Source organism: Chelon labrosus (genome assembly GCF_963514085.1).
Source record: "Chelon labrosus genome assembly, chromosome: 11".
In the NCBI taxonomy this organism is placed as follows: domain Eukaryota; kingdom Metazoa; phylum Chordata; class Actinopteri; order Mugiliformes; family Mugilidae; genus Chelon; species Chelon labrosus.
The window spans coordinates 21,365,625-21,648,753 of NC_140344.1; the positions used below are offsets into that span (position 1 = coordinate 21,365,625).

Consider the following 283,129-nt stretch of genomic DNA (forward strand, 5'->3'; position numbering starts at 1 on the left):
ACATATCGACCCCTGGATGGCTCCGTATCGACGAGCGGATGGATTTCAGGAAGTGACCTTGGCTCACTCAGACGAGCACCTGACCAGAGCCTGGCTCGTTTTCCCACAGAGAGAACATCTCTGGCACCAGCGGCCCCTCTGAAGTCACGCTTGCAGGGTTTTTATCTCTGCGTGGGGTAAACACGTCTCACTGGACTGAGCTGAGGTCGCTGCCGTCATAAATGTGGTAATGGGAGGGCGTCATAAAAGCGCGGGTGTCGTAAAGAGTTCATGGAGAGGATGGAGAGCATGTTGTGGTGGAGAGCAACTACATACATTAACTCATTTATGGGCTGCATTGTGCTTTTATTGTACTTTCTTGCATTTATTTAACAGATTTTACATAAAAGATGATATAACAAGCTTTTAAATGGTTAAATATTAAACGCTTTTCCCCCCATACACTGACTGCATTACAAACAAACCTACATTTGCTTTCGTTGTTTAGGGCTGGAAACCTCAGAGAAAGAGACTGCAAACAAAAAAAACACCTGCACAGAGACACAAAAATAGACATAAAACATAGACAAGAAGTGATGTGGACTATAAAAGTGAAAATAAATTAAATACGTATAATTGTTTGGGGTTAAATTTGATCATTTCAACCAGAGATTATGCATTGTTTGTAATTTGGATCAACCGATCAACCATTTGCAGTTGATGTACGGTGAGGGGAAGGTGCACATGTGATCAATATTTATGTGGACCTGACATGAATGAGAAATATCTTCTGTTTGCTTATACAGCTTCTTTTTTTTTTTTCTACAGGAAGCCTTGAATTCTGAGCTGCCTGACTCAATAAAAGTCATATATTACATCTTCAAAAGAGTTTTGGATGATTTTATGCTGCAGTGTTGTGTATAGTCAGATTAGGCCTTTTGAACGGGTAAATTTAAATAATTGACAAAACTCAGACACACCCATTCGGTTTGAAATGCAGAGTGATTGATGCTGCCTGGGTCCTAGTGGCGCTAATTCCAGAGAACCTCCCTTGATTGGCCACAGACAAAAAGGTGAAAGGGTATAAAGGTTACTGGAAGAGAGCGACCACATTGGTTTGTTTTTTTATTCTCCAGGAAAATGGAGGAGGTTTTGAAGTTTTGATCCTTTACAAATGGCTCCAATTAAAGCTCTGCTGCATTTTTACATATACAGTGCCTGAATGCTAGTCCACCCTTTCTTCCATCATTTTCATATCTAAGAATATTGTCTTATTTTCCTATATTATCTTATATATTTACAGTAATTTGCTGTATTTTGAGCCACAGCATAAGCTTTGGTAACTTACAGTAGTGCAAAATCTACAGCAACATTTAAGAGCGTTATGATCCCAGTCCTTCACAGGGTGGATGGAACTAAAACTGGTTTCAGATCAGAGCTGTAAAAGGAAACGTTTGTGCATCTATTAAAGTGAAACTCGCTCTTTTTTGTCCTTGAGTGGAAGAAAACATTCAGATCCTGCATCAGTTGATTCCCCCTGCATCTACTTTACATCACAACCGTGTTGGATTAGAGGTGAAAGGAGCCAACAAACATCCCACACCGCCCCCGTGCGGTGGCAAATTACATTACACCATCATCTGCGCATCCTGCCCAACCCCCTGTCAATCATCCCAGTAACCCCGCCCTCCTGTGCGTTGATTGGTGGACCAGCAGGGTGCAGAGAGCCTCGACGAGCCAATGGCGCGTCTCTGCCTCCTGTTAACAGGGCTCCTGTTCTGAATGCCCTCTCTGCCGCCTGTGTGATGGTGTTATTTATAGATGCTGGAAGGATGCGGAGCGGAGCTTTCAGAGGAGGAGGAGGAGGAGGAGGAGGAGGAGGAAGTAAAGACGGAGGGCGATGCAGACAGGAGAAGGAGGAGAAGAGAGTCAGGAGTTGATGACTGCTATACGTCTTGCTCTAATGATCTTTCAGAGACAGATAGGCAGGAGAGGAGGAGACCAGTCATTTTTTGCAGGGCAAATACATATTGATCCCATCTTTTTCTTTATGAGAGATGCTTTTCTTACATAGGAAAATAGGAGAAGAAGGAATGGAAGGAGGGACAGTGCTATTAAATGCTATATATAGTCAAGAAGGGTTATGGAGTGTGATTAATTACGTGATTAAAATATAGTTATGCCCAAAATAGAGCCTCAAAATTAAAAAAGGAAAGATACTCCACCAAATAAAGTCTTGCCTTTTGTAAGCTGCGCCATCTGCACCAACAACAAAATCTAATGATCGCTTATGTTGTGGTAGATTAACTGTAAATGATCCCTTTCTATCCCAAAACGCAAACAAAACCCCCGTTTCTCAGAGCTAGAGAGGTCTATTATGTTTTTGTCCAACAGTAATTCAGTTTTAAACGCTATAAAACGGTTAAAACCAGAGCTGACGCCTGATTAATGTCTTAATAAAAGAAGGCATTCTCTCATTAGCAGTTAAATAGACTTGTTTCAGCACCACCTCTCTGCATGCAGAGTTAACAAAGAAGCAATTTTAGGGTTTTAAGTGCACAAACCAGAAGTGTAACATAAAGCACAAAGTCTCTCCCGCGAGTGGACAGTCTGTTTCCGAGCCAGCAGAGCAGTATAGCCGACAGTGTGTAATAGTTTAACCAGAGATACAGCATCCATTACTGTAACTGCTCGGCCTGCACAGGTTCACAGCGAAGGGTCAGTGTGCATGAGTGCATTTCTGTGGAGACTTACGGCCCCCGGCGACATTTATAGTGGTTTAGTTTGAAGAATTCCCTCCTTTGTTATAATCGTGAAAACAGCAGGTTGACCGAGGGCAAAGGCCGATCAGGGGCCGGGGTAGACAGCTTGTGGGACTTGAATTTATAAAGGAGCACTTCAACAAAAAAAAAAAAAACAGCCATAACATTATTGTAGGTGATGATAGGGCCTTGTGATTGTGTGTTTTAGTGGCGCAAATGCACCAACAACACTGTAGTTAATCAAAAGCCATTTACATAAAATTAAACTGGGATCAACCCTGCATCTGTTGACTTGTTTGAGGACACATCAATATTAAAATCTTAATTTCTGCAACATGTAAGGTCGAAATGATGCACGTAACTGGTGGCACAGTTAGAGAAAAGATGGAAAGGGGGAAAAAGACACATTTTTAGGAGAGGGCTCCTGGTGCAGCAGTCTCTGACTCTTGATATTTGGCACAATGTGTACTTGTTGTCCCTTTTTATAGATTATAAAAATAGATTTGAATATTTCTTGAAGGTATAAGCAATTTCACAAGATAAGGGAAAAATATAACTCAAGAAAATTTGAGCAAAATAAGCCGTCACAATAGGGGGACCCGGGACCCATGTTGAGAACCTTTAACCTAGAATAAAATGGCAAGTGATAATTTTCTCATTAAAATGTGAACGTGCTTGTTTGTCACTGAAATGGGCTGATTTTACCTCTTTTTCTCCCCACTTGTCAACTACATATCCCATTGCATCTGTGGTCATGCGCAATTTACGCACAGGAGAGACAGAGTGGGTCGGGTTTGTGTTTACTTCCGGACTCCGATTTAGACTTCGCTCAGAAAGCAGCCGCAGCTCCAGTGGAGGTTCAGACTGGCAGCTAGCGCGGCAGCCATACAAGGCTTCGTGACAGAGGTTACCGGGTTGTGCCAGCGGCATCCCACCAGTCAAGCCTCACTCGGCGCCACCGCGACACCAGGCGGACCCCGCACCGCTGCCCCGCTCTCCTCCGCTCGCCTTCGTGCTCAAAGTCACCCAATGCTGCGCTCCCGCTACCAGCCCTCAGACTGATCTGCCTGCCACTTCATGATCCGAGCTAGCCGGGGATCAAAACAAGGACAATCGCTCAAAGTTTAAGCGGCGTCTGCTTTTGGATCCGCGGCGGCTGGAAGAGACGCGGGCCCCTGGGAGAGCGACAGGACTCGGGGGGGCCAGGCAGCGAGGGTAGCGAGGGTGGTGGCTGGATAAACTCGGGGGTTGCCTCCAGCTCCTGGTGGATTTATCCGCTGCCAGCTAACGTTAGCTAAGCTAGCTACAAACAAGCACCATGGATTGGTTAATGGGGTGAGTACAGACGGCTAACTCTCCTAGCTAGCTTGCTCTCCTGTCACAGGTCAACTGCGCAGTCTTTCCGATGCCGCCTGCAAATATCACCTCTCGGTCGCTGACACCACGAGTGCCGGCATTTGACAGGTGCACTGTCGCGTTAAAACGTGTTTAATTTCCACTTTAATTCATAACCCTGCGCGTAAAGCGGGGTAGCATGTCGGCTAGCTTAGCTTCGGGGCTAGCTGGCAAAGCGTCTCATCCTACAACGGTTCAGCAGCCTCATGATAACCAGGGCCAGGCGGTCATTTTCGGGCATCTCCGTGGCCTGCAAATTTACTAGCCGACGGTGTCAGCGCAGCAGATTTTAGATTCGTGGTAAGAGGACTAGTTCACAGGACGGGGAGCTGATTTGTAGGAATGATTAACGCGGTAATGAGCTAACGCTAGCAGCCTGTCAGTGCTGCTAACGCGGCTGTGACCGGGTTTGGTTTATTTCCCGTGCAAGGTGCGCTGGAACTGGTGCTAGCCACTCGTGCTAACTCACCTAACGTGTGCCACTGATGAAGAGAATAGAGCTCATACACCTGGTTCAGGTTGCTCAATGGCACTGGAGCACGACAGATCATTAAGGCGAGGTGGTTTAAACTGTGTTTTTTTAAGGTTTAGTTTTATGAAGCTGCGTGTATTTAAGTGACACCTGGCAGAAAGTCGGTGAGGCTTTTTTTTATTTTATTTTTAGCTCTGGGCTGTCCCAAGTCATGAGTCTGGGTGAAAGAAAGCTCGTGATCAGTGTCTCAGTGTGTGACACCTGCTGCAAAACACAACCAAAGTTCAAATCCACTATCCTCATATACAGGATCCACTATATGGTATCAGAGTACACGGTGGAGCTCACATGTGTTGTCTTGCATTTTCTATTTGTTATGCAAACTTGAAGCCGCCCCATTGTCTGATCATATTTGCCTATATGTAAAAGCGGGAGCCACATGTGTGTTTGTAACTTCCAGGTAAGATTTAATTTCACCCTCCACGGCTTTGACCCTGAAGCACATTGGGGTCAGAAGTCATTGCAGGGAAGAATAAAAACAAATAAAAGTGATGTGGACTTAAACCGTAAAGCCATTCGCTGCCAGGTTACTCTCTTTATTTTACTGTTTTTTTTTTTTTTGCTGACTCGTTATCAGGTTGGCTGGCTGCAGCACTTTCAGAGCAGATCAGGGTTGAGGAAGGGTGGAGACCTGTCGTCAGGGGTGTTTCTTTGCGTTGTGACAGTTCGGCTGAGAGATAATGCCGTGCGTCAGTGCCTCCCCCCCCCCCCCCCCCCCCAACTGGAATACAGTCAGCGCTGTCAGGCTGCTATTTCTGTCTATTTTGTCTGCGTTGGACCGACGAAGGTGTGTTCGGCGTGCGCCGCCTTCTCGTCACTTCATTAAACAGTTCTCGTATCTGGTTGACTGGAAAATGTTCCACCGTCTGCGCTCAACACATATCTCGGTCTTGCACGTTTGTGCCCACGCATATTTTCCATTATTTCTTTTCAAAACATCCTTTTTCCTCATTTGGATCACCCCCGTGTAAAGTTCACACAGTTTGACATAAGCCGAGAGGACTGTGCAGCTTTGCGCTAGAGGTGTTCGCACTCTGAGCGGTTATTTTCTTAGTATTTATGATAGTGGTTTTCCTGGTTCCGCTACTGATTCTTGCAGTGACTTGTCTCCAGTTACATCAGTTCTTCTTCTCAGCTGAACGTGTGATTTATAGGTCTGAGCCTCCTCTTTCGCTTTTTCTGCAGTTGAGAAATCATCATTTTTGTAGCCAAACAGTTGGTGCTTTCAGACATGAACTGGTCAGCGCAGTGATGTTAGGAATTCAGGAGGAACACCCAGTCCCGTCTCGGCCTTAGAGGCTAGAGGTCGATGTGTCTAAATGTAGTTGGCATTAATTCGCGTTCTCCGTCTAAGCTGTCAGACTCTTTTTTTGTGCACACGCCCTTTAAATAAGTCACAGAAAAATGAGTCATACCTATTTATACGGCAGAGTCCTTACAGCGTGCCCCCCTCTGCTACGTCTCATCCCCACCGATGGCATGGATTGTCCGCGCTTCCTGTTTACCTGCGCGGCGAAAGGAGCGGTTTGCATGTGACGACGCATGTGAGTCGGAGGAACGCATCCAGTTTGCGTCACTTGACGGCGTGGACTCCCGTGAATGAGTTAACCGAGCGTGTAATCGCTCTGAATAAAGACCTGGGGTGAAGGACGAGGCTGCCGGGAGTGATGGAGGATGGAAGAAAGAGAGGTGTAGCCGTGAGAGTAGCTGATCTGGAGGGAAGTGTGCAGATGAAGAGAGAGAGCGGGACAGATTTTCTTTAGATGGATGGATGGATGGATGGGATATGAAAGCTTTTGATGGAATGGTTGATTAGAGAGAAAAATAGAGGAAATTAGCAGGTGGTGGAGGAAGGAAGGAAAGATGAGGCTCCACAGGGAATCAAATGGAGGTCTGTACCAGATGACAATCCAATGACGGCCTACTACTAATAGTGCTGGATATATAGAGTGAGGGAAGGAGCAAGCAATAGCTTAAGGTGGATGACAAATTCACAAATATGCAATATTTTCTGTGGTTTCAGCAGGAGGCTACAAATAGCACCTCCCGGTATCGGCGTGTGCAGACACCAGCTAGTGCATCACCTGCGTGTTTCCCCCCCCAATGTGGTTGTGCAGTGTTATTTTGAACAGAGCGCATTATTTTTCAGAGCCGAGTGACCTCATGCGTCCGGATTCAGAGTCAGACGGGATGTTAAATCGCCAAGGGGAGGGGAGGGTGGGGGCGGAGATGCGCGACGCTTAAATGTGTCTTTTCCTGCCGGGTGAAACGGGCAGGCTTTGACAGATGTTTAATCCCCTCGCTTTTGAGTGATGGGCCGGTAATGCTGAACGAAGAGCGAGAGAACTGAGACTACAGCGGCTAAGTGGAGCGCCGCTCCGGGGCGGCCTGATCGCAACAAGAGTCGGATTTAATGCACACTTGGCTCGCGCTTGCCTCACCTGTGATTTAATGGTATATTATTACTGGAGTGGTGCAAGTAATAAACATTCCAGTAACAGCAGGCCTCCTTGTTGTGTCCTCATGTGAGATTTTAGGCATTTTTGTGAAGTATTTTGCAAGAAAATCCTAATTTCGAATGTATTGCTTCTGTATTTCATTATTACATTGACATAAGTTTGGTGAATAAAGTGATAGAAACATCCAACGAAACAACGTCACTGCAATCTTGCAGCTGTTTGGTTGCTACATCTCTCGTCAATCTACAAACATGTCTCCTTAAACTGTGAAAGAGAGAGTGAGTGTGGTCAGTTGAACAGATAATGGCAGATTAAGAAAGGGGGAATTCATACGAACTGTTTATAGACTGAGCTTCCTCTACAGCGGGGATGGTTTGTTGTCTATTTGTAATCTTCTGTTTCACCACTGCACCCAAAAAAAGAAGTGTCTCTTGGTGTCTCACAGTAGCTGTTTACCATTTAGTCCCCTGCAAGCCTATAGTCAGATACACCATCGAGCCACAACGTTAAATCCACCATTGCGTAGGTCTCCCTTGTGCCTACAAAACCCCATCAGAGAATGGACATGGGCCTTCAGAGGGTGTCCTGTGGCGTCTGGAAACACAGTGTTGTTAGTCGGGGCCTTTGGGTCCTATGGGTTGAGGGGAGGGAGGGGCGTCTGTGGATCATCCAGAGATACTTGATCATTTTGGGATCTAGTGAATTTGGAGGTCAGGTCAGCAGCTTGTGATGTTCTTCATGTTTTTGTGTGTGTGTGCCTGTGTCAGGCTGCATCCTGCTGGGGATGGCTGCTGCCATCAAGGAGTGTCATTGCTATGGGGCGGGCATGCCTGGTCTGGTCTAGGTGGGTGGTACATGTCTAAGTAACATCCATATGAATGCCAAGGCCAAACGTTTCCCAGCAGAACATTGAGTTGTCACAAGATGGTCAATGCTATTTACTTCACCTGGAAGTGGTCATAATGTTATGCGTGATCGGTGTAAGTCAGCTGCAGGATTAGATGTTGAACAGAACAGGAGTTACTGAATGGCTTCACCATCACATCAAGTCACATCTGATTTTTTTTTGGTGTCTTCTCCACATCCATGGCTGATGAGGCTCAGGGGGAAAAACTAAATTGACAATACTCAAATAAAAGATTTAAAACGACTAATGGCCATACCATAACCCTGTTGTCCCATAAATTAACTCTCAGATATACATGTTCAGTCTGTCGTGTCCGGCAGTAAAGTTGCTTTTTACAACCGCTCACCCAAGGCAGCCTGTGGCCAGGATTTTTTAAGAGCACATAAACGTAGCCAACAGTGTTGTGTAGTGGTGTAGCTACAAATTCAGCTCATGCTCCTGTGTAGCCCCGTATCTTGACAGTCATTGGCTACCCAATGCACCCTGCCCAGTTTTAATTCCACGCCATCGTAATCCAATGAAATCTACATGTATAAGTTCTATAAATAACTGCTGAAGTGTCTCACCTTATTTGCGTATCAGCTGATCTCTACATGCGGTCCTGAGCCTTGGCATTAGAAACTCTGCGGTTGCACGGTGTAGGTATTAATGGTTTCATTCTGCATTTTTCCGCTTGAGTTGTTTTCTTGCTCTCTCTCTCTCTCTGTATATATGTAGATGTTCCCAATGGGGATTTTTGCACACTGCAGCCATGTCCTCATGCAACCCCAGTGCCTTATTTCCATCCCCACCATGCAGACACACACGTGAAAACACATCCAGGCACTCAGCCTCAGCCCAGGTGGCTCCTTCCGCTGCAGATGCAGTGCTGATAATAGGCCCTGACAGATGAGCAGACTTCGACTTAAAGCGCACACCTGCTTTGGAACAGAAACTTAACCAAAGCTGCCACAGTGCTACTCGGCCTGGTCAGGAATCACCCGCAGCAATGCCTGTTTGGTCATTAGGTTTGACCTCAGCGCTGCGTAACTGTGAGCTTACCAGAAGGTCTCCGTGTCTGCCTGGAAAAAGATCTCTTCAACCCGAGAGCTTCCTTCGGGTTGGCCTTCTGAGAATCGGAGCACTTAAGCATCCTACTCTATTAAGAATCAATTTATTGTGTCTGGCTCTAATGTTGCCTTTTACAAGTAGTCACCCGAGGCAACCCCGGGGCCAAGATTTTAAAGACCTTATAAACATAGCGAGCAGTAATGCAGTGGTGTTCAGCCCCGTGTGTGTCGACGCGCATTGGCACCCGCCGCTGAGCAAAAACGACACCACGGTTCACATCAGCTGCTTTGCAAAAGTGACATCCTTTGACGGACGGTGTTAGGTGCATGATTTATTCATAAACTGTTTTAAGTTTCCAGTCCACTGTCTCTAAACAGTAGCTGCGCAGGCTTGACGTCTTCTGTCCTTCTGAAAGCTGGTAGTGCCTTAATGAAAGAGCTAGTGGGAAATGGAGAACTTGAGCTTCTCTGCAGTGAAGGTTTCTTCTTTCTGTTGTTGGGTTTTAGGCTCTTGGTTGGACATAATGAGCAAATTGACCATGTCACCATGGGTTTAAGGAAACTGAAGGGCGTCCTCTGTTATTTATTCTTTGGGCCGGGCCTAATAGATTAAGATTTTTTCTTCCTCTTGAATCTACAAGGATGTAGTAAGTCATTTAGACCAAGTTACGTGAGTGCAACACAGTCAGAATCTTGTGCATCGAACATCCCACACCTTTGGTTCAGCTCCTACACTTCCATTTAACTACAATAGACATTGAATTTTTTTAAATCACTGTGACTGTGTTACCCGTTGAGCGTAGATCTGCGCTCATGTTTACTCCCCAGAAAGGACATTCTAGTCTCTTTCAACCCTCAACACACTTTGTCTTTCGCTCCCTGGCTCAGTCTGTCTCTCCCTCCTTCCCTATCAGTCTTTCCCCCCCCTCCTCCCCTCCCTCCCCGCTCTTTCTCTTTTCCTCTCGGGACGCTGATGTGCAGAGACGTTTGCGTGCTTGGCTGCTGCTGCTGCTGCTGCTGCCTGAGCTGGACTGTTCAGCCGCAGAGAGCTGGGCAGCGTCGGAACAGGCCCAGGGCAGCCCCGGCCTTCTCCCAGAAATGTTTAGCCAGCTTCAATCAGAGGCTAATTATTTTTTATTTTATTTTAGCAGACTCACCTTCTTCCTCGGTTGCACTGCAAGAGCGAAAAGCGAGCCGCGCCATAAAAGCTCAGCTGTCTGAGGTGCCGTCGACTTCAGGTTTCACAGGAAGACGACACCTAGAGCGAGTAGTCAGTCTAGTAACAACCACGACGAGCGACCGCAGCAAGAGTACGCAGGGGAAAGAAGTGTCTTCTGTCTTGTTGAAACAGTCTGTGGTTATTTGGTTAAAATGCTATGCTGCCATGTCGCAACGCTGCAGCTGGTGTCTTAAGAAAAGCTTTTCCTAGGCTGGAGGACACCATACTGTATCATAGAGGGTGTTTAGGACATCACTGTGCATCATTGAGGGAGACATAAAGGCTCCATTGAACGCCTTTTGAGGAGGCAAATAGCCCGGGTACAAGAACACACACATATGCAGACACACTCCTGAGTAAACACTGCTATGCTCTCTGGTTAGTCTCTTAAGCCTTCGCTCCACTTCCCGGTCCTCCCTTCCCTTCCCTCTCTCTGAAGGCAGAGACTGGGAGAGCCCCAGAAGTGAAGGCGATACCAGAATGACTCTGCAGTTTGCCTTTCACTGAATATGCATAAGCCGATAACTGAAGAATCCAGATGCATGCAGGCAGGGCGGTGTTGTGTTAAGCACTTTCACTTGCACTTGAGATGGTAACTCTCGCTGCTGGGTGTGGTGTTTTTTGCCAGTTTTTTTTTTTTTTTAGCTAATGTGTGCCTCGGGACAATTTGACTCGATTCCGTGCCTGCACCTGCTTGCGAATCTTCTCCGCCCACTCAAATGGGTCCTGACCTGTTCAAAAGCGAGAACAGGCCGCGTTTCACAATGTCAACTGCACTGATTGCTGACACGTTGGGTTGCCAGCCACTTGGGCGCACATTAGACATCGCTTTTATATCAAATTATCATATTTTTTTTGTGATAGATTCATAAAACTCTTTTCCCGGTTGGGCAACGCTGTTGTGTTCAGCTCCTGGCATGGCCTCCTCGGTTGTGTGTGCGTTGCCTCTATTTCTCTTGGCGGAAGAGTGGCACCATGCTGCGACTGTGTTTACTCTTTCGTAACGCTCTGAGCGGCCCTGCCCAGCGCACACAACTGGCACTGGCGTCAAACGGAGGCACAAGAGAACTAATCATCTGCCCTCTCTCTCTCTCCTTCGCCTCATTATTGGTCAAAACCGGATGTTTTCTCTCACGACGCGGGCCAACTTCACCCCCGCAGATCCAAAGGCTCCAGTGGCTCTTCCAGTAGCAGGATTGGCCGCCACAGGCCTCCGAGGCGGCTACTGCTCTGTCAGAGAGTATCACAGTCACGGGCCGCTGGCGGCTTGAGCCGTCTTAAGATCGGCTAAAATAAGTTGAACCCCCTGCAGCAGGATTTAGGGTTGCGGTTGCCTTCCACCCACACAGGACGCCCTACCACACAGTTATCTGCGTCTTCTTTCTCAGAATAATTTGTGTCTATGCATCTAATCTTTCTATGTACATGTTAACTTTCTGTTCTGACATGTTGTTTCATCATGTGAGGACATCTTCGGATTATAAAGCTGGTGAGAATGTTAAATAAAGTTGCTTAAATAGGCGCGCACACATTTTCTGTGTCAGTATACAAACCTCATTATCCTGCAAAGGGATGTCTAACATATCGATCAAGACCTTGAGCCACTAATTTGTGTCCAGACGTTCAAAATCTAGCCATAAACCGCTATAATCACGGTAACTGGATAATGCATCTTTTGGCTGACAATCCACTTTTCCCTCTTTCCCTCTTGCAAGATACTGTATGATGATATTTGTTCATATCTCCTTTCCGCCGCTTTTCATTCAAGACTGTTTAGAAGTTTTCTGACTAGCTGGGGAAACAAAAAAAAAGAGGCCGAGCAACACAACTTCCTCGACTCGGTTAAGGAGATGAAGAGTTGGGCTGGGAAATGTAGAGAAGAAAATGGGAGTACAGGACTACTGGAGCAGTGCAAATTGAAAACACCAGGAAAAAAAAGAGAAAGAAAAAAGGGTGCAGCGACAGGAGAGAGGGCAGCTGATATGGAAGAGAGCGGCACGAGAATATAGAGAGTGCGAGGGAAGGAGGGAGAAGATAGTGGTGCAGAGGCAATAGGTGAGATATTGAGATAAATGGGAAGCGGCGACGTGGGTCAGAGAGCTAGATTAGAAACAGCAGAGGTCTGCAATAGAGGACGGAGAGGGAGATTTAACAGCAGGGGCCCTCGCGGCCAGTGACAGAGATAGAAATGCATTTTGGAGCTACGGGCGGGTCAAGAATGGGGGTAGGATCCCTTCTCTGGCTGATGAACTCACTGGTTTGATTCCCAAAACTGTAAAAAACAAGATTTTACTGTTTCTCCCGCAGAGCAGTCGGTCCTCATTCGACCAGCGAGGTTTCGTTTGCATTGGAGGAGGAAGCCGTTAATTCTGGGTGATTTTATTTATCATTCACTAAGCTGCGGTCGGCACACTCGGAGCGAATGTTTCAGCTGAGCAGCGAGGTGCCGAGTCTGTCCTGAGCCAGTGGGCTACTCGTGTTGGTGTAAGCTAGCTACATTTGTCCTTGGTGGCTGAGGCTGGGCCGCTAGGCTGGTCTGAACCATAATTGGATTAGAGATCTCTATGGTTGCAGCAGGCAAGGCAAGCCGAGTACACACACACAGAGACGTACACACACAGAGTTTAAACACATGCCTCAAGGAGCCGGGTTCATCTCGGTACTCGAGGCTTAAACTCCACCCCTGCCTCATTTCTTCTCTCAAACCTCCTTCTTTCCACAGAATCGTGCTATTTTCTTCATCCCCCCCCCCCCTTTTAATCAACATCCGCCGGCTGTTATGCACCCGTGTAGGTGTGTGTGCAAATGTGCATTTTTGTGCGAGCACATCTTAGTGTTTGTGTGCATGGATATGGATCATCCCTGCGCCACGGATACCCACTCTAAATGCGATTACAAGAGTTGCAGCGGAGCTCGTGCTGGGAACATGTGGGAGAATAAAGGACGTAGGGCGGGAGTGGGGAGGGGGGGGTAAAAAAAAATAGTCGATAATCATGTGCGCCCTCATAGTGAACGTGATGGATGTGAACAAGAAGCTGGCCTACTTGAAGAAAGGAGTGAGTGAGCTGCTCTTGACCTTTGCTCAATAGTCGGCTTCCTGTTCGGCTGCTCTGGACGGGAAGTAGAAGGTGATGTCATGGGTGGTGCGCATCCTGATTGCCTCCGTTACTCCTCTTAGCCTAATGGTGTTCAAAGATCAAATATGTCGGGAGTTTCCTTCACTTTACTAAGAAGTGGGAAGGAGCTCATGATACGTTGGACTAATGTCTTTAAACTCAGTTAGATGTTAACTTAGGACAGTGTGTCTCTCATTTAATTTGTCTGTCTCGCTACGTGGCTCACTCGTGATTCTTCTGCTTTTGCGTGCGTCTTGGAAGTGTTGCATTTAAATAAACGAGTTAGGGTAAATTTGCCAGAAATATTGCAGCCTTTTTTTTATTTATTTCTTTTTATAGAATGATCTTTCCCAACTATTACAAATTAACACAAGCGTCCAGCTGGAGAATGGACCCTTTTGTTGGCGTTCTGATTGGTCTGCTGACCACCAACCAGAGGGCTCCTACCCTGTGTCTAGTCCAGACTTCCGCCTAGTTACTGTTGCTAGGGTAGACAAACAGTAGCCGTGCGGGGCTGCGTTCTCATGTAGCAAGAAAGCTAAGGTTAGCAACCATGCAAATGTTGACAGGCTGTGGGAATCAACCTGACGGCAACCATTGCTGCAGTTTATCTAACCTAGCAACAGTAACACAGGATGTTGCAGGAGCCCTCTGGTTTACTGATCAGCAGACCAATCAGTAGGCCGGCAAAGGATCAGTCATCTTGATCGCAATTTAAAAAAAGTTGGAGTACAAACTTAGCCAACAATCAGGCATAACATTATGACCACCTTCCTAATATTGTGTAGGTCTCCCTTGTGCCTTCAAAGCAGTTGTGACTCATGGAGAATGGACATGGGGCTTCTGAGGGTGTCCTGTGGTGTCTAGCAACAGAATGTAGTTAGTGGGGGTCCTTTGAGGGGAGGGGCCTCTGTAGATCATCCCACAGATACTTGATCAGTTTGGGATCTAGTGAATTTGGAGGCCAGGTCAACACCTTGTGCTGTCTTTCATGTTTTGTTTTTTTTTAGACCGTTTTTGTGTGTGTGCCTGTGTCATTCTGCATCCTCCCATCAAGGAGTGTCATTGCTATGGGGTGTGGATGTCTGGTCTGGTCTAGGTGGGTGGTACATGTCTAAGTAACATCCACAGGAATGCCAGGTCCAGAAGTTTCCCAGCAGAACATTGAATTGTCACAAGATGGTTAATGTTAGTTACTTCTACTGTCAGTGGTCATAATGTTATGCTTGATCAGTGTATAAACACATATAAGGGGAAACGGATTTAATTTTTTTGCTCAGCAGTCCTGCCTTTTATCTACATGTGTTTTTTGTGTGTTGTGTGTGCTGCGTGCGTTAACACTCATGCAGCACATGTGGATGCGGTTGGGGTTGAGGAAATTAAACAGTGTGCAGACATCCAGCAAGATTAGAGGGAGACGGTGATAGAACTGGCTTAATGGCTGACAGAACAGCACCAGCAGCCATATGTTTCATATGTGTCTGCTGACAACGCCGCCGTATGGCTCCCAGCCGCCCATATGGCCTATGCATGGCTTCTGAGGGAGGCCTCGTCCAGCATGTGGACAGAGATAGAGGGGAGGGCGTTGCCGTGATGATCTTAAAACAGCGACGCGCCGTGTAATTGATGCAAAGCACACAAATCCACACCCATACTATATCATATGGATGAGCCCGTGCTGCCTGTCAGCGAGGAAAACACAGCAGGAACGGTTCAAACGTGCAGATATAGCGGGGTACGTCAATTTCATTTCAAGGATGCAGCAACAGCATGCCTGCAAATCTAGCGAGGCTACGTTGCGGACAGTCCGCCGAACATGAGCGTGTAAGCTTGTGTTGCAAGCCAGGTCCACGAGGCGCTTCTAAAAAAGGGCATGGAGGGAGGAGGGAGATGTTTGTCAGAGTTGGACTTGGAATGAAGGCAGAGATCAGAGAGGGAGCTGGCGTTTCAGGGTCGTCCGATTTCCGCCGCTGGGTTGGGGTCACTGCATGGGAGCTGGTGACGGGTGCCTCCCATGAGCGAGGCAGAAAAGCTCAAGGCTGGAAACGACACATAAATGCAACGCACGACGAAGTGTTTGACCCTCGTAAGGCCTCTCATATCCCCTCGAGGAAGTGTGCGTGTGTGTAAACACAGATAAGTCTGATAGACGGAGGGCTTACAGGAGGGCCACGCTGGGTAACACGCTCAGCCCTCCTCGTACGTACGCCCACACACATACACACCGACTTCATCATAACACAGCCATGCACAGCTGTCTGACACGGTGTCACAACACCGGCCCTTTCTTCTCTGCTGCGTTTCCCCGGTCGTAGACCTCTTAAACGCGACCTTTTCTGAAAGCCCTTTTAATCACCGGTGGTCTCTGAGCTGGGCGGCTCGTGATACACGCTAACACCGAGCCAACAGCTTGTTATGCAGGGAGCTGGGTTACAAGCCTGTTGCGCTTAAGACTGGCTGTGCACACAGGGTGTTACAAGGAGAGTGGGTGGAGAAGGGGGGGGCTTGACAAGCTGCTCACTTTGCTGCAGTTTAATGCAGGAATGCAGAAATGAAGGTCTCTTAACTCACAACCCTATACCTTTAACATTTCCACTGATCATAAAAGGTAATTTGCTAATTGCCCAATTTGGTGATATGTGTTAAAACAATAATTAGCACGCCAACTGAACCCTCTGGGTAGCTCACCACTAAGTAGGTAAGCCAGGCAGGAAGCACTGAAGGATTCAGCACCGCCGTGTAAATGTAGCACGAGCTGCTTGGTCATAAACTTATTATTTGACCTGAATGCATTTGGTATATTGCTAATCTGCGATTAGTGGTTTTATATGACCTGATAATGAGGCATGTTTTTGTTTTTATAAAAATAAAATCGAAAGTAGGTGAGAAAGGTTATTAAAAGTCGTAATTCAAGCAGTAAAACAGGGCGGGTCCGGTCTCATCCTTTATCTCCAGCTTTATCTCCACTCTCTCGTCCTTTGCTCACCGTCCACCCCGCACTCTCAACCGTGGGCTCCTGCCTCGCACTGCAAGTCAAGAGAGCCATATATCAGGGGGAGTGTGCAGAGCCGAACAGGCTACTGGAGATTAGAGGTGAGAGGCGTGTGCCGCTGATTTATTACCGGCCGTTAGCTGGTTAAATGAGGCTAAGTGAGGCAGCCAGCTCTGGGAAGTGAGATGGAAGAGATTAGCCTACATAAAGAGCGATGGAGGGGGAAGATCTGCGAAGCGAGCCGCTGACTCCTGACCCCCCCTGTCTTTAACGTGCTATTTCTCTTCATCCCTCCTCTGCTCCGCTCTGCTCCGCTCTTCATCTTCTCGTGTTGTTCTCCGTGAAGGCATCAGTGCCGACGCTTGGCTGCCTGACGAGCAGACAACAATGTCCCGTGTGTTGTCTAATAATTGTTACGCAATGCGCCGGTGCTCGTGCTTGTCCTCGGCTTCGTTCGCGTGCAGAATATTCGATTGAAATAAATCTGATTAGAAACTCCGGGAGAACTGTTGACGCTGACGTACGGAGATGCGTGCCCTCAAAACATGAGCGAAGCGGATCGGCCGCGCTGTGGAGCATCAGATCTGCAAGAAATATAAGAAGAATAAAAGAATGTGACAAAGGTGACCCACGTTTTTAACGGATCCGCAGCCATCTGTTTAGGCTTTGTTCATCTTTTCAAACACTTGCTGCCTCCGTGTGTCTCCGTGTTCGTACCAGAAACCTGCCGCGTCACCCCATATTTACCCCACGTAGGGCAAACGTGCACAGAGAAACATATTAATTTCACTCAGAGACAAATGATAGGATTAAGTTTTGCAGGGGGGCCCAGACAGACCAGCTCTTTGGGTGGAGTACCAAGTTCCCATAATGCATCTCACCTGCATCTTTTGCAGAGGAAGATGTGTCTTTCTAGGCCAACACCTCAACTGTTGCGCCCTCTCAGCCTCAAACCCCAAACCAGGACAGGTGAAACACCCCTCCGATCATCATTTACGCTAAATACCGCACCGCTGTGGCCTCCCTGACTCTGCTTAAAACGGACAGAAATAGAAAATCTCTCTATCTGCGGCCCCGGATGAGGCTGCATGCGCAGGAACTCTAGTCTGTTGGATATCCGCTCTACGAGCCGTTTCTGTTCTCAACCTTTTGGACGATGTGTCGGTTTGCACGTTTTTTTTTTTGTTTTTTTTGTTTTCCTGGTATGTGCGCGAGCGAGAGAGAGAGAGAGTGAAAGACATGCCCCACATCCGTTTCCTCTCGCAGAAGAACAGTAGGTCAGGGGTTCGGTCCGCTCTGGCGAGTTCATGTGTCGCTCAGGGCCGAGAATGAATGAATGAATGAAGGAGGGAGGGCAGAAATTTGGTGCACGCAGATTTCTCCTAATCACCGGTAATTTTGAAGTAACTTTGATGAAGTGGTAGCCGCTCAAACTGAAATTATAAGGTGTTAGAAAATATTCCGCTCTTTGCTGGAGGCTGAGCGAAGGAAACGAACATTTTGCATGTCTTAGTTTTGATAAGCTGATTGCCCCAGACCTCTCCGGACAGATTTACTTCTCTATAACGCGTTGCCTCTTTCTTTTTTTGCTCTCTTTGCTTCCCCTTTGTCATGTTGTGCTTGGCGTTATTGCTGTTATCTGTGCTCTGCATGCATGTGCGCTTGTTTGACCAGGGTGTGTGTGTGTCCTCATCTACACCTGTATCCGTGCCTGTGTTTGCATACGGCCTCTTTTCACGCAAGTGCTGTAATGCGCTGCCCTTTCCTCCTCATTGTTCTGCCTCTCCGCCAGGACGGGGAGCCTGGAGCAGGAGCTCGCAGGAAGTCTTGTTGTGCCGAAGAGAAAGCAAACGGTGAGATGCACAAACAGAGGAAGTGTTGCTTCCTCGCGCGGGCGGCTCCGGCTGGGCGCCTGTCACTCCGCTCCGTTTATCAGTAAACAGCAACGTGAGCGCCGTCTTTAACCGCACGTGGCCTTTTCCGACTTTCGGTCCCCTTCCGCCGCGCTTAGTCAACGTGTCCCTGCCCCTGTCTGTGAAAATCGCTCGGGCTGTGCAGCTGCACTGTTTGAATATGAACCAATAAGACGAGGCTGTTAATAAATAAAGCATCTCATAAAAGCTGTTTAAGTCTTGGGACCATTCCCTTAAGCTATCTATCCTGGAAACTTTAATAACGGACATAAATTCTTCATTTTGCCTTTTCTCTGTGTTGCCCAGAGCAGCTGACCTTTCTATATTACTTCCACTTGCTTTATATTTATTCTGAGGCATTCACTGATGCTCGTTTATTAGAGTTATCTGTCTGGATAGCATCTCTAACAGCTAAAAGAGGAGCAGCTACACTCAAAGGTAATTCAAGGTCACTGATTTACATCCAAGCCCTTGACTTGCACTGAGTCAACCTGGATAATGTGCATCTTCACACACGCTGCTGCACATGCCAGCTGTTGCATAACCACTGTGCTGAAGTGTGGACTGCACGCTTCAGTAGCGCCTCTGTACCTGTATGAGAGTAAGGAACTGTTTCCAGCATGGGGATTATTTAGCTACTACCTGGGCCAGAGCCTTTACTGGCATTAGCTTAGCAAACTACAGATGCTCCGTTTGCTCAGCAAACACCTTCTGTGGCATTCACACGGAGTCCAGAGTCTGGAGATTTGACAGCATTCATTTTGGAAAATTTGGATTGAAGTTAAACGCTGCTTCCTTCTGGTCTGACTTTAGCTCAGTGGAGAAAATTAGCCCTGATTATTTTTTCTGTCTTTTAAGGGTATGATGGGAGAAAAACTCTTTTAAGGATCTTTTAGTTGTTTTCATAATATGCTAATTTGTAATGTTATCATCTGATTGAGTTATGCATTGTTTAGGTCACAAATAAGTATGAAAGCTGTCATATAAACCGATCAGCCACAACATTAAAACCAGTGACAGGTGAAGTAAATAACAGTGATAATTCAGTGTTCTTCTGGGAAACTTTTGGACCTGCCATTCATTTGTGTGGCTGTTACTTAGACATATAGCACCCATCTAGACCAGACCAGGCGCCCCCACCCCATAGCAATGATACCCCTTGATGGCAGCAGCCATCCCCAGCAGGATGCAGCCTGACACAAAAACGCTTTAGGAACAACTAAAAAAAACCCAGACTGATCAAGTACCTGTGGGATGATCCACAGAGACCCCTCCCTTCAACCCAGGACCCAAAAGCCCCCACTAACAATATTCTGATGCCCGACACCACAGGACACCCTCCGAAGGCCCATGTCCATTCTCTGATATTTTGTTTTGGAGGCACAAGGGAGACCTACACAATATTAGGAAGGTAGTTTTAATCTTGTGGCTGATCAGTGTATGACTGGACTATATGTAGCTAGTGGTTTTGCTAATATATAAAATAAAATGACCTGGAAAGTTATTAAAACGAGATCCGAGATGGGAGGAATACAGTAATTACCCTTTTCGGTCTTTTGTGAGTTAACACGTTGCAGCCTGACTAAGTTCACCACTTGGAGCTCTCTAGGCTTTTCAAAGTAACTAAACTGCAGCCACAGCTCACACCTCTTCTGCGCATTGCAAAGCGCCACCTGCAGTGCCACCTTTACTTCAGGAGGAATTTATAAGTTGTTGCAGAGAGAATGAGGGAGGATGGAATTTCTCTTTGTGCCACAAGAGGGCAGCACATCTCCAGTCCACAGAAGACAGAAACCTGCTCCTGTATGCAGAAAAAAAAAAATTACCTGTCAGCAGTTAGGGTCACTTTGTTTCATCTTAATTTTTGCAAGTCACGTGACTATCTCGAAGAGATGGTGGTGAATAGAGGAAGCAATACAAGAGGAAAAGGGAAGAAGAAGAAGACACTGCTGTGGTAACAGAAATGTAGATAAAAGTAGAAGCGGCGGAGATGTAAAGAGGAAGAACAACAGAGGGAGAGATCCAGTGGGCATGAAATCAGATCTTGCGGTTGCATAATCGTGGCTCGCAGGCCTTCCCAGCGTGCACCGGGCTCGGTTGTCTCTTTCCAGTCCGGCGTCACGTGACCGTATCAAGCTGCTGCTGCAGAATCAGACCAGCAGTACCAGTCCTCCACCAGCCAGAGGCAGACACAAATCAATAGTGCTGTTCTTCTTCTTCCTCGTAACTAGTTTTCAAGGTTGTCCTTTGACGTGAAGCCACTTTTTAGAATTGGGATGGAAAAGGGCCAGCAGCTTTTAAATATTATGATCTTATAGTTTCTCCACAAACTAATCTACGGGAGGCAGTAGTAGTTTTATCAACACTAGACATCTTGCTTCTCCTTTCCTGCCTTCACTCATGACCTCAGTTTATTCCACATACACTATATTACCAAAAGTATTCGCTCACCCATTCAAATGATCAGAATCAGGTGTTCTAATCACTTGGCCTGGCCCCAGGTGTATAAATTCAAGCACTCAGGCATGCAGACTGTGAAACAAGACATTTGTGAAAGAATGGGCCGCTCTCAGGAGCTCAGTGAATTCCAGCGTGGAACTGTCATAGGATGCCACTTGTGCAACAAATCCAGTCGTGAAATTTCCTCGCTCCTAAATATTCCACAGTCAACTGTCAGCTCTATTATAACAAAATGGAAGCGTTTGGGAAAAACAGCAACTCAGCCACGAAGTGGTAGGCCACGTAAAGTGACGGAGAGGGGTCAGCGGATGCTGAAGCGCATAGTGCAAAGAGGTCGCCGACTTTCTGCACAGTCAATTGCTACAGAGCTACAAACTTCATGTGACCTTCAGATTAGCCCAAGTACAGTACGCAGAGAGCTTCATGGAATGGGTTTCCATGGCCGAGCAGCTGCAGCCAAGCCACACATCACCAAGTGCAATGCAAGGCGTCGGATGCAATGGTGTAAAGCACGCCGCCACTGGCCTCTAGAGCAGTGGAGACGCGTTCTCTGGAGTGATGAATCACGCTTTACCATCTGGCAATCTGATGGACGAGTCTGGGTTTGGAGGTTGCCAGGAGAACGGTACATTTCAGATTGCATTGTGCCAACTGTGAAATTTGGTGGAGGAGGAATTATGGTATGGGGTTGTTTTTCAGGAGCTGGGCTTGGCCCCTTAGTTCCAGTGAAAGGAACATTGAATGCTTCAGGATACCAAAACATTTTGGACAATTCCATGCTCCCAACCTTGTGGGAACAGTTTGGAGCGGGCCCCTTCCTCTTCCAACATGACTGTGCACCAGTGCACAAAGCAAGGTCCATAAAGACGTGGATGACAGAGTCTGGTGTGGATGAACTTGACTGGCCTGCACAGAGTCCTGACCTGAACCCGATAGAACACCTTTGGGATGAATTAGAGCGGAGACTGAGAGCCAGGCCTTCTCGACCAACATCAGTGTGTGACCTCACCAATGCGCTTTTGGAAGAATGGTCAAAAATTCCTATAAACACTCTCCTCAACCTTGTGGACAGTCTTCCCAGAAGAGTTGAAGCTGTAATAGCTGCAAAAGGTGGACCGACATCATATTGAATTCTATGAGTTAGGAATGGGATGGCACTTCAGTTCATAGAATGAGTAAAGGCAGGTGAGCGAATACTTTTGGTAATATAGTGTACCAGCAATACCAGACGTCACAGAGGCATCGGTGCTGCTTTACGTCTCCTTCATCTTTTTTAATAATCTCCCATCCCTTCGCCTCCTTCCCTTCGTTCGCCGCTGCAAAGCCTTTATTCGCATGCCGGCGATACCAGACTGCATACCAGTCAGCAGGACATCAGCGGCGGCCTGCACCTCTGCCTGCAGGTCTCCGTGCCCTGCCTGCTTCCTTTCTCTCATCGCCGCCACTCGGCCCCAGCACACCCCTGCAGGAGGAAAGCGGAGAGATGCATGTCTTTTTCCTTTTTTTCCCTTTTCCTCTGAGCAGTGCAGTATTTCTAGATGACAGTAGGTGGCATCATAGCCCCACAGTCCTCAACAACGCCTCTACTTTGTTATGCGTTCCTTTAAACAAAGGATTTGACACTTAAACTGAAAAACTAGCTCAATTTAGAGACGTTTTCACACATACATCTCTAAATTATGCTTCAAAGTCTTATTGACACTGCCAAGAATTAAGTTATGGTGGAGAAACACCGAACCCTTAATTGCTGATCTCACTTATTGAAACTTAAAAACCTTATGATAGACTTTAAGACCCTTAAATGCGACTTATAAAAATATTTTTCATATTGACCGTAAAAGGGTTTATGTCAACTCATTTTTGCTCCAAAGCCCTGTGCAGACCTGCTATCAACATGCGTCCTGAGGGATCTGATCACAAGTGGCCCTCTAAAGTACAGGTGTGAACACGCCCAAGATGCATTTGAGATCGGATCCGCCTCGACCGCATTTGTTCGGTGTGTCCTGGGTCGCATTAAGGACCAAGTACTCCACTTACATCCATCCTCTCGCATAAGCAGTTTTGTCCCTTTCATTCAGAAAGAGACGCTGTTTTAAAAGGTCACGAGAAAAGACAAAAGCTCCACATTCGTGAGTAGAGAGACCTTTTTAAAAACGTTTGGTCCTTGTAATTGTTACCCAATTAAATAACAAATAAAAACAATTAACAAATGAATGCATTAGGGATGAGTAAGCTGTGTGTTATAAAATGTGATCATGCTGACTTAAGCAGAGTAGCAGTGTGGAGCGGAGTCACGTGTTTTCTCAAAGATAACAGATGAACAAGAGTCTCCAGTAATAAAGATAAATAATTTATCTTTAAATTATTCATTTATTTTCCTTTCACAGATGCGAACAGCACAGTGGTGAGATCACTCTGTGTATGAACTCCTCCTGAGTTTGAGTCACAATCTGAGCTTTTTGCCGGCCTCTAAAATAAATCACGTCAGGGCAGAGATGTATAAATCATAACGTGTGTTTTTTTTTTGGGCGAGAGAAGCTTTATAGCTCATTACATCCCACAGTTTGTATTTTATCCGCATACTGAGGCGCACACAACAAACAGCGCTGTGCTCATTGTTCTGAAACAGTTGGTAGCAATGCAGTAGAGACTGCAGCTCTTACAATATTCCATCGTGCTTTGATTGATGTTGGTGGTTGTTTGCACACAAGAGTGCGAAACTAAGATATATACTTTAAAATGGCCGGTTGCAACCAGATCACTTATGATGCATGTTAATACCAGGTCTGAACGGGGCATAAGGGACCTTATAGGCGGTTTAGACTATGGCGACAACGCAGAGCCTTCACAGAGCTTCAGTTCCGAAAGCTTCAGTATTTCCGGCTGCTTCTCCATCTCCGCAATTTTCGAAGTGATTGTTTTGGATCAATAAAGAATCGGCAAGATTAACTGAGGAGGTTTGGAGATGCAGACATTTGTATGACTCGTGTTCGTACGTTTCAGTCGCCATTGTTGAAAGTGAAGCAGGAAGGAGAAACAAAAATGAATCCGACTGTGCTGACTAGTGTTTGGGTGGCATTGTTACAGAGCGAGCCAGACTGACGAGCGCAAGAGTATAAATGACTCGCACCGACGTTGGCTACGTGCGTAGGTACTAGGTACGTGCGGAGTACTCTAAAAGCGCCTTATGTGTCTGCACTGACAGCTTCTAGTGTTGCATATATTTAATTATATAGCACCAAAGCCACCATAGAACTTTAAACAGGCCGACTTTTGCAGCTTAGATGTCTTTTCACATTCTCAAAATGCTTGCGAGGTGATAAATGTACACATAAGGTTGCTTTTCCCCCATCAGGTGGAATTTGAATTGAAACCAAACCTGTCCAGATACGGAAAGATAATCCCGATTGGCCGCAGAGCCCAGAAGTGTCCAGACATAACATTTCCCGTTGAGAGGAGCATCCAGGAGACATTTGAGAGAATGTCAACATCACTGGCATTTTTGCATATTATTTCACGCTCTCGTGAATCACTGACAGACAGGTGCCTCAGAGCTGGATCGCCAGAAGCTGCTTTACAGCGCCGTCCTCGTCCTCTCTCTCTCTGTCTCTCTGTCTCTCCCCCTACTGAATGTGTTGGCTGTGTGTGAAAGGTGGTGGACACAGGCAGACTGACTGGCTCCTGGCGTCACCCGGCCCGGGCCGTATATATAGGCCCTTTCATACTGCACCTCTTGGCTCGGCCCCAGCTCTCACATACACACACATATGTATGTATTTATACATATATATACCTCTGACTTTGTTTGTTTGTGTGTGCTGAAACATATTTAGAGTGCGCCCGCTTGTGTGAGAGAGGAAAAACAGTAGGCGCTTGGTAGTTGGCAGCAAATAAACCCTGTGTACATTAAATTGCATAATGCACACATGTTGGCGGTTTCGTAACATTCATCTCTTTTGGCATCGCTGTAGAGAGTCGTGTGTGTGTGTGTGTGTGTGTGTGTGTGTGTGTGTGTGTGTGTGTGTGTGTGTGTGTGTGTGTGTGTGTGTGTGTGTGTGCTTTCTGTCAGTATCGGCCCCTGTCCGTGCTGGGGAACTTGGCCCATGCAGCATGGCGGCCTCTCTAAAGCTGGCGTCTCCTCTCACACATGCACTCGAGTTGTGTGTGTGTGTGTGTGCGCGCCCAGCCATCCGTCTGTGTGTGTTCGTGCACTGCGGTCCGGCAGCATTTGACTTGCAATGTATTCCTGGAAAGCCTGAGTAGGAGTGGAGGGGCCAGGGCTATTCCACAGCCGCGCCACAGCCAGCGATGACTGATTTCTGGAAGCGTCCCCGTCACTGAAAACGAGGCAGAGGGAGGTTTATCGAGTGTTTTATTTCACTCTGTGTCGGCGTCCACTGGGGAAAAATCTGCAGCTTCATCTTCAGGAAAAAAAAAAAGAATTTTAAAAAAAGCGTTGGCATCTTTATTAGTATGCACGGGCACGCACTTAAAAGTTAACTTACACAATACGCACTGGGAATAGGAATGAAGGGGAGGATGGACAGAAGGGATGTGAGGGCGGTGTGCATGGGGGAAATAAAAAGGCCTGAATGGAAATAAGAATCAGGCGAAAAAGAAAGAAAGAAAGAAAGAAAGGCCGAATTAGCTTAATGAAGGGGCTGCAAAGGGAGCAATAAAATCAAGGGCAGTTAAGGTGCAGGCAATGAATAAGTGCAGGAAGGAGGAAAGGATTGAGACTGAAAAGGAGAAGGAAAGAAAGAAGGAAGGAAAAGGGGGGCTGACAATAAAGGCTAATGTGGAAGGAAAACACCACAGAGTCACAGTCGTCCCTTTCTTCAAGTCTCGCTAACCCTCTTCCCTCTCATAGCCTCACTCCTGCCTCCTCTTCCTCCTCGTCTCCTACCTCCAGCGGCTGTTGTGTAACTCTGCAGTGACTGACGGAGCAGCAGCAGCAGCAGCAGCAGCAGGAGCAGGATTGATCAGCACTTTCGGTGCCAGCCTGCTCTTATTGTAATAAACGAGCTCAGAACCATGAAACCAACACTTAGCATTTTGCGGGAATGGAGGAGTCACTCGCGCGCACAGATGCTGCGCCGCACTCCCATGATGTAATGCCGAATAACTTAAAATAGTCTCGAACCCAACCGCTTGCCTGGATTCATCATTTTGTGCCTCGTATTCCTTTAATCCCTCGAGACCGATACGCACACCAGAGTTAATGAGCCATTTGTTTTTTTACTTACTCTTTTTATTAGATCGTTTATTTATTGGACAAATAACTCTTAGAAGTGGACGCCTGGCTCTGAGATTATCACCGCAGATTAAATTTAGTCGCTGGAACATCTCCAGGTATCTTTCTAGAATGTCTTCTTCACCTTCTCAAAGCTTCCCCTCGTCACAGAAGCACATCTGAACTCTCCATTATTCAGTTTTTGTGGTTTGGGCCCTCTGCTGAACATATTCCCCTTCTCACTTTCTCTCCATCCATCCTTCCTTTTTTTTTTCTCCCCCTCCCAACCTTCTGAACCAACTTTTTTTTTTTTTTTTAAGTCTTCATCCGTCGCCGTGCAAATCCAAACTTGACAAAACACCAGCTTTGACTCCCTCGCAGCTCTGGTCGGTCAGGTAGCTTAAAAGATGATCCATCAGAGGCGGTGAGCTATCCTCCCTGTGGACGTGTTCGCTTGCTCGAGGCGCAGCTAAAGATCGCATCGTTGCTGTAAAGTCGCTCCGGTGTCACCTCTTAAGCCCCTTTGAGCTGTCTTGCTTGTCAGTCGTCCACGTTTTAACATTCCTGCCACTCAGCCTGTTGTCACTTCTCATTGTATTTGTCAGAGAGGTTGCTGAAAATATGTCACTTAGGATAAAAATGCCTCGTGCGGCCACCTCAGTCAGAACTCAACAGTAGGGGTTTTTCAGTCAGACTCGGACGATTAGCGTGAACCTTTTGATAATTTGTTTAACAGGAACATACTGGCACCAGATAAACCTGTAAACGCCTCATCTGATTGCTCTCTCTCTCTGGTTCATGTCGGGTAAACATCAGGTGACAAAATCAGGGCGGTGGTAAAACGAGTTCTCCCAACAAGTGTTTAAATAGATGAAGTCGCTGTGGAAAGCATCAGTCCATCTAGTATTGTGTAGGTCTCCCTTGTGCCTCCAAAACAGTTGTGACTCATCAGAGAATGGACATGGGCCTTCAACAAACAGGATGTTGTTAGTGGGGGCCTTTGGGTCCTATGGGTTGAGGGGAGGGGCCTCTGTGGATCGTCCCACAGATACTTGATCAGTTTGGGATCTAGTGAATTTGGAGGCCAGGTCAACACCTTGTGCTGTCTTTCATGTTTTTTTCTTTTGAGTTGTTCCTAATCATTGCTATGGGGTGGAGGTGCCTGGTCTGGTCTAGATGAGTGGTACAGTACATGTCTAAGTAACATCCACATGAATGCCAGGTCCAGAAGTTTCCCAGAAGAACATTGGATTGTCACAAGATGGTCGATGTTATTAACTTCCTGTCAGTAGTTTTAATATTGTGGCTGATCAGTGCATATTCATTGATGTGTTGGTGTATGGAAACAAATTGGATCAGATTTAGCTTCCATGTAAACATTTAAATTTGAGTCGCAAATCTGATTTATTTCTATCTGGTTTAATAAACAGTGTCCAGTGACTATGGATTAAACAGGAATGCTTCCAGTTTCATCATCATTACCACTGACTGCACAGCTGGTTGGAGGTCTTGTAATTACTTTAAATTTGCGTGGAGGCATAATTATTATTTATTTGAATCCAGCGGTGCATGGCGGTAATTTATCCAAATAAAAATCTCAATGCATCTGGAGTCCATCACGTTTAAGAGCTTCCTGTGTCGTAAAATGCAAAGTGAAAAGTATTGCGCGCACTGGAAAGACACTCATGCTCCTGGAAGTGCCACTCTGGATTTAAATGGCATTAATGGATCCTCGGCCCTATTCTTAGCCTCAAATCTGTCTCACCCGTCAGGCGTTGACGAGGAGTCTGGTTTGTGTTCGGGCGCATGGAGCAGGGAACACAAATGCGCATATATAGCTCCTCGGGATAGGAAGCGCGGTTGAAACATGAGAGTCTCCACAGGAACCGTGGATGGGGAGAAGGAAGCCGGCTCGCATCGATAACCATCGGCTTGTAACGATTCCTCGTGTTTAGACTCTTAGACTTTTATTCGGGGTTTATATGTCGCCGAGTGGAACCGGTGGGGTGGGGTGTAGATGTGGACGCGGTGAAAGAATAGATTCAAGTTTCATGTGTTTTTTTCTTTTTTCTTTTTTCAAAAAACACGCGGTGGTTTGCGTCATGAGGTTGTGGACACAAAGCCCGAGCAGCCTCAACCAGACTCCGTGTTGATTCCACCAGACTTTTACGCATCTCTCCAAGGCGCACGATCCGTCTTCTTTTTTAATTTTTTTTGTTTTAATCGAAACGCCCGCGGCAAGAATACTCGTTAACCCTGCCCCACGGAAACTACTCATCGTGGGGCTAAACCAGAATAGGAGGAGGAGGAGGAAGACGGGGAGGAGGAGGAGGAGGAGGAGGAGGGTGGAAGTCTAAGGGAAGATAGAGGCAACGGTGTTGCAGGAGTGAGAGAGGTCTGCAAAGAGCAACTCCGTGTTGTTCCGCGTTTTGTTTGCTCCGCACGGACTCCGTGGGGTCGGTTTCTTTCGAGGCGAGACGAGCAGCTGAATCGGTCAATTCTGGATTTCTTTATCCGCTTCCTGTCGTCCAGGATGAGGTTTAAAAGGAACGGGTCCTATACGTTAAATAGGTAAGACCGGGGCTGCAACTTATTAATGTGAATCCGTACGGAGAGGAGGAAGAGGGAGGGAGGGAGGGAGGGAGAGGAAGAAGAATAAGAATAAGGAGGTGGGAGTCAGCGCGTTTTGTCATATGCTTGGCTCATGAGGCAGTTCACTTTCTCTGTGATATTTCCACAAAGCTTTAAAGCTCATAACTGCTCTTTACTGCACTTTGTGATGTTTTTTTTTGTTTTTTGTTTTTTAATAATGCTTCAGACATTTTATTAACCTTCTCATATGAGCTGCACAGTCGAGTCTTTATTGTCCTGGATATTAAAGTCTCTGGAGTCTGATTTAAAACTTTTCACTTATTCACATTAAATGCAACTGAAATGCTCTCTGAAAACAGGATCTTGGCGATGTGTCATTTCCTTTCGTGGATCCTCTCACCAGCCACGTGTAAAATAGGAGAAACCTGTCGGTCTTGCTTTAAGGGGTTGGGCTCCCTCTTTTGTTTTCACCCCTTTCATTTAGGAGAAATACTCCCCTCTCGAGGTTCCATCACCTAGCAACTTTGTGCGTGTTTGTGCATGCCTGTAGCAGTGTGAACGATGCTGTACGCGCAACACTGTGTCTGCCTCTCAACCTCTCAACCCCCCCCCTCCTAACCCACTTTCTGTTGACATGATTGCGAACGGCCTCTATTCATATCCCGGTGTTTCTAAACCCGGTCACGAGTCGGGTCTTTCCCTGCCTCAGTGGTCCAGTTTCTCTCTCTCTTTCTCTCTACTCATTGTGTTATCTGTCCAAGTCACAAGTTTATAAGAAAAATACTCCCCTTTGTCTTTCTGCCCTCCGCCGGTTGAGTCACACTAAATTCATCCCGTGTAGCTGTTACTCCGGATGTGCTGCTTTTATTGTCCGTCTGGATTTTATGATAAGGCCCGAAAAGGTTTGAGGAAGTACGGACAATAAAAACGCACACACGGTCATATTGTTGAAAGTGACAGTTGATATAATGGCGGGTTTCGTTTCTTACACTTCTCCTTTGGCACTCCTTCCCCCCCTGCTTTTACCCTGCTGCAGGGCACTTGGCTTTTCCGCTGTACTCGACACACACAAAGAGCCCACATCCTGATTCTCAGGTACTGAAACACAAAGGGAGCTAACGAGCTCGAGCGCTCGGAGAAAACGGAAAAACTGAGAAAGATGTTATCGCTGTGTTTCCCCCCCTCTCTCCGCTACCTCCTCCCTCCTCTTTCTGTTTTCACTTAGGAAGTGTGTTTGTCCCTCCGTTGGGATCATTGCGTATGAGAGATGGAGTCACGTGTACTCCGTTGCAGGTGTGTGTGCAGGTGAGATGGATGAGGTAATTAAACGGTAAAAGGTGGAGGCCTGTTTGCTGGTGACGGCACTCCAGGGAGCAGGAAGAGGAGGAGGTGGAGGTGGAGGTGGAGGTGACGGCAGTGTTGGAGGAGGGATGACGTCATTGGATGTGGAAGAGCTTCACTTCACCGGGGCTGCAGCGGTTCTTCTTTTATCTCGAAAAACTGCACAAAGAAGCAGCGGGGAGCGCTCGGTGCCGTCTCAGGTGTTGTGGAGCGGGGTGAGGTGAGAAGATCTGCCGGCTCTGGTTAATTTTAAACCCGTCTCGCAGTTCAGAGCTCCTTTGATAAGCCGGCGACAGAATAAGAGTAAAAGCGTCCACCTCCCCTCTGCGCTTGTTACATAACTGACATCTTCTAAAGGTGATTGTCGCATCTGCCTCTGTGATCTCTCAGGTCTTGTTCTTGGCAGGCTGCGGTGATTTGTTTTCACTGAGTGCCACCGGCCTGTTTGACATTGAGCGTCGGCGCTCGGCAGCCTTCGTCATGGTCGGTTAATCCTGTGCGTGTGCTGAGTCCGGCAGTGTCTGCGGCCTTTGTTTACAGCATTGATCTGTTTCGCTGCAGTCCCCTTTTCAAACAGTGTGTGCATTCTTTCTGATCCGTGAGGAGGAAGCAAGAAAGTGATTGCTTTTATTTAATGATGCAGGGAGGAGGAGAGGAAGCGAAAAAGAACGAGTCCCATAATTCACCCGGTGTCCTTCACCTCGTTTGCCCGCACCGTAGCTGGAGTTCTCTGCAGTGATTGGCTCGCTTCCTGGGGGCCTGTCTCCGCGCTAGCCCCTCCCATACCGTGCCACTGCATCATTTGTGTGAATGAAGAGTCATGGCTTTACGTATGGTGCGAAGATCCTGGCCGGGCTCCTTGTTTATTCACGTGTGTTCCCTCGGTGTTGACAGAACCAGCCGTCTCCCGGTCGAGGTTGCAGATTCACGACGCTGTCAACTTGCTGCACTGATTAACTTTCCAGAGATGTTTGACCGGATTTGGCTCAGGCGGGCGTGCAGAGCGTGTTTGGCCTGTGTGCGGGATGGGTGGAGATAAGATGGTTAGCTCTTGTTTTGCATGTATACAGACGGATGAGATCTCTGCCTCCCAGGGATCGTTACGTCTCTGTCCCCCTCTTCCTCTCCCCCCCCCCTGCAGTCCACCCTGTACTGCCCAGCAGTCAGCAGTTTGTTTATAGGACTCAGTTTGCCAAGCTAATCTTCCCGCCTTTCAAGTGGGAGCCAGCAAAAGAGAGCAAGAGGGAGAGGGAGAGGGAGAGGGAGGGAGAAAGAGAGAGGGAGGGAGGGAGAGAGAGAGCGAGAGAGAGAGCAATAGTGTGAAAGTGAGGCAGCAGTTGCAGTAGTTGGAAGGAAGAGAGAAAGAGAAACATGCTCAGAGAAGTGGGCCCGGTTTTGTGAATGATTTCTTGTTTTGAAAGAGTTTTTCTCGGCTTCACCGTGCGTCACTCCGTCGGCCACGGCGTTAAACTCGAAGGCCGTTTCGAGCAGCTGCGTGATCGCGCCGAGTGCTATGCCGGAGCTGGCGGCCGTCCTCCCGGTGCACCTGTAACCAAGTTTGCAAGAAAGCAGAGCAGAGACGGCGAGGTCAAAGGGAGGAGAAAAGAAAAGGGCACTCCGGGTCGGCGCATCGTCACCTCGGCTCTGGTTTATCACCTACTGGATGGGGGTTCTGGTGTGCTGCGATTGCTTCTTCTATAGGTACTATCATCATCCTCTCTTGACCTTTCCTTCCTTCCTTTGCACATCGCACTCGGCTTTGCAGCATCATTCCTCTAAGGTTTTCATTGACTCCTTCCTATCTGACCCCTCCTCCTTTCTTAGCTTGCCCATTCATTCCCTCTGTTATTGTGCTGCGGTTTTGGAGGAGACATTTGAGGACAGTGCTGCCGTAGCAGGCAGGGATTCTGCTGTAGTCAGACACACACACACACACGGGCTATCTTGAGGTGAGGGAGGAGGGGGAAGGAGGAAGGAGGGTGGGAGTTGCGGACACAGGGACAGCGATGGCACACCGCCAGCCTCCTATAGCCGACCGAAGAAAAGGAGGAGGAGGAGGGTTCCACGTTGCTGGTTACGGGGTTTGTTTTGATGGTAGGTGAAGGCTAATTGGAATGAGGTGGAATTCAGCCAAAAGGCAGCTAGTCAGAGAAGCTTGCCCAACTTTTCCTCTCATCCTGCTGCGTGCCTCTTTGGCGTCGCGGCACTGTTTGTTTGGACACAGTGTTCCCTTTATTAGGAGAAGGGGATGTGTGTTTTCCCCCCTCTTTCTCTGTTTTTTGTTATTTGCAGAGCATTGCATTAAGCAGACTTTGCTCTTTTCATTTCCCCTATAGATGCCTCCTGGTAACGGCCGTCGTGCTGCAGAGCTTTAAAATCTGACGGCACCCGTACAGCTGTTTATTGTGCTCGAGAGAAAGGCCGAGATGATTTAGGTTAGGCTCTCTTGCAGTTTGGAGCGGAGAGGCTCTGGTTCCCCTCTCTTGTGGTGGCGAGGTTAGCCGGGCTGAGCGTGCCTCAACTGCTGTATAAAGTCTAAATATATCTCTCCAGTTCCAGAGGAGCGTTTTTGATGGCGAGGGTAAAATTGTAGCTTTTAGCGCAGACGCACACAGCAACAGCTGGATCAGATTAGGCCTCGCTGTGATTCAGAACTTTGTTTACACTTCACTGCTTCTCTTAGTATGAATAACAGCCTGCCGCTTCACGTGTGCGTCATGTACATTTCAAGCTGCACATGTGTGTTAAAGGCTGTTAAAGGAAATACGCACAGAAGCCTTGTGGAGGCATTGCTTGTGCCAGGAGTGCTTGTGTTCGTTTCGCGATCAAGGCGGGCGGGGGGGGGGGGACCTTGGACAAAACACTTACAGCCTCACGGTCTCATTAAGCCAAAAATTGGCTGTCGTGTCTATTTTTAGCGTCTCCCCTCCCTCGCTTTTGTCCCTCGGGCCAATCAGGTGGCTTGGCGGTGATGTTATATTCTGTGATTGATGCGTGTTTTCGGGAGGCACACCCGTCTGAATGGGGTCCTCGGTGACCTCAGCTTGAGGCCGGCCCGCCGTCCCCTGGGCTCCGGCGTTTCAGCTTTCAACGGTAGCATTGTGTGGAATAAAATAAAAATGAAAAAGTGTCTGCCAGCACCTCGTCGAACGCTGTCAACTCCGATGTTGATCATCCTGTAATTCACAGAGCAATTGAACAGACTGTTATTCTATGATGTAAAGTAGAATCGACTGTTTTTTCCCCCTTGGCTTGTACAGTCCTTTGCAGTTTAACCTAGTGAGCAGCAGGATTAGATGAGGTTAGCCCTCTGGCACATTCAGCCAAAATTACATGAAGTGTCTACAGCTGGATTAGATTAGGCCTCGCCGGAGAGCTATTTATTTACACATATTTGTGTATTTCCTGTGAAAGCAGAACTAGGGGGGAGCATCCTGATTGGTCAGCTCCGACGGCATCAGTGATATGTGTGGTCGAGTTGAGATCCGAAGCTAGCAGTGCTGCCGATGAAGGTACAAGGGGAGGGACAGACATGGTGATTCAAGAAGGTGTTTCATTGGAAACACCTTCTTGAATAAGCACGCACCCCTCAGTGCAGGATGAGTCGTCAGTATTTTGTTAATGTCTGCTTTCTAGGAAATGACAAACTCTTAAATACCATTATAAATATTAAAAGGCATTGAATTGGACCTAATCTGAAGTCTGATTTAATTAAATGACTAACTTTTAGTGATGAAACAACTAACAAGATTATTAGAACCACTTTTTTCAAATACTTTTGGTTTTGAGCAGCTTTAATTGAAGATGTTCATACATGTAGCTTTCTGATAATATTAGCTGTGGAAATTTGCATACCGAGGTTGTATCTTGTATTCAGGGTTGTTCCTCTGTGTTTTAATCTCGTGTACTCCCGTGTGTCCCTTGGTAGATTAACCGGTCTGGTTGGGGTTTAAGTAGCAACGCTCCAAAACGGAGACCTAAAACAATCATGTGTTATTTTCTGCCGTAACTATTTCCTGATTATTATTGAAATTTTGGACATGTGGCCTTTAAACTGTCGGCTCTAATCTTCTACCAGCAGAGTAGAAAATAGTTGCTTTTCTTGGTTTGGGTGATTGTTTTGATTAGTGTAGCATTAAAGCGCAGCTGTAACACAACATCAAGCGTTGTAGGTTGTCGGTCTTTCGGCCTCTTGAGGGCAATCAAAGTCACCTTAGCTTCCCCTCACTGTAATCTGCACAACGTCGCATGTAAACACAATCTCATATACAGAGGATAGATTTTCCCGTTTTCTGCCTCCAACACAGCAGCCCTCGGGCACCGGCCATAGCTGGAGTTGAATCGTGGGTCAGGTTTTCATTCGGCTTTAATCAATAGTAATGTCGACGCTTTAAGATGTGGTCATCGCTTCCCCTCGCGTAATTGCAGCATCAAAGAGTGGTTCAGTCTTTGTACCCATAAGACGTATTGTTGTTGACGTGTTGCCGGAAAGCGGGCTCCGTCACATGACAAAAGCCTTTGTGTGTGTTTTGCCTGCAGCTTACGGTAAATTTCATACTGTGTGGCGTCGAACAATAGCTCCGAGTGTGTCGTCGTCGGGCTGCGCGTTGCATTAGCCGAGCGCACCATGCCGGTTGCCATGTGTCTCTCATTAGGCTGTCTTTGGCAGGGCCTGGCCGCTTCCACAGAGCCAAGACGTGCAGCTCAACAAGAACGCCATTCTCCGCCAACAAACCCTGAAAAACTCCTTCTCCCCCCCTCAGCAGCCCCAGCACGCTCCCTCCTCCTGTGGCCGCCGGTCACTCGGATGAACCTGAATTGAATCAAGCTGAAACGTCGGGAGTCTTTCAGGAAAGCTTAATAAAAGAAAATTTGCTCCGATCAGTGCACGGTAATCTCTTGAAATCATTATCTATTTAAAGATTTGCCGGAAGGAGCTGGATGACATTATTTCCTGTGGCGTCTGCACCGTACAGCAGAGCCGATTTGTCATTCTGGTTTTTGGTTTTTGAAAGAGCTTAGGCATCAAAACCAAACAACAAAATCAGCACTTAAGTTTCAAATGAAGCTTTGAGGGTTTGTTTCGGATCTATTTTGGGGGAAAGAAAACGTAAATATAATATACAAATGAATATAAAAAAAGAAAATGATTCTGCATAATCTCTTTTCTGTGTTTATCCTATACCACTCCACCCAAGCAAATGGGGCGTGCAGTTTAAAGTTGAGCAGCATGATTCAACAAAGTTCGTTTCTTAGGTGTAGTGAGACACTCCCTGTTGGTCATCAAGCTAATGGCTGCACTCAGACCGTGACCGACGCTCAATCACATGGTTATCTCTCTGTTTTGACCATCTGTCTAGATTGAAATCAGGGTTTTCTCCCCTCCCTCCCTGAAAACGGCACCCCAGAGTGTGTACTGGGGGGAAAAACTAAGGTTTGTAGAATCGCTGCTATATCTTTTCTTGTCCGAAACTGGGATGAAGAAAGAACTCGACAACCGCAACACAGCTACGCCAAATTTATGCTCGCTGTAACCTCGTAAAAGACTCTCAGCTCCTGGTTCCTCCTGTAATGAAACCATAACTCAAAACTTTCTGAAATTGTTATCCGGCTGTAATAAATAATATATTCAAAAATGGGGGGAAAAAAAGCCACAGCACAAAATAGAAATAGCACACAGTTTCTTCTTTGGTTCTTTTCTGTGGCAGACTTGGTTGTGTGTCCTACAAAGAGATTTAACCTTTTGTTTTTTGCAGAAGTTTGCAAAGTAATTCGCTAAATGGCCAGGTGTAGGCACATGTTTTTGAACTTTTAAAGTTTAGCTATAGCTTAAGGTCACATTTCCCAGGAATCATCCCCCGATTTACAGCTTTAATTCAAGATTTAAGTCGTGTTTTAAGGGAAAATAATACTTTTTTTTTTTCTGGAGTTTTTGTATAATCGCAGCCGATAACAAATAGCCGCTTCCCCAAGATGCCTGAGTTCACTCGGTCCAGACGGGACAACTGCAGTGACACCGGTTGTTCAGTGGACACGTAAGAGGCCGGTCAGTCGTGACTTAACTGACCGTCCCTCTCTACTTTCACCTGCCCTCCTGTCACCGCAGAGGGCAGACCCCACACACACACACACACACACACACACACACACACACACACACACACACACACACACACACACACACACGAGGCTGGTTACGCAACACAGACAGTGTGGGTGTGTGTGTGTGTGTGTGTGTTTTCGGGAGCAGCCTAGTTCTGCTGGCTCAGGAGGAGGAGGAGAAAGAGATGGCCTTGCACTAACCTCACCTCCGCATTTAGATCCTCACAGTCAGCACACGCACCGTCACGCGCACGCTTCAATAGAAAAGCACTGGACCTCTTTTTTTTTTTTTTTTTTTTTTTTGTCGTTTAAAACTTGAATTTTAATTAGTTTTGCATGACTTTAAGTAGAGTGTGTGTGTGTGGCAACAGGTGCCCTATAGGCATGGAAAAACTTATTCCAGCTGTGTAGTGGCCCATTTGGCAAGTGGATAATGGCTTCATTGTGTTTGTACGTTGGTCAGGTGGCAGGAAAGGGTTTAGACAGAATAACACTACCAAAACTACTCGCCTGCCTGGAGGCTTTGTATAGGCTGTAAATGTGGCGGGGTAATGGGTCGTAGCAGTTGTTGCTTGCAGCAGCAGCAGCAGCAGCCCATGGCTTGTCTGCTCAGCCTCTGGGAACAAGAGGCCCATTTGAAGGGAGACAGGAAGTGCTTGGGCGCCTCACTTCCTGTTTATCAAGTTTGTCCCAGGCAAGTGTGAGAGAGGGAGGGGTGGTCTGGTGCGGCTTAATTGAATGAAGAAGATTGTTGGCGGGTAGGTAAGACTTGGTTATTCGCTTTCTGGCTCAAGCTAACACGCGCACACACACATGCGCACACACACACTTTCCTGCATAGCTGTGTAATTGCCTCTGTGCTGCAGTGCCTCTGGAAGCTGTGCCCCCTCATTTGTTTCAATTATCTACCATCTGACGTGATGTTGTTACCAAGGATAGACTGAAGGGGAAGACCAAAAAAAAAAAAAAAAAAAAGGCAAAGTTATAAGCAGCCTCCAGAAATGCGTGTTTATTACATACAGACTGTTGTATTTCGCACCTTTTTAAAAGCACAGCTGGAGCTCGGCTACGTCACGTTCACACGAACAAAGAACTCCTTCCTTGCGAGGCTATATTTAATCACCGAGTGGCAAAACAGTGGCTCCGGAGCAGGCAGGGGATGCTGCAGAGTGCTGACTCCAGCATGTTCCAGGGCAGCATTCATAACATTGATCACGTTGTTTCGGAGATCACGGAAGCTGCGAGCCAAACAGACACTGACCTTAACTACCCTTCTTTCCCTTCGGATTCTTTATTTATTTATTTTTTTTTTATTACTATTGTTGAAGTCTTTTGTGTTGCAGACAGATGTGCTCACTGCACCAACAAGCCCTCCCATCCCCCACTAAGAGACATGATGTCACCACATAAGCCCAGTCGTCCCAGGTGGGAGCCAGACACTCCTGTGGTAACGGCCAATCAGAGGCTTGTTTACACCTGAATCTGCTCGCTCGCCGATACTTCCACGCGCACACGCATGCAGAGAGCTTCGCGGCGCTAAGAGCCGCTGATCTCATCCGCTCATAAAGTGATCGGATTATGTCGGCCCTCACCGCGGTTCATCTGGATCTGTGGGAGGAGGGGGGCGGAGGGAAATGTGGACGTCAGCGGAGCGAGGGACGCGCACGTCTCTTCCCTCGCTGCTCCAAGGACGTCTATTGATTTGACCTCTCCTGTGCCTCCTTTCAATCCATCTCTTTTATTTTCCCATTCTTACACCGGCAGCAGATGCCTCCGCCCACTTCCTCCCCTCGCTCATTGACGTACCATCTGTGGGCGACAGGCATGCTTTTTGTTTGGTGCCATATGTGTTGCTGAGGAGTAAATAGTTGTTTCTCTGGCGGAGGGGCACTGCTTCGCTGTGGTTTCACTGTCATCTCAGCAGCGCCCTCAAGGAGCAAAACATGCACGGCTTTGTCCAGGAATTTCCATAACATTTCTCTTTGTCTCCAAGCTTCCTTCCGCCCCTGTCTGTTGTAGTCGCACAGACATCAACACATGATTCCTTCGCCACGTGCACACACATTGTTTTTCCTCCTGATCAGCCTCCAGAGACGGACATCCCTACCTGATCTTCTGTCACGGCTAATTACCGGATAAAAAAAGACGTCTTTTATTATCTCGATCATGTGGCCACTGCTTTGTTATTGAGCTTCCTGGGCTTAACATCGCCACCTCTTGCTTTCAAGCTCCTGTTGTTTGGTATCTGTCGTGGGTGGATGTCCATGAAAAGGCGTCGCCGGTGGTTGTAGCATGCCTGCTTTTCTTCCAAAGCATCCTCCTTGGAGAAATCAGACTTCCTCTCCGGGCAGGAGATCTGTTGCACAAACACGCTCTCACATTAACGCCGCACACCTCTAAGCCGACGGGAGGTTAAAATGCACAGAAGGGCGCGCTCAGCAAGACGTTACTACAGGGAGGACTGACTGACTCACTCATATTTTCCACCCGCTTTTGTTGTTTTTTATTTCTTTTAATCAGCTGACCTCATGCGGTCTCAAGCTTCTCTTCCACCTCTTTGCAAGCGCCTGGGTGTGACCGCTTCCCTCGCCTTCATCGCTAACAGTTTTAATCAAACTCTAACAATGGACCAGAGCTTCCTCTGCTACCAAGATGGTGGCGAGATCTCGTCTAGTCATCTGGGATTTAGTTTTTGTTTCTCAGAATTTTGGGCCCTCTGAGGAAGTTCTTGTTGTTGCCGTTTTCTGGTTTTGATTGAGAAGATTGTTTGGTCGTAGTTTTAATCAAGCTTCTTGTGAACTGTGGTCGCAGCGCTAATGAATTTCTAAAAGGCACCACTCAGAGGTTGCGTGGACGGAGAAGCACTGACTGTACTGTTCTCTGAAAGCGTCCTTGTTCTCCCCGTAATGACCGCACGGCTGTTGTGATAAGCAGAGCAGCAGATGTGACTTGGCTGTTTTTTTTTTTTTTAAATGCCGTTCACCGGCCTCCGAGGCGGCTGTCGCAGCTCGAGTGATGCTCTCTCTCTCTCTCTCTCTCTCTCCTCGGGAATAAGAGCTGCTGTACAAAACGCACTCGAGCCGATGGATACGTGACGTTCTCACACTCTCCGCATTTGTGGAGGAGACATCTGCGGATAGGAAAAAAAGAAAACGACATCACGGTGGCAGGTTTACACAGATTCCCTCGTCATTCCGTAAAGATTGAATAGAAATCTGACGCTGGACGAAGGTCAGCTTGGGACACGGACAAATAAACTTTATAGTTTTTCATTTTAACTTCCTGTTTTGCCTCACAAAACAATGCTCACTGGAAAAAATAAATAAATACGATATGACGACAAGAACCAGCCCAATAATGAAAACTACTTGAATACCAACCAGAATCGTACTTGTGTCATTTACTTTAATAAATTAGCACATTTTTGTTGAGCGTAATTTGCCATGAGAGCAGGCAGTGGAAAAGCAAAGGTCTGTTTGACTTTCCTCCCATGTTCTCCGGGTCGAAGAGCAGCAGGTCACTGGCCGCGGACAGAAATGACAAATCAAACACCAACGTGCCAGACGGTTCTCTGACGGAGCTCTGACGAACTCTGCCGAAATGTAGACCCTTCCGCTGGGAAAGGAGGCTCTGCAGGGTCTCACCTCTCACGCTGTTATTTTAATCGACTGAGTTATGTAACGTACCTAGAAACCGACTAGCGAGCGTCGAGAAGCGGACTAATTCAGTCTGGCATGTCCTCTTTAGGCGAGGGTGTTAATCTCATCAGCTGCTTTTTTAAAACCGTTATATGTGCACATTGAGACTCAGGGCGGGCGCTGAGCCGGCTCTCGTCTCAAGCGTAGCTCGGATTTGAACCATTTTTCACATAGTTTCGTTTTTGCGCGCTCCATTAGAGTCGGAGGTGTGTGGAATATGTGAAGGGAGTCACTCGGGTGGAGATAAACACGCTGCTCGACACAAATCGGTCACTCATTGCCGTGTAGTTTGGCTCTTAAGTTTCAGAGCTAAAGGGGCGTTCTGTGCGTTTTTAGTTTGTCCCGGTGAATCTCTGCAGGTTACATGCGTCCACATTCTCCCCGCCCCCGATAGGACATCTGTGACTAAATGGCCACACTTAGGAGTTAATGAGCTGGATCGGGGTGGACATGCACAGCCTCAGAGCAGAGAACAGAAAGCCGCCCAGTCGGTGAAAGAACCCCACACCCTCCTCCTTTTTTTGTTATTTATCTCTCTATCATTTGCTCTTAAGACTCCCCTACACGTCCTGCAGAGCTCCGCGTGCTTCATTTATGTTTCATCTCCACAAGCCCATTAGTAATCACCTGAACTGTGCTCTCCCTTGTTTGGCAGAGCTGTTGTCTGAGTCTGATTTTTAAAGACTTTTCCCGTCCAGACAGAGCTGAAGGTACATTATACCTTCTTATTTTTATTTATTTTTTTTTTTTTTCTGAGCGCTCTGAAAAGAGCGCTCTGTTGGCCCTGAAGCGCCGCGGTCCACCTCGTCACACTCCACCCCGCACACATACATCCTGTGCAAACATGGGCGCTAACCCAATCCCTTTTCCCGCCACCTCCTTTTTCCATGATGCTCTTTCTTCTCCATTCAGCCCCCTCCATCTTATTCTCTACTGCACACACGCACACACACACACAGACGACCACTTGTGCTCCTGAGCAAACAGTAGCTAATACCTGACCACAGCCCTGCCCCCCTATCCCCCTGCGCTTCCTCTTTACGTCACAAACCTCCCTCCCGTCCTACCTCCTAACCTCACCTATCCTGTGTCGCTTTCACACTTGGCATTATTTTATATGCCACCAGAAGTGGAAACTAACTCATTATGTTCTAAAGTCTTCAAAGCACGCTGGCGTCTGTAACGTCAGCGGCGCAGTCTTGGTTCGGTTTCAAGTGTCGCAAAAAGCGCACACACGCATATATCTGAGCATCCACACCCTTGTTATTAAACCTTGAATGGAAAGTGGAATGGAAAACTCCAGTCTTGCTGTGAGGGTACGCAAGTTTCAGACAATGTCTGCACTCAGAGGCCTTTTTTTTTTTTTTTTTTTTTTAGGGTGGGTAACCGTAAAAACCCTTTGAGTTTATTGAGAAATAAACTCAAATGTCTCTCCAGTGTCGGGTTGCTGGTCTGCAGGTTCCCCTGAGATTACCTCTGTTATGATTTGGCTTTGTATAAATCAAAAAGCATTTGTGTTTGCCTCGCCTGATGTGGCTTTCCCTCCATAGTTGTGTGTTGCACCAGTAGATGGCAGTGTTGATCACACACCTAACTCGTACCTGGGTGCATAAAACAAGGAATTTCTCTGGGCACTGATGCCAAGCCGCCCTACGCACTGTTGTGTTTCACGAGAGCTGTTAATCTGCAGTTAATGTTTTGGTTTGGTCCAGAAATGTTCTGAATTTTATCTGCAGTTGGGAAATCGGCAGGTTTAGTTTGTGTGTGTGTCCAAGCGTCGGTGCCAAGGTTATCGTGTGCTCTTCCCAGAAAAAGAGACATTCCTTTCTGTTGTTTTTTGAGGTGCATTAGAGTTCTGGGAAGACTTGTCCAGCCGACTCTCTGATTCCTCTTGCAAGGGCTGCGTGATGGGTTAACGCACTCCTCTGCCACTGATGGGAATGACCTTAGACTTGTGTGCATTAGCAGACAAAAACTCATTACTCAGCTCAGTTTTTACCTGCAGGCTTGAGGACAAAGTCACATTCAGACCTCGCTGTGGATACCTGTGACGCCACGGCTCGTCAAAGGTCATCCTCCAGGTCGGCTGCTTCACCTTTCTCTCGGCACCTTGACCGGTGATCCCCGAGCTTGTCTCACAGTCATGGTGTTGTGCGTTTTATCATGGCTGACCTTTGACTTTATCCTCTGGGCTTTTTTTTTTTTACCTTCTCTGCGTTCTTACATGTGACAGACAGGTGTTGGGCTTTTGCAAACGGGGAATTATGGGATGGATGCAGACTCTCCCTCGCTGAGGAATGTAGGGAGGAGGAGTGCATGGAGCGGCCAGGGCATGCTGTGACAACCTCCCACGCCGATCCAAACTCTTTCACTCCTCTCCTCTCGTCCAAAGTTCAGTTTTAACTTTTAATTCACAACTTTCTGTTCTGTTTTTCACCCCCCCCTCCCCATTTTCACCTCTCGCTAATCTTAACTGCTCCCTCGTTCCCACTTCCCGCCTCCTCATCCCTCATTCCATCTCCCGTTTCATAATTTTCTCCCCTTCATGTTCCTCCTGGTCTCATTCCTGTTGACATGACCCGTGTAGTATCCATGGTGATTTATCAAATGTCACTCTGGACACGAGTCTGGTATTTCTCATCTCCGGTTTTCTCCTTGCTAAATCCCTCTCTTCCTTCAGCTGTAAACTATTGAGAACGTGGCCTCCTGTCTCTCAAACACACTAGCCCGCTCCCTCTTCTTTGCAGACTTCCCATCGAAATCGCGTCTTTCCGATAACAGTTGATCACTTCAATACCTGACCTGATTTTTAATTGGCTTAAGAATGCAGAGAGGCAATCAGGCAGAGAGGTATTTCTTCTTCGTGCCATTGCTGCTGTTAAATTGAGCATGCATTCGAACACCAGCGAGTTTGCTCACGAGGTGCGCACGTCTGCCACCCCAGCACAAAACCCCAAAGTGAGAGCTGTTCTTCTTAGCTCCCTCGCTCTCCACCTCCTTCAGCTCGCTCCTCGCGAGGCTGTGCTCCTCGGCTCTCCTCTTTGTTCAGCCAGGCTGGCTATGTGTGTGTGCAGAGAGCAATGGCGTGTCATTGCATGCAGCCCTTCCCCTGCAGGAATGCAGAGCAAAGAAAAGATGAAGCCAAGGAGAAAGAGAAAGAGAGAGTGCACGGGCAATGAGAGGAATACCGTGGATGCGGAGAAGACGAATTAGGTCAAAGAAAAACTAAAAACGAGTTAGATCTTGTCCATCATTAAAGGTCTCTATGCGCTCATGCACCTAGAGTGTCATGCATTGTGTATGAACAGCAATGTGAGAGCACTGATAATAGCAGCGGTTCTTAATGTTCTGTGTGTACGTCTTGAGTGGTCTGTAGGAAGCTGGCGTAAGCACCTTTATATGGAGAAGTGAAAAGGTTCACAGAGTCTCCTGCCACTTTGGCAAGTTTCAAACTGCCTATTGTGTCCCAGGTTTTGTTTGCACAGACACACACTCTGCAGATGCTCGCTCACTTTAATACACTTTCATATAGTGCACCACCATGAATCTGCAGAAGTGAAAGGTAAAAGGGTGAACTGGGATCTAGATTGCCTTTTCTCAAGGATCGGTTCTCCCTCTTTTTTTTCTTTTAGGACGAGTGGGTGGTAGCAGATGATGTATTTTTGTCATATTTTTCTAGCTGTGGCAGCGACACAGCGCTCTTTTGTCCGACTGAGGGGTTTGGTGTTGCAGGGCAGGTCGCTGGGTTCAGCGTGCCGAGTGTCTCCTGGCCCGGCTGACCTTTATCTGAGCCTCAGGCGCTAAAAGGCCTTCAGTCTGCAAAGTTTTCACTGGCTAAGACCTTACCTAAACACGCCACACACTCCCCCACGCCCAGAACGCAACGCCAACAGGTCTCATGGAGCGACTTGGGCCTGCTGTGATTTTTATTCGTTCGTTTCGGTTTTGACGCGGTTGGGCGCCTGACCCGTCCGTCATTTCGATCCCTGCTGCAATTGGCTGGAGATTTGATTTTGCCAGGGCCTGTTGCCAGGCCCCAAAGCGCATCTGCTCTGGTTGTGACTCATCTGCTGCTGCTGCTGCTGGCCTGGAGTCAGTGTTTTCTTTGTCTCAAAGACGAGGAATGTCCACTGGCTTTCAGAGTCAACCTGTTGGGCCAGTCATCCATCGCTCAGCAGAGCAGTCTGATGCTCGCCAACGCAGTTTGTCCAAAATGTGCCCCTCAACTTAAACTTTTGCAAAACTTGACATGACAATAATAAATTATTAACTGACAAACATCAGTTTCCAGTATTAGTTCATTACATGCTGCTTTTCTTGTCAGTATGACACAACGCCCAACTGAGTCATGCCTCCTTAACTTACCGCTGCTTCGTGACGTCAATGCCGTAATGGTTGGAATTTCTCACATTTTTCCTTTCCCAGCAGTCATTATTTTCTTATTTTTATCTGTCAGTCTCCTCTGGTTATCGTTTAATCATTTCTTCCTTCATCAGATTAAGGCGCAACACGTCCATCAACCACATAACCAGTGATGTCACAGTTTTCATAAACTTTATCGTTTCTTCTGCTTCGTGTTGTCTGATTAAATCTGCTCCTTTGGTATCTGTGTCACCAGGCTGGTTGTTCTTGAAGAGGTTTAACCTACTGGTGGCAGTTAAACTTATCTGCTAATAGATAGTTTTAAAAGTTCCCTAATTTTCCCCAGACGTTCTTATGTAACCCTTAAAGTTTATCGTAATCCCAGGTATGCCTCACCCACAAAGGAGTGTGTAATAACAGTTTAAAGGATCTGCATATATTATATATGCAGCACCAGTAATTTTCTTCTTTAACGCAACATCTGGTTCGGCGAGAGCAGGTGGCAGATGAGTGATGCCATGTCTTCGTCTGGATAGTCGCAGGGAAGGTCGTCGTGACGGTAGCGGGGAAGAAAGACTAAACCTCTGTCTGGCAGACGCTGGAATGTGGCCGTTGGTTTCCATCCACGTCAGACGTTGTATAAGAAAAAGAAACCTGTGCAGCACCGTTACGTCACCTCAGCCTCCACCTGCTCGCACAACGAGACAAACAGCCGTACAGGTGTGACTACATGCTGCCTGCTTAATAAAAGAAAACGGTTGATAGCCGCCGGGACTCTAATTTTTTTGCAGCACGGGGCTCTAGAGGACCATGCAGGCCAAGCCCCGGTGATCTTGAATGGATGTGTTCTATTTCCAGTGGCCCGCACGGGTCCAATAGTTAGGAGCAAATTAATGGAAAGTTCCTTGAGCGGGAGATTTCCATTACGACAACGCGCGGTTTTGTCTTGATCACATGTGCCAAATATAACAGTATCGCATTGTATTGCATCACACCATTGACCTTTTATATACGGCATATTTAATATGCTATGCTGCTTTATGTAGTGGCTTTTTAATTGAAATTGATTGATTAAAAATTCTTATTAAATAAATATATATATAAAAAAAACAGTTTTAAATCTTATTTCGGGGGCTTTACACCTTTATTTTATAGGTAGTAGTGATGAGAGATGAGAGGTAATGGTCTCAGGAAGGGTTTGCTTCCAGGTGAGCTATCGGGACGCCCCCAAATTTGATGAAACTTTGCTCAATAGTCTTCAATATTCTTTTGCTAAGAAAGTAGTAGCTGTGTGGTACTTTATGTAACATAAGAATAAACCATAAACCTCACCAACATCTGGTTATCGCTCCTTGTGACCAGCTCTACCTCAGTATCTCGCCTGCTCTCACAGTCATGATTAAGCTGCTCACTTATTCATACATACCCACACACTCTCCTACATATATGGTATGTTCCCCCCTCCCTTCCCTCCCCTCCCTCCCTCTCTCTCTCTGCACAGTTTTCTGTGTTCTTTATGGGCCAGGCCAGGCCAGGCCAGGCTGATGCTATAATTAGCACCAAGGGAAAGAGTCTGTGCCCTGTTCTGATCTCTCTCCCCCTACACTCACCCCCCCCCCCCTTATCTTAACTCATGGTACCACAGCAGAAGCTTCTCGCTGAGCCTCTGGATGATTCGTCTCCACCCACCGAACTTAGACAGTCGCACATGTGCAGGATGAGGGCACAGAGAGGCGCCCGTCGGACACTCTGTCCCCTGAATTCCTTCTGATCGTTTCTTTGGATCATATGGGGGCTTTCAAACATAAACAAGCGAGGCCTCAGAAGGTCTAACAGTGCGCGGCAAACCCAAACACATCGACCACGCAGTCGCTTTTATCTTTGTCTCACGACTGCTCCCCCTCATCCACGTACAAGCCGTGCACATAACTCCACAGATTCCCTAGATTAGAGTGTTTTTAATTGCGGCTTTGCTGCAGCAGACAGTTGGTCCAGTGCTTGTCACATCTGCAACTCCAACGTTTGTCCCACGTTTTTTATTTATTTATTTTTTTTGTCCGCCGAGACAGAAAGGAAAAACATTCTTGTTGCAGAGATAGGTCAACAATTAAGGGGAGAGGCGACAAAAGCAAACCAGGAAAGGGAGGAGAAATGTGTGAAGAGAGCAGTAGAAGAGAGAATGAGAGGGGCTGTCTGTTGAGAGCCACTAATTAGAGGGAAGAGCAGCAGGGGAATGATAGTTTAGCGACACTAGTTGTAATCTTCTCATGAGTGGAGCGTCCTCAACAGTCGGTGTTCATTTCCTCTTGTTCATTTTGCGCTCGAGTGTTGTTGGCTCAGCTATTTGTTGACAATTTAATTAGAATTTACATCCTTCCTCTTCCTATGCTTCAAATCGTGCCCCTCAAAATGAAACGTCTCAAACTATTGTTCCCAGACGAAGATATGCAAAGAAACTGCTGGATCCTCTTACAGTTTGTTCTCTTAAACAGGCTTTGTTTGATTCCCCTCACCGGTTCCTCCGCTTTTGTAAAGGAAAAAAAAAAAGGAAGAAGTCATGTTTGAGCATGTCTGACGGCTGCCAGCCTGTCATAGCTGGAGTCCAGGTGAAGTTCAGAATCAACAGGAGGAATGTGGCCCTGCAGTCCTAGCATGCATTGTAGCATTGTAGTAGTTCTCACAACCAAATAAGCGACGCACTGTGAGTGGAGACACACTGCTGGCTGTTTACTGATAGAAAAGCTGCAGTAAACTTGCTAAACATTAAAAATGTTTGGATTTGTAAATGTTTTTCACCTTTGTGCTTACCTTACTATCATTTACGGGACCTTCCGACCACAACAAACACATAAAATCACATTTTATTTCTGTTTGTTTGTTTTGCATCTGCTTCCTCCACCGCGCAGCTGCACTGATTCAAGGGTTTAAACTCTCTCTTGCCAGTTCATTAGGTACACTAGTTAAAAACAAATTAAAAGTTAATTCAACTGTTGTTTCATTTTAAAGGCTGTGATTTGTAGTTTTGATGAACTGTATTGCACCATCACAGACTGCATCCTCCAAATTGATCATTACAAGTGCAGGACTTACATTTGAATGCATCCTTTTTCACAAGTGTACTTAATGAACTGGCATATTATTCTAGTTTTTTTGTTGTTTTCCATTTGATATCACTGTAAATAGGTCATGCAGAATGCAGCAGGCCTGTAAAATGTAGCGACACCTTTTTTATTCCATTGTTAAAAGCTGACCACCTGTTGCTACATTGCAACTGCACCATAAGACGAACCACGTCCACATGGGCAGACGTTTGACGTCAGCGCGCCCCGCCCACACGTTCCCTCTTTCCTCCTCTCTGATTGGTCGGGCGGCCACAGAGGAGGAGTTCTCTCCGTAACGTGTGCTCTGTAAAGTTTTTCTTTTCCCCCCCATGCACAGTTGAGTGAGTCAGTGTTTAACACAGAACCAAAAGCTCCTGGTGCGGTTCAGACACGGGGGACGTCCTGGTTAACTTTTTGAAAAGAAAATATAAAAACTTACTGTTTTAAGATATGGTCGGAGATTTTTACTCCTTTTCTGGAGATAAGACGGACATGCACTCTCAGAGAAACTCCAAAAGCGGACTAAGTTGCAAAATGGTGCTTCAGGCAGTCGGAAAAGTTCTAAGGTAAAGACTTGGGGCTTATTATAACTCGACACAGGGGTATTTGTTAATAACTTCTGAATGGGGTTTTATTATTTCTACGAAGCTGCAACTTAATGAGAAAGAGTTCAAAGTTAATAAGCTAAATAATGTCATGTATTGCTGCTTTTTCGACAGACGTAAAAAAAAAAAAAAAAAACCCTCGTCGACTGTACGTTTGTATTAATTAACATGATTCATATTTTCTCTTTCATCTTCTGTAGCTTTATTACAGTGTTACAAACGACTATAAGCTGAAAAACGAGGCTAAGTCCTTTTTATTATCTGCTATCTACTCGTAGAAGTAATTTTTTTACTACAGCTCGACATGAAAGATTAGTTAATTACTTAAGTATTGGGACCCTCTGATTCCGGGGTCAGGGGTAAATTACCAGCCCGTGGTGGTGGTGGTGGTGTTGATGGGGGACGTGTAGCCTGAAAACCCTCTTCACTCTTTCTGCAGCTCTCACTAACAAGACTCAACAGGAGCAAGAGAAATGTGACACTACCTCCTCTTCCTCCTCTTCCTCCTCTTCTCCTCATCATCTAGTCTTAATAAATTATTCAAGACACCTGTTACTTTTTATTGCTGGCAACTTGAGGAGGAAATTAGTTTAAATCACAGAACAAAACATTTAGACTTTTTAAGTAGATAAAAGGATAAAAGTGTGGCCGGCCTTTTAATGCTAATTAAATACTTTATCACAGCTTCCAGTGTAAACTACGATTTAAACTTAACACTGGAGGATATCTATTTTCAAACTCAATGAACTAAGTGGTTAATAAAGCTTTTTGACTTGTGTTTTATGTATGAGCAATGCCGTGTAATTGAATTATTTCCACAGCCATGTAAAGCTCCCAACATGACACAGCAGACGTAATACCTGAAGAATGCTTGACCCAAATAGGAGAGTAAACTATGTGTTTGTGTGTTGCACGACGTGACAAACAACCATCCGAGTTGCAATTACCGCCGCGGGAAGATCGATACAGTTAAAGCAAATATGCGTCACAGTGTTTGTGAATAAACAAATGTTAACCCAGTTTGCATTTGTGTATTTGCCCCCAATCATGTGTCATGTGTAGCAGACCCGCACCTACCCGTGAGCGTGTCCCTTTAGGCGACAGGCCGTCCTGTTAATGCTGTGATGGGGGTTTCCTCTTACCTTTCAAGCGTGGGGGACAGGTGTGTTTTTCAAGTATGCAGCCCAAAGGGCGCATGCCTCTAAAGCCATTGTGCCGCGTGAAGATTTGGAGGGTGATAGCGAGGAAAAATATCCACGAGCGGGTCGTAAAGCAGGATGTTTGGAGGCAGAGCGGAAAGTGTTTTTTTGTGAAGTATACCATCATGTGTGTTGCAAGAGGTGCAACAGGTAGAGACAAGTTTTGCTGCTCCTAATTTACAAGCAACTCAACCCTTCTACCTAAGCACTTAAGAAATCAGCTGGTTACCAAGGAAATGTAACGCTCCTTGTATTTGCCTGGAAGTGACAAGAAAGGGGTTTTACAATCTTGAGGAAAAACTGAGCAAAAAACACTTCATCAAAGTTAACAAGGATGCATACTTTGGGAGTTTATGAGTAGGAGGGAGGGAGGGAGGGAGGGCGCATGGGTCTGTTTATAGCTCTAGTTTTAACCTGTTTCCTCCTCCTATGAACAGTTGAATGCCCTTGGCTTGGATGAATACCATGGTATGAATACTACACAGGCAAAGATGGCCTTTGGCAGTCACGTCCCCTGAGAGCGAACGTGTAACCTCGTATAATCTTAGCTACACTTTGAGAAAAGGCCTCTTGAATCAGTGCTCACATTCAGTAACCAATTCAGTTGGGACCGGTTGGATCGACCAGTGAGTAGAGTGATCTAATCCAGCTCTTCATTCATACTATCTTTGCCACTTGCCTCCCTATCGTGGCAAATCAATGTCGGGGCTAACCTTCATCCTGCAAGGTTATAAGTGCTTAACCAGCGGCTCGGTCTTATCTTATCCCACACCCCCTTCCTGTCACAGATGTGTGTTGTGATGTTGATGAGGCTCCATTATGGTTCTGACAGGGGGGTCCTTACATAGTCTGCAGGCCTGAGAGCCTCTGAATGGGGTTTAGCACAGGATGACAAGGGAAAGAGGAGGTAGTCAGAACTGTGCTGGGCAGGGTGAATACCCTAATTCGCACACGTGTTTAGACCTGGCTTCTATTCTTATTTACTCATTTACAGTGCTGCCTTTGCCCACAGTGATGCTACTGATTAAGTGGTGGCAGCTGCGCCTTCTTTGTTTTTGTTTCATTCTTATCTCTTCTCCGCACGGCTAAAAAACTGACGAGCGTTCGCTGCTCAGCGCCCGTTTCAAAACTGCACAGAAACTTTGGCCACGAGCCCGACACAGCAGTTAGCAGACTTGAGCAATACGAGGCCGAACCCCAGGTTTAGTCCGTCCTTAACTCTGTCTCCTTTTTAGCCTCGTAATGGCTGCTGCGGTTTTGCTTTGGTGCGCTCAGACGGCCTCCTCTTTTCCTCTGTTTGTGGTTTTTCGGGGAAAAGAGCCTCCGAGTCTGTTCAATTTGAATCCTGAAATAGATCGGCACAGGCTTGGAGAAAACTGAGCCTCCTGAAGCTGCTCTTTTTACAAAATGGCAGAGTTCCTTCACTCGGTTCTGGTTTATTATCAAAGTTTCGAGCTTTATCTTGTTACTGTTTTTTTTTTTTTTAATCCTGACTTCTGTGAATCCCACAATCAGTTGACAAAAGAAGCAACTTCCTGACATTTGATTATTTCTTCTAAACTATCAAGTGATTGTTAGAAGGTCAGGTCTGTTGAAGGCGTTTGATTCCTTCAAGATAGAAGACTGCTGATTGTTGTCTGTTGTGCTTCTTATCTGTCGTACCTATGTCATAGACCCTGGGACTTCCTTCCAGTAAAATAGTACTGTATCAGGGCTAGGTGGTGGCGGGAAGACTATATACCTTTGCACCTTGGAGTGCTTCCTCTTATCCCAGAGGGATAAAAGGAACAAAACAATCTTTTAAACATTTCCTGCATTTGTTTTGGAGTTCCAGTGAATTGGATTTCAGATGAGGAATCGCTAAACTGGAAGAGTACTGAAAGCAAACTTCTCAGCTTACTACAAGAAGCAGCCAACTGAGAGGAGATGGTAGACGTCTTTGTTGTCAGTGTTGCTCGTGCTGCTCACCCTAGAAAACCGCATTAACTGCAACCATATGCCAATAGTTAGATTCCCCTGCGATCCAGAAGGCCAATTCAAGCAGCAGTTGTGCAATATCTGGCTTGGCAGGAGGCGCAGGCTTCAGGGGAAAGCCATTATGTTTTTTGTTTTTTTTTTGTTAAACAGGTTTCAGAGTTTAGTTGCGAGAAAGAACCAGTAAACACACGAGCCTCGTGGGTTTTAAAGCTTGAATGTAGTGTTGAAGGAAATCTAATCATAATTTGGAGTTGCGGCGATACCCACATATGGAAGAATCGCTCGGCACAGTCTGCGCTGGTGTGTGCATGTGCTCAAGGGAAGAGAAGGGAGTGCTATTTAGTAGCAAATTGTGGTATTTTAGAGAAAGCACTTAAGCTAATTCTCCAGCATAACTCTGTAATGTGGTCCCATGTGGTTCCAAGATTAATTGGACCCAGGTTCTGGTAATGAGACAAGCTTGTGGTGTACCTGCCAGAGGGCTGCGCCTCCTTATACAGAGCGTATTTTATATCCAAGTGTGTTCATTTGGCACCCAGTCGGCTAATATACAGGAGCTAGCGTTAGCACCAGTTTGAAGCTACAGGAGACGTATGTCTTAGTGGAGGGCAGACATGTGCTTGCGCAAATCGTCTCTGAGAGCAGACAGAACTTGCCTCTTCTTGATTTTTCTCGTGGACTCTGGTGGGATCAGGCTCGTGACGCAGCTGTTGTGACCAGCTGGGTCGGCCTTGAAAAGGGAAAGGGGGCTGCAGTGAGAGTCAAGCGTTTGTGTGTGTGTGTGTGTGTGTGTGTGTGTGTGTGTGCGCGCATGTGCTTGAAGGCACAGGTGTGTATGTATGTGTGTTTCCTGAGTACTTGTGGTGTTGTACAAGAGGAAAAGGTAGTGAGTAAAGACGGCTTCATGATGGGGGGAGGTGGCATTGCTGGGAAAAGTGAAAGGGTTAGATTGGCTGACGGATGCAGTTGAACAGCTGTTGGGTTAGTCACTCCACGGCTCTGCAGCACTGACCTCCCCGTCACCCGACTATACAGCCCTATATCCTTATTGTTTTTATAGTAGATAAACACCAGCAGGTTTCTCTTCCCGCTTCCCACCCTCCTCCACTTCTGCTTAAAACGTGACTTGAGTGTATTAATCATGAGCCCATATCATAGCCCTGCCCCTGTCGGTGCCAGGCAGGCTGTGGCTCTTCCCCCGGCCCTGGAGACATGTGCCTTGGCCCTGGCCTCAGTTCCCCTCCAATCCTGCCTTCTGGCCTGCCCTGATCTGTCCCTGATCTGGTGAGGAGAAAGAGGCATCTACTGCCTTTTATGGCAAAGACTTGCCTTGGAGAAGTTCACCAAGAACAGACAAAGCTGTGTGTGTGTGTGTGTGTGTGTGTGTGTTGTAGAGAAAACAGACTATGTACGTAACAGGGGAGGAGTGCTGGCATGGAGGAAGTTTTCTTTATCCTAAAATAAACTAATGGCTCCAGAATTTCACCTCCCCTTTACCACACAAATGCCTCGTCTACTTCTTGTGAGCATTTGTGTGGAAAATCATGAAATTACAGAGAGAAAGGCAGGAAATAGCTAACTTTTTTTTTTTCTTTTCTAAGGGGCTCTTTCTCATAGGAGCTGACCAAGAGACTTGGCAAAGCCTTTGAAAAGTTGTGAGGGCTGACGGTATCTGTAGATGAAGCCCTCTCCTCGGCTAAAGCTCTTTCACATGACAGAACATGTAGCTCGCAGACCAAAGCTGCACGGACCACATGAATCTGTGCCCTCACGAGCGGGAAGAAGTTTTGGGAAGAGAGAGGAAGCAGTAAGAGATAAGATATAAAAAGCAAAAAAAGTACTGGAAAAGTGAAAAAGAAACAGAAATTAAAATGTGAGTCAGAGGAGAGGTCATGGGGTGATGTAAATGGTGAAGCTGGTGGAGCAGGTTAATAGTTGGAGACAGAAAGATGAAGGGAAAGGACATAATTAAAAGAGAGAGGGCAGAAATGGGACTGTGAGGCCTGAGGCTTTTGACCCCGCATAATAAGATGTTTGGAGAGGTAAACCTACAACACAAAGGAAGAGGAAATGGCAGAAAGAAAGGTGGTTAAAAAAAAAAAAAAAAACTGGTTGAGCAGAGCAACTGGAGAAAAGACGTGAAACAGAAAGTGGCCGGTCATTAATAATTAGCCAGCAGTGTAATCTGCAGTGTCCTTGGGTTCTAAATGAGGTCAAAACAAGCTCAGGTGCCGCGTGATAGGAAGACCAGGATAGCTTGGTGAATCATTACCCAGCGAATGAGATGTGTTTATGAACGTGCGAGTGTGACACCATTTTCACAGGAATCCCAAACGCCGGGTTTTACAGCCAATGTTTGTCTTGAAGGATAAATTAGAGGGCCGCGAACACGTCAATGGGGCCATCTTAAACATTTGCAAAGTAAAACGCTGCAGCCAGTGTGTACACCCACATGTTGACATGCCTTCTCTTGTTTGTTGAGGGAGGGGGGCGACACTTACTGGAGAGGGGAATTAAAACTTGCACGGGACTGCTCTAGCCAAGAGGCCTCGTGCCTCACAGTCCTGTCATGTTTTGAATGTGTTTATTAGTTCCCATGGATATCAGCTGAGCCTGCGTCCATGTACCTCCTCTCTCCATTCCTTTCTCCCCCCTCTGCTCTCGCTCCCCTCTCAAACTCGCTCTAATATCTCCGGCTACATGCGAACTGCGATACTTTTCTTCCTGCAGAAATCCAGCCAGTCATTACCTCTCTCCTGCAAAATCCATGAGCCCCGTTGAAAGTGAGAAGGGATTTGGCGGCTGCTGGATAAATAGTGTTTATGATTGCTTGTCACTCGTGCAGTTCGCGCAGCTCTGCTCGTTCCAAGAGCCCGAGCTGCCATCTTTCGGCAGCGGCTGGAGATATCGGAGCGGGAATAGGAAGGAAAGGAGGGGGAAAAGCGAGAGCCAAGAACACATGGCTGGATCATTGTGTTTGGACTGAGGGTGTGGAGAGAGGAGGATGAGAACTAGTGATAGAGTGCATGAACGCCGGAAATGGGGGTCAGCGAAAGCACAATAAATTCAGGGAGTAAGCTGCAACTCCCTTGTCCTTAAGCAAACCCAAACAACAGTAGCAAGAGTCAAGAAGGAGGAGGAAATAAAGATACAGGGAGAACTGGGAACTAACGGTTGCCGCTTAGCTTCAGAGTCATAATTGCGTTAGTCGGTATTTTCTATCAATCCTTTCAACCTTTGACCCCCGGCCTGCACTGCCTGCGCCTATACAGACGGAGAATGGGAGCTGGGGGAGGATAGGTTACAGCCCTGGAAGTGCAGGAAGAGTGTGATGTGACATCCCTGTGCTAAAACTAGCAGTGGAAGTACAAGGCGCTGGGGACGTCTGTCTGTGTGGACGCTTATAGACCTAACATGAGGTCAGGGGTCGGGGACAGCAATAGAAGACTCTTTGTTTAGGCTGTTTAGGGTTGCAGAGATCTGAGTTCAGGTTGGTGTACTACATAGTAATATGTCTGCAGGTAGCTCCCCCCACTTACATATTTAATACATAGCAAATCCCTGTTTATCAGTGGAATTTTACTGCAGGACCAGCTTGTACTGATTTGTATAAACAAATTGTTTGCTCAGCATTTGACCAGCACTACTTGAAAATCTGGTTATGTTTTTACGACGTGATGTAAACATATTCCAGCGATAGAGCTTGCATCATTCTGTGAAAATTTCCCTCTTTCTTAACCCTTTTGTGTCCCTTATCAGCTCCTTAACCTGTACCCCCTTTTTCTCCTGTGTTTGCAGGAAGTCGAAGACGAAGCCAAATGGAAAGAAGCCTCCGACAGAAGAGAAGAAGCAGTACTTGGAGCCAGAGTTCACAAAAATTCGTGTGGTGGACTTCGACCTCAAGGAACTGGTGGTGCTGCCCAGAGAGATAGACCTCAATGAATGGCTAGCCAGCAACAGTGAGTGACTGTGACTGTGACTGTGGTGGTAGTTAATGATAGATATGAGCAATATATATATATATATATATATATATGGAGAAGGAGGTCAAAGAGTTGGACACATAACAGAGGATGATGTCTTGTGCAGTCGGTAGAAACCAGTACTGTAATTACTTATCAAGAAGTGGGGATATTATCTTATTTGATATATTCAAATTCCTTTGTTAAGCTCAGGGTTTGCCCCGGCTTGTAAAATTTTCCTCAGGAGCTCTGAATTGTTTTTCCGAGTCGGCATGCGCCTTGCGATCTGGAGATAACCAGACGTTCCAGAGGCGCACGCGAGCCAAGCCCTTAACACGATCCAGGCCTGGCACGGCGTTGAGACTGTTCCCAAACCTCACCTCACACACCACTTCTTCTTCTTCTTCTTTAAACACCATCCCTCACCGCCGCCGCTCTGAAATTTATAGTTGTCATTATGAGCATCATTTATGGAGTTGAGTAAACTCGTCACGGCTTGGCTGCTTGATCGATCTCAGGAGGCTCTTTATTTTGTCTGTCTCCTTGACTTTGTTTTGGTTACATATCCAAACCAGCCAGGTGCTCGTGGGAGGAGGATGAAGAAGCAAAGCACACATTCTTCTTTCTCCTTTTTTATTTTAGGCTGTTATATAAAAGTAGATGGGACATGATTTCACATGTTAATGTGTTTTTCAAAGTGAAATTGGAAGTTGATAGATGCCAGCGTGTGTCAGCTTGAATCCACCACTAATTGGGGTTTCGCTTGAAGGCGAACAATAAGCCTGAAAGATGTTTCGGTGTATTTATTTTTAAACCAATAATTGGAGTTACATAATTCTGCCAGCGCTTATAAATCAACAGTACTTTCACAAAACTATTTAAACTCTGTAGCTACATTGGTGAAAAATGGGACGGAGTCCAGCGGGATGGTAACGTGTCTTGGTTCTTTCCACATACGCCAAGACTAAAGTGATTTCTTAAGCTGCAGCCAGACGTTCAGAGCAGAACCTAAACACGATCAAATTAAGAAACTGCTACCCTGTTAAGACTTTTAATGATCTCATCTAATTTGCTACACAACATGTGAGAAAATTCTCAGCAAATGTAATGTTCAGTGTCAGTGAACCATTTAAAGGAACCTAGCCATACAAGAAAGATTACATTTGGCAAACATCTAACATAAAGGACAATTGAGACGCGGCTCCTCACTCTGAATAGAGTTTGTTTTGCGGTCTGTGAAGCTGTGCGGGGAGTCTCCCTCGCAGCACAAATACCTGCTTCGGTTTTCAATAAAAAACAATTGAGTTGCTTTACAAAGCTGGCGGCCACCTCGCATTCTTCCATTTCTCAGATGCTCACGCGCCGTTGAAGGATGCGGTGACTTGACGGATTAGTGTTTGCATGTGACTGTGACTGTGTACACTACAGTGGGTGTGTCCTCGCCAGACTAAATTACAAGCAGATAATGCTATTTTTATCTTTTTGCAGTGTTTTAGTTGTTCATGAGACTGCATCATCTGATTTATTATAATGTGTAACATGTTTTAATGAGCCTGTCTTGTCTTTTCCACAGCGACAACATTCTTCAACCTTATCAACCTGCAGTACAGCACCATCTCAGAGTTCTGCACTGGGGACACCTGTCAAGCCATGACGGCCTGCAACACGTAAGTTATCTCCCGCACCGTTGTTTTATTCATCGCTCACCTGCAGAGGCCCGTTGGTTTATTCATCATTAACCTACTGTCCCATGGGTTCATTCGTTAAGGGATTCCTACGTGGTCAGCAAAAGCCGTCCTTTATCTTCTCCACATAATCCATTTTAAAACTTTTACTGTGCTGTAGTTCAAAAAGTCTTCTTAACTTTATTGAGCCCAATAAAGTCAAGCATCAACTGTTTTTTAAGTGACATGCTTTGAATATGTAGCCTGGAGTCCACGTGCTTCACCTTTAATCTCTAAACAGATTAGCCTGTTTTTTTGAACTGTGCTTAATTATACTCACATCACAAACACTTCCTGGACGCTTTGATCAAACTGTCAACAAGGGATCCACCTTTACACTCTTGCCATTTGTGCCAGTAATCATTGCCAGCTCTGGGGCTGAGAGCTGAACCTCTCTTAAGTCTCATAACTCATTCTTTTGAGCTTGCATTTCTCGTTTTTTTTAAGTATTTGTCTTGTTGTAGTATTTATGCAAAAGTAGTTAATTGCTGCTGTGTGCAAGTAAATACATTGTGGGGTTATTAAGTGAATTCATCTAACAAGTTTGCCCTGTTAGGGTGGGGTGCTGTCTTTAAGTATGAGCCCTTGTGTGTACAGAGAAGCCGTCATTCCCCCTTGTGTATACAGAAGGCTGGAAAAACCTGATTACCCACACTTGGAAAAAACCACAACACTCACTGAACAGCTCTCCTAACACATTACATGGAGTTTACAAGTGCACAAGCTCACCCACGCACTCGCTTGACAAATGACAATAACATGACAGATTCGCTGTGAGAATGAAACATGTCACGAGTTAACCTCTCCACTAACAGTGGATTTTTCCACTGCTGTCACTTTAAGCTACCGCTGCTAATTCATACCCTGGGAAATGGAGGAGGCGAGCATGCGTTGCCTGCAGTATGTGAACAGAGAGGCTGGCGAGCAGATTAACGTGTTTTTGTTTGCGTTGTGTGTTGATCTGTGGGAAACAGAGCTACTGTTTAAATCAAGAGGAAACGCACAGTTCGGCTAATATTAAATAGATTTAACCAGAGCCGAGCCATTTATGATTATACCTTCATCCGCCGCCTGCTGCCCAGCACTCCGCCCTTTTCCTAGCCCCGCGCAAGACCTGGCACCCGCGCCCCGACTCTGTGGTGAAAAACTGACTGAGCCACAGTCGCAGCAGCGTCAGTGCCCCTGCCTAAGGGCAGAACTCGGCACTATTTTTGGAAGGAAATGTTTCCATGAGCTATGAGCTAACGGAACCATTTGGTAGCTATTTAGACCCATTTTGTGCGGGTGGGCGGATAGACGTGCTTACAGCGTTCTCGTAGCTGGTTCCATTTTGGGTTTGGCGGGTGAAATGCACATTATTCACATTTGTCCTGCAAAATATTTGACAGAAGAGCTGAGGTAAACTGCCAGTCTTGGAGTTGGAACTGCTTTCGCATTGCATCCTTTAAGACAAATTTTAAGAAGTCAGAAAAAGTTTTAGTTTGTTGACCAAATAAGTCACATTTAAACTATTTCCTGTTTGTATTTTATACTATATATGGCCAAAGTTGTTTCGTGTCTGCATGTCTCACAGGCATGTTTGTGTGTGGGGGAGGTACTGACCAACTACAAACACACACACACACACACACACACTCGTCTAATCCTGTGTGAGTAAGTGCATTGTAAGAGTCAGGTCCTGGTGCTGTGGTCAGTAGGTCTCCTCCTGCAGCCTCAGTTATTTGAAGACTTGACATTCCTCTGGATTTGTAATGTCTGCTCCACCATCTCCCAGACCCGCACTGCAAACACTTCACACCTGCGCTCGCGTTTTCGTCACCATTTTATCCGTTTATAACTTCCATTGTCTTTTGTCTCCGTTGCCGCTTTATGTTTGCTACCAGCTCCCTGTTGCTGCTCGTTCATGTATTTGTAAAGGTGTCTGCAGACCCGCCTCCTGTTTGACCTTTAGTTAACTGTGTTTCCAAGTCGTCTACTTACAATTGTGGGTCAGCCCCTAAGGAAATGTTTGGCCAACTGAGTAGGGGTCATTGCCGTGAATTCAGAAAACCGGAAATTAAAACCTGGGAAAATAAATGCCAACATGGTGCCTAGTTTGTATGTAAAAAGTAGATTTTTGTATCAGTGCACCTTTCATTCAGAAAGTTGGGTTTTCCCTGAATGAGGAAACCGAGCAGGTGATGTCTCATAGGTCACTTGTGTGTTTACGTTCCTTTTATTCCAGGAAATATTTCTGTTTATGTCTGACTTCACCTGCTCTCATTCCTTTGAAAACATTCATGGTGATTAATTAAAGCCCCTTTCACAGTTGGGTAATCATTTCCTGTTCTGCAGTAACATTTCTTAATGTTGTGCCGTGTGGTGTGGTGTGGCGTGACGTGACGTGACGGCAGAGACTGACATGTTTACTTTGCCTCTCTCTCTTTCTCTCTTTCTAGAATATACTACTGGTATGACGAGAGGGGGAAGAAGACAAAGTGCACTGCTCCACAATATGTCGACTTCGTAATGAGTCTTTGTCAGAAACTGGTCACAGATGAGGAAATCTTTCCTACAAAATATGGTGAGTGTCCCCCCTGAAGTGTTTACTGACCCTCAGAAGTAACTGATGAGGTGCTGCCCCCTGCTGCCTCGGGTGTGGAAATGTAGTGATGCAGCAGAATAAGTTCTATAATACTGTCTTGCAAGGCCGGAAGCTAATTACTACCCTCAGACATTTGAGAGCATGTGATAAATGTTTAAATATATCTGAGTGACATACTGTGCATCCACAATAGTCACATGTTATATTATGTCATGATAGATTGGTTGTGTGTTGTAATATGTGTAGAAGCAATAAGTCCTAGCTTCTCTAGATCTCTGGCAGACAAACATTTCTCTCCCTTATCGTGATTTCTGCTCATAAACCGTCTCCCTTCTGCTTTGTGTTTCCCCTTTTTCTCCCTTCAGGCAAAGAGTTCCCCAACTCCTTTGAGTCCTTGGTAAAGAAGATCTGCCGGTACCTGTTCCACGTGCTGGCTCACCTCTACTGGGCGCACTTTAAAGAGACGGTGGCTCTGGACCTGCAGGGCCACTTGAACACTCTGTATGCACATTTCATCGTTTTCGTAAGGGAATTCAACCTGGTCGACCCCAAGGAGACCTGTATCATGGACGACCTGTCCGAAGTCCTCTGCACCCCCGCCCCGCCGCCCGCGCCCACCCCGGCCTCCTCAGCCCCAGCCTCGGCGCCCTCCCCCTCTTCACAAAACCACGTGACGGAGAGATGAGCGGGGGCGGAGCTGAGACAGCAGCCCTGGGGGTGATAGAAGATAAGATAGAGGAGAGAAGGAAAGACAGCCTGGCCCCCTTCCTCGGTGCAAGCAGGACTTAAGAGACCTACCCTTATATTTCGCTACGACACCAACCGACCAGCTGGAAGGAAAGGGGGGAGGGTTTTCAGGGGGTTTGGGGTGGCGGGGAGGGGTTTGTCACGCCAGCAGGAATTGGCGTGAGCGTTCCTCCCAGGGGCAAATCCCTCCCATCTTCTCTGCAATTTAAACTAGGAACAAAAAAGTATGTGTATGTTTTATTTTTGGTTTTTATTTTCTTCTTTTTTTTTTTTTGTTGGAGTTTTATTCTGTTTTATTTTTTTGTTGTTTTGAACGGGGGGGTGCAGCGTGTCCGTCGGGCCTCACCTCCCTCTATCCTCTACCTAACATACAGTACAGGAAGGGGGCTCTGCTTTGCTTCGACCTACTATTGTACAGTGTTGTTCGTGTGTGGAGAAGAGGCGTCTCTGCTCACCCGCGGTCTCGTCTTTCATTCCTCCAGACAGCGGCAGGCGGCCTGCGGGCGCTAGGCCACTACGCTGGCCAGTAGGGAGCCACGTTACTGGGGGGCGATACTAGCCAATCACTGTTTGGGTTGTTAATGTGGGGGATGATTAAAGCGCTTCCTACTCAGGACCTGAGAGAATACGTCACTGCTGCCAGAGAGGAGTTCCTCTCGTTTTCATTCTCTGTCCCTTGTTCACCAGACTCCTCGAGCCTCTGTGTTTAACTACAGTATAGTCACATAATCACCTGGTGAACCCCTAACATGTCCCAGAGCTTACCTGTAGAGGGCAGCAAACATGTAGAGAGCGCCACAGAGACAGGGTGATGGAGGAGGAGGAGAAGAAGAATGAAAAGATTGTATGCTAGATGTTTTAATCTGATCAGAGAATGGACAGACAGACAGACTGGTAACCGTATGAGGTGAATCAGAGCTGTTTGCTGGTTTTTAGCACAGCAGCAGCCCCTTAAAACCACCACCACCACCACCACCATCAAACCACCACCCACTCCAGCAGCACAGAAGGACAAAGACATGAGGTAATGTCTGCAGGCCCAGAGAGAGAGAGAGAGATGGAGAGATGGGTGAGAACAATGGTGTGAAGCTGCTCTGCTGTTTAACAGTCACCAGTGCTCCCAGTGCAAAAATCCTTTCTTTCTTTTTTTTACCAGTCCCTTTAAATTTGCCTTTTTTCTTTTTTTTTTTCTTTTTTTTTTCAAAAGATTATCAGAGGAAAATTAGTTGAGAAATGATAACAACAATGATATCATTACACATGTATAGAAAAATGCACAGTCTGCTTGGACTTTACTGTACAAAGAATCACAAGCGGGTTCTGTCAGACATAGCCTCTGTATGGAGGAGGATTGGATTTATAATTCTCCTTTTTTATTTATTTTAATTTTTTTGCAGGGTTCTTCAGTTCTGGCTCTTGTTTTTATGTATTTTAATTATTAACTAAGTTAAAAGCAATTTAATATTTTAAGCTCTGCGGATTATAATCTAATAAAAGAGAGAAATGCCGTCCTGCCTCCGTGTCTTTCGTAAGATTGTGTGAATTGTGCCGGTGAAAGATGAGTGTTGTTGTGTGTAGCATCGTACAAGGACATGCCAGTTTAAAGGGGAACTTGATAAAAGAAGCTCAGAGGGAAACTTTTATAGGGATTTCTCTGAAGAAACGCTGAAAGTTTGTGTTGCAAAAAAAAAAAAAACACGTAAGTGCAATATTTTTGGAGTTTGATGTAGAATTAATGATTCAGCATGGATTTTTGACCTTTATTTCTTAGTTCTGTCTCTTCAGGATTTATCTTGCTGCGTAATAAGTAATGAACAACTGCTGCAAGTCGACCATACTGCATGTTTGAGCAGCTGAACAACTAGTAAAATGTCAGACGATATCAGCCTTGTAAATTTGGACGGAGTCATGCTTATAATAAATATAACTCCTCTGAATTTATTTATAATATGTAACTCATTATACCCCCAAATTTGTGGAAATACAATACCTAATCATTGGTTCATTTTAAAGAGAGATTCAGACTTTACATCCACAACACATTTTCCATCAATCATTCTCATTTATTAGTTTTAGATACATGCAGTCACTCATAATTTAAAAAACAAAAAAAAGAAGATGATTCATTCTGGATACCAGGACTCTTATCAGCCACATCTCATAACCATCAGTTCATTCTGTCTGTGTACATTTTTAACACTGACCCTGAGTTAGAAAACAAAGAACACGTGTCTTGCATAGAGAGAGAAGTGATGTGGATTCCTAATTATCATTATTATTCATGTGGTTGTTGTTGTTATTTATTTTCATTTAATAACCCTCAAGTTTTATCAGTTAATTCTCATACAAAATGCTGGCAGGCGTAGTTCAGATACATCCTTAGTTTACTGTTTATCTAGTCTGGATCTGCGCGCCACCAGCGTGCCCCGCCGCCTTCTCACAGACGCCCGCAAGGTGACGCCCTCGTTCAGTTTAAACCGAGCTATACCGCCTATCTCATCCAGTTTCTTCGCGCTGCAGCACGGCGTCGGGACCTTCACGGTGTTGCCGAACTTTGAGTAGTCCACGGCGTACAAGCCGTCCTCCTCTGAGATTGTTGGCACGAAGCGTTGCCCCCACAGGATCTCCTCCGACACGTACGAGGTCCTGGCCTGCGTGGTGATGCCGGTGGTCTCCACCACCCCCTCCAACACCACGACCACTTCAACGTCGTCGTGCTGCAGATCAGAAGCTGACAGCTCGTACAGAGGGCTGGCCTTGTCGATCACGTGGCAGATGATGAGGGGAGACACCAGGAAGACGCCGTTGGTGCCCACCGGGTTGTCCATCTGGATGTCAATTTGGTCCAGAGGAACCACTTCGCCCTCCTCGGTGGTGGTTTTCCTCACCACCTGCATCCGCACGGTGGCGCTGATGATCATGCTTTTCCTCAGGTCTCCGATGCGGACCATGAAGCACAGCTTGTTGTTTCTCACCGAGATGACGGCGTGCTTGCTGAAAATCAGCGTCTCTGCGCGCCGGTTGGCCTGCGCAGTTTTCATGAAGATGCAGCCGAGCATGATGGCGTTGATGACCAGACCGACGATGTTCTGTACGATCAGTATAATGATGGCTGAGATGCACTCCTCTGTGATCATCCGGCCTCCGAAACCAATGGTCACCTGGACCTCTATGGAGAAGAGGAAAGCGGAGGAGAACGAGTGAATGTCCGTTACGCACGGGACGAAGTCGTCGTCCCTCTGGTCCAGGTCGCCGTGCGCAAAGGCAACTAGCCACCAGATCATCCCGAAAAGGAGCCAGCTGCACAAGAAGGACATGGTGAAAATGATGAGCGTGTGGAGCCATTTCAAATCCACGAGAGTCGTGAACACGTCCTGCAAGAATCGGCCCTGTTCTCGGATGTTGGTGTGCGCCACATTGCAGGCGCCGTTCTTGGCAACGAACCGAGCCTTCCGTGGTTTCGCTTTGAACACTGGATGCTGAACATCCTCAGCCAAACGTGTCAGCAAGAAATCCTCAGGAATGATTCCCTTCCTGGACAACATAGCGCTCCCATGCTATGTACCCACAGCCTTATGGCTTTGAAGGTACTGCCAGTGGCCGACTGAAAGATCTGAAAATCTTCCCCTGTGTTCCGTCCCGGTGCTTTTTTTCTTTTCTTCTTACCAATCGGCACTCGTCGGTGTCAGCTCCTCGGCAGCTGTCGGGCGCAGAAGGGAGAGTCTTGCTGTCCCCGGTTTTCTGGAGGTATGTGCGCTCCTCACGTTGCCTCCAGATCAGGCGCTTCACAACCACGAGTTCCCATGAGAAGATTCTTCTTCCAGCTCTGCAGCTGCCGCCGTCACTCACACCGCCAACGAACCCGGCACAGTTCAAGCATCAAGCCGCCCGGTTCCATTGTGAATTGAGCCAATATCCACCGTGCGTCGGTACGCATTCGCCGCGGTCTCACGCGTAAAGGAAATTCAGTAAAAAAAAAAATATTAATGCAGGAGCGCGACGGGCCTCTGAGCGGAGTTTTATCAGTTTTGGGTGAGGAGGCAGGCTCATATGGCGCAGTTGGCTCCGTGCTGACTTCGCTACTTCACTATAGCTCGGTAACGTGAGATGGAGACGTTGTGAAGTGGAGAGGGAGTCCCTCCCTCCACCATCTCTGTGGTGCCCTTCCTGTGATTTTCACTGAGAATGCGGGAGAGGACCCAGTGCGCACACACACACACACACACAAACGGTTCAGTTGTGCAGCCTTAATGCCACTGGTGGCTCACACTCTAAATATGTAAGGGGTTAAATATAGGGCACTCAACAGTAACTCATCCTCAGGCCATTTGCTGTAAACTCAACACATGAACAGAAAGGAACCTGAATTATGTTTTAAGAAAATGGCTTTAAACTCTGCTCGACCCTTTCTTCTTTATAAAGCTGCTCCTCTGGCAGCCGTTTAACTTTCTAAAGTCAGATGCCAGTCCTGGCTCCAGCTGGCACGTTCTCCCATCCCACCCTGACACCCTTTAGCACGTGAAGATTATCTGGACAGTATCATGTCCTCGTCCGCTCAGCTCCAGGTCATTTAAAACCTGCCATCTAGAGATGACTCATCTGTTTTGTACAGAGCTGTCTCTCACACACAAGCAATAAAACACACTTTTATCCCTCCACCCTTTCCCCTCAAACGTCCCTCAACACACATTATGATAATTTCTGTTTTTATTAACAAAGAATTAACATTTTTTTTATGTACAAATATAATACAACATGATTAAAAAATAAAAGGAATATACTCCATGGGACAATTGCACTTCGAATGTCTTCCTTTAATGCTTCCCCCTCCCTCGCTCCTCTTCTTGTGCTACTTGTCTGCTCGCACAAAGGAGGCGAAGACGCTGTCCTCCTTGTCCAGCAGGGCCTGGGGTCTGTCGTACTCCAGGATGATCCCCCGCTTCATCACAATCACTACGTCGGCATTCAGGATGGTGTGGACGCGATGCTGCGCGGGGGGAGAAGGAGAAGGAGGAGGAAAAGGAGGTCGTTACTGCGCGGAACAGCCCAGGAAGACACCAGAGAGAGCTTCCACTAAATGAGTATTTACTCGTCATTAAAGTGGCTGTTTTATTCAAGTCGGAGATCAAATGTGAGGTCATGTACAGGAAATACCAGAGGTCACTGCGTCATTTTCATGTCACTGGGTTTCTGGTTGCCTTCAACATACGCGTGTGACCTCTTTGACTACTTTATAGTGAAATAAACTTAAGAATAAGTAGGACATTTAATCCAACTTCCCCTTCATCTAGATTTTGCTCTTACGTTTTTTTATTTTTAGTCATGTAAGTAATGTAACCCGCAGCTTCGCATCAGTTTACCGGCAGTGCAGGACAAAGGGAAGGTCAACAGTCTCGGGGGGGGGGAACAGTAGAGCTGCATGCATGTTCTGTAAATGCTTAGAGCAGCAGTATAGTGAAGTAAAGGGAGATACTCACTGCTATAGTAACTACTGTTCGGTCAGCAAAAGAAGTCATCACCACTTTCTGCAGGATGCTCTCCTGTGAGGGGTGGAAGCAGAGAGAGAGAGAGGAGGTTGGTTCAAAACACCTTGACTGGGAATCAAAGAACACTTTATACTGTTAACATCCATTAGATCCGTGATGCACGTTTTGGAGCTTGGCTTTCAAACTGTCACCTTTCCTGTTCCGTATCCAGCCCCTGATGTAAAGCTCAAATGCATTTCCTCCAGGGCAGTAAGTCAGTCAGTCAGTCTCCACTGCCCGGTGCTGCTGAGTTATTGTAACCAGTGCTCTTTGTGACTTGGTCATTCAAGTGAGGCTCTTAAGTAAGAAGCATTGCTGACACTCCCCTCAGGCTCTGACTACCCTCTGTGTTTCCTTTCTGATTCAGGTTTTCTCTATTAAATTCATGCATCCATCCTCCTCCTCCCGCTCTCGCTTTCTTTTTATGCTCGTCTTCAGGTGCAGTTCAGGATCCAAACCTGATCTCTGCTCTACGTTTTCTGTCTTTTAAACAGACCCATAAAGCAAATGCCTCTGTTTATAAATCACTCCATCACTCTTCTTTTCCTCCATTATTCTTTGTTGCCATGTCTACAGAGGAAAATTACCCAGTGAACCTCGCTTCACCTCCTCCTATCTCAGTTTTCCTCCTTTCCCTCACACCTCTCTCCTCATCTCCGCTCGCTGCCCTGAAGACGCTCGTTTTTTAAACCACTGACCGTTGCCATGTCGATAGAGGCCGTGGCTTCGTCCATGATGAGGATGCTGCTCTTCCTGACGAAGGCTCTGGCCAGGCAGAACAGCTGCCTCTGACCCTGACTGAAGTTCTCTCCTCCCTCCGTCACCATGGCATCTGAGAGCACAAAAGTAAATACAAACACACAAACGGTTATACACACGCAGCACGCGACTCTACAGATTGTGTACTCGGTTATTTAGCTAAATCAGAGGAGGCCGCTAATTTGTGTTCCCGATTCCCATGACATGAGGTCAGGCCGTACAAAAATGTTGTTCCTAAAGCGTTTTTGTGTGTGTGTCTGTGTCAGGCTGCATCCTGCTGGGGATGGCTGCTGATGTGTCATTGCTATGGGGTGGGGGTGCCTGGTCTGGTCTAGGTGGGTGGTACATGTCTAAGTAACATCCACACGAATGCCAGGTCCATTGCAGTAGCAAAAGTATTCCTGGCTCCCCTCACTATACAGTACAGTGCAGGCTGCTTTAAATGCAGCATCGACGCTACGCTGCTTCTTAACTAAATTAAAAACGAAGCCTAATTATCCATTAACTCCTGAGTTTGCAGATCAATATCCTATTGAACCTTTGGCTCCAGTGAAGATAAACCAAAGCCGCGAGTAGCTGCAGCACCCCGACACACGCATTTGCCAAAGTCACAAACGGCAGGTGAAGGCTGATTTTAGCGATTGAAGCAGAAACAGCGCATCAGGTGAGACGGCTATCTGGGCGATAAGCCGGGAGCCAGCAGGAGCTAAAGTCGTCCCCGGTGCAGAGAGGCGTACTAAGGATTCATAATGTGCGTACAGCGGGTTAGGTCTGCAGAAGAGAGACAGAGCTCTCAGCTAATATCTGATCTGACTGAGAGTCTCCTCATCTGTCACGTCTCCTGTGTCTGAGCCATGACCTGAACTGAGCTGAGAATAAAAAAAAAAGCCACTAACATAAAACAAGCACCACTGGGAGTTAAAAATTAAAGCTCGTGTAATCTGATGCAGCAGCTCGATCTTTGCGCGGAGACACTGGAGCAGCTGTCACACGCGGCGATCACATAGAGCGCATTAACCCCCCCCCCGCTCCCCCCGAGAAGGAATCATTGTATTTCACGTACAGATCGGTGCAAATACACTGTACTTGCTGTATGTTGTAAATAAACATTTGCACACGTTTGAACACTCGATAACATCAGCACACACACACACACACTCACCCAGGCCTCCTGGAAGAGATTTAACGACGGGCTTCAGCTGAGCAATCTCCAACGCTTCCCACAGCATCTCGTCTGTCGCCTTCATCTCTGGGTCCAGGTTGAACCTAAACAAACACAGATTCACGGTTGAAAGATAATCATCTCCACGGCTGATTTGCTCTTCAGGTTATAGTCTCAGTGAAGCGATTAATCATTCTGGTCCAACCAACACTGAAAAAAACAAAACAAGACATTTCTCTAGTTCTAACATTTGATAATCTTAAACTTTGGAAAACTTTTCATCCAGTTTCTTTAAGGTTTATTTGCAGTTGCATCTGTGATGATGAAGTCATGAATATTTCAATGAATGACAAATGGAAGCAGCCGGCCATTACATAACACCAGGACGTCAGAGCGGAGACATCAAACAATGACGTTTTCACTAAAATGTACTTTTATACGGTTTGTCTGACCGACTCTAAAGTCTGACAGCCTCCTCAAAATCCTCCTGATCTGTTGACAAAGCTTTTATCCAAGCTCTTTTATCATAATCAACTTTTAGATAAGTGCCTTTGATGTGTGTCACAGTTGTGTGCCTTACTGGAAATGTCCTGCGTTTCCCACCCCCCCACCCCCCTTTTTCACTTAATTGACCATCGTTAATCTAAACTGCTGAGCTTCCTGTTGATAGAGGAGTTTATTTTACCGGATTGTGCCACTGAACAGGATGGGGTCTTGCAGGATGATGGACAGCCGAGACCTCAGGGTCTGCAGGGGCAGCTTAGCGATGTCAATGTTGTCAATCACAATCCTCCCTGCGGAAAAAAGAAAACTCCCTTTATCTTAAAAACCTTCTTCTGGCATTTGACTGCATCCTGTTTGTTTCTGTTATGTCTGCGCGCCGAGGCGAAGTTTGTGTTTTACCCTCAAACATGTCAACCATGCGGAAGAAAGCCAAGGAGAAGGAGGATTTGCCGCTGCCTGTCCTGCCACAGATCCCCACCTGAAAACGAGCAACATTTTAATAACTATAATCGACATCTGTTTCAGACACACACACGCAGGCTTCCTTCATTTGGTTACCTTCTGTCCGGGGTTGACGTGCGCGTTGACGTTTTTGAGCACGGGCTTCAGCGTGGTGTCGTAGCGGACGCTCAGATTCTGGATCTTGATCTCTCCGTGGTGGGGCCAGCCGTCGGGGACCTGAGACGCAGCTGAGGCACAGACACAAAGAGACATTACACGACTTTAATCTTCATAATTTTCACCACTCAAAAAACTTTTTCTCCTAAACTCTCAGTTAAGAGAAAGACACAAGACATTTCTGGCTTATCATATGAAGGTAAATTGTATTAATAAGGAATATAAATGTATTAATTGAGAAAAAAAAGTTGTAGAGGGATAACTATACATCTCTCATCAGCATTGTGACACCCTACTTGAGTGACAGTGATGAATGTGGAGATGAAATGATCTAAACATTAAAAAAAAAACAAAAAAAAACAAAACACATATGAAGAAGCCAGAAAAAAGTGATTTCTTTGTGGGAATCGTTTAAATAGAGGCTTCATGGGAGGTGGAAGTGTTGACACACTCACTGAGCAGTCCCTCGTAGTTCTCTGGTTCAGTTTTGAGCAGGCTGTTAATCCTCTTCACGGAGCCAAGCTGTACCTCCATGTCTGCCAGGTTACGCACCATCCAGTTCATGTAGTTGGACACCTGATACAGGAGGAGGAGGAGGAGGAGGAGGGGGTTAAATGTCACCATGCAGGCCTGAAAGTCCTGTTTCAGCCTGGACGTTGTTGTGCTGCTGCACAGCAGGGTGTCTGAGATTTATTTTTTTTGTTTTAGGCCATTACAACTCGGAGTGCTCCACGAAGTCCGTGTTTTTCACCTGGTCTGTGTCAGGAATGATTTACGTAACATGTAATTTTCTCACCCATTAAGAAACAGCAGTTGCGCTTTTCAGATCAGACCCAAACTAAACATTGTATAATCAGTAAAAAAGACATAACTATTCTCCAAATTAGATGCTGAATTAGACCTGAAATAGGCTGTAATCAGAAACAACAGATGATAGCATATTAGACCCAAATTATACAATAACTCAGACGCTGTTATTAAATGTGTAATGTTGACTTGACCCCGAAAGAAAATGAAACTATGTTAAATGAATGCACAGCCCTCTGAGCTCTCAGTGTTTTTTCAATTATAAAGACTCAGTATAAAATAGTTTTAAATTAGTTTAATTAGGGCCTTTCATACACCAATGTTGGCTCAAATGTGGTTTCTGATACCTTGGTAGTATCTTCTAATTGTAACATATACCCATTAGCCACAACATTATGACCACTGACAGGAGAAGTAAATAACATCGACCATCTTGTGACAACTCAATGTTCTGCTGGGAAACTTTTGGACCTGGCATTCATGTGGATGTTACTTAGATGTGTACCACCCACCTAGACCAGACCAGACACCCACACCCCATGGCAGGATTATTTTTCATGGACTTTGGATTTCTACTTAAAGCATGATGTCTATTACGATCTCCCAATTTAATTGTAGCTGATAGAATAGTGTGCAAGTATATTTTATATCAAATAATATATGCACTTTATTCAGCATGTGTTTGTTTACCATCCACTTACCTAGATTTGGTCTAATTTGATTTTTTTTTCTTATTAATGTACCATAAAATAAACTGTGTCTGAAAAGTTGAATTCTCCATTTAATGGAAATCTCTTTAGAGCAAAAATTCAGTGAACCAATACAGTGACGTATTGCAAACTGAAACTGTAAGAGCTTCAAGATCCATTAGTTTTATACAGACGACAATCTGTGTTTAATAAAGTGGCAAAATATCTAATAAACAGTTGTGTCTCTTCACTTCTGCAGGAAAAGAAAGAAGATCCAGATGTTTCACTGCCACACCAAAAGAATTTTAACTAAACAAGAAACAATTAAATTGCAAAGGGTTTGTGTTGCAAATTCTCTCCAGATTAATATCTAATATGGCTTGGAAGTATCGTCTTTATTTTGCAAAATTAAACTCCAAAACATATAGCAACTTTTTTGATTTTTTTCCCCGACATTAATCTATAAACTCTACACAACTGGACAAATTTAAGCAACAAAAACTAAAATCAATAAACACTCTCACCATGAGTGCGTACGTCAGACCGAGCCCCACCAGACCGGTGGACAGCTCGTTGTAGAGAGCCTTTGTGATGGAGGCCACAGCTGCCACCAACACCACGCACGCTCCGATGTACTCCTGCACAGAGACACAAAGTCAACAACACCGCAAGTAGATGATGCTTCACTGAATAATTGAAGGAGGTAAATAACATATAAAGAGATCCATTAGATCGTAGACAACAAACACACGCGACAATAACAAACATATGCTTTCTGTCGCATCTTTACATTGTCAAGGTCATGACCTCTGCTGCACTGAAACATGAAGAGCTCACACGTACAGTCGATACATAAAACATGACACGAAGCTGCATCTCATCTTGATAAGAGAATGAAAAATTCAGTGTTTCAGTTTCCCAACAGAGGGAGCAGTTACCCAGCAGCATACTCAGAAAAGTGAGCCAAACTTTCTGACAAACAGTGGAGCAGAACTGATGTGAACTGTACAGACTCCAGCGGCAGACGGAGCATTACCATGCGGACCTCCAGCCAGCGGTTGGCTGCCGTGAGGAACAGAGAGGCGATGTTGTTGGCATCCGTGAACTGCAGTAACCTCTGTCTGAACCGGGGCTCGTACCTGCCAACAAGAAGGATTTCACAGTCATATATTATTATATCAGAGTTACATTACCTGTCCAGCTGCCTCAGTGTCAGGATGAACTGAAAACAGCTCTTATAAGGGACTGGAAGCAGGATGAATGATCTGAATGACACCATTTAAATGTGTCTTTTTGACTCTAAATGCGTGAATCCGAAAGCGAAACAACATGTGCTTGTGCAGAACGTGGCTGTCAGACAAGGGACACTTTGCAAGAGGAGACGTTTTACTGCTTAAAAACTATTTACAGACTGAGATTTCCATTCAATTTACATTTTTAGATTCACTGAAATAAAAACTTTCGAAAAATGAATCTGGTAGATTTTCATCAAGATTGTGGAGCATCAGCTGCAAACAGTCGGATACAATGGAATTTTTTGGCCTAGGTAATTTCTCCATTCATTTCTTAACTCACTGGTTTAAACTGAATTCAAAGTTAAACATAATTAAGAGCGCAGACGCTTTGAGTCACAAGTGGGTGCCCTCAAAAGACCCTAGCCTACATATCCCCTCCCCCGCTCAGCTCATCTCAGGGTCCACCTCTTCAGTGTTGCCAGATAGATGATAATTATCGTATTTCTACAATAGTTTCAGGGCCTATACGATATAAAAGGGCAAATATACGATAGTTTGCCTTTTGACTGACAATGGATGAAGCAGTTGGCCAAGCCTTCATGTTTATTTCTTAAAGGGGAACTACTGTTTTTTACAACCTGGACATTATTTCTGGCATAAAATACAATCGTTTACTCACCCATATAACTTTTATGTCATTTGCACTTGTTTAGGAAATAATTAGATCAGCTTATATCCATACAGCGGGAGTGACAGGGCACCGAGACAGCCTCTAAATAACACATTATCTGCCGCGAAACTCGTTCATTTCACCAATATTTTGTTAAGATACGTTAGTGCTATTCCCTGTTGAGTCCGGAGTTACCTGTTATCATCATCTGTAAATTGACCTACAGACCCCAGATAAGTTATATGGGTGAGTAAACGATCGTATTTTATGCTAGAAATAAGGTCCAGGTTGTAAAAAACAGTAGTTCCCCTTTAAGTTATTGCAGTTCTGTGCACATAGAATAGCTTTGGTTTCACATGCACTGTCCTAGAGTGTGATTTTGTTTCAAGTAGTTTTAGTACATAGGACAGTTTGGGTCAATACACAATAATTTTAAAGCGACAGTATGATATTTCTCCACCTGGCAACACTGAACCTCTTTGACCATTTTTGAACTAGCTCAGAGTAAGGCCCAGTCAAGATGGTAACGGACGGAGCCACCATACTGAGCACGTTATAATGCCGATTTTCTGTCAGACATGTGGCATCTCCAAGCCTAATCCAATAAAACTGCATTCCCACTTCAGATCTATGTACTCCTGTCTAATAAACTGTAATATGTATAATATATAAGACATCTAGAATATTACGTTTAACCTCTACTATAACTATGTAATCCCTCTTATGAAACAGTTATGAAACACATTATGTTTTTAATTAATTACCTGAGGGCTCTTATGGTGGTGAGACCTTCGACCGTCTCAGAGAAGTGGGAGAGTAAAGGGAGTTGAGTGCTGTCCTCCAGCTGCTGTAGGTCCCTGACCAGAGGACAGAGGAGACAGTAAAGGGAGGGGGGGGGAGAAGGGGGATATCAGTTTAAAAGATATCAGCTGTAAGGTTGAGAGGGACAAGGACAAACACATACGATGTCTGAGTCTCACTAGAGGAGCTCTAATAAGCTTGTTTCAGATATAAAATATATATACTGTATTTATGTTCTCTGTCTGGATACAGTTTCTCTGCCCCCTATGTCAGATTCAGGATTATATCTTTGGTGTCCTCAGAGGCAGCTGTGGACCCGGTCAGACTCACCTGGAAGCCACCCGAAAGTATTTTTGGATGAAGTAGCAGGCGACAGCCAGCGGCAGGAGGGCGACGAGGAAGATGGGCGTCACGGAAGAGATGACGCCCAGGGCGGAAAAACACAGCAGGGTGGAGCGGGAGAGGCACTCCAGGGTGGTGGGGATGTGCTGGTCGATTGTGTTGGTGTCTGTGGAAAACCTGTTGAGGATGCTGCCGAGTGGAGTCGTCTCAAAGAGCCTGGAGAGAGGAACACAAGCAAAGTGAAAAACTATGTATATTCTGAAAATATTTAGAATCCATTTAGTACATTTAAGATGTTTTTATTCACAGCCGACAGACATTTACTGAGACTGTGCAATCTGCTGGTCCAGGTCTGTTTGTTCAGCTGCATATGTGAGGTTATATACAGTGAATGCAAATGTGTTATGTGCACAGAGCGTACTCAGTTAAGTGATGTCTCGTGGGTTTTGTGTGAGGAAAGCAGATGGTGCTCTGAGTAATGAAGCAAAAAAAAAGGTGCTTTTAACCATGTAGTTTATTATAAATGATGTGTTTTAGCACAAACACAGGCAGAGCGTCGTACCTCATGGGGGCCAGTATGATCTTGTTGAGCAGGTTGTGGTGGAGCTCCTTGGCCACTTTGAGGCCGGTCCACTCCACAGCCACGGAGGTGGCCAGGCAGAGGACGATGCCCAGGCAGCAGAGCACGCTGAACACCGACAGATACCACGAGTGACTGAAGCCACAGTTCTGCAACACGGGGGAGACAAGTTATTAGAAAGCATGAGCGTGACTTTGTGTTTGTTTGAGAAGATGAGATAGAGTGAGGGTGTTCCTTGCACTCAGTTTGCTTGTACTGTAATTATAAGCTTAATTTAACCCTGGTTGGTTAAAAATTACCTGCCTAATGTGACAGTAAAGCCAGTGAAGCTTTTAAAGCTGATCCACCAACATTTAAACAAACATAAGAAGAAGCTCTGATACTGTTTTTTAATGTTTTTCTTCTTGTAAATCAGTAATCCACGTTTTACCACATACAAATTAAAGTTGGAATCATGGATAACAAATGAATCCAGAACCCGATGAAGTAAATAGCATTGACCATCTTGTGACAATTCAGTGTTCTGCTGGGAAACTGTTTTTGGACCTGGCAATTATGTGGATGTTACTTAGATATGTACCACCCACCCCCACCCCATAGAAATGACTCTCCTTGATGGCAGCAGCCATCCCAAGCAGGATGCAGCCTGACACAGGCACACACACAGAAACAGTTCAGGAACAACTAAAAAAAACATGAAGAACAGCACAAGGTGTTGACCTGACCTCCAAATTCACTAGATCCTAAACTGATCAAGTATCTGTGGGATGATCCACAGAGCTCCTTCCCCTCAACCCATAGGAACCAAAGGTCCCCCACTAATAACACTCTGTTGCCACACACCACAGGACACCTTCAGAAGGCCCATGTCCATTCTCTGATGAAGTTTTGGAGGCACAAGGGAGACCTACACAATATTAGGAAGGAGGTCATAATGTTATGTCTGATCTGTGTATGTCTCTGCAGCGAAGTGCAGTTTTGAAACCTCTGCCTGAACTGAACAGAGTGTGTCTGAGTGTGGGTTTGATAGAACAGGACTTCTTGAGTGGATTATTCCACAGGACAGAGTAGATTAGATAAATCTGGCAAAGAGACACTGAAGCTCAGCCAAATGTCATGGGCAGCAGTTTATCTCCATTATGTGTGTGTGAGAGAGAAAAGTGGAGATGACCGCTGTGTTTGTATTCCAAAAGGACGAGTGCTTTTTACGTCGCTCTCATCTCCAGCCGAGTTTGACTTGAAATGTGACCTGGTATTTCAGTTGACGGGACGGAAACACACACACACACACGCAGACACACACACACACACACACACACACACACACACACGCACACACACGCAGACACACATATCCACAGATAACAGCTTTACTTAACTGGTCCTGGAACACGATAACCTGCCAACAGCTGGTGTGACCTCTGAGTGTGAATGACGCAGCTCTTTACCTTATTTACAGTACGTATTTATATGCACGAGTGACTCTGCTTTCTTTGAATGTGCTTGCGTTATCTCCGTGCTTGTGTGTGTGTGTAAATGTTAGAGGCTATATTAGGAAAGAAGAAAAAGTCAAACATGAAGCAGAATAAAGGTTAAGGAAATATAATAATACAATAATTCACTGTAGGTGGCAATTTCTTTTTAGTTATAGGAGTGCACGGGGTGGAGGGGCGGTCATATCAGCTTCTTTTACTGTACGTGTACGTGAATCCACAGCATCTTCACACATGGCATTCACTCCTTTTGGAAATCGCTTTTCCATTTTGACTGCCTTTCTGCTGCTTGAATATGCAGATAAGACAGAGCTGCTGCCGTCGCTTCGGGGAGTGTTAGCGAACGCTCCATCTGGAGTTGGCAGCGTCTGTGTTTGAGGTCGGCTCCGCTCGACTGAGACTCACTGGAGAATCAGAGAGGCAACGGTTATGTAACTTCACTCTGTTTCACTCTCTCTTTTCTCTGCGTGAGATTGTTTGCAGCTAATGACTGCTGTCGTTACTGATTGATGGAAATGTGGAACTAACGATATAGTCTACATATAAGATGTCAGAAAATGTTAAAAAAAAAGGTCCCAACTCTTTTGGTTTGTGGACCCTTCAAAATAAAGGCGTCACAAGTCCTCTAGGGCGGCACAGTGACGTGGTGGTAAGCACTGATGCCTCACAGCAAGAAGGTTCCGGGTTCAAATCCATCTGGGCCTTTCTGTGTGGAGTTTGCATGTTCTCCCTGTGTCTGCGTGGGTTCTCTTCCAGGTTCTCCGGCTTCCTCCCACCGTCCAAAGACATGCTCATTAGGTTATTTGGTGATTCTAAATTTGCCGTAGGTGTGCATGTGAGTGTGAATGGTTGTCTGTCTCTCTGTCTTAGCCCTGCGATAGACTGGCGACATGTCCCGATGACAGCTGGGATAGGCTCCAGCACCCCCCGCGACCCTTCACAGGACAAGCGGTTACAGAAGATGAATGAATGAATGAACAAGTCCTCTAACCTCTCAGATTGTCTTATTTGAACACATCTTTGAGGCCAAGAGACACTGTTATTAAATGTTTTCCAAAAAAGCAAAGGGTTGGGGATAAGAATATAGGATCAGATCACTGGATGAGTGGTGAAGCTACTTCAAGAAAACCCAAGAAGTCCCGTTGCCTTTGAAAGAAGGTTGAGAAGGTTTTTCCAATTTGTTCTGGGAAAGGACAATCCAGCCTCTCACCTGGACGACGGTACAGTTGCGAGCCGTGGCCTCCATCTTGGCCGCGATGACGTGCGACGTCCAGTGCGCCAGCCAGTAGTCGATGGCGACCATGAAGGAGTGTTTGAGGAGCTGCGACAGGAGGAGCAGGGAGAGCAGGACGAGCCCGGCGGAGGACAGGTAGATGCCGCAGGAGCGCCACGGGATGGTGGCCCGCTGCCGCATCACCATCGACATGTCGTCATCGTCGTCGCTCTCCACAGATTCCTCTGGGATGGAGACAGACATGAGTTAAAATATTAAAGTGTCTCGGGTCAGTTTCAAGTGTGAGGTTTGATTAGACCCAGTTAAATATTTATTTTGGAAGAAGATTACTGTGTTTTACCTTTCGTAAACTACATTACGTCTGTGTTTAACTGTGCTCCACTCTGCTGTGACTCACTGCCCAAATGTTCTCTAATATTTCTAATGGTTCTCCTCCTACCCCTTCCATTATATTTCCCTTTCTGGCACATTTCTGATGCTTTCAATCCCTATGTATGACAAACCAGCTACTAGCACAGAAAAGGAGAGAATAAAAGAGAAAAAAAAACAATTATAAAACCAAAAGAAGAGGAAAACGCACAGAGAAAGTGTGCTACAAGCTACAGTCTCTACCCTCTACAACACCAAGCAGATGCTCATTCCCATGAATGGCTTTTTTTTTTTTTTTTTTTAAGCCACATAGCAACTGCGACGAGGGGTGAGGAGCTAATGTGATCGACCTCCGGCCCTTTTCCCCACCCCTGATGTAGATTTATCACAGCACACCAAACAGCAAGCGTTGGAGCATGAGGCCGCGTGTGGGCGTCTGGGAGGTTCAGACATGCTGGAGAAGAAACAGGAAACCAGAGCCGGCAAAAGAAAAGGAAAGGAAAGAATGACTGGCAGGACTAAACAGACTACTGCCACCTACATGCTCTTGCTTTAAGAAGCTTTCAGGAGGAGGAGGAGGAAGAGGAGGAGGAGGGAAATGTTTGGCGGAAAACAAAGCGAGAGAAAGAGTAAATGATGATGAAGTTCTAAGATGCTGGAAGAAGCTGACACATTTGTGATTTGCTAGCAGCGACACGATGCCACAAACGTGTTTTTCTGCTTTTGCTTTTTTTTTTTTCTTCATCAAACCATGCTTTCTGGCCACACCTGCTCGATCGAACATGAGGGGTGCTGGAGCCATCCCACAAGTCCACCCCGGGGTGCCACCAGCACGCGGGAGACAACACAGAAGACAGATAAAGAGTACAGCCACTGCGCCTTAGCACATTCCTTTTTTTTTTTTTTTTTTTTAACAGTCGCACATTCGACAGCACAGACACACACAGGTAGATAGAGGATCAGATTCAGTGGTTAAACACAGGAGGAGGCTGCAGGAGAGAAGGCAGTGACATATCTGGTTGCTGAGAAAGAGAAACCAAGGGACAAGAAGGTCGAGGGTATTTAACATCCGTGCAATGTTTGTACTGCACAGACAGCAAGGACTTAAAAAAAACGATTTTTAGAGTCATTCAGAATCAAAAGGAAGGTGTGAACGTTAAAAATAAGCTCGAGAAGCTTAAGTTTTAACGTGAGATGTATCGCTCCTCAGCAAACAGAGAAAACATTTAAATCAGGCTGAAATGAGGACTGCAAAAATCCACGCTTTTAATCCATCTGATGCAAGCGGTTGTTTCCCTTTGTCCTCTCACCTTCCTCGTCCTCCTCGGTCCTGACGGCCTCTCTGGAGTACATGGCCCTGCGCAGGTTTTTCCTCTCCAGGTCAGTCATATTCTCTGCCACCGTCTCCTGAACAAGAGACGAAGATGAACATTTCACCCAGAATATTAGAGGCTGCAATCTGTTAAGCAAACAACAATTAATCTAAGTTTTATCACAAGCTGCACCGGGTTGCGTGCACCTCGTCGGAATCTAAAAACCCCAACTTAATTAGAGATTATTAGACGTCGATTTAAAGTAATTTGAGAGCCATTAACAGTTTGCTTTGCACTCATTCATCACCTTCTCAAACTCCTGGTCCTCTCTGTGCATCAGCGTTTTCCATTGCTCGAAGAGTTCAGGCTCAGAGTTCTGGATGTCCTTCAGAGTCCCTTCAGTCTGGATAGTGCCGTCTTTCATTGCAATAATCTGATAACACAAAAACACACACACACACAAAAAAACAAAAAGTTAAAGAGAAGAAGTGGAGTCTTTAAGCTACAGCCAAAAATGAAAATCAATCTTTATGTGGTTTGGGACCTTTTTGCGATTAACCGACGGCACCCTAAACGAGGCAATAAAATGTCTTCATCATGAATAATGTATCAGCAACATCACTTACCGTGACTGGTAAAGAGTTAAAAGGTGCAGGGGAGGATAATAGGATAAAAGACTCTCTCTGGTCTTACCCAGTCAGCATGTAGAAGATACTGAAGCTTGTGTGTGACCAGCACCACCGTCCTCTTCTCCTCTCTCAGGATCTTCAGGATGCCGTCCTGCATCAGATGGTCGCTCAGGTGGATATCTAAGGCGGAGAATGGGTCGTCCTGAAAATACATAAACAAATATTCAAGCAAATGAGTTTAAAAGTTCAAGTCAGCCATTTTCAAGTCTCAACTATTCCTGGTTTATTCAGAAACTGAGGGTGAGTTTTGAGCACCATTGAGCTATATTTGAAGAAGCTTTATATTACTTTTGTGCTGTCCTGCTAAGAAAGATAGTTTAGATTAGATTAATTTAGATTAGATAGACAGACAGATAGGCGTTGTAGAGTCTTATGGCATGAGGGACAAACGACCTCCTCTGCCCCTACCAGAGAGCCCGCCTTCTGTATCAACTTGTCCAGCCACGAGATGAATGATAGCTCTATAGATCCTAACCTTTAAAAGGGACTTGTTAATTCTTGTTTTCCTTTAAGCTGCAATGATGAATCACTTAATCTATTAGTCAATGGACAGGAAACAGATCTGCAACAAGCAGAAACGCCAAATATTTTGTTTTTCCAGCTTCACAAATGGCATGATTTCTCTTTTTCGTCGTCAAATCGCAGTGGATTTAAAGTCTTAAGGCTTTCTACCACCTGCGAAACCTAATAGGATGTTGTGATTTTAAATAATAGTTGTGCCCTGGGCTTGATACGGCACGTTGCTATTTTTGTCACGCACCGATGCATCAGAAATAGAACCACATCTCCACCAACTTGAATCATTCTTTCGACTGAATCTTTGGACTGACTGAGTGCAGACTCACCAGGAAGACCATGTTGGTCTGCTGGTACAAGGCTCTGGCCACGCTGATTCTCTGTTTCTGTCCACCTGAAAGGATGATGCCCTGCAGCCGAGAACAGGGAAGAGCATGAAGAAAATATTACTACAAGGTTTCATCACTTAAAAAGAATGAACAGCATAGCGTCATCCTTAACTACGTGCAACACTCAGCTCTGCAGAAACAGAGGAGACCATGGTTTATTTCCTGCATTACTAGAGTATGAAGTAATCCAACATGACAGTGCTCTGGCTGAACAAGGTCAATCCTCCTGCACATACAACTGCACAGTAATGATGATAAATGACTCTGGAATATAGACAGACACCAAGGGAGCTGCAGCCAGATATGGAAACCAAAGAGGAAGCGGATCATAAATATTACTGTGATACTGACCCGCTCCCCGATCTCTGTCTGGTCCCCCTGTGGAAGGATGTCAATATCAGGCTGAAGAGAGCAGGCCTCAATGACAGCTTTGTACCTGCGAGGCAGAAACAGAAGCAGAATACAGATGAGGACAGAAAGCAGCTGCTAATACTAGCCAGAAGGAAACAATGGTCCTTGACATCGTTGGACAATAATCTAGATAGTCAGTCTATCGTAGTTTAACACGTTAGCATGCTAACACTTGTAGAAGCTAACGGGAATGTCATTTGTTTTGCAGAAATTTGCTTAGAGAGACCATTCTTATCAACACAACTTTCAAACAAAACAGTGCATAATTTGAACAAACTGCAGCATAAATAAACCCAAACGCTAATGCATGACGTAGGAGGCTACAACGACCTTGACCAGACAAACCGTAGAGCACGTGACCGTACGGTAGAGACGAGAACAGAACATCTCCACAGCAACGAAGCACCATCATCCATTAGCTGTGTGTTATTTTAAAAACAACAGAGACCAACTACTGAGTCAATACAGTTCCCATAAACGCAAGCAGCTGACCTTTCAGAAAGAAAATTTGTTGTGGGGATAAATACTGTGAGTATGTGTTAGCAGAAGCGTGTACTTTGAGCGCGCTGTTACGAAATAAATACAGCATGTGTTCCTATACCAGGAATCAGCAAAACTGTGGCAACAAGAGGAAAACAGAACCACCCACCTCCTGCGAAGAACCAAACCTGTCTGGAGGTGTTTCAGCATCAAGAGTTTATTTACCGACTGGCTTTCTTTTTGTCCGGACTCAAACTGTTGACTTAATCAGGAATCAGCTCATTTAATTTACTACAGTGGCCCGAGGGAGCCGAGAGGTTGTTGGCTGGATTTTGGCTCAACAGCTTGACAGCAAATCGATTTCAATGTTATAATTAACAACTCTGCATGTCACTTTAACGGGAGAAATTAAATTCTGGGAGTAACAATGACAGCACAAAGACGAAAAAGCTTATAGACACTGGTTATTAATGGACGTGAACGGTCTGCAAGGCACACAAACATGCAAATGAAGGGAAAGGTCAAAGGATTAATGATAGTTTCATGAAAATTAGTCTAAAAATGCATCACAAAGCAATGATCAACTATCTACACTCAGTTTATTAGACACTCTGTGTCAGTGCTGACTCCTGTATGAAGGGTTCAGTGTTTCAGGGCGGCTTCGGTGTCACAAAACTAAAAAGATATTTAGTTAAATTGACTTCTGTTTACTGTATTTGAACCAGTCTGACCTGCAGTGTGTTAAGGATCAGCTCTTATGTCAGTACAGAGGAAACAACACAATTAAAATGTCTGGGCTTTGCTCGGACTGTGTGCACACAACGAACTAACGGGCTCTTTAACGGCACCGACAGTCCCTGGTTTGAATCAGTTAAATCAGTGTAATTAGCATGCAGCTCAATCGTTCAGCTTTTCTCCTCCATCTGTTAACCTCCCCAGTCTTCACATCCAGGGCCCAGGTTGAGCTTATTAGGAGTCAACTTCTTGTCACATCCAAATTTCCTGCATCTTCTTCTTCTTATCACCACCACCAGTGTCCAGATCAGGGTTTCTTATACGAAGCACTGACTCCCTCAAATCTGAATCTAATTTTTTTTCTTTCCTTATTGAACTATAGTTTCTACTAGTCTATGCAGCACTCTCATCCACTTCACCAGTTTGGCCTTGTGTTTTTTTTTTTATATTTTTTTTTTAACTTGCTTACCTTGATTTTATCATGGGCATCTCAAAGGTGATGTTCTCCACAACGGTGGCGTTCAACAGCCAGGGCTTCTGGGAAGCGTAGGCCACAGCGCCTCTCTTCCTGCCAGACATTTATAACACACGCAGAGGTGTCAAACAAACACGATAACCTCTCTGTGTTAAATTTTTGCTCCCGAATTAGTCTGTTGTTTCACACGCGTGTAAAGGTTAAGAAGCGGTTTAACCTCTACACCACAGGGGGAGTCATCAGCCTCTGAAGCTGGCGTTGCATAAAAGGAACTCTAGTCCGTAAGGAACGAGTCCAAAAATCATTAAAGACTGTGTGTTTGTGGAGTCAATACGCAGCAGAGGGTCAGGGGCAAGTATGCAAGCAGAAGGGTTGGAGAGGGATTTCTAGAGGACTAAAAAACACTGCTCTGCTCTGCTGTTAATATTGATGCGTATCCATGGAGACCACCTGAGGCACCCGAACTCACCTGATGTCTCCGTCACTCGCTGCATCTCTGTCCGTGGGGCTGCAGAGAACACACCACATTAGATGCACATTATTCTCCATAAAATAAACACAAGGACGCCACCGCATTCCTGTAATGATTAACAGAAAACAAACACACACACACACACACTAACCCAGATCCTCTTCCCTCACTATGGCAATATCATGTCACCGCTCAGCAGCCAAAACACAAACAGGCCAACCACCGCCCTAAATGAACACATCTATCATTAGCTCTGATCTTATCCTTCCTAAAAATAAAGCCCACATCCCCTCCCAGTTTTCTTCTCCTCGTGCAATGTGCTGATGTGGGAACCGGCGTCGGCCTGTTTGTGTTCTGGGGATCCGATTCCCTCAGACTCATACGTCAACATGAGCTCGGCAGCCGTCGGATTATTTGTTGCCGTTCGTTGGTATCTTGTTCATCTCGCATATGTCTCTCAAAGTTGGCAGAAGTGCGGCTCTAAAGGGAGGCAGACTGTCTGAGGTGATCACCTGGATTGCGTGTGTCTGCGCATATACAAAATAAATACCAGTACAAAAGCACATTTCTGAAAATGTACAAACTTCGCCAACGCGCAGTGAGTCGATTTTCTGATGATCTGTTTATTATTAAGCTGCTGCTTGTGGTGAATATTTAAAGGGGACTGCTCAGGACATCTAATACCATGTTGTTCACTTGATCTGTCCCAGAGTGTTTAGAGAAGACGAGCTTTATTAGCTGGTAAAATCAGATCAAACACATTTCAGACTGAAGACAGACCCAAGTCTAAGGTTGGAGACATTTAACATGGAAGCAATTTAATTATTTTTGTTAAACTAATAAATTGTGATGGCTTTGGGTTTATGATTCGATCTCCGGCATATGGACCACATGCACAGTATACAATGCAGTACTTTGACTACCAGTAGGTGAAAAAGTGCTATATAAATACAAATAAAAGGACATGTATTAGTATAGATTAGGTTAAGCTAATGTAAGCTACATATTGTGAGGGAAACATTTAAGTATTTGATTATTTTGCAATGAGCTACACTTTAACATTCATTATACAGCTGACAGTAATTGAATTGGCCACGAGAGACTAATCACTATCTCACTGTGCCCAGTCTTAAACATTTTGACTCAATAAATACATGAGCAGAGCTATTTTATATCAAAACTGTGAACTAAAATGCCTTGGATGCACAGACCAACTAATAATAATAATTACAGACACACTGCTTCCTGTTCTCTCACTGTCCGGTTGGAGGCATCGGCCCGATGACAAGACACCGGCCTGTAAACATGGAGAGACGGATGCTGTGTGCGTGTTTGTGTGAACGTAATTCCAGTGAATGGAAAATTGACTTCCGAAAAGAAACAATGACACACAGCGAGCTAAAATAAACCCTAAACTATGCGTGCTAGCTAAACCGGAGACAATAACAAACTGTCGTCACGGCTTTATTTTTGTAAGGATTTACACGATTCACGATTGTTTCTGTGCCGAGTCAGATTTCTTTCCTTTAACTGAAAATAGTGCGGCACACGACGCAAGGGTTTAAAATGTTTCAGTGATCTAGGCCGCAGATATTTTTGGCGTATCTGAGTCCTGTTTTATTTTTAAGGCCTGACTAAATATACTGTGTGTGACGGCGTTGGTTTATATGTTTGTGCGTTTCAGTCTATTTTTGCAGCACCTACCTTTCATCTCCCTCAGACTCTAGGCTTGGCAGGCTGTAATAAAACAGAAATAAACACACACATTACTGGAAGTGTTAATATTTCTGCAACAGAATCTCCAAAGAGGTTAATTATGTAATTTGAAACTCAAAGAAACTGCTGTTTCTTCACTAATTGTTGATTCATAATGTATAAACATAACCATCCCCATTTAGGGTCATAACCCCAAAATTTATTAGTATCTGATTGGCTGACTTTGCACGTGCTCAATGAAACTTGCACTGTATTTTTAGCAAGTCGACGCCTCTCCCGGTCGTTGTGAGAAGGTGACTCTGATCACATCTGAGTGCAACCAGAGAGTAGGGGCTGATTTACAAGAGGTTACTGCTGAAAGTGGCAGCAATTTCAGCTCTGGAGACCACAGCTGTCAGGAAAGGTGGAAGCAACTGTCATTTAAGAAGCTCTGATATGTTGAGCTTGTAAACACGGCTGTTACAGATGGCGAATAAGAAAAGAGCAGATCTATTCCGGACATGTTGAGCATGACTGGCAATTTAATTTATATGAAGAAAACAAGAGAGAAAAGAGAGGACGTACAGTTTGTTTGTTTGCATTATTGTTATTAAGAAAAAGAGACGTTAAAAAGAAGAAAACTAAAAGAAGAGGAAGACGTAATAGATGATTTCAAGCACCAATCAGGCATAAGATTATGACCACTGACAGGATAAGTGAATAACATTGACCATCTTGTGACAACTCAATGTTCTACTGGAAAACTTTTGGACCTGGCATTCATGTGGATGTTACTTAGACATGTACCACCCACCTAGACCAGACCAGGCACCCCCACCCCGTAGCAATGACACTCCTTGATGACAGCAGCAGGATGCAGCCTGACACAGGCACACACACAAAAACGGTTTAGGAACAACTAAAAAAAAAAAACATGAAGAGCAGCACAAGGTGTTGACCTGGCCTCCAAATTCCCCAGATCCCAAACTGATCAAGTATCACCACAGAGGGCCCTCCCCTCAACTCATTGGACCCAAAGGCCCCCACTAACAACATTATGTTGCCAGACACCACAGGACACCCTCAGAAGGCCCATGTGATCTGTGTATAAATCGAAATATTAAATAAAATCTCCCATAACTATGTTGAAGCATTTAAAAATGAAGAAGACGTTTGTTTTTTTTCTTTGTTGGAAATGTCGTTCATTATCAGACCTAAGAGATCACACAGTAAATACCCCTTCAACAAATAACCTCATCACTGGACATTGTCACCCGATGGCACTTAGAGAAGCTTGAGACCTGAATGGATGTCTGATGGTTTCTATCCTGCAGCCATTGTAACAAAAAGCAATTATGTTGGAGCTGATGACTTCCAGCTTTCATCTCTGATTGAGCCCCCCTTCCCCCAGGTCAAACACCTTGAAGGACTCAAGGTCATGTCAGAAAGCATCTGACTGTCCTCTTTAAACAGTAAGATAAACTAAAACACCAATAGCTAAAACTACAATTCTCCCAAATCTTCTTTCTTGTTTGCTCCTCTGCAAATCAATAACTAAAACCCAGCTGCACGCGAACGTATCACATTGATCGGCCGCAGTAAAACTGCTCTCTTCATGCTGTGATTCAGTGCAAGAGGTCACTCGGTTAATGAACTGCAGTTAATTACTTCAACAGGCCTGTTTTGGGGTCACGACCCTGCCGTCCAGCTGGCTCTGCTGCCAATCGTTCTGAGACTCTGCACACAAGATATTTGACTGGATACTGAGGGTAAGAGCAGCACCTAAATTTGGAGTAGGAGAGCAGAGGGTGGGGGAAAGGGAGCGCTCCCACCGGTGGAAATGACACGTTGCGTTATTATGTTTTTTTATATATATATAATCAACTGGGGGAGCTGTGGACTAGCAGTTAGAGAAGCAGCTCTGGGACCACGAGGTGAATGGCTCAGTCCCCTCTTTGCCCATGGATTAGGTGCCTTGAGCCCTGAACTGCTCCCTGGGCACCTTACTGCTGTGTTAACAAATGCATGAGTTAAATGCAGAAAGAATTGTATTCCTGGCGCGACTTCACCTGCTACCAAGGTGTGTGGAGGAGGAAAAAAGACTGTAGAAAGACTCCAGCAGCACTTGTAGTATAAGCCTATAATTTAAATAATGTATGCGTTAAATGCAGAGAAAGAATTTCCTCATGAGGGATCAACAGAGAAAATAAACACAACAAGCAGAGACTAAAAGCACAACTGATTTCTGATGCTGCAGTCACACTGCCTCACTAGTAACATTGTTATTTCCACCTCTTCCACCAATTTCACACACCGTCTCAGATAAAGCAAACCCCTCTTATTTAAAAATGTAGCCAGAGGCAGAAGAGGCAGTACGCCTTGTCAGCAAACGTGGATGAGAGGTCCTTAAAATGCAAAGAAAAAATAGGAAACAGTGCCAATGACTGTGCAGAGGGAGATCACGTGACGTGGCTAAAAGCTCCAAAACAGCTGCTGTGAGCGGCCCTTGTGATGAGACGCTTTTGTCACGCGACCGAAATAACACTTAATGTTTGATGAAGCCGACACGTGGCGCACAGCGAAGCTCAGACAAGGCCAGGGGACTCAAGAACGCCATCAGCTGATCAGTAACAGCTGACGCGGAATCACCAATTATCATCAGTCAGCGGCACTATCCATCTGACAAGCTCGCACACTCACTCTTCTGATTATGCATGCTTTCTGCTCCTGACAGGCACAAACGGCTCTAATTCATCCTCTTCAGTTTTTTGTGCGTTGGTGTTCTCAGCAACAATATCTGCAGCAAACACTGTAAAAACAGAGGAGCAGACTCATATAAGTGTCTGAATACTCTACGAGACTAAATGACAGCTTATTAGCACTGTGCATTTACTCTGAGCAGACATCAGAGGAAGACCCAGCATGACCCTGGCATCGGCACAGAAAGAGGGTGTCATGTGCGAGTGGCAATCAGGTACGGCAGCCTAAACTTTAATGCCAAACGGGGACTGATAGCAGCCTTGTCCTCGGTGTGTGACGAGACACTCAGGCGCCAGAAATCCGCTGCATCTGGCAGGAATGAAGGATTCACTCGCTCAGCTTCTCCACCTCCACTGAGTTGTAATTTGCCAAAATTCATAACTGGCCACCCAAATCTGCAGCAAGATTGAAGCTTTTTTTCCAGAAAGACTCCAGCGACCTAGGTCCAAGAAACTCATTAACGGACTGGACAACTGGATGAACTGCGTCAAATTAAAATCCAACAGAGCAGAGAAAATCGGTGCACCAGTCCAAGAAAAGCGGTGTGAAATGACTCGACCGGTAAAATGAGAACTGTCAGACTAAGTTAGCAGCCGTCCAACCTGCTGAAAGGAGGCAAGCTGATTGGCTGGCTAGCCCGAATTCTGATCAGCATCTATGTTTGATAGCATGCATTTGTTCCGATAGTATCTCACACCTCATACTGTTTGCATTTTGAGACATTGTGCCAGCTTTTACATTCACTTTTTACCATTAGATGTCACTGAAGCAGTTTTGTAACGGCAGACGTGATATTTTAATGCATATTACTTAGAAAGTGGAGTTCAAACTATTGAGTTAAAATCAAGATTAATAGAAAGAAAGGATTACAATATGTTTTGAATGAGCTGAATGATCTTTGTCCACTTCTTATCATTTGGCTTAAGTTAAAGCGTCTTTAATAAATCCCCCCCCCCCCCCCCCCCCCCCACAGAAGTCTCTCTTTCACTGAACTGCTGAGCTGACAACCTAATACAAAGGGTAAAACGCTGCAGGAGCCAAAAAGGTCTGGAATCACTGATTTAACAAATGCTTTTGTCCAACTAACAATGTGAAGAAACAGTAAAAAAAATAGAGAAATAGAGTCAAATGACATAAACTGGAGGAGAATTGTTTTGTGAAATAATGGGCTAGTGCTAGAAAGGCATCTGAACATGTGGCCTGCAGCCATTTTTTCCAAATACATCTGACTACATTTGGCTCAGTGGCACATACATCCCCGCATTCCTCCACACTGTTTCTCCCAGTGACAAGAATTAAGCTCTATTTCACTGACCTACAAATCCTTTTTTTTTTTTGTTATATTGCTGTGTCATGGCTGGAGGTCTGATTTCACTGGTAATTACATCACCCCGTCAGGGGAGGCAGAGTTTATCGCTGCGCTGAAACACATAAATAAAATCCCCCAACCGGATCTGACAGATCAATTACTTGAGGGAGTTTGGAAGAGCGCAACCCAGTTAGAGTGAAAGGCTCTGAGGCTGAGGGTTGAGGAAGGGCTTTCCAAGAAATCAACAAGAGTGGTCCAGATGTCTGTGGAGACCAATTCACTATAAATTAACCTTTCATTTCTACTATGAACAGTCAGTATGTGCGCTCCTCTGAGGGTATGTGTATCATTTTGCTCTTTTATAATTGAACGAATGGGAGAAGATATTGACGTGCTGACCATCGTTTTGTACTGTTAATGAGCCTTTTCGTATTGAAGTTTCCTTTCATTCAGACACAGGTGATCCATCATCATATGAATCAGATAATTATGGTAATGAAGGATCAGCATCTTTCAGCAAATTTATGTCTAAATATTTTTTTTCCCAGTTTCTTTGCGAGGAGGTAGAGGGGGTTGTCCCCGAACCCGAGGGTTAGCGGTTCAATCCCTGAACATGCCACATGCTCAAAGTGTCTTTGAGCAAGTATGTGCTTGTGTGAGTGAATGGGTAGTTGTATCTGTGACTGTAAAGCGCTTTGTGTACCAAACGCTAGAAAGGCCATCTTCAATACAAAAACACGAGATTCAGAGATTCAGACTGTGCGTGTTTAATTCCCCAGACTAGAAACAACGATGCTGCCACATCAACAACTTACAACCTCAAAAACCAAAGATCATATGCATGCACATGAAATCATAACGACACTCTATTGTATGCGCTCCATCCCAAGTCATTCTGCAGTCAGACCATCAGTTTTTTTATGAATGAAACAACATGTCTGAGAAATGTGGCTCATCAATATCAAAAAAGAAAGCAGAAAGTGCAGAGATGCTCTCAATGCTTTTGAGTGAAAATTGGAGTAAATATGTGTCTGTGCGTGTGTGAGTTGGGGGTCTTGGATTTTCTCTTACACAAGGGGTACTGCATGGATAAAAGGTCAGGGACCACTGACCTGGAGAATGCTACACAGTAAATAACACAACTGACCTGTTCCAGGTGACTGTTCCTGACACTCTCTGCATCTCTCCCAGCGCTGCCAGCAGCAGAGATGATTTTCCACAACCCACCTGGCCCACGATCATAGTCAGCTTACCTGACAGAATTCATGATGGAGAGACAATAATAATAATAAAAAGTAAATAACCAGATGTAACAATACAAATTAATAATCAGGAGGCACAGAGGAGGAGGAGGAGGAATGCCTGATACTCACCAAAAGGAATCCTGATGTCCACGTTAGAAAGCGTCGGTGGTCCGTCGGACCAGGTGAAATAACCGCTAGTTATCTGAAAACACGGCACAGTTTGAGCCGTCAGATGTGTTGGTCAAACAGCAATAAGAAGGAAAACAGCCGCCTTATTCTTATTCATGTCATGCGGGGAAACTGTCGCTCTTTATTTGATTTCAGGATGTTTTGAGCCGCGTAGAGCTGTGGAAAATTTACGTTATTGTCTAGTTTACACTTATATTTACTTTTCATCTTACGTTCATATAAAACTATATGAGTACTATATTGTACCCTTTTGTTTTGTATTATTGTGATCCGAGTCTGTTCGTCCCTGAGCAGAAATCAGATATCAGGTTGGTTTGACTTTGACACGCGGAGACAAAACCTTCCGAGATAAAAGCACAAATACAACCTTGGAAAAAGAACATTGGTTTCATTACATAGACAAAACTGAACAACATTCCTACGCCACCCGAATTTCTCTGCAGGCAGGGTCATGAGAGCTAATTTTATTTTTTATATATTTTTATATTACTTTTATTCTACTTGTATTTGACATTCACCTTGCAACTGTCACTTTATAGGAGCAACAGCAACAAAACAATTTCCTTAATGCATTAATAAAGCGTTCTGTTTCTGATTCTAATTAAATGCAGCTCTGTTTTTGGGGAGGTCTTTAGTCTTAGGGAGGCACGAGACCTGCATGCATACAGGACGATTATTGCCGTAAACATCTGTGAAAGACATCTGATCTTGTGCATTCGCAGAAATTTCCTCAACACACACACAGAAAATTGATTACACAGGTAGATGATTGCATGGCGCGAGATTCTCTACTAGATTTCATAAAAATCCAATACACGCAGATAGAATAATAACAAAAGTTATGGTGCAGCTCGAGTCAGAGCAACTTGTGCACTGCAGAGCATATACAGTAGATATTCCAGGTTTAGTCTGATCAGTTGGGTCCTAAATTATTGCAGATATGTGCAGACTCCACTGTTATCTTGACACCTCAGCAGATACATCATCAATACAGATTGTTGATTTAGAAATAAATATAGATGTACTGTATAAAGCAGTAATATAGCAGTATTTAGTCCAACAGCATCTAACAAAAGACTGCAAGACATCCTTTTTTTTTGTTTGTTTTGGATCATTGTGCAAAAAGATTTTGAAAGGTAATAAGTGCTATCTGACTGGTGAGAGTCCAGTGGACGTCCAGAGGACAAGCGGTTACAGAAAATGAATGAATGACTGGTGAGACCGAGACAAAACTGGGAGAGCAGCTGTATTTTCCTCAGTTTAGTTTATTTATTTCCACCGTCTAACCTTTAACAAAAAATGTTCTAAATGTTGAAAGCCGTACCAAAGCTGCCATACCACTGCTTTAATAAAAGCCGGATATATACTATATTATATATTATAGGTTTGACACATCGGTCTCACCTTGATGCAGATGTCTTGGTGCACATCCTGCGACGGTCCGTTACCCTCATGGTCCCCCTGCGAGCTGAAGTTGTTCCAGTCATCGTCCCTCGGGGGGCGCTTCCTGTTCACCACCTTCAGGGGCTTGAGGTGTCGGGACAAAGAGGAGGAGGACGACGGAGGGAAAGGTTTAGAGGATGACTAGAGGAGGGTGGTGCAACATTCAGCACAAAGGACAAAAGGGGTAACGGTGATATTAATAGGAAGACGGTGAGGTGGAGGAAGGAAACATTCAAAGCAAAGTGAGACGGACTGGATGAAACAGCGGCGGTCTGCAAAACAGATGCTTGCAGAGAGATAATCGAGGCAACCAAGTGTGCGTGTACTCACCACGGCCTGGTACCTATTTTGGTTATGGTTGCTGGAGCCAGAGGTTAACATTGGTCTGGGTTCCTGCTCGTCTCCAATCTCATCGCTTGAGAAAAACTCGCTGAGCTTCTGAACGCTGCAGATTACAAACAAAACAAAACAAAAAAAAACTGAGAAATGATGTCCACAACAATGAAAACTAAATCTGTCTAATAAACTAACTGGCTGATACCAGCATTAAACAAACTGGATTCATGATTTATACTGTCTGTGCCACCTTCATTCAAGTGGAGATAATGACATGGTACTGTTTACTCTCACATCATTCATTCGCTGATGTGGATTGTGAAATCAATGGAACATGTTATGCTTACAAAGAGCTTTATCAGCTTCTTTTCTGCATCTGTCAAAGCCTCACATATCCCCGAAATTAATCACTCAGCTTTTATTTCCTTTCCCAAACGAGAACAAACGAGTCGCTCTGCTCAAACATGTCATCTAAACCTAATTACTAGATAACAGATCCGACGCAGATCTCAGCCGGGACTAATTCATGTGTCCACGTGTTTTTGTATTCTTGAGAGAAGTACAGTAACGTGCTGAAGCTGCTCTGTATGTGTCCAACTCATCCATCATCAACTGGATCGTGAATCATGAAACGGTGTTTGGTTCAAAAGTCTAAAAATCTGACGGCTTATATCAAAAAGTTGCACCTTTACTTTGCATGTACCACACTGCCGTCGAATAATTTTTTCCCCTCTTCAAAAGAAACAGATAAGCTGAGGCGGTGAATCTACACCGTCAGTTTTCCTTTTTGCCCAATGATAAAGTGTGTCAGATCATACGACCTAAAAATAGGCCTCTCAAAGGATCACGGGCAGCTTCCACATCCATCCTAGTTAAAACAGGATGGATGTGCATGTTCGAGTGCTGCTTTCTTGCATGCAGTAAGAGGAGATGCCGTCTAAAGGCTGAAGGAAACAGGCAATGTGCAATCTGGGAGTGATTTAAGGCAGCAGTTTCAACCACACATACCCATTACAGTATCCTGCAGACCTGTGACAGTTTCTATTAGGGCTCAGGCAGAGGTAACGGGATTTAAAGTGACATGACCTTATTACCTCAACAGTATTAAGAAGAAGGGCTTAATTGATTTTATGAGAGATCCTTAGAGACTCTTTAAGCATTAAATTCATTCATAATACGACAAGAGCCTACGTCTCATGAACCTGCAAGTTGAGCCCTTAGACTTGATGTCACCCATTAGTTTATACAGGCGTCGTTTTTAAGCCCTGGGTCGCAATCTTGGGTGATTTGGAGCTCAGAGTTATCACATTTGGACGAGGGATCGTTCTGCCGGACAAACCTTGACGATCCCTTCAGGGCCAGACATGCCCCCAAACATACCTCTATTTGAGGAAAGAAGCAAATTTAGCTCACAAGATCATAATATTAATGTTTTGTAAGAGACATTTTTGAATCAGAGTCCATTGGAGAGATTTTACGGCGCCTGCACCAAGTGACAATTAGTGGTGAATCACTTTAAGCCTCTTCATCACTGGGTACAGAGGCTACGTCTATCTTCGCAGTCTATGGGTGCAACTACCAATTCAGGTAACACATTAAAACAACAAAACCTCCTCTACACAGCAGCAGAAAGTTGACTAGAAAATGAATACTCCCTCTTTCGTGCAATTTATTTAGTTTATTGCACTTTCTTGTCTAGCTGAAGTGTAACGGAGCTTCTGTTGTTTTAGGTCACATCTCCCTTGCTAATTAAAGCACGTAAGCTAAAAAAAGGGTTGATAATTTGTATCATAACTGCTTAACCACTTGACATGCCTTCAGTTTCATATTACAGTATAATGAACAATGTCAGGAGGAGGCAGGATTAGAGAATGGACCCGTGCAGGATCGGCCTTCAGCTCTACAAAGCTAAGATAGCAGAAATAAATGAAAAGAGACTGGCTTATAAAATTGAGAAGAGAAGACCTTTGCTCTCTGAAAAAAAAGGTGATCCAATAACGTAGCTGATCCATCCACCGCAGGAAAAGGTCAAGTGCTTCGTCTAATTATGTTGCCATTTCCCTAGTCTGCTCATTTTCGATTGTTGGTTGCTTCTGCTATTTTCAGACACTTCCAAAACAATAAACACTCGCTACAAGACGAACAAATCTAATTTTCATAGCTTATCTACAGATTATGAAGCTGTGTACACTAATCTGTAATAAAAATGTGCGTGAAGATGGTGAATCGTGATTGTGTAATTTAGTTTCTCACCTAACAAGAGCCTTGACGGTGGAGCGCACCACGCTGGAGAGGAGGAAGAGGGGGGTGACCAGGATGTGAAAGAGGGACAGAGAGGCAAAGGCCACAGCTGGGGACAGATCAGCGTCCTCGGAAATGTGGACGTGAACCACAAACGTCTGCAAGATCAGAGGGAGGACAGTCTCAGAAGCACGAATGCACTTCCTAGAAGCTCGGATCAGAAAACCTTTAATTGGACAAGCTGTAAATGTCACAGGCAAACAGAACGGCAGTCAAACCTCGTGTCGGCCTGATAAGAGTTAGAGCTATTAAATCGAATCAAAGCTGAATCATTAGTCTACATTTGTCCCTCACGGTCATCCATATCCTTGGTATCTGTCTGACTTTTCTTGTTTGTCACCACTCAAGTCTACAGCCATGGAGGACTTCTATAAATACAGACAGGATTTAGTGTGGTGTTGTCAGAAAGTCCTCCACTGTGTCCCTGCAAAATGTCACTGGACGTCTAACAGTCAGACAGTCTGGCACTGTCTCTGCTCTGTCCTTCACAGAGAGGACAAGAAAACAAGATGCACCCGGGTTATTTTTCATTATTTACTTTCAGCTATTACACATCAGTCTTTATAATCAGACACCGCTCCTTTTATTTTGAAAATTAACCAAATGGAAAACTCACCGTCAACACAGCTGCGATGGGAATAGCTGCATTCATGAAAACTGAAAGCAGAAAAGAAAACCACAAGATGACGTAAAGGCACGAGTACAGAAAAAAAATCAATTTTCTATTGTTGCTTAACGACTACGGTATGAGAAACGTGAAAACATCTTTTTTTATTTCAGACTCATGACGACTTGTGCTTCTGGCCCGGCCGTCTTCAAGTGCACACAAGGTAATCACAACATCCTGTGTTTGGGTCTGTCTCTGCACGTCATCTTCTAATTATTTTCTGGCACTCCGAGTCCACAATCATGCAGCTAATACAAAATATAAACACAAAGCTGTATGGCAGTCATGATAAAAAATAAATAAATAATAATATGCAGGGAAGTAGCACCATTGCTGTGTCTATTTGGAATAAATCCTGCTCGGGAAATTGTTTGTTTCCATTCAGTTGTGATTGCTCATTCTTCTCAAATCAGCAATCATTGATTTTATTTTAGACACAGTTTGTTACAGGACTGGAGGCACATTCATCTAAGAGTGTAAAAGAAAACAAGACTGAGGGGAATAAATCAGCACTGAATGATGACGTTGAGCACAGGTGTCTTTATTTAGCCACTGATTTAGCCATTATAAATGTTGGAAATTGAAAAGTTAGATAAACTGGAAGAGTAGAAACACAAATGATGTACACCAATCCAGCATAATATTATGACCACCTTCCTAATATTGTATAGGTCTCCCTTGTGCCTCCAAAACAGTTGTGACTCATCAGAGAATGGACAGGGATCTTCTGAGGGTGTCCTGTGGTGTCTGGCAACAGGATGTTATTAGTGGGGGGCCTCTGGGTCCTGTGGGTTGAGGGGAGGGGCCTCTGTGGATCTTCCCACAGATACTTGATCAGTTTGGGATCTAGTGAATTTGGAGGCCAGGTCAACATCTTGTGCTGCTCTTCATGTTTTTTTTAGTTGTTCCTAAAGCGTTTTTGTGTGTGTGCCTGTGACAGGCTGCATCCTGCTGGGGATGGCTGCTGCCAACAAGGAGTGTCATTGTTATGGGGTGGGGGTGCCTGGTCCTGGTCTAGATGGGTGGTACATGTCTAAGTAACATCCACACAAATGAATACCAGGTCCAAAAGTTTCCCAGCAGAACATTGTATTGTCACAAGATGGTCAATATTATTTACTTCCCCTGAAAGTGGTCATAATGTTGTGGTTTATCAGTGTAACGTGAGGCCTTACTGTGAATTGTAGTCATCACATTATCTCAAGAACGTCAAATATCACTGTCTTACTGGATATGGACGTGTAAAGAGCGAAGGCCTTCAGGCTGGTGAGCTCTTTGCGCCTGGTCTCCTCCACACTGTCACAGAATATGTGCTCCCAGGCGTACAGCTTCAGCAGCTTGATGCCCCGCAGCAGCTCGTTGGTCTTCTTCAGACGCTCGCTGGAGTATTCCTGAAAGCATTACATAAATTGCAATCAGACACACTGAGGACACATAAGATGAAGCAGACACAAGAGTAATCAACTCTCATGGCGGCCACTAAGCGTTTTTTTAGGATAAAATAAAGCACCACGGTACGCACAAGGACTGAGGCAAACATCCTAACACATTTGACTTGTCTTAGTGAGTGCAGCTTTGTAGTAGTTGGAATAAGCTAGAGGCTCGAATCAATGAAAGCTCACATTCCCCAGAAAGATAAAGAGCGTCATTTTGAAGTATGCAACTATAAAGTTAATTGAAATTCAGAACTGATGGCAGAGCTGGATGGTAAGTCACGAATAGTACAGAGCCTCGTTAATAAAAAAGCAGACAACAAATACTTACCAGAGTGCTCTTTTGTGTTTGGGACAGCTTTGTGGCCACAAAGTATTGTACAGGAGCTAACACGGCGATGACGGTCGCTCCGATCAAGGCACTGATTCCCAAGAGGTAGTAGAGCAGGATGACTCCCACAATAATCTGAATGTGTGAAGGGTACAAATAAAAGAAAAAGAGAAAACACACACACACACAACAGACATTAACTCTGTGCTGAGGAGATAAGGGAATGCAATATTGTCCACAATGCAGCACACCCATACACTGCACTGATATGTGAGAAGCAGTGACCTTGATTGAGCACAATAAGGGCAGCAGGATACAGGCAAGGAGATGTCATAGAAACAACTTACATACAGCTCAAATAACTCATATTTAACATCCTCTGAGAACAAAACACATATTTAGACATTTTTATTTACCTGAAATCTTTTTACAAGATTGCAGGTTAAAACCGATAGAAACGTATAACAAAACAGTTCAGCATCCTCCACAGTAGCTCCTTCTCTACCAGGCTACAACAGAGATGAGTCATGTTTCCACCTGTCCTTGGCTCCTTCCCAGCCTCTGCCCTTGGCATCTCGCTGAACACATGCCGGATACAGAAAACTCCAGGACACACAAAACCAGAAGGAGGTGGATGTGACATTTCACACTCTCAACCACCTCCCCTCCTCCCTCCACCCCCCTGTTCCCTGTCATCTGGATAAGCTGAGGATACAGGGATAATGCAAGCCACTGGGGACGAGGTGTGTGACAGAATAGCGGGAGAAGATTTTCTGTTCCTTTCTACAATAGCTGGGAGGTCTCAGTGATGTGTAAAAATCAAGTGTAAACATAGCACAGTTGCTGTCAGCTCCTCACATCTATATCTTCTAATTTAAGAATGTGTTGTTGCTAAAAGGAAGCTTTCAAACTGCATCCCTCTGGATTCTCACCAACACACATACAGATGATCATGAAAGGAAAACAATATGTCTTCACCAAATTTCCCTGGCAATTTATCCGACATTTATTCATCACAAGCACATTAATTTGCACAACTCTGCACCTTTTGCATGGAATACGTTGCAGAATGAGTGCACGCTAATTAAGTTAACTGCATTGAGCGCTTTGAAATCCAAACTGAGAAGACGTGAGGCCGACTGCGTTTTTTGTATTTGCTGCTGCCTGTCTTTGCCAGGACTCCCTCAAAAAAGAGGTCCTTAATCTCAATGGGATCTTCCCGGTAAAATAAAGATTAAATAAATAGAAAAATAAATAAACCAAAGAGACCAATATTACCAGTACACACAGCTTAAATCAGGATAGGTACATGCAGTAAAACCTCCTTATGAATATAAATAGATACTAATATGCATTTAGAAGTAATTCTTCACTGGAATTATCTCACATAAAAACCGTTAAATGAGGAAGCCAAAGACAAAAATGCATGCAGACGATACTTTGGCCCGTCATTGCGGGGAAAGATGTGAATAAAAGCGTTAAAACCTGATGAATTCCATTTGGGTGAGCTGGTTGCAGGTTCCTGTTACTGTGCATGCTGGGACACCTGATGGAAAAGAGCTGTCCTTGACAAAATTGGCTGTCAAAACCTAGCTATCAAATTGTCTGCCTAGATTTAAAAGAAGGAAGACTGATGTCATTTTTAGCCGCCTATAAAAACACATTTTGACTGGTCGTGGGCGGACGTAAGAGTAATAAGATGTCTGAATCCTATTTGTCAGCTTCACAGTTGTGGTTCTGGTAATACTGGTGAGATTTTGCAAGCGATTCCTGTTATCGCGTGACGGGAGAGGCAACAAATAGGCACGTTTCCTGACAACAATGGGAAATTAAAGGGAATCGGAAGCTGCAAAAAAAAAAAAGAAAAAAAAAAAAAAAAAAGAAAAAGATAAAGGGACACCGAAAAGTGCTGACGCATCTGAGATCACTGTCAGACTTCAAAAGCCCGCGGACAGGACCCATCAGAGCAGGAGGCAGTAGAGATCGAGCACTTTCATTCACAGTTTAGATCAGACAGGTGGGTTCAGACGGGGAATACTAATGCTGCTTAAACCTATCAGGAAACAGCAGTGACACTGACACTGGCGGAAAGGCTGCGGTTTTCTTATTTATTTGCAAATTCATATATTTGCCGACTGTTTAAATCGACAAGTCTGATGTTCTAGTTATCCATAATGTGTTCGAGCAACATCAAACTTTTAAACTGCATGCAGGAATACTGCAGAAAATGCAAAATGATTGCTTGTCATGTCTTTCAGTTGAAAAACTCTGTATGCACGTGCCGTTCAAGTTGGTGTTTTGTCTTTTCAGCTTTTCAAAATGTTAATCTGCCTTTGAGCTTCTTGATGCATGAGGACTTGAGGCAGTGTTTCCTGCCAGAAAGAGATAAGAGCATGTTCTCTGTCCAAAAAAACAACAAAAGATGCCAACAAAGGCCCAAACAAGCGAAAGATGAATATATAAATATTAGGCAAAACACTCACCAGGCCTGCCAATTTTGTCAAAATGGACGAAAACAGGCTCAAATAAGGCTAAAATATCAGTCCTTATAATACTGGTAACTCCTCACCACCAAACTATTGTATAATTATCTAAAGTCTGGCACATCTAAGAGTGTTTCTGTCTCTAAATCAATGTCTTGTTTATATATCCTCAGCTGCTGTCACTCACTGCTTTTCATTTAGTTTGTGATGGGTATTTCCACTGCCTCTACCTCCGTACACCTCAACCGGCAGAGCCTGTTAACAAATGGACAATGTGAAACCCAAGCAGGTACACAAATGAGAATAATAATTGTGTTTCTGTTTGAGGCGAAACCATGCCTCAAGATTCGATATGGAGGGTATTATGAAAGGCCAGAGGGAACAAAGAGTCGGCAGATGAGAAATGGTCTAGTGTCGAGCTTTGAGAGAGAACAAGAGAAAGAATGAAACATAAATCAGTTTCACCAGGTTTCCTGTAATACTGAATTTCCAGTAGAGACTAATGGACCTCCAGGGCACGCTGAAATTGGATATTCAATATATACTACAATGGTTGTTTTTAAATTTCTCCTGAGGACTTAATGGTATATGACCACATTGAATACTCAGTGCTGTGTGTTGTGAACTACGCGATCCAAGGTTTCAAAGCACCATCTATGTACACAGCCCTTTATTTCCCTCTTGATCGTTTAGAAAGCTTCGCCTCATATTATGAGCCTGATGGGAACGAGCATAGAATACCGGAGACAGGATGCTGCACAACAGTTCAGTATAAATTCAGTGGTGTGACAAACCCCTTTGAACCACAGCTTAATGAAGTTTACCGCGTCAGGATGCAAAGAAAAAACCCCAACGTGCAATGAGAGGTACAGAAAGCCAACAAAAAGCCACAAAGCCATAGCACAAGTGACAAAAAAAGCACACATGCAGCCAGGGCAGCTTTGTTGTCTCTGACAAGGTTATGATGCCAATGGAAATGGAAAGCGTCAACGCGGGAGAGGGTGGGAGGAAGCGCCATCTCAGACAAAGCTTGCATATGATATAACAATGCCACGGAGATAAAGAAAACATGCAAGCAGTCATCAGCTGGATGCTCGGCTGTGTGTGGTATTGGCTCCATCGGTGCATTTCCCATGATCTAGTGTACTCATTGCTGAGCTATAATCTTTCCCCAACTCTAAGGCAATATATATTTTCAGGGTTCAGCAGACGACATGAGGATCACAAAAGGGTCACAAATTGCTTGGAGGAATATGGCGCCATCTCTTTCAGTGGACTTGTGCAAGCAGGAGTACCTCTGAATATGAAGCAGATAAAGAATAAGGTGGATGAAAAGCCATCGCTGCACAGAAAAGCAACGTGCCTTTCCACACAGGTGTTTGGGTACCGGGGGCGTCATCATAACAAATGTGACGTGAGTCATCATCTGTCAGAACATGAGGCGAGGGCTGCAGTGCCTCTCTAGATTGCTCTGTTGAGTTTGTGTCAATCGTGTGATCGATGTAGGGACACGCACGTGGATGCATGGGTTTGGCGGGCAACACTGAATTCAAGCCAAACTTGTGTTTGTTTGCAAGAAAAGTCCAGAGGGCACCTTTAGGAATGGCACAGCTGTCTTTTCAATAAAACATATTTAGCAACAGCATGTCTACTGCAAAACCTCCTGCCTACACTGACCTCTCTCTCTTCTTTAAGGGAAAGAGTGTAGCAGCATACGAATATAAAATAATGGTAGTAGCCTTGTACCGCTCTACAGCATAGCATAAACAACGCAATGTTGGAGCTGGAAAAACCTGATGACGTACGACACCTCAGCATCTCGTGATCTCGGTGAACAAACTAAAAAGACGTCGCTATTTGGAGCTGATCCCACATGTTTCTTACCTGGACTGGCATAGCCCACAGGTTGGGACAGAGAAAGAAGAACCACATGAGCTGGTTGGTATCTATGGCAACCAGGTTGCAGATCTGAGCAACGGTCAGCTCGCCCATGGACATGTTGGAGGTGCACAGACGCATGATCTTGTTGTAGATTTTTGTCTGGGGAGAGGACACGGGGACAAAAAAAAAAGGTCTACACATCAGAATCAACAGATGAAATCATTTGTAATTTGTAACAGTCTGACAAATACAAGCACGGGAGAAAAACGGACAAATGTTTTCTTGCATAGTCTCATGCACAGGTCAGAAACTGCAAATGAGAGGCTCCGTCCAATTTGCTTCACCAAAAACCTCACAAAGTCCCTTTCCAACATCTGACTATAAACAAAACACATACATTTGCAGAACTATAAATAAATCACACAAGCAGTAAACCATTAATATGTGTTACAAGGAGGAATAAAAATTCATTTACAACTTGAGCAACAGCCAAAAGACTCTAGAAACACAGTAAACATACATTTCTGTGTTTATTTTTGACAGTTTTCCAAAAAAAAAAACGTCAGCTATATTTCAGAGAACGTCCCCAACGTACCTGTATGGCTCCACGCAGGTTGATGCCTGTTTCAATGGCCACATAGTAGGAGGCCTGGAGGAAGGTCCTCTGCAGGAGCAGGGCGAAAAAGAGCAGCACAGCCAGCACATATGCATTCTCCAGAAACTCCTTGGAGGAAATGAAACTGATACCGAGCAGCTTAATCTGGAAGCAAAAGGCAGGCAGGCAGAGAGAGAGAGAGGGGGTAAGATAGAGATATCGACTGATTTATCATTGAATAGTCAGGCAGAAACCAAGGTCGGTAACACAGGATGAACCCTCCAGGACTGGATTTGACCTGAAGAGTTTCCATCAGCAATGAATTTGAACTCAAATGTTTCCCTTCCTTCCAAAGTCAAAGGTAACAGCGTCCATTTAAAACGTGTCATTTCAATTTTCCAATTTGACAGCAGGTTTCAGTGCTGTGCGTGAATTAAATTGAAGCGGAGCCTTTAACACACAGCTGATATGTGGGTGTGAGCTGGAAACCCAAGAAGAATGCGATTCATTTGTGGCGCACAGGCACGGTATCTCCCTCAAAGATTAATTAATTCTGCATCAGGCAGAGATCATTCCTCAAGTAGAGATTACAAATTATTGATCAGCGATGAGCCTCAACTCCACAATAATGACTATTGCTTCCCACTCCACAATACATCTTTCTGACTGAGATACAGAGCTCCTTCAACAGACTCTCAACATCATATAAACAGACTTATTTCCAGTCTCCAAACTGGCCAACCGTTAATAATATTTACTGTGAGGTCTTTTCTACACTTCTCAGATTAACTTTTGATATTCCACTGCGTTCCTTCCTTTGTGACTTTCAAACAAATAATTAAAGAGTTATTATTACAGAAGGATGTCTTGAGTGACAATCTGCCCTGTGTGGAATCTAAGAAACCGAGACAGCCTCAGCAGCAATAAGACTCATAAATATTTCACAAGGCTTAAATTAGTGCGCCCTGTGGCGATCTGGTGTACCGGGGAGAGATGGGCGTCATAAATGTCTCTCAAAACTGTAACTGTGACCTCTGAGAGTCAGGAGGCTTGAATTCTCCACAATCTACAAGTCCTAAACTCAAGGGTGCTTGGTTTTCCTTGAGCTTCAATGTATTTTAAACACATTGGGGGCTGATTTTTATTCATGGTTGACACCTCACCGGCGGCTGAATGGTTAGATTGTCTTTGCTGATGTGGTGGACGATGCCGGAGATGCAGAGAGGGCCAGCGAAGCCCAGCAGGTCGGCCAGGAAGCGGAACGTGATGCTGAGGATGAGAGGTCTACCAAATGCCTTCCTCAGGGCCTGCCAGATCCAGGTTGGGCCTTGGGGCACCAGGCCCTGAGGCCTCTGAGGGGACATAAATAAAAGAAAGAGAGAGAGAGAGATAGAGAGAGAGGTGTGAAAATATCAGCATGTAGAGTGAATTCGCTAAGGAGAAATGAGCCACGGTCAGACACCGAATAAACAATTTGAGCTTTGCAAAAGGATTTGGATAATTAAATTGCATTAATAACTATCTATTAGTGGTGCATTTGCATTGCTCAGTTAGTGTAAGGAAGGTAGATGATGGTGAAGAGCCTGTAGAGAGACTGGAGCGGCACTTTTCTGAGCAGGTGAACTCACGACAAAAGTAGGTTAGAGAATAAATGCCTGCCAAGAGGAAATAACTGCTGGAACATAAAAGCTGAATCAACGCCATTTACTTCAGAGTCAGTACAGCACCGCAACAGAAACCTTCAAAATGAGGTCAAGTTCGGGCTCACATCCTCCACGCTACTGCTGCTGCTGCTGCTGCTGCTGCTGTTGCTGCATTATCATGGGATGTGGTGATTAATTACTAGTTCAACCCACCGTATATATAACTGCTCTGGAGGCAATGCTGGAAAATCACAGCAGAGGACACATTATGTCAAATGACAGAACACGTTTGGGAGATAAACAGATTTCCAAGGAAGAGCGACTGATGTTAATTTATATTTAGGAATTATGTCCAAATATATTAATTTCACAAACAACACAACAGCTTGGTTCAGTTAGTCATTTAGCAATGATCAGAGGGAAACATCTGGACTGTCACGGTGCAGTAAACAGTCCCAGAACATTTTCACTGTGTGTGTGTGTGTGTGCTCGTGTCTGTGAATCATTCTCAGAACTGTGAGAACAGACGTGACCGTTATCATGCGTCTCTATCTTTCCATTTGAGCACGTATCGGGCCTCGTACGAAGCCCGTGTCACTGTGTGCATCACGCACACGCATGTTCACATCCTTTTCTTTCTACCTTGGGTTCAAATAACTAGGAAGGAGGATGTTTCATTCTCACACACTCAGAGTGAAACTTGCTTCCCATGAAGCGCAGTGCTTTCACCCCCGCAGGGGTCGGGATGTCACATCGTTCACAGTACAATGGGATTGACCCGTTGCCTCCGGGCCCTCCTCTAAGTGCCCCACCACCGCCGCCACCACCCTTTCCCCACCACTCCGCTGGGATCTCCGAGTCTGTCTCATCCCTCGCTCCTGCCGGAAGGAAGTGGGGTTTCGTTCACACCGGACGCACACGCAGCAGTGACGAATCTCGGTGACCTTCCAAACACTGGAAAACAATGACCCTGCCGAGGAGGCCCTTCATCTCTGACCCCTGACACGTGTTCCAAGTGAGATGGAGAGAGGAGCAAAGAGGAAACAAGGAAGCAGCTTGGACTCAACAAGACTCAAAGACCACTGCCTCAGGGCAAGAGCATTGTGATCCCCAAAAAGTCTCAGCGACAAAATAATATCATACCATACTTTTAATCTTTCAAGGGTTTTTTACGAGTGTGTTTAAATTTTTACAAATGTCAAGAAGGAACTGAAAATGTTTTCTTTGACTGCAGACAGCTCTATATTTCCTTCACCGACAGATGCATTTGTGCAAACTGAATAACACCTGAAGGAAGCCCACAAAGACACAGAGATAACATGCAACACAGACAGCCAGCCTGCAAACTCAGTCTGCATGTACTGCATGAGGCTACAGTGCAAACCAATCAGTCACTGATTCATTATGCACCTTTGCAATAAGAGCAAAGAGACAGAAAGTGCTAGAGGTGTACATCGATAGGAAACACTGTGAGAATATAAAAAAGGACAGCGGGCCCGAGCACATGTACGTGTGCGCACGCCTGAGGCTGTGTGACATTTCAGTGTTTACACTGTCAAATAAGCAAATCTGTGACGTCTAAATCAAGTTTAATGGTCCCAGTTCAGCCACGGCTGAGTCATCACAGGAAAGAGATGAGCATTTTTCTGAGAAAGGCAGTATTAAAAAAAAAAAAAAGAAGAAAGAAACTAAGCACGATTCCCAGATCGCTTCATGTCAGTCTGACCTCAATAAAAAATAAATTCAACAGATACGCTGAAAAAAAAAACAAGTTTATTAAGATGCTTAAACAAATGGGCTAAAATAAAGTGAACTGGCTGCCATAAGGAGCTGGAAAAGCTGCACTCTGAGCTCTTACATAAATACTTAAAACCTGATTTGAATCTCTAAGTGGAGGAACCAGGCTGATCCCTTGATGATAATCATCCAATTCAAAAAAGAAACAGCAGTTTTCTGCTATTTAATAACCTGCTTTGCCCAATGATGCTTGATTGAAATAAGCATTAAGAACTGTGTATGTGCCGACATTTGCTTTACGCATTTATACAAAGGCTCAATAATTAACTTGGAAAGAAAGAGTGAATTATTTTCACTCAATTTGGCAAACTCCCTGTGGCCATCTGCACCAGCGCCTGAGACAGCTTCATTCATTCATTCAGCCACAATCACACGGGGAAGGCAGAGATGGCTTTGAGTTTCACCATGTCAAGATGTAGTGGAGAAAAATCATATATACACTGGCTGTCCTAACAGAAAGGACGTGTACTATTTATTCATAATAGTCAATACTCTGAACAGGCTTTCCCCTTTAATGTCTGTGTGTTTGAAGCTTCCGCACAATGTTTTATAAATTAAGATGATCAATCCTAAGAACAGTCCACTAGGAATTACTAACCTTTTGATCTTCAAAGGCCTTGCGGAGCTTGATATAGTTCGTGAGCGCTCTCATCGCAATAGGCAGTTTGCCGATGACCTTCAGGTCGATGGGTCGTCTGTGAGCGGAGGTAATGAAGGTGTTCATCCACCAGTAGGTGGCTTTGGACAGCAGGTTGACGAAGGGCTGCAGGAAACGAACACCGAGGTCCTGGAGGTCTTCGGGAGGTTTCACTTCTGGTGGATTTGCGAAGCACATGTAGCGCTGGGGCGGAAAGAGGAGGTTTGATTTAATGTCATGCAACGAGCTGAAAACAAAGGCTGGATATAAAAAAAAAACATCTGTTCGTCTTTGATAACTATAATTTACACATGCAAGAGAGAAACAAAATAAAGGAAATGTCAGTGAAACACTATTATTAGTATGCTTAACTACAGCTGCTGAACACACAAATGTTTCTTAATTAGAGGCTATCTGACACTGCTATGGCAATCGCTGACTTTTGGCGAAGCTCATTTGTTCATTTCTCTGTGTTACTATTAACATAACTCTTAAAATGGGAAAAATCAGAATGGTCTGAATACAAGGAGTAGATGTGATGCTGTGGAGTTTAGTTTTTCCAAGTGCTACCTGAAGACTGTCAGAAGAGATGAGCAGTGCATTTTCAAGCGTCGTAGAAACTAGGTTAAGGACTGTTAGACTAATAAGCCACAAACAAAACCAGCAGCATACTGTGCTATTAATAATTCACATAAGTAACATCGAGTCCCATATTCTGTTTTTGCGATTTTGTCTAAAAAAATGTGTCAAGAGAAGAATAATACTCAGCAATTATGTTTTGCAACATCATGTTTCATTGTGAATTAATAAATTAACGCGATTAAACATGCAGAAGGACTAGCAGTTTCCGTGAGTCGGTGAGGCAGCCAATCAATACCAAGTCATAAAAGGATTACTGATAATGTGATTAAAATATTTAATCGCCTGAACAATACTTAATCTAAACAAGAACATTTAAACCCGTACAAAAGAGCCCATAAATGCTCTGTGACAAATGGAGCGTCAGCAGCCTGAGTGCAAGGCATGATGGGAAAATCACTTCCTTTGCTGTTCACCCAGGGGAGTCTGATTCTCTCACAGATGTGTGCTCAAACAAGAGGTTAACAGAGATAAACACACTGGACTGGACCGGACAAAATTGTCCAGAGGATAGAGACATAAAAAGTGTACACTGGCCTGACATTTCAAGGCTGAAAATGTCAAAAGCTGAATACTTAAAAGATACGACCGTGACCGGCGTGGGGGATCACAAAATATAGAGAGACATTAGATATAGTTCTTTTCTTTTTTCTCTGAGAAATTAGCTAGCTAGAAACTAGCTAATTGGAAATAGACACCGCTGATCCAATTTTAGACACATTTTAGTCTGGACGACATATGAGCCAGATGTCAGGCAGGCTGGAGACGCTTTACGAGTATTTCATGAAGCTGGGAACTTTTATTCTTGGCCAATGATTTTATGTTTACTAGCCTAAAATGAGAAATATTACAGTTGTCTAAGGGAGAAATGGATGCCGGAATCAAAAATGGCACCTGGTAGCTTAAGAAATCTCTGTGCATTAAAAGTGTGAGTACGGTAGTATATAGACAGGATATAGTTGCATCTAGCTTCCTTAAAACATCTATCACTGACATTATCGTGTTAGCATTGAAACTGCGAGCCTGTTAGCATCTTGATGTTAGCATGCAGCTAAAAGCGCTCCCGCCCCCTTGTAAAGACAATACATATTATTATTATTGTGTCTCTTATCTACTATATGCATCTGATAAAAGGACAAGAACTGACTGCAAGGTGTTGTTTAAGCTAATTTCAAAGATGTCTGGCAAAAAACGATATCCCTAGTGCTGCGTAATACTGCACACGCCCTACAGAAAGCACGTAAACAGCCCCATAACAGCTTAAAACTAATGCCATTAGGAGAACATTAGGACTACAGAGGGAAGTTTGGTTTAATACCGGGAGCTATTAAACTGGTAGTTAGTCATATCACTGTACAAGACATAGTCGGTTTGCTCTTGTGCAGAATGGTGACTCATAAATAATAAAATTGAAGCACTTATTTTTTTGTGCCTTCTGGATGTTGTTGGTCATTTGTGGACTGGCCCCTGCCACTGGTCTGTGCACTCAGGCTTTTAGACACGGTCATGTTGTTTCGATTTTTCTTTCTTTTTCATGCGTGAACAAATTGTGAATGTTGTGCGTTGATGTACCTCCCCTCGAGGGACAAATAACACGTTTTGCCATTTAAATTAAAATTGGAATCGTGGTTCATTCTGGCTGCAAACTCTCGCTTCTGGATTTACCTTTGGCTTTTCTGAGTTTTCAGAAATTTGTCACTCAGAAGGAAGGTAACTGTATGCTATCATTCAAATGACAGCAACGTCTGATGTCTGTGTGCTGTCACTCAAAAAAGCATCCAAAAGCATCCAAACTATATTTAACTTATTTTTGGCAGCTTCAGACGACTGGAGCCATGTGGATTTCAGACGAAAACCGGCAGAGGTGACTACATCTAAAACCAGGCTACAATTACATGATTACACATGCCTGCACATAGTGTTGTTTTTGGCGGCCTGTTTTAATTTTAGTTTTAGTCTAGTCTTTGTGTCAAGCTGTCATTTTAGTTTTTATTAGTTTTAGTCATGTTCATACTCTTTTTAGTCTAGTCAAGTTTCAGTCAACTAAAAGTCTGAGCATTTTAGTCTTATTTTAGTCAGAATTATCCATGACTATTTTCGTCTAGTTTTAGTCGACGAAAACTGATGACATTTAGTCTAGTTTTAGTCAATGAAAATTGTATTTTAGTCTCTTTTTAGTAATGCAATTCTATTTAACCCAGTCAATATAGTATAAGTACCTTGTATAGACAAAAACCAAAATTTTCTTTTAGCCAAACCTATTTCAAACAAGGTTCTTATTATCTTATCTCCCTATCTTTCACCACAAGACATTTGGTTTTATTTTCCACTTCGATGTATTTAAAGTTTTTCCAAATGTCTTCTCTTCTTCTTCTACCAAAGACCCCCGGCTGGCCGGCCATCGTTCCCTTTCTCTGTCACGCTACTTCTAACTAATGCCGCGAGTGGAGCTTGATGAAGTGACGTCGCCTGCGAGAGAAACGGGCTCTGGACACAGGAAACAGAAAAACTACAAAATAATAATAATAACGCGACAAAACAAGACAAAATTACGTTGTAACATTTCGTCTCTCGTCTCGTTTTGGTCAACGAAAATGGAGAGACATTTTAGCATAGTTTTTATTTTGTAAACCACATTTAGTCTCGTTTTTATTCGTCAACGATATTGCATTATACATTTAATTATAGTCATCGTCGCATGACCAGCATTTACGTTACGTCTCGTCTCGTTTTAGTCACGTGATAAAGGTTCGTTGACGACAATATTTAGTCATAGTTTTCGTTGACGAAAGCAACACTACCTGCACACATACATACACACACACAGAGACACACACTCACCCTCCCCAGGATGACGTTGATCTCTACTGCCAGCAGGAGTCCATACAGCAGCACTAGCAGTCCCGTGATGCAGTAGCGTAGCTGCCTGGGGCCGATGCCATGTTCCGTGTACTTGGCAAACTTGACGGTCTTCATGATGAAGGCCAGCACCCAGTAGATCAGCAGGGCTGCGGAGATTTAGCAGGGATCACAGACACGTATTAAATCACCAGAAAAGCCCAATAGAGAAATAACACCAGTACAGACTTACATTAGAGCTATGGTCTAAACTGAATGTCTGTCGTAGTAAATCCCTTTGTAGGGAAATAGATTTGTGCGAACTTCAGGTGTATTTCATTACATTTGTTTGTATATATTTCTACAATACAGGCATTATTTGATATGACATTTCCTGCAGCTGCAACACCTCCAAGATATTAACTCTGATGTGTGCTCTGTACTATCTCCTTTTTTCCCTTTCTCTTCTTACGGCTGTCTTCTCCCTTTCCTCCTCTCTTACAATGTCAAACACTCATCAGCAATGTGTGTGTGTAGCAGCTCTCAAGGTTAAAACATATAAACCAGCCAATAGCAGGTAAGTCTTTGCTCAGTGAAGATTTTTTATTTTTTTTTGAAAGCATCACCCCATGTCAGTCTTGCAGGTTTATGGTAAATATTTAGAGACTGGTTGTGAAGACCCTGAGGGAAATTGACCGGTTACACTGCCAGGTAACAAGGAAACCTATCATGCGGTCGGACTCTGCAGCAGACTCATATTCACTATCCTCTACGGCGTGATGATAGTTATCAGCATGAGTCTCGCTTTAGAAGATTCACTTCTGTCTAGCTGCAAAGTGGAGACCTAAAGGAGCCAAAGGAGGCTGCCCACAGGTGAGTTAATGACGCATGAGATGAACGGGAACAGCTGAGGAGTAGCAACAGGGCGACCGAGCAAACATGGGCGTTGCACGATGCGAATGGACAATTATATTATCACGATTGTATCATTATCAGATATAATTAACGGACGGAGGATACGGTCAAAGCTTGCTGCGCTAAATATGCAAACTGCAGATGGCTCAAATGCATAATTAAAATCCACCCACACCTGAACAATTCCACCAGATGACAATGACCTCAATCATTTGGCAGTCTTATCTGAAGCTCATGCACCGTTCAGCTGTAAATGGCTGCACTGGCATCATTATCCAAAATCTTTTTAATGTATCATGCCAAGGAGTTCAGGGAATTTTAATCAGCTGTTGTTCTGAATTAAATCATTAAAAGTTCAAGGAATCCTGCATTACAAGCCCTCAACACGATTCAGTAATGATTACACAAGACATAATTAAATTGCGATGTTACAAAAGGCAACGGGCTCTTGTTTGAAACCCTGACTTGGTAGGAGGTTTCAGTGGAGCCACCTAAAGCCAAACATAAAGGTAATAAAATGACTGATTTGGTTTATTAAAGGTAGATGAATTTAAGAATACTGTACCTAGTAGTAGTTTGGGGAAGTTGGAGGTCTCAATGTTATGATAGTAGACTATAGAGGTGATGCCGGCCATGAAAGCCAGCGCCGCAGGCATGTACAGGTGAAGATGGAGGGACTGGCTGAACCTGCAGATGAACGTCAAACAGGAACTGGTTAGAGACAGCTGACTGTATATACCAGGAACAGCATGATTTAAAATGTTTAACCACACAGTCTCGTCTAATACTACAAAGGGTTATGTAAGCCTTTAAAAAAAAATGCCCACGCATCTGGCAGGTGCCTCATTAAGCACACAAGTTCATACACTTACAACACGTACAGACATGAGCAATCATTTCTGCCTCTGCCTCGGTGCAGCACTGAGGTCTGCACAAAACGCCCAGTGAAGAGGGAAGCAGATGGAGAGCCCTTGTGTTCACATCAGCCGCAACCACTCTGCCCTCCAGCCTGCAGAAACAGCTTATAAACAGTAATCCTCAGTGTTTACTGGACTGGAGTTACGCACGGGCTCACTACATTAGACAACAGGATGAAGAGGCTCCGCAGAGAGGAAAATTGATTCTGCATCCAGCTGCGGTTCCCTTGATTTTTTTTTTTTTTGATGTGATTAACGCCTGACATTTACCTCAGTGGCAAACACACGAGAAGGCAGGTTTTAAATATGAGCACACACTTATTGGCTCTATCCTGTCCTGTTTCTGTTTTCGGGAACAGGAACAGCAAACACACACTTCATGGTCATGTGCAAACACTGCATTGGATTTCATTGACACTCGCTCCTCCTGCTCCATTTAGCCGAACAAAACACCGATCTGTGCTGCAGTTCAGGGAGAAGTAATTGCAGCTCGTTTCAGTTTATAATGGAGAGAAATGGGAGCACAGATACTGAGATTTGGCTCAGACCGTAATGTCCTGGGTGGTGGTGAAGCTGTTGGCCGACTGGCGCGCGCAGGTTTGTCCCATTGAGATCAAATATCTCTTTTACAAGGGAGACCTGGCCAAGAGTGGCAGCAGCACAATTTTAACAGGAAATAACATAAAAACATGACATTTGCACAAAGGCAACAGATTTTACCATCTTTTTAAACTTGTTTGGGGATGCGAAGTTCAAGACACTTGACTATAAAATGGTAAAAAGTACATAAAGCCTTCTGCCTTTCTTACACGTAATGTTATTGCATCTGAACAGAAACTATATAAGATATCTCTTATATACAGTAAACTACATGTCAGAGTAGTTTATACAAACCATTTGGGCAGGACTGCTCTACATCGGGCTGTTTAGGTTGTAACTGTAGCTTAAACGTAAATATATCCCTGTATTTACATGTAAAGATAAAGTTGAATGTTCTTACTTCTTTTAGGTTAACACGTGATTTCTTACCTGTTTAATTCTGTGATAAATAAAACTATAAATCTTAAACTGTTTTAACTACAGCCTGCAACACAGTGAGTGGATAGAGCATCACTGTTGCTAGCTGCGTTTAACCCTTAGCTGCTTTTGTATAAAGCTGAAAACACAGGGAGAAGTAATTGCAGCTCGTTTCAGTTTATAATGGCAAGAAATGAAGTTTAGAAGTTTTTTAAAAGAAGTTTTCTTTTAAATATTTTAAACTAAAAGGCTACCTTGTTGTTTTAATCAAGAAAAACTGTGAATTTGTCAACAACTTCCTGGACAGAAGTTAGCTGCTGAAGGCTAATTAAGCACTTGTATGTACTGAATTGCAAAAAAAAAAAAAAAAATAGAGGATATTCAGTTTCACATCGTGTAAAAGTGGAAGATTTAGTCCGTGAAATGCTCAGATACGCTCCGCAACACATAAAACTAAACTTTTTTCCAACTAAATCAGTATGGTAACATTTTTGCTAGCTTGCGCTACATGCTAATATTTACAAATGACAAATTGACAAATTAAAGATAATTGAGCACTGAATATAGATTCGTCTTCGGCAGGCTCACAAAAAAAAATAAAAAATGAAAGACAACATTATAATACAGACAAAAAAAAATACATTTAAACAAACCAGAGGTTACGCTAGACTTTGTCGTTGTCTGTCATTTTGACTGACAGGGTCATAAAAACCCCGTCATAATCTATTTTTACCCGTCACTTTAATTTTTATTTTTTTTTAAATGATAATAATGACATATTCAATAGCATTTATTTGGTCCAAACAAGTTGAACAGACAATCCAATTATTTTTTAAATAACAGTTGCCTTCCCTCAGTCCTAGCAACACGCTTTCATCCGAGCCCTCCATTTCGGTAGCCGTTAGCATTGACTGTATATGGCCGACCGTTAGCCGTATGGTTAGCCGTCTATGGTTAGCATGATGGTTAGCCGCATAGAGGGACGTGTGCATCAGTGTATTCGGTGTACCAGGAAATCGTGCACTGACAAAAGTTCCGCAATGTTTGTAACGCAAACTGCGATTAGAGACTAGAGCCAACTAATAAGGTCACTCGCCACCAAGTGGTCAGAGGTGTGAATTGCAATCTGTCAAAATGACAGATGGCCTTAAGATTTTTCCGTCACAGTTTTTTTTTTTTTAAAAAACGGTCAATGACGGAAAATATTCGGTTAACGCGACCCCTGTATCAACCAGTCTTCAACAATAAGGAGGGGCTGTTAACAGCAGCGTCTATTTGTCTATTTCTGTTTGTTCAGGGTGGTTCTTTCAGGGAGGATGAAATATTTTTTTAAAGATGCTTTTCCAGGCCAGTGGAACCTTATAACGTTTGCCTGATGGCAGCATCATCTGAAGGCAGTGGCGGAGGGGCTGAGAGGGCTCTTTTGTGATCGGGATGGCTTTCCTGGTCACAGACCGACCGTACAGGTCTGAGAGGGGGATTTGTGGCGCTCCGATGATTTTGCTAGACCTGGTTAACTGCACAGGCGAGTTTTGTTTTGTGTCTAGACGAGAGGAAGCCGCACCAGGAAGAGATGTTGAAGGTGAGTATGGATTCAATAAGAGACTTGTAGCTATTCTATCTAGGCTTAAAATTATGCATAGAGGGCATGGTTTACATGTCACTTAGAGTGACAGGTGGGCGCCCTGACCAGGTGTACATAGTTTCCTCCTTTCTACTAGCGCTAATTATTTCAAAGTGGAATACACCAAAATATTTAAAGGTGAGCACGCAAGTCTTTAACAAACATCCTGAAGAGGCTGCGTGGTTAGATTATCAGCACACCACCGTACATACCCATCTGAGACGATGCCCTCTGCAATCTCACATACGAGGATGAAGAGCAGGACGAAGGTGAGGAGCCAGCGCAGGTTGTGACCGGGAAAGTGAAGCCAGGTGCTGTGGTGGATGTGGACCTTTGAACTCTGGCTGCCCCAACCTGTAAAAAAGAAAAAAAAGAAAGAAAAAGTGTGTTTCATTTTAAATACACACAGACAAAAGATTACACGAGCGAGATGACAGTAGTCGTTTTTCTTTTCTTTTTCAGCCATAAATCCACGCTTGAAAAATAACCTTGTGAGCAGCCTTGAATTATAGCTCCTTGTACATCCTGAGCTACATGACAAAGTGGCCTTATGCTCACAGCGGGCTGAATAACTTGCAGAAGGTAAACTAGAAGATGGCAGACGGCCAGAGTTAACTTTCAGGAGTTCAAGAAATCACTGTAATTACATTGCTGGTTCTTGGCAGGCAAGGCATCGAGAGTGGCTCAACAGCAGCTGGCCTGAAACCCCTCAGTCAATTATTTGAGCTCTCACTGTGACTGTAATGTCTTCGTCCTTTATCCTTTGTTCATTCACTCAGACGGATGTTTCTCTCCGCCCAGACGTTAATGTAAAATGACTCAGTCCTCAAAGTGTCATTTACATTATTAATTCTTGCCACCGTCGTCATTTTCATGAAATTACATAGATGACTCCTCAGCTCTTGGCACCTTTGCAGTTTATCTCACTGTGAAGTGCTGGCACAAGGCTGGGATGCTTTTCATCGCTTCATCTCTTCACACGTGCAAATTCATTCCCTGCTAAAGAACTGTACTGTATACAGTAAATACAATCACAGTGTTAACTCATAATCTGGCAAATGCTCAAAAATAACTCAAATATTATGTTATACGCCAGACAAAACTATATTAATGCAATGTTTTTATTAGAATTTATGTGGATTTCTTGTGGACTCGTTTGCAGTAAAGAAGATAGTGTTTCTCTCTGATTTCTGCTGTATAGCAAACTGTCTTGTAAAGGTGTTGCTGTGCATGTATCCATAGTAGACATTTATGCTAGCAGCCCTGGTGTGACAAGGTAACCTCACAAGCCAGCACTCTAAAGAGGAAAACATTGCTTGGCTGCAGGGCAAAATGGAGTGCAGACTATACTATATAAACAGGACCCTGCCTTAAGAGGTTTTGTCAAGTGACTCAAGCAAAACAGAAAAGCTTTCACACCCCTGAGGTTTGTCTTTGGTGCCAAAGTTGTTAGTGAAATGACTCCAGCTCAGTGTGACAGGAGGAGGGAGAGGAATCCCTGCAGCTCTCAGCTGGGTCATCCTCTAACAACACAGTCACACTGCCCTTTTAGTGAGTGTTTTCGCCGTTCCACCTTAAGCCCCTGTTGGCTTGAAATAGCCATATTTTGTGACAAACAGAAACATTTACGGAGGCAGGGTTTAAAGGACGATTCCGCATGCCGAGGAATCTTTAGCTCGGGTCAAAGCAGCCATATTACAACGTCAAGATAAAAGGTAAATGGAAATGCCACTGAAGCAGAAGTCCACATTGTTTTATTATTCTGCTAAATGTCGCCCCGATTAATGACATGTCAGGAAATAGTGAAAAGGACCATGCACTGTCAGAAAAGCAAATGCTAGTAAAGAAAACAGTCCAGTAGGTTGTGCGTGCTCTTCCACTTTCCCAAACGCAGTGGACGACAGGGACGCGGAGACGGGTGTCAAAACAAACCGGTGGGCTGACAAAGTGTTGCCCCGCTTCAAAATGATGGACGCTGACGTGAGAGGGCAGATAAAGACGCAGGAGCGTGTAGCAGCAAAGCGCGTGCAGCGGTGCAGAGCTGGTCAGTTACACACCGGCGATGATACTAATAGAATGGCCAGGAGCCAGAGAGGGGAGCAGACGAGGTGTAACTCAATGCCAGCGTCCGATTACCTTTCGTCAGAACACTTGTATGCTTGAAACGCACTCGCATCTCAATAACTGTAGTTTTGTCCTGCCAATGAAGAGGCTAACCCTTACAGCTGCAGATATTTGTGGGTGTTTTAATTCAATGAATGAAATGCACAGTCAATATACTCTCTGCTTAATAAATGTGTGCATGGGATATTAAGATAGTATCATAAAATAGCTCACGGAACACAAGCAGAAGTAAACAAGCCGACAGAAAGCAGAGAAGGGCAAATAGAGAACGTGCTGAAACCAATCAATCTACGTGGATTTGCGCTGACACACCACCCGTGTGAGTGCTGAGTGTGTGTGGTCGGTGCATTAAGATGTGGGATAAAGAGGCTCCCGGCGACACTCACCGATGAAGAGGATGGGAAAGGTGATGAAGAGCAGGAAGACATGTGGGACCACGTTGAGCGCGTCCAGGAAACAGCCGTTGTTCAGGACACCGCCGTCCACGTTGTAGGCCACCGAGTGGTTCTCGCTCCCGCAGAACGCCAAGGACATGGTGGAGCCGGGACTCTGCGAGGAACCGGCCGGAGGAAGAGGAGGAGGAGGAGGGGAGGAGGACGAGAGACAGAGGAGAGACGGAGAGATTTAAAAGGAAGAGGTTCTCAGAGCATGTCGCAATTTCAAAGGGAACACTGACTGCGTCTTCAGTGTTTCCCGGTAATTCCCAAAGTGACCTCCTTCCTGTTCCCTCTCTAATCCAGCTCCCAAATATCAGCTCCAGTAAAAGAGAGGAGGCAGAGGAAAAGGAGGGGAGGAAGAAAGGGTCAGAGGCAGTCACAGTCCAGTGCAGCAGCTCCCTCTCCTCTCTGATAGTCTAAGCAGCTTTCCCGGCCATGCTGGTGAGAAACATCTGCATCCCGTCTGCCTGCAGTCTGCAGACATCCTCTAAGGCTGAATCTTCACGTGTGCACAGCGCTGCACGGCTCCTCTGGAATGCATTCAGACAGCCTCACATCGCTCTCACACACACAAGCACACACACACACAGAGCTAGAGCTAGAGCAGCGACGGCATTCTGCAGTGCACCTGCTATTCCTGTCTCTTTGCTAAACAAGAGCGCAAAGTCGACTGTGGAAGACAAGAGCAAAGGGGGCAGAGTGAGCAGGCAGGCTGGAGGACTAAGCAACAGAGACACTAAAGGTAGGAGCATGCGGACTGGAGGGAACAGCGAATGATGAGTGTGAGCGAGAGAGAGGGAGCGAGCGAGAGAGAGAGACATGGCGGTACAGCTGCTGGATGAACGGTGCAAACGTCACACCGAGGTACGTGTGAGGCATGAGCAAGCGCTTGTGATCTAAACCCTAGCACCAGGCTTTTCGCGACCTACATAATTCTATCCCTCGTTTATTTATCAACATTTTAAGCCGGGGAGGGCACAGTGGCCGGCTGCACACGTGAAAAATAGCAGCATCAAATATTTACGCGTCCATGGGATGGATGCATTGTGCGTCTGGTCCTGTGGGGAGAGAACCCCCCGCAGCTGGATCAGCACAGACCACATGGGAGCAGATTTTAATAATCCATCCATCAGTGACACACTCATGGCCTTTACTTGATGACTGATTGGTTGTTTAATGAAATCCATTTTGTGTTGACCTTCACGTGTCCAAGGCAAGGAGATAAGTTTGAATGTAACGAGCAGTTTACATGAGTGTTTTTTCTATTTCAATATCTATGGATGGTGGCAGTTGTCTGACAACAACAAACGGTGCTCTTGATGGCGACCCACCAGGAATATAAAACAATTTTTTTTCCATTTAATTGTTAAAACTCAAAACGCAGTTTCGCCGCAGGTTTGCTTTTTCCATCAGACGTCGGATGTTTCATCCAAACATCCATTAAAAAGCTGCTTTTAGACATGCTGCACGACACAAGTTTTGAGCAGTGTGTGTACTGAGTTTTCCCCGGGGATTCCTACTACTATTTTTTTTTCTTTGCATTACGGTGAACTGTAATTCAGGGACCGGTGAATGTTCAATCCAGGCAGAATGGAAACATTTTGATTTGATAGCAGCATTTGAGGGAGTAGTTAAGGATTAGACAATCAGGTTTTAGGGACAATTAAAATAACTGATCATTAAATTGTTTGATGGTCTGAGTGAATGCTGCCACATGTCTTTGCAATCTGTTCTTAGTGGAGTGTGAAACAAAGGGACTGATACAGAGGGGCAAATGGAGAAAATGCACAGTTTGGGTGTCCAGCGGAGGTCATCAGGTATTTTGGCAGCACAGATATTTATAGTAAGAAGAAAAAGGGACACCAGACATACAGTATCAAAATCCAATTGGTCATTCATTTCAACAACCAAGATGAGGAGTTCAGAGCAACTGCATCCCCGTCCAAGCACTTCCTGTACTTCCTGTGTAGACCACTGGACAACAAATGAGATTTTTTTCCCACAAACAACTTAAACCAGTTAACAGATAACACATAATAGCATGTCTGTTGATAGTTCACTGGTTTATCTCTGAATGCATCTCAATTGAAGACACCTTTCTTTGCACGCTTCTACAGTCTTATTATTACTTACGACAGATGGGATAACTGGTGAGGTTATAGACCCACGGTGCCTTAAATCAGGGCCTGTTTGTCACCGAATGAGAGAGTTAAAGCATCAGTCTTTGGAAATAGAAAGAATAAGCACCAGAGCAGCAGAGACCCAAAGAAATAAAAAGGTAGCCTTATCTTTAGAGCACAAGTGAGGAATTACGCAATCTTAAAACCATTAAATATCACAGCAGCTGCAAAATTTAGGCCAGGCCTCTGCAGTGTGCTCATAAAACCCCAGATACAGACAGATGCCGACCAAATATATCTTGCTAAGCATCTGAGTGTGTGTCGGCTGCAGCAGCGCGATGAGTTTGTCTGTGGGGGTAAGAGGTGAGTAATGAATCATGCAATATTTTGACGCATCCGTGTGAATCCCATTTGCGGGTTGCTTTCTCGCTTAGAGAAAGAGGGGTTTTTGTTTTGTATTTTAGTTTTTCTTTTTTTCTTTGTAAAAAAGTTCTCTGTCTGGCTGCCACAGTTTGTTACCACACTCAAACAGCCATGCTGCAAATCCAGCAGTGTTTCACACTTTTCGCCTGCAAAAATGAGCCCAGAACGAATCCCATTACAGCACACACAAGGATTCATTGACTAAATGTGACCTAAAATGACTTTTAGGATCATTAAATGGGACTTAATTTGTCAGCCAGCTCAAGTCTGTAAAATATCTGGCAATTAAAGCAACACATTTATGACTCCACTCAGATATTTGGATATTTTATGTGTGTAATTGAGCAATAATTCACCATGTCAGGAATGAGCAGTGTATAATACTACACTGTGCTGTATAATGAATGGTAACAGAGCAGCGGTGCCTATTGGTCAAATTGAAAGTATCGATCAAAGTGAGCAGGTGACACCACTTACCGGCTTATATCGTGAGATCATTGCTCCAGCCTCGTTTCTCTGACTTTCAGAAACACTCCTCGGTACCGTCACATCCGTCGCTTGGGTTTAAAGAAAACAAAGAGGCCAGATCTCCCACGCTGCAGTCTCGCATGTGCTCAGAGCGCGGCCGACTTCTCGCTGTCCTACTTGTGTTTGACCACGAGAACGCGGGCGGCGGTTTTTTACGCGTAAAGGCGTGGAGCTGTCCACGGTGCTGAACCCGGCGAAGGAGGAGGAGGAGGAAGAGGATGAAGAAGAGGACGCGGGTTGGTGGCGGTGGAGGAGGACGAAGAAGAAGAAGGAGCCAGATCTCCCAAGGCAACCTTTGGACTCTTGTCATGGAGCGTCGAGTTGCTCAGGCTACGGGGTTTCACACACGCACAACATAGACACGCCACGCTCCACGGCGGTCGATGAGACGCTGAAACTCGCAGCGGGCAGAAGTCACGTATGCCACAAAGAACCGGGAGCGGATGACTGCACAGAGCTGTTATATAAGAGGGATGTGGGATGCTGTCCAGCAAAGCAACACACATGATACTCTACATGTTCAAATGCACGCAATGTTTTTATTATTTATTTATTTATTAATTTCTTTTTTTTTTTTTAAGTCTAAATCTAAACTCCTGCACACAGCTTACATATCTTGACCTATATATAATATTGAACCTAATAAAGCAGGGTCATAAACACACTCAGGACTCTTATTTACCCCGAGCAGCCTGCTGCTTCAAGAAGGTACTCTATTGCCCCTTGTGGAGATTTAATTACAAACTCGTATGGTTGGAAAACTAATCCATAATGTAGTGTTGAGAGAAAGAAAGCAAGAATTTATAATAAGCAAAATACTGTTAATGTCCTTTTAATGCAAACAAACAAAAAAATCTATAGTTTTAACATTTCAAACCAGTTAGAATTTGATAGAAAAGTATTGTGAACTAGTTTTATACATGTTTAAGGATGAAAACAAATGTCTAAATTAAATGGGGGTGGGCAAATGAGGATTCTACACTGAACACTGACCATAAATTATGCAAAATGCATTCACCTGACATACACCTCAACTCTTATTTTTCCCTGAAAATGCTGCTTTGTATTTACAGCTCGTCTCATTTTATGTCAATATCCTTTAAGGTGTGTCCGCACAGGGAGCAGAAAATCAGTAAATCAGTAAACACAAGAGAACCTCATTTCTTTTCTCTCAGAAGTGCTTTATTAGGCTTCAGAAAGTCCGATTACAAAGGTGCTGCTGATCACTTCTTTCTTAACCTGAGAGATCAGATCGTGACCACGCGTGCCTAAATGAGGTCAAACGTTCCCGGGCTTGCCGGAGGTGAAGATGATTCACTGGAGACGAGTTAACATTGACTGGACCCTCCTTAAACCCGACATGACGGTGAGAATGCATATTGACTGCGGGGGCGTCGATAACGGATTACGTGACAGGAGGATAAATCTCAAAGAACAAAAAACCTAGAAGATCATATTGAGCTCATTTACAAGTGAATGTGTGTGTGAGTGTTCAAAAGAATTTAAGAATAAAAAGCTTCTTCTTGATCAGTGTTGTTGGCAGGCTGTTGATGAGACTAGAAGAACGTCCTGCAGGAGAGGAGAGAAGGAATCAATCAATAAGCTGTAATTCTGTCAGATCTGCTTTGTACAACTATACCAAACAAAAGCAGTGAACAATGTGTGTGTACTTGCTTTGATCACTGCACACTGAACACACACACATGCAGGCTTGTTACAGAAGGCAATTAGGGACAGAAAATGTCTTTGTTTTTTTTGTTTATAAAGTTTTTGTTGTTGTTCAGGAACTGGAAAACCTACTTCTCTGACACACTTTAAGTTTCAGCAGAACATGTAACAGTCCCACGGAGCAACATCAATCAGAACAACTGCTGAAGGCTGGCAGGAGTCCTACGCTGCTTTTACAAGTGTCCATGACCTGACACCATGCGACAATACCGCGGACGCCACACATGGACGCATGTTTATAAATGGTTCGCCAGGTTGGGACGTGGCAGATATATGGTGGGATGGGTCACTGATCGCATTTGTCGCAAATGTCTCCAACTCAAATAGCACGGAAGCGTTGCCTCGATGCAGCTTTTTAAATAGACAAAAAATGAAAACGAGCTGAGCTCCGACAGTGAAATATGAATATGACAGTGTCAAAAAGACCAAAATACTCTGCACCTCTTCTTTGATTTCTTCTGATTGACAGGGAGACTGTCACATGTCCTCTAGAACAAATGCGGGGCCAAGCAAAAACACACCAAACATCTCCTCTGACGTGCAGAGGAGAAAAGGAGGTTCGAAGACTACGTCGATTACCGGGACGGAGGGTGAGGTAGGAGGAGGAGGAGAGGGAGGGCTTAGTGCTGAACCAGGTAGCCGTGTCTGTACAGTGTTGCACTGCCTTCAAACACCTTTCTGTTCACAGTGGGACTGACTGATGCTGACTTAGGGCTGCATACACATGCACACACACAGATACATGTCCCAAAAAACTACTGAACCAACTTTATTGTTGCATTAAATTGTTAGTTTTGTCACGTGAATTGAAGCAGAAATGCTGCACTGGAATGAATGAATAATAACAGAATTGCTTACACTTCATCTTCGTACTCTTTCGGAGGCGACACAGCAATCGCAACATCGATCCAGTCCTGAAGGTGAAAAACAAAAATATTGACTGAATCAACACAAAGTACGAACTCCAGCAGCCTGAAGGAATCTGCAACCCGAACAATCAATCAATCAGCGTTCAAAGGGGTTCAACTACTGAATAATCAATAAAATACCCAGATATTGTAGCTACACTGGTTTATAATAGCATGGTTTTTCAAAATCTAACTAATACCCCTCCGCTGTTCCAGGCTCGAGCCAGGGAGCTTTGTCCCTCGTTCAGTGAAGCATCGATCAAGATCTTCCCGTTCACAGCCATGAGTTCATCTCCGGGGACAATCCCACCTGCAAACGCACACATCAGAGACATTTAGTTGGCAAATAAACACACAGAGGAGACGGTAATACAAGGACATTCTGTACACATTTAATACTCAGAAAGCTTTGGGTATATTGGATGGATTTTCTATCTTTTCTGTGTTAGTTTTGGGCGCCTTCCTTAATAGAAAATAAGGTGTATGACATAGCAAATCTGTGAGTAAACAAAACTGCGGAAGAGTTAAAAGATAAGTTCTGAATAGACACTTTTTTATACCTTGATAAAAACAGGAAAGACAGGCAAACTTAAATATAATTTTGTGTGATTATATGTCTTTTGAATCAAGGCTGAATATGGCTGCAAAGTAAAATATGTGCACAGTTTAAAAAATCCTGGATATGGAAATTACAAAATGAGCTGACCGTGCTTATCGGCAGCGCCACCTTCGTACACAGCAGACACCACCAACTTTCCCAGAGGAGAGTCTGCTCCCCCCTCCAGAGCCAGGTCAAGCTGTCCAAACTTACAAAAATAAATAAATAAAAATAACACCACCATCAGTCATGTTTTAGAACATCTCACCGTAAAAAGCATTAAGAGAAATTCATCCCATTAATAAAACAGTTATCTGAAGCGAAGCTCTGCGACTACCTTTTTGATTCTCAGCAATCTCACATCTCGGCCGGCTATCTGGTCTGCGGAGAACTGTTAACGAAGGATTGATGATGAAAAAACAAAAGGTGCAACATAAAGAACGGCTTCTTTAGAAAGAAAAAAGCTTAAATAATAGAGGTTATAAATCATGGATGGATGCATAAACAGTAGACTGCAGCTCAGAAACTGGACACTTGTGAAACAATGTGTCTTTCTTATTTATACAGAAACTATATCATTAGTCCTAACTTATTATGTTTGATTAATAGACTAGGAAGTAAGCTTCTTAAACTTATTTAAGTACAACTATATTACTTGTTAAACCCTGGAATTTAATACTGACCAGCAATGACAGTTTTAATTCATCTTTTGCGTCACATAATTCCACAACATTTTGGTCAACTGCTCCACGTGCAGTAGAAGTTTAATTGTGTTTGTGCATATACCATACCATGGAGTGGGGATCAAATTCATCTTCATATTTCTGAAATCCCTGAAAGAGAATCCACATGCAATTCATTAAAACTGATCAGTGTCACAGCAAGTGCATCAACAGAACGTCTCTTTGAACATGAGCTGTGTAACAAGTCCCTGTGTGAAGCGCTGGCCAGATTTCCTTTGACAATCAGTTCTATGTTAAAGGCTTAACACTGCCCTGAATAAAAGCGAAACCATGGAGACACTCACAGTCATCAATTGTAAAAAGCACAGCGGCTTTTATAGCCTCACCCCTTAATTCAATAACGGCAGGAATAATTCACAGTAGCGTGCACACACACACAGAAAATCAGCCCTAATCATTCTGACCGAAGACGACAGCTATTTAATTTCGAGGGAAGGGGAAGGAAACAGAACGAAGTTCTCGGAAAAACAACATCACATTTATTCAGCTATGATGACTCAGACAGCCATTTTCTCCGTGAAGTATAAACACAAATTAATCTAATAGTTAATTTCCTGAGGTTATCCAGATGCTCAAAGGTGGACATAAAAAATTAACTTATTTGTAACGTTTGCTTTTAGTTGTTGTGGCTTGATTCTGCCAAAAAACTATTTAACTGATGTTGTTTGGAATAACAGATAAATCTAATGGAACAGACCGTGTCTAAGTAAAGTGAAAGTACTGGATTAGGGCTAGGGATTAAACAGCTCCCTTGCTTCTTTTGGTCTCCGATCATACAAATGAATGTAGGACAAAAAAAACATCTGTTGCCAGCAAAAGACTAAAAGAGTGTGACATGTTTCCCCACACTGCACATCCACATTACTATCGTCTGCACCAAATCATTAAAAGCGCAGTCATGCGTAAACTACACAACTGGATCTAGAGACTGTGACGTAGCCAATAAAGAGAGTACACAATGAAAACTAAAGGACAGTCATCACTGAGTTTCCATCCAACCATCAAGAAAACCTGATGTGTGAGCATGGAGACAAAAAAAAGAAAGAAGAAGAGCTGGATAAAAGCACTCAGAGTAACAGAGATGGTGATTGGGAGATCTGGATTACTTGTCGTTTGTTGTTTGATTTAAAAGACGAGTTGAAAGGAACCATCCGTTTCAGCATTTCCGGAGGCTGAAAAAACAAAAACCAGGTATGCTTTTAGTGAATATATGTATATATATTAATAAGACCATAAGTCCACTCTCACTTTTGAACAGTAGCGTGTTACTGCCCTCTCTGGTTCAAAGTTTGAAGTCTATCTGACTTCACCACAGCTGCTGTTGTTACATGGACACTAACAATTTGAGTGACAGTTAAATTAGAGTAAAGATGCCTCGTGTTTTTCCCCAATTGGATTGATAAGAGTGGTGTAGAAAAATAAATGCTAGATCGATGATTGTTTCACTTTGGTTGGAATAAATTTTTCACATAAGGGGCAAACATCAGTTTCCAGGAGGGAGAGAGACATGGAGCTAGCAAAACAACAAGTTGTTGCAAAGCTGCAATCAATTTGGGATGTGGATTTTGTCATTTTCTTGTACTGAATGAATTCAGTGCTGTCAAAAAGTGAGGAGAAAATCTACTTCTTCTGTTACAGATTTAAAGTTCCACAGCAGGTAGCACCGCTCTGCACGTCCAAAAAAAAAATAAAATAAAAAGACACGTCACATGCTTCTGATTGATGTTTTGTACAATGTGAACACATACGGTACATCCTATCAGATCATCTTCTATAACTTCTATAACGGTTAGGTTGCAAACTCTATACAGAGTTAGTTCAATTAAGTTGAAGAGATCCATGTAAATGTAGCCACTAATTAGAGGTGTGGTCAAACAGAAGTAGGCTCTATTACATCCAACAGAGATATCACAGTGTACTAACACACCACTATTTTGGTCTATAAAACACTATAAAACTCTGAAAAACAGTAGACAGAACAGAAAGCGTAATTTTTTTTTTGTCTCAGCCTGACAATACTTGGTTTATTATAATAAAACTGTAAATTCTAAGTAAACTGTGTAAACTGTTGCTCGTACATCATAGAAGATATTGATCCATTTCTAATTAACTAAATTAGTTAGCTATTAGTTTCAGCTCTACACACGACTGCAGCATGTCGCTCAAAGTAAGCACAAAGATAAATCTAGTAAAGAAACACAGAGGAAAATGCATATTTTGCATACAGTCCTACAAAGTTAATGCTTGTTAGTAGAGCAGTTAATTGTTGGATACGGTCTTTATATGGGATTTGTTGACAACAAGACAAATAGACTTTTAGTGGCTAATTTGGTCTTGTTATCAAGAAACACATGAGCACAGGAGTAGACTCATTAGTGATAATATACTGCAGCAGATCTAAATTATTTGATAATGACAATAGTTCCAATTCGACTAAATCCATCCGTGTATTTTATCCTCAAACATCCAAAGTAAAGCCATGGGCAGCTACAGTTAATGCTAGCTTATTGTAGCTTATATACTTACAGCTACTTATAGCTTATAGCATCTCCTGATACAGCATCTAAACTTAGCATGCACAATGACATTCGCCTCCAGCTACAGAGGTAGAGGTTAGTGATTCTACAGCTCAGGTGTCACTTTGTCTCTGTGTAAAAAGCTACTAGAGGAAACGAAGAGTCAGCTTGTTTCTGACAGAAAAGGAGAACTGGTCACTTGCACAATCTAAAAGCCACAGACTGGTTTTCAGCTGGACAGTCTGGGAAACTCACCAGGGCTCGAAAATGAGGCAGAGATTAATACTGCGGTCAGCTAACGACCCGCCGTGTCAGATGTCAGAATGCTTTATGGCTCTATTAAGGTGGATGCAGGGTTTTGCGCAGAGGGTGGGGGGAGATGACTGCAGTGTGGTGCGTTCCATACCAGGACATCAGAGCGGAGGGCAGGTCTGTGTGGATCTGGTCGTTGAGTCTGCGACTGCGGCAGCATGACAGGCTTGGACATGACGGGGCCCATCTGACGCCTCTGGTTGGGGGGGCTGGGAGCTAATTGCTATTTGTGAAAGACCATGTTTCCAAGTAACAGTTGGTTTGCACTGAATTACATCTTCATTCACTGGAGTCAATTTTTGTACAAATCTCATTATTTTGACCGAAAACAAAACCACAGCTGCAACAGTTGACATGGTTTCTACAAGAGACTCACCAGAGGACTGCTTGACGTAGAAATATGACTGGCATGGGAGGTATTTCTCATCACCTGCACCGTAGCAAAACACAATGAGCCCTCTGGCACATACAGAGCACTGTAGGAATATCACTGTAACACACCCTGATGCATCTCAGCCTCTTAGATATCACAGCTGAAGTGTCAGTCACCCATGCACTAGATAAGCTTTGGAGGCAGAAACCGAACACACGCAGAGTTAAGATACCGTAGCACGCCAATACCTCACGCATCATGCAACATCCCACGCAACAAAACACACAGCTACAAACAAATACCAGCAACATACTAATTGTCTAGTTCAGGTGGGCTTAATGTGCATAAAACACAACATGCACACAAACCAATGCATTAAAGAGAATCTGAACTACAGTAGCTACTGAAAATGAAAGAACTCTCTGTGTTGATTCCTCATAGAATCAACCTGAAAAAGCAAACCTCACTCTTCATATCATGAGGAACTCTAACCTTGGGGCTAGAGGGGTAGGACATTTCACTGGTGTTGGACGAGTAAATGCCTCCTCTAGGGAGATAGCCACCTGTCTCCCACTCGCTCCTGTGCTCCGGAGGACTGGGAGGGTGTTGAAGTTGATGGTGATGATGCTGGCGGTACCCGCCGAAGGTGCCTCCTCCTCGCTCTTGAGAGTGCTGTGGGGGTGGAGGCGGAGGGGGAGGCGGAGGTGGTGGCGGAGGAGGCGGCGGTGGCGGAGGAGGCCGCGGAGCAGGTTGAGGGGACGATGGAGGCCGCGATGACTGAGAGGGTGCAGGGTGCTGGGAGGGAGGTGGGCGCAAGGGTTGGGAATGGTGTGGCTGAGGCCTGCGCCCTCTGTTGGTCATAGTAGCTGCGGAGGAGGGAGGTTTCCTAGCGCCGGTTGGAGAAGGAGGCCGGCGCTGCGGAGATACTCGAGAGGAAGGGGGAGAGTAGTTAGGGATGGTAGGGTTTAGCTTGGGTGAGGGTGGAGGGAGAGGCAAGGGAGGCGGAGGCTGGCTAGAGCTGGGCTGGGTGGGGGCGAGTCTTTTCATAGGGCCCCTCAGGCTCTGATCGACGTCGTCCAGGTTAATGTCATCCAGATCGGTGGTGGCCAGGTGGAGGCCGCCAGGGAAACGCTTCACCGTTGGCTCAGATGCAGGAGAGCGCGGCGGGGAGAGCTTAATGTCAGAGTGAAACGAGAAATATTTCACCGCACATCTTAATTCTCCAAAAGTGTTTAAAAAATGACAATAACTTAATCTTCCTGTTCCGTCTTGTAATGTCCTACTCATTTAACCTGCTGAAACATTATGTTTTGCTGCAGGTGAAAATTCCCTGCTTTGCACAGATGACTGAATGCAATCAGTTTTCAGCATATGTGTGTTGTATAGACAAATAACCACCTAAGCATTGTGTGTGGGTGCCTATTTGTCACCTGTCATAACATCAAGGCTACTCGTGTTCTTATGACAAAAATGACAAATGGCTTATGACATACAGTGTAACATTACATGGAACAACAAATGACAATTGAAGAGCTCTCAGCGTGGAGAGGTTATGAGAGAGGAGGTCTCACTCTGTACCTCGGGCGATTCGTTCTCCACGCAGGAGATCTGCTCCAACCGAGTCTGACAAAGACGCTCCACCCAGTGCTGCACTTTCTCTGACTCCTCAAGGTCCTCCCTCTCTGTCTCTGAAACCTGGTACATAGGCAGAGCCGTGCAGCGTCAGACAAAATGAGTCGGCCCTCCACACACTCGGCCATCGATTAACCACGACATTCAAACCGTCTGGTAAAACTGCAACTTGAATTTAATATTTGCTCTGTAAAACCCCTCCATTCGTACCTCCTGCACCAGACGATTGATCTTGAGCTGCTTCTCTCGTTCGTACATCTCTTCTTTCTCTTTGGCGAGTTTCAGCTCGAACTCCATCTCCTTCTTATTTTTTCTCTGCTCCTGGAGTGTGTCCGTGTTGGACACTTTCTTCTTTTTCTTCTTCTTCTCTCCTTTCTGAGTTGTCATTATTAATAAGTCAAAATGAAAAGCAGGGGACAGACAGATCTGTCAATCCGAACCGCACAGCATGACACGCAAAGACAGCTAGTGACTGAAATAACTCCAGCAAACAGCTTTGCAATACAATCTTGAACACTACATCCAAACGACATAAAGACTAATTAAAAACCAAACTTTCTTTTCTTTTTTTTTTGCCACTCTCACGGCAAACAGGACACACGCAGTTCACAGTACCTTGCGTATTGATGGCAGTTTCCCCTCATATCGATAAAACCATCCAAATGCTAAGGATGGAGATGAACACAGGTCATTCTCACAGGTATTTTTAACACAGTCACAGCAAACCCATGCAGAGAGCACCGCTTTCAAAAAAGACAAGACACATCAAAAAGAGACACAATAGAGCACTCAAAGAGAAAAATGGACCCCGTTTCACTCTCAATAACAGCCACAACGCACTTAAGGCTAACTGCAAATTGCATCTTAAGTGAGCTGGCCATTAACTATCAGCAGCATCTAGAAAGAACAAAGAAATTAAATGCTTAGACTAATAATTAGTAGACTACTCTCCCATGGCGAAACTTGGATTGTCAAAGGAAATCTAGCACTCGTCTTTGTGTGGCTTTGCACAGACGTCCTCTGGCAACAGCTGTCACAATAGCAGCTGAGGCTCCAGACTCACTTGTCCGCCCTGCTCATCATCCTCGTCTTCGTCTCTGAAGAAGCCGGCTTCAGCTTAGAGCGGAGGCCAAGACAGGCAGCACAGCACACAGCAGTGACGGAGAGAGACACACACGGAGAGCATGCAAAGAAAAGGAGGTAAACAAGGTGACTTTATGGGTTTAGGAGAGAGGTAAGTTTAGAAAGTAATCAGAGGATTCATGCGTTTAAAGGAAAAGATTGTGTCACGTGTCCTTACGAGAACTTTTGGCCTTTGAACTTTTCATCTCAGGTGGGGCGGGTGATGGGGTCCTTCGAGTGCGAGGGCTCTTAGGGCTCTTGGATCTGCCTTTGTTTCCCCAGTCCTCCTCCCACTCTCTGCTGTGTTTGCTCTCTGCAGCGTCAATCCTATGAAAGTTTGATTTTAAAGATATTTTATACAGATTACATGCTAACATTTTTGGACCATTGAAAAAAAAAAAAGAACTGTCGTTTACTTTTCCATCTCCCTCTTATACCGCTCCTCTTCCTCTGCAGCTTTCTGAGAGATCTCCATCTTTCTCCTGTTAAACACGTCATAAATACACAGGTTTCAATATGAAGTCTAGTGTACAGGGCAATAAATACTGGATATACGACTTCAATCTGGCTTACTGCAGCTACTGAGTGTGTCAACCCATGATATACAGTCATATTATTCATCCTCACATACTGCCGGCATCAAAGCACTGAGAAAATCGAGTGTGTCCTCTGAATTTACGAGCAGGCGAGAAATCTGCAAGTGATTTAGTAAAGTGAAGATAAATCTATATGGTAATGTAGGTATTGAGTGGTACGAGCAAAAGAGAAGAGGAGAAGTTTGATCATCAGTGGAAAATTTATTTAACTGACTGACAGATGGTATTAAAAGCTGGGTGCAGAAGAAGCTGCTTCAAACGTGCAGATAATCATTTGTGGAAAACATCAAGGGAACGTTAGTCAACACATTGTCTAGTGTGTGATGATTTTCAGCCTCTGGGTAACCACATCCCCATAATCCCAAACTCGTTATTGGACCCAGTTTACTTTGTCTATTGTTCTGTGAGCTTATTAAGTTCAGCTGCATTTCATAGCGACGACCTGAGGAAAGAAAAAAGGGCCTTCCAGCTGACAGCGAATAAGATCAAGTGGCAAACATTTGTGAATTACATTTGAGTTTACAGCTTAGTCGTACTTTTGAGTTTTTAGGATATAAATTTCACCTGCCACAGCTGCAAGATGTAGTAAAACAGGGCACAGCTTTTGTAATTATAGTGTATTGTTCTACTTTCTGTATCTTTAAAAAGCTTGTTTTGCACGTCATGCTGCTCACATATGCCTTAAATTGCACCCCGCGGACACATGTTATAGATTTAGATAGATAGAATTGATACTTGTTCAGTTTATATGGTTCTGTGACAATGTGGTAACTGGCTGTGTATCAAGTTATTTCAAAGATAGAAAAAAATAAGGGCAAGCGAACAACGGTGAATTTAATTGCCATATTTTAGGGTCCTATTTACACATCCAGCATACACAAAGTAACTGGACTATTCATTTCATGGCTCATATCCATCTAAAATCTCAAATAAGCATCCTGCACAGCCTTGAAAGAGGAGACGAGAACGCTGAAAGTGTAACAACAAAGTAAAGTGGAGACGCATAAAATCAAAATGTTGACGCTAAAACGCTCCATAAAGTTAAGGAGAACTACAGATTTGTCAGATTATATATGCTCAGTTCACCCATTGTTGTAATATAAATTAATATTTAGGATCTGATCGAGGTAAAACAAAAAGTTAAAGAGACACCCACTTCGCTAATTGGCACTGAGTCAGTATCTTGCACTATGAGGTCGACTCCCACATGTCACAGAGAACACTGCAGAAGATCGGCCTCGTGTCAGGACAAAGTTAATTAGAAGTTTTGTGCCGTTCACTCACTGTCTCTCCTTCTCCTGCTGCTCCTTAATGATTTTGTTGGTCTCCAGTGCCACCTTCTTCTGGTGCATCAGCTCCTGCCTCTCCAGCTCCCTGCGGGACTCCAGTGCCATACGCTCCTCATCTGTCATAAACAGCTCGCTGCCCTGAGAGAGCGACGACAGCCATGAGACGCTGATCAGGGAAAGACATCGTGTACAGCGGAGGTCCTCAAGTTTTTTTGGACTTGCCTGCCAGTCTCCAGAGCCTGGCAGGCAAGTCCAAACCAGTCTCGCTGCCCAGGCAGAGCAGGTGAGAGACGTCAGTTTATGTCATAAGACATCTTTGAAGCCTCATTCATAGTCACAGACTGACTAATGTATAGCATGTAAGCTATTTCTATTATTGATGTAAAAATATCACATAAAGTTGTATTCTCCTAGTCTATTTTGCATTCGTTTTGGATGTAATATAACATTTTTATTATAAATAATCAGCTGTACAACATGAGTCAAAGCTTCAATCTCGACAAAAAAAAAAATCAACAAGCTGCATGGATTTCAAGAGTTTATGCAAATCCTGATAACCCGTGTTATATCCCAACATGGTCTGACAAAGAGCTTCTTGAGGTGTCAGGCATGTTCAGCGTTCTCGGTTTTCCAGTGCCTCCATCTCCTCATTAATAGAGGTGAATGTTTTCTTCTTCATAAAGATGAAAAGCAGGGGGCCTAGCGTGTCTCGAAAGAATGCAGTGCTACGTCTTCTCGGTTAAGGTGGAACTGATTCAGTGCAGGAGTCAAAAAAACAGAGCACCTTTTCCCTGACATGCATGCTGGCATGTTTTAGCCCACTTTAAAGAGGTAGAAAAAGGTTTAGAGACACGGCCCATCCCCTGAGACACTACTAACTTACTGTTTTGACACTGCTGATTCTTCTGAGTCTTGTTTTTATTATCTAAGTTGCTTTTCCATCTCTCAGTGAACTAACCTAGATCTACTGATCCTCTGATGGTGTGGTCATTTCTGGTCTGTCTAAACATGACTTGGATACAACTGATCCAGTGTCATGTGAAACAGGTCAGCAATGGCTACAAGTTAAGTTTAACAAGCCTCTGGAAAGTAGATCTAATCCACTCTTCAGCCCAGTCTTCAGATACGTCCAGATACTTCCAGATATTCAGTGTTACTTCAGAATATACTTAAATTTGACTACTGAATCTTAAATATTTCATCATCATTCAGATGCCATAACTTCTTGTGTTTTCTTTCTAAATCTTTCAAATTATTTCCAGGTTTATGTGAACGGAACTCAAGTGTGGTCTCAGCTTCTTTACACTTCATTTACATAGGCACAAAAACCTATAAATATATTGGAGTTATTTATCGTTGCGAGGGTTCCCCGTTTATGCACAGGAAAGGAAAACCAAGGGACGCAGTAAATAAGACGGGACTGCTTGTCTCAGTTACACAGTCCTCATCAGTGAGCGCCCGGAGCAAACAACCTGCTCAAGTGAGTTGACTGATGATAAATGTCGCTTCTGCTGACAGCTGGGCTGAGACACAGGCTGGGTAATGTGACGTCTCCAAAACAAATAGGCACATTATTCTGTGCAATGCAGGAATGCAAACGGGAGGAGGAGAGGTTTGTGTTTGTGAATCCATGACGGATTATCTCTGAACGGTTGTGCTTTTAAAAGGGAGCACATCTGGTTTCAAAGGTAATTAAGCAGATTTTATCCAAATTCCAGTTTTTTCCTGATAAACATATGACTCGAATTACGCCTGTCACAATGAACACAATAAGAGGCATTTCCTAAGCACTTGTTTTTTGTTTATGGTAACATAATAAGTTTAAAACCCGTCAAGGATTTTGTGATTTAGTGTATTCCATTCACATTTATTTTTACAGATCGTAAGAAAACTCAGAATCCCTTCAAATTGACACAAATAACATTTTAAAAAAATAATAATAAGTACTTACAGCTCCTGTCAAAACTGTAATTGTCAGACTCCTGCTGCTCTTCAGGGCTTTCACAGCCTGAAAATGCAATGTCAGAAAACTTCACATTATGCTCTTAACTTTTAAGACACATTCAATAAAAAAACTAATTAAAACGACGTCACATAAGTGGTGCTCCCATGTGGGAAGAGTGTGAATGATCCTCAACTCGAGGCAAATACTGGAAAGTACTGCAAGTTTTGTTTTCTCCATCAGACGAAGGGATATCTTTTGGCTCGTTAAACATTAATTTGGCTGAAGCTCAGTGAGTAAGGCTGGCAACAAACGCTGGCAGTGATGGGAGGCTTAACAATAACAATGGCTGTAAGAATTTACCTCTTTGTGGTCCACATTGGTGAAATCCACTCCGTTCACCTCCACAATCTGGTCTCCGACCTATATTTTGACATAAGATGCACATGAAGTTATCAGCAGGCAAGTTTATGAGTGTCAAAATTATATAGTATTTTTGTCTCAGCCTTATTTGATTAGGCTACCTCAAGTGCAACTTCTTCCGCAAGGGAGCCTGGCTTGACATTACTGATGTAGATACCAGGTTTCTGGGTTGGACCACTGGAGATGCTGATGCCCATACCCTTAGTACCCACAAGACTGAGGAAAACCTTCTTCTCCTTGATCTCCTTCCCTCCCATTGACGTCAAGCCTGCCACGCTGCTTTTTTTCTCCTTGAGCAGCAAAGAAAGAGAGACCAAAATTTAAAAATAAAATCCTGGCTGCTGAAAAAAACACTGTGAATAGCATATAATCTATCTCTTACCCCTGACTCGGACGCAAACTGGTCGACAAACTGCCACTTGAGCGGTTCGTCTGATGAGCTGGAGGATTGAAGAACGAGAGCACTGTCATTCTAGTTCATGGCTTCTGTTCATCAAACTGTAAGTATTCTCATTAATTTTCATCTCACCTTTTCACTGGGATCATGCCCACATCTGCGCAGAATGAAAGAACATGATCAACACTCAATAAATAACTGCTATTAAACTATATTTAACAATGTTTATTAGTCAATGCTGCAGGTGGGACGTACGCCGGACTTTGAGTGACACAATCTTCTTCGTCTTGATGAGACTGATGACCTCCTCGTGGATGCAGGAGGAGATGGAGTATCCATTGATGCGCACAATTTCATCACCGACCTGTAAATCGACACGGGAGGAGATATTAAATATGACACATTAATTTACAGATGAGGCGCTAGTCCAAAGTTTACATGCCTGTCAGATGAATATACTATACACAATATAATCTATTAATCACTGTGATCCATTTGCATTCGCATTTTGTGCGAGTAATTTAGTTAAAGTGATTTACAGTCTAATGTTTATTACATGCCCATGTCTACTAAGCACTAAAGAGAGCTGGTTTTGCATATTTTCAACAGAGAAAGAAACTACATCCTGTTAAAGATTTAAAATGCCATATGCCGTACATACATCAGGTGTTTGCCAGAGACAGATTAACCCAGTAGGGGAGCACAGGGAAAAAATGCAGCCACATATTAACCACCCTCTTTAAGAAAACTAGGCTCAAGACCAAGTACAAATACAGGGCCTTTTTATATTTAGTAATGCACCCATTTTTAAATTATTAATTTGCAGTTAATCACATTACCACACACTAAACCTGACCCCTTGTGGATCTAGGCCCACAGAACTTTTCCTGGTTAGTATCCTTAGCGATGACACATTCAGTCTCTGTAGTTAAAATATTATTTGTCCTTTTATTACTTCTGCTCAGCCTTTAAGCAAATGCTAGTATTTTAAAAATGTTACTAATAAGATCAGCAGAACTAATTTCAGATCACATCATATTTTGAGCTAATAACAAGTAACTATGTCTCAGTAATGTCCCGGTGAGCATAAGGTCCCTTTATGGTATCAGTTGCCAAGAATGAATAAACACAAATACAGAAGTCATTCACCGTGACCTGCATTAAAGCAGGGATCTAAACAGAGGTGTCAAGAGGAACCACTTTTATATAAAGTATATTTGGGTACAGGAGGACTATTAGTGATGCACATGAGCTCTGTGGGAGTTTAACATGGAGCTTAACCCCACCTAGTGGATTCTGCCATTATGACACTGAGACACAAAAACCATCGCAATCTGGAAGACTATAAAGACAGAGCAATCTGCACAATCTAAAGATCAATAAATGTTCTGATTATGTAGTATGGTATACACAAAAATAAAAAATACAATAGATTAAAATACAATGTGTAATGAAATGAAGACCTGTATTTAGTGTTTCAGAAGAATGAATGTGGTCACAAACATTGCATTTCATCAGATACACACCTGGAGGCCAACATTATTAGCCTGTCCGTCTTTGATGATCTGTGATATATAAAGACCGCTGCCAAACTCCAGCCCTCCACGGACGCTCAGCCCCAGGCCGTCACGATGCGTCCGATCCAAACGCACCTCTTTCAGCTTCCTGCACAAGAAATGTGGTGTGTGTGAGCCACATAAAAAAAGCAGAAAGTGAAAGCTATATTGAATACAATATAATATTAAAACAAAGCTGTACTCACCGTGACTTCTTGGGGGTGAGCAGGTCATACTCCACCTGGTGTTTGGCCGGGATGAGAGGTCGGACGGCGTCAAAGAGCGGCAGGCGCTTTGGTTCGTTGATCACCAGCTTCAGGTCTCCCACAAGCACCGGCAAATCCATTGACCTGTTAGAGTTAGAGGACAATAACTGTAAGCTTGATGCCAGCCTACTCTGTCTTCTACTCTCTGGGCAGATAAATGGGTGAAGGTGTACTATGTGTTGACGATTAAACAAATAAAATAGTTTTAAATTTTAGCTGAAAAAATTCCAATAAGATGTACAAGTGATAGTGACTGAAATAAAGAATCAACTGAGAACATTTAATAATGAAATCTGATACAGTAACAATGGAAACTCCACCATAAAACTTACGCAGGCTTGTCAGCTCTCTGCAAATGTATTTTCTTTATTCGCTAATCATTATCATTAGCAGATTATTATGTAATCTACAATATCAAAAAAAGAATTATTCTGTCCAGGAATAATGCACAGTAAATTCCTGGAGGTGCTCTTTCTGATGTTTTCTGCCATAGTACCAGTTTTAGTAATGTGGGCACTGAAAAATCTGAAATTGATGCGGCACACTCATTGATATCACTTTTCGTATTTTGCACATTCTTCTTCCTTGTCAAAACTTGCACCAACATTACCCACAACCTAACGAGTTACTGGAGTGACACCTCCTGGAGCTGAAAGGCTTAGTAAAACTTCACAAAGCAGTAGTACTCCCCAAGACCTGCCAACATCCCATTAAATCTTCAGTTTCTATTTTAAACAACAAGTATAAAATTGGAGCATCTAAATGCTGATATTAAAAATCTATTCTAATTCAGCGAGACAAAAAAAGGCACTAAAGCAGCAAGGTATAAGCTACAGTATAAAATCTGTCCACGTGTCCTCCTCGTTGAATTATTAATACGTGCCATTTTAGCCCCGTTCGGAGGATGAGCATAAAAAGAGCTTTTGTTGATAACTGGCCAGGCTTGTCGGGGCACAGTGGAAACTGATCACAGGCTTAACCAGTGGGGACACAGCGTTCTGCCTCTGTACAAAGATGAACTGAAACTTAGACCTGCAGTGCCCCCACCCGTGGCCTCCAATCCACCCACCTCCACTGGCTTTCTAAGACCAGGAGGTAATCGGTATCCATAATGGAGAGGTTAAACTGGAGGTATGTGTGCATCAAAACTGACTGGGACAAGACTGAGAGCGCTTGAAAATTATTCACAGAAATATTCAGAAAAAATACATTTGGGCGTCATTTTACCTGCAACTAATGAAGCAATACTAGAAAAACAAATATATAAAAATGTGGAAATACTACTAAGAGTCAAATTTATGAGTTTCTGTTCAAAGTGGTAGTTATTTAAGGACACAATCTACTCAAAACAATCAACATTTCACTTATATAGAAGTAGAGAGAATATACACAAATGTGCACAACACACAAACGCATAATATAACCGTGCTGACAGGAAGGCACTCACTGGTGATACATGCGGAGGACATCAAACAGGTAGTCCTTCTCTGCTTCATTTTCAATCAGCAGCTCCACCTGCAAGACAGCACAAACATCTGGTGTCATCCTTCTTCTGTCCACCGACACACGCCTGTACCCCTCTCCTGTGGTCCTGTCAACGCCGCGGGGGACGAGCCCTCCGCATGTGTCTGTGTGCGTACGGGTCCTACAAACCTGATGACGACTCAGGTGCAGCAGGATGGTTTTGAGGAAACGCTTCGGCCAGTCGCTGATGTAACACATTTCAATCGCTTTACCCCGACTAAATCTGAGCGGAGAGTCTTACGCTTTAACGGAGTCTTACGCCTTTTCTTTTTTTTTTAAAAATCAGAATTAAAAAGGTTTGTTAGGCTTTCGTAGGATGAGTCTTCTTGGACTAAAGAGCTGCCCTTGTCTAACCATCAAACCCCTGGGAGGGAATAATGACAGTACAGCTGGGGAGAGGCTGCAGCAGGTTGGCAGTGTCACCTTACATCTCAGACACAAACAGAGATGAGCATTCACACCCAGTAGCCTCACACACGCACACCTCATCTTGAACAGTGTGAACTTAAAACCTAAAAGTATTATGACGTACACACACACACACACACACAAGGACTCTTCTGTATCAGTTCATGTAGGCATTAAAACGAAGGTAGATTAACCGAATGATATAGGGTGTGTGTGGCGTAGTCTTTACGACTGTCATAAATGCCTCACGCTCAGGGCAGTGAGGCAGACTCGACCACTCCTGCACACTGAACTACGTGTAGACTTTGGCACCATAAACCGGTGACACTTAGGTAATTTGTGAGGTAATACCCATTTTTTAAAAGCACTGTATGGTTTAGAGATCAGGATTTGCGCAATAAAATTCTCTGTCACAGTACACAGACTACATTTAGTCTATAAATAATAACAAAACCACAATAATATGATTCTCCTGAGTGAATCTGGGGCAGTAAAACAAACACACACAAACAACCAAGATTCAGTGACGTTCAGTATCAAAGACACAAAGCCTAACTGTGTCGTGTTGTCCCCTCAGCCTCTAATTAAAACCAGTAAATTGTCCCTTCTCTTCCGCTCAGCTGCTCATACCCGGCACTATTATCTAATGCTAAGGTGCCCTTTGTGAACAGCCTACAATATGGGACCCTGTTTGCCTGCGTGCTACACAGATGGCTGTGTGGTGATCCCTTCATGCTCTGGGGCTGAAAATACCCCGAAGATATCATGTTCCCTTCTTCTGTTATCTTATGCTCATTGTTACCTTTTCAGGGCTTCACCTTATGCTGTAACGTGCCAACAACAGCCACAAATCTACAGCATGATTGCAGAAATATCACTGATTCACATTATTTTTTAATCCTCAATGCTATCGGCCATGGATACTTTATGTTTACCTGAGCAGGTAGCAACAATAAGGAAGATATGCAGAAAGGGTATGCTACAGTAGCCTCTTGTTTTTACATTTAAAAGAAAAAATAGGGGAAAAGTGTGGTCCAAAACAAAGCTAACAAATGAACGTGTAAAAGCTGATATGAATAAAATAAAATAAAACTATAGAGATGCTCAGAAATATGTATGAATGTAAGTGGCATAAAAACAACTGTTGGAACTGTAAGAGCAAATCTCTATGATATTAATTCAATGACAAGTCATCAGAAGCAAATATTGTATTTGAATTAAAACCTATTAATCTATTAAAATAGGTCTGTGGATATTTCTTCCGTGGGTTATTTTAAGGTTGTAATTTGTGATACAAAAATGATTAATGGTACCTCAACAGTTTTAAGGCATATGTTTTTGTGGAGTATTTTTTTAAAAGAACAATAATTATAATAATAATAATAATATATCTTGACTAATTTTAGCTGTTAGCTTGTTTTTTAATGTTTTTGTCTGCCAGGCCTCTGTCTGCGCAACATCCCACCGACAGAGAGACACCTGAGCCAGCGGCGGCCAGGTAGATAAACAGTTTCATTTAACCGCATTTTAATCTAATGTCCGAACAAGCAAAAACGTTTGTTTCATCTTACCTTGTGCCTAAATTCCCGAGCTACTTTCTGCTCCATCGTTGAAAGACACAAAGAAACGCAGGACCCTAGTGTCGGTTAAGTTTGAGAAGACTTGACCCGGTCAGTCTGTCAAGCCACTGGTCGTACTCCCGCGATACTTCCGCTACTACACTACAATGTAAAATAAGAGCTTCTGATTCAATTTTCTGTTTATTTTTTTATTATGATACAAGTGTAAAACAGTATAAAATTGAGTTGTAGTCACAGTTTTGACTAGATTTAACGTCTTAGTCTCATTTTATTTTTTATTTTACTTTATTTTTCCTCAAAATTGTATATCGGGCTTTTATTTTGAAGGGTTGACCGTTTGACTTGAATTTATTAGCAAACCTAACCAAACAGTCGAAATCTGGAGCACTAATCATAGTCGGACTCCTCGTATCTTTGCATTAAATAGTATTTATTAAGTGTCACCGAAACTGACATCACAAATTTTGTGTTATTGTGTATTAAATATGTCCCTTCGACTCGCGCACACACAGTAAACTGCCGCTAGATGGCAAAATAACTTCTACGGTCGCTACAGTTTCCCACGAAGAAGACAAAAAGGCGTAAACTTCCGGTTTTCAAAAACACAACACCGTCGCTGCTCTTATCTTCCGAAGAAGAGCTCATGCTTTAAAAAGACTCTGATAGGTATGTTATAAAAAGAGTATTATTTTGATAATAATACAGAAAACACACTACAGTTGTACTGTTGTATCGTTATGTGCGGACTTAACTTTTTTTAATTTATAAACGTATTAAGTTACAGTCACAAAGTTATATTTGCTTCGTAACGAGAGCAGATATGTTCCCTTTTTGGTTTAGTTATTCTCATAATGTTCAAATTTGCTTTCCCCAACTGAATTGCATTAGCATGTTAGCTGAATATGCAGATTTTTAAGATTTTAAACATGTATTGCTGCACTTCTGAGCACAGCGCACCGCTTTCCTGTGTCCCGCTCCCCCTGCCGCCCCATCCATGGCAACAGATGCACATAGAGGGCACAAGTAGTGTCTTTACAGTCTGTGGTACATACTCTTTTACATGTCCTATGTAGAGTATATGAACCATATGCTAACACATTTTCATGCATATAAAAAGCACTTTGAATGCTAATATTAATTTAGTCATCATATTTATAATATAAAATGACAACAGAAAATAGTGTAGAAGGTAATTCAGCTGATTCCGTCAAAATAAATGAATATTCACACATGACAACCATAAATTAGATCAAAAGATCTTTTTTATTTATTTATTATTTTTTGACTATTCAGCTAATAATAATTTATCTCATGGACTTAAGTTGCCCTGGAATCTGTTACCACGCATCTTCCATGCTTAGCTGATGTCTGCTGACTCAATTTACAAAGCTTTGGCTTTGTGGACTCTTGAAAAATAATTCCCCTCTGAAAGTAGGTTAAGTATGTTTCTTTCTTTCTTTCCACACTTTTGATTTCAGTGCTTTGCCATTGTCAGGATGGGCTCTCCAACAAAACAGACCACACCACATAGGTAAGAATATTTTGTTTACACACGAGTAAACCTATTGTCTTTCTGCAAGGCAAAGAAGAAATGTTGCAGTTGCAAAGAGTGACAGATATAATGCTTTTAACAGTAATCTCCTTGAGCAATACGTGGACTTATTGTTTCAGTCTGGTCTCCAACTGTTACAGTCTTATCCCACATGGACTTAGTCTTACTTCTTAAATAGGTTTACATGCCTGGGTAATCCTTAGTGTAAATTTCTTCTTGTGTCTACACATAGTTTATATGCATAGGGTCAAATGTTCATGGTGTTGGAGGTCGAACTGGATTGACCACACAGGTGGAATCTGTGCGTGGCAGTGTCATTGTCAAAATGGCCTGTAAAGTATTTTTTTCCTACAGAGCAAATTTTCGTACCCCGGGTAAGGAGCAGGATTCCCCACTTCCCCCGATCAATGAGCGTCTGGCGTACCTGCGTCCCTCCAGGGAGCTGCTGGAGTTCTACAGACAGAAGATCGCAGAGTTTGATAGCGAACATGAGGAGCTGCTGCAGATGCTGGAGAAGTATAAAGGCATCACAGAAGACCAGGTACGATTTATCGATTTATCGTACATTTAATTATAGAGCTCTATCAGCTCTATCAGAGTATATTTCCTTACATTAACTCATCTTCTGTCTTTAAAAAATGTCCTCCCAGCACAAGCTTCAATGGGAGGTACGGCAGCGTGAGGGGGAGATTACAGAGCTTCAAAATGCTCTGAGTGACATGCAGGTGTATCTTTTCCAAGAGAGAGAGCAATCTCTGCGGCTTTATGCAGAAAATGACAGACTAAAGATCAGGTAGGTTCTTGACTGTTAGTAGTGGATGAACATGACCTGTTATATACCTTAAGAATGTTCCAAAAAATATTTTCACCTTGTGCTTCTATACATAAAACGGTCTAACCTGTCTTACAGAGAGTTGGACGACAGGAAGAAAATCCAACACCTTCTTGCCCTTGTGGGTCCTGATGCGGGAGAGATCACATATTTTCACCGGGAACCTCCTCACAAGGTGCATATTTACTTTATTGTAGGACTTTCTCATAGGAGATGTTTTGACTTTTCAACGATGAAGGCAAATAATCACATTAATACGTGAAATACTGTACAGATATTTCTTTCACATCCATAAAATAAAACAATTTACATTATTTTTGGGGATTTGCGAAATTCTTTAGTTTATTCCATTGTAAATTAATGGACAACTGAAAAATAGCCCATAAAAATGTAATGTCTATGTTTTAGGTCACTATTACACAGAGGAAACCAGAGTCCAGATTGGAGGACAATCTCAATCTCAGGCCAACACAGTCAAGACCTGCTGCAACTAGGAAAGGTTCACAATCACAAATGTGTCTTTCTTTAAGGTTTACATATAATATAGTACAGTTTCATTTTTACAGTGCAGTTTAACTTTTTATTTATTTTAAGCAGAGAGTACCAGGAGAACAAAATCAACAGAGGGGATAAATGGAGAGAGCCTGGAACAATACAAGAACGACAACCAGACGTTGCTGCTACAGGTAGAGGTCCACTTTATTAATGCATCAGGTGGATTTTAGGCGCTGTCATCGCTCACAAAAACAGCTACACTACGAAATGTCTTACAAGCAAGTCAATCGTTTCTTTCTTCTAGGTGTCGGCTTTTACACAGTTTTGGTATTAATTTTGTCGGTTGTTTATCCAGGTGGAGGCGCTGCAGGCTCAGATGGAAGAACAAACTCGTCTAGCTAAAGAGCAAGTAGAGGCTCTGCTGGAGGATCGAAGGCTTAAAACGGAGGAGGCTCAGGCACAACGACAGAAGGACCAGGAGCGCATCACTGCTCTGACTGACAAGTGGGCCTTATAATGTTTATGATATTAGTATTTTTAGTAATTTAATACTGTTACCTCCAGCTTAGTGTATTTTTCACCCGTTCTCCACTTTTACTTAGTTAAAAAAAAGCTTTAGATGGTTTTCTTCATTTTTAAGTGATGCTGCTCTGGCTGTCAGTAAATCTCCAGCCTCACTTTAATTTGTCCAATTTGACACATCAGACTCCAGCGGACCCAGAACCTTCTGCACGAGAGCACCAGAGATTTCTTGCAGCTGAAGTTTGAGGCACGGGCTCACGAGAAGAGCTGGATGGTGGAGAAGGATCGGCTGCTGAGGGAATTAGACTCTTCCCACAACCGTCTGAGGAAGGCCGGTTCTGCTGGCCCTGAGCCAGGGCGGACATGGCATCCCAGCGGCAGCACAGCCCTGCTGCTTTCTCGACCACAACCAGAGTCACAGCAGTCACAGCAGGCACACAAGGAGGAGCTAAAGGTAACATTAGCTGTCTGTAAATCTCAAGAAGTCATTGATAATCACATTTTGCAGAACAGAATAAATTGATTTACCCTCAATAAAGAATGACACTGACCTGTTTTGTTTGTTTTGAACCTGTGCTATTTTATCAGGCAATGCAGGAGGATCTGAAACAAGCACACCGTCTAGCAGAGATGTACAGAGAGCAGTGTATTACTATGGAGACAGAACTGTCCCAAATCAGAGAGGAAGGGGACGTGGGCAGGGAAATATTTAAGGTACACTTGTCTGATTGATGGGTATTTATATGGAAAATCTTAATACACATTTCCTGTTGATTCTTTGATGATATTTTATGATGTTTTTTTGTGTAGTTTCTTATTACTGATTACTTTATTTGTGCAGGATCGTTCAGACAAAATGGCCAAGCGTCTGCAGCTAATGACTCAGCGGTATGAGGCACTGGAGAAAAGAAGGGCCATGGAGGTGGAGGGCTACAAGACAGACCTAAAGCACCTCAGACAGAAACTCAAAGATGTAGAAAAACAGCTCCTCAAGGTAAAACTAATACTCTTGTCCTTTATATTTCTGTAATACTGTAATGGTGTGTATTTCACTGAGAGATACCCTTTATTCTCCAGGTTACCTTAAATGTCGGGCCCAACCAGGACTTAGCAATTCTGCATGAGGTGCGTCAGACCAATACAAGGACAAAAAAGGTTCAGGGGGAGCTGATGGCACTGAAGGCTAAAATCTACGGACTGGAAAACGAGCTGAGATTCAGCTGAAGAATGAACTGAGCTGCCCTTTATAATATCTTCATGTGTTTATCAGAGTTATGGATGCTTGTTCTACTGTGTTTAGTATAGAAACATGGATTGAGTCTTCTTGTTTATGTTGTACTTTGGAACCAATAAAAGTTTTTATTTACGGTGATTTTAAGTCATTGGCTTTTATTACATGCATATACACCTGCACGTTCATTAGTTATGCTAGTGAAAATGAATCTTACATAACAGTCCTGCACTAAATATTTCCATCATAAAGTTTAGGGTATTCAGCATTTGTTTAAAATAACCGAGAGAGCTGTTAATGCAACATACTTTTGTAGGCTGAGGGCTGCCTAATACCAGCATATATGATTTTAACAAAACTCTTGAAAGTGTTATTTTCTCAAGAAATAAATAAATGACAAACAAATATATCTTCACGAGTTAATGGAAGGTAAAATAAAATATTCTGAAACATGCAAAAGTGCATTAAAGAAAACAATTAGAGATTAAATTGGAAATATGTATATATATGTTTTATGAACGTTGTGAAATATGTACAATTATGAGTAAACAGTCATAAAAACCTTTTGTGGACTCATTTAAAATAATAATAAGTCTACCGTTATATCAATAATGTTAATGTTTTGAGGTGAAGCTAAAGAATGCGTTTTTTGACAGTGGTTCAGTTTCGTTTCTTCAAAAGTAATAAAACTCATCAGTTTCCGGTCAGGTTGCGTTGGACCATGCGTCTGACGTAATATCGATCCAGGAAGTTGTGCGTTTCCCCCCTTTGCGCATGCGCCTCTAATGTCACCAGCGCTTGCATGTCTGTTGTGAATGGTGTGGCAGCATGAGGAGATAGCGCCGAGTTCAGTATTAACTGTCACTGCTGGAGATGCCATGACCCGTTTTTTCTGTTGTCGGATTTACTAAGTCTTCAGTTAAAGTTAGCTTAGCTAAACATAGCTCGGCAGTGTCTGTCACCTTTTGCCTCGCTGACTTTTCCACACAAGTGCCTGGAGAAATGCAGAGAATAAGGTGTTTTAAAAGTGGCTGGCAGCTGCTGAAATCAGCCTGTGAAGGCTCAGCAAAACAAGCAAACACCTTGTCTTCGACCTCAAGAAATTATAGCCATGTAAGTGAATGCTTCGTTTAAATGTAATTTAATTGTACTTTTAATTTCTTTCCCAAGTTCATAGGAAAGCATGCTACAGCAGGACTGAAGCTAATCCCTGCACACACTCATACCTACTGCGTTTATGTCGCAGCTATTACTGTGTTCACCTCATCCGTGTGTTATCTGATCCAATAAATCTGTGCTGTGTACTTCATATAGGATACACAGGGAACAAAGTCCCACCCAGTCCAGTGTCTTGTCTGAACTGTTGAGATCACGTTAACTGCTGTGTGTACTATAACCACAAGTTAATGAACAACCTTGTGTTTTCATTCTCTCCGATCCAGCTCCCCCCTCAGGGCTCCTTTGGTCTCCTCTTTGACATCGATGGGGTGCTGGTACGAGGTGGGACGCCGATCCCCGCGGCCAAGCAGTGCTTCAGGAACCTGGTGGACCGCAACGGGAAATACAAAGTCCCCGTTGTGTTTGTCACCAACGCTGGGAACTGCATGAGACAAGCCAAAGCCGAACATCTGTCTCATCTGCTCGAGGTGGAGGTAAGCTGAACTCCTTTTTTTTTTTTTTTTTAAACCACTCTCAGCTTCCTTTCTCTTGCGTCATTTGCTCTGTGCTTTTCTTTACCTCAGGTGTCTCCGGACCAGGTGATGCTGTCCCACAGTCCCTTACGAATGTTTACCAAGTTGCATAAAATGCGTGTGCTGGCCTCAGGGCAGGGACCCGTCGAAGAAGTCGCTCACAAGTATCCTGTCTGACCTCAGGGACTCTGGTTCCTGCGCTCCCTCTGGATGTTGACCTTAAAAGTGTGCGCGTTCTGTTTATTCAGTGTAGTTTTTTTTGTTCCACTTTGTTATCAGTATTTAATCTTTGTGCCCTTTGTTCCATTTGCTCCTTGACTGCCTCAGGAAAGACCTTTCACAGGTTTCGTGCTTTTCTTTATAGGGATTGGTGGAAGTTTTTTCACACAAAGAATTTATTATTAATTCAGTTCAAAATGTTATTTAAAAAGTGTAAAAAATATAAACTAATTTACACTAGGAAACAAATGCTATAAGATTAATGCCAAATGCCAAGTATACTGCACATTGTTTGACTTTAACCTTTAAACTCCAGTTTGGGCTTTGAGGATGTTGTCACAGTAGATATGCTCAGAGAGGCCTATCCTGTTCTCGATGTTGTGGATCACAACAGAAGGCCCAAAGACCGCGTAAGTAGTTGTAGAAGACGTTCACACACGGCGGACTTTGATATTTTACTAACAGAGCACTCTGTTTCACAGATCCCCCCTACTAAAGGCTTACGACCGATAGATGGTATGGGCAACCATTCACCACAGATGTAATTCCTGTTAATTTATATACACATGTGGCTGTTTAATGTGTTTCTCTTTTGCATTTCTGTGGTCCTACAGCGGTTATCTTATTTGGTGAGCCAATCAGATGGGAGACCAACCTCCAGCTTATCGTCGACGTGCTCCTAACCAACGGGAACCCAGACGACTCCTGGACTTCCATGCAGTACCCTCACATCCCGGTGCTGGCCTGTAACATGGACCTGCTGTGGATGGCGGAGGCGAAGAATCCCAGGTACACACGCACACCACGCTCTTAGATTTTATTTATTATAAGTTTTAAATGTCCCAGCAGTATTGTTACACTTGATTTTCCCCTGGCTCACAGGTTTGGTCATGGTATGTTCCTGGTTTGCTTGGAGAGTTTGTTCAAAAAGGTCACAGGCTATGATCTGAAGTACGAGGCTCTGATCGGTAAACCCAGTGTGGTGACTTATAACTACGCCGAGCTGCTGATCAGACAGCAGGCTGAAAGACTTGGCTGGAGCACGCCTGTGAAGAGGCTGTATGCAATAGGGTGAGTGACTCAGTCCACATTTAAAAAATCATGTTGTGTTTCTCAAGATTCTCAAGTTAATCTGAGTTAAGGTAAAAGCTCATTTAATGTGTTCCCACTCACTCTTCCCTTTTTATAGCGATAACCCGATGGCGGACATTTACGGTGCCAATCTCTACAACCGCTACCTCCAGGCAGCTCACCGCGCCAGAGCCATGATGCAGGCTAAGAGCGGCGGAGGAGGTGTGGATCCTTTGGCGGAAACTGTCGGCAACGACCTCAAAATGACCTCCACAGAACTAGGTGGTGCATCCGGTGATTATGTGGCAAATCAGGACCTCCCTGAAGAGTGCAGCTCCATGCTGGTGTGCACAGGCGTTTACAGCAGAGACCAGAAGGAGCTGCCCCAAGACCCAGCGGAAACGGTCACAGAGCACCGCATCTTCCACGGTCACAGGGACTTCCGCTTTGACCCCACCCTCACGCAGCCATCCTTCATAGTGCAGGATGTAAAGGACGCAGTGGAGCTGGCGTTCCAGCAGGAAGGCTGGCCTCTGGAGTAGCGTCTCAAAGCTTTCCAGTCTGGTAGTAGCGCAGGTTTTGTGAGTGCATCATTCTTTTAGTTATCACAGGAGAGACGTCGCTGTTAATGTGTTTGAGTTTCTAGTACCGTAGAATCGGCTGCAAAAAGCAACAATGCAGTTTCAACACTAAACATATAAAAGTACACACAAAATACACGTTTGGAGTTCATTGTGCATGGCAGCGTCTCAGGCTGCAGCCTTTTTTTTAAAAAAATTATTTTTTCATGAATAACACATCGCTGTTCCTGTATTTGCAGTGTGTAGTCAGGGACTCACGTCTGTGCTGTGTTGCCTGCGTTTTACAGCGCACATAGTTGTTGAGTTAGACATTTTACCACATTCAGACTTTTATAAACTATGGCTAAGTTGATAGAGTCTATAAAGAGGATTGTTATGTGAACATATCTTTTAGCTTTTGGATAAGGATGGATTTTATTCTTTGCACAGTGGTCTTTAAAGAACGGGTCATCCTGCCTTTTGTAGGTCTTACTTTGTGTTTTTATGGCTGTCGTGTTTTCAGCTTGATTTTATTTTTTTTCAAAGCTGGGATTAATGCGTTACCACTAACGCAGATGAGATTAAGCTACCTGCTTTCAGTTTTGTACCTCAGAAGTTTCGATTTTAGCGTTATGTCTGGTTTAAGAAAATGTTTTTGCTTTTTTGCGAAGGCGTTAGAATTGCACGGTATGGAAAAGGGTGCTATTTTTCTGTGAAATGATGACAGTTACAGAGATCTCATGATGTTAATGTCAATGTCTGCGTAAGAAGATGACAGCTGCGGCACCGGTTAAAATATCTTATCATGCAACTGAGGGGTATAATAATGTTGACTTAAATTGCAGGTTCAAACGACGGAACCTTAGCCGTGTGCTGAAAAAGCCATACTGTGTGGAAGAACAATTAAAAAGACTGAAAGAAGCTGCACATCCAGTTAAGACGTAGTGTTTACTGTGGTGTGGTTTAAGTACAGTCCTCCAGCAGAGGTGTGGTTTGTTATAATATTCAGCAGCAGTTATCCTCAGAGGAATATTACTAATACGTTTCATAAGCAACCACCATTTAAAAACCACGTGTTACAGATACTACTAACTGTATAAATATTAAAAGTCAGAACATATATTCGCACACACAAAATGCAACATACACAGTTTCCCTTCCCTTGTTTGGTAAAGAAACCTCCAAACACACATACAAGTTGTCTATTCGGGCTGCCACCACCATTTTTTCCTTCCTTTCCTCCGTTTTAATCAAAGCATCCCTGCTTTAGTCCTCTCAGCACCCGCATTTTTTATCCGGAGCACCACGGACCGGGCGAGAGCTGCTGCTCAGCGTGAACCGAGGCGCCTCGTCTATGATGCTCATGCCGTTGCGTGCCAGCAGCTCGCGGGCCATGAGGATGAAGGCAGCCTCCACGTTCTGCGCCTCCTTGGCTGAGGTTTCTAGGGCGGCCAGAACGCCGTTGTTTTCGGCGAGAGTGCACGCATCCTCGAACAGCACCTGCCGCTGAGTGTGGAGGTCGGACTTATTGCCTGCAGTGGTGAATAGAACAGAAAGGGAGGTTGTGAGGGGAGTAGAAAACACCTTGCAGGTATCACCATAAAATACTCATTACTGTGAAAAGTGCAAATTTTCCAAGAGCCTCACTAACCAACTAAATGTATTATTATATAAAGCATCACATATTTGTATTTAAAAGATTTTTTTGGTGAAAATGACAGAAAACAATTCACTGATTACCAAAACAGTTGATTGGCATACGGTATAGCTGAATGAGCAGCAGCTAACATAACCAGATCTCCACAGGTCACACAGTTAGTACTTTATATAACAGTGATTTATTTGGTATAGAAATTGGTAGGACAATATTTTAAGGCTCCAACTAACTAATTATTTTCAATATTAATTAACTGGATGGTTATTTTCCCAAATTATCATTTGGTTTAAATTAAAAAAAGTGAAAAATATAAATTTTCAGTGCTCTTTAGGATAAGATAATCCTTTATTTATTCCACAGCGGGGAAATGTGCAGTGTTGCAGCAGCACACGGTCCGAAGGACAGTGCACAAAAGAGAACTCAAATTAAATACAAAAAAATATAAACTATTAAATCGGGTCAACTGGGTACAGGCTTGGTTGTACAGCCTCACAGCAGCAGGAAGGAAGGACCTCCAGTAACGCTCCTTCACACAGCGCGGGTGAAGCAGTCGGCTGCTGAAGGCGCTGCCCAGTGCTATCACGGCACCATGGAGGGGGTGGGACTGTTTTTCCTTTTTCCATTCAGGGTGACAGCTTTGCTATCATCCTCCAATCACCCACCACCTCCACTGGCTCAGAACAGAACCGGCCTTCTTCACCAGTCTGTTTAGTCTCTTTTTGTAGCCACCACAGATCCATAAAAGGTCTCCAGGAGTGCTCCCTGCACTCCGAAGGACTTAGGTGTCCTTAGCTTGTAGAGTCTGGTAACTAATAATAGGGTAGGTGCAGGCTAAGTATGTAAAAAACTGATATGCAACTGAGCAGAGAAGTTTTAATAACAAAAGTGAAACTAATAAAAGTCACCTCTTGCCCAGTGTCAGCTGGGATAGGCTACGCTACAGAATAAGTGACAAGATAATGGCTTGACAGACAGATAAAAGTGAAGGATAAGAGATTGAAACATCCAGCTTCTCTCACTGCAAGTCAAAGCAATTTCAATCCCCAGGTTTAATGTGGTCAAGGGTTAAATGCAGCACACATGGAACATGTTGGGCCGTAAAGGGCCTTGCTTTTTATGGGGACATCTGCACCATTAGATTATGTTTTGGATTTACAGACCAACACATAAACCTCTCTGTCGTCATTTTACGCACCGATGAGTATGAGCACCACGCTGGCAGCTCCGTACTGCTCCACCTCCCGGATCCAGTGGGGAATAGACTCAAACGTGCTGCGGCGGCTGATGTCGTAGGCCACCATGGCCCCGTGGGCACTGCGGTAGTAGCTCTGAGTTATGGTGCGGAACCGCTCCTGGCCCGCTGTGTCCCACACCTGTATCTGTAACAGGACACAACACGCAAATAAGGGTCAACCAGTTGCACAACACAGAAACTACAAAGAAACTACAAAACACATTTCTGCGGTTATTCAAACGCGCTGTGGACTTTGAAGATTATCCGTCGTTTCTGTGAGCAGAACCTTGAGCTAATTATCATAACACATTTCTTTAAAGTTATCAAACCAACACACCCAGAAAGCTAACATGAAAGAGGCAGTCAGCCACTCCTGCTTCTCTGAAGCAAAGGGATTATGTACTCTCGGATAAGAGGACGCACAAAAACTCAAATTCTTGTATTTGTTCATACAAAATAAATAACAATAGTGTTTTAAAGACAGCTAAAGCCTGTGGATATAATAACAACCTTAAAAAGTGCATTTCCAATAGTGATTTCAGAATATTCCTGATTAAGACATAAAGAAATAAAACATAAATAAAAAGAGAGTGCTAACAATCACCTACCTTCACCCTCTTGCCGTCTATATCCAGGGTACGAACAGTAAAGTCGACCCCTATGGTGTTCTGCTGCTTCTCAATGAATATGCCAGACTTGAAGCGCTGCACCATGCAGGTCTTCCCAACATCCGAGTCCCCAACCAGGATGATCTTAAAGAGAAAGTCGAAGGAGTCCTCAATCTCCAGCTCTTCAGACTGCATTGTAACGGAGCGGAGAAAAAGAAGAAAAACACTGAGGCAGAAACACTCAGTGAAGGAACTCTGTGCCCTTTATGCAACAGAACTGGTTCCTTCCAAAGTTGTGTCAATAATAACTGAGACTATTTACAGAAATGGCAGTAACATCCTTGCGAGGGGAAAAAAAGGGGAAAAGCAGGTTTATATGAGCTGCTGTGTAACAGGCAATATGGTTCCAGGTTCCATTCAGAAACTAAAAAGTACTAGAAATGATTATCTGTCAAATCCAGTTCAACAGCTGCTTAGTCATTTTTAGTCCTTTCAAAGGTTCTACTCGTCAAACAGAGAGAAAATGTAAGATCAGCTTAATTATCCATTAACAGAGGATCCAAACTCCGTATTCTCCAGGACGGTAAGTCAAAATCCAGAAGTTGCTCCTTCATCCTGAGCGTGTTGTAATTTCTTAAGAAAGTTGAATTATCAGACACATTGTTTCAAGTGTAAGTGCAGTCTGTACTTCTGCCCTTTAGACTGTCACTCACTCTACTCTACACTCACTCTCATTCTGAGACACTTTTAAGACACGCCTCCTACCTGTCCTGGTAGGTGTGACCTCCAGCTGCCGGCCCACCGACACCACTGCATCTCGGGATATGGATTCTCTATTCAAGCTCCGTAACAGGACGCGATACCTGGAAGAGGTGGATATAAAACTCACTGGCCTGAAACAATGTTTATTACCAAAGCACTGTTTTCTTTTATGATTAACTCCTTAAAACTTACCACAAATTGCCGCAAATTAGACAAAGATCCAAAGGGCTGGAGGGTGACTTTGAAACGTTATGGGTGACGCTTACAAAGGCTCAGTGTGTAAATACCCCAGAGCAAAAAACTTCCCTCCAGTGCAGCTGCTCGTGATAAAAAGTCAATACTCGAATGTATTTGTTTTACTAATAGTCTGCTGAACCTTTAAAAAAAAGAGGCCTACATTAATAGCATCGTCCCTGACTACTGTCAACTAACACATTCCACAGCAGTCAGTGACTGAACACAGCCACAGACCTAATCAGATCAAAACACAACAGACAGAAAACACAGTAGAAGATGGTTATTCTAGCATAATTTAAATCATTTTTTACCTCCGGCTTCATATATTGGCATCGCAGTGAGATGCTCACACAGAATGAGAATACTGATTCGAGTCTGAATTGGTCTCTCTTTCTCCCTCTCTCTCTCTCTCCACCCCCTCACTAGTTTCTGTCGTCATCTCAGCCCACAGAAGAACAAGGCACAGCTGGACACGGAACAATGTGTGAGTGTGAGGGGCACTTGAGCGAGCTGGGTCTATCTTTGGCTGCGACCACCAACAACCTCCTTTCTGTTGTTTGTTTGGTACCTTTTCAAATGCATTTTTATTTAATGTGGTGTTGTTGATCACCCAGTGATGGACCAAATACGAGTGAAAAGGAGCTCTCAATACGCATCTATTTATCCAAACAGAGAATGAATGAAGTTACAGGATGATACAAAACATGTTTCGTGTTTTTAATATCTATCCAACATTTGCGGTAGACATTATTATGGTACGAAACTGAAGGACAAAATATAAACACATCTGTAAAATCACGTAAAATCTGTAAACTACAAGATTCAGTCACACTTTAGACATCTCTACAGAACCTAAAGATGTAACAAGCCACACGTTTAAATATGGTGGTATGTTCCATCACCGCAAACATTTCAGTGAACAGAAATCTGTGACTCAGCAGAGCAGGAGCTGCGCCGGCTTAGATGAGTCGTGGTGAAATCATTTTTGACTAAGCTACCATGTCCTAGTCACAGATGTTGGCAAGCCGTGTCATCTCCTGTGCAGCAACTGAGCTGCACTCGCAGTGTTCCTGAGTCTAAAAGCAGTGCTGGCGCTCTGCTGGCTTCTTCTCTGTTTCTGAGGTTTTTTGCTAGACGTCTTGTTCTGGGTTGTATCTGGAGGAGGGACGTGAATTGGCTTCCAGGGGATCGGGTTGTAGAAGCTGGGCGATGGGTACGATTTGTCGTAGGGATCTGGGGGGAAATGAACAAATCGATTGTGATACATAACAAATACGTCCAAGGTAAATATAACAAATGATCCATAATCTCATGTGAAACAGTCCGAGTGTGATTACTTTCTGTTACAGTATAACTCACTGCACACAGATTTGATGAAGTATAAGAGAAAACCTTTAGGCGTCACTTAATCCAAAAATGAGGAAGCACAGTTAATAATTTTCAAATTATTTGAATGACCTTACTTGTTGTGTAGCAAGGTGATTTGGGACTCGCTCTGCTTTTCTCATTGGTCTTTGCCAGCCATTCCTTAAATCTTTCCTCTGCCCTCCTGTGTCGCTCCTTCTCCTGCTCCTCCTTCAGGGCAGCTTCCTCCTATATAAACAAAAAAGTCAATTTATCCACTAATTAAACAACTGAATAATTTAACTTCAAAAATAATTGTAAAACTGAAATATTACCTTTTCCTTCTTTTCCTTTTCCATTTTCTCTTGGTTCTTTTTCTGCAGCCAGTCTTTGTACTTTTGCTGGGCTTTATGTTCAATCTCCCTTTGTTTGTCCAGCTGCCTCCGCTTCTCCTCCTCCTCTTCCCTTTGTTTTAGAAGTTGCTCATGCCTCTCCTAGGATTGCAAAAAGCAAACAGATAAATTGCATTAGTGTTATAGATGGCTGTCAGCATGCGCAGTAATGAGACAGAGCAATGTTTACCTGTTCTCTTTTCATTTTTAGCCACCCTTGGATCTTCTCTCCCATGACAGCCTTTTTTTGCTCCTGCTCTCTTTCTTGCTGTTCTTTTCTTTCTCTGAGTAATCGCTCCTATGGAATACAAACAGTTCTGGTCACTGATTCAGATGGGAAACGGGGATAAAAAATAAATCAGGGGTTAAAATTAAAAAGTAATGGCTTGCCTCTTCTGCTTTCTGTTCCAGTTTAAGACGGTCCTCTTTAGCTTTGTTCACCAGCCACACTTCCCATGCACCGAGAGAAGCTGAAGGCGAAGGCGGCACAGCTGCGCCGAACATCCTCTCGGAAGGTGTTTTTGGTAGCTCACATCTATAAACAACTACATAATATTACCACCATGGCATACTGAGGACAGAAGGAGTCTTAAACTTTAAAAAAAATCAGCAGTACCTGACTGGGGACAAGCTGGAGTCGTCACTTTGTCTGGGTGAAGTCTGCTGAGCTGGGACAGACTCCTGGTCTTCCTCATCACTGTCAAAACTGTCATGATAGATGGGAGAAAGCAAGGAAAACGTGTCTTTGTCGTCGGATATGATACCATCATCCAATCCCTTGGATATGTGGACGTCTTCCCTCTGACTTGTCTTGACAGGGGTCGAGCTGAAGCCCTTGGACGCAGAGGCAGGGCAGTCGGGCATCCTCCTTCCAGACATTACCAGCCGATGCCTGCGACGGAACAAAGTACGATCAAGTGAGCGAAATGTTTTCTATAAGTCACCTACGCTAGTGTTGCAAAGTTTAACGATGTCAAAAAGACAGTACAAATATCTTATATCTAATGCGCACAACGTTATCTACAGATTAGCTTCGCTGTTTGCCATGTCAGGCTAACGTTAGCATGCAAGGTAACAGCTAGCTAGCTAACTTTATGCTTACTTTCCAACATGCTACCGAACGTTAAATGCTAACTTCGAGCTAAGCAGTGTGCAGTGCTGTAAATTACTTCGAAATAAATCACGAATATGATGCTATTACCTCTATTAAAGTTAGAAAGTCTCGCTTTAGTGCTTGCTTCCTTCCCAAGCGCTGGATGTATTGAGAAGGGCTGCGAACTGATTTACTAACAACTTTTTTTTTTTTTTTTTTTTTTCCCATGATACACCACGCCCCCACGCGCTACTGGACGCTGGCTACGTAACCATGGTGACGCTGGACGCTTAAACCGTTAAATACTCTTTCTGTGTAAAATGCGATCATGGATTAGTTTTACTAAACATCAGTATAAATAACCATTTTTTAATATTATTTTATTTTACTTAACGGGATAAAATTAAAAGAGATAATACGCATTTTTTTGATTTTTTCTATTTTTATTAGTTTATTTATTTATATCTGTACTATTTAATACCTCGCATTATTATTATTATTATTATTATTTAATTACTTGGAATGTGATTGGAAATAGAATCATGGATTAGTTCAACTAAAGACTGTAACATAAAGCTTTTTTTCTTTATGCTCAAATATACTTTACATACATTTTATAAACATGGGTGAAGAATATGTTCTCGCAATTTATAAGTAGGGCCACTGCTTCCAATTTTTCTTTATGGACTGTAAAATGCTAAATAAGCTATTCAAGACAAACAGATAAAGACACTGGAGGATGAACCAGTTTAATTTAGGAGTATAAAAGTGTAGATTCTAGGATTTATTTGATCTTATTTCAGTGATAAGATTTCTTGAAGGAATATTCATTCATTCATTCATCTTCTGTACCTGCTTATTCCTGTAAAGGGTCTGCTGGAGCCTATCCCAGCTGTCCTTGAAGGAATATTATCATACAGTTTTCGGGAAGTACGTTTGCATTATCTTTATCATGAAATGTTGTATAATTTACAATTAGCAGACTACTGAGACTACTTATAAAGTAGACACTTTGTTTATTATTTTACTGCCTCTGTGATAAGAGGTAGTTGTTGTCGCTCTCGCAGCTATGACCCTGCCAGTGTTAACCTGCCCATGCACTCTGCCTCCCTCCCACTTAACATTATCAGTCTAATTATCAGCAGTCGAGCCAAAATGAGCCCGTACAGTGCAGGGCTGCTTTCACAAAGACATGTGACATTTTGTGCATGTTTGTAATAACCTGTAGCACTGCAGTTACTTCTTTATTGAATTTTATCTATGTACGTTAAGGCTAAAATCCCACTGTAGAAGCAACCTTCTGTCATTCTGTAAAATTTAAACTGTATTTATTATTAATTTCATATAGAACTAGTTTTAATAATGAAGTTTCAGTTCAGACAGTGAACATGGCTTGGATTAACAGATGACAACTATTAATCCGTTAACCCAAGAGTGCGAAATTCCCTCAAATGTTCATATTTATTACTAAATTGATTTAAAACATAAACTTTTGATAAGTGATGTGTATGTTTTTCTGTTTTTGAACACACTTTTATCAATTACTATTGGACAATTACATAAAATTGTTGTCAGAGGTGAATGAATAATTCTGATAAATGAAGTATTAATTATAGCTTAATATTTTTATTCAGTGATGGCACAGTTCTATCTTTCTGACAAACATAAAATACAAACCACCACAATATAAAGTGAAAGGCTTGTGACTGATCACACTGTGGAAATCAAATCAAACCAGAGCCTGTTTTGCTCAGCTGGTAATGCAGCCTTGACAAGTACCTCTGTGTAGATCATTAATAAAAAGATCCGCCTCGTGTCTGTTTAATAAAGAAATATTTCAGGGATGTCCTCTAAATAACACCCATTCGTCAATGCCCCTCGATTTAATTTTTCATGATGTGTCAGATCCCTGTAAGGGGCCACAGTTCTGAGTAGGGTGATGACGCAAGATTCATCAGCCACCAGCACGTGCAGAATGCAGGTGGGTGTGTCCAGTCCTACGTGTCTGGAGTCCAGCTCCACAGTAGCACCAGGTTGCGGGATTCCTGCTCTGGCCTCTGATACACAAGAGCAGGAGCTCTCTTTCAGAGCTGTGCGTGGTTCATTGCCAACCAAGCAGCCCAACAGGCAGCTCACTGGCCGGGCAGTATGGCATCAGGAGACGTTCAGACACTTCCAGAGGGCAGAAGAGAACAGCGACGTGTCTCCCACACTCCTCGTCAAGACCAGGACCCTCCAAGGAAGTCTCGCAAGAAGCTCCAAGTCGTCATCTGTGTCCTTCTCGTGGAGCTTTGTGAGAGATTCACTTTCTTTGGGATTGTATGCAACATGATTCTCTTCTGCACCGTGAAGCTGGGCTATGACAACTACCTGGCCGCAACAGTCAACCTGTGCTTTGTCGGAGCCAGCACCCTGACCCCTGTCCTGGTTGGGTGGTTCGCAGAGACCTGTTTAGGAAGGAGTAAAGTGCTCTATTTGTGTGCTTTTCTTCATTTCTTTGGTAAGATGCTGCGGAATAAATGTTGACACATGATGTGAAAAGCTTTGAAAATGAATCAGTGACTCCATTTTTGCTGTAGTGGATTGGTTGTTGTTGTTGTTTGTAATTTTATGCTTTTTTATAGGATACGTTTCAGTTTACTTGTCAGAGTCAATATAAAATCATTTGTTGCTGAACTGTTACTGAACGCAAATCTATAAGACAGATATTTATTTGAACGTTCATAATAACCAGGGAAGGTGCCCAACAACAGCTGCACCCAGATGCCTTGACACAATTTGTGTAATCATAGGCACAGCCATGCTTCCCGTGGTGGCTTTCCCCTTTGAAGATTTCTACATCGACACCCATCACATGACCCATCAGCTGGAACATCGGGAGCAGCAGATCTTGTTCTACACCGGGCTCCTGGCTGCTGCGCTGGGCATCGGAGGCATCCGGGCCATCCTCTGTCCCATGGGAGCCTACAGCCTGCAGGGCTACAACCAGCATCAGCTCATGTCCTTCTTCAACTGGTGGGTTGTGTTAGTGAGTTACTAAAATAAATCACACCGTCATTTGAAGAGGTTTCAGAATACACACACAGATTGGTGCCAGGGTTAAGACTTTGTAATTCCTCAGCTACCTGCAAGCTAGTATTCATTTCCATTGTGTAACCCTGAATTGCTCTCTATTCATTGAAGTGAATATTGATTTGATAAGATTTGTTTTATTGCATTCAGGTTCTACTGGTTGGTGAACCTGAATTCTACTGTTGTGTTTCTGGGCATTGCTTACATCCAGCAGTCTGTGGGCCAAAATCTGGGCTTCCTCATCCCCTTCACCTCTGCGCTGCTGGCTCTCATCGCCATACACATGATGCGCAACAAACTCACCTACAAACCCAAGAAAGGTACGTGTTTGTGCAAGAGATAAACTTGCCACGGAAGACACCAAATGTATGTCGCATCACATTGTTTTTTCTTCTGGTGATTGTTCCTAGGTGGATCGTTGCTGACCACACTGGGAGTTTTCTTGAACTCCCTCAAGATGTGCTGCCTCCACTATCGCCACCTGAGCGGGGACGTGACAACTTGGCTGGACCGTGCCAAAGAAAACAACGGCGGCCGGTACAGTGAGACACACGTAGAGAACGTCAAAGTCCTGGCCAAGCTCTTCCCCCTTTACGGGCTCCAGCTGCTGTACAGAGCTTGCATCACACAGGCAGGTCGCCGGGAAAACAATAGGTCGTCATCACAAGAATAAAAGAGGACCACGTCCTTGATTTATCACATGCAGGGAGGTTAAGAATATGTTTCCCCACAGATTCCCTCGGGATACTACATACAGACGATGAACTCCAACCTGCATCTGAACAACCTCCTGCTACCCATCGGTGCCATGAACATAATCAGCATCCTGCCTCTTCTGCTCTTAGCCCCGCTGATCGAGTGTGTGACGACCTGCTGCCTCTTCATGGAAAAGACCCCTCTGGCACCCGCAAAACTCATAAGTGAGTATGTCCACACATGCACTGCCAACACTAGTCCGCACAAAACTATAATGTCTTCACCTGAACATTACTGCGTGTCTCTCACTCCCTGTCTTCTCCTGTAATCGTGACCCCCATTCTGCAGCCCCCTCTCTCATCACCCCACCCTGTCCGTCCTCCCCTTCCAGCTCTGGGCCATACGTGTGCCACCCTGTCGGTCCTGGTGGCAGGTTTGTCCGAGCTGCAGAGGAAGTCTTACCCCCTGGTGGAGCAGACTCTGTCCGGGAAGGTTCTGCAAGTGTCGTCCATGCCGTGTTTTCAGCTGGCTCCTCAGTACGTCCTGCTCGGTCTGGCAGAGGCTCTCGTCACCCCTGCATGTGAGTGGGTTCGTCACTGGCGCATCGTCCCAAACACAATAACACAAAACAACACTCACTGCTCCCTCCTCTCTGGCAGGTTCCCTCATATCCTTCCAGCTGATCCCAAACCACATCAGAGGGATCTCCCTGCATTTCCTCACTCTGTCCTATGGAGGTGGCTGCTTTCTAGGAGCCTTCATCGTTCAGCTTCTGTACTTTACATCTGGAGGTAGAAACAACGTTTTTGCCCCGGGAACAAATGATACAGACACTAGAATGATTCGGTGCTGATACGATCGTGCTGACACTCTTTTACAGGTAACTTTTACCCAAGCACACTGCATGATGGGAATCTGGAGAGGTTCTTCTTCCTACTGGCGATACTCATGGCTATAAACACCATGGTGTTTTGGAGTGTATCGTACAGGTACATGCATCATAGGATGGATTAATGGTTGCAGTCAGATTATGAATTTAATATCAAAATGTATAGATTAAAGTGTTGGTAAAAGCACATTATTGGATGTAAGAAACTATAGCTAAATTAATTTTCTTTTCCTCCTGATGTTGTCCAGGTATATAGACCTGAGTGTGCAGGGTAAAGCACTGACCATCAGCCCTCTGACGGAGAAGCTGCTCCATTACAAGGCCACTCTGCGCTTCTACGACACCATACATCACTCCTCCACCGACTCCATTTTATGACCGACTCCCCTGAAACCCCTCCTGTTAGCGGCGCTGGCGCTGCGTGTGGCTGTGTCAAAATGTGAGGAACTGTGGACTGAACTGTAAGAACGAAATGCATGAAATGTGCGTATTTTTTGTGGCTTTTACGATGATAATGTGATAACTAATGTAATTCAGAATGTCCCTTATTGCGTGTAACCTGTATTATTGTGCATATACGTGGATACAAGAGTGAGGTAGTTTGATCAAATAATGAATAAAATCAAATAAAGAATATATAATTAGCAGTTCGGTGTATTATTTTGTGAAGTTATGCTAAAGCATCATCACTCTGACTGATTTATGAATTTACTGCCATCATTAAAACCAAAGAGGAAGCACGGCAGTGGTTAAAATAAAATTATCTTTACATTTATCCCACAGTGGGATAAATTAACACAGGAAAATAATGAAGCCATGACACAGGAGACAAAACCCACGGCCACACAACCTATGTTTATTTGTTTAATGAAGAAAAAGATCAGAACATGTAATAAATCAAGCAACAAAGTACTGATAGACGATAGATCGCTGAAGGTAGATTATTGACTCTATTTTATCAATCAGTCTTAACATTAGTGAACATATGCCCATAGCCTACAGTACAAGTTTGACTTCTGCTAGCTATGAGGGCTTTGGAGGATGTAGTTTGTGCTGTTAAACTTTACTGAATTAAACACAAATGAGTGAATACGTCTATTCTAGACGTACAATATACTTCCAGCTATTTGTCTCCGTTCAGCTTTGTTGTCGCCATTTCATATGTTCAAGTAAAATCCACCTGAATACTGTTATGCTGTATGAAGTACACAAAGAGCCTACACCCAGAGTCAAAGTCTGTGTATATGTAGACATAGCTGGACAAGAGCAACTCAGTTCAATGATTCACGGCAGGATTTTAGAGATATATCATTGCATTAGAACATAACGTCTATATATCATCCATTTACATCATTTACAAACTGTAAATGTTTTAAAGAATGCATTTAAGCTTTAACTATAATGAGCAGAAATCTACAGACACTCTTTTAAACACTGGAGTTTAATGGATAAATGGAGAAGCCCTAATATAATACTGCTATTTCACTCAGTCAGCCTTGACAGCTGATGGCTTTTATGGCTCTGGTGTGATTATCCTAACTGAGGATCCTCTGGAGACCATGAACCCCGGGTACAGCGGCTGGGAGAACGCGGTCTGAACCCTGTGAAGCAGCCTCACTTGATCCGAATCAGACACGCTGTAGAAGGACAAGCTCCCCATCTTATGGTTAAGATACACGCCCACCGTAGAGGAGCAGGGGGCGGGTATTTTGGTTTTGACTTCATTGTGCCAAAAGGTGCTGCCAGAATTTGAGAGGGAAAGGCACCAGGAATGGTCACTGTACCCAAAGCCGCTTTCTTCCAGATCTGCCCCTTTGTAGCAGACAGCCACTTCAACTCTGGGGCCCTTCCATTCAAACTCCCAGTAGCAAACTCCAGACAAACCTTCAGTGCACAGCACTTGATCATATTTGGTGAATCTCTCCGGGTGGAATGGGTACCCCTGGGCCTTTTTTATCCAGGTCACTTTTCTGTTTTCTTCTGATAGCAGCAGGTTTTCAAATGCAGTGTTGGGATCCAAACTGAGGTGGCGGGAATCTGAAACGTACAATGTCAGAAAATATTATTCAGTGTAAACACCGCTGAAGTGCATTGAAATAGAAAGCACATAGGCTGATACAAAAACATGTGCTGTATGTATAAACCAACAACTCACACATGGAAAACTCGCGTCTTGTCTTAGGATCAGGATCAACTTGAACTAGAAACAGAAACATGTCATTCCTGAGAGCGCAGCTGACATAAACACTGTACATACGTTCTATCTAACAAACGTGCATTATCTTAAGTTGTTGTCTTACATGTCTCAGTTATTTCTGCAATAGCTTTTGCCATGGTTTCCATCCTGTCTCTCAGGTCGGAAATAGCCTTTGTCACAAAGTCAAAAGGCGTGTGCAGTTGGATGTTGAAATCAGAGGACGCGTCAGGTTCTGCACAGTCAAAAAAGGGCTGGCAGTGCTAGGACCAGATAAAGAAGAGAAACAAAAAGTAATTTAGAGGCTTGTACACGCTATATAAGCCATGTGTATATATGTCCGCCCGTGTTACCTGCAAGAAATAAATGTGATCTTCAGTGAGCGACAACTGCTTCAGTTCATCTTCCTCTTTCCTAAGATTACCGAGCTCCCACTTCAGGTGGTCCATGTGTGCCTCAGCTCGGCTCGCAGCAGCCTTCGCCTGGTCTCTAATCAGCTCCCTCAGAGCACAGCGCCTTTTGTCTGCCATCAGGACAATGTCATCATAGGCTTTCTCATTTTCCTCAAATGTTAAATCTGTAGAGTGCTGATAGCAGAAAACAAAGAGGAATAATTGGTTAGATTAAACTTAATAATAGGCAAGATTAAACTTAATAATAGGCAAGATTAAACTTTATTGTCATTGCATATAGTGCAAAATTAACTCAACAATAGAAAACAAGCTTTGACTATTGTATTAGGTATTTTACAGTATAAACGGTGACGGAAAAATCTGCAATTCACACCCCTGACCACTTGGTGGCGAGTGAGCATATTAATTGGCTCTTGTCTCTCTTGATGCATGACCTCCCTGGTTTCACTCAGAAAAATGTCACGGCAGTTGAGTGTCTTTAAAAAGCCTAATAACCATGATGTTGATAAAAGAGGTGAAAAAAGAGTTACTGATGCAATGGAAGATGAAGGTCATACTAACAAATGCCACTGAATATGTCATTATTCATTTTAAAAAATTCAAGTGACAGATAAAAATAGATTATGACAGGATTTTTATGACCCTGATATATATATATATATACACACATTTTACACATTTCCAAAAAATAAAAAAGACAATTCACCTGCAGAGCTTTCATTTTCTGTCCCAGCTGCTTCATGTGCTTCTCTTTTTCCTGTATTGCTTGTTGATATTTTTGTTTCTTTTTTCCAAATTGTTTCTAAAAAAAGAAATGCATAACAGATATGTACATTTACAGGCTTTCAGAAATAAAGCATTCAAAGTGTCTTCCTAAATCTGCTGTATTGAGTGGAAAACACTCTAGAATAACATACTGTGGCCAAGAATAAGTATCCTTACTTGTTTCTCTTTCCGTTCTGATGCAGCAGAGACAGTGTCGTGACCTTTGTGCTCATCCATTACACAAAGCAGACAAATAACCTGGCCATCACTGCGACAATAGACTTCCAGCAGCTTGTCATGCTTGGAGCAGATCTTCTCTTGCATGGAGGCCGACACTTCCACCAGCTTGTGCCTTTTGAAAGCGGCCGACTCATAGTGAGGCCGCAAGTGAGTGGTACAGTAGGAGGCCAGACACACCAGGCAAGACTTGACAGCTTTCAGCTTCCTCACGGTGCAGAAATCACACTCTACATCCCCTGGACCGACTTCAACCTTCGCAGGAGGGCTGCCCTGCCTTCCTTCAGACATCGTTGCCAACAGGTCAACGAGCACTGTGTTCTTGTTCAGCACAGGTCTTGTGACAAAATTGTATCTACACTGGGGACAGCTGTAAACACCTTCCTGGTCCTCCTGGTTCCAGCAGCCGTTTATACAGTCCATGCAGTAGTTGTGACCACAGTGGAGGGTCACGGGCGTCTTCAACACATCCAAGCATATGGAGCAAAATAAAGAATCATGTGTTTTCCTGCCCTCAGCCATCTTCTTCACTGAACTTAACTTTCACTTTCTCTGAAAATGAAATGAAACTGCTGCAAGTCTCCTATTTGATAAAGTTGCTCCTCCCACTAATAAATCTGTGTTTAAGGCTTGTTGTTGTTCTTTTGTTTGTTTTTAAAATCTGTATCAGGCCCATTAATGATTTTGTGGTGGGGCTTGTGACAAAAAAAAAAAGTTTATTTGAAGACTTTAAAGGATTGGAGGATAAGCTAATTTAGAAAATCACAGAAAAAAATAGAAAAGTATTATTTTTTTCATGCGAGATTTGAGCGGACCGCGAGATTTCATTGGTATCCATGGAAACGAGGGCAGTGTTTGCTATCGTCGCAGTGAGGAAGAGGGGGGGAGTATCTTTTTTTTTTTTCCCCTCTTGTCATGTTTGTGTTTAGCAGTCAGTATTTTACAGGATGGAGCTGCCGGGGACGATTAGAAGACGCTTAGAAGACTTTTCTCGGAATGTTTTATTTGACCAGAGTCGGAATGAGCCGCTCTCGACGGACCACGAAACGTTCGTGCCACACGGTAAACCCCTGGAGTAGCTACTGCAGCTAACGCATTAGCACTGGTGTTAGCATTGATGTAGCGGCTGCATTATGTGCAGCACGTACTTTTATTTTTTTATTTTTATTTTCTCGAGCTAACATTTCCAGGATCTGTAGCTGAATTCGTGTGTATTCTGTTGTTTGCCGTGTGTTCAGACAAACGGGTTCTGTCCAGTCTCCAGCTCCAGATGTCTCTGTACTTTAACATGTGGTTCTTCCCCTTGTGGTGGATCAGCGAAGTTGTAATGCTGCACCTGAAGGTAAGATAAAAAAAAACAAGAGAAAGTTTAAGTAAGAGAGTAGATGAAATCCCAAACACCAGCGGATGTGACTTGCAGCACAAATGTCCTGTTACAGAATTGAAATCTAAAAGGAGGAAGCTATTAAAGTCTTGTATTTGACACAGATCGGTGTCACTAACCCCAGTTTTCATAATAACAATTACTTTGAAATCAAATATGAATAAAACCACACTATGTTAATGGTTTATAAAAAAGATAAAATGACCCCTACAAAGCAGCAATATGGAATAGTATGTAATTTATTTCTTTTTAATAATACTTAACATCAGTAAGTAAGTAAGTAAGCAAGTAAGTAAATTTAATTTATAAAGCACATTTAAACACAGCATAAACTGACCAAAGTGCTGTACAGGGGATAACAAGGATTAAAACAAATAATACAGAAAACACATTAGACCATTAGTCATAAAAACATAATTAAAAGGAACCACAGAAAATAAGCAGGAGTACAGGATTAGGGAACAAGGAAGGCCAGGGAGTAGAAGTGAGTTTTTAGCCTGGATTTGAAGGCAGAAATGGAGGGGGCAGATCTAATATCCAGGGGGAGCTGGTTCCACAAACGTGGAGCAGCAACTTCAAAAGCCCTATCACCCCTTTGTTTGAGCCGAGAACGCGGCGCATGGAGAAGCCCTTTACCTGAGGATCTCAGGGACCTTTGCACTGAGTAGGGCTGTACAAGGTTGGTGATGTAGGTTGGGGCCTGCCCATTTAGTGCCTTAAAAACAAATAATAGAACTTTAAACTGAATCCTAAAAACAACCGGGAGCCAGTGCAAGGAGGCCAAAATGGGGGTGATGTGTTCACGCCTCCTAGTGCCAGTTAGAAGACGCGCAGCTGCATTTTGGACTGGGAAAGAGTCAGACTGTTTGTTTCAACTGTTTTTATTGTCATTTCTATCAGTACCCTGCCTTGCCGGACTACTACAAATTCATCCTTGTGACTGTTCTCATTCTGATGACTCTGATTGAGGGCATCAGACTCTATCTGGGTTATGCTGGGAACCTGCAAGAAAAGGTGCTACATCACTCAGACAGGTATATATTTCATGTTTGTGATTGAAATTAATGCAATGTTTTTTGTTTTTTTGTGGAAGGTCCCAGAGTTAGCTGGATTTTGGCTGTTGAGCATCCTGCTACAGTTTCCACTAATCCTGTTTCAGCTCTTTAATGAAGCCATTCTCATACAGCCTCTGGAGCGAGGCGTTCACATAGTTCTCGCCATATTCATACTCACACAGGTACGGCCGTGATCCTCTTAAAAACCTGTGAGTTGTACATTGTGTGTGTGCATTCGGTAATTGTCACTGATGTCGTGCAATGTGTTTTTATACCCGAATGATTCAGGCCCTTGCAGGTTTTGTGGCGCTCCGGGACATGGTCAGACACACAGAGAGCCAATTTCATCTACGACAGTTTGACTGAATGCTGCAGCTCTGACGTGCCTGTCGCATCTTGACAGATCAGGACATATCCTTACTATCACACCTTCTTTGCTAAGAGGCTGACCACAATAGAAAGTCACATTTTGTATTATTTGTTGTACACAGGATATTTCCTATTTAAGATTTATTGTTCAAGAGGAAAACATTTCATATTTATTTTTGTATTTTAATCCCACCTGGCGGGATTGTATTGTTGTTCTTGTAGTTTTGCAGTAAAGAAGATCTCCATGACATGCAGCCTGCGTTTTATTTATTAATTTCCTGTATTCAAGACTTTGTGTCTGCACTCTGAAAACCCAACCATGATGGTGTTTCATTTGTAAATCTTGACCATGCCAATATCAGAATTCTGCAAAAAATAGGTCAGAATTGAAAAATTAGACAAGTAATTAAATATCTAACATAGATGCCCTTTGATAAGGATTTAAAAAAAAAATAATGTTTCATTCAGTTCCCTCCTATGCGTAAAAATTGCAGATATCTGTGTCATGTTATCTGTTCCAATACTTGGTGTAATTATCTGTGTGGTATAAACAGCATATCTCTTCTTGAAGTTCTCTATCCAACAGAAAAGCTTCACATCACACAATAGAAACAGAAAATCAGTCTTTGGTTCTCAGATTATAAACGTGGTGCCTTGCGATGGGGCAGACTGTGATGGTCTTGTGACCTCCTGTGGAGTTGTGCTCATGTGGCGGACGTTTATATTCAGAAGTCCACTGAGGGTGTCACTCGATGGACGTGGAAGTTCCGTCTTCGTGAGGCCTGAAGGCTTTGACAAAGGGGGTAAAATACCCACGCGTCTTTTGCTGTTCAGTGTTTCTCTGCATAGTCTGAGGAAATTGAAAATGTATAGGCAAAAAGAATTAGAGATTAAATGTGTAATGCTTCTCTCATCACTGCACAACCTGCATTTATCTTGCCTACATAAATATTTAACCTGAGAATTCAACAGGAATAGAGAAACACTGACCAAGAGAGAGTGCTCGAAATGACTGAAAGTGAATTGACCTTTTTCCTCTTAGGTCCCTCGGCACAGGCACAAATAAGTTGCTGCATGCTTCGGTTTCTGTCAAGGGAAGGTCCAGGTTGCGATGTCTCTGGCTCTGCTCTCCAAATGGTGTACATCTCATCAATGAAAGTCCCACTGAATAAATCAGACACAGAATAAATGACAACATAATCAGCTGTTTTATAGGTTAAAAAAGGCCACAAGTCTCATAAAATGTGGTCGTCACTGCAGTCATTTAATATAAATTTCACATGTGAGTATATTTGAACATAAACCTTCTGAAGTATCTTCCTGTTCCTCATTCTGGCGTTTAGTTATCTCCGTGTTGGACTTGGAGGAGTCCTCGGGCACAAAATAAGGTTCATAGACCAGTGGGAAATTCTTGTCTCTAAAAATATGCCGGTCGCCGAAATTGTCTGAGGTGAAACCTGACAGCAGGCACCTCTTTGGAACAATGTCCGGAACCATCTTGACGTACACGGATGGGGGTGATCTGCCACAGAAGAAATGCAGCACTTCACAAATCACAACATAGACAGATTGTGGTTGATGTATGTATGTGTATAAAGACAGAGGAGGTCATCACACCATGAGGTTTACCTGAGAGGTCCTCTTAGGGAAGCCGGATGTCCTGAAAGAGGGAAACACGTTTCACATAAGAGGAGTGACAATTTAAAGCAGGCTTGAATTGACTGGTAGAAAATATAACAACAATAACATGGACCTACTGCACATGCAGACAAACCTCTGTAGACTTTGCAGGAGGGAAAAGTTTCCCGGGTGTAGCGATGCGGTTGCTGGTTGGCATTGGTGAAATTTGGCGAAGGTGGAAGGAGCGCACTCAGGTGCAGCAGCTGAGAGGAGCACTTCCACCGTCTAGCATCCAGGGCCGGGTCACCTGAGAAGCAAACCAAGCACACTATTCACATACACCTACAGAGGACATATTCTAAAGCGCTGATAGCTCGATATACTTAGGACTGAGTCTCAAAAATAAACCACACCTGCATGAGATGATGCAGTCGTGTATGCACTGAGATGTGAACATGCTTTCGTCCTGTGGTGTGGAAATGAGGTGCTCTCGTTTGCCGGACAGACGTCCTAAGACACAGAAAATATATCAACACTTTTGAATTCAAACATATTACTTATATTCTAGAAATATTACAAGAACTGGCTGGCAAACAATGAGTTAATATGGGTTTCCAAACAGGATGAAGGATCATGTGATCTTGTGGAAGAAGAATCTGAGTCATTTTTACCTTGACAGGCTCGCAGCCCTGCCACAGTGTCACCTGGCTGACCTCCCCAGGGTGAGTGGTGGGAGGAGGGATCACAGCTTTTCTTAAGAGGCTATTCAACTTCACAAGGAAAGAAATTATTAAAAGGAGCAGTTCAGGACAATTCTTCATCTGGTTGCAACCTCTAACCAAGAAGAAGGGCACCTAGCGGCTGGATAAACTGTTACATAAGGCGGGCTCTGTGGTAGGGGCAGAGCTGGAGTCCCTGATGTCGGTGGCAGATGCAAGGACCTTGAATAAAATCCGGTACATCATGAACAATGTCCACCACCCTCTACACGACACCATAGTCAGGCAGAGAAGCTCGTTCAGTGACAGGCTGCTGTCTCTGTGCTGCTCCACGGACAGATTGAGGAGGTCGTTTGTACCTCAGGCCTTAAGACTCTACAACGCCTCCCTGTGAGGAACCAACTGGACTGTGGTCATTGCTGATACTAATGTATATTCTTATATATATATCTATATATATATATATAGATATATATATATAATTTTCCTCTGGATAAATAAAGTATCTGTGTATTTACGTTCAGCCTCATACCTGCCATTTCTTCCTGTGTCTTCCGACAGGTCTCTCCTGGATGGTCTCTTTAACTGTGTTGTCCTGTGGCAGGTTGGAGCCCTGCAGAGATCATTCACTCATCAGTCATTTAAAAGTTATCGATATGATTACCTGTTCATCATGACAACAAATACTTAGTTTTTTAGTCTTATCTTACAATATTTGTGGCGCTGTTTTGCAGAGCCGTTGGCTGCATGTTATTCTTCGTTCTGTCCGGTTGCAGCCTGTTTCTTTCTTTGCGGCTCTTCAGGCGTTTCTTTTTCTTCTTGCCAGGAGTTTGCTGTGGATTAGAGCACAAGCATGTGGTAAAAAGAACTGAAGTGGATTGAGACTAATGCACTCGAGATTGGATTTGCGTCGACATACCTCATTTTGTGGCTGATTCAGTAGATGAGCTGGGAGTCCGTCTGAATCTGAACTGTTTGAACCGCTGGTGCTGTGAAAGCAAAGGAGAAATATTCACATTCAAACTCAGTGGGAGCACATCCTGTACCAACTCCATATTACCGGTGTGTGGTTCACATGTGAGATCCTAGTTTAAAATAAACAATTATATCACAAGTATCTAGTATATCACCTAGTTTCCAGGTCAGACACAGAGAAATTACAGTCAGTGCCCACATCTTTTCCCAGTCTCTCTCTGGCTTCTTGTCTCAACAACGCTGTCAGCTCTGTCAGACAGTAAGTGGTCTGAAATAAGAACCATAGAAGAAAAGTAATGCATACAGTTGTTCTTTTTCTTTCTTGGACTTTCTTGGTCAGGTTAAAGTGAAGTCAGACAAACTGCTTTAGCTCTCACCTTCGTTTGATCAGGGTCACAGTAGTCCAGCAGGGTGTCACAAAAGTAAAAGCCAAGGGACTTCAGGTCTCGAGTAGAGAAATGTGTCCCTCTCCTGTCGCCTAACATTCAACAGATGATGCATCCTCATAAGCAGGCTTTAAAAAAAACATGACCACGCATTTAAAAAGTCGATACTGACCCAGAGTGGAGCCTCCAAAGGTGGCCTCCATGGTGTAGCTGTTTTTGATGCCAAGTCTCCACATTGCGATCCTGCTTGTGCCCTCTTTGCTCTTATGCACCCGGAATTTGCAGCTCTTAAAGGAGAACTAATGAAGAGAGCGATTTGGATGTTGTAGCTGAACTGTTGAGTGCAACAACTCCAATTTATACATTCTGAATGGCTACTTTACCTTATTACTGGCGTTTTTGCTCATCATCAGTGGAAAGATTCTCTCGTGAAGTTTGAGCGAAGCATCACCTCGGTTGTTACAGCCGTACATGAAGACATTGTTTTTACGGTTGTGGCCGTGAAAATCACAGTAGAGAACCACATCTGTTTCAGCCATTAGTCTGGGGAAAGTGAAGCGTAACTAAATCAGAGAGATCAATACTGACATTCCCAGATGAAGAAGAATAATTCATAGGAAACAACATATTTCAAAGTGTAGTTTTTTAAGAGTTAAGGCTGCTCAGAATTAAATAAGCTCAGGCTTGATAACACAAGTTGCCTGGTACAAAATCAATTGTATGTATGTCCGTGTGTGTGTGTGTGGTATCACCTTTCCACCATGTTTCGCGTGTGCCACACACAGGGAAAGGAATCCCTGAGTAACGTCTTGTAGTTTCTGTTGAGGTCCCTTCCTGCCAGAGAGCAGCGATAGTTGCCCACCACGACACCATCTGGGTTGAGCATCGGAACAACCTGACCCACCACAGAGGAGAAAAACACACAAATTCAAATGATAAACAGATTGGTAGCTATATATTACATTATACAGCACTAGCTTACAACTGATTGCCATCATTTAATCCATTCCCAAACATTAAATGACCAAACTGCAATGCCTTTGTGACTCTGAGCACCTTGAAAACAAACATGTCCCTGAGTAGCTGAGCATCATCCGAGTCCCCAAGCAGAAAGTCGAGGAATCCTTCCATCACCCAGGACCCGTTGGTTTCACCGGGATGCACTCGGGCCGTCACCACCACGGCCTTCTTGGTCCTGCCCTCCAGCCTACTCACCCCATGGGACGTTATTGTCATCACATAGACAGCATTCCCAGCAAGACTATGGCACAGGACGCGCATTTTACAGTACGACGCAACTGCCTTGTTGGAAGAAAGGCGTCTGAGGTAGCGCTGCAGATGTGAATAGGTGTAGGGGTAGCAGTGGGCCAGGTAGCAGGTGTCTGAGTCATACGGGAACTGGAGAGTCCAGGAGAGTGAGTACAAGGTGATGGGGTCACTGTTGTTGTCCTTTGTGTTCTAAATAGAGACAGAGACAATGTTTTATTATAATTGGGTAAAGCCATGCTGTTTCATTATGTTTTGCAGTGCTGGCAACATTAATGATCACAGAAGGTGCTGCATATTTCATTTACCTAACACAGATATCAGTCATTTATCAAAGCACATCATAGGTTTTAACTTTGATCCTTTTCCTTGTACTTAAATACGCAGTAAACTTGCAATAAGAGTAATTTCTAGTTCTAGTAATTGTGAAGCAGAGACAGTAATAGCATGGCTATAAATAGGAGAAATAATAAGAGTTAAAACAAAACTTTGATGGATTATGGATACATTTGGTAATAAAGACAACTGTCAGTGTATGTTCACATAAATCCTTGGAAAAAAAACGAGTGGGATACTAAAAAGCAATGACAAAAGCAGATCCAGATGCCACCAACCTGACTGCAGTTTCGATAGTATTTGATATTGGCGCCTGTGCGTTGCCATCCAACTCCGTTCTCCTCAGCAGCCCTCTCAGAGTACAGGAGCGGTCTCATACCCTGAGAGTACAGACTGCTGCCCTTCATCATGTTGATGATAGTGAAGCGGTAGGTCATGCCGGCCTTCATGTTCCTAACCCTGAAGTAAAACCACTGCGTGTGCTTTGTGGTGTACAGGTCTGTGCGCAGGGTGAGCTCATAGTCATAGACACCCCTGAAAAGGAAAGAAACAGGAGTAGAGAGAGAGTGAGACTACTTTATTTTGAGCCAACTTAACAACTTAAAAGTAACAGGGTTGAAAATATAATAATTGACAACAAAAAAAATCAATAGACGTGGCTGCAGAGACTCACACTTGGACGGCCTTCTGGAGGTTCCCACTCTCAAAGCGGGACTCGAACTCCAGAGTGAAGTCTGTCTGATTTATCTCAATTAAAGTGGCGCTCTTAATGGGCCCCCTGCAGCCTCCAACACGAGAGCAGGTGAAATAGGGACGCTTAGTGGCTTAAAAGAGAAACAGGTACAAGAAGAGAGAGAATGTGAAATGTTCAATTTAACTTAAATTGCATTGAGACTACCAACAGGGTATATTAAATCAAATACAATATTTTGATTAAAGAAAGGACTGAGACTGTCCTCACACATCTTATTTTGAGAAGACCATTCTGGTTATGTAAGCTAGGCATGCCACAAACCAGGTGGTGCATCACATATGCCTTTGCTGTCAAGAGTTACCCTGGTCAATGCAGTACACCACCTTTCCCCTCTCCTCTCCGACTGGCATGGGTGTCCTCTCGTGTCCTGTGGCCTGATAGAAAGGTTCTGGCTCTGGCGGATCCCACTCTATAAATCAAAGTTTATTTCATCATCATTTATCCTCTAACTCAAGACTGGATATGTTTTGTAAGAAGCAGCTCAGCCTTTTGTAAACGTGACCCAGTGATTACTTGTCCTTGTTAAGTTTGCATACGTGTGTTTGCATGTCATTTTACCTATGTGCTGGACAATGTCACTGACGACCTCGCACTCTACGGGCCAACGGGGCCGGGACATGGATGGAAAGTTAACCAGGTCCAGCGGTGCCCTGAGACTCAAGACAGGTCGGCCACCGTCATAGTTTATGAGCAGCTGCCTGGTCCGCAGTTTCTGGCTCAGGTCCATAGACACTGAGTGGGAACATGAATCACACCTTAAATACCTGCTCTTTCATTCTCCTTTTCTTACGGGGATTATGTTGCACCTGATAGTGTTAATCTCTTTCACAAAAGAGCTCTTGCTGAATAAATAATGATCTAAAACTGAGAGGAGATAACCACATGTCCATCACTACACAACAGCCCTTCCTATTAACTTTCCACGGGTACTTTTTTTTTTTTTTTTACACTCGTGTCAGCAACGCATATACAAAAACCAGTGTTAACCAAAATGCCCGTGTGAAAAATGCTTACAATGCTTCCTCCCTGCTAATTCATCCTCGTCTTGGTCTGTGTTAGAGTCATTGGTGTCCGATTTGTCCAGCTGGTAGGTATTCCACCAGTTCCTGATGGCAGAGACAGCAACGGCCGAAGACTTATCTGCCTGATCGGGAAATTACAAGACATCAGAGTTATAAATAATAAGATGCTCAGTTGAACACGAGGGACGTTTGTGACACAAATCAACATTTCAACAACTGTAAAAGTGAGCAAAAGGACACTGTTTGGTGTAGTAGATGTACATTTATTCAGTTACTTTAAGGCATTGCAAGTAAAAAGTAAAAGAATAATAAAAGCAGGTCACTGTATCCTATTTGCCTGAGTCATAACCGTAATAACTTGGCCCCTTGTGATCAGGACAACAATGAATATTTGAATGTTTGCCATTGTGTCATTTTCCTCAAAATATCAGCGGTTTCAAATGTGAATCTTTCAAGTGCAGATGACAGATCTGATTAAGTGGACTGGAAATAAAATGCCACCAACTAATGAACAAACAAATGCTGTTTTAAAGCTGAAACTGGTCAATACTGTTCGCTCCTTGTCCAATGAAGTAAAACAACTGCGCATATTTACTCAAGCGTTGTCCTTATATTTGTACAGTTTGGAAGTATTTGTTGTGCATTTACATTCTGTGCTACTTCAAACTTTGCCGTACTTTCTAATCCAATGCACTAATTTTAGTTACTTTCCAGCCATTTCCAGATGTGATACAAAAACAGTGTGTAGCTGGACTCATCTGTCATAGTAGATGTGTACAATAGAGTGATTTTAATTTAAATTGCTGTTCATACAAAATCATACACCAAACTCAGATCTTAACAAAAACTTCAGAAAACAAACAGATTAATGCTGAATCGTTGTACACAGTTAGGTTTTTACTAAATGCAAACTGTAATTCTTTTCCATGCTGTTATAACGTCAGCTAAACACAACAGCAATGCAATTTCACAACACGACATCCTCATTGCCATTTCTCCATAAGTATTGTGAGATAAATCCGTGTTCAAAACTGCATTGCCGCACTAGTTATCTTACTACATCCATGCATTCTGAGTAGCACGTACTTCCTGTTGCTAACATTGTGATTAGCTTCTTAGCCGATTAGCTACAACACAAGCTTCAACTTTTTTTTGGCTTTAATTTACGAGTTTTATTTACCAACTTACCTCGGTCATAACTGACAGGACTATCCAACGTTTAATTAAAAAGAAAACCGCTCTCCAAACATTGGAGCAATCTTGGCGGCCGCTACGAGAGGAACAATCTTTCTCCAAGTATGAGACGTTGCTATGCAACCGATTGCCTCAACAACACCGCAGTTGCCACGGAGATGCCGTACAACCGAACTGAACCAGTTGACCGGGCTGAAAAGCGTTTCATAAACACCTGAAATCAGTATGATCTGTCGTGAAAACATATATATAGTGTATGTGAAGCTTTTTATTGAAAATGAAAAAATAAAACAAAAACAACTTAATGGAAATATACTGAACACACACAAAAAAACAAAACATTTACCGATTAAATTGGAAAAAAAAGTTTTAATAACTTTATACAAAATGTACAAGTTCAATGACATGACCTCCCCTTGCACAAACACGGGTTATCCTATTATACAGTTTATGTACACAGTTGTAAAAATGCTCATTAAAATAGACAATCCCACCAATCTCTGGTGGTCATCCATCTACATGGGGTTTATACAAAATGGTGGTCAAAGTGCTGATAAACTAAATCAGCTCAATAAATTTGGCACATTTACAGCTGTGGCTACAAAAAAATAAAAAATAAAAAATAAAACAGGAAATGGAACATTCAAATCCCTCTCTGTGAATGGCCTGCCATGTAAGGGCATCTAAATGTCTCCATCATGAACAAGAAAAATGGTTGAGAAACTTCACTGATCATGAAACATTTAACTTAAGCCAGGGAAAGAGGCCCTATAATTATGGTGGGAGTGGATTTATAAAAACACTGACTGGGCTGCTTATGACCCAAGCTAGATGTTACGTGCTGTTCAGCTTCCGTTTCTTCAGGCGGTCCCGCCAGTTATCGGGAAGTGCCTCAAAGTTGGCATTCTTTGAAGCTTTTCCTCTGTAGAATTAAAGACAGAACAGCAGTTACAACAACTGCTACCAGTTAAATGTCATAAATTAGACTATTATAGTGATTGGAAACTGTAGAAACATACGTCATTAGCTGCTGTTGCTTCCACTCCTCGATACCCTTCTTGCTGAGCTGCTCTCGGTCCTCGTCACTGGAGCTGCTCTTCTCTTCCTCATCCAACTCCTTCTGGATGCTCTGCCACTTCTTCACCAGAGAAGGCATTTTGGTCTTACTCTTCTTTGACTACAGACAGGGGAAGCAAGCAAAAAGTTAAAATTCAACTCCAAGTTAAGAAGATCAATTCAGAAGAACTTTTATAAAACTTTATATGCTCCTTTGACACTTAATTTTCTTCATCAGCCCCAATTCTTACCTTATCCTTTTTTGCTTTCTTGGTCTTGTCTATGGGCAAAGCTTTGGGGCAAGGAGGTTCCAAAGGTGGCTGGGATGGTGGCAGCGGTGGTTGAGGAGGTGGGGCTGGGACAGGTGGGGCAGGAGGCTCACAAGGAACCAAAGGGGCAGCGACAGCAGGAACTCCCCAGTAGGCAGTTGCCGACATTAGAGCGGCTGCAGACGAAGACAAACCGTACCATTATTGGATTGGCATCTGCATGTTGCTAATCATCTGGATTTATGTATGGATTTGTCTTAAAATGTGGTCAGTACTTGGTTCAATTTACAATTAACAAATAAATGTATTAATCTTATCACATATTCAACTTAAGTTAACCTTGTACTGAAGTTTTTTGCTTTGTTTTTTACCTGCAGTGGCAGCAGGCTGGGTGTAGAGAATGGGACTGCTGCCTATAGTAATGGCTTTATTCAGCTGAGACGCTTTACGTTTTTGTCCCTTCCCCAAGGGTCCTGATGAGTCAAGGATCTATTCGAATGACAAGAAAGAAGTTAAAGTTGTTCTGAGTTCACATGCGTAGCATTGCCAGGCACCGCACTGAAAGGAGTATATGGATTAAAACGTAAACTTAATTTACTCCCATACCTTCATACTCGCAGTGCCAGGAGGTAAAGGTGGCCTCCCACTGCTATCCTCCTCAGTTCCAGGGGCTGGAGGCTCATCATCATTATCATCATCCATCTCCATTTCCACCTCCATGATTTCTCCGTCACTGTCAGGAGGAGGAGGAGGGGGAGGTGGCGAGCCTTCAGGGAGAGGTGGAGGTGGGGGATAGATGGGAGGTGGAGGAGGGCTGTCTGGAAGTGGAGGTTGGGATGGAGACCAGAAAGAAGCACTGGGCTGCGTAGCAGGAGGAGGCGGAGGGGGAGGAGGAGGTGGTGGTGTTGGTGGTGGTACAGCAGACACATGGGTAGAAGATCCTGTTAAAAAAAACAAATATGGGATATAGTGAAGATATAGTTTTGTAACTTTGGTATGATCTTAATGCAGCACAGCATAGCATTAATGTTAAATCCAGAAACGTACAGGTACATTAAAACAACTTTTTTTTATTAATAAGAAACGTATTTTATACCTAGTCAAAGAACTAAGTTACAGCAGCAGTAGTAAAAGACTGACCTGTGACTCCACTGGCAGATGCTGATGTCGTTTTGTTATCCCCTTGGTTCGAGGTCTGTGTCCCTTGGCTGCCTTTCAGGTCCTCCTCTTTGTCCTCCTCTGTTGGGAAATCCCACTGGGACTCACCAGTCCGGTCCTTCACGTAGAAATACCGCCTGTGCTCTCTAAACAGTGGGACAACAGAGATAGAAAGCAAGAGTCTCAACCGCAGGACTTGAAACTTGCTGAGCGCCATGATACCCGGGGACAGTGGGGTGGACAAGGGAGTGGACATAATGTCCACAATAGTGGGTATTAATGTTGGTAAGGACAGCGCTTTTAGCCATCCTGAAAAAGGGCCCAATTAGAGTGTGGTTATGGGTGTGGATAGGGAACCCACCTTGCTCTCAAGAATAAATAAAGCAAAACAAATCATCTCTAGGTCCTGAAAGTAGCTTTGAGCAGCTCACATCACGGTTGTCACAATTGTTCTGTTTTAGACAACCATTCCCTCCCAGACACAGGAAGACGCCAGGGAGGAAGAACCATCATCATCATCATCATTATTATCAACAACAACAACAACAATAGGCCAGAAAATAACAAGTGAACAGTCAACATTTTAGATCAAAAAGAAGAAAAAAAAACAGGAAGACATATGAAATAGAGTTGGTCTGACCTGCTGGATTCCCGTCAATGCTCCATCTTCACCTTTTATATGATGCGTGACACTCGACGTTTCCAGGGCATCACTGTCTGCATTGCATTCTGGGGGTTGTAGTCCTGTAAAGTTCAAAGCTCTCCCAAGCAACCAACCTTCCTAACCATACACCCCCTCTGAAATTTTCCACTGAGTGGACCCATAATCATTTTGCAAATGCCCTCAACGACCCGGGGCTTGAAAGTCTGTTACAGTAATAGGGAGTCATCTCTGTAGCAGGTATATTTAAGGAAGCAGGCTGGCCCAGAGTGGATGCTCCCTTATCAGTACGTGCAAGGACTGCATCACAGAAACCTGAAGAGTCTGTTTCTGTTAAGTATTTTGATCCACACGGACTGGATAAGCTTCTCCCCAAGTCATGTTACAAAGTCTGCAACCCCGTCAATGAGGGGGGTGTAGTCACACGGTAAGATTTTTGGGGGGGACGAGGGAGTTTAGAGATGTGAAAGGTAAGGAGCGCGTACCTGTCCCAGTGGCAGGACCAGCCTTTAGGGGCGGCGTTAAGTTCGTAATATTTTATATGTTCGGCAGCTTCCTGCAGCCTGCGGCGAAGATAGACCCCATTCAGAGCACCCTCCCTCCAGTCAGCAATCCGCGTCTGTAAAATACATAAAGCAGAAGGAGAAAGAAGAGACACGAGTGAGATAAAAGCCAAGAAGGTCGAAGGGGAAAAATTATATTTAAGACATAAGAGCCGCAGGACAGATGAGTAACACACAAGAGTAATTATAGTACGATTCCAGCATGACACCATGTGATGGATTATTATGAGAATTTTAAATATTAAGTACTACCACATGCCTGTGAAAAATTATATGAAACAAAATTAAGTGTTAAATATTTTAAAAGTCGTGCTGAGATAGCATCAGCTGCAGGATGTTATATTGCAAAAAACTGAAACATTATCCTCTCACCTCAGTTTGAAGCAGAAGCAACTGAAAATTTGAGATTTCCTTCTTGTTTATCCCCAGGAACTCCATTTTGCTGGTCAAGGTGTTCGCCAATTCTCCGATCTGAAACTACATTTTATTCTGCATAAGAATATGTCTTCTTTGACGTTGCAATTAGATTAGTAATAATGACGTTGTTGTTACCTTGAGCTCAGGCGTTTCCACTTTGAGCTCAGGCGTCTCCATCTCTTTCACAGGAGGTTTCAAAGCCGCTTTGTCCTCAGAACTGTCCGTTTCCTTGTCCTCTCCTTCCACAACGCTTTCTAAGACTTTAGGAAGTGCTAAATGACAAAAGAGTGGCAATGAAATTGACAGGGGGAATTTTTAAATGTAATCTCACCCACACCACCACTAACACAAGTGTCAACATTTAAACTCACCTGTCTCTGTGTTGTCCGGTAGGTCTGAGCCTCTACTGTTAGAGTCGGGGCTAGCAGCAGAGGGGAAGGCCGTCTTCCACCTGTTCTTCTTCACTAAGACACCACGAGAACCAGAGGCTTCCTGGCTGGTCTCAGAACAAGGACTGGAACCCCCAGCACTACCATCACCCTCCTCCAGTGCCCGGAGCTCAGCCTAAGAGTCAGGTGTTAGGGAGAGTTATAGTTACATTACTGCATCAAAATTTGATGCCAATATGAAAAAATAACCGTTGTGCACTAAACAATGGCTTCAACGTAATTCCTGCCAGTTATCAAAGCTGCAGAGTAAACAGCATTAAATGCTGACCTTTTTCCTCTCCAGAGCAAGCTCCAGCTCCATTGTGTCCTCCTCCGTCTCCTCTTCAGCATCCGAGTTGTCTCTGGACTGCTTCTTGGTGCATACGTCTTTCTGGGCAACGGGGGCCGATTCTGTGTCACGCAGAGGCGTAGCAGGGGATCCCACAGCGCGAACACCCTCTCCATCAGAATCCAAACTGTTCTCAGTCTCGTCCAAACCTTTGATCAGTCTTTTTCTCCACTTTTCTTCTGCTTCTTTCACTTCAGAGGGGATCAGAGGACCAAGGAGAGATGCAGCAACTCCTTTGCGCTCCTCCTCCTCACTTGTGAGGCCTACGACGCTCTCAATGACTTCCTTTTAGACAAAAACAAGAGGGCAATCCATTTAAGATCAAATCAGCAATTCTTCAACAATGTCAAAACCTGATAATTTATCTTGGCATTAAACTTAAATTAAACTTGCCTTTGTTTTGGTTTCTTTCACTAATGTTGGGGCTGCAACAGAAGCAGCATTTTCCTCTGCGTAATAACCTGCATGGGCTGTGCCATTGCCATTGACAGTAGAGCTGCAAAGAAAATACAAAAAAAACATAATTCAAGGCCAAAGTTCTCTTAGAGGAATACAACCAATAAATGTGTATTTTCATGTTGGTACAATTATGTAATCTGGCTTTTTAAAGTAAAGATTCCATTTCACAAACTTATAATAAAACTCTTCTCCTACCTGTTGGAACACTGCTCCAGGCTTTGCACCTGATCAGCTAGATAGTGTGGCAGCTCCCAGGACACCTCATTGGTCAGAGTGTTCCAGTAGTAATAACAGCCGGAGTTCTCGTCCCATACTTCCTGCCAGTCTCCCATTTCTACACCAACTGGAATACAAACATATCCATGTTATGTCTCAAGACAAAAGGAAGCATATTTTAACAATATATTACTAATAACTGAATGATTTTATCAATGTGTAGAAGTTTGGCAAGCAGAACCAAAATGGTGTCATGCCAAAGGTGCCTGAATGTCAATATTCCTTTGGAAATAAGTGTCTGATTACGCAAACTAATCAAGTTGCTAACAGCAAAAAATATGGGATTGCTGACAGTTACCTCCAGCAAGTGAATATTGAGTATTATACTCAAATTCTGTGCTTTGTTGGTTCTGTCCTTCGCCAGCCGCAGCATGCTGAGAGTTAACTGCAGGTTTGGGTGGGATGGCACTGGCATTTGGAACCGAGGGATTAGACGTTGCATCATCTGAAGTTGGCTGAGTTGTGATTGCATCAATTTCCTGCAGTGAAAGAATGGCAAAGAAATTTATCATTTTGACGACACTCTGCTGAGCACTAGGCGTTACCCAAATTACACAGGAAAAAAAACAAAAAAAAAAAACAAGCCTGCAATCTCCTTTGTACTCCAATTTGCATACTGTCACAATTTTCCCAGATATGCTTGGGTTACAGATTTAATTAAAGTCCACCTATTCCATTCAGATTACAACAATGAGCTGCCATCAGAGCTTATTTTGTCCATTTTTTTCCATTTACAATACTGGAACATTATTTCTTATAAGGCTGTTTAATTAAGCTTACTTAAAATACGGATAAGACAGATAGAAGAAGTAAATACATTCATTACATGACAGGTATATACACTCACTTGCCATAACATTAATTACAATATAGGAAAACAATGCATTCTTATTTACCAGTCCTGTGATAATGTTCAAGTTCGTGCTGAAACAATGTAAGAAATGTGGTATTTCAACTGGATGAACATTTTGGAAGATGCAGTCTGTGGTGCTGTTAAACATGAAAGTGTTTCTGTTATTTAGCCTGGTCCACTGACTAAAATAATAGAAGCATGTGCCAGTAGAACAGAATAAAATTCAAAAGTACTACAACCACACATTTAAAAAATGAAATCACAGATTAATCAACACCACTCATGTTGTTTAAATCAAATGCTGAATATCATAACTTTCATAAAGCCATGATTTAGAGCCAATGTGATATATTAGGTACATTATCTCCAGTGTACCTAATGAAGTGGCAAGTGAGTGTTAAAGGACAACATAGGTACGTCAAAAACAAATCCCTTTTATACTCACAGCCATGAAATTGGCCAGTGTACTGTCAATGTCAGATGACTGGTTGTGCTGAGAGCTTGCAGCTGTGCGGTTTGAGTCTCCAGCATCTTCGTCATCACTGTCCTCATAGGCTCCAAGCAAAGACAGACCCTCTACACGAGAAGAAAAAGCAAAACTGTGAAATCAGATGCCAGTCATGTCTTACTTCATCTGCTGGAGAGACACACAATCACACAGTTACTTCACCTGTGGCCTTTACAGCTGGAGTCTTCATGTTTGTGACTCTCACGAATCTGTGCCCATCGCCTTCCTGTTCATCTATATATATATATATATATAAAAAAAAAAAAAAAAAAACAACATCAAGAGTTTAAAGTTGAGCTTCAAGCGTTTCAACGTAGCGGTAACGTTACATGCATTATTTGACTAGCTAACACAAATTAGCTTATCGTTAGCTTTATCCATCCACACCGAGCGTCCTTATATTCACAAATAAAATAATATAAGCGTCAATATAACTGTGTTGTGTGTGTTAATTACATGTGAGCTGTCTAGTCTTGTCTTTTGTTATAAGCCTATCTTGGCAGGCCAGCCTGAAAACGATCGCCAAAGCTGTCCATTTGCTAACCGCTAGCTTAGCATGCTAGCCAACTTAAAGAAACGCAGAAGTGTGCTATATCTGTCAATTAGATACGCGTAGGTGGCAGAATATATTTGGAGCGGGTGATATCTAACTTAGCAGCTGTATTTTACTCGGTAGGCCCGTTCTTCGCATCTAGAGTACATAGCATTAGGCTAGCTAGCCTAAAGCCAACATGCTAGCTGAGGTAACCTGTTGTTAAATGTACCATCGGATCCCGAGGGCCCTTCTTCCCTCTCTCCCGTGGTCCCGCTGCGTATTCCGGGCGGGGAAAGCTGTATGATCGTTCTCCGACCGACCGCTCCCCCAGCGAGGCGACTTTTCTTTCCCATCTCCGTCTTGTTGTCTGCGGGTCTGCTCCTGTAGCGTCGCTGGTGCAGCAGCTCCTCTTCGCTGGTGCTGCCTCGAGCTGGCACAAAAGGTGGTTCACTTCCGGGTCGCAGGGTTATATTTTCGCCTGGAGCTGTAGAGTGCTAGTTAAGTTGCTAACGAGCTTAAACTGCCCCAGAGCAGGTGAATAGAAAACATTAACCACGCCTTAGAAACATAGGATATATAAATTTACATTTTTATGTTTGTCGAGTAGTTCTCATGGCTTGTAGATCAAAGTACCAGGAAGTAGCTCGGATTCCGAGTGAGTAGCAAGTAGAAGCGACTTGACATGGGGGGGTGAAGATAAGCGATTATACAGTTTTGGATGGGAGCCACCCACACAGATGCACGAACATAAAGACCCGCCACAGAGGCAGCAGTCCACAGGACTCGAAGGAGGAACGGGTGTTCAAACCAGCACCAGAGGAGGAGGAGGGTCGGTGCTTTCCGGGTCGAACACGATGGGGAGTGCGATGGGACCAGTCCTACACTGGCTGCACGATGTGGCAGCTGTGACTCTCCTCAAAGCCCGACGGACATTGTTTCAGGCTGCCATCCTCTTCTGCGTCCTGGTTCTGCTGCTCTGGGTGTCCATCTTTCTCTATGGGAGCTTCTACTACTCCTACATGCCCACTGTGAGCTTCTCCACCCCCGTGCACTTCTACTACGCCTCCGATTGTGATGCCTCAGGTTCGACAGCACTCTGCTCCTTCCCCACAGCCAACATCTCGTTCATGAAGAATGACAGAGATCAGGTGTTGGCAAACGGTCAGCCTTACCGGGTTTCTTTGGAGTTAGAGATGCCAGAGTCGCCGGTGAACGAACAGCTGGGCATGTTCATGGTCAAGATGTCTTGTTACACAAAGGGTGGGAAGACTGTCTCATCAGTGGGGCGATCTACAATGCTGCATTACCGCTCCAACCTCTTGCAGAGCCTGAGTACTTTATTCTTCTCTCCTTTACTCCTGACTGGGATGACTGAGCAGAAGCAGCTCATAGAAGTGGAGCTCTTCTCAGACTACAAGACGAATGCTTATCAACCCACTGTCGGTGCAGTCATCCAGATCCAATCCAAGCGGGTGCAGATCTACTCAGCCCAGCTCCGTATCCACGCGTACTTCACCGGTTTACGTTATGTTCTCTACAACTTCCCCCTGACGTCTGCCGTGATCGGCGTGGCCTCCAACTTTGCCTTCCTGAGCGTCATTGTGCTGTTCAGCTACCTGCAGTTCGTGTGGGGCGGGATCTGGCCCCCAGATCAAGTAAGAGTCAGGGTAATGATGGGGGACAACACTCGCATCCAGCAGAGGAGAGAGGAGGCTCGGAAGCGCATGGAGAAGGAAAACTCCTATGCGGCGCTTGATGATCCTAAAGTGATTGGATCGGTGAATGAGGCGTCTGATTTCCAGGAAGCTGACACAGAGGCATCATCAAAGAACTCCTCTGTAATCCGAGATGCCACTGATGTGCGAGTTAGCAAGGAAGAGGAGTCTCATGACTCTGAGGAGCCCGAGGAGAAAGACACCACAGATGTGTTGGACGGATGCCCGCCGCCTCAGCCGGGTGAGACGGCACTCCGACAGAGACCTGGACCGTGGATGAGCCTGTGAACCGTGCCACCTCACAAAGTATCCGTAGTACATGCTCATGTGCTCGATAATGTCTTATCACTCTTCAGTAGCTTCAGTGTAATGCGGCAGATATTAATAAACTAAAGCTAACCTGCTGTTTCAGTTGGACTAATATCGCATGCATGATAATATGTTACCTGTGGTGTTTTAGCTGGTTAGCCTTTGATCTTGTCTTGATGACAGTTTACCTCATTGTTACTTTGACCTATGACCTTCTGATCACAGCACTATTACAAGTTTAATGTTTGTGCCACTTGATTTTTTGCTGGTGCTTATCAGAAGGTGCTGTATTCCAGTGCTAATTTGTACTATAGTGTTGTCTGCTGTCTGTTTTTGTCTGTTTTTCGATTTAACACCAGTCAGTTTAATCTGCTCACGTTTTACTATTCTGAAATCTTTAAGTTGGTACTTCCTGTGAATAACTGGGTCAAGCTTACGAACAATATTTCCATTCAGAGTAAACACAGTGACTATTTTTGATTAACACCATTTAGTTTTTGAATGTAGTGTAGAAGCCCTGTGTGTGTCTGAAACAAAATTGAAAGTTCTCATGAACCTTTCTCTAACAGCCTCTTTCAGAGTAATTGGATTTGGGGAATTTCCAGTAAAAAATAAGCCTTTGTTTTTATTAACTTCCCAGAAAAAAATCTGCAATGGCTCCAGCCTGAGGGGTATAAGCAATTTGTCACGTTTATTTATTTTTTTCATCATGCAAATAGATGTTCTTTCTCCGTGTAACGGATTATTTAAGTGCCGTAGCACATTTAGTTAAGGCTTCAACGCTTTCACGTGGCTGTGTTCATTCCATTGGATCTTTGTGTTCAGTATCTATTAACTTGCAGTTTACACTCTGCAGTTTGGTGTTGTGAAATTGGTATTTATTTTGGTATTCATTACACCTGAGACATTTTAGATGGGTCTTCTAAGTAATGTACATTTTATGAATACGTGTGAAACATGTTTATATTTAAATTTGTTGAGCATACAATAAGAGAAGGATGATTGAAGTTACTGTTTTGAAACAGATGCTATTTGATGAAGCATGTGGATTGAAGGTGATGCAGGGATTGCTGGTGTATAGCTTAGCCTCCATGTGTTTGACCTCCACCTCAGGGGTGTTTTGGGTTTAAGTAAGTTTATGTAAGGAGCTAAACAAGTTGTGTTAATGTAGGACTTTGAACCAAAGATCTTGTCAAATAGGATGCGCTCATAAGCTGTCATCTTAAGATACAGTGCATGAGTAGGGGTTATTTATGCATTGACTAAAATAAATAAACATATACAGTAGCAGTGCATGCCTCTTTGTTTTTGTTTTACTAAATCAAGTAATCACAGCTCTACTACTACCATTTCTGTCAGTAGAAAGTTTTTGCAGTGATAATGTTTGTGCATATAGTAGAGTTTGCAGAAAATGCACACGAGGTCCTGCAACCACTATGTGTGTTACAGTTTGTAATTTCAATTTGCGAAATACTGCAATCTCCAATAAATATGATTTCAAAAGATTTAAAGATTTAAAAAAATATATACATAAGCCTTTCTTTCCTACACCAAAATTGGGAATATAAACATGCTTTTCTAATCATTATGCTTACGTTTTAGATAACTGCTACTACTTTTATACTATAATTTTTATGCTACTCTGAGATTCATATGAATCAGAAGCTTGAATGCTAAACACACATCTGTAACAATAGGGCAGTAGTCCAGTGTTGGCAGTTTCATTGCCCTTTGAGAAGGCAGTATATTGCAGCACCTGTTAAATTTGCATTGGAAATTTCACCAGCGATAAGAAAATATTTGAGTGCAGTGAGAGAGAAGAATTCATGTGCAGGGCTTTCGAAACAGTTCGAAACAAGAAACTGATGCTGTTCATAATTAAGGGCCTGAGATCAACACAGTGACAGCTTGTTTTAAACCTGTATGTGTTCAGATGATATTGTATTGTAAAATTTAATAGTTTTCAAAACAGTTCAGTTATTGATGTCAAAAAGAGCCCCAAATGTCGCCGACTACATTCTGCGACTACATTGATTTATGTGCGCAAGGAGGCAGCACAGCAGAAGAAAAAGGACATCTTTTAATCTTAAGTGATTGATTGAGTTTTTACATGTCTGTTAAACCTGAAAAAGGCATACATACAGTAGTTGTGGTGTTAAATAGAAAGCGGAATGAAAGCATGAAATACAGAAGTTTGGTGCGTGAAATAATCACATTTCCATAGACATGCAGCCCTCTTTAACTGCTTCCCTTACATTTTGTTCAAATGATTTCAAAATCGCCCCAAATCGCATATCACGGCTCTACATTTCATCTTGTTTACGCAACCCTTTCCCGGTACGCTGGAGAGTTGCACAGCTCCACGATGATATCATTCAAACCAGAACCTTACGGTGATGATATTAAGGCCCATTAGCAGTCTTTATTCCAAGCCACAGCCTATCAGATGAATTATGCATCGGTCTGGATGAAGAGTGCACTAATTGACTTGAATCATCCATCGCTTGTATTAAAAACTGTTTTTAGCCTCGGCAGGTACAGATAGTATGTCAGACTGAGCAGGGGGTAATTATGATCATGCTTTACATCGACTGACATCCAGGTTAATAATCACCTCTTACATGATACCACAGCTATGACTATAGTCAAATATAGTGTACAAATGCCATTGTGAATTACTGTACTGCAAAAACATCATGTTATTCATCAAAAAGAAATACAAATTTGCCCAATGCAAAGACATTTTAATACCTGTATTATCGTAAGAAATACATTTGCACCATAAGATAAAACATTGTGACTATAAATCTGAAGTTTGTGAAAATTATTAACACCTTATATTCTGGCTGTCGTTGTCACTAATCATTTGAACTTATATAAAGTTTTGCAAATTACTATAAGACACTAATATTGCATGCAGTTTCAATTACCAAACTTGTTAACTTGTACTTTATTTCAAGATTCCGATTTATTCTTTCACACAGGCTAAATTTGTGCATAAGTTTGTGGTTTAAGTTAAAGGTCATATGACTAGCTTCACCATATATGGACCAAATACCATGAGTCTGATGTACAATGCGCCACTTCGGCTTTAAGTGCTCTAGGACGCCACTCAAGTGGGAAGTCTGCCAGTAATGTCTCACCACAGCTAAAGGTCACTTTGTTTCTTGACCTTAAATGTTGTGCTGCTCTTCGGACTGGACTTCTGTGACCTCGGCTGTAGTCTCGCCCACTGCTTTTGACCCGTCATCTTCCTGCTCATCATCTGAGCTGTCGGCCCAGCGCCCAACCCTTCTGACTCCTTCACCCACCACTGGGGCGTTAACACATGGGTTGTGGTCATATATGACAAGCTTCAACCCCTGCAAGTGAGAAAGGCCTGGGAAGTGGCGTATTTTATTCCGGTCCACATCAATGACAGCAAGAAAATGCATTTCCAGCAACACCGACGGGAACTCTGTCAGCTGGTTACCAGCAAGCCAGATACTTCGTAGCTCTTCCAGCCGTCCAAGTTCTTTAGGTAAACTCCGTACCTGGTTATACCCGAAGTGCAGGGTCTTGAGATTTGAGAGCTCACAAATAACCTTAGGGAAAACAGTGAAGCAATTAGTTTCCAGCCAGAGAGTACTAAGTTCCTTAAGCTCGCTCAGTTCTCTTGGGAGGTGGTAAAGCCTGTTGTTACCGAGGTAAAGGATGCTGAGCTGGGGCAGTTGGCAAACAGCTGCAGGTAGCTCCTCAAAGCAGTTAAAGTCGAGGGCCAGGAGTTGCAGCTTCTTGAGGCCCTGCAGATCAGGCGGTAAGCTGCTGAGGTTGTTATCGCTCAGGTAAAGCTTCACCAGCTCATTGAAGACACAGGCAGCAACAGGTAACCGACGCAACTGCCGACTGCTCAGGTCCAGGGTGCGATCAAGTGGCATCTCCTTCAGGTCCCCCACTAAGAAGCGTTGACAGCGCTCTGAGGGAATGAAGGCGATGACACCTCGCATTGCGTTGCCCATTTTCCTCAGTGCCACAACACACCACTACTGGTCCTCCACATCAATTTCTCCCAAGACAAGCGTTGCACTTAGGCAGGCTGTTGGCGTCTTCAAGTGAATTTCATAGGATTCCATTTACGCTCCTCCACCGCCCGTCTGGATGTATTGATCTTGATAATATACAGAAACAAAGCAAGTTTGGAGCAATGTAAGACATGCTTTTATGTCATGGCAGTTACATGATTATAATGTTGAATTACATCCTTACATGCTGATGCCATGATGCTGACTAAACTTAGGTATAAAGACGATCATACAAAGAATTCACAACACCTACTTTCCAGTGTTTTCCGGCTGATGTCAATGGCTCTCAGAATCTCCTACTGTAAGCCATTTGTTTATCCAGCTTAATGAGCTGAAAATGTATTGTATTCCCTGTGCAGATATTCCCCAGTGCAGTCCTCTCACTTTCTCTCAGTGGCTCCGAGCTCTGCCCTGACTTTCATGGCTATAGCAACCGCTAGCTCTCTCCTCCCCATTTGTGCCTAATGACTTTCCCCCCTTCTTCTCTGGGATGACAGGGGTGGAAGAAAGAGACAGGGAGGGGCAGGGTGTCGTGGATAAGCAGAAGAAGTGCTTTGTGATGAAAGAGCAGAGAAGGTCATTTACATTCTGTTCTAATCGGCCCGGATGCAGCTCTGGGTCCGTGCCACCGGGCCCGACAAGTGGGTCTCTACTGTGGAATCATCTCGGAAATTTGTCAGTGCTTGCAGGGAGATCTGCGAAGGAGTTATTCATTCAGATTGTTGTAAATCAGTTTCTGTTTTGAAATGTTTCTTCAGGAAGGGAAGTGGAGGTACAAGTTCTCTAAAAAAAAAGTGTCGTACTTCAGTGTGGTGGAATTTCCAATGACCCTGTAGCTCTGCGTTTTGTCAGGGCGGGTTTGTACATGCCTACTTGGATATCACCTTCAGGGGCATTGTGAATCCAGGCGTAATGATCAGGATTTAGTGAAATATAGTGTCAGTCATTTCTGCATGCATAAGGTGTGATTCTCACATGCTATCTTGCATACCTTCATTAGAGCTATTTTCCAGCTAGATAAAATGGAAAAGGATTTAATTTTTCCAAATGCGATTTTCCTTATCAGAAGGGGCAGTGGTCAACCCTCATCTGCTTTCACTCACGGACACCTTCTTTTTAGCACTTCCCACTTACACCCTGGGGCCCGCACGCTAGCAACGACACGACTCAGACTAAAGCACACAGAATGAGGCATGTGACTGCCGAGACAGACCTGGTTCTTGAGACATGCCATAGCAGCAAACATGTGTCCAAAGTACTAGTAGTAGTTGTAGTTTCCAAAGCTAGATAGATAGATAGATAGATAGAAAGAAAGATAGAAAGATAGATAGATAGATAGATAGATAGATAGATAGACAACTTTATTGATCCCTTTGGGAGGTTCCCACAGGCAAATTGACAAGCTTTCAGCCACATCTAGTGGTCTCCCCCTGTATTGGAGTGTATTGGAGACAGTTTATATCTAATTTAAATCTAACTTCTGTGACAACTGAACAACTCCATCTGCTGAAGAGTGTCACTAAAACTTCTGATTCTCAACCCAGTAATTAAAATGCATTTATTTAATTTACTAATGCAAGTTCAGTGCGCAAGTCTAGATTAAGCTACCCTTGACTGCTTGGCCTCTGAGTATTAATCCGTCTCTGCAGCCTACTTTACGTGCACAACGTTGTGATTAAACACACATAAACGTAGCACAAGCTGGAAATAAATAAGATGATAAAACTAGATTTTGACATGACGCTCCACAGCAACACAGGGCATATAAGCATTAGAGCTACTTAAAATTAGTTTTGGACTAAAATTTTAAGATTGCACTTTCAATATAGTCTGGAAATTAAATAATAGTCATTTTAAAAATGTTTAAATGGATTTGTGAAATATATCTGTACCTACAAACAACAGGCATTTTAAAGCAAATAACCAGAAGTGGTGTTTTTATTTATTTCACTTATTCACTGCAAAAAAAAAAAACTCCAATCCAGTGTCTTAGTTATTTTCCAGCAGCCTGTGGGGGAGTTGGAGCTGACTTTTGTGTACGGAAGTGGTCAGCAGGTTGTAAGGTCAGAGGGTAAAGGGTATACCTCTTTCGATTGAGAATACACACAGCCATCTTGGATCTAACGAAGCGAAGGGAAATTGATGCGGTGAGGGTTTATTACTTATTTTCCGTCGCCTCAAAGCGACTCAGTGTGAATTTAAACCAGTGGACTTGAGCTATTTAACTCGCCGCTTTCTTCCGTTTCGATACTCGGCGGGTCGTTAGCCTTTAGCACCAACTGATTGCCGCTGCTGGGCTACTACTACTACTACTGCTGCTGCTACCGCTGCTACCGCTGCTGCCGCCGCTGAACGGAGCGTAAACTGAGCCGAGAAAACGGGACAGCTGACTGTGGATATGTGGAGGCAGAGGGGGCCCTCGTTAATTCCCGATAGTGACTGCGACTCGGTAGTTTAATTGTGTTTTTGGAGTTGAAATGTTGTGGTTACTCGCCTCTCATTTGGCTAGCCTGTTGGCAAACTGGCGTTAAGCAGCTAAGCTAGCAGAGTGTTAACAAGCACCTAGCCTGCTAACGTTAGCCACTTCCACTGGTGTTGGCTAACTACTCTGCTAGCATCGCTGCTGTTCTTTTCTTTTTAAAGTATCACAAAACTATTCCGCGTAACAAGACACACCAATTTTCAAATGTGACAGGATGAAAATAAACAGACTGCTCTGCTGTCAGTTGATTTATTTAATACATACTATGGTTGGAATTATTAAATGTTTGTTTTGTTATAGAAGTTCCAACATTTTCAAACTCATATACGTTTGCACCATTGCAAAACTTTATTTTAACAATCTCAAGATGCCAGATATTTCACAGTGAATTACAAAAAATCACAATATATAATATATCAATATAATATAGTGGTGCATTTATGATAAATACAGCCCTGGCTATAAAGATTAAGATCATGTTTTGTCAGTAAAGTGCTAGTACAACCACACTGACAGTAAACACAATGCAGCGCTTTCAGTTTCAGATATTGGTAAATTGTACCTTAATGGTTGTACAGAAGTGGGTGGAACTTATATGGAGATATGGCAGTGTTAACGTTTAACCAGTAATATGACGATTAAAATTTGTAGAGTGTAGGTCAAGGTAAATCTTCAGTTTTTGTTTCTCTAGCACATCACTAACAGAGATTCCTCCCTCTCTTCAGGTGACAAAAGGCATGTTTGGTGCTAGAAAGAAATTTGCGGAGTTCGTCGAGGTGGACAACGACTTCTCAGATGAAAGCATGTACTACAGCCAGCAGTCGATGTTCCCACATCGGCCGGACAAAGACGTGAGTTTTGTCCCCTTATCTGCACCCTTCTGATTTAATTCCTCGAGTCAATGCTGTAGAAAAGGTTTCCCAGTTATCTCACTCCGTCCAGTCTTCAAATGTTTTCCTCCAGATGCTGTCCTCTCCTTCACCATCGTCGTCGGGTCAGCTGTCGCAACTCGGTGCGAGTTTGTACGGTCCACAAAGTGAGTGTTAGTTGTTTTCTTACAGCCTACTGAGGCACTTTTCACATTTGTGATATACTTGAAATTATGCAAAGCCTTTTATGGTCACTAAAACTTCGTGACTGTAAACGGATGGTTTTCTCTCACTTGTCTGACCCCGTTTTTTTGTCTTTTTTTCCCCCCCTTCTGTGTCTTTCTGCAGGTGCACTCGGCTTCTCGGTAAGGGGGATGGGAAACAATACGCCTCAGTTAAACCGAAATCTAACACAAGGCACGCAGCTACCAAGTCATATCACCCCCACAACAGGGGTCCCCACCATGTCCCTCCATACCCCTCCATCACCAAGCAGGTGTGTTGCTTGTTTGTGAGATTGCTGACACAATTTGGATGCAGATAAGTTTGAAGATAAAAGTGTCTGTGGACATGGCATGAAAAATTAAACATTATGGTGTTTTAACAGGGGGACATTACAGATGAATTCGAGGAACGTGCTGAACCACTCTCAGGTCGGTCAAGGAATTGGGATGAGCGGCAGGACCAATAGCATGGGCAGCTCGGGGCTGGGAAGCCCTAACCGCAGCTCACCCAGTATCATCTGTATGCCCAAACAGCAGCCAGCACGCCAGGCCTTTACTATAAACAGGTAGACGGATCTCGTATAACTTGCACACACTCGCCCTTGTGGAGATCTGCTGTATTCTCTAATGTTCCTGATGTAGAATTTAAAACCTTTGCTTCTCGTTTCAGGGTAATGTTTATAAGCTGACTTTCTTTTTTTTAATTTGGTTTTATTTTGTCTGTGCAGCATGTCAGGATTTGGTATGAACCGAAATCAGGGTTTCGGGATGAACACCTCATTATCAAGCAACATCTTCAATGGCACAGGTTGGCCTAACAGTCATTCATATATCTGCATTTGAATTGAACGTGAAGAAATAGTTGCGATCTGATAAATAAATACGCTTTATTGAGGCGCTTTAGTTACAAGAGGGTCTTCTGTACTGTCAGCGGCAAACAGTCTCTTCTTAAACATAAAATTAATCAGTTTAAACTACTGAAAAGGTTAACATCAATGAAAGATTACTTTATTTGGTGTTATTATTAAGAGGAGCGCCATTATTACATTAGCTTATTGTGTAATAAGGTTTTATTATAAAACTTATTAATGACACATTATTACACAATTAGATTTTATCTATAGATTGCGTGTTTATTGCAGATGGAAGTGAAAATGTAACAGGACTGGATCTGTCAGACTTCCCTGCATTAGCAGACAGGAGTCGGAGAGAAGGAACTGGAAATCCAACACCGGTGCTCAACCCACTGACTGGACGGGCTCCTTATGGTAGGCCATTAGGCTGGAGAAAATGTCTTGTTTTTGCTCACATTAACGTACAGACATTCCCATAGCAGAGGAAATGGACTTCAGCTACTTAATTGGCTTCATAATATTAGCCTAGGCGAAAATCTAATTACCATAAAAAAATAATAATATCTTATGATTGCGCCTTTTGTGTATTTTTTTTTATTTAATTTTTTCTTGCGGTTACACTTTGGGAAATTTTTTATCTCTACTTCACGGTGTTCATCATCATCTAGTTGGCATGGTGACGAAGCCATCAACAGAACAGACACAGGATTTCTCCATCCATAACGAGGACTTCCCTGCACTGCCTGGCCCAAACTATAAGGACCCCTCGTTGAACAGCGATGACAACAAAACTGTAAGTGAGACCCACTGACTGCTCGACAGCACACTCTGCCCAGATGTCTTGTGTTTTTATTTTTTTCTGTCAAGGTTATAGGCCAAACATAATTATATTGATTACATGTTTTTTTTTTTTCCCTCCCCTTTAGAACTTGAACTCAACAAGCAAGAGCACATCCAACGCAGATGGGCCCAAATTCCCCGGAGACAAGACGACCTCAGCACAGAACAACAACCAGAAGAAAGGGATCCAGGTGTTGCCCGATGGTGAGACCTCACAGCCAATCGTATCGCTGCAATTCCACTGAGACATCCCTTCTTAATCGCACAACTTGGGTGAGGCAGTTGGGCTCTCTACCCTGCATTTGGGGTTAGATAATTATCGGATAGGCTACAGGGAGGAAACCAAAAAGACAAATGTTCAGTGTGATACAGACCATCATCATCTTTCCATTAGCTTGTCTGTGACCATCAGTGTAACGGTATAATTAGCTTGGTTTGCTCTCCGTTGCGTGCACAGAGTGTGGTTTAGAAATATGGAGTTTTTTTTTTTTAACAGTAAGTAAGTATTTGCTGTAAATCAGGGGCCCATTTGTGCGGTCTGTTGAACTCTGGACTATCCTGCTGCTGCAGGTCGGGTGACGAACATTCCCTCCGGCATGGTGACAGACCAATTCGGCATGATCGGCCTGCTGACGTTTATCCGGGCAGCAGAGACTGATCCAGGGATGGTCCATCTGGCGCTAGGAAGTGACCTCACGACACTGGGACTCAATTTAAACTCACCAGAGTAAGACAGTCCTTCCACTCCAAATACAGTTCTATCAGGCAGTATGTAGATATCAGCTGTCATATCTATCTGTTTTTAATAGACTGGTTACACTGGTTTTGATAGTTATAGTCTTTTTTGTATCTTTACCTGAAACGTGTATAGAAAACGTTCTGTTGTGGCATTAACATTAACAAGTACTTCCCCTTTTTTGGCAGAAACCTGTACCCCAAGTTCGCCTCCCCCTGGGCATCGGCACCGTGTCGACCTCAAGACATCGGTAAGCCAATAATGCATTTATGTCTTTTCACTTCTCAGTTTGTGAGGTACACTTGTGAAAATAAATGCATCCTAATATAAACGTCCTGCACTAAATCCCCTTTCATGCCTATATTAAGTTTACATTGAAACAGTGATAGTGGTAATTTAACTGTCATCATTTAGGGGGAAGTAGTTCATGATTCTGTTAAACTGTACTGAGTTATTCAGCCCACTGACTAAAATTGTGCCAAAATGGTACTGATTAAAATGTTGTTGAATCAGCCGCTGTTATACAAACACATGCTGAATATCTTAACGTTCATACATTAGCGTGTACCTAATGAACTGGCAAGTAAGTCGTCCAAGATCATCAGAGCCAAACCTTTAGTCATCTGATAAAAACCTATTTTAACAGCAGACTGTTGACAGGAGTGTAATGATTAATGAGATTCATTAATATTAAATGTGCTCGTAGTCACTCATTTGAGACCTACTGACTCGTATCTGTGTCTTGTTTTCAGACTTCCACGTTCCATCGGAGTATTTAACCAATATCCACATAAGGGACAAGGTAATTACCAGAACACAACCACAGTGAGTAGTTCTGTGATCGAGGCGGTAAAATAGGATGCTAAACTAATTCTCCTCGTTCTCTCTCGTCTCGTTCTCGTAGTTGGCTGCAATTAAACTGTCTCGATACGGCGAAGACCTGTTGTTCTACCTGTACTATATGAACGGAGGAGATCTGCTACAGCTCCTGGCGGCAGTAGAGCTGTGAGTATTTGGAGCGTTCTTCAGCGGAGGGGGATGTAATTGTGCCAAACTAATTCTACTACTGCTGCCACCTGTATTCCAGTAATAACCGGAATAATTGACTCAGTCAGATTGGAACAGGCTGACCCGAACGGGGTCGTTTCTCTCAGGTTTGCCCCACGTAGGATAAGCATCAGGTGATGTGATGGGTTTCTGGGAAGGACAGAAACATGGAGATGGCAAGACAAATAAGTGTTTGAAAAGATGACCAAGGCCAGAACATTAAAAACGTGTATCTGCTGTGGTCTTCTTCTGAATGAATGAATGAATTCAGAGTTGTCAGTGAAGTTGGAAGAAAACAACTTCTTCTGTTTGCTCCACAACAGGGAGAGCAACTAATGTAAAAAAGTTCTGAAGGATGTTTTGGGGCATGTAAACACATGTATATTATCATATAATTTTATTTAGCATCTGTGTAAACAGTTCATTAGATCAGAATGATTTTAGTCAGGTTGAACAAATCTTGGCCACACAGGAGAGAAACTGAACACTTAACCTTGGAGGTTCAAATATAAGTTGCAAAATGACTCTAGTTTTCTAGCCTCCGTCATAGAATCACAACCTAAGCCACCAAAAACAGAGCTGAGCTGATGGCGGTGGCTGGAGGCAAATCATTTGTCTATACTCAAGTGGAAAATGTCCGGTTAGTTTTCTTGGAAGATGTTTTTCTCATAAAATTTGGACACAGAAAACTCTTTCTAGAAATCAGTTGTCTGGTTCTCTGCAGGAACTTTTATTCACATGTTGCAGTGACTGTGATACAGGTGCTGAGTCCGCTGATGGCTTTCCTCCCCTTTTGACATATTCCTCTTTTGTTTTTAATTTCTTCTCCATCCAGCTTTAACCGGGACTGGAGGTATCACAAAGAGGAGCGGGTTTGGATAACGAGGGCACCCGGCATGGAGCCTACACTGAAGACCAACACCTACGAGAGGGGCACCTACTACTTTTTTGATTGTCTTAACTGGAGGAAAGTGGCCAAGGTAAAAGTTTTGGGTACCAAAAAAAAAAAAATGTAAAGGTTCTGACTTTAGCAGACCTGTTAAAACCGTGTGTGTGCATCTCTCAGGAGTTTCATCTGGAGTATGACAAGCTGGAAGAGAGGCCTCATGTGCCAACAACATTCAACTACAATCCAGCCCAGCAGGCCTTCTGAGGCCCAACCAGTCCAAAGGCCACAGCGGTTCCTGCGCACAACACCATTGTCCAGGAGGGGCGCTGTGGTTCTCACAGCTTGGTTTTTATTCCTCAAGGATTTGGCTATCTGACTGCGGGGGTTGTCGCCACCATTTAAAACTGCCCTGCCTTTCCAAATTTACATGCTGCCCAAAACACCAACACTTGTTCTGTTTTTATTCTTTATGTTCCTCCTGTTTTTGTTTTTTTTTGTCTTGTTTTGAGCAGGGTCTGTGTTATGTTTACGTCTCTGAATCGGAAGCCTGTTTTCTCCCAGAAAGGAGGACTGACCTTGTGCCACAGGACAGTGACCGAACAAAGGTTGCACCTCGTATTTACAGCAAGTGTTATAGAGAGAGAGAAAAAAAAAGGCGGGGAAGGCAAAGTTAACATCCTAAGATGCGAGTGAAAGGGTGAAAGAAATGCAATGTTTATTGTTGCACTATATTTAGTAATAAAAGAACACAAAATTTTGTTTGTGCTTTTTTATGTGAAACACTCCCTGATGATTTCCTTTTTTTGTCCTTTTTCCATTTTTTTGTTTCGGGTCAGGGAGTTCATTCAGCTTTCCCACACGCATCCCTCTTCATCTCACTTTTTTTTTTTTTTTTTTTCTTGAACATGACTTTGATTCCTCCAACTTCTGTATTTGCACCACTACACTGTTTTCTGTCTCATGGTCCACTTCATTCTCTGTCCGTCTCTGTGACTTCTTTGCCGGCCGAACATGGACACAAATCTGGGAGACTGCTTTGGTTTCTACAAAGTGCGGAGAAATCCTCACAGAGGCTGAACGGCTACATGACTTTTCTCCAGAGCAAACGAAACACTTTCCAGTCTTTGTTACGATTTTGTAAGAAATGTGTACATTTTTTTTCTTTGCATCACATAAATTAGTGTATGTATGTACGAATGTGTATATATGATTGCTATATATATATATATGTATGTATATATATATATATGACATCTATTTTGGAAGAAATTTTGCCCTGCTTTGTACCTCGTTTTTATGAGGTGAGCACGGATGCAATATGTGGACGTAACAGGAATTTTCTGGATCTGCTGGACAGGGTGTCACATGGCACTGTGGGCACTTAACATCAAAGTAATACAAAAAAATTAAATGTCATTCAAGGAAAGGCCTGATTCTCTTCCCAAAAGGAAAAAAAAAAAAAAAAACAACCAAGAGAAAATAAACGTGGAGATCATTACCTGAGTTTTAAGTCCATAGCAAAAGAAGGGATGTATTTCAGTTCAAGCTGTTTGAACAGCGGTGAACAGCAGCATTTCATAGGAAACGGAAAATGTGACAATTTGAGGAGAAAAAAAAAATAAATCCAGACCAATCTTGTATTTTCTGAAGTTAAAAGCTTCTTTTCTTTGTATTAAAGCAGAAAAGGCTTTCCTGAACCACTGCGTGTGTTGTTTATTACACAACATCTCACGACGAACGTCAAATTTCTCTGAGTTTTAATTATAATATACACACTTACAAATGCAAAGATAATTATGTGTTAATATAACATGTTTACACCAGAAAACATCCATGGCAAACATGAACTGAGCAATAAGTTGTATTTTAAGACCTTGTGCAGCATCTTAACTCAGACGTCTTTCAATACAAACTCGGAATAGTTGCACATTTACACTCAAAAGTGCAAATTTAATTCGTCTTCAAATACTGAAGTTTCATCTCCAACACAAGTTAATTCATGGAATGTAATTTCACATGTACCACAAGTTGATAGAACATTAGGTTACGACAAAAACACCTCCAGTGCAGCAGAAAAATGATTAAAATTTAGTTTGTTGCATTGTATTATTTCTAATTTACTTCATCAAAACAAGCATCCAGTTTAGAAAGGCACACATGCAACTCGATTCATACAATGTGGTTTAACTGACAAAGAAATAGTGCACAAATATGGCACACAAAGGATCGTACAATGAAGACATTCTCATAACAGAGCTTCTATTATAGGCCCTGAACAATCACAATTAATTCACTGGACGCCATCAGCAAAGTAGGTCAATGAAAAACAAAAAAAACACAAATTAGTCCATGACTGAAGAGGACAAACGTACAGCTTCTACTGTAGAAAAATAATCCAGTCTCTCCATTGACACCATAGATTTCTTTCATCAAACGATCGCTTGTGTTAATGCTACAAATTCAAACTGGCCGTGGGATGTTGCACTGATGTTTCTGGGAAAACCGAAACACAAAAAGACACTTCCTGCAGAAGCACCTAGCGTACACATTCGTTCTCTAACGAAGACGATTCGTCGAGTCTTAAAAGCATCCGACAGTTTTTATGCAGTTTCCAGTCTTATTCCTGAACCTCACACATCAGTGCAGTCAGCTGCTTTATATCTTCTCATGTGCATGCTCTCCTTCGCTCTGCAGCAGTTAGGACCCACAGTGAGGCTCACTTTGAGGCAGGGTCAGTGGGCGTGGAGCCGTCTGAGGGACCTCCTGCTTTGGCAGTTTCTTCTGGTGAAAAAAAAAAAAGAAAAGACAAAGTTACTTTTGACACAAAGACTTCATCGGTCATTAATCAGGACACGATCTTTCCATCTAGGTTTGAGTAATCGTCTGGAATAAGCCTGTAAAGCACGGTGGCTGTGCCAGTGGTTCTGCATAATTAAAAGGCTCCATTAATCACTAGAGCAGCCTCGAACCTTTATCTTTCTTCTCCTGAGTTTCCTCGGCCGCCGTCTTGTCGGCTCTGAAGAAGATGCGGGCGCTGCTCAACGAGAAGTAAAGCAGCTCAAACTCCTGCAGCGAAAGGGAGACGAGGAATTCAGAAACATATTTTATACGTCATGGCCATCACGACAGCTGCTTCTAAAGCTATGTACACCCATCAGGCATAACATTATGACCCCCTCCCTAATATTGTGTAGGTGTACATAGTAGATAACAGACTGACTACTGCACCTGGAGGTAGACATCCAGCCTCTTCTGCGTGAGATTCATCGTTTGCAGCAGCTTCTCGTCCTGGCTGGTAGACTGGACGTTCTGCTCCTTCACCACCGCATTCATCTCTTTTTTGTACTTATCCCTGACAGCATGGAACCAGTGCAACGAGTCAAACTCCAGATACTGGTCCAGCAGCTTCAGGATGTATGCTACACCTGAGAGAGAGTTAGAGTGACGGAGAAATACAGCAGCGATTGCGGGGAAAAGCACAAGAGGAGAATTTATCAAGAGCAAATACAGAAATAAAGGACACTTCTTTAATTGAATTGAATTAAAAATCATGTTTTGCTTTCTCTCGTTAGAAATGGTTACTGGTCTTTCATAACCAACTAAAGTTGGGTCGAAATTGAAACATCTCTAAATGAGTTCATACTGAAATAAACTGGAATTGAACTGATTCAGGATATCAGTAGCGGTATCCAGGCCTAATTGATTGCGACTTTCCCACTCACCCATTGCGAAGCCATCGTCTGTGAAAGCGGCTCCAGTTTTGTTCTTCTTGTTGAGTTTCTCTTTGCAGCTGATAGAGTGCTCCACGAAATTCACAGTCTACAAAAGAAAATCATTGCGTATTAGATATCGAGAGAGCACACAATAAGTACTGAAGGTATGCACCGATCAAAATGAAGAGTCTCTGCACTGACCAGCGGGGGTACAATCATGTAGAAGTTCCTCAGGTGCATGTTCTTCGCACTGCGAAACTCAGGTGCGAACACCGCCACCAGCTTCTTGAAGTACTCCGTCCCCTCGGCAGAGTTGCTGGTCAGATCTCCCAACACCGAGTCCAGGACGCTGGGAATGACACACAATGTTAAAAACGGGCAAACACACAGTTTGATTACAATACATTGTCCATCTGTGGTGTATTTAACAGTGGAAATACATTCAAGGGGGTGTGGGGATGCATGAAACAAAACTAAAGTAAAATATGTATAGAGTAATTTGAGGGACAGGAGGCTTTTAACTTACCCTGCAGCTCTCTGCGTCTCCTCTGACAGTCCCTCCTCCTTCACCAACTCCTCAAAGTTGACAATATCCTCCAGGTCTGGGACAAATCTGCAGACGACACAAAATACTTCAGATTTAATCTCCTAATTACACATATAACTGTAACAGCACCCTCCAGACAGAGACTTCCTGTCTACAAACTGCTAAAAACTTTCTCTTCTACCTGATTGCGCTGCTACAACAGTGGAGGCCTCCAGAGCGGATCATGCGCACATAGCCCATGGCGTTGCCTGAAAGAAAGAAAATGTAACAAGGTCTTTGTCTGCACCTGCAGCCGTTCAATGAGTCAGCTTTACACCAAGAAGAGTTTCTCACCAATCTGGCTGATGAGCTGTCTGAACTGGTCCAGATAGCTCTGTCCGTCGGGAGTGATGCCAAGCTTTCTGATGCCACGGTTAAACTTCTCTGCCCGCTCAAATGGGTACTACAACGAAAATACAAAAACAACTAAAGCTGGATCGTATTTGGCAGAGAGCCACACGGGATTTTATATTTAAAACTCAAGTCTAGAAAAAAAAAGGCCTGTATTTACTGACAGCCTGGGTTTTTAAAGTGGCAGCTTAGTCTCATCAATGGAGGTTAATGTCAGCTTAATCACTGGCCCAGACTTGTTCTCAAGTCTTATACACCGATCAGCCACAGCATTAAAACCACTGACAGGAGAACTGAATATCATTGACCATCTTGTGACAATTCAGTGTTCTGATGGGAAACGTTTGGACCTGACATTCATGTGGATGTTTCTTAGACATGTAGCACCCACCTAGACCAGACCAGGCACCCCCACCCCATAGCAATGGCACTCCTTGATGACAGCAGCCATCCCCAGCAGGATGCAGCCCAACACAGGCACACAAACAAAAATGGTTTAAGATCAACTCAGAAAAAACATGAAGAACAGCACAAGGTGTTGACCTGGCCTCCAAATTCACCAGATCCCAAACTGATGTATCTGTGGGGTGATCCACAGAGGCCCCTCCCCTCAACCCATAGGACCCAAACGTTCAAACTAACAATATTCTGTTGCCAGACGCCACAGGACACCCTCAGAAGGCCCATGTCTATTCTCTGATGAATCACAACTGTTTTGGAGGTACAAAGGAGACCTGCACAGTATTAGGAAGGCGGTTTTAATGTTGTGGATGATCGGTGTTAAATTCTACCCATACAAAATTGTGTCAATTCTGTCAAATTTGTATCACTGGTAAAATAACTTTATTCAGAGAGAGAAACAACCGTACCTTCTGATCCGACTGGTCCTTGGTTTCTCTGAAGAAGCGGATGTCCTTGATGAGCCTGGACTTGATGTGCTCGTCGTACATAAACTGACTGAAGATGTAAAACTTTTTCCGCAAGAACTGGTAGGTGAAATTGACCTGAAGAAAGAAGACGAGATAAGTGCAACGTTTGTGACATAAGCCCACATCTGAGAGAGACTAGTACAAAAGGAGGTACTGTAGTTTGCTGTAAACTCACAGTGGTGTTCATAATGCCCGTGCCGTGTGTTCGGATGGAGTTGGCGATGTGACGGATGTTGATGGTGTTCAAGTGCTTGTTGTTACTCGCCTTCTCTATGAAGATCTGTTGGACGGCAGTGATTTCAGTGAAAACTGTACAACAGAGACAACGGTGCTGTGAGTTTTAACAGTGAGAATATAGAGTCTTACCTGGTTGTTGAGGTTGTAAAGGTAGCGTGAGACAAAAACGTGAATGTTCCTCATGATCTCCAAAACATCCAATCCCTGAAGAGAAAACACAGGTGAAACATTTAACAAGCACTTTGCTTAAAACGCCACCTTTGCCAGATATGTGAGCTGCAAAAAAATGAAACAGACCTGCTCCAGCGTCTGGCTGGGCAAGTGTGCCTCTGTCATCGTGAGACCATAGCGCTGCGTAGCGAGGTTTCTCATCTCACTGTAGGTTGCCCAGTCATGCAGAGCGACAGTGGTCAGGTTGTAGAAGGTTTTATCCAGGTAGTGGGTCACGTAGGCTACAGGAATAATAAAAAAATCAAACAAAAATATCACCTTCAACACCTCTTCCTGTAGATGTCAGCCTTATACTGTACATGCAGATCGTAACCCATGTGAAAAAAGTTCCTTTGTTCATTGTTCTGAACAAATAAGAACAACAACCTTTAGTACAAAGTTGTGTATTTACACCAATCAAGCATAACATTATGACCACCGTTCTAATATTGTGTAGGTCTCCCTTGTGTCTCCAGAACAGTTGTGACTCATCAGAGGATGGACATGGGCCTTCTGAGGGTGTCCTGTGGTGTCTGGCAACAGGATGTTGTTAGTCTCATCCCACAGATACTTGATAATCTTCGAATCTCATGAATCTGGAGGCCAGGTCACACCTTGTGCTGTTTTTCATGTTTTCTTTTTAGTTGTTCCTAAACCGTTTTTTGTGTGTGTCTGTGTCAGGCTGCATCCTGCTGGGGATGGCTGCTGCCATCAAGGAGTGTCATTGCTATGAGGTGGGGGTGCCCGGTCTGGTCTGGTCTAGGTGGGTGGTACATGTCTAAGTAACATCCACACGAATGCCAGGTTCAAAAGTTTCCCAGCAGAACATTGAATTGTCACAAGATGGTCAATGTTATTCACTTACACTGTCAGTGGTCATAATGTTATGCCTGATCAGTTTATGTATAGAGCACAAAACCAGCATCCAATTTGCCATTTGGACAGTCCAGTCTCTTGCAGACACAGAATTCAACAAGTGGCCTTTAGACGCCACACAAGCCTAATTTTACATCAATATAAAAAACATTATATACAATAAATAATTCAGTGACCTAACTGAGCCACTAAATGTTACTCTTGATATTCTCCTGATAATCCACAACAACACAGGGCTAGAAATGATCTGCGTGTACATGTATGAGCAGTTTTTTTAATGCACCTTTGATATGTATGAAGCGGTTGAAGAATCGGATGGGTTTGAGGGAGAAGAAGTGAGCCAAGTCCTTCATGCCAACTTTGAAAGGGTTCCTGTCGTCGAGCTTCAGGTGGGTGTGAACAGAGAGGCGCAGGTCCTTCTCGATCTCCTTACACAGCTTGTCGAGCAGGTGCTGCAAGAGTTAGAGAGTCACAGGGTTGAGAACATTTATCAAACTGACATATAAAACACAAGTATCCCATACGTAAGTGGAGTATGTGGAGATGAGATACCTCACTGACATACATGTACTGTACATTTCCACTTTCTGCTTCTCACTTTGTCATATTCAATCTGTTCGTACCTCGTTGAAGACGTCCATGATCTCCTTGTCGTAGCTCTCCAGCAGCTGGTCACATGACTCCATGTGCTTGGCATACAGCATGGATGGCACGCTGTCTCTTAGCGCACTAAACATGTACTGCTCCAGCCAATAGTAACCAGACAAAGAAGAAGAGAAAGAACAATTAAAACAAATTTAGCTTTTAGTTTATATGAGTAAGCAAGTTTTAAACCTTTAGAAACCAGTTCAGCTTACGTGGATTCGAGCTGCGTCCACAGCATAATCGTATACATCATCTAAGTAGATGGGAAACACAGCTCGGTGCCAGTAAAGAAAACTACAGTCACACTGCAGCTTGACCCTGGGGAACAATGAAAACTTTTAAAACTAATCTTGAAGTAGATGATTTGTGTCCTAAGAAGGTGATGTTACAGCGCTTTCTTTTTCATACTGAAAGCTGCCCATCGCTTTGGCTCTAAATCACCCATAACCATCTAAACATCTAGAAATTTACACCACCACCACCACCACCACCGATAATCAGCTTTCCAGATCTAGGACGTTGGTTCAAAAATAGACTGTGTGTGAAAACCTCTCACCTTTCACTCAGCTCACTAATCAGGTCCAGCTTCTTCAGCACAAGTTGCAGCGGAAGCAGCTCCTCGTCTTTGAAGGTTTTCTAGAAAATAAGTTTGGAAAATTAAGATAAAATAAAAAGACACACATGCGTACGTATATCATTAATCATTGACGTCTAACCCCGACATACCAGCTGAGTGCCAACACACAGAGCCAGGGACACCACGAGGCGCCGCTCCTTTGTGCTGGGTCCGTTCAGAGCATTTTCCGCCAGCACCAAAGACGACAGCACGTCCAGCCGCTGCTCGCTGTACTTCTTGTCGGAGATCACCCTTTTCTTCATTGAGAAAAACAGTGTTGTTTAAAAGGAGGGAGGCTTGTGTGGCGATTAGAAGAATCGAAACATCATTTATATCACGTATTCACCTTGGCTATGCCGATGGCGTTGAGGGCCTGCGACTGCAGCTGCTGAGAGATGTGCGAAACGGAGTCGGCTACAACCATGGACCGCCTGTGAAACGTGTGCTCCACAGCCTGAGGGGAGAGTCACATGACGTTACTTCAGTTTTACAGAAAAAAATGAAATAAATAAAAATAACTTGAAAGTGCACACGCACCTTGAGCAATTCAACCAGTCGACAGAGTGCTTTGACAGAGGTCTTTGTCATGGGCCGCTGCATCGACATGTACATGTTCATGGTTGTCTTAATGATCGTGCTGATGCTGTAAGCGTACAAGATTCCCTGCGAGCGGCAGAAAAAAAAAGCAGGAGGAGGCTGTAAGTGAGTCGTCATGAACAGTAAGAGTATTTAAGAACAGAAAGTACATACAGTACATTTTAGGTATATTCACAAGTAGTTATAAAAGAGAACAAATGTGAATATGTGGTAAACTGTCAGTGCCATGTACATGATAACACAGATATGTATTTACCTGCACAAATACATTACACCTGCTGTTGAGATCTTCTGCCAGCTTGTCATTTTTATGCTCCTTGGATAATATGGACTCCATCTTCATCATCCAGGAAGTTACAAACACATAGTAGGACTGAACATCCCTGGTGACAAAAATATACAAATCAATCAGATTTATTTACCTTATTTTGTAAATAAATATCAAATTTAAAATGTGGACAACTTTCAGGCCGACTAACTTTGTTAACGTCTGAGCTCTTTGCTGCAGGTAGGTGTCTCTCTGTGCTCTGATGGCCTGTAGACTCTTCTTATCCATCAGTTTAGCTGCAGCTTGGACTTTGGCGACGAGGAAAGTATCAGGAAACCAGATGATATTTGCAATCAGAGTGACGGCTGGAACCTGCGCAAAAGTGGCACACAGTAACACACGTGAACAAGATCTGGCAAGCAGCTAAAGGAGAGCTGTTGTCGACAGGCAGGTGAAGAACACACAATCACCTTTTTACAGACGTCGAGCAGCGCCTTGTAGAACTTTTTGTCGACGCTCCTGAAGATGTGAAAGTGAAGCACGAAGAGGCCACAGACGCCAGCGTATTTATCTCTCTGGTCAATTTCCGAAGGTTCACCTGAAATAAACAGCACAGCCACGCAGTCATATATGAGTTTATAGCTGAGAGTAAGTGAAACTAGTTTATCTTGTGGAAAGACACTGACCAATTTTGGACTCAATGTTGGAGAATATGGCGCGAATGTTGAGGGTGAACTCCTCAGCAAAGGCACTGTTTTTGGCGACGGACACTCCCTCGCCAGGATCGTCAAATCTCTGCTCCACGCAGGCCTGTGACCATCAAAAGAAGTGTATTCAGTCACGTCCTAAAATGTTGTTTTAAATCATTTCTATATAATAACAACAAAATAAAGGTCTGAAAGAAAAGAGGTCACCTGCAGTATCATGCCATCCAGCAGCTGCCCCTCCAGCTTGAGCAGGAGCTTCTCGAAGGGTTTCAGCTTCTCTTCGGGGATGGAAAACTTCCCAGGGTTATGGTGTACGGATTTCAATAACCTGGGTGAGAATAGTACAGTTATATATAAATTTTTATGCCACATAAATGTATAAGAGCAAAAAGGGATTTTGATATTTAATGGAAAGGTGGTTATTCCTTGCTTCCTGACCTGTTTTCTTCACTACCAAAAAAAACAGATGAACATACAGCACATGTAATAAATATAAATAATATTTGGCTTAAGCGATTCCTTTATATCAGTGGTGGCAACAGTTGTGCGTGTTGTGTGTCTCTGTGTTAACCTTTTATACATCTTCCAGTGATCCTTCAGCGTGCCATGATTTTCCATAATCTCATCGAGTGTGAGCAGCACCACCAGCAGCTCCCCCAGGTGTTCGTACACGATCTGCAGAGGGAAATCAGAACAGACACGGTGAGAAATGATTACAATTATTACTGAATACTCACTAAAGATCTTAACCAGTCTTAAAACTCACTTGGAAATGGACACCTGATGACTCGATGATTTTTGTTGCACCCCTGAGATACGAGAAAGAAGACACTTTAGTACATTTTATCTTCTATTATAACGGTAAAATGTGTAATGTGTATTGAGACCGGAAATGGGAGCGCTCACTGATATTGTAACGTTTTTCATCTGCGAGGACATATATATATATATATATATTGGCACGAACATCCTCGCAGTAAATTGAAATATTACAAACTGTTGTACCCTGCCTCTCGCCCAATGACAGCTGGGATAGGCTCCAGCCCCTTCACAGGACAAGTGGTTACAGAAGATGAATGAATGAACAAGCTATTGTTGGAACTGAGTCAGTCGAGCTTCAAGCGCTTGTAAAAAGTTCTTAAAAAAAAAAAGCTTGCATCACAGGAGTTGTCTTGACAGTAACGAAATGCTCTGAGAGGCTTGTGATGATGAAAAGAAAAGAAAAGAAAAGAAAAAACACTCAATTGCTGGAGCCCTTCCAGTTTACACATAGGTCTGTGCTAAAAAGCTCTTCACTCTGGAGCATTTTAATTCCCAGAGGAGGTATGAAGGGAATCCTTTTTATGGACGTCAGCTGAGCATTTAATATAGGATTGTTCCGGGCATCCTACAACCTACAACACCAACTCTGCCAGCTCTCCATGCTGGCAATCACTACCCTCCTCAGCTATAGAGTGGAGGAGCAGGTTAAACATAGGAAATTACTGTTGCCAACACTTGCAGGTTTGGCATCAGGCCTCCATATAGTGACTGCACCTCTGGTGACTCCTCATTCAAGATCCTGAAATTAGCTGATGACACAAACCCTCATCAGGGACGGCAACAAGTGCAGACATTTGTTAAAAAGCCCCTACTTCTTTGCCTCTGCTTACATTCTATGTCTATGTCTAAGAAACACTAAAGAGGGTTTACTTACTGGTGCCAACATTTTGTCACTACCATCTGCGAGGACTTGAAGTGGGGGAGGAATTTCAGTGTAATTAGAGTGCAGACTATTAAATGATGTTTTGTCTGATCGCAGTGAGTCTGAAGCCCCTCTCTATAAAGGAGTCTATTTAAACCGGTCCAACAAGAACAGTACGTCGACTGTGTAACTTCTGCTCATAGATCTTACTTGTTGCTGTTGTAGAGGGCGGCCAGCTGGTGAACAATGCTGACCACCACTTCATAACATCTTGAAACGAAGCAGGACAGTTCCTATGAAAGCACAAAGAGAGAATCTATGAACGTCTTCTTGACTTCATTAAATTATGTTCTAACAGAAATGATTCACTACCCACCTGTAGGAATGAGATGAATCTACCCATCTGAATCTGGGCCTCCCCTTCAACAACACTGGTGTCAGACACTGAAACACAAACACACATGTGTGTCTTATTTTAATCAGTTAATTAAGAAGCACTGGACAAACCTGGAATAAATGTAAATAGTGATTACCTCCCTCTCCGTAGTACAATAAGCCGTTGTAGAACTTGGTTTCTGCCTGGAAACAAAAAAACATCCACAGCACACATCAGTATATCACAGAACTACACAAACTAAAAGATATCAACCAGTGATGTCTATTTAAAGTTAGTAGGAAGGCAGGAAATGCACCAAATACATCCGTTAGACCTTAAAGATACACTCATGATAAAGCAACACACAAACAAACCTCCCAATAGCACAGAGTACACTGTTTTGACCAAGCTTACCTCATACTTGAGCTTTTTCACTTCACTACAGAGAGCAGCATACACTGTGATGACTTTGTTTAGAACCTGCACACAAATAACACAAGCCAGTTATTAAAAAGTCTCAAACAAGTTGCATATTGAAGTCTGCAACTTTTTTTTTTTTTGGTCTTTACTTACCTTGTTGTCTGTTTTGATTAACTCTAACAAAGATGACTGTTCATAGGGGAGAAGCTGAAAGAGAGGAGATGGCATTAGGAAGGAAATTACACAAGCTTAAACTGTGTAAGAGAAACATCTTTTTAAGGTGGTTTTACCGCCACTCAGTTTTGGTGTCTTACCTTGAGAGCGATGGGGTCCAGAGTAAAGTCCCACACGTCTCCGATGGAGTCGTCCAGAGCTTCTTCGATACCCTTCAGCTGAGAGGTGTACTCCTCCAGAAACTTTGTGTAGTTCTTCAGCTGAACCTCTGTGTGAATTTCTGATGGGTGGAAGGTTTGACACACACTGAGTGACCGACAGTTATGGTATTAAAAAAACACTTTTGAGTTCACAGTACTTAAATCTGTAAACGTTCCACCACTGCAACATCTGGACTAAAATCATCACCAAGGTTATGGTTTTTGGCATTTGTTTAAAATAACTGAGGCAGCTGTTGATTCAACTGTGTTTTCATTTAGGAGGCTGCAAGATGTAGAAGTATTGCATTGCATCCTGTTGTGTTCAATTAAATCCAGTTTAACAATGTCACTAACTACAGTTGAACTAGCACATTTCTCACACTACTTCAACACAAACTAAACATTATAACAGTCATGATGCAGGACTGTTATATTAGAATGTATTAGTTTTCACTAGTGTATCTAATGTTTTGTAAAGTGAGTGTAAAGTTACTCATATGATGTTATAAACTTATTAGGCATTGTTCAGATATACCCCATCATTAGCAAATATAGCTACAAAATATATAATACACTAAAATAACTAAAATACTGTTTAACTTGAACACATTTCAGTCCCATTATTAAGAGACTAGAATGCAAATAAGCAAATCTGCCTGGAGTTAATGTTTATATTTTATAAGCCATAAAGAGGAAGAAGCACTATATGCACAAGCACAACGCAAACAAAAAAAAATCCCCAAGTCATGTAGCAATGGTTCCTTTTTGTTTAACAAAAAAAAAAAAAAAATGGGAGAAAGGTTTTATTACTTGTGCTGTAGTCGCTGTCAAACGGATCAGCTGTGTGTGACAGACTGCGCTGATTAATGTTTGCTAACTTGGCTAAAGCTATCCCTTAATGTTTGGAGTTTACACTTTACATTGTACCTAGTCTCTTCATGCTGGAGGTTCACTTTAACTAACGCTAAATAATTTCCAGTGTACTTATTTGATGAGGAAACGACTGAATCGGACAGAATTGTTTTCTTCTAGCAAATATACGCAGCCCAGTGCTGCAGCGTCTTGCTAGCTACACAAGCTAGCGCTGGATGCTAATGTTGTTAAAGTTAGCACGTCGCTGTCTTTCTCTGTATGTCAGGACCAGACGGTGCACTTACTTTGTGAACCGTCGTCAAAACGGTCAAACTCCCAGTCGGGTGTGATGGTTTCTGTCGCCATACTGCCAAAATATATGTCCCAATTAACACCGACACAGTGCAGTTAAAAAGTGGAGCTATGCGATCCCATGATGGATCTTATGATTTTGTGAATGGCCGCTAGTGCTCATGGGAAATAGAGTCCACAGGAGTGGACCGTAGCTAGATAGATAGATAGATAGATAGATAGATATTATCTGACTAATTATGATACGCTGGTCTGCCACAATATTATGACCACTGACAGAAGAAGTGAATAACATTGACCAGCTTTGTGTTTGTTCTGCTGGGAAACATTTGGACCTGCCATTTATATGGATGATACTTAGACATGTAGCACCCACCTAGACCAGATCAGACACCCCCACCCCATAGCAATGACACTCAGCAGCCATCCCCAGCAGGATGCAGCCTGACACAGACACACACACAAAAACGGTTTAGGAACTAAAAAAAGTTGAAGAACAGTACAAGGTGTTGACCTGGCCTCCAAATTCACTAGATCCCAAACTGATCAAGTATCTGTGGGATGATCCACAGAGGCCCCTCCCCTCAACCAATAGGACCCAAAGGCCCCCACTAACAACATTCTGTTGCCAGACACATCAGGACACCCTCAGAAGGCCCATGTCCATGAGTCACAACTGTTTTGGCGGCACAAGGGAGACCTACACAATATAAGGAAGGTGGTCATAATGTTATGCCTGACCGGTGCATATAGTTGTTAGGCTGCTGTATGGTATATTATAGTATATAACAAACAAACAATAAACATGTGTAGTATTTTGTCTTGTCTATCTTCTGCAGGCTGTTGCTGCATCTGATTATGCAAACAATGGATATAACAGAAAGTAAAATATGTGCTGCATGTGTGTGAGTCTGTGTGTGTGTGCATGCGGAGGCGGGGATAATGCCACAGTGGAGACTCAAGACACTATTCAGACGACAACAGAGTCTGGGGGGAGGAAGAGTCACGGTCACCAGTACCGTGCTAGAATACACACCTCTCCTTCGTCTATGGTGCAATAACAACAAGGTAAGATTTTTCTGTTTATTTTGCAGTACAACTCACACTTACTGCCCAAATGTTGCTTAACCTAACAAATTAACACTTTTTTTAACATGATGATTCAAGACTGAGTGTGTTAGCAGAGATGCTAGTGAGACTGAGACATACCAAGAGAAAGTAGGCGTTGGAAATTAATTTTCCATCATAATTTCCATCTCTCAAGTTCTTATTCTGTTCGCAACACTTTTGATTCTTAACACATGTAATTATTGTGTTTGTTCTGTGTACTCTTGTGTGTCTGCAGGACTTTGCATTGATAACATTAACCACGTTGCCCTTTACAGAAACCTTGCGTTTCATAATTTGATGCTTCTTGATTCTAAACTATACATTATTTAATATATGTAAAAATTACATCATATTTGATAGGATAAAATGGGTTATAAAGAGTATTTTGACACATTTTGATGCACTGTCAGCCATATTTCTGAAGCTTGTGGAAAAAAAGCGACATATTTTATACAATTCCTCTCTTATAACTTGTTAACCTCAGCTGTTTAGAACCTGCTCATCTCTCGGGAATGTCAGATAAGTGTATTGTGTCAGTTAAACAACGCAGCCTCAGTGTGGGTGATGGGAAAAGGGCATGAGGAATGATAATGCAGGCAATCCGTGCTGTCAGATGACTCTAAAACAGCAGCAGCCGAGCGATTATCATGCTAAGGTTGATTTTGATTTCTTCATGGAGCTGAGATATGTATTAAAAGTTCTGTTATCTCAAAATGTCATCATTGTCTGATACAAATATTTATTAACTAATTGTGATCTGAGTTTTTGATACAAAAACTGCTGTTCACTTTTTTCAAGCTATTTCATGAATAATTGATGCTTGTAAATATCCTGTGTGTTGCACAAGTTATAGGTTATTAGTTTTATTTTCATTGTCAAGGAATTCTTGTTTCGTGTGGCTAATTTGTTCTCTGCATCAGCAACCAGAGGAGCAGGAACAACTTCCTGGCACACCCAACTTTTCGTAATGGTTGTCCCAGAGTCACAGAGTAAGAAACTTCTCCAAAGTGGCTCTGAGGGAGCGAACGTGAGCCAACAATACAGTCCCAACCCATCCTTATCACATCTCTCTGAAAGGCAACAACATTTGAACTCCAATGGAAACGTATCACCACTCAACAACGGCCTCCATTACGAGCCACGAGACTACACTGAGACAGACTCTCTGCTCCCCAATGAACTCTACAGTGGGTCAAGGTTTAGCGGATCCACGAGAGCAAAGGATGCAGACGACTCAGGTGCGCCCGCAGAGTCGGTCTGCTCCATGGTGCTGCAGATCCTGGTGCCGTTTCTGCTCGCCGGGCTTGGGACAATTTCTGCTGGGTTGCTGCTTGATATGGTTCAGGTGAGGACACAGGAAAAATAAAAACAGGACACAGGGGGAGTTTGGACCATAGATTATCTCCCAATAAGTGTCATCATTTCTACTGATGATTGAGGGAACATTGCCTCAAAAAAACTGTTGCCTGTTTGTGATGAGAATATTGCCCAGAAGTTTACAACTGTATTTTGCACCCTGTATGTGTTTTCATGTCAGAACTGGGAGGTGTTCCAAGATATCACAGAGCTCTTCATCCTGGTCCCAGCTGTTCTAGGCATGAAGGGGAACCTGGAAATGACTCTGGCCTCGAGACTCTCAACTGCTGTGAGCATGTGCACGCCACTGCAGATACAGAAACACCAATATGTGTAAAACCTGTGACTATTTGTCAGGAAGGTCTACATACAGTAGTATTTTACTGGCACAACATAAGTAAAATGTCAAGACATTAGGCTAAAAGTATACAGTGGAATGTGAAAATCTGAAAGAGATGGGCAAAAGAGCACATTAAGAACACAATGGATCCAAAGGCTGACTGCAACGTCCTTCTCAGAATTATATTTTTGCTGTCTTGAACCATGGGTGTGAAACTCCTCACTGACCTGTGATGAGCAGCAGATCGGCCAGCAGTACAATATCCTGCGGCACAAATAATTGCTAACCATTGCAACCACTCAAATCCGACACGTTGCTGTGGAACAGGAGAGTATTTTATGATCAAATTATACCACAGTTATACCAGTCACATTCTGATATTAACTATAAAGCCATAAACATCTACTGCAGTCCAAAAACTTCCCTGTTGCACTGGGTGACAGGTTCCTTTATTATGATCACCATGTGGTTTATTTTGAGCCAGTCCTATTCTGGTGTCATTAATGGTCCTAATTCATGTAAAAAGATTCTAGCTGTTTTGATAAATCCTTGAGATATTAAATTAAATATTAGATTTGTGTCCAGTTTTTTAGGGAGTTATGTCTGTATTATTGTTGTGTTTCTTCCCAATACCCTCTCTGGATCATTCAACAGCCTGAATTAAGAACAGATCAGCTCCAAACTCAACATAAAACATTTTTATTTTTCATGGAATACTACATTGACCTTATCCTGTAAAGCAGGGCCGTTTCTAGCTTAGTGGGGAACCTAAGCAAGATGATGTTTGGGGCCCCCAATTTGTCAAACTACGATGAAGAAGAGATTACTAACCCTTAGATGGTCCACTAAGATGCCACAATCCATTACATTTCATGTAATAGTGTAGTGAAATGTAATAGTACAGTTAAAACTATGCGACAGTGCGATCCAACGAATATGATCCAATCCAATCCAATCCAATTTTATTTGTTAAGCACTTTAAAAACAACCACAGCTGAGCAAAGTGCTGTACAGAGAAATAAAATAATGATGTGTTAATGCTGCAAAAAACACCAGTCACGGCGTATCATTGCAGTTTATTGTATTTATATCCTACCTTTAAGCATTTAAGGAATGTAATAAACACAAGAGGCAGATTTTAATTCTCCTCAGATGAGGTTGAACATGCAGCTTTGGGGCCCCCTGGTGGCTTGGGGGCCCTAAACGTTCGCATATATAGCAAGAAACGGCCATGCTGTAAGGGCCCTGTTTGTCTGGAAAAAGATTTTATAGTTTAAGCTCCCTGTAACAATATTTTATGAAATTTTTGTCAGTATACGATAACATTTTTTTTTCTTGCTCAAAATTTAGAGGTTGGATAATAAGAGGCCAGTTTTTCAGATCTCACAAGAAATCTGTCAGTTTGTTTAACCCCAAAGGTTTAATTAATATATACTCAAGTTGAAGTAGAAGTATAGAATCAAAAGTATTGGTGCCACTGCAAAAATATTAAGTTCAGTTTTCAGTTGACAAAAGTAATGGTTTAGCTCCTCTGAAGCTCTCTGTTGTGTCATTGTCTTCATCTACTTAATGCATTAACCCCGTTGCCACGGAAAAAGCAGATATTAACTTTTTCATTTTTAATGAGTTAACATATATCTGATGTTGTCAGGTGAATGCAGGAAAGATTGAATCTGCCAGAGAAAAGTGGATGCTGATTATTGGGAATCTGGCGCTCAAGCAGGTACTTCATATTCATTTGCCAATTGTGAGTTTATTGCAACCTCTCAAGAACTGAAGCTGTTGTTTAATACTGCTCTCATTTCCCAGCTACAAGCCACTGTGCTGGGTCTGTTGGCATCCCTCATGGCAACTCTGCTGGGCTGGATGGCGGAGGGAAAGATGCCCTTAAATCACATGGTGCTCCTGTGTTCAACCAGTGTTTCTACTGCTTTTGTGGCTTCGCTGCTGCAAGGTAACGACAAAAATCATTGAACCACTGCCCATGTTGAGAAAGCTTAAACATATGCAAGACACAATGCTTCAGTCCTCTTGACTTCTTGTTAATTAGCTGTGAAACATAAAAGAATACGTTCACAGCTCCTCACCTCTGGGTTGCTGAGAAATCCATTTTGGTTTTCTCCATTTTTGTTAACGTCATCAATTTTCACAGCTCTTTCTTTAAAGAGTTGTCTTTGCCCTACTTTCATGGAATGATTCATGTTTTTATTGTGATTTTTTTAATGAAACTACATAAAAAGGGAAGTATGGACTGAGAGACTGTGGTGCCATCATCCAAATTTCTTTTGGGGTTTATTCATTCTTGGTTGCAGAATGTCTCTGGATCAAACCACAATTTCAGTTTAATCACAGACTTATTATTAATACCTCAGAGCCACAGAGGCAGAGGGGAAGCAAGGAATTATGGGCTGCATTGGCAATTGCGACTACTGTCCCCCTTTTGGCTGAGTATCAAATTTATTCTCAACATAAAGATGAAGTGTAGCCACATTCTTTATCTTGTTCTCAACCAGGTATTGTCATGGTGGGAGTGATCATTGGTTCCAAGCGGTTGGGAATAAACCCAGACAACGTGGCCACACCTATGGCAGCTAGCTTTGGAGATCTCATCACTCTTGCCTTGCTGGCCTGCTTCAGTCAGTGGTTCTACTCCTTCATGGGTGAGTGAGATGAGGACGGCAGTGAAGAGTAACGCGTTTCGTCTAATATCCAGAGACCATGCATTTTTCAGTTTTGGCCAACAGATGGTACTTGTGACCCTTGATTCACACCCACATGTCTCAAAGGCGGGTCTAGTAGTACTGTATGTGTCCTCCTAGTGGAAAACGTAAATTATTGCTGTTTCTTTTGGCAGAGATTTATCCATACGTGTTGTACCTGGTGGACCTGTTATATTTATGCCTGATCCCCGTCTGGGTGGCTGTCTCCTCCAAACACCCAGCGACTCACATCCTGCTGCGGACAGGCTGGGAACCGATCATTACAGCAATGGTCATCAGCAGGTAGTCACCTTGAGTTTACAGCTCGCATATGCATTCATAATGCTTAACGTTTTACACATTTATATGTGATTAGATTAGTTAAAAATTAAGTTGACTCCATTATGTCAAAAATCATATTCATACAGAACACAAAAAGCTCAAAGTTTGAGGAAATATTCTGCAATAATCAAATTATTAAAACAAAAACTAACAAACATATGCACCTTATTACTATTCAATATATAGAACTTTATTGTCCTGTATGGAAATTTGCCTTCTGCATTTATACTGCACACACACACAGTGTACTGAGCACACTTGAAGGAGTGAGTTAGGGGCATCGAGGGAGTTAGGGCGTTAGCTTCCTTGGATGCCGATGATAATTTACTCCACCTTCTCCAGATTTCTTGTGACCCTCAAATGTTTAAGTTAACACTCAAAAAGTCAGCCATCTGGTGAGCATTTACCTCCCCACTCTAAATCTGCAAAAAAGACTTTTAACCTCCTGACACCAGACGCCCAGAGGAGTGCGAGGCAGTTTCTAAATTTCCCCTCCCCCTGTCCTGTTCCTGAGTATGCAGAGTTTTACCGTGACGTGATGGGCTTTGTGCAAGAATCAGTGGTGCAATGGTGGTACAGATCTCACTGAATTTCAGGCTTTTCTCAAATTATGACAGATAATACGCTGCAGGTGGTACATAGTCCTCAAAGGGGTGTTAAGGGAAAGTTACAAGGCATTCTTGACAATGAAATCTGCAAGACACATTGTCCCAACAATCATTTACGCTTTGTAATAGATCAGTGGCCTTTGACTTATTAACAAGTCATCAGTCACGGAAGGTGGTGCTTATACACAGTTTCCTATAAAGTCAGAATAATATTGTTTTCAGAAACGTTGCTCTTTTTAGTCCTTTTCATATGAATCATGCTGTCATAGTCATTTCATGAGAAGATAAAAAATAAAAATATTTTATTTCAACTTTGGGGGCAGCAGTATATATCTCTAGCTGTTGGTGTGTTAGCAAACTCCTTCACTTTCATTCCATCACAAATCATCCTGGCGAATCTAAATTGCTCCATTTCACTTGAACCTCTTCCCCCATCAAGCTCTGTAGACGCCCATATACATTTTTCCTTGTTGTTTATTCGTCGGTGATGATGTGAAGATGATGAAGGAAAAAATCCCCGCTGACACCGTCTTCATTGTATATAAAAAGGTTTATTACAAAGAAGTTCAGCATCTAAGTACAAGCATCCAGGATTGCTTGGAGAGCCCTTCTGCCTTATTGAGACTCTCCCGTTCTCCTCCGGTCGTCTCCTTTTATACCCAACATGTTTGCCTATATGCATAACATCAGGAAATGAGATCATCGCTCCACCATATGAGAAACATACAGAATTCCTTTCAAACGGAAAGATGCCTTGAAACTCAACTTGACAATCAATCTTCTAGCTCCAGGCTTCCTGTCTCCAAACATAACCTAATCATTTGGCCATTTCCACACTTGACCTTTGACCGTCCCTTACACACTTTAAATTTCTTTTCTGTTGGACCATCTGTCTCCTGACACTAACATAAAGACTGACTGTCTTATCCATTTCCTTGGTCCACATCCTATGAATGGTTAACTTCACAGAATGTTTCTTTTGAAATATACCTCATCCTTTATTTCGATCAGTGCAGCGTTGCATTTCTTTCTAAATCTTCTCCTGCCAGGATTATTTTGATGAGTTTGCTAATGTGTTGTGTTGCCAGTAGCGTGTAGAATAACCCTTCTAAAAGCATGTTTTGGCGGTTTTCTTTCTTTTAGTATTGGAGGACTTATTCTGGACAAGACTGTGTCAGAGCCAAACTTGGCAGGAATCATAGTTTACGCTCCAGTTATAAACGGTGAGTTGTCCTTTATTTATGTGCTGCTTATTGTGAAGACATAAATAGAATAGAATAGTATAGACTTTATGGCCATTTGCACAGGTACAAAAAGTACAGGTACATTGGAATGCTTGTGCAAGGTTTCCTAAGTCAGGCTTAAAAAAATAAAAATAGAAATAAAAGGTAAACATTTTAAATAGCAAAACGATTATTCTACAAAATATAAACTTTGTGAAAGTAAAAAAAGAGAGACATATAAATAAATATAAAAGTGCACAGTTGGTCATTGCACATTGGGCTATTGCACTAGAATTACTGCACTTGTGGGGGATAAAAAATAACAGTAAACTACTGAAAACTACGGAAAGTTTTAACATTTATGGCATGGTAACTTTCTATTTTGTATCTTGTTCTATTTCTTGTTTTTTTGCTACTTCAGATGTCTGTACTTGCACGTTAAGCTGCTCACTTGTGCCTTAAATTGCTCTGGGAATGAGGTTGGTAATATGGTAATTCCTTCCAGCCTTGATGTCCTTGACTATCATCATGATAGTGGCTGGAAAGAAACTGTCATAGAAGCGTGACCTGTAAATTACCCTGCTGTTTGCGAATGAGCTCTTTTGTTTTTCCTATGGTGAGAACAAGGTCGTTGTTCTCACCATAGCTTATAGTATTGTTTATTTGTTCTCTGTATGAAGTCTCATCCTCATGTTTGATGAGACCCAGGATGGTTGTCTCATCTGCATAGTGGTGACACAGTTGTGGGTGTAGAGTTTGGAGCTGAGGCAGCAGCTCTGGTGGGATTCCTGTGCTGACTGAGAGCTCAGCAGAGACTTTGTTTTCCATCCTCACCACCTGTGATCTGTCTATGAGGAAATCCAAAAAACAATTACAGGTGGTTGTTGGCACTCCCAGATCTGCCACACACCACATATCACTGACATTAGGATATATACTGTATATCCACTCTAGATGGATGAAGACACAAAGTCAAAGGTTTTTATTACACATCTTATCTTTGTGGGATTTTTTAAAGCAGGGGTGAATGACCCAGGCTGAGACTAAGATGAAAGTGTTGCATAATGCAGCTATTTGTCTGTTGCTGCAAAGTCTATGAGTAACTAGAGAATCCCATTAACACAGTAAATTAATAGAGAGACAGAAACAAAAGAGGGACGAGGGACAGAAAAGAAGAGAGGAGAAGAAGCAAGCAGATCAATTAATTTATGCATCTGAATAAAATATACATGCAGCACATATAAATGATACAAATAAGAGCATATGATAGTCACAGATGACACATAGGAGGTTGATAATGGATAAAAGGAATGACTGCAACATTCAAAGTTTTCAGACAGAAAAGCTTAGTGGGTATACAGAAAAAAACAAAACCACAAAGATAGAAAACTATGTTGGCGACAAAACGGAAACTGCAGCAAACTGAAATAGTCATTTAAATATAAATGGTTAATTTAATCAGAAGTTAAAAAAAAACAAACTCAGCCGTTCAGATGATCATGTAAGCTCCTACACAAGTGTTGTGTTGTTCTCGTGAAGCGTCACTGTTATTTTTAGAGCGATGGAATCATTGATGTGACTGGCTAACCACATCCAAATTTACTCAGCCAGGTGGTTTATACGCTACATTAGCCTAAAAAGCCACATTTCTAGCAGAAAATCATACGTAACATACAATGCAACTGAAGCCACACTGTTCTCTTACCAGGTATCGGAGGAAACCTTGTCTCCATACAGTCTAGTCGCATTTCGACTAATCTGCATTTGAATTACTCACCTGGAGAGCTTCCTGAAGGAAGGAAGAGCTGCCACAACCCGTGCCACACTTTCTTTGGTTCAGGTAAGACAGCTTTTGTCCAATTCTGAGGCCTCAGTCGGGTCATCAACAAAGTCATCAATCTTTTCAACCACCGGTCAAACACATGCCACGTCATAGTTGGAAGAAGATCGGTGGATTTAAGAAAAAACAGAAAACTCTTTAGATAATACAGCAACACTGATTCTATAATAAGTCTGAAGAGTTTTGTAGAAAGGACACTGGAACAATCAGGTTCAGATGCGTAATTTGTTCATGTCGGAAGGTCTAGCGTTACTGTTGATTTTACATTTTTTAACATCCTTCACTTTGTTGGCAAAGGCCTGGTGTAGAATAGCCGATAGTTCCCATATACGATGTATCTCACCTTCACAGCCCTAAACAGTGCTCTCAAACAATTACCCATGGCACAAAACAAATATGACAACGTGTTCTAAAGATAAATGCACATACAAAATATGACAACGTATTCTAAAGATAAATGCACATACAGAATATTACAACAATAAATGCATCTAAATAAATGTAACTTTTTATTTTTTTTTTTGGGAGGATTTTTACTTGTTTTCAAATGTCCGTAAGAACGTATTTCTCTCTAAGATTTCTCTCCTTTCCTTGGAGTTCCTCTCCAGGTATTGGACACGTGGCTATTTTCACCACGTCCTCTCCAATCAGCGTATCGTAGAGCTCACTAATTTTTTCAAAGACGTTGTCAGAGGATTTCAGCTCGTGTAGTATGGTTTCAGCGGCGCCTTGAACTCTGGATTCATCAGGAGGGATACAAAGCGCGGTCAGCATCTTCTGAAGGGCTGGTATAATGCGCGGCGTCCAGAGCTTCTTCATCAGCTGGGCAAAGTGGGTCGTGAAGAAGGCCGAGGGCTCATACAAACATTCATGGTTCGTCTGGCTGGGGTGTTTAACCTGGCATCCGAAGCAGATCTCACGACAATACTCGTGCAGAATGATATTCAGCAGATGGACGATGGCGGTTTTAATGTTTTCTTGGAAAACGTTAGACAGCAAACCGTCTGGCAGGTCTTCATCCGAGGATTTGTAGTGGCACGCCGCCAAGCTCTCCTCTTGTACGGCCACTGCAGGAGATGGTAGCGATGTGGACGACTGGTCCTCCTCTTCCTCTATAATAGGAGATAATGGAGGAGATGAAGGTGGAGTCCAAGGTGAATCAAACGCGAAAGACATGATGCTCCGACTCGAAGTTGTGGTCTTCTTCAGGTTAGGGGTAAGGGCGAGCAATTTTATGCTGCGGGTAAAGAAGTGGGCAAGGAGATGGGAGTGACCTTGTTTACCCGCATTTGTCCAGCATCTTCATCCACTCCGACACCGGCACGCACAAGGTCCTGAAAAATACTCCGTTTTCAGAGTTGAAACGCTCCACCACCAGGTGACCGGCGGGGGTTGTCTTCACCTGGATTTCTCAAAACTTACTCGGTAAAACCATTTGCTCTAGGCGTCGGATTTGGTCTCCCATGTTATCCTGATCACTTTTCTGATTTCTTCACCTTCATGGAGCTTGACGGTTTCCTCCTCCCTCAAATGGGCCTCTCCCTCTTCATTTAACAGGACAAGCGATGGAATGGCTTCACCTCTCATGCATCTGGACGCCAAGCCGTTCAATACTCCCCAGTCATTTCAAGTGATTACGGTTTTCGGGGTGTCAGGACCGAAGGTTTGCCCCGGATAGAGGTGATACATACACAGTTCACCGGTGTGGTAGTTGAAAGAATACCCCCATTTCTCACCCCTCTCCAAAACCCACTCTTGCAGGAGCGGGCCCGTCGGCGGCTGCTGAAATCTGGACTTAAACACCATCAGTTTTCTCTGCGCCTTCCACACTGAGGCTTCCTGAATGACGCTCACAGGCGTCTCACTAATGATCGTGGACGTGTACGCTCTCTTACTCATTTTTATTTTTTAAATCTGGCTCGGACTGAGGCATGAAGCACCGAAACAACCTCATCGACTGAAACTATCTTTAGCTAACGTTAGCTTTTCACCGCGCTCAGAACATGGGAGGGCTCGGTTGGCATCACGTGACTATATAACATGACTGTATACTGTTAAACATGTCCGGACTTGTCCCGGAAGACTGTATAGAAATACGTCTGCACATGCTCATAAACATCCGGTTTAACATGTCCGGACTTGTCCTGGGAAGACTGGGAAGACGTATGGGGGGTGTCTGCGTGCGTGTGCGTGGGTGCCTGCGTGTGTGTTTGTGTGTGTGTGTGTGTGCGTCTGTTTCTGAGAAGAGTGTGGTGGTGTGGCAGAGGGGCACCCCCATATGGATCCAGTCACTCCCAACTTTATCAAAATACTCATACGCTCAACTGTTTCACCTTTCACCTCAAATAATTATCTGAGTTTCTCCCCAGTTTCACACAAGGCTCTAAGTACTCCCATATGTTCACCTTTGACCTTTATCAATATATCATCCTTTTACTCTACACACATTTCTGGTATCCTCCCATCTCTCTGCCCCTTTCGCCTACTTCCGCACCCCATTTCCACGTCCCTTCCTATCCCCCGCCCCCGACCCCCACACCCACGCCTCCCACCTCCCACCACACATCCCTTGACCAGGTTCATTAGTTCAGGGTCATCAATCAAATTTTGACAGAGGGTGTAGTCTGTAGTTTTTTTTTATAGCCCTGCCTTCCCCTTTGTTCTCTGTCTTGTCGTACTCGTGATTGGTCTTGTCAAGCTTTGCTCGATAGTCATGATTCTTGTTGCTTGTCATAGTTTTTTGTTCTTGTCTAATGGTTTTGTCTTTCATAGGTTATGTGTCAAAGAAGTTTTTGTTCCGTCAAGTTAAGATAGGGTTGCCAACAGTCCCTCGAAAAACGTAATCGTCACCTATTTAGAAACAAAAGTATGCGTCCTGTATTGAGCTGAAACGTGTGAATCGAAAATAGTGTGTGTAAAATGTCAATGGAATATGATAATGAATGAATAACAGGGCGCTTTATATGAAAATTTCTGGTAAAATTATTCCCAGGCCGTCTCCTGCTCTGTGACCAATGAGCTGACAGCGGGAATTGTTTATTTTTCAGGGAGTTGGCAACCCTAGTTAAGAATACCTGACATGTCTGCAGCACCTTTTTGTTTTTTTTGTTTTTTTCATTGAATGCATTTTTGTGCCTACTTCCTGCCTTTGCCACTCTGTCCTACATTTGGGTCCTACTTCCATTACCCACAACCCTCCCTGACCTTATTTTTATACCCATCATGTGTACTGTGTGTTTATTTTAATACAAGTTGTGAGTGTTTACGTGTGCAAATAACTAGTTATGTCATTTAGATTCACTTATCGCAACAATTTCCAATGATGAAGTAAATAGAGAGATAACACTGTGAGTCACATCTGTAACAGATCATGATTTTTCTCAACAAGATTTATGGTGTATTCATGTCAGACCCCGATGGCTCTGTCTGAATCTTTACATAGCATTTACATGGTATCATCTCTTGGTAGATATAAACCAGTGTGTTTAAAAAAAGAAAAAGCGTTGAGCCTTCCCCTAATACGCACATACCACACACACACACACGTGATCTGATGTTCACCTTTATCATGGCAGGAGCGAACCATCGATCTGCCCAGGTTCTGCTTCTTTTGGTCATCCCTGGCCAGTTGACCTTCTTGCACATTATTCATCTGATGAAAGGAGGCCAGACTTTGCCCAGCCCCATCTTCACTGTTGTCTTCGTGTCAGCTTCCTTGATTCAGGTCAGTCAGACAGGATTTCATATTTGCCTTTGCCAGTTCACCACCGGCCTGGTCTGCAGTAACTCTCATTTCTCTGTCTCTCAGGTCGTCTCCCTGCTGTGTGTAGCCGACTGTATGGTCCACTGTCTGTGGCGAAGGGGAAAAGACCCCGACAGCTACTCCATACCCTACCTCACAGCCCTGGGAGACCTTCTAGGGACTGCTCTCCTTTCTCTTGCCTTTCTCATGCTGTGGTGCATTGGTGACCCTGGAAGTGTATAGTTTTAAAACAAGATAAGGACTAAAAGAAAGGACACTTCCTCCAACCACTGTTTATTTGAAATAAAAAATAAAAAAATAAATAGAAAGAAAGAATCGATTACTGACCGTCAGAGGAAACCATCCATTTATTCATCACACTGTTTTAAATTAGGATTTACCAGACCAAGACTATTTTTATATTTTATATTTTTAGTCCTGATGGAAACCTTATGGGGTCTGTGAAGATTCTCAGTCATCGGGTTATGATAAAGTATATTTAAGTACGAAAACAAAATTGGGATAAGAACTGTCCAACACATTGTTAAAAACTGGAGGGATAGTGGGGAACCATCGTCTTCAAGGTAGAAATGTGACTCTGACTGATCGCGATGAGCGATCACTTAAACTTTTGGTGAAATCAAATCGAAGAAAAACAACAGTAGAACTCAGGGCTATGTTTAATAGTGAAAGTAAGAACATTTCAACATGTACAATGTGAAGGAAATTCAAGGGATTGGGACTGAACAGCTGTGTAGCCTTAAGAAAACCACTAATCAGTGAGGCTAACTGGGGGAAAAAAAAAAGAGCTTCAGTTTGCTAGGGAGCATTAAAATTGGACTCTGGAGCAATGGAAGAAGGTCATGTGGTCTGATGAGTCCAGATTTACCCTGTTCCAGAGTGATGGGGGCATCAGGGTAAGAAGAGAGGCAGGTGAAGTGATGCACCCGTCATGCCTAGTGTCTACTGTACAAGCCTGTGGGGGCAGTGCTATGATCTGGGGTTGCTGCAGTTGCTCAGGTCTAGGTTCAGCAACATTTTGTGCCCAAAGAATGAGGTCAGCTGACTACCTGAATATACTGAATGACCAGGTCATTCCATCAATGGATTTTTTTCTTCTCTGATGGCACAGGCATATTCCAAGAGGACAATGCCAGGATTCATTGGGCTCAAATTGTGAAAGAGTGGTTCAGGGAGCATGAGACATCATTTTCACACATGGATTGGCCACTACAGAGTCCAGACTTTAACCCCACTGAGGATGTTTGGGATGTGCTGGAGAAGGCTTTGCGCAGTGGTCAGACTCTCCCATCATCAATACAAGATCTTGGTGAAAAATGAATGCAACAGTGGATGGAAATAAATCTTGTGACATTGCAGAAGCTTACTGAAACAATGCCACAGTGAATGGGTGCTGTAATCAAAGTTAAAGGTGGTCCAATTACTTTTTTTTTTGGTGGCGACTTTTTTTGTGGTCAGGCAGTGTAGGTTCAAACAATATTTTCCCAGAGGTCATAACTCAAACAGAAATTCCGATAAGTTCAGAACGATAAAGTCAAAATAACAAGGTCTACGTTTAAGCCAATTACAATAAAAAGAAAGTTTGTCAAAAATGTTGAATGTGTGAATGTGTGAATCTGAGATGTTTGAATGTTCTTTTCAATTTGAGGCAGGTCCAGCTCAGTTCAGTTCATTTCAGTTCAGAGTCTTGATGCTCTTTCAATTCGAGACTAATTAGAATAAATTCCACCGAATTGTAAATCTGTGCCTTTTGACTCAGTTGGGGTCCTCAGAGTTCAGAGAGGCCCTCAGCATGGGTCTGTACAGCATCAGAGCCTGGCACCTTAACTGCTAAGATGTAAAGATTGGTTGATTCGTTTGAGGGGGGATTCGTCAGCAGGGCAACCTCTTAAATTTACATTTCCTGCAGCACATCATCCAGAGTGTGGTTTATGTTCCTGTATTTGTGCTAGATTCATAAATTTTGTTAGATGCCACAGTTTTTGATTAATAGTTTGTATGTCTTGCCAGTATTCAACCTTGTGTTCATATATCTTCCGTATCATCATAATGCTCTGGCAACAGAACCTCATCATCACTGCTGTCTCTCTCATGGTTTCCACGTATTCCTCCGATACATTATTGACTCTAACAACTGTCCTTTTTAGACTCCTCCCAATATGTGCCTGCTCCTTCCAGGAAAGGTGCCCTGGAATGACACTTGAAGCCGGAGGTCCAACTATCCCCCTAGGGTTAGGGTGAGATGCAGCAGCCTGACGTCACAGAACCATGACGGCGCCCATAGAGATGCACACCATGGATATTAAAACATAATTTACTAGACTATAAAATGCATTTATCTGTTTTTTTGCTGATACTAGATATCGTTATGTTACACAACATGACTTTTGAGTGAGGATATGCCGCTATAACCTCTCTCCATCAAGTTATTAGATGAAGTGTAGCCTAACAACAAGTCTGACAAAAAGAGAGGAGGTTTGTTGAGCGTCTACTTTTAGCTTTCATCACAGAGAGAAGTATATTACCTACTGCTAGTGGAAAAACTTTGAGAGACCTCAATTTCGATCACTGTCAGTAACTTCAGAAACAAAACAAATATTATTTTGTTGTGGTCGGCCATGTTTGTTGTTTATGTTCAACTTTGTTCTCCTTTGAGAGTGGGATAAAATTCAACAGCATGCAGCAATGCAGCTTTAGAGCCCATGTGAAACTTTGTGGTTTGTGTCAACACTTTGAGCGTTGAGTAACTCACTACATATGAGTTGGGGCATATGTAGTGGCAAGGGGCAAGGGGCATGACCCCCATGCCCCTTGCCACCCAGACATTTTCTGTGTGTGGGGGTATGCGTGTGTGTGTTTGAGTGTTTTTAAGAAGAATGCAACAGAGAACCATTATTTATCTTCAGGCTGGCTAGGCCTGGGTATGAGAAGGAGGTTCTATAAACAGAAAAAGTGGTGTCAGGGGTGTCTTCCATTACACATACAGTTGAAACCAGATGTTTACATAAACACACATAAACGACACATAAACATTCACTGAAGGCATCAAAACTATGAATGAACACATATGGATATGGATTATGTAGTAAACAGAAAAAATGTGAAATAACTCTAAATATGTCTGTATTTTGGATTCTTCAAAATATCCACCCTTTGCTTTGACTAATGCTTTGCACACATTCTCTCAATAAGCTTCATGAGGTAGTCACCTGAAATGGTTTCCCCAACAATCGTGAAGCAGTTCCCAGAGACACTGAGCACTTGTTGGCCCTTTTGCCTTCACTCTGTGGTCCATCTCATCCCAAACCATCTCAATTGGGTTTAGGTCACGTGACGATGACCTGGCGAAGCACTCCGTCACTCTCCTCCTTGGTCAAATAGCCCTTACACAGCCTGGAGGTGTGTCATTGTCATTGTCCTGTTGAAAAATGAATGATGGTCCAACTAAACGCCTAAGGAGCCTGTACCTTAACAACTCTGAAGTGAACTACCCATGATACACATAATGAAAATCTTTAGAAGTGTTATGTGTTGATGTTACTCAGGATGAACACAGTGAAGTTGATGTAGCTCTAATATTTTGCGTTTTAAGTATAGTTAAGGATATTATTTCTAACATAACTGTACATGATGTTTTATCTGATAAATATAAGTATTTTCTTTTCAGTGTTAACAGTTTAAACAGGAGGGAAATGTTAGAAAAATACAAGGTTAAACTGCCGCACAAGATGTTCTCTCTCATCTTGCTTTAAATACTAGGGGAAAGGTCCCACAGATAAGACACCGATGCACCGAGTTTTCAGTTCCTTTGTTATGACTGGCTGATTTCTAACAAGGCTGTCTCTCTGTAACCATGTCTAGGGCAGGACCTACGGTATAAAAGTGAATGCAACCTTATTATCGGCAGACTCCAGTCATTCTTGATAAAAGAATTTCTGTAACAAACTATTTAAACTATTTACCTCATTTAAAAAGCCTTACATAGCTAACATTCAGTCATAGCAATTATTTACCATCTTCAAACTTTTGCCCCTCTCCAATTATTCTAATAGTCTCTGCCGGGACTTTTAAGAAGGTGTTCAAGCCTTGGTGGTCTCTTTTAGGCTAAACAGCTGAGGACACAGCACAGGTAAGAAACATTATTCAATATAAGATTTCAAATGTGCAAGAAAAAGAGAAGTCCAGAGCGTCATCTGTCACACACAGATGAGGAGCTGCGTAGACTGATCTCTTGAGGTGCCTTGAGGTAGCTTACCTTAGGAAACAGAGTCTGCTGCGGCCCTTCTTCCACACAGCTGTACTGTTGGTCCTCCAGTTCAGTCGGATGTCAATGGTGACTCCCAGGTATGTGTAATCCTTCACCTCCTTTTCTGCATGTCTTACGAGACATTTCATGGCCGTGAGAGCATGATCCAACAGTAGTACTGTGTGTAAGAATTAAACACAGAGAATTCGTACGAATTAGAAATGAAGAAATAAAAGAAAAGAGTAAAGAGCTGGGTTTAAAGGCCCCTCATCTAGATACTTAGGCCCACATTGCCTGAGTGTCAGGATGTTAAAGCACCCCTTTGTAGTAAAGAGGTGGGTTTAAAGGTCCCTCATCTCGATACTTAGGCTTGAAACTGCCTGAGTGTCTCAATGTAAAAGCTCCCCTCTGTATTGTGTGTGTTGTATTGAAAAGAAGTGACCAGTAGGGACAGAAATAAAGACGTTTTACAGTAACAGGGAAAGATAAAAGAAGTCACGGGTATAGTAAAATAAGAATATCAGTGTTTTTGTGTATTTATTGTTGTGTGTGAGATCCAGAGAGCACGCTGAAGCAGCGGGTGGGCGGAAACCTAACGGTGCTAACACAAGTTCGCTGTCTGTTGAAGCAGGCTGCTCAAAGGGTCTGAATAAGTCCTGGTGTCAGGACCGAATCCATGCGTGATCGGTCTTTGTATCGGAGTACTTTTTGGTGCCGCATTTCTCAGCTGGCCAGATCGTGTGAATGAGAACACAGGATGTGTGAGTCAGAATCATTATAACCAGGGTCGTTAGAAGCCTATTTAAAGGAAGGGAGAGATACAATAAAACGATCCTTCCCGGAAAAAAAGAGTCAAAAGAGAACTAAAAGATTTTGAAAAATGGTGTAGTGATGTGACGGCTGACGGGTTGTTCTAGGGGCCCCCCACCGACAGCCGCGCAGCAGAAATATTATGCGAAGACCCTGGACAACTGACAACTTGAAAGCATTTTATCTATATTGTTCATTTTTATCCTATTTTACAGTTTTAGTCCCTCAGGTTTTAGCAGTTCTTAGTTTTTAGCAGTTTTTATCACACTTTTTATCATTTCTTTTTCTATTTTTATTTTAATTATATGCTTTAACTACATGTTTTAATTTTACGAGCTGAAAGCATTTCATCTATATTGTTCAGTTTTATCCTATTTTACAGTTTTAATCCCTCAGTTTTTAGCTCCAGTGTCTCCTCATGGGGGCCTACCACACTGGGAGCTGCTGCTGGTCTACTGATGGGGGTGCTGTCCTGTGGGCGGCTCTGGCCCTGGTGGCCGGAGGGCTCTGCACCTTGGTGTGGGTCCTCCTGTCTGCCCGGGTAGGGGCTGTCTCTATGGCGGTGCTCCCCTCTCGGTGTGGTCGGCCCTCAAAGGTGGCTTTCTCCTTGCTCCAGGTCTCGGTGCCCGGCCATGTCTCTCTCTAGCGTGTACAGTGAGTGTGAGCCTGTGTATGTGTGGGTGTGTGTGTTTGTATGTGCGTGGGGGTGTGTGTGTGGGGGTGTGTGTCTCTGTGTCTCTCTGTGTTTTTACATTGGTGGGAGGGTTGGGTTTTGTCCTTGCTGTTTTGCCTTTGTGAGGCACTTTGTATCGCTTTTCAAGTATGAAAGGTGCCATATAAATAAAATTTGATTTGATTTTGATTTGAAGCTAGTGCACCGACACCTGAAAATTTATATGCAGAAGCCAGAACTATGATGGAAGGAGCAGGACAGGAAAACCCTAACAACCAATATAGCCCAAATAATCCGTTTTGTGCAGATGCCACAAGTAACTATAACCAAAGGTATGCTTACATGTGAACTAAAGGGGCAGTCTTTAAAAGAGGAAAAGAGACAGGAGGAGGTGAAAGAAATAAAGAACATGTTAAGTGAACTGAAAGAGGGAATGGCCAAGTTAACTGTCAGAACCAGGGAGAGGGAGAGGCAGAGTCACAGCATGGAGAGGTAAAAGGAAGAGAGGCAGCATGGACAGGAAGTGAGGGGAAGAGAACAGGCGAGGAGAAACTGGAGAGGACCTTGAAGCAGCTGGAGGAAAAGACACGGGGAAATTAAAGACCCTAAGAATAGCACGGGTAGGTGGTGCAGGACTTCCTGTGGGTGGCGTCAGGGAGGGGAGTAGGGGGGCGTGGCTCGGGTGGAGGACCGTACCAATCCGTACGTTCTTAAGACCAGAGAAAAAAAGGACTTTCTGCAACAAGGATCAATTTCAGGCGCATGGATGGGAATGGACGCGACTGCAGAAAAAGGAGCTTTGATTTCCAAGAGTCGGGCCGTATAGTACCGCTGGAGCAAAGGTGTCGATCGGTCAAAAGGGGAAAAAGTAAGTTTACTCGCAGGTGATAATCGTGTTCATAACAGTTGTTTGTATTTTGGGCAATGCGTGCAGCCAACACGCGGCGTTAAGTGTGTGGGCTGCCTTTATTTGAAAACCCACACACCGCGTTGTGCCCTGTAAGCCAAATAACGTCATCCCTTCAGTGAAATCTTCATCTTTAATGTGTTGTCAAGTGTGACAGAGTAAAATATTTCACGCCGAAACGCGTGGCGTAGTTGAAAATTAAAATATTCAAAGTGAGATACGACGCACAAATGAAAAGTGAATAGAAGAATCCGTGCACATCCTGGGCAGTTCATTAGGCACGCTGTGCATTATGGCAGTCCTGCACAAAATCATAGCTTCATTGTTTGTTTGAAGTCATTGCAAATTTTCCAATTTTGGCAGCTGGGGTTTGCAGTACTTTTGTGACACGTGTTTGTATTGTTTTGGCATTATATCCCGATCAGCCACTCCTTTTAAAACCGCTGAAGTGTGAGGTGGACAGCATTGATCCTCTCATTCTTTAACGGAGGAGAAAAAATAAATAGGATGCTCTTAGCAGTTTCTTCAGTTGTCTCCAGGGAGCAGCTAAAGAATGGATGAGATTTGACGAAAATTTGACGACATCAGCGGTCGAATAATCTATTTTTGACAAATGAAAACAGTGTTGCTTTGCAACGCCGGACAAAACTCGGTCAGCTAGATCAGTGTTTTTCAACCTTTTTTGAGCCAAGGTACTTTTTTTTTTTCATTGAAGAAATCACAAGGGGGCGGCACAGAGGCGAGGTGGTTAGCACTGATGCCTCACAGCAAGAAGGTCACAGGCTCGAATCCATGGGCCGGCTGTCCTTTCTGTGTGGGGTTTGCATGTTCTCCCTGTGTCTGCGTGGGTTCTCTTCCAGGTTCTCCGGCTTCCTCCCACCATCCAAAGACATGCTCATTAGGTTAATTGGTGATTCTAAATTGGCCGTAGGTGTGAATGTGAGTGTGAATGGTTGTCTGTCTCTGTGTGTGGCCCTGCGATGGACTGGCGACCTGTCCAGGGTGTACCCCTGCCTCTCGCCCAATGACAGCTGGGATAGGCTCCAGCAGACCCCCGTGACCCTTAACAGGACTAAACGGGTATAGAAGATGAATGAAATCACAAGGCACACCACCAACCAAAAATGTTAAAAATTAAACTCTGTAGCCTATATTAACAATATAAAGTCCTTCTTGTCAAAGTGTCTTGAATATGAATCAAATAAACACAAAGAAAAAAGTCTTATTTATATATATATATATATATATATATATATATATATATATATATACACACAGACATTTGCAGATAATAATTTGTTTTCAAAAAATGTTTTTTTATATCAATTAGGTGAAATTGGATAATTTCGCACGGCACACCTGACGATCTCTCACGGCACACTAGTGTGCCACAACACGGTGGTTTAAAAACACTGAGCGAGATGACATGGAAGCATAAAAACGTCATAAAATACAAATTTTACTACCACATCGTGTAGTGTACATGTATATGAACACCTTGTGTATTCATCCATTTATTTATTCAGGAAAATTAATAATTTTGTACTTATTTGTGAGCTGCAAAAGTACCCTTGTTTTCTTTTCTTTTTCTTTTCTTCCTTCCTCTTCTTCCTCTCTCTGCCAGATATCCAGAGTGTGTGACCCATTGGGGGGAGGGAAGAGCATGGTTCCCACTAGAGATCCCCTCGGGGAAATAAGTGGGTTCAGTGGTAGCCCTTTGTTTAGGCCCCCATATGTCTGTGGTTTGGCATGTGGTTACCAAAAAATCAAAATAAAGAAATTGTATTACATGTGATGGTTTCTTCACATTGTATGCCAAAGGTGAAGAACTGCTCTTTTGACTGAGCTTCTTGTGACGTACAACCTGAAGGGAGCATCTTGAGTGCTTTTCTCTTCACTATGAAAGCCATTATTGTTGTTTCTCCAATCTAATTCTGTCAGCAGCTGGACCATTTATGTGCTAACATGCTAGACATACGTAGTCAACAGAGCATGTGTAAATCTGTTAACGTTTCCCCGCCGCCTGCTCAATTTCAAAAGGCATTATCAAAATCAGCGTCGGTCTATTTTCTGCAATTTCTCCCCTTCTTCATCCGCTCGTGTGATAGCTAATATTTTATATGAGATTTCACATCGTTGAGAGAAACCAGATGTGAAAATAACCTTGTGTTTCTAGTTTTAGGCTCTGCGACAGTAAGGATTGAACATATAATCACATAATAGGGAAACGGACACAGCTGCTTGACCTTTAACTGACATCTGATAATATCTAATTGCCACATTTAAGTCTAGGTTCTATTATTATACTGTACAAGGAGACACCATTAGTTTCAGGGTAAAAGCACCTGAATATTTTTGGGAAAGGGCCGCGTCCAGCCCCGAACTACATAAACAGATACTTGAGACAATAGATTCAGTCTGTAGTGGTGGTCGGATCAATCCAAATATCGATAATATTGCTACCAACGTTGGTATCGAGATTGATTGATACCAATGTAATGAGATCAATACTCAAGTTTCAGTTTCTCTTGCTTCACTAAGAGGCAACCTGACTCTGTTTGTCTGAATGCCGCTGCTGTCACAGAGCAGAGCAGGCTCATTTTGCTCCTCCTCCCCCTCTCGTGTGTTTGTTGTACCATCACGTGAATCTAGCGGTATCGCACACCTCTATCAGTCTGTACTCGCATGGCATCCTGACAACAGAGTTTGTACCTTTTTAAGGAATAAACTCTGCTTGCATCAACTCCTGACTTCTCCAGCGATTCTTTCTAACTTGGAGGATATTCCAGACACCGGTAAACTCTAAGGAACTATATTCAGTGTTGAAGGAAGGAGGTATAGGCAAGGTATATGGCCTGACCTGATGCCTCAACTTTTTTCCTTCTACAAGTTTTCTTGTTGAGCAAAATCATGATCTGAAAGCTTTGATTGAAGTAACATTTTGCTTATGATACTGAATACTGTATCAGTAAGGTTTAAACATATTCTCACACTGTAAGGAAAATGGGCACAGCCACCTGACTTCTAGTTGACATATAAGAAGTAAGAGGACCACACAGAGCCAACCAGACCATAAATGGAATGGTTATTCTTTTAAAAGATGTACAAGAAATTAGGAGTGGACATAGCTGTGACTGTGATGAAAGTGGATGAAAATGTACTCTACTTTTGGGTTCAAAGTCCACATGTAAACACAGACATTGTCAGGAGGAAGGGCAAACCTGGTACAGGAAGACACAGATATTTCCAGAGAGGAAAGTACCGTATTTTTTGGCTGTGTCCAGCCCCATATGCTAATGAGGCACCAAACACCGTAAAACCTTATCCATGAAATCAGTCTGAACTTGCGTCGCTCCCAGAATCAGACTCGAGTTTGTTGAGACTAACTCTGTCTGCATCAAACTTTCTCCAGGGATTCTTTTGAATTTGAAGACACTCCAGATGGCAGTAGATTCCAAGAACCTAGATTAAATGTTGAATTAAAGAGGTACTGGCCACTATCTGGCCGTACCCTGTGCCTCAATTTTTTCTTCCACAGAAGTGGCCTTGAAGTATAAGTGAACCTAAATGGCATTATGACTTTTCTAAGTTTGAGACTGACGACGAAGCTGGATAGAAATGGAGGAGACATTTATTGAGTTGTGGCAGGAGCACATATGCTTATATATCATCCCACAACTGTTGCCCTCGTGAGAGTTGGCACGAGAGTTTGATGCGTTCAGTTGACTTTAGGTAGTTTGACAAATCATACAGTCTGTGATCAATCACTAGGCGCAGTTGTTAAGTGTGTGATCCCCAGTCTTTCAGTTGTCATACAAAAATCTGCTGAAGCCAGTCTGTTAGGCGCCGTCCACACAGAGACGCTTTTTGGTTTAAACGCAGATGTTTTGCATCGTTTTGGCCGATCGTGCACACGAATCCTGTAAACGCATTGCCTTAAAACGCACAAACCTGGTCCCAGGGTGAAAAAATTCGCAAACGCAGCTCTTGAGCTTTCGCGTGGACGGCGAAAATGCATTTGTGCGTTTCGATGATGTCATCGCCACACCACTCGAGCAGCCTTCCACCTCCCTCTCCTGCCGATTTGTAAACAGCGCTCAAGCTTTAAGCGCACGTTCCGCCTCTTCCTCTCCGTTTTTGGTGAATTTCTGAAACTGAAACGGCGCCACCTATAGGCCTGGAATATGAAGTAGTGTTTTGGGTCGTGTTGAGACGGATCCGTGTGTACGCAAATATTCTTGAAACGATGCCAGGGAAAACGGAGAGGGAAAAGATCGTTTTGGTACGTGTGGACGGGGCCTTAGTGTGTACTCCTAGTCTTTTTAAGATCTGTAAAATTGTGTAGTGAGTCCCCAGCTTTACTCAAGACAACTTGTATTGAACACAGACAGGCTTGTAGCAGTTTGAAAACCCACTTGCTATTTCGTAAAAAAACAAAAAAGACAAAAAATAATGATGTCTAGAGTCTGGGAGTAAGCAATACTATCAGGAATGCAGTAGATTTTGACAATAGATCGGTTGCAAGCTAAACGGAGGCGGCTGAGATCATGTAAAGCTTAGCCCAGGGGACAGACCTTCTGGTGCATATAAGGAGATGGATTTTCAAGCTAAAATCAGTTGTTCTCCAAAGGCAACTCAGGTTTGTGTGCTATACTCCGTAAACTCTATTCTTCACGTCTGAGCCTGACTGTTCCTGTGTCCTTTCTAAAGGAGAAGCTTAGAGTTTCCAGAACAAGCATAAATCTTCACTGGCCCTTATTCTCTGGAGATTATTCACAACAGGAAGAATATGAAACTTATGTTGAGGAGACAAAGCCACAGATGGCTGGAGTTGAAGAATTCTTTTATGAGCACAGATTATAATAGAGGTTGACAGGATAACTGATTCAGAAAGCCACATGATACATGTGGTACGAACTTGCCCATAGTACGATCATTTTGTGTTTGTTGCTCAGACCTTTGACTGATGTGGTTCAGCCGCAGCAGAGGAGGAGGAGGAGGAGGAGGAGGAGGAGGAGGAGGAGGAGGGCCTCATTTCTGCAGCAGCTGTGGGCTGTGACTCATACCAATGGCACGCGCCGAGACAGTCATTACAGTTATTATATCTATGTAAGGCACTGATAATAAAAAAAAATAATGTACTAGCAGTAGTGTAGATTACCCTATTAGTGTTTGCTGTTACAGCAGAATCTTCCACATTTGATCTTTAAATTGTTATAAACATTACTCAAAGTGAAAGTAAGCAATGAATCACATAAGTGAGCTCCTGGAGTCAATACGTTTCAGGTTTACTAAACATCCTGTCCCACATGACGTGGAGATGGCATCCTGTTTGTCAAGCCGTACTTCTAGTATTACATGTTCTTAGTCTACCAAACAGCTGGTCAAGGATTCCGTTAAAATGGCATCGATTGAAATCTTTCAATCCTGTTGAATTTGGCACTATCTGTACCAAATTATATTTTCTTTGAGTTCCGGGGTGCGGAAAACAAACTTTTCTGTGAACAATGGGGCACTGTGAAAAGGGCTGCATACTTTGTTGAGAAGTTGGAAATGTGCAGCCGGTTGCCTGCAGCTTTATCTAACAGCTGACTGTGAGTACTGGTTCTTGTTCCATCACTCCCTGCAATATTTCAAACTGATCCACTAGCAGGAACTCTGCACTGCAATCTGCACTTATATCCAGTCGTCTGTTTCTAGAGATTGTATTGGCAGTAATTTATGTGGGGCGAAACATTAATAGGCGGTAGACATAATTTGCTGACTAATGAATATTGGTGGAATATATCCTCAAAAATGTATTGCGTTAATTTGAACATCTCATTCCATGCGTTTAATAGTCACAATTTGCTTCAGATTATGAATTTCCCTGTTTTAGATAAAGGGGTCAACTGGGAAAGGTCTTCTAAGCAGGGCGGTATCTTATGTAATTAAATTACACAAAACTGTATTGTTTCACAGTAGTGAAAAGCGTGAATTTGGAAGCAATGTATTGGGATCTCTTCTATGCAGGCAATTGACTAATAGTGATAATAATAACACATTTTATTTGTAGGCGCCTTTCAAACACTGCAGAAGAAAGTCGAGGCACCGGGCCTGGCCAGTTGTTGCCTATATCTCTTTCCTTCAACACGTAATCTGTGTATTTAGAGTACACTGGTGTCTGGAATATCTTAGAGATGGAGTTTATTCTTGAAAAGATACAAACTTGAGTCTCATTCAGGGTGCCTGCGAGAAGATGTGTTTTGAGTCTGCGTTTGAAATGTGTTAGTCTGTGTTTTGAATGTCAGGTGGGTGAATGTTCCAAAGATGTGGATCTAAGCGACTGAAACCTCTAGAACCCATGGTAGACGGATGGGCAGGTGGTGCAATAAGTTGGGTGACTGAGGAGGATCTGAGAGTGTGCGAGGGTGTTTATAATTGCACAAGGTCAGATAGATATGATGGAACTTGGTTGTGAAGGGCCTTGAAGGTAAGTAGTGGGATCTTGTATTCAGTGCGGGATTTTATTGGAAGCCAGTGGAGCTGCTGAAGAACTGGGGTGATGTGGTCCGTGGAGGGAGTTCGGGTGATGGTACGAGCTGCAGTGTTTTGGACCAGTTGAAGTTTGTGGAGACACTTGGATGGTAAACCGAAACCAAGTTGCAGTAGTTGATACATGATGTGATGAGGGCATGGACAAGAATGGCAGTGTTGTTCTGCGTCAAACACAAAAAGCTAAGCTTATGGTCATTTATAAGATCCTGGATAAGATGACCCTTGTTCGGAACTGAGCGGACGTTGAGTAGACCGAAGTTGATGTTGGGGTTTTTTACATTCTCATTAGCTGACCTGGTTAGGCTGGCCAATATGCTGTGGTCAACTTCCGGACCAGCCTTTCTTGAGGAGAGACGAGTTGCAGACAAGATTTTATTGGTTTGGAGTAGTCAAAGTGGAAGCTCCGAGGGGACCCACAGTGAATCTATTTCCAACTGGAGTGGCAAGCGATGTCCAGGTGGAGTTGTAGTGCCGATGGAGACTCAGATAGGTGGATATGTAGTTGTAGGAGCTCAGCCCCGGAGTATTGGATTATTGCTGTCGATGGATGAAGTATGAAAGACGAGACAATACGTGCAAACACAGACTGCACCAGCAGTTTATTGATGCACATAGCTGCCAAGGATAATCCAACAGAGGCTTCCTGGTAGCAGTCAAATGTGAGGCCAGAAAGTGGCAGGTACATGCACTGAAGAACTGATTTACACTTGGTAACAAGGACAGATTCCACCTAGACCACATTGGTGAATATCTATTAAGTTGGGAACGAATTCAGTGAAAACGGTTAAAAAAGAGGGTTAAAAAGAGAGGCCTCTGGAGACAAGCGGCAGCTATTTGCACCTGCGTTCACTCAACCGGAAGCCCATGTCAGCCATCCCCAGTATCAGAAGAGGTCAATACAGCCGTTTCTAATGAGTCTAATAAACATGTCAAAATCTCCTTATACATATCAATGGATGTTGGAAAAAGAAACGGAAAGAAAAACTTGTGGAAAGTCTTGTGTGTGTTTGCAAAAAAAAACATATTGATTGTTACACTGTTAAGTGTAATGTAAGATGTTTTACACTTGCTAATATTTTTTAATCCCTTTTTCAGGAACGTTACCTCCACAACCTACTTCAAGGCTCAAGAAAGGACCAAAAATGCAATATTGTGCACTGAAGAACGGGCAACAACAACAGTTTGGTTCAAATTCCCAACGTTCACAAGCTGCTCCTCATTTTATCCATGATGTAAAGGGAACTCGGCAAGCGGTGACTGCAAATAACGTAATTCATTACAGGCCAGCAAATGCAAGAGTCCAGCAACCACAGAGTGCTCATTTCAGCTTGCACAATGGAGCACACCCTGCAAGGCAGACATTAAATGGGCAGACCTCTGCAGGCCCTAATCAGACAGGTGGAGGGAATGCTAACGGATATTTTCTTAAAATATGTAATGGCAACTTGCAGTCCTCATCAAGTAATGTGCAAAGTGGAAACCCTGGTTTTCGTACCTCTTATGGATATCAGGTTGCCAGGCAGCAAGACTTTCATCAGAATTCTGCAACCCAGAGTCAGCCTACAAGGATGACGGCAAGCACTGTATACTCCCAGCAAGACTTTCATCAGAATTCTGCAACGCAGAGTCAGCCTACGAGGATGACTGCAAATACTGTGTACTCCCAGCAAGACTTTCATCAGAATTCTGCAACGCAGAGTCAGCCTACAAGGATGACTGCAAACACTGTATACTCCCAGCAAGACATGTCACCTTACTGGAAACCAGCACCTGTGGCTCATGAGAGACGATCAAAAACATCTCAGAATGTTTGCACCAGCCTATTAATGTCTGCCACTCCAAACTTACAGACTGTTTATAACCAGCTCTGCAGACAAAACGGCACCCAGCATGGATTATTTCCTTCCACTCCACCAACAACTTCTAATATGGCAACCTCCCTGTCCTTCAGAAACACTACAACTGCAACAAACTTATCCCCAAATGCACAAGTTTTGTGTAACACCAACATCAGTCAGAAAACTCAACAATACCCAGCTCAACTCAGCTCATCATTAAGTAGTGGTGTGGATGCTAACAACTCTCCTAACTTAAATTCATATAACCAGAGTAAAGCGAGCTGTTTCTTGACAAAAACAAAAGATCCTCCACCATATTCAGATACCGTACAACAGCAAATGCTCAGGGGCAACATGAGTCCAGTATACTTAGGTCAGTACACTGCTCGGCCTGATGGTCCACCTTCATCATACATTGGTTCGACTTACGGAGGGCACCAGTGTGTGGGCAACACCAGAATGACGGCGTCTAATCAAAATACTCAACCTGTGACTTCAGCTCTCCCTGAAAAGTATAATCCGGATTGCATCCAGGGCAGACCTCTCCATTCTGGACAGTCTTTGACTGAGAGCCCAGAGAATGCTATGTCAAGAGCAGCGCACCCAGTAAATGTGCCATCCCATCAAAACTCTGCACCAAATGTCTTCTGTAGCAATCTAACAGGAGATGGAAATGGTAGAAGTATGTCAGACAATGCACATCTTCCGATCAATGAGACTATTTTAAATGGGATTCTTGCTAGTTTGTTATTTGATACTCCTCCTGTTTTAGCTGAGGCCACTTCTCCACAGATAAACAAGACCCAATTGTCCGAGGCAAAGAGTTGTGAAATGCAGGAAATGCAGTCATCAGTCAAACAAAATGACGGCTCCATTCTCTTGTCCCCTGGTCACACAGGGACGAGGGCTGTTGCTGTTGTGCAGCCACTGACTTTGGAAAGCTATGCCAGTGCGCACACATCATCTAATACCGCAACAGGTGAATCTTCAAGTTACCCTGAGAAAGTATGTATTTTACCATCTGTGGCAAACCCTGCTTTGGTGACTTCAGAGACAGTTTCCCAAAACTCGGCACAGAAATCTGTTGTGGATATTGGCATTGCAAAAACTACTCAAAAATCTGTAGTTTCTGAAGCACAAGTAGGTCCAAACAGTCCCAAAGACCAAAATAAGATGGAAGCACCTCCAACTGCTCAGGTATTTGAGCTTTCTTCAGTCCCAACAACTGCATGGACTGCTGTCGACCTAGCTAATTTAATACAGGAAGGCGAAAAGACTCAGATGAACCTAAAACCTTCCACAGAAACTTTTCTCACAATGAAACTTCTACACCTGTTTTGGAATAGCAGTTACAAAGAAATGCTTGCTACGATCAAGTTGGGCTGCCACTTGGATGTGATCAGGAAGGTTAAACAAATCTACAAGACACATGGGGCATCAGACTCCGCTATACTGTGGCAAGTAAAGGAAGGCTGTATGGAGCAACTCAAAAACTGCCATGTCCTCAAAGATGGTGAAGTCTATTCAGAAGTGCCTTATAAATCATCATGGTTGAATGTCAATGAGCAGCTGAATGACATATACAATGAATCTGACTGCCAGGTAGATCAGATGAAGACAGCCAACCATATTCCTGCACCAATTTTAAGTGATGTGCCCAAAAAAGTTGTGCCAGGAACAGAGCTTGAGCCTGTTAACTCGGGTAAAGAAAAACAAGCCTACACAGCTGAAGCCTCCTCAACTGAGACGTCCTCCCCTAATGAGACAGAGCTCAAACCTGCTTACCCAGCTAAAGAACCACAAGTCTGCACTGTCAAAGCCCCCTTAACTCAAATTGCATCTCCGAATGAGGCAAAGCTTGAACCTGCTTACCCGGGTAAAGAAACAAAAGCCTTGACTATCGAAGCACCCCCAGCTCAAACTGCTTCCCATGGTGAGATGGAGTTTGAGCCCGTTTACCTGGATAAAGAAACACAAGCTTCCACTGTTAAAGCACCCTCAACTCAAACTGCTTCCCATGGTGAGATGGAGTTTGAGCCTGCTTACCTGGATAAAGAAACACAAGACTCCACTGTTAAAGCACCCTCAACTCAAACTGCATCCCCCTATGAGACAGAAAGTGCTGATTCCATTGACGAGTTTTACTCATTTAAAATTGAAGTTTTGCCTCCTGAAGAAGCCAAACGTATCTTTGGGCAAATACAAAGTAGTGTGGACACCGTTAGTCAAGCAGAGGATGTCATGAGTAGATCTGTGGAGGGTGATACAGATGCTACATTGAGCAAGTCAAAGCCAGACAATGGCAATATTGCCCGAGTTGAACATATTTGCTGTGTTACAAAGTGGATGGAATTAATTTTAGGGTCAGACATGCCTCATTTGGATAAATGCAAATGCAAGGAAGAACAAAGTCCTAAAGAAATAACTGGCAGAGCCCTCGATCAGGAAAAGAACGATGACCTGTGTGGGATTAGCAAAGTTCACCCTACCATGGAAGCAGATAATCCAACGAAAGCCGAGGAGAATGTTAAACAAATGACGACTTCAAGTCGCTCAGAGTTTCTCAATGAACTCATTGAAATCATTGACTTAACTGACGATGACAACATACCTCACTCATCATCTGACCAAGAACCAAAGAACATTCCCCTCATAAGTAATAACACCCAGTCAAACATCTTACTCTTATGTGAAAGTGACGATGAAGATCTGTCCAACACTGAAACTGAAATTCCCAAGGCGGTGCCAGATGTATGCATTAACATGTCAGAACCTGGGGATGAGTGTGTACAAGAAGACAACAAATCTGATGAAACTGAGCAATTGAGCTCTTCAGTCAGTAGCGAAAAACAACCTGAAGAGTTCTACGGCCACAGCAGTGACGTCTCCATACAAATGTCAGGCGGCAGTGAACCTGTACATCTGGCGGCGTCGCCAATGGAAAGCAAAAGACAAGCTCAAATGAGTGAGAAGTCTGACCTCAAGACATCTTTCAGCCACTGTGTCGAACATGAAAGAAAACGGAAAACACTAAGCAGTCAAGAGAATTTTTTTCCATTGCGAAAGAAATCAAAGAAGTGCAAACGCAAAGTTGATCGGGATTCCCAGCGTCACCTTGAGGTTCTTTCAAAACATGGGAAGGTTTCTGCTGATGTCACTCAGGCTTGTCCTTCACTCTCAAATGTTAGAACTGTAGAGTTGGTACTGTTTGGCTCAGCGCAAAAAGAGAAGTGTGTTTTAAAGGGTACCAGAAAGAGCCATGTGTCATCTTCAGAGAGTCTGTCAAATGAGGGAACTAGGCCTCCAGAGGTTCTCTCTGTGACCTTGGGGAAAGAGTCCAGTGAAGCTGTCTCCAGGGAGGAATGCTCAGCCAAGCGACTAATTTATGAAAACTGGAAGAGGAGTTTTCAACTGACCAATATCAGCCACAGAAACAAACTGAAAACACAACAATGTCCTTCTGCCTCTTCATCTGGGCCGAGCTTCAAGAAAGGGAAGCTGCCTGTGTTGCCTAGAAGGAGGGCCTCTCTTGGAAATGTCAAGCACTCACGGGATTTATACAAGAAGAAGAGGTCCCTCTCTCATGAACCGAAACTTGGAGAGAAGACAAAGGAATACACTGTCACACTTAAACAGCCTGCTGAGCACGATAGAAGTAACGCTAAAGGTGAACGCACCAATGTGTTGAGGTTCAGCGTGTTACCCAATACCTTCACCTTCAAGGATGGATCCAGCGGGAGAAAGGAAACCACCGAACCCTTTTCAGGTGAATTAAGAGTTGCTGCAATGTTTGTCCTAATAAACTCTCATAAAACTGGTTGACTTGTAAGAGAAGATGTTTGTTGAGCCCACAAAACACTGGACACTACATTTTCTGCAGCATGTGTTTAATGAACATTGTAGGTGACATTCAGAAATATCCAGAAGAATATTCAGTAATTGATTTATAGAGCTCTGGCTAAGCTAAATCTACCTTAGGTTATAAACAAGTGATTTAAAAGATGGCAATAAATACAATATAGTAACAAGCAGCTTCTGGGTAAATCCTGATTCATCTGGGTTATAATGTCAAACTTAATGAAGCTCACTTCAGAGCTGCAGTAAACACTGCTTAACTTGAGCTGAAATCAATATTTTCATTATCTGAAATAAAATATTTAGTCCCCACATTGTACAAGTGGTTTGAACGACAAAACCGGCCGCTCCGTTTATAAAATTAAACCCACAAATGATGCAGGCTCCATGTGTAAAATGGGAGTCAAATGATTTATATGTTATAATGTCAAAGTCTCTTCTCCACTAAACGCCTGACCTCTTTTCAGACAAGCCAGATGTAGAGGAAGAAAGAAAACAGAGCCCCGACAATGCTGCCAAGAAAGCAAAAGGTAACAAGTCTTCTTTAAGCACACTTTTTTTCTTAGCTAGTAAGCGTAAAAAAACATTTCTCTTATTATTATGAATGCGTTGCACCACAGGTTCATGGTATCCGAATGAGAAGAAGTGTACCCCGCTGTGTTCGCCTCCGGAGACCCCCAGCCTCTTCCACAGGTTTCAGAAGAAATACATAGAGAAGACTCAGACATCCATGGACCAATGATGTGAGACCAGACTGCGCCTAAGTCACGTGTTGCCTTTTCTCAGGAAAGTTTTTTTTATTCAACACATTTACTTCCAAGAGTGCTACTTAAATTATTCCTTTTTTTTATATTTTTGTACTGTATATGTTTTACAAGGAGTAAATTATGCATGTGTCAGTTTTATACACACTGTAATTGTTTACATGCCTGTGAAGGTTCTCCTGTCATCCTCGTCAGGTACAAAAACCTTTTCTATGCAAAATGACAAAGTGACTGTTCCTTTTTGAACATACCTCTTTGCAAACTGTTTGTTTTACTGATCTGTAAATAAATTCTTGTCTATTTTGTTGAGCTGTTGTACATTACTGATACCAGAGAACAGGAACATGCAAGACTCAAATCCAGCCATGTTAACGCCAGGCACCAGCAACAAACTGCAAAGCATGCCTTGCTCTACACATGTACCAAGGCAGCAGTCCGTGACCTTTCTTCCTTCCTTCCTTCCTTCCTCCCTCCCTCCTCCCCTTTTTAGGCAAATGCCAATCTGGCTCCAGTTGCTGCTGACCGCCATACGAAGCTGACACCCAAATACTTTCATGTTTGGGTGTCAAAGTACCAGACATGGCCTTAGATCTGTTTTGTAATGCAAATGACCAAGTCCTGCCTGAACCACTACTGACTGTATGCACTGTCCCCAAACAGCATGGGAGCTCACACAACGAGGAAGGGCTTCATCAAAAAGATGCTCTGGATGAGGTTCAGTAAAGTGAAGCAGATTTATCGACCTGTTACATGGAGCTGAGTGTGTCTCAGCATGCCACACATACTCTGAAACGAGTGACTCGTCCCCGTGAGAGCCCCCCTCTTAAGGATAGTTGTCCTAGAGTAAAATGAAATGAAAGGAATCAGAACACACTGACAAATCATACCCAAATAGTAAAAACTGTGGTAAAATAACAATGTTTAGAGTAAAAGTTAATGAGAAGGATGTAAAGAATTTTCCAGGTGCCAGAAACCTTTAAAGTGTTCAGACCGGTTTTAAACGGCACATGATTTACATTATTATTTCAAAACACCAGTGGGGAAAGTACCTAAGATTGCACCATTAGAAAGACGGAAGGATCAGAGTGAGAAAGAAGGTAGAGCAAAAGCGGGATAATAGAGGATGCTCGAAGCAGTTACCTTGATTGAAACCCCGGGATAAAACTCAAGAGTTTATTGTCCGTTATACTGAATAAACTCTCATTGTTCGAACTTTGCACAAACAAATTGAGTAATTTGTAGAACTGCTCAGGCAGTTTAAATGGCCAAACCTGAGCACACTTCTTCTTCTTCTTCTACTTCTTTAGGCTCAGTCTTATCTAAGTCACAATAACTATTATCATCAAGGCATCACACATTATCTTTACAACTGATGGATAGTATCTTGGGGCATACAAAGCACAAGATAAGATAAGGTAGGACTGTATTTATCCCTGTGGGGAATTAAGGTGTTACAGAAGCAGGGACCAACAGTGCAAAATACAAAAATTAGAATAAAGTACAATAAGAGAAATTATATAAAAGTGAAAATGTTAAGGTGCAAAACATATTTACATATTGTATCAGGTTTAAAGTAGCTAACCAAAAAGTTGAAAAACCAACTTATGTTAATGGTTTGTTAATGGTGTTCATCGGATAAGACATGGAGCTAAATCATGAATTTCTTAGAATGCATATGCAGTTTGGAATAACCGCACTGCTGTACTGCTGCTGTAATTATTCTGTAACGTGCAAAGAAGAGATGAAAGAAGTTTTAAGAGAAATCTGATAAATTCTGCTAGAGGCATTTCTTCAGCCCTCACTGTTCTTCCCTCACGAAGACTGGATCCACAGGAGGAGGGATAAAGCTGCTTTTGCCTCGAGGGATGCTCCCGTAGAGCTTAAACCTCGGCCTAGATATGCTGAAATGTTTTAATTTGTTTCTGTGATTCTATCATGGAAGTGGTATTAAAAAGATATAGAAACATTTGACAACACGCTGACCCTCATAGGAGAGACTTGGACAAGGTTTCTTTGTGTTGAAAGGGAGCTTGCCGTGCCACTTTAAAAATAGTTCTTGCTCTGGGTTCTGTAAAGCTTCTAGTAATTACACCATAGCCCATAATTGTTCAGTTCTTATTATCAACCGCACACTCATTAGCGGTGACAAATAACTACAAAATCTGATCCAAGAAACCATTTCAGCTTTTCAATGACAGTACTCTACTGTCTTTCACACGCATGCAGTGAGCAATGAAAAGGCGACTCCTCCTTCACATGTTTTATGTCTGTCATGAAACATGCAGACAAACAGGTCTTAGTCTATATGGCTTTACATCAAAGGTAGTGACACCGACGACAGGGACAAAGAACACACGGTTACAACAAGGACTCTGGTTTCATCATTCAACAAAACAGCACTGAAAAATATTCGTGTATGATGTACGACAAAAAAGCATGGCTGTGCAGAAACTCACATGAATATAGACACTAAAAGCGCCCAGAAACAGAACCCTTTATGTTACTATAGCGTATCCTCTCCAGTGCAGTTAAAGACATGTAGAGTGAGCTCTGCAGAAACTCGTATGTGGTGTCAACGCGATTTTACAGAGTGATTTCTGTTGGAATGCCTATATTATGAAAGATTTTCATGACACCTTTATGATTACATGAGCATTACCTGCAACTGATAAAGGGCAGAGGCGACTATAGGGATAGTTTGTAAAGAGTATCCCTAGGGTAGGTTTCTGAATTCATATTAATATATCCTGTGTAGACTATAAACTGAGCTGACTATGACACTTTCCATCTTAACTACTGTCGAGGAAAAATCTCCTTATCACTGGGTTTGTTTGTCAAGAAAAGAGGAAGAAAAATGCCTTTGCAAGTTTTATTCACCGGCCAGGGGAGAAGAACCATCACCATGCACACAAGCAACAGGGTGAGTTAGTTCTCTCTATCCATGATACAGAACATACAGCTTTTAAACTCTTCTACTTTCAGGGAGGCTTCCTCCTGTCCCGCTTCTCCGTATGCAACTGTTCTCAGTTGACAGTAGCGCTCCTGTTGAAAAAAAAAAAAATAACCTTGACTCTCAGTACCCTCTGGGACTTCCAGTATCTTCTTCAGTTTATTTACAGTTCATGTGAGAACATGAATACAAAGCACAACCCCCCTCAGATATGATGACCTTCTATTACTGGGCACTCTAGTGGCATTTCCTGTTGTGAAATAAGATGTCAGAACACTCTGGTCTTTCTGTGTGTTTAATTCAGCATCTGCTGATGGGACAGACAAGCATTGATAGTAGAAAAATTAAAGTTTAGAAAGGAGATGTAACAGATGTATACATGCATTGAATCACATTAGGTTTGTAGATATTTCAAAGTATAACTACAAAGAAGAGCAGCATATTGATAGTGTAAGGCAGTGGTTCCCAAACTGGTGAAACGATATAAAATACAATTATAACAAATACAAGTGCAAACAAGTTGTAGAGATACAGCACTATACAATACGGTCTCACTTCATAATAATAAAATAAAGGTGTAAGGTGGGATACAAAGCTTTCATTTACAGGCACATAATGATATAGCATCAGCAGGAAGCACACAGATCCACTGCTGCATGAGAGCAGGTTTAGTTTAATTTTTAATATTGTTATGTATGTAGTGTTTACATATCCATTTGCACTCTGACATTTACATGTTTTAAAAAGTCATTTGATTTGAGAATTATTGATGTTTTTGAATAGACTTACTGCATTATGGAGCAAAAAGAGTCAAAACCTCATCTTATACACCTTGCCTCCCGTTCCCTTGTGTGTGTTTGTTTTGTTTATGGAGGAAATTCTGTGCAGTGAAATCAGGTCTTTCTGCGTGTGAAGGACTCACAGCACAGACAAAACACCAAGCGTTGAGAGGGACAAAATGAGCAAAGAATGCACAGTGAAGATTTGTTTTATACTTCTTATTTCCTCAAGGTCACATTGTTGACTCCTTTCAGCTATCTGTCTGTTTCCCAGGCACAGGCCTTGGAAGAACACAATAATACTGCAGAACATTATGACTTAACTATGTGAGCTCTAATGACCTCGAGGTCAAGGAAACAAGTCCAAGTCCACACGTACCAAAACGATTGGTACGAGGTTTCAGAAAAGTGCGTTTTAAGGCAATGCGTTTACAGGATTTGTTTGGACGATCGGCCAAATTGATGCAAAACATCTGCGTTTAAACCAAAAAGCGTCTCCGTGTGGATGGCCCCTTAGTATGGTAACCCGAAAATGGATAAGGTCATTTAGGTGAAAGGTCAGAAGAGGTCATAGGAGACCTATCACTCACTGCTGGACTGGAGTGCACTCAGTTACCCACATGGAGAGGACATTGATGGGCTTACTGAGTGTATAACTTTTTATATAAACTGATGTGTAGATTCTATTGTCCCGACAAAGACTGTCTACTGTTACTCTAACAACAAGCCATGGGTAACCTAAAGTCACCTTAAAGACATATTGAATGCCAAGTGAAAGTGATTCAGAGGGACCTGAAGGGAAAGATCATGTGATGGTTCTGGTTTTGTTTCATCTGCGTTGGTGTTTTGAGTTTCGTTCATGTTTCTTGTTTTCCTGTTTCCTGTTTTATTTTGTTAAGTTTTTGATTTCCTGTTGTATTACTCCCTGTGTTTCCCAGTGTTGATTAGGTAATTGGTTTCCTCCTTGTCTTCTCTTGATTTGTGTCACCTGTGTCTCGTCACCCCCTCTTCCTCGTGTGTGCATATATAGCCCGGCCTTCCCCTTTGTTCCTTGTCACGTCATTCTACTGTTTTTTTTTTTTTTACTACTCCTCTGTGTGTCTCCAGAGTTTCGTCTCCAGTCTCGTGTTACGTTTCTGTCTTTTTGAGAGTTTAGTTTTTTTGTTTGCCTTTGGAGTTCCTGCGGTTTCAGCAGCACTTTTTGTTGCCCTTTTGTTTGATTAAGCACCTCAGTTTTTGCCCACTTCTGCCTCCTCACTCTTTTGTCCTGCACTTGGGTCCTACCTCCCTTGGATAAACCGTAACAGATCAAAGAGTCTTCTCTATACCAGTTCAAGGACTCACAATTCTGGTTTCCCTTCACATACAAAGGAAAGCAGTGCACCTTTATTAGATTGGCACAAGTTTATACTGAGTCAGATTTTACTATATGTGGATGACATACTGATAGCCTCCAAGAATGTAAAAGATTGCAAAACAGATACACTGGCACTTCTGCAATACATGTCAATGCAAGGGCACAAAGTGAGTAAGGCTAAGCTACAGCTGTGGTCACCAATGGTTAAATATTTGGGATATAATTCATCTCAGTGCGTGCCGCCCCTTCTAGATGAGGGGAGAAAGAGCAAAAATATGGAACAAAGCTAAGACCGATAGCTTATTACTCAACCAAATTAGGGTTAGGCTTTACCTTACTGCATGTGAGCTGTAGTAGCTGCATCTATGGCAGTGCAGCAATCTGTGCTATTTCACCCTACCACATTAATGGTACCACATGCAGTGTCAGCTCTATTGTTGCAGAGCAAATTAGCGTTCTTATCACCATCCAGACATTCATCGTGCATAGCTATCTTGCTATCTCAGCCACACTTGACAATTCAGAGATGTACAGATCTTAACCAAGCGACCTATATTACCTATACGTTCAGACGGAACACCACACGACTGTGAACAGTCAATCTCAGTATTTCCGCGACCTGACCTTACAGATGTTCCACTGCAACACCCAGACATTGTTTTCTATGTAGATGACTCTAGTTTGAAGAACCCAGACTGTACAAATGCTACTGGATACGCTGTGGTGACAATAACAGAAACTTGCACATACCAGAGCCGGAGAGTTAGCGAGAGGTAAAAAGGTCACAATATATACAGACAGCCAATGTGCATTTTCCACCCTACATGTTTTTGCTGCACAGTGGAGGAAGAGAGGGATGGTGAACGCTACAGGAGCCCATGTAAAACATACTGCACTTTTGACCTCACTTTTTTGATGCAGGTAGCCCAACAGGTAGCGGTATGCAAATGTGAAGCCCAGACAACAAAGACAGACAAGGTAGCAGAAGGAAACAGGAAGCCAGATGTAGCTTCAAAAGAAATGCAGGTGCGTGCACCACAAGCAGAGAAATCTCTATGGAGTTTGAAAGGAGCAACACAAAAAGACAATATCTATGTATGACCACAGCAAAAGCCAATCTTATCAAAATCGCTCTATAAATGGGCAGCAATAGTGAGCCATCGAAGTACACATGTCACAACAGGAGGGATGTGTGCACTAGTACATCAGAAATATACGACCTATTGGTTTACAGATTAAATAAATTTGTAGAGATTGTCTTGTTTGTGCAAAACACAATCCCCAGGGGAACGTTAGACCACCGTCAGGCCGCTTCCCAAAATCAGACTACCCCATCCAACATCTGTGCATGGATTTTATAGAGCACACTGTGTTATTGGCGAGGCTAATGTCATTGTGTCCTCTCCTTGCTGCGAGTAAAAGATCCTTAAGGCAACCACATCTGGAGTCTGTCTCGTCTCATCTCTGAAGTGTTGGTAATCTTGAAGATTTATCCGACATTTGTGCTCCCGTGGAAGAACTCCATGATCGCCTTTACTTTGTCCACAGTAGACTTCACAACCTTCAGAGATCTCTTACAAAGAGGTTAATTGTGTGTGCAAGACATGGGTGGAGGGTCCATTTCAGGGTTTTAATTGTTTTAGTTTTGTTAGCTGCATTGTCACGAACACAGCGCACTACTTGAGAGTCAGAGTACTACCTGTGGTACTGTGCTCTGTGTGCTGTGTGTGTAACCCCTCCCCCTGCTCAGTGTGGACACACAGATGCCACCTTACATCGTGACCAATTACGTTCAGCTTTAACCGAAAAAAAACAAAAAAAACTAACGAATCGGCTCTCAGTCGGCTCCAGATGACGGGAATCAGCACCCGTCGTTCACTTCAAAGACCGATGTTTCACTACGGTATGGTTTCAGCCCATCATTGATTGAGCAGAGCACGCAAGATGTTTTTAAAAGTCAGATTTGAAAATAAAATGAGCAAGGGAGGTTACACCCCCACTGTCATTAGTGAGACGCCTGTGAGCATCGTTCAAGAAGCCAAGAAAACTGATGGTGTTTAAGTGCAGATTCCAACAGCCTTCAACGGCCCGTTGACTGACTTAATCCACATTTGGGTACCATGATGCACCCCTTGCCGCCCAGCACACACATGCACATAGGGAAAACAAAGGACCCTTTCATCCAGAAAAAAGAAAAACAGAAACAGAAAAAAGAGACTTCTTTTACCAAGATGATGGCAGCCAGGGCAGTTTAAGCAAGACAGTCATTTGATTGATTGATTGATTGATTCATCTTCTGTAACCGCTTGTTCCTGTGAAGGGTCGTAGCGTCTGCCGGAACCTATCGCAGCTGTCATCGGGAGAGAGGCGGGGTACACCAGTCTATTGCAGGGCTAACACAGAGAGACAGACAACCATTCACACTCACACTCACACTCACACCTATGGTCAATTTAGAATCACCAATGAACCTAATAAACATGTCTTTGGACAGTGGGAGGAGGCCCAGTCGGCCCATGGATTCGAACCCAGGACCTTCTCGCTGTGAGGTCACTTGATTCAAATTAAGCTATACATTAAAACAACAACAACAAAAACAGCTGCATGACAATTTTTTAATGGAAGACACCTGAAGTGGTGCCAGCTACACCCTGTCAGTGGTCATAATGTTATGCCTGATTGATGTATTGCTATATCGATAAGAAATGATAATAAATAATTCTAGCTTGTTGTGTCTTGTCATGTTGATTAAAACCATCTTGTTTTTCTTTTCCAGGGAAAACGCACTGAGCGGGAAGTAAAATAATACTGTGGTCATGCTGAACAGCTTTAGTCCTGACTTGTTAAGACAAAGTCGATCTACCTTAGAAATATTTTTGGTGTCAATAATTCCCTATAAAACAGAAACAAAACAGAAGGTTACATGTAGTACTGTGATTTTTTTTTTCAACATAAACTCAGTTGAAGTGCCATTTTTTAAAACTTGTGAATCATGTGAATAAATGAATAGGAGGCCATAACTGAAAAGAGGCCGAGAGGCATTGAGCAGCGAAATGACAAAGGAAAATTTAACACTGACAATCAAGACACTCAATCATCCCAGTCATAACATTCCAGCAGGGTGACAGTAAAGGCAGGTGGATCCTCCTGTGACCTGTTACATGACAGTAGCAGTACACTTGACATCACTTTCCTCCTTGGCTGCGTGAATGCACCTATTAAGGATCAACACCTGTGACACTCCACCAGGCCGGTTACAAAGAAAGGTGGAAGATATGAATATTGTCAGATCATGCCAGACGTGCTGGGGCTGTTCTCCTGGTAGCTAAACATCAGTGCAGTAATTGCTTGAGAGAGAGAGAGCTCAGTGCATGGCAGATAGCACGAGCAAGTCAAGAAAACTTTGAGGTTGACGGCATGTGAGCTGCAAATACTCAGAGCACAGCAACAATAGAGAAATGAAAATACTCACAAAAACAGTAAACAGAGGGACCCCGAAAGGTGATAAACCTGACTAGGACAAGCTTGTTGACACTTTGAGAAGCAGGGTCTCACTTATAAGTCATAAGGGTGCGACACATGTATTATTTACTGGTCATGTACAAGCAATGTGATGTCTTCCTACCTAATGACCTCGAGGGGCGGGTCTTAGAGGGTTAACCGGAAATTACCATAATTACCGTAAATGAATGTTATAATTAAGGTCACTAATTTGATAATATAATCAAGGTCAAAGGTGACATATGGGAGAACTTTCTAAGACATGTGAAACTCCTGTGAAACTCAGTTGATTATTTAAGAGGTGAAAGGTGAAACTCCGTTGTGTGTATCAGGATGTGACTGATTCAATCCATATGGAGGCGCCCCCCTGCCAAACAAACACATGCACACACATACACACCTACACGTGCAGTATTCCCAGGACAAGCCTGGACATGTTAAACAGACTTTGAGGGACATGTCCAGACATAATTCTACATTCTCAAGTGATGACAAGAGACCCCGTCCATGCCCTCAGAGCTAACAATAGCTAAAGATAGTTTCAGTCCATGCTTGAGAAAATTCAGATGTGTTTTGGTGTGATTTCAGGTTTATGTGTAGCCTAGTATTTATAGTATTAGAGAGCAAAGTAGTAAGGTTTGAACATACTAATGAGGAGATGGACACAGCCAGCCAACATGTAAACAACAGCTGCGTGAACTTTTGACTAGTTCATCTAGAGTTCACCTAGACTGCACCTAGACGGTGTTTGAGATCACACATTCATCTGAGTGATACCAAGAATAACATACGGCACTTGCCAAGAGTTGTACCTTTTTAAAAAAAAAAAAATTGCACAGGTGCAGAGAAGAGGACATAATTGTGGCAAATGATGAGGGAAATGTATACCACTAGGGGGGTTGAGGTTTAAGTCTAGATACTATTATTGTTTGTAAAAAGAACATACACTGTACAAGGAGACACCACTAGTTACAGGGTAAAAGCACCAGGATTTTTTGGAAAAAAAGATATGTTAATGAAGCCCCACACTATATAAACAGATGCTTGAGACCAGGGGTGGAGCAGCAATTTTAAAAGTGGGGGGGTTCTAGGGGTAGCACATGAGCACCGCAACCGCCTTTGGCCCCTGTTTCAGTCTCTTTCTAGATTTTCTTCAGGATATGCAAATAATATTGCATTGCCTGGACTTCCCTTCCTCATCCTACATAAAGAACTCAATGTTAACATTCCTGAACATGGAAGTGTTGAAATATTTGATGTAAACTTAGAACAAACCTCTACAACCTTGATTTTGATGAGGAAACATTCCTTTCTTTTGTTGTTCTTTTATCTGCTTTTTATTAATTATTTCACATATATTTTGTTGTTCTAATCCGTTTTAACTAATCTTTCATCCTAGCCTTTATCGTACTCTATATTATTATTTTATTCCTCTTATTATTTAAGATTTTAATAGTTTTATTGCATTTCATTGTCTTCATTTCTATTCTTTTCTAGTTTCTGAGAGCAGTAACAGTAACTTCTGCTGCCTTTCTGGCATTCATAACAAAAAGAATAATGCTTGCAAAACTTTGCATTAACTTTGTTTGCCACCTGGCTTGCTTAATAGTTTCGTTATTTACATAGAAAATTCGACATTATTAACTAGTTAAATTCAGTACACTGGTACACAGCCAGGGCGGGCAAACGGTTTAATACCTTACAAAAAAGTGGGGGAGATGAAATCAGCTTGTTGAAAAAGTGGGGGTGTTGCAACACCCCCATCCCCCACGGGTGTGACGCCCATGCTTGAGACATAGACAATAGACTCAGTGCAAAATTTGATTGATGACCCTGAACTTATGATGACCCCGGAAGTGCTGTGTCATGAGGGGGGGGGGGGGGGGGGGGTGTCACTCAGCAGTTTTGCCGGAAGTGCTGTGGCGTGAGGAAAGGGGGGACATCACAGGACATCCTCAGAAGGGCCATGTCACGACTTTTGCCGGAAGTGCTGTGGTGTGAGGGGCGGGGGGTGTGTCAATCACGACGAGTGGATCCATAGGGGAGGGGGTGTCCCTCTGCCTGTGTGGCAGAGGCGCACACGCAGACACCCACGCACCCACCCACACCCACACACACACACACACACACACACACACACATGCACACAGACACCCACATGCACGCAGACACCCACACGCAGACAGCCCCCATACTCCCCGGGATAAGTCCAGACATGTTTAAGCAGAAGTTTATGAGCATGCGCAGATGTGTTTCTATACGAACATGTTTAACCGGATACAGTCACGTGATGCCAACCGAGACCTCCCGTGTTCTGAGCGCGGTGAAAAGCTAAGATAGTTTCAGTCGATGAGGTTGTTTCGGTGCTTCATGCTTCAGTCAGAGCCGGAATTAAAAAATAAAAATGAGCAAGAGAGCGTACACGTCCACGATCATTAGTGAGACGCCTGTGAGCGTCATTCAGGAAGCCTCAGTGTCAAAGGAAGCCTCAGTGTCAAAGGAAGCCTCAGTGTCAAAGGTCACGTTTAGAAGCACATACTCCCCAGCCTAAAACACGTGTGAAAAGTTAACCTCTTCAACCCTTCTACGGATAAGGCACTCCCGCCACAAATACATTCGTGGGGTTCAGTAAACAGAGTCTGGTATAAAACTGTGGGTCACCGAGCGTCAGACGTGCATTTCATTTTGCTGCGGAGTGAAGCTATCAACTATTTGAAAGCCTCCCAAGAACCATAGGCCGATAAGCATCTTGTGGTTTCGACTATTTGAAAGCCTCCAAAGAAGCGCTTCAGCGGGTAAGTCACGTCTTTCGATTTATTATCAATTAATTCTGTTTATTAGAGCTAACATAGCTCCCCGAATTTGTTTTTCAGACACTGAGAAATATTTTTTGAAAGTAGCGATAATGGAATCTTGTACGTAGCCCTTTTAAAACCTAGATGATTAAATACATATTTTATGGATACGGTAAAGGGATAACATCAGGCCCTTTCTTCCAGACACTGAAAAAAGAGGTATCTTTTTCCGTAAATATGATGATGTTGATGACAGCCAGAGCCTCTTAAGTAAGACAGTCATTTGATTCGACTATATATATATATATTTACTTTTTTTTAAACTGCTGCATGACAATTTTCTTTTTCTTTTTATTTAATGCAAGACACCCCTGATGTAATACCCGCTACACCCTCCATAGCAGTGCGGAATGGTTAGTTAAACTATCTTATCCTACTTTAGAAATAGTTAGAAATGGGCCCATTGAAGACAGCGTGAGAACAGACTACGCATGCGCGAACCTCCTAAACTGTTTGCATTCATTTCACACAGGGCAGAGAGGCAGAGATTGAGTCTGCCTCAGCCTCCTGTATTCACATAGGCCAGCTTTAAAACAAGCTCTCCTGAGTAGTGGCATTCCTTATACCGTTAAAACAACACATTTCACGTTTTAATTTTTTAATTTTAAAACAATAAATCAACAATCAAAACAAAATTATAAAATATTTTTTAAAAAAATATAATTTTTATTTCTTTTTCTTTTTTCTCATTAGCCTAGGTGAGGCACTGCCTACCCTGCCTCACCTGACTGCACACCACTGGTCTGGATGCTGAGATCGGTTCGCGCGACGACGACGAATTAAGCAAAGGTTTCTTCCCACACCTTTTCAGTTCAGAGACTCACTTAAATTATGTAGGCTCTTACCCACCTCCAGACCCTTACGGCGTAGACAGGATGTCGGCGCAGACGATGAAAAAATTCACAGCCTGGTACGCCACCAAGGATGGTTGTACATTTGATTTCAAAAAAGAGGCCGTGCTTTATTGCGACAAAGACACTGAAATCCTAGCAGCGTCTTGTTTAAAGTTTCGCGATGAATTCATGAAAGAGACACGCGTCGACCCTTTCACCTGCATTACGATCGCTTCCTCGTGCATGAAAGTTTTTAAAACAAACTTTCTTCCTCCCCACACTCTGGCTCTCCCGCCCACCGATAACTACAACCGCCAATTCAAAAACTACTCGAACGCAGGGATTCTGTGGTTAGAATGGATTTCACACAGCGAAAACGTCGCTATTCGACACGCTCTCAACGGAGGTGAGAAGAGGCTGGGGAAATATGTTGTAGACGGGTATGCAGAAATTGACGGTGTAAAAAAGGTGTGGGAGTTTCTCGGCTGTTTCTTTCACGGGTGTCCCAAGTGTTTCTCGCCCCACGAAGTTAACCCCCTGACAAAGAGTCCCTTTGAGCAGCTCCACTGGGTCTGGCAAGAAAAACTGTTAAACCTGCGGTCTAAGCTAAAGGTCTCGGTACAGTTCATATGGGAGCATGACTGGACCCGCATGACAAAGTGTGACGATCGAGTTAAACAGTTCCTGAGTCATCATCGCGCTCCGCAGCCTTTAACACCTCGCGATGCGCTGTTTGGAGGTAGAACTTGTCCCATCCGTCTGAGGTACACGGCGAGTGACACTGAGCAGGTTCGTTACGTGGACGTCACATCCTTGTACCCCTATGTCAACGCGCGCTTTGAGTACCCTCTCGGCCACCCTGAAATTATCCGTCGGGATTTTAAAGATCCGCGTATGTACTTTGGTCTGATCAAAGCCGTCGTGCATCCTCCTCGAGGGTTATTTCTGCCGATTCTGCCTTACAAAACCGAGCGAGGTAAAATGGTGTTTACTCTCTGCTGCGTGTGCGCTGAAATAAACAATCAAACCGGCTCGTGCATGCATAGCGAGAAAGAGAGAGCTTTATCCGGCACCTGGCCAACCCCCGAATTCACAAAAGCCCTAGACGCTGGATATCGCGTCGCTGAAATAACTGAAGTCTGGCATTTTGACAAAAAGAGTGACTATCTTTAGGGGTTACATCAACACCTTTTTGAAAGGGAAACAGGAGGCTTCAGGCTACCCCTCTGAAGCATCGGATGAGGCAAGCAGGGACAGGTATGTCAGAGACTACGCGGCTAACCAGGGTATCCAGTTAGATCCGGCTAAAATCCATCCTAACCCTGCCAAAAGACAGATAGCCAAATTATGTCTCAACAGCTTTTGGGGTAAGTTTGCCCAGAGAACCGAGCTGGCTCAGACCAGCCTCGTCAGAAAACCTGAAGAATTTTTCAAGTTTCTGTTTTCAGAGCAGCATGTCGTCAAGCATTTTGCCTTTCTGGAAGACGAGGTGGTGATGGTGCAGTGGCGGTACGGTGAGCGTTACATTCTCCCTCCAGGGAAAAGCAACAACATTTTCATCGCTGCATTTACCACTGCCTATGCTCGTTTGACTCTGTACAGTTTTATGGAGAAGGTGCAGAATCCTGAGAGGATTCTGTACTACGACACGGACAGTTTAATCTACATCGTCAGAGAGGGAGAGACCCCGCTTCCGACGGGTAACTACTTGGGACAGCTGACCGACGAGCTGGGTGGGGATAGCATCCAAGAGTTTGCAGCGGCGGGGCCTAAAAGTTACGCCTATCAGACCAGAGGGGGTAAAGTGTCCATACTCCCCAATCATTTGAAGTGATTACGGTTTCAGGGGTGTCAGGACCGAAGGTTTGCCCCGCATAGAGGTGATACATGCACAGTTCACCGGTGTGGTAGTTGAAAGAATACCCCCATTTCTCACCCCTCTCCAAAACCCACTCTTCCAGGAGCGGCTCCGTCGGCGGCTGCTGAAATCTACACTTAAACACCATCAGTTTTCTCGGCGCCTTCCACACTGAGGCTTCCTGAATGACGCTCACAGGCGTCTCACTAATGATCGTGGACGTGTACCCTCTCTTGCTCATTTTTATTTTTTAATTCTGGCTCGGACTGAAGCATGAAACACCGAAACAACCTCATCGACTGAAACTATCTTTAGCTAACGTTAGCTTTTCACCGCGCTCAGAACACGGGAGGGCTCGGTTGGCATCACGTGACTGTATCCGGTTAAACATGTTCGTATAGAAACAAGTCTGCGCATGCTCATAAACTTCTGCTTAAACATGTCTGAACTTATCCCGGGGAGTATGGGGGCTGTCTGCGTGTGGGTGTCTGCGTGCGTGTGTGTGTGTGTGTGTGGGTGCGTATGGCACCCCATATGGATCGAATCAGTCACATCCTGATCAAACTGAAAAAGTTTCACCTTTCACCTCATAAATAATCAACTGAGATTCACATGAATTTCACATGAGTTTCACATGACTTCTAAGTGCTCCCATATGTCACCTTTGACTTATAATAAACATGTGCAGTGTAGTATAAAATCAGAAGAAGAACGACAGAGCCAGAAACAGAGACGCAGCGAGGGAAAATTCCCGCTTTTCAGACCGATATAGCGCACAGAGCCAACCAGACCATATATGGAATTGTAATTTTATTAAAATGTACATGAGATTAGGAGCGGATATAATTGTGACAAGTGATGGATGAAAATGTACTCTACTGATGGGATTATGGCCTATGTCTAGACACAGTTATTGTCAGGAGGAAGGGTAAACCTGATACAAGAAAACACAGGTATTTCCAGAGCAAAAAGTACTGTATTTTTTGACAAGATTCAAATCTTCCACCTTGGGGCTGGACAACATCTTCCCTCCATATGGGGCTGGACAACTGCTGTGTCCAGCCCCATATGTTAATGAAGCACCACACACTATGAAAACAGATATGCGACACCATGAAATCAGTCTGAAATTGCATGGCTTCCAGAATCAGACTCGAGTTTGTATTTTTGAAGAATAAATAGCTGCCTGCATCAAACTTTGACTTCTCCAGTGATTCTTTTTGACTCTGAAGGTACTCCAGATACCTGTAGACTCCAGGAATCTAGTTTATGTGTTGAAGTAAAGAGGTACAGGCTATACTATCTGGCCCATCTCTTAGCCTCACATTTTTTCTTCGACAACAGACACAAACCAGCTTATGTTTAGTGATGATAGGGAGGGAGATCTCAGGCCCAGCTCACGCCTGGTGATGCCTTTGAGCCCTTGAGCCCTTTGGGGGAAACACTAGTTATATATTTCAAGACAAGTTAATTTGTTTGGCTTCTTTGAGCAAATCAGTTCAAAGCACTGATTTGTCTGAGGCTCTTCTCTCTGAGGAGGCTCAGATCCTTGAACACTTGCACTGCGATGAAGTCCAGAAACTGGGCAAGATGGTGAGGACGACCCGCTCTGCGCTCAGGATGGAGGCAGCGGCAGAGAAGAAGGTGACAGGGAAGCTGAAAGCCATCACGGACAACTTCTCTCATCCTGGCTCCATTCTCCACTGCCTGTAAAGCGTAAATACACCACAAATAGTGTCTTGGCATATCTGAGAGTTGATTATAAATAACTCTAGCTTGTTGTGTCTTGTCTTTTCCAGGAAAAACGCACTGAGCGGGAAGTAAAATAATATTGTGGTCATGCTGAACAGCTTTAGTCCTGACTTGTTAAGACAAAATCGATCTACCTTAGAAATATTTTTGGTGATAATAATTCCCTATAAAACAGAATGGAGGTTACATGTAGTATTGTGATTCATTTTTTTTTTTCAATCATGTGAATAAATAAATAGGAACCTATAACTGAAAAGAGACCGAGAGGCATTGAGCAGGGAAATGACAAAGGAAAATTTAACACTGACGATCAAGACACTCAATCATCCCAGTCATAACATTCCAGCAGGGTGACAGTAAACGCAGGTGGATCCTCCTGTGACCTGTTACATGACAGTAGCAGTACACTTGACATCACTTTCCTCCTTGGCTCCGTGAATGCACCTATTAAGGATCAACACCTGGGACGTTCCACCAGCCAGTTACATAGAAAAAAAAAATGGAATCTTGTCAGATCGTGCCAGACTTGCTGGGGCTGTTCTCCTAGCAGTTGTCGCTGGAATGAAATCATAAGTATGTTGAACATCAGTGCAGTAATTGTTTGAGAGAGCTCAGTGCACGGCAGATAGCACAAGCAAGTCACGAAAACTTTGAGGTTGATGGCATGTGAGCTGCAAATACTCAGAGCACAGCAACAGTAGAGAAATTAAAATACTCACAAAAACAGTAAACAGGTAAACAGTAAAAAGGTGATAAACCTGACGGGGACAAGCTTGTTGACACTTTGAGAAGCAGGGTCTCACTTATACGTCATATATAAAGGTGAGACACATGTATTATTTACTGGTCGTTTACAAGCAATGTGATGTCTTCCAGGCCCCCAAATCCTACTTCTTCATTTGTTGGTATTTGGGGAGTGGTTCATTAGGAGGAAAGACTGACACTGTCGAGAGAAATCAGATGTGAATTAAGTTTGATGTGTAACCTTGTGCTTATACTATTTGAAACCACAGCTGTAAGGTTTAAGCGTTTATTCATGTAATAAGGGATGGACACGGTCTACCAACATCTAACTGACAGCTAAGTGACATTCAACTAGCAGCTGGGATTTCTACAACTCCGACATACAGAGCCGACAAAGGCCGTGGATGGAACTTTGTAAAAATACGCATATGTGAAGGAATGGACATAACTGTGGCAAAGAATGAATGAAATGTACTCAGCTAGGGAGTTTGAGGCCCAGGCCCAGGGTTGTTTCCCTAGGGACAGCAAACATGATATAGGGAGGCACGGTTGTTTTCAGGGAAAAGTACCTTGTTTTCTTTTTTTGTAAATGGCTGTGTCCAGCTCCATATGTTAATGAATCGCCACACAGTATAAAAACAAATGCATGACACCATAGATTCAGTCTGAACTCGCATGGCACCCTGAATCAGTCTCAAGTTTGAATCTTGTTGAGAATAAACTCTGCTTGCATCAAACTTTGACTTCTCCAGTGATTCCTTCTGACTTTGAAGTTATGGTAAACTCTAAGTACATAGATTACTGTAAGTGTTGAAGGAAGGAGGTATAGTTCCGGCCTGGTACCCCGACTTTTTCCTCGACAAAACCTGGGTTGATGTGATTGTTAACCTTTATCTATTATTATCTATCTACTTGGGTTTGGTTTTGGTTTGGTTGAGTCAAGCTTTGGTTAGTCTATTCTAACATTCATTCATTCTCTGTAACCGCTTGTCCTCTGAAGGGTTGCGGCTGGGCTGGAGACTATCCCAGCTGTCATTGGGCGAGTGGCGGGGCACACCCTGTACAGGTCGCAAGTCTATCTCTATTCTAATATCCACTCAGTCAGACACAGACTACAGACATGACTGATTTACTGACTGCATATTTGATTTTAGTGAACACAATACATTTACTTTGTTTCAAAGATTCATGTACCCTTCACAGGACAAGCGGTTACAGAAGATAGGAGATGAAAAATTCATGTGTGGTCTCAACATTTTGTCCTTCCTTTGAGCTGGGTCCTGACAGCCAGAATATGGGCTGAGAATATTAAGGCTGTAAGAGAGGAGGCCTGATTTTTGGATATTTAACCAGATATTTAACCCCTTTTTTGGGAACTCATTTCCACGAGGGAAATTAATTGAAAAGACATAACATAACATCGGTTTACTAATTGAGATATTTTGCAAGCTTTTGGGGCTCCATATTACCTAATGATGGTTAATTCCTTGACTTGAATAACGGGAAAAAAAAAAAATGCTCCACAATGTCGATTTTTATTTATTTTTTTATTTTTTTTAAAAACAAACAAAGATAAAAAATTGTCATATTGTCCATGCAAACTTCAAGCAGCCTTCTTTAAGCAGCCTCCACAGATTATGTGGAGATCAGTGAAAAACATGTGCCATATAAATTAACGCATTAGATCAAGAACACACAGAGATCCATCTTTAGTCCTCAGAGTTCAGGATGGTAGCACCAAACACTGCTGCTGGTCAGACCGTAGTTCTCCTCTCTGACAGAGTCGGGCAGCTCGAATTGCGCCAACAGATGCAGGAGCTGTCGTATATCGTGACCCTCGAACTGGGCACGCCCCGGATCTCCAATCAGGACTCTGGTGCCGTGGAATCTGATGCAGCGATCCAGCCAGCTGTGAAGGCTGTTGGCGAGGGCCTCATCGTAGAACATGTCACCAAGGAGGATCAGGTCAAAGCCCTCCGGCTCTGAACCAATCATGTCGTTGGTCACGCAAACAGGCGGCTCCAGGCCGTTCAGCTCACAGTTCATGTGGGTCGCAATGGCTGCAACTGTAACACAAGCAAGCAAGAGAATTTATCAGTAATTATTGTTGTATTGTTGAGTTTCAAAGCATGGAGTATGTTCATCGTCATAATTTGATTATCAACCAGTATCTAATTCTGTTAAAGCAGTGGTCATTTCATTAACAGGATATAAACAGCCACAAAAAATGACTGATCTGAGCAAAAGTCAGAGTATGAAGCAATCCAGAGTAAGAAACCTTTTTGGAAACTCTTTTTTATTTATTGAATTGTCTTGTATAACCACAAAAAAGTAACACTGTGACATTCAATACATTTTAGCAATTTGAATTCCTCTTTAAATTTACTGCATGTTTACTTTTAATAATTTGTATGTTGATGTCATGTAGTGAAATGCTCGGGGTTGACATGTATACATATTTAAATCCTGTTTATAAGACACAACTGGTCATAGATAAATAGATATAAATACAGTTGCATACCAGTGTCAATGTCATTTGCCACTACATGAGCAGCACCACTAAGTTTTGCAGCGATGGCTGAGGCTCCACAGCCACTCCCCAGATCCAGGACCCTTTTACCCCGACACACCTCAGGGTTGTCCAGGACATACCTTCAGGGAAGTAAAAGTCAACAGCAGTAACTCTTGGGCATGATGAACTGTGGTTGTTGTTTGTAGGGGCTTACCTTGACAGCGCCTGTCCCCCTGGCCAGTATATGGCCCAGTACGGGTCAGGAAAAGGCCAGAGCTCTGGTTTTTCTCGCCAAAATCTGCAGTTTGGGGTAAGTAATCTCAGTCTGACTTCAGGAGTCAGGCTTTTTTCTCCAACTACTTCTGTGTTCTCTGAAATAAACCCCCTGATATGCTCATCCGACTGGCAGATTTTTGAGAGGCATCTATGTATATTCGCCTGGGCAAACAGCCGGTAAAACAGTTTGACATAGCCAGCACATTTTGGATGAACTAAATGTCCAAACATGATGATAAAGTTGGGAAAAACTAGTGGAAAACTAGTTAAAGTAACGCTGCTTAGCTAGCTGCTAGACACGTTGGCCACATAGCTGCCCCGTGGATCGGTATTTATTGTTTCTCAGATCAACTAACGAATGTATTATGATGTTAGGAAAGAGCAGCGTACACAAAACAACAATTCACGTTAATAAAACACTGAAAAGACGCAAATAATTTCGGCTACCTAAGGCGGTCCATGTTATTTTCCACACGGAACCAAAATAGAGTTGGACCAACGTTCCATCTGCTTTCTGGAAACAGAACACACAACATTCGTTCCGCTCATGAAGGTTCCTACACAGCGTTTAATTATAACTAATGGTTCAACTAACTTTATTACTTGCAGGTTATAACACAGAGACCACAGTAAATCACCTACCTCTATAAAAGACTGTTCTACACATATTTGCACTACACTTTAAATTCACTGACCTGCTTTATTTTTTTGTATTACAATTTAATTGAACTGCCCTGCCCTAATTAAATAAATGTGAAAATGAGAAACTACTCCATTTACTTCACAGCAACATATTACAACACAGATTACAAAAATATTATTATCTAAACAGAAGATACACAGAATAAAATCAGACATAAATCAGACATTTAACTATGCAGTGCATGTACACATTGCTATACACTGCTATTGATATCTATAACTACACAGGATAACTGTAAGTACAAGAGCTTCCTATAGAATGAATGAGCATTATTTTTGACAGTGCTAAAGAGTTTAAATTGCCACAGATGCATGTAGTGCAAATATCATAAATATATGTATATGTAAAACTGTACAAGTAGCTGGGCAACACTTGTTTAGCAAGTGTCCATCTTGGCTGAAAGAGGCTTGTGCGATGTTTGGGAGTCTGTGGTTGTGTCGGAGTGTGTTGTGCCTGTGTGCATTGGTGTTGGGTGGGTAAGTGATTTGTGATCACATTTACACACAAACTTTATCTCGTATGGTACTGTCCTGTTCACATCACCTGTATATGATATACTCCTTGTTGTTCTTTTATTTTAAGAAAAATCTCTTCCTCATTAATTGTTCTTATTATCTTTTTACGTATACTGATAGCAACATGTAACCAAAGTCTAATTCCTTGTATGCGTGTGTGTACATGCCAAAATAAAGCTGATTCAGATGTATATTTGAGACTTTATATAAACTACGAAGCAATTATGAAAAGAATGAAGGGTATAAGAACATAAACAGTGATCCAAAATTATCGTTATTAATCAAGTTATAGTTATCAGTGCTGTGTGACCTCTCACTGGTCTCAAATAATAATGATTTTAATATATTTTCTGCCTTTAACAACACATTCGTGAATGTTTGAACTTGGAATCACTTGACAACAAAAAATAAATTCAGTCCACTGTGCTAAACAAAATTGCAGTATGAAATTCTCTCTTAAAAGCATAAAGCCCAAAACAAGGTAAGAGCCAAATTGAAGCATGATTTCCCCTGTGGTTGTGGATTTACCGCAGGTTTGAAAATGTGAAATTGACACCGTGTATATGAGCAGATGGTTCACAGACTCGCAGCCGTACACAGTTTGTCCAGTGGCAGTGCTGAACGGAGCCCGAGGCTGTAATTACAGCACCCCTCATGTTCTCATCTTGTGTAACGGTATTGCTTTTTGATGGAGAAGGTGAACGAGTCCTAATGGATAGTTTTCCTCCTGTCATTGAAGTTACCGCGAGCTGACCCCCGTGGCCTGGACCGGCACACCCACAGATCTGCTGGGGGATCGTTTTTATAGATGGTGTCTGTCTATCACAGCCAGCGGGGGTTGTGACTTGATTTGATATTGGAATTGCAACCTTGAGCCCTCTGTCTCTGAGTCATTGTGGCAAGACGGCAACTGTGTGTCCCCACGCTGTAGACCAGGTACACACAGGCCTTTGCCTACTATTTTCTACGCTGTGAGTTTTGAGTGTCACATATCATTTGCTCGTTGCACAGGCCAGAAATGTAACCTTACAAAAAGCAATTTGAACGCTCGGGCTGCTGAGACAGGAAGACGACCACTTTCAGTGAGCTGATTCAGTGAGGACATGAAAGTCATCCATACATAATACAAACTCTGAACCGTTTTCACTGATCCCTCTTGGTTCAGTTAAAATAACTACAGGATAATCAGTGTGATTGCAAAAACTAATTAAAACTAGTCATTTCACTTTGTTGTAGCAGGAGGTGTTGTTTGACTTCCCTTTGTCTGAATTAGTCAGAGTAAAAATGTGCTTTCTATAGCTCCCCCAGAGGACACTACAAACTTTCGCTCTGATTTAGAGACTTTTGTTTTTAAAGATGATGTCCTCCACATGGCGCTCTTTGACACAGATGACTCTTGTTCAATCTAGAAATCGGGCCTCCAAGCTTTTTCATCCAACTTCTTCCCCATTCTCAACGTGTTACACCAAGTAAATATTTATGTCTTTCTCACCCTTCCAGACTTTGAATTATTTGCCACTCTCTCTACTCCTCTGCATTGATTGACTCCAGACACCCACAACTGGGGTTCTTTGGAGAAATAAAAGTGCCAGTCCTACATGACGAACTGCTCCGGTATAAGCTTCCCCACGCCAAAACAAGATAACGAAACCTTTCATCTTTGATATTAGCTGAGTGAAACATGCCCCTTACCCGTGATAAATTGCTTCGGTTTTCCCAAGTGTTTTAGAGAATGTATTCAAAGTCTCACTCTTGTTTTCTCGGAAATCCTTTGTTTATACAGATAAAACTGATGTTGCTGAGACAGAGTTTACTTTGACCTTAAATCAGAATCAGAATACTTTATTAATCCTTGAAGGGGATTGTTTTGTTGCTGTTGCTCCCACAAAGTGACAGTTGCAAGAGTCAAATACAAACAGAATAAAAAGCAATATAAAAAGATATAAGAAAATAAAGACGCATAAAAAAAAGAAACAAATATTGCAAATGTAAGAGCTTACAAATAAACTAAAAGAGTCTGTGTTAAGAGTGTTAAGAGTGACCAACACTCAGCGGGAGGAGTTATAAAGTTTGATGGCAGACAGCTTGACCTTCTGTGGTGCATTTGGGTAGGATTAGTCTGTTACTAAAGGTACTCCTTAGACAGGCCAGTGTGTTGTGGAGTGGGTGGGAGGAGTTGACCAGGACCGTCTTCACTCTTGCCATTATCCTCCTCTCTGATACTGTGTTCAAAGAGTCCAGCTCCACCCCTACAACAGTTTACTGAGACTATTGGCGTCTGCCACTTTCAGCATTCAGCGGCGTACAGGAGCGCACTGACTCATAGAACATCCTCAACATCGTCCGGCTGATGTTGAAGGACCTCAGTCTCCTCAAAAAGTAGAGTCAACTCTGGCCCTTCCTGTAGAGTGCTTCAGTGTTCTTTGACCAGTCCAGTTTATTGTCAACGTGCACTCCCAGATGTTTTTTTTTTTTTTAAGTTAACTTATTAACCTATGAAAAAATATGATCATGTGATGCTGTGGCCACATGCATTACCACATATCTTATGATTATAAATACTGTAAGTACTAACTTACTAGGAAGTTAACATAGACTGGTCCATGGTAAGTAAATAAACAGCTCCCCCTGTTGGTGAATCCGATTATTTAAATTGTTAAAGAAGGAATAATCATCAAGAGATTCTGTATTAAAAAGACCATTGTATGTGTGTATATCATAGACCGTATAAAGATTATTATATTTATACACAGTCTGTGGTGTCTACATTTTTACTACATTTTTAAGTTGCAGAGATATTCTTCAGTTTACAGAGTAGTGGTTACTGATGAATAAATGTATAGCTGCAGCTTATCAAATCAACCATAGTACAGTATAATTGTACACAGACGCATGGAAGATATTACGCATTTAACCCATCCAAGTGGTCTGCCATGTCTGACGCCCTGGGAGCAGAAGATAGAGCCAGTAACCTGACCCGAAGCTCCATCTCTAACCACACCAAAACTGAGTTCCCTGACCGGGAATCGAACCCGGGCCGCGGCGGTGAGAGCGCCGAATCCTAACCACTAGACCACCAGGGACACTTGCGAAACTTGTTTAGCTGATCTGACCACAAACAAATCAAGAACTCATCAGACACTTTCCTCAGGGAATTACTGCTCCACTGTACAGCTCGGTTTTAATAAAAGCAGGCTACTTTAATTATCATTGATCAGTTGGTACATCATCTGTCTTATGCCAAAGGGCCGCTCCTGTCCTCCAGAGAGCTTCAGCTGTCTACTGCAGCCCATTTGTCCATTTAAAACATCAATAGTCACAACATGATGAGGTAAACATATGATGCACATTGCTCTGATTTTTCCCATTTTCATCTACCCATGTTGGGTATAAAATTCTGCTCTCAACTGCCAAGGTGGCTGCGATAAGATGCACATTTCATTTATTTATTTCCCCAACTTCCTGGATTCTGGACCGTGGCACTTTTTCGGCACTACTGTGCTCAAAATGTGTCTTGCTTTGACCCAGCTCCTTTCTTTTCCCACGTTCCCTCTGTCCCTTTCTACTAATCTGTTTGACTAAGGGCCTAACAAGTTGAAAAAAGAAAACATGCTCATGAGATGCAAATGAACATTTCCTAACCATAAATAACCTTGTGAACAAAAACATTGTTTAACGAATTAAACTATGGACTCAGCTGAGGACGACTAACTGATAGTAATGTTGGATTAATGGCTGAGATATGAGATATTATCATGCAGCTTTGTTTGGTCACACAATTACATGATTTCAGTAAATACATATTGTAATATAATATAATGAATTAATGCACACATTATTTTGTATAGCATACGTAAGTTACATCTACAACAGTCACACAGCTTCCCTTGTGATGACAAAAATCAAGTTCCCGTAACGTTAACCGTTAAATGTCAGGATGGCATGTTGGTTTTTATGTCAGCGTTAGCTAAGCATAGTTGTGGTTAGGGTTACGCCTTCCTTTCCAGGAAATGAATGCACTGGAATTCAAAAATGTCATGGGAACATGACTGTGTGTTTGCGTGGTGGGGTAGTGAGGTATGCTCTGAAAAGATCTCTTCAGAAATGTGATTATTCTTATTAAATTGCCTTCATGTCACAGCTTCGAACTTTTTCAGGGTCTCTTGCTGTGAAATTCTCACATCATATTTTTTTTTTTGGTTAGCTTGTTTTGCTGCCTATTGGCTTAACGATGCCAAGAGTCACAACAATGTCACAGGCTGGAGAACAACTCAGTAAATCTCACAGACACATTAGAGAGCAGAGCGTAAAATGTGTGATTTTCCCTTAGGAATTTGCTAATTGTAGATATAAGTGTTGAAAGTACCTTTGAAATTAATCATAGTTTAATAACATAGTGTGATGATTCCTGTTACAAAATGTATAGTAGTTAAGAGTGTGTTCTGCTTAATATGTCTTACTAACCACAGAATATTCCAGGCCGTGCAGGAACAGAAGAATGTCAGTAACAGATAAAGGAAGGGGATGCAGCAGGTTGAGATGACCCAATGCTAGATTAACCAGACGTCCATATCAGGGAGAATAGTGTGTTCTTTGTTAAGGTTGTTGTGTGCAGGCACTCACTCGAGGAGATGGAGCGAGGATGGAGTCAGATGTTATGGGCGTGAGCGGCAGGTGAAGAGGAGAGACGGAGTTGGATTACGAGCCAACCAGAAGACGACACACCCAAGTTCGCCTGCATCCTTCACAACTTTTTGTAGTAGTATATCAGAACTGGGTCAGGGAAATATAGGTAGTCAGACTTCATGAACTGACATGACTTTGTTGTTTGTCAGGGACAGGAAGATTGGACCCAGAGCTCTGTAAGCTTATTTCTTTGTATTGCTTTTAATAAATTACTCAAACTGAGAAATTGAAGTGTCCAGTGTCGTCCATAAAACAAACGCGCGGAGAAGAGGAACGAGGTCAAAAAGGGATTGTAAATTGTCTTCTCCAACATAATATTACCACAAAAGATGTTGAAATAAGACAGAGAGAAATCAGTGGAGGGTAAAAACACTGTAAAAATATGATCCGTAAAATAAAGTATTATTAAATTATTTGTTTTATTTTTGCCGAATTGATGTGCATACAATGTTAAGTTATCCAGCCTGTACATAAAGAATTTTAACTTAAAAAATATGAAGTGACTATAGCTGACAGATCGATGTAGTGGAGTAGAAAGTATATGCTGCATTACTAAAATAAGTGAGACTGCCTACATGGATTTTTTTTCACGCTTCCCGATTTCCTTTGTGGTTAATTTGAGTTCACGTCGGTTTGGCCGTGACTAAGCCATTTCTTCCACACTTGTGGGTGAATAATAATAAAGCAGGAAAACCTGTTGTGCACCTCTTAGTTCTGCTCCATTATCACCATCACAATAATGGATTTCTAACCCAGCGGCGGCCGCTTACGTTCCTTCAGAGCCTGCAGCCAGTTTAATGAGCACACAACCCTGATCCCTGCCGACGGTCCTAAGTCGTTGTCCCTCAGCTTCACCACTGGAGGATATTCTTTGTTGTGTCACCTTAAGCAGAAACATATCTGAAACATAAAACCCACACATTCACGCAAAGCTCATTATCATTCCAACCATAGGTGGCAAGAAATAAAGGTTTTTAGATTTATTCAAAGAAAGAAATCCATGCGTTGATTGTTCTGGGGTCAAGGTGCTGTTTCGGCATTCTTTCATGGACGAGCTGAAGAATGTGCCCCTCAGGGCTATTGCTTATACACATGACAAAAAGCCAGAGTTAAAGGGGAACTACCATTTTTTACAACCTGGACCTTATTTCTGGCATAAAATACGATCGTTTACTCACACATATAACTTTGGTGTCATTTGGAGTCATTTGGACGATATTTAGATCCGGGTATATCCATATAGTGGGAGTGACTGGGGCACCGAAACGCAGCCTCTAAATAACGCATTATCTGCCGAGAAACTCATTCATTTCATCAATATTTTGTTATGATACGCTAGTGCTATTCCCCGTTGAGTCCGGAGTTACCTGTTATCATCATGCGTGGACGAACCATAGCAGTACAACCACACTGTTATGGTTCGTCCACAACCTCAGAATCGGAAAAATATTCAGCCATGTTGCAAAAAACTTGCAGTAGCAAATTACAGGTAAACAAGCTGACCGTCGCGGGTGTTCGCGGCGCTCAGAGATGACATAAATCCAGATCAGAAGACATCATCAGGATGATGATAACCAGTAACTCCAGACTTAATGTGGAATAGCACTAGCGTACAATAACAAAATATTGAAATGAACGGGTTTCGTGGCAGATAATGCGTTATTTAGAGGCTGCGTTTCGGTGCCCCACTCACTCCCACTATACAGATGTACGCAGATCTAAATATGACTACAAATAACGGGGTGAGTAAACGATCGTATTTTATGCCAGAAATAAGGTCCAGGTTGTAAAAAACAGCAGTTCCCCTTTAAGTCTAATATAGAACTTTAAATATCTTTTTTTCTTTTTTCTTTTAAGAGTTCACCTGGAGCAATGGGACTCCTGAAATAAAGACAAGACTGATGGATGTTGTCAATATTTTTATTCATTAATTTGTGTGTGTGTGTGTGTGTTAGTTAGCCTACATCTAATATATGTTTTATATATATATATTTAATGGAGTATTTCTTTATATATTGAAAATACAAAATAAAGCAGTCTGCTAAAATAAAAATGTCAGGACGGGTAAAATTGAGACGACTACGATTGGTATTCTACACCTATTTTATTTCTTCTAATCATATTGAAAGAATGAACTGAAACCATGGTAAGGAATTAATGAAATTATCTGAACATGATCAGAAAAATACTTTAGAAATTACATTATAAACCTATTAAAAACCTCTCAGGCAGCCTAAATGTTCATGCGTTGTTTGTCTAATGCACGTATTGAGGTGAACTATATATCAGACTCAAAGATGGTATGAAAACTGCTCCTCTAATTTTCCTAGCTTTTCTGAGTTTGTTTCCACATTGTACACGGCACACAGGCTTTCGTTTTGCTCGCTGTCCCCCCCCCGTGAGTTCTTGCTATACTCACAGAAGTAAATCTCACTTTTCCAGGTTTTTCAAACATGACACTCTTATCAATTTCAAACTCACAATAGAAGGAGTATAAACCTTCTTTCTTTGCGGTGTTTGTAACCATGGAGATTGCGTCCAGCTCTTATAATACATCCATTGTTTGTACCTGTCCCCTCTGAATAGCACTGCAGGAGCGATTCCTGGATTATCACTCTTGTTTGGTCCAGGAAATATGGCACAGACGTATTTGCCTGTGTTTGATTACCTTTTGCTTAGATCAGTTTGTTGGTTCAAATAGAGGAGTTGAGGTTAAAGGTTAAAAGTAATGTTTATCGGTTTGAACAGGAAACATACAGTCTCTTGTTTTAAACTATTTCGTCCACCCGTATATCTATCCACCTTTGCTTTTATGTACTTTGTAGATCCATTACTACATATTACTTCACTTCCTCCTTTGCTCGTGTCATTATAATGTCGGACACAAGAGCGCGCCACCACAATAAACGCAATTTCGGCTCATGATAACCACCCTGGATGAATGAGTTGTTAAATGCGGTAGGCAAGTCTTGTATTTTACACATGTACACCAAGAAAACACAACAAAACTGACTTTGGCCTCTGTTTCAGCTTAGTCGACAAATGTGCACCGCATGGCGCCAGAAGAAATACCTGCCAGGAAATACAGAAATACATAATTTATTTAGAGAGTTTACTCTTTGATTAACACAAATCAAAACAATGAGGTGTACTGAATTGATTTTCCTCCTCTGAATTATTACTGAATGCGATTGGGGGAACTGTGAAATAATGAAAACGATATGCTCGAGCTGGAGGTTGCATTTGCAGATGTTGCCACAGGACTTGAAAGACATGTTTGACTATCAGAGGAAATGAATGAAAAAAAAAAATAATAAAAAAATAAATATATATATATATATATATATATATATACACACACACACACACACAACAGTATCTCTTAGCTATTCTTGTATCGCTAACAACTCATTTCTCTATTTATGCAAATGACTTAATTAATATGCTTCTGAGGAATAATGCTCTGTGCAAGAGCGAGCTCAGTAATATACTCAGAAGAACGAGTGGTACTTCTGTTCTCTTATGAGAGAGAAACAACGGTAGAAGAACTCTCAGTGCATAATGTTTATACCCTGGTTCATGACAAAGGTCCATCGCCACAAGAAACACATGACGTCCATAGATTCCCTCTGTACGTATTCCTTCTTTATTCTCACGTTGAAATTAAGTCTGCTATTAGCTGTGTGTAATAAGTATGAATGAATTCAGGTCATTTCTTTTTCAGAGACATAAACCATTAAAGCCTGCTGTGATGCGAATACTATATATATATGAAGACAGGTGACAAATTAGATGGAAAATGAAATTCTTGCAGTGTTAAGCAGGGTTTCCCAAAGGTGGAGAATTTACATGTGATGGCGGCATGCCTCATGACTTGTGAATGCAGGCACTTATTTTCTGTGGATATGATTAACTCATGTCACTTAAACGCCTCACGACAGTAGGTTGATGGTATGAGTAAACTTGAAAACAGCAGAATTTAGATGCAGTGAAAGTGTCTATAAAAAATGAGCCATTCTTTTGAAGTGCTCTCAGGGTGGAAAGGAACCGTAACAATCTGGCTCCTTTCAAAGCACCTTAATACCCATCATTGGATGGGACACCGCTCTTCCTAAAGAGCTTCCCTAATTTGGTGTTTTTACTGTGGTGGTGGAAAGCTGTGTCTGTCCAAAATCTCCCACAGGTGTTCAAATGAAGTGAGATGTGGTGACTGTGAAGGCGCCACGTAAGTCACACAATTTTCATCCAGTGACCAACTTTAGACACAACTCCCCTCAGGCCAATGATAGATAGATAGATAGATAGATAGATAGATAGATAACAAACGACCTCCTCAACGTGTCCGTGGAACAGGACTTTTGGATTTTGTTCTTGCATCTGGCACCGATGTCAGGGACTCCAGCTCTGCCCCTACCACAGAGCCAGCCTTCTGTATCAGTTTGTCCAGCTGCGAGGTGCCCTTCCTCTTAGTGCTGCCTCCCCTTCATATTGATCTGCAGTGAGCCTTCATTCTAAGGGGATAAGTGGACCCAAACCAGAATAACCACAGTATAACAGAGCCAACAAATCCCCTCTCAGTTGGGAAGACAGAAAAAAAAAAAAGAAAAGAAAATGCCACACTCTGTGCCAGTACACAGTGTCTTGAGAATTCAGTGTTTCAGACTCTTGGTGTACGCCACACACTCGGCTGCATTAAAGCCTCATTCATGTTTTTATCTCATCTTGTCTTGACTACTGTAATGCCCTCTGTATTGGTGTTAACCAGGACTCTCTGTCATACGGTTGCAGTTGCCGCACAGCTTGCCTTTTTGCTTATAAATCACTAAAAGGTCCAGTTCCTACGTATCTCTGTGATCTCCTACAACCACATGTCCCGTTAAGGTCCCTCAGGTCTGCTGACCACTGTCTTCTGGTGGTCCCTAAGAATGAGGCTGAAGCACAGGGGAGATCGTTCTTTCTCACCTGCAGCCCCCAGTCTCTGGAACAGTTTACCTTTGCAAATTAGGCAGGCAGATGCACTGCTTGTTTTTAAATCCCTTCTTCAAACCATTTGATTCCGTTTGCTGTTTTTATTGTGAGATGTTGTTGAGTTTTAATGTAGTACCTTTATTTCTTTTTACTTCTTCCTCTGTCTTTGTTTTTGTGTTGACTGGGTTGACCGTATCACTTTTTTTTCCCACGCCTCTGCAGACATGTGCGGTTGTTTTTTTTTGCACCACCGGACTCTTTTTTGTGTATTCATCTTTGTAATGAGGGGTATGTGAACTGCAACTATACTATGCTTCTTGTGCAGCTGTTAGGAAACTGTTCTTGCTGATGGTCTCATCACGTCCTGCACTGACACCTGAAGAAGAGTTAGTTTTTCCTACATTTTGCAAAAAAATAAAATAACAGTCACTGTCATGAAATGTGCACTGGTTGCAACAATTTCTGACCCTTTTTTTTTTTTTTTTTTTTGCAGATGTATTTCCCATAAATCTAAATTCAGATCCCACTCTCACTGTTCTTATTGAAACACAGGCTAGTCGAGCTGTGTTTGTGACGGAAGCTCCTGCCATCTGTGCCCCAACAAACTTTTAGTTTTTTTTTCAAAGTGACTTGGATCTTTTCCTCTTGCCATATTGATGCAAAATCCAAATCAACTGGCCCTGCTCAGCACTTTTATACATACCACAGAGCATGACTGGTTTATTGTGGAAGCATCTGCATTCATTGTGTCTCTCCACTCATTTATCCAGCTTTTTTTCTTTTAATTTGTCACCCGTCTGCATGGATGATGTGGATGCATGCTTTGCAGCCTGTAAGCTGGGTGCCATATGGTGACATAAGCCCACAGTAATCAGTAAATATTCAGATTCAGCTGCATGTCTTTTATTCTGTCCTTCTGTTTTATTTTCAAAACTAAAGTCAGAGCAGATCAATACGGAGAAGCAAATGCAAAAAGTCTACGTCGAGTGTCAACAGTTCTCTGAATCTGGAGGTTATTCTCATTTTAAAGAGGGGGAACCATGAGAACAGCACAAGATGAGAGCTGTTCACACACACAAGAGCAGCTGCATATGCTTTTTTTTTTCACACTGGTGCTATTTACAGACAGATCACAGCATTAAATGTGATAATAAACAGGACGTAGAACTCATTAAAACCGGTCACAAGAGTGCTAACTAATAACTGAGCTGCCTCCAGAGACGAATCCCGTTTTCCACTCGGATACAATAGCCCCTCTCATCCGGCAATTGTTCATAAAAAAAAAAAAAATTCTGAAGAATATAAGAAAAAGGCCCAGCTGGAAGAAGAAAGTATCACTGATGAAACCCATTATCTGTTTAATTAGCTGCCCTTGTATGCTGTACATATCAAAAGTTTTGTGCGCTGTCAAATAAATCAGTCAGATGACTTCTTTTGTAGATGCTTTTGATTCGGCGCACTGAGCCGACTTAAAATAACTTACAGATGGAGACTAGGTGTTGTCAGGCGCATGATTTGTAACACGGGTCACAGTGACACGAATTTGCAGGGAAATTAGGAGAAATGGGACTGAAGCATAGACTGTATATAAATATGGACGTCGTGTTGTCACTTCCTTGCATTGGCCAAACTGACGCTATTTTCCAGGGGACACGGGCGTCGCCATCTTGCGACTTTGGAGCCAGAGTCTGCACAGTACGGTCTGAGAGTGGAGCCACGTGAAGCAGCAATATCAATCATCCATTATGACACATTCTGTTTATATAGCGTCAAATAACTAACTAAAACGAAACTTATCCAAACAGTTGACACTCGAACATGCATCCACATTATTTTAACTGCCTAAAACGACAGAAACCGTACTTGAAAACAATTATTTGACATGTATTTTAGTGTTTTAGTTTGACCCAAGTCCCATCCACTAACATGGAGGGGGTGGAGCTTATGACCTATACTGCAGCCAGCCACCAGGGGGAGCTCTACTTGCTTTAGCTTCACTTTTGAGAAGCAGTTCCTCTGTGCATCTTTATACTGTCTATGGACTAAAAAGAGATGGTCAGGGAGAGAAAATATAGTTTCATGGAGAGATTAGTTCTCATCTAACATGAAAACCCACTGCTGATAGAAAGTTTTTGGCTCCATATTCTGAGCTGAAGCTGCTTGTCCCCCGAGAATTGCACACTCATAAAAATGTCACCACAAAACAGAACAAAATAGGCAGTTTCCCCCTAAAGGCTTGCGTTTCAGAGACAATTGTAAGATGTGAAGCAGGAGGAGGCCGCACCGGTAGATAACACTTAGAGAAAATAACCGGGGTGGGGGCAGAGGAAGGAGTGCACACGCTGGCAGCAGACTCATCTTTCTAAATGCTCACTCTGTCATCCAGCCCAAATCACCAGCGGGCGACCGTGTTTAACGTCCCGGGAGAGCGCTTGGAGAGGGGGTCACCGCTCGGCGTGCCGCTTGATCTGAGGGGGATTGTGTGCAATGAGAGAGAAAACAGACAAAGCGCGGTGGTGGAGGATTCCCAGGTAGTTCAAGGTTAAAGCAGAACTCCCGGCACAGCGGCTCATGTACTGACAGAATGCAGAGGTGTAACTACAGAGAGCGCAGGTTTCTGTGGCAAAAATGTGAGCAGCTGAGGAAGCTGAAAATGTTGTGATTACATTTTATTTATTTTTTTTATACTGTCAAAGGGAAATGGCTACCGTATATTTAGGTTTTGGACACAATCTAAAAGTAAGCTTTCACACCCTGGGAGATGATAAAGAATAACAGTCATCAAGTAATTCAGATTTAGATTTAGCTTATTTTTCATGTGCAGGATTAACACAGTAATGAAATGCTGTGGATAAGAAAACTGGGGTCATAGGGTTAGGGTTTTGCCATAAATGGAAATACCTAAAACAAAACGACACTAAAATTTAACAGAAATTACAGAATTTAGAGCATTAAATAAAAATCTGCAAAGGTGACAAGTGGAAATGTCTGTTATGTTGCACATTGTAGTGTACTGGTAGACAGGTGATGTGTCTTCAGTGTCCATAGAGTAGTCTGTTCTGAGTTGATTAGACTGATGGCCTGGTGGTAGAAACTGTCCTTCAGTCCAAACAAAGTCCAACAAAGAAACTATTCATTGTTTATATCAGATAGTATAGATGTGGAGGAGCTCTCAGTTTGCCCCCTTCCTCTGCATGGACATTGGAATAATAGACGAGTTAAACACTTTGATTCGAACAGACTGTCCCAGTCCGACCTTTGATAATCTGCTCAACTGGAAAATAATAACGGTGCCTGATAAACATGCAAACGCTTCGTTGGATTGTTTTCTGTCTCGGTGGAATAAATGCATCCTGTGCATGCTTGCCCCATGCGGGACAAACATCATGTTTGCAATGTCGTCCAGAGACATGCTTGTTAGGTTAATTAGTGATTCTAAATTGGCCGTAGGTGTGAATGTGAGTGTGAATGGTTGTCTGTCTCTCTGTGCTAGCCCTGCGATAGACTGGAGACCTGTCCAGAGTGTACCCCGACTTTCGCCCAGTGACAGCTGGGCTAATTTTGTAATTTTTTCAGTTGGATTTAAGTTTTACTTTCATCTGTTCCCGTCTCTATGATTCCACTCACCTGTCTTGCCTTGTGTCTTTGTCTGTGTGCTCCTCCCCTCACTGGTCTCACCTGTCTCTTGTTATTCCATCAGCACTTGAGTATGAGGGTATATATAACCCTGAGTCAGTTTGTCTGTTCTGCTACCACTCTCAAGCTACGTCTGTTTTGTTACCAGCCTGTTGTTATTTCCATTCTACTCCTTGTGATTCCTGTTGTTAGAGAGTGTCTTTAATCAATTAATTTAAATTTTTGGACTACCTCTGCCTCACAACCGCAGTGCTTTTTGTTTCCTTACATAAGTCAGCTTTAAACTGAACTTTATTACTTCATACAGTTTTGCTTCCTTGTGTTTGTGTCCTGCATTTGGGTTCTACCGCACCACCATGAAACGTTACAGAACACCAACAAAAACCAGCTCAACTGGACTTCTACAAGTCCACCAGGTGGTGTTAATTTCATTAACAAAGACGATGATGAAAACAAAAACTATGAAGAAATTTGTCTTTTATGTTGATGGGACTAGAATGTTATCTGATAAGATGCTTAAATATCGGACATTTAAAAATACATGATCCCTTCGTACAGGCTGACTGTCTTTCAAATTCTGCATCCCAGTCTTTGGATTGGATAAGGGATGTTTGTTTTAAACGACCAAAGCTACCAAAACTACCAAAATTAGCTTTGAAGCCATTTGAAGGCGCATCACCCTGATTTTTATGAAGGCTCCATACTTTTAAAATTATACATTCAAACACTAGAGTGTATAATGGATTAAAACTGTGAGAAACTGTAAGGAAAAAAGACTTATAAGCATTTTTGTCTGACGACTAAATCAAAAATGGCTGTCAAAATAAGACTGAAGTCTGAAGTTGACCTCATTTTAACTTTTTTTGGGGATAGTCTTCTTATATATTTAGTTATATTTTGGGCAGGTTTTACGCTCCACAGTGATCATAATCACTTTGAGAAAGTCCAAAAAGTTATATTCTTCTGTTTTCAGGCATACAGGCGCATACATGTTATGTGATTATTTCATTTAGTTGCAGTCTGTATTCAGAATAATTTAATTCAGGTCAAAGAAATATCGACTGCTGTTTAATTTGCCTCTTCCTTGGCTCATTTTGAAAACTCTCATACTATGACGTTTTCTCTACTCCGGTCGGTGAGAACTCCTCCTTTATAACCCCCAGCACGAATGCCACGACTCAGAGACTGACTTAAAAATCTTTCTTTAGAAGGGGGGAAGCAGAAATGCCGGAGGGCTGGAAACACAGCATCTCGATGACCGGTATAACCCTGCAGTATGTGTTCGTGCTCACAGAACTGTGGGATATGCATCTATACTTCCTCAACCGTGATGACCATGAACTCCTGTCTTCAACACTGACTAAATAATGAACTCTTTTCTGCGTGTCTCCATACATCATCTACATACTGGCTTCTCTGATTTATAAGCATTAAAATGATAAAAGTTCACCAAATATGTCACTACGTAGTTATTCCAGAAATCCCGGGCATTATTGTATTACAAAAATCAAGTTCTTCACAAGCTGTACATCTTCAGAGCACCACTGCTTAATGTAGGAAATACCAAAGCATAATGGACGGCTCCAGCTGTTAGGAAATCAACATTTTCCTCAGACATAGAAGAAAACTCTATCACAATAGGGCGAATTACCTTAACATTGACCTTTTGCTGTTTCTAAAAATCCCAGCAAAGACATCGCAACTCATGAACACCCGGACCGCTCTGAAAATTTCCAATTACGAACTTGTGAATACCACAAGAGAGCTTTTGTCGTGAACATGCTGAACTTGGCCCCCTATGAAGGCAGTATTCTGAGCCTGTGGATGAACAGTGAAGCATGACAATCACTGAGATTTTTACTATACTTTTAAAGTTAGGCTTTGAAGTGTGTGATTGTTTAGGTTGTAGCATCAGGCTGCAAGGCACTTGGGCAACAATGACATGTTGTTTATAAGGAGGCATGGAGCAACAATAACATTTATTTGGAGCCATGCTTGTGGAATTGATGCAAGTCCAAAATTCACTCTCCATTTAGATCTATTTTGGTAGCTACACTATATTGCCACAAGTATTCACTCACCCATCCAAATAATTTAATTCAGGTGTTCCAATCACCTCCATGGCCACAGGTGTATAAAATCAAGCACCGAGGCATGCAGACTGCTTCTACAAACATTTGTGAAAGAATGGGTCGCTCTCAGGAGCTCAGTGATTTCCAGGATGCCACCTGTGCAACAAGTCCATTTGTGAAATTTCTTTGCTACTAAATATTCCACAGTCAACTGTCAGTGGTATTATAATAAAGTGGAAGTGACTGGAAACGACAGTAACTCAGCCACAAAGTGACAGGGCATGTAAAATGACAGCGTGGGGTCAGCGGATGTTGAGGTGCGTAGTGTGCAGAGGTCGCCAACTTTCTGCAGAGTCAATCGCTACAGACCTCTGAACTTCATGTGGCCTTCAGATTAGCTCAAAAACAGTGCGTAAAGAGCTTCATGGAATGGGTTTCCATAGCCGAGCACCTGCATCCAAGCCATACATCACTAAGTGCAATGCAAAGCGTTGCATGCAGTGATGTAAAGCACGCTGCTACTGGACTCTAGAGCAGTGGAGACATGTTCTCTGAAGGGACAAATCACACTTCTCCATCTGGCAATCTGATTTACGATTATGGGTTTGGCGGTTGCCAGGAGAATGGTACTTGTCTGACTGCATTGTGCCAAGTGTGAAGTTTGGTGGAGGGAGGATTGGGGGATGTGTTTTTTTTTTTTTTAGGGAACTGGGCTTAGCCCCTTAGTTCCAGTGAAAGGAACTCTGAATGCTTCAGCATACCAAGAGATTTTGGACAATTCCATGCTCCCATGACTGGCCTGCACAGTCTTGACCTCAACCTGATAGAACACCTTTGGGATGAATTAGAGCGAAGACTGTGAGCCAGGCCTTCTCGTCCAACATCAGTGTCTGACCTCACAAATGCTCTTCTGGAAGAATGGTCAAAAATTCCCATAAACACACTCCTAAACCTTGTGGAAAGCCTTCCCAGAAGAGTTGAAGCTGTTATAGCTGCAAAGGGTGGGCCGACGTCATATTAAACTCTTTGGATTAATAATGGGATGTCACTTAAGTTCATATGCGTGTAAAGGCAGATGAGTGAATACTTTTGGCAATATAGTCTATCAACCTGGTAAGGAACTATACAGCAGCCAAATGTTGCTAATATGCTACAAGCAACTCATACATCATGGGTCTTTTGAATTTAGTCTTTGAAAACAGCCTCCTGCTTTGGCCGGGGGCAATGCAGAGTAGAGCAGCTAAGGATTAAAACTAAAGTTGCATAATGTCAAAGAAATATATGAATCTAAAAGATGCAATAAAAGTGCTCCACTGAGCTGACGAAAACCGAATTTTCTCACTGTTGGGGGGGAATCACCTTTCACATACAAACTTTCGTTCGATCAATTATTCATTTAAGAAAACTGGTTATAGCAACAAAATTAGTTTTTAGTGAGCTAATATTTCATAGTTGATGGGTTTAATGTTACTTATGAGGTGAGGACGTATACGGTAGCGACAAATAATTAATTATGCGTGTGCAATATGCAAAGCAAATGCTCAAAAATATATGCACTTTCATGTTTGGCTTCCTTTTTCTGGCTTAGAACAACCACCTGGCTCTTAACTACTTAAGCTTTGCTAAGAGACGCGTAACCTGAATGCATAAATTGTTCTGCTTAAAGGATTTTCATCTGCAGCCTCCTGAGCAGCTTCCCTTTTTACATTAATTACGGCTGGGGTCAGAAAATTCAGGTGTTCCCACAACATCTCTCCCATCGCATGAAACACATGAAATTTATACACACCATTTGTAATATTAATGAGGCTTTATATTGGATGTTGCCAAAGCTGCAATGTGTCCTGAGAAGCACTAAATCCCCTCAAGAAGGTGACCTGACTCTGAGTCAGTCTTGGCAGATGTATTGGCCAAGTACAGTACATATAGCTGCACTTTTAAACATTGTCTGGGACTGAACCATGCTGTGTGGCTCCTGTGTGACACCTGCATTGACTGAGCTCCTGCTGACTACACAACAGCCACCAGAACCCCCATCGAACCAAACTGACACGGCAGCGAAGGCACACAGGGGTAATGATCTGTACTTTTGTGTGTCTCGTGTGAAGTTTTCAGATGCAGCAATTCAGGATTTGGTCGATTCTGCGTCCAAGTCCCTCATTTTGAATGCCTCAGATGAGATTCTTCAGACCTAGTTACGCAGGGGATCAATTCCTGCAGAAGTACAAGTTCCAAAGTTTCCAAAGTCGGCTATTTGTCTTTGTCGTATAGCAATTACACGCGCCTGCAAATGTATACGTACATAAATATGACGGGTTTAATTTGATGAAATTGTATGAGTTATCTTTCCTCTCATATTTGCTGCCAGTGTAATACAGTCGGAGAGGGAAGTGAATTTAATTTCTGGAGCTCAAAGCATTTCAGCTGGACCTACTTTACACCAAAGAAGTGATTGAAAAGCTCTGCATCATCAACCATAAGCTGAAATAAGATGAAATAATGGTTCATCCTTAAGTTATTTATTATATGCATCGTCCATAACACTCCACATAATACCTTGTTTGCTTTATTGCTGCAGCCATTACCGCAGTGATTTAATGTTTGCTAATTGGTGAGCTCATGTATTTGCCTCTTGCTGATTCGTGTTTTCCATTACAGGAGCGCTGCATGTGTGTCCTTGATTATTGCTCCGATTATCATTCTGGTGTGCATCAGTGCTCATCCATCACCGCTGCTCAAACACAGAGCTACCTCGACCACGCCACACCTCCTGTCTGCTATTACTCACTCATGGTGTTTGTTAGGTTTGTGTCTATTGTCGTCGGAGCATGAGGCTCAGTGACACTTAAGGACATGTTTTATTAATTCTAATGTTGTTGTCATTCACACGTTGTTTTAAGATGTCAGGCGTGATGAATAACTGAACGTGGACACTGTACGGGGGAGAAAAATACAACATTTTCTAAACAGCTTTTAGGTTAAAATAAATTCCACATTTAGGTGCTGTTGTTATTCACAACTACACCAGGTGCACATATATTGTGTATGTATATTCTGGTTTTGTGAGATGAAAAGTGGGTCACATATTTCATAATAATGGTGAATTAAAAATATGCAACAACAACGGTGGGGTTTTAGCAAGTGTCAGCAGTTGTTGGACATGAATGCACCAAAGAGTAGGAGCCTCTTTACCCTTGATCATATATAGGGTTTGTGCGCTCCATCTGTGCATAAAAGCAACCATCTGCCCAAGTTCATGGACAGACAAACAGAGATTGATGGAGTTGCACTTTGATTTAGCTTGGCCTTGCATACAAACGTTAAGTGGCTGGAAGCTCGGTCAAAGTTAACAAAATCCACAAAGAAAAGCAGCGTTCAGTTATGATGGACTACTTGTTTTCTATAGAGCTGCAATGATGCATTGATTTATATGATGACGCTGATTACGAAATTACATCCATTAAGTTGCACCCCTCCCTCTGCACCTCTACTGGCCTTGCAGTGGCTGAAGTGTCTTCAGCTTGTGATTAATTACCTTAACCAGCCACACCTGAAAAGATGTGACTAAAGGGCCACTGTTAAAAAGGCCCAAGACACCACTTTTCAGCTGCAGAGGCTCACCATGTCTCACATGTTGCCTTTTGGGTTTTCTTTTTAACAAACGAGTCCCTTATTTTTGTAACTCTGTCCTTGTGTCTCCACTTTATGTTGCAGCCCTCGACCTGGGTCGTAACAACCTGGCACGCCGTAAAAGCCCAAAACATGATCTTTGGAAGTTTTAAAATTCTTTAAACAGAGATCAAATAAAAGCTGATCCTTTGTAAAACTGAAATGCCCCAGTGTACAAGTATCTCAGCAGAGAAGCATTCAAGGGATAATGACCTCAAATCATCAACCAAGATGATCAATACAGTGGTCATTTCAAGCGAGAACGCAACAAAGACAAGAGTTAGTATGGTAGCGGAGTGCACTTGCAACTTGTGAGCAGTTTGTTTTTGTGCGCTTAAATCTGTAAAACTGAACGACAGAGCTTTCAATTAATGTTACCCTGTAAGTCAGTGTCAGCAATTGTTTGCAGACAAATAAAACTGGTGTCTTGCCAATTATAAATGGTACTCGCCGATGGAGTTAATCAGACTCAGCCCTGTGTATTTACATACACACCAATCAGCCACAACATTAAAACCACCGACAGGAGAAGTAAATAACATCGACCATCTTGTGACAATTCAATGTAGCACCCACCTAGACCAGACCAGGCACCCCCACCCCATAGCAATGACACTCCTTGATGCAACCTGACACAGGCACACACACACACAAAAAAAACGATTTAGGAACGACTCAAAAAAAACATTAAAAACGCCACAAGGTGTTGACCTGGCCTCCAAATTCCCTAGATCACAAACTGATCAAGTATCTGTGGGATGATCCACGGAGGCCCCCCACTAACACCGTTCTGTTACCACAGGACACCCTCAGGAGGCCCATGTCTAGGCAGGTGGTCATAATGTTATGCATAATGTATATATACAGATATAGATATAGTGAACATGTTTCCTAATTAAGTCTACAATTTAGTGGTAAGTTAGGCTATATGAAAACTAATCTATAGCTTCATCGATTGTAAAAATAATTGTTTGTTGAAGCCATAAGTCTGTTCAGGCCATCCCACCCCCACTTGTGTCCCCTATATCTACAACGCTGTTAGTGAGTACTTTCTATGAATGGAATCAATCTTTTCATCTTACTCTCGGCAAATAAGGAAGTGTGTTTTCCAATTTATTCCCCATTATTGTCAAACTGATATTTTCACTGATAGCCAAAACTATCAGGGGTGACGTACCCCTCACACACTGAGACAACATTTTGGAAATGTGGTATTATCTCATTATTTCACATATCATGATTATGATCTTCTGATACCAGGCCAATAACCTACTTTAAACCAAATGTGTCTCTTTATAGTGCCATGCCTCTTCCTTCAAAAAGCCTCTGCTCCTCTAATGGCACCATTACTAATGCTTCCTTGTTGTCAGTGGTATCTTGAGTGATCAGAGATCCCATTAGCCACATCATCAGACCCTCCGATCCAAGACACGAGGGTCCAAACACAGTGGTAGCGTGGCAACGTATCATTTTAGCGGTGGTAAACATCTTTGGAGTTTGGTGCTTGTGTCTCGTTCAGATGAGGTGCAGCTTGGTGGAGATCTGCTATGCCCTCGCCATGCCAGCTTCAGGACTCGCAGCCTGCCATGATTACATAAACTACCGCAATCATGAGGTTTCTCTGCGGACCAGCAGGTGGCTGGGGCGATTGGGTGGCTCTAATTGGGGGAGAACAGCAGGGCTCCCCCTCCAGCAAAGTCACAGCCTCGCTGGTGGTGGGTTGCACACTAACATGCTATTCATTACCCCGAACAAACCCCGAGCAGACTGCTCCGCCATGGCTGAACAAATGAGACACAAAACACAATTCAGTGGAATATTGGGAAGAAAAAGGAGTACTACTGCTTAAATATTTTAGTTGTATACATCATTTACACA

At 43.1% G+C, this 283,129-nt stretch overlaps 20 protein-coding genes across 34 annotated transcripts; 9 read left to right on the forward strand and 11 right to left on the reverse strand.

The window, feature by feature from the left end:
- Positions 1-3,570: 3,570 nt before the first annotated feature.
- mob2a (MOB kinase activator 2a) lies at positions 3,571-61,518 on the forward strand. Of its 3 annotated transcripts, none has more exons than XM_084555524.1 (5): positions 3,571-4,076; positions 54,792-54,952; positions 56,529-56,622; positions 59,118-59,242; positions 59,629-61,518. In XM_084555524.1, exons 1-5 carry the CDS (start codon positions 4,060-4,062, stop codon positions 59,946-59,948), a joined length of 717 nt encoding a protein of 238 aa, XP_084411650.1. In that variant the 5' UTR covers positions 3,571-4,059; the 3' UTR covers positions 59,949-61,518. The 3 variants fall into 3 exon arrangements, with proteins under 3 accessions (XP_084411650.1, XP_084411649.1, XP_084411648.1); XM_084555523.1 differs by lacking the exon at positions 3,571-4,076 and adding an exon at positions 28,464-28,587; XM_084555522.1 differs by lacking the exon at positions 3,571-4,076 and adding an exon at positions 47,338-47,778.
- A 677-nt stretch (positions 61,519-62,195) lies between these two features.
- Positions 62,196-63,555, reverse strand: kcnj11 (potassium inwardly rectifying channel subfamily J member 11; the record flags this gene model as incomplete). Its single annotated transcript, XM_084555519.1, has 1 exon — positions 62,196-63,555. One exon carries the CDS (start codon positions 63,553-63,555, stop codon positions 62,395-62,397), a length of 1,161 nt encoding a protein of 386 aa, XP_084411645.1. The 3' UTR covers positions 62,196-62,394.
- A 1,241-nt stretch (positions 63,556-64,796) lies between these two features.
- abcc8 (ATP-binding cassette, sub-family C (CFTR/MRP), member 8) lies at positions 64,797-118,574 on the reverse strand (the record flags this gene model as incomplete). Of its 2 annotated transcripts, none has more annotated exons than XM_084555499.1 (39): positions 64,797-64,997; positions 65,488-65,550; positions 66,234-66,367; positions 67,457-67,560; positions 68,142-68,250; positions 68,360-68,438; positions 68,519-68,649; positions 69,034-69,154; positions 70,599-70,712; positions 71,111-71,213; positions 72,744-72,836; positions 73,111-73,338; positions 73,685-73,851; positions 76,406-76,653; positions 78,109-78,205; positions 78,419-78,544; positions 78,805-78,942; positions 79,646-79,726; positions 80,057-80,141; positions 81,801-81,899; positions 82,276-82,314; positions 83,983-84,015; positions 89,190-89,295; positions 89,416-89,488; positions 90,880-91,002; positions 91,249-91,363; positions 93,508-93,653; positions 94,172-94,212; positions 95,451-95,613; positions 95,987-96,121; positions 100,354-100,509; positions 100,946-101,110; positions 102,109-102,297; positions 104,984-105,226; positions 108,503-108,669; positions 109,980-110,101; positions 113,185-113,326; positions 115,483-115,645; positions 118,554-118,574. In XM_084555499.1, the coding sequence occupies 39 exons, from the start codon at positions 118,572-118,574 to the stop codon at positions 64,860-64,862; spliced, it is 4,800 nt and encodes a 1,599-aa protein (XP_084411625.1). In that variant the 3' UTR covers positions 64,797-64,859. The 2 variants fall into 2 exon arrangements, with proteins under 2 accessions (XP_084411625.1, XP_084411624.1); XM_084555498.1 differs by having other exon boundaries at positions 90,880-91,059.
- A 2,027-nt stretch (positions 118,575-120,601) lies between these two features.
- Positions 120,602-138,594, reverse strand: ush1c (Usher syndrome 1C). Its single transcript, XM_084555528.1, has 26 exons — positions 138,509-138,594; positions 136,453-136,520; positions 134,946-135,089; positions 134,710-134,848; positions 133,439-133,547; positions 133,316-133,340; positions 133,169-133,226; positions 132,888-133,076; positions 132,727-132,786; positions 132,373-132,429; positions 130,417-130,559; positions 128,953-129,018; positions 128,715-128,863; positions 128,030-128,079; positions 127,625-127,789; positions 127,361-127,477; positions 126,275-126,955; positions 125,786-125,839; positions 125,504-125,632; positions 123,688-123,753; positions 122,630-122,671; positions 122,176-122,229; positions 121,947-122,046; positions 121,441-121,550; positions 121,191-121,246; positions 120,602-121,046 (listed from the first exon to the last, which is right to left on the reverse strand). Exons 1-26 carry the CDS (start codon positions 138,542-138,544, stop codon positions 120,953-120,955), a joined length of 2,961 nt encoding a protein of 986 aa, XP_084411654.1. The 5' UTR covers positions 138,545-138,594; the 3' UTR covers positions 120,602-120,952.
- Positions 138,595-138,782: 188 nt separating this feature from the next.
- Positions 138,783-143,290, forward strand: ccdc77 (coiled-coil domain containing 77). Of its 2 annotated transcripts, none has more exons than XM_084555513.1 (12): positions 138,783-139,183; positions 139,996-140,048; positions 140,424-140,610; positions 140,720-140,862; positions 140,980-141,076; positions 141,310-141,400; positions 141,496-141,587; positions 141,752-141,900; positions 142,102-142,372; positions 142,507-142,632; positions 142,760-142,912; positions 142,996-143,290. In XM_084555513.1, exons 2-12 carry the CDS (start codon positions 140,014-140,016, stop codon positions 143,140-143,142), a joined length of 1,491 nt encoding a protein of 496 aa, XP_084411639.1. In that variant the 5' UTR covers positions 138,783-139,183; positions 139,996-140,013; the 3' UTR covers positions 143,143-143,290. The 2 variants fall into 2 exon arrangements, with proteins under 2 accessions (XP_084411639.1, XP_084411640.1); XM_084555514.1 differs by having other exon boundaries at positions 138,784-139,183; positions 141,499-141,587.
- A 500-nt stretch (positions 143,291-143,790) lies between these two features.
- hdhd5 (haloacid dehalogenase like hydrolase domain containing 5) lies at positions 143,791-147,777 on the forward strand. Of its 2 annotated transcripts, XM_084555517.1 has the most exons (8): positions 143,791-144,262; positions 144,592-144,801; positions 144,892-145,004; positions 145,376-145,469; positions 145,542-145,575; positions 145,674-145,848; positions 145,942-146,130; positions 146,249-147,777. In XM_084555517.1, exons 1-8 carry the CDS (start codon positions 144,152-144,154, stop codon positions 146,670-146,672), a joined length of 1,350 nt encoding a protein of 449 aa, XP_084411643.1. In that variant the 5' UTR covers positions 143,791-144,151; the 3' UTR covers positions 146,673-147,777. The 2 variants fall into 2 exon arrangements, with proteins under 2 accessions (XP_084411643.1, XP_084411642.1); XM_084555516.1 differs by having other exon boundaries at positions 145,376-145,575.
- A 69-nt stretch (positions 147,778-147,846) lies between these two features.
- Positions 147,847-151,173, reverse strand: rab19 (RAB19, member RAS oncogene family). The gene is made up of 4 exons (XM_084555525.1): positions 150,955-151,173; positions 150,190-150,378; positions 149,543-149,726; positions 147,847-148,222 (listed from the first exon to the last, which is right to left on the reverse strand). Exons 1-4 carry the CDS (start codon positions 151,003-151,005, stop codon positions 147,966-147,968), a joined length of 681 nt encoding a protein of 226 aa, XP_084411651.1. The 5' UTR covers positions 151,006-151,173; the 3' UTR covers positions 147,847-147,965.
- A 674-nt stretch (positions 151,174-151,847) lies between these two features.
- On the reverse strand, positions 151,848-154,195 carry ccdc34 (coiled-coil domain containing 34). The gene is made up of 7 exons (XM_084555520.1): positions 154,126-154,195; positions 153,541-153,816; positions 153,315-153,459; positions 153,115-153,222; positions 152,868-153,026; positions 152,652-152,781; positions 151,848-152,421 (listed from the first exon to the last, which is right to left on the reverse strand). Exons 2-7 carry the CDS (start codon positions 153,801-153,803, stop codon positions 152,219-152,221), a joined length of 1,008 nt encoding a protein of 335 aa, XP_084411646.1. The 5' UTR covers positions 153,804-153,816; positions 154,126-154,195; the 3' UTR covers positions 151,848-152,218.
- A 1,491-nt stretch (positions 154,196-155,686) lies between these two features.
- slc15a5 (solute carrier family 15 member 5) lies at positions 155,687-159,260 on the forward strand. The gene is made up of 9 exons (XM_084555512.1): positions 155,687-156,517; positions 156,810-157,032; positions 157,240-157,409; positions 157,500-157,720; positions 157,823-158,009; positions 158,177-158,365; positions 158,445-158,576; positions 158,666-158,774; positions 158,923-159,260. Exons 1-9 carry the CDS (start codon positions 156,166-156,168, stop codon positions 159,050-159,052), a joined length of 1,713 nt encoding a protein of 570 aa, XP_084411638.1. The 5' UTR covers positions 155,687-156,165; the 3' UTR covers positions 159,053-159,260.
- Positions 159,261-159,454: 194 nt separating this feature from the next.
- Positions 159,455-162,805, reverse strand: LOC311495869 (E3 ubiquitin/ISG15 ligase TRIM25-like; the record flags this gene model as incomplete). The annotated part of the gene is made up of 6 exons (XM_084555511.1): positions 159,455-160,711; positions 160,830-160,874; positions 160,975-161,131; positions 161,222-161,455; positions 161,988-162,083; positions 162,224-162,805. 6 exons carry the CDS (start codon positions 162,803-162,805, stop codon positions 160,188-160,190), a joined length of 1,638 nt encoding a protein of 545 aa, XP_084411637.1. The 3' UTR covers positions 159,455-160,187.
- Positions 162,806-163,026: 221 nt separating this feature from the next.
- tmem17 (transmembrane protein 17) lies at positions 163,027-165,467 on the forward strand. Its single transcript, XM_084555526.1, has 5 exons — positions 163,027-163,345; positions 163,522-163,625; positions 164,568-164,681; positions 164,761-164,904; positions 165,011-165,467. Exons 1-5 carry the CDS (start codon positions 163,231-163,233, stop codon positions 165,086-165,088), a joined length of 555 nt encoding a protein of 184 aa, XP_084411652.1. The 5' UTR covers positions 163,027-163,230; the 3' UTR covers positions 165,089-165,467.
- A 130-nt stretch (positions 165,468-165,597) lies between these two features.
- Positions 165,598-172,256, reverse strand: agbl2 (AGBL carboxypeptidase 2). The gene is given in 21 exon segments (XM_084555527.1): positions 165,598-165,941; positions 166,120-166,255; positions 166,396-166,635; positions 166,854-167,018; positions 167,125-167,221; positions 167,383-167,481; positions 167,963-168,043; positions 168,141-168,263; positions 168,350-168,419; positions 168,561-168,673; positions 168,783-168,883; positions 168,964-169,092; positions 169,095-169,171; positions 169,173-169,334; positions 169,544-169,686; positions 169,848-170,249; positions 170,672-170,927; positions 171,067-171,217; positions 171,449-171,556; positions 171,706-171,879; positions 172,162-172,256. Coding segments are annotated over 20 exon segments (3,039 nt in total). The 5' UTR covers positions 171,875-171,879; positions 172,162-172,256; the 3' UTR covers positions 165,598-165,724.
- Positions 172,257-173,712: 1,456 nt separating this feature from the next.
- On the reverse strand, positions 173,713-181,395 carry fnbp4 (formin binding protein 4). The gene is made up of 17 exons (XM_084555501.1): positions 181,125-181,395; positions 180,523-180,594; positions 180,298-180,428; positions 179,298-179,478; positions 178,919-179,066; positions 178,658-178,760; positions 178,205-178,549; positions 177,859-178,051; positions 177,623-177,759; positions 177,443-177,547; positions 176,993-177,126; positions 175,829-175,992; positions 175,295-175,629; positions 175,060-175,177; positions 174,671-174,864; positions 174,383-174,540; positions 173,713-174,285 (listed from the first exon to the last, which is right to left on the reverse strand). Exons 1-17 carry the CDS (start codon positions 181,246-181,248, stop codon positions 174,198-174,200), a joined length of 2,730 nt encoding a protein of 909 aa, XP_084411627.1. The 5' UTR covers positions 181,249-181,395; the 3' UTR covers positions 173,713-174,197.
- A 223-nt stretch (positions 181,396-181,618) lies between these two features.
- Positions 181,619-184,385, forward strand: LOC311495874 (seipin-like). Its single transcript, XM_084555518.1, has one exon. The coding sequence runs from the start codon at positions 181,633-181,635 to the stop codon at positions 182,896-182,898; it is 1,266 nt and encodes a 421-aa protein (XP_084411644.1). The 5' UTR covers positions 181,619-181,632; the 3' UTR covers positions 182,899-184,385.
- Positions 184,386-186,046: 1,661 nt separating this feature from the next.
- On the reverse strand, positions 186,047-186,917 carry lrrc10 (leucine rich repeat containing 10; the record flags this gene model as incomplete). Its single annotated transcript, XM_084555521.1, has 1 exon — positions 186,047-186,917. The coding sequence occupies one exon, from the start codon at positions 186,915-186,917 to the stop codon at positions 186,093-186,095; it is 825 nt and encodes a 274-aa protein (XP_084411647.1). The 3' UTR covers positions 186,047-186,092.
- A 2,163-nt stretch (positions 186,918-189,080) lies between these two features.
- On the forward strand, positions 189,081-196,621 carry cnot2 (CCR4-NOT transcription complex, subunit 2). 9 transcript variants are annotated; one of them, XM_084555507.1, is made up of 15 exons: positions 189,081-189,127; positions 190,188-190,313; positions 190,405-190,504; positions 190,680-190,827; positions 190,939-191,121; positions 191,284-191,363; positions 191,698-191,823; positions 192,078-192,202; positions 192,336-192,453; positions 192,820-192,976; positions 193,174-193,235; positions 193,738-193,787; positions 193,890-193,990; positions 194,868-195,012; positions 195,099-196,621. In XM_084555507.1, exons 2-15 carry the CDS (start codon positions 190,200-190,202, stop codon positions 195,183-195,185), a joined length of 1,596 nt encoding a protein of 531 aa, XP_084411633.1. In that variant the 5' UTR covers positions 189,081-189,127; positions 190,188-190,199; the 3' UTR covers positions 195,186-196,621. The 9 variants fall into 9 exon arrangements, with proteins under 9 accessions (XP_084411633.1, XP_084411634.1, XP_084411636.1 ...); XM_084555508.1 differs by having other exon boundaries at positions 190,426-190,504; XM_084555510.1 differs by having other exon boundaries at positions 189,105-189,127; positions 190,426-190,498.
- Positions 196,622-196,669: 48 nt separating this feature from the next.
- On the reverse strand, positions 196,670-208,894 carry washc4 (WASH complex subunit 4). The gene is made up of 33 exons (XM_084555500.1): positions 208,668-208,894; positions 207,451-207,590; positions 207,290-207,343; positions 207,131-207,196; positions 206,874-206,919; positions 206,717-206,784; positions 206,551-206,633; positions 205,423-205,465; positions 205,228-205,331; positions 204,864-204,984; positions 204,636-204,759; positions 204,420-204,547; positions 204,161-204,321; positions 203,938-204,064; positions 203,622-203,747; positions 203,431-203,538; positions 203,195-203,341; positions 203,025-203,104; positions 202,681-202,786; positions 202,447-202,563; positions 202,107-202,275; positions 201,035-201,189; positions 200,867-200,941; positions 200,676-200,780; positions 200,441-200,575; positions 199,515-199,623; positions 199,363-199,429; positions 199,161-199,247; positions 198,836-198,983; positions 198,644-198,740; positions 198,150-198,346; positions 197,891-197,987; positions 196,670-197,702 (listed from the first exon to the last, which is right to left on the reverse strand). The coding sequence occupies exons 1-33, from the start codon at positions 208,726-208,728 to the stop codon at positions 197,638-197,640; spliced, it is 3,516 nt and encodes a 1,171-aa protein (XP_084411626.1). The 5' UTR covers positions 208,729-208,894; the 3' UTR covers positions 196,670-197,637.
- A 1,857-nt stretch (positions 208,895-210,751) lies between these two features.
- On the forward strand, positions 210,752-222,177 carry slc41a2a (solute carrier family 41 member 2a; the record flags this gene model as incomplete). The annotated part of the gene is made up of 10 exons (XM_084555515.1): positions 210,752-211,129; positions 211,322-211,429; positions 213,132-213,203; positions 213,290-213,434; positions 213,994-214,140; positions 214,335-214,482; positions 216,273-216,352; positions 218,061-218,192; positions 221,768-221,916; positions 222,001-222,177. 10 exons carry the CDS (start codon positions 210,752-210,754, stop codon positions 222,175-222,177), a joined length of 1,536 nt encoding a protein of 511 aa, XP_084411641.1.
- Positions 222,178-228,111: 5,934 nt separating this feature from the next.
- amn1 (antagonist of mitotic exit network 1 homolog) lies at positions 228,112-241,894 on the forward strand. Of its 2 annotated transcripts, none has more exons than XM_084555011.1 (4): positions 228,112-228,552; positions 236,224-240,732; positions 241,289-241,351; positions 241,442-241,894. In XM_084555011.1, exons 1-4 carry the CDS (start codon positions 228,447-228,449, stop codon positions 241,561-241,563), a joined length of 4,800 nt encoding a protein of 1,599 aa, XP_084411137.1. In that variant the 5' UTR covers positions 228,112-228,446; the 3' UTR covers positions 241,564-241,894. The 2 variants fall into 2 exon arrangements, with proteins under 2 accessions (XP_084411137.1, XP_084411138.1); XM_084555012.1 differs by lacking the exon at positions 228,112-228,552 and adding an exon at positions 233,727-234,185.
- Positions 241,895-259,800: 17,906 nt separating this feature from the next.
- Positions 259,801-261,521, reverse strand: etfbkmt (electron transfer flavoprotein subunit beta lysine methyltransferase). Its single transcript, XM_084554767.1, has 3 exons — positions 260,941-261,521; positions 260,736-260,866; positions 259,801-260,280 (listed from the first exon to the last, which is right to left on the reverse strand). Exons 1-3 carry the CDS (start codon positions 261,231-261,233, stop codon positions 259,931-259,933), a joined length of 774 nt encoding a protein of 257 aa, XP_084410893.1. The 5' UTR covers positions 261,234-261,521; the 3' UTR covers positions 259,801-259,930.
- Positions 261,522-283,129: the final 21,608 nt, after the last annotated feature.

Excerpts from the sequence above, each read along its gene's own strand:
- mob2a (XM_084555522.1), top strand. The coding sequence starts at position 47,663 with ATGGTCGGAGATTTTTACTCCTTTTCTGGAGATAAGACGGACATGCAC. Across the intron at positions 56,623-59,117 it reads GCCATGACGGCCTGCAACAC|AATATACTACTGGTATGACG; the intron begins GTAAGTTATCTC and ends CTCTCTTTCTAG. Across the intron at positions 59,243-59,628 it reads AATCTTTCCTACAAAATATG|GCAAAGAGTTCCCCAACTCC; the intron begins GTGAGTGTCCCC and ends TTCTCCCTTCAG.
- ush1c (XM_084555528.1), bottom strand. The coding sequence starts at position 138,544 with ATGGAGCAGAAAGTAGCTCGGGAATTTAGGCACAAG. Across the intron at positions 128,864-128,952 it reads TATAAGAGGGAGATGGAAAA|GATTGACGCTGCAGAGAGCA; the intron begins GTAAACGACAGT and ends AAACTTTCATAG. Across the intron at positions 121,247-121,440 it reads GAGCCTGGAACAGCGGAGGG|GACTGGATCGATGTTGCGAT; the intron begins GTATTAGTTAGA and ends TTTCACCTTCAG.
- ccdc77 (XM_084555513.1), top strand. The coding sequence starts at position 140,014 with ATGGGCTCTCCAACAAAACAGACCACACCACATAG. Across the intron at positions 140,049-140,423 it reads AAACAGACCACACCACATAG|AGCAAATTTTCGTACCCCGG; the intron begins GTAAGAATATTT and ends TTTTTCCTACAG. Across the intron at positions 142,373-142,506 it reads CACACAAGGAGGAGCTAAAG|GCAATGCAGGAGGATCTGAA; the intron begins GTAACATTAGCT and ends CTATTTTATCAG.
- hdhd5 (XM_084555516.1), top strand. The coding sequence starts at position 144,152 with ATGCAGAGAATAAGGTGTTTTAAAAGTGGCTGGCAGCTGCTGAAATCA. Across the intron at positions 144,263-144,591 it reads CCTCAAGAAATTATAGCCAT|CTCCCCCCTCAGGGCTCCTT; the intron begins GTAAGTGAATGC and ends TCTCCGATCCAG. Across the intron at positions 145,005-145,375 it reads GTCGAAGAAGTCGCTCACAA|TTTGGGCTTTGAGGATGTTG; the intron begins GTATCCTGTCTG and ends TTTAAACTCCAG.
- rab19 (XM_084555525.1), bottom strand. The coding sequence starts at position 151,005 with ATGCAGTGGTGTCGGTGGGCCGGCAGCTGGAGGTCACACCTACCAGGA. Across the intron at positions 149,727-150,189 it reads TAGACGGCAAGAGGGTGAAG|ATACAGGTGTGGGACACAGC; the intron begins GTAGGTGATTGT and ends GTCCTGTTACAG. Across the intron at positions 148,223-149,542 it reads CGTGGTGCTCATACTCATCG|GCAATAAGTCCGACCTCCAC; the intron begins GTGCGTAAAATG and ends TCACCACTGCAG.
- ccdc34 (XM_084555520.1), bottom strand. The coding sequence starts at position 153,803 with ATGTCTGGAAGGAGGATGCCCGACTGCCCTGCCTCTGCGTCCAAGGGC. Across the intron at positions 153,223-153,314 it reads TGGAACAGAAAGCAGAAGAG|GAGCGATTACTCAGAGAAAG; the intron begins GCAAGCCATTAC and ends TGTATTCCATAG. Across the intron at positions 153,027-153,114 it reads TAAAAATGAAAAGAGAACAG|GAGAGGCATGAGCAACTTCT; the intron begins GTAAACATTGCT and ends TTGCAATCCTAG.
- slc15a5 (XM_084555512.1), top strand. The coding sequence starts at position 156,166 with ATGGCATCAGGAGACGTTCAGACACTTCCAGAGGGCAGAAGAGAACAG. Across the intron at positions 157,410-157,499 it reads CACCTACAAACCCAAGAAAG|GTGGATCGTTGCTGACCACA; the intron begins GTACGTGTTTGT and ends GATTGTTCCTAG. Across the intron at positions 158,577-158,665 it reads TCTGTACTTTACATCTGGAG|GTAACTTTTACCCAAGCACA; the intron begins GTAGAAACAACG and ends ACTCTTTTACAG.
- tmem17 (XM_084555526.1), top strand. The coding sequence starts at position 163,231 with ATGGAGCTGCCGGGGACGATTAGAAGACGCTTAGAAGACTTTTCTCGG. Across the intron at positions 163,346-163,521 it reads CGAAACGTTCGTGCCACACG|ACAAACGGGTTCTGTCCAGT; the intron begins GTAAACCCCTGG and ends CCGTGTGTTCAG. Across the intron at positions 163,626-164,567 it reads TTGTAATGCTGCACCTGAAG|TACCCTGCCTTGCCGGACTA; the intron begins GTAAGATAAAAA and ends CATTTCTATCAG.
- fnbp4 (XM_084555501.1), bottom strand. The coding sequence starts at position 181,248 with ATGGGAAAGAAAAGTCGCCTCGCTGGGGGAGCGGTCGGTCGGAGAACG. Across the intron at positions 177,760-177,858 it reads ACCGGACAACACAGAGACAG|CACTTCCTAAAGTCTTAGAA; the intron begins GTGAGTTTAAAT and ends TTTGTCATTTAG. Across the intron at positions 174,865-175,059 it reads CCAGCCTGCTGCCACTGCAG|CCGCTCTAATGTCGGCAACT; the intron begins GTAAAAAACAAA and ends CTTCGTCTGCAG.
- LOC311495874 (XM_084555518.1), top strand. The coding sequence starts at position 181,633 with ATGCACGAACATAAAGACCCGCCACAGAGGCAGCAGTCCACAGGACTC.
- cnot2 (XM_084555502.1), top strand. The coding sequence starts at position 189,379 with ATGTGGAGGCAGAGGGGGCCCTCGTTAATTCCCGATAGTGACTGCGAC. Across the intron at positions 189,430-190,187 it reads CCGATAGTGACTGCGACTCG|GTGACAAAAGGCATGTTTGG; the intron begins GTAGTTTAATTG and ends CCCTCTCTTCAG. Across the intron at positions 191,122-191,283 it reads CAGGCCTTTACTATAAACAG|CATGTCAGGATTTGGTATGA; the intron begins GTAGACGGATCT and ends TTGTCTGTGCAG.
- washc4 (XM_084555500.1), bottom strand. The coding sequence starts at position 208,728 with ATGGCGACAGAAACCATCACACCCGACTGGGAGTTTGACCGTTTTGAC. Across the intron at positions 206,920-207,130 it reads TGAAAAAGCTCAAGTATGAG|GCAGAAACCAAGTTCTACAA; the intron begins GTAAGCTTGGTC and ends TTTTGTTTCCAG. Across the intron at positions 199,248-199,362 it reads TGTTGTAGCAGCGCAATCAG|ATTTGTCCCAGACCTGGAGG; the intron begins GTAGAAGAGAAA and ends TGTCGTCTGCAG.
- amn1 (XM_084555011.1), top strand. The coding sequence starts at position 228,447 with ATGGATGGGAATGGACGCGACTGCAGAAAAAGGAGCTTTGATTTCCAA. Across the intron at positions 228,553-236,223 it reads ATCGGTCAAAAGGGGAAAAA|GAACGTTACCTCCACAACCT; the intron begins GTAAGTTTACTC and ends TCCCTTTTTCAG. Across the intron at positions 240,733-241,288 it reads AACCACCGAACCCTTTTCAG|ACAAGCCAGATGTAGAGGAA; the intron begins GTGAATTAAGAG and ends ACCTCTTTTCAG.
- etfbkmt (XM_084554767.1), bottom strand. The coding sequence starts at position 261,233 with ATGTTTGGACATTTAGTTCATCCAAAATGTGCTGGCTATGTCAAACTG. Across the intron at positions 260,867-260,940 it reads GGGGGACAGGCGCTGTCAAG|GTATGTCCTGGACAACCCTG; the intron begins GTAAGCCCCTAC and ends ACTTCCCTGAAG. Across the intron at positions 260,281-260,735 it reads GGCAAATGACATTGACACTG|TTGCAGCCATTGCGACCCAC; the intron begins GTATGCAACTGT and ends CTTGTGTTACAG.